The sequence below is a fragment of the Cnephaeus nilssonii genome, assembly GCF_951640355.1.
Source record: "Cnephaeus nilssonii genome assembly, chromosome: 14".
Taxonomy (NCBI): domain Eukaryota; kingdom Metazoa; phylum Chordata; class Mammalia; order Chiroptera; family Vespertilionidae; genus Cnephaeus; species Cnephaeus nilssonii.
The window spans coordinates 20343103-20631460 of record NC_137085.1 but is presented as its reverse complement, the minus strand read 5'-3'; the positions used below and the strand labels follow the sequence as shown (position 1 = coordinate 20631460).

General features: G+C 46.3%; 2 long non-coding RNA genes across 13 annotated transcripts; one reads left to right on the top strand and one right to left on the bottom strand.

Annotated features, from left to right (window-relative positions):
* The first annotated feature begins 68940 nt into the window (after window positions 1-68940).
* LOC307110632 lies at window positions 68941-204538 on the top strand. Of its 12 annotated transcripts, none has more exons than XR_013814468.1 (20): window positions 68941-69689; window positions 89873-89964; window positions 118190-118314; window positions 122123-122467; window positions 123281-123571; window positions 138250-138348; window positions 159718-159864; window positions 163115-163227; window positions 164640-164706; window positions 164927-165158; window positions 167105-167773; window positions 185471-185610; window positions 187087-187282; window positions 187355-187548; window positions 187831-187934; window positions 189162-189356; window positions 189886-190025; window positions 190125-190189; window positions 191133-191839; window positions 203075-204538. It is a non-coding gene; the product is annotated as an uncharacterized lncRNA (long non-coding RNA). The 12 variants fall into 12 exon arrangements; XR_013814470.1 differs by having other exon boundaries at window positions 122123-122477; window positions 187087-187174; XR_013814471.1 differs by having other exon boundaries at window positions 122123-122477; window positions 187831-187887.
* LOC307110634 lies at window positions 187542-195787 on the bottom strand. The gene is made up of 3 exons (XR_013814477.1): window positions 195654-195787; window positions 190315-190386; window positions 187542-187863 (listed from the first exon to the last, which is right to left on the bottom strand). It is a non-coding gene; the product is annotated as an uncharacterized lncRNA (long non-coding RNA).
* Window positions 204539-288358: the final 83820 nt, after the last annotated feature.

Genomic DNA, 288358 nt, shown 5'->3' with positions numbered 1-288358 from the left:
TATTTTTATTGATTTCAGAGAGGAAGGGAGAGAGACGGAGAGATAGAAACATAAATGATGAGAGAGAATCATTGATAGGTTGCCTCCTACATGCCTCACATTGGTGATAGAAACCACAACCTAGGCATGTGCCCTGACTGGGAATTGACCTGTGACCTCCTGGTTCATAGGTCGATGTTCAACCACTGAGTCACACTGGCTGGGCTTATCTCACTTTATACGTTACAATGATGAATATTGAAAATAAATACCTAGTTTAATTCAATGGCATTTCTTGAATAGACCAAATTTGGTCATGTGTGTTACCTTTCTTCATAATTTCTGCATTTGACTTGCTAAAATATTTGTTTGGGGACTTTGCATCTAGGTTCATATGGTTAGTGATTTTCCTTCTTTATATGATATTTGCCTCATTTTGATATCAAAGCTGTATTTTCCTCATGAAATGAGTGGAGAGGTTATTCTGGTCTTTCAATTCTTTGCAAGAGTTTGAATAATCTGTTATTACCTGCTCTTAACATTTAGCTAGAACTTGCTTTTGTAATCACTGAGCCTGTGACTTCTTTATAGCATGGTTTTAAATTATAGATTTAATTTCTTTAATGGTTAAAGGAAGAGCCGTTTTAAGTCAATTTTGGTGGATTATACTTTTCTAGGAATCTATTTTATCTAAGTTTTAAAATGTATTGGCATGAGTTCATTAATAGTTTTTCTTATTCCCAATATTATTTATTTGAGCCTTCTGTCATTTTCTTCTTGATCATTCTTCCCAAAAGTTTATCAATTTTTGTAGATTTATAGAGAACCATCTTTTTTTTTTAAAGAACCAACTTTTGAGTTTAAGTTCTCTTTCTTTCTATTTTACTAATTTTCACTTTCTATTTTACTAGTTTCCACTGTCATTTTTATTTCTTTTAAAAAATATATATGTTTTTGCCCAGCCGGGCATGGCTCAGTGGTTGAGCATCAACCTATGAACCAGGAGATCATGGTTCGATTTCCGGTCAGGGCATATGCCTCGGTTTGTGAGCTCAGTCCTCAGTGTGAGGTGTGAAGGAGGCAGCCGATCAATAATTCTCTCTTATCATTGATGTATCTATCTCTCTTTCCCCTCATTTCAATTACCAAAATACCTGAAACTGATTTTTTTTATATGGGTGAAATAGGAATTAAAGTTTTTATTATATCTTTCATATGAGTAGCTGATTGTTCCATAGCTATTTACTGAATAGTCTGCCTTTATCAACTGACCTGTCACCTGTCATGAAGCTCTTTTCTATCTTAGGCATCTAAGGAGAGGGAGATAGAAATATCAATGATGAGAGAGAATCATTGCTCAGCTGCCAGAGAGGAAGGGGGAGGGAGAGGGAGATAAAAACATCACTGATGAGAGAGAATCAATCATTGATTGGCTGCCATGCCTCCTACTAGGGATCAAGGGATCAAGCTTTCAACCCAGGCATGTGCCCTGACCAGGAATTGAATCATGATCTCCTGGTTCATAGGACGATGCTCAACCAATGAGCCACACTGGCTGGGCTCATTTTTATTTCTTATGTCTACTCTCCTTCAGTTTATTCTGTGGTTATTTTCGAATTCCTTAAGTTGGATATTTAGTTGGTGGTATTTCAATATTTCTCATCCAACCATTTAAGGCTACATTCCTCCTCAAGTGTTGACTTAGCTGTGTTTAGTACATTGTGATATGTTGCATTTTCACTGACATTCAGTTCTATGTGTGTTATAATTTACATTTTAATTCTTTCTTTGGTCTTTGACTTATTTTAGAAGTATGCTCATAACTTTTCCAAACCATTAAATTCCTTTTGGTATCTTTTTGTCATTTATTTTCCCACTGCATTGCTTTGTGGTTAGAGCATATAGCATATACACTATGCTTCTGAATTTTGTTGGACTTGCTTTATGGTCTAGAAGACAAGGTTTCATGTATGAAGTGCAAACCATATGGGATATACTTTATATATATCATTTTGATTCCCCCCAACAAAGATTCTAAATACAAAATAATGTGTATTTAACAGATGAGGAAACTGAGGCTCAGAGAAGTTAAGTGGAGGAAGCAGGAGTTAATTCAGATTAGTTGAACTCGAAACAGTTTTTCTACTCATATAATAGCATAGTTTCTCATTTGGAAAATAAGATATAATACTATTCATATTAGCAAAATATGAATTTAAGGGCTATCTGGGTATTTCTCCTCTTGATTTTAGTGTTGGCTCTTCCTTAATTTTCCCAACCATTCACCTACCTTTTGAGGCCGCCCTGGGCCAGGCTCTGGGTCTGTGTCTGGTTCTTGAGAAGTCCATGTTCAGGTCAGAGAGTGAAGAAAGCTTGAGTTGCCTTCCCCTAACATGACACTTAGCATTGTGGGATCATTTGTTCTTTCAGTGACATAGAAAAAAAGTCTCTTAGAGAACACTCAGAGGAAAATGTTGAATAAATAGAGCTGCTATTTCTGGGTGGATTGTTGTGGTGACCATGCTGTAATCATTGTTGTGTATTTTAGGACCCTACCCTTTCCAAGTCTCTCCCCCTGCCTCCTGGTCCTAGGCACCCCCTGGTTTCCATCCTCAGCTTACTCTCTGGGAGTCTCACCGAATTCCATCACTGTGGCTTCTGCACAGGTGCTGGCTCCCCCAGACCTGTGTCTCCCAGCCCCAGCCTCGTCTCCGTGTCCTGTCTTAACTGGCCTGTGCCTCTGTGCTGAGGACACCATTTGCCCTTGGCCTTTGAGGGTGCAGGCTGTGAAGGTCTCTGAGCCCAGGGCTGGAGGCAAAGGCTGCCTTCTCCTGCTCTCATGCTCCTTCAGATCCTTTCACACTTGCCTCTGTGCAGCCTCCTTCTCCCTCCCTTCCCTTCCCCTTGCTCTTCATTTCCAAGGCCAGGCAGTGGCTGAGCACTTTCCTATACAGTAGGTGTCTCAAGTCATCTTCCTTAATCACCTTGTAAGAAAGCCATTCCTACCTCTACTTTGTAGATGAATAATCGGGGCCTAGGGAGGTGAACATTTCCTAGAGGTCTTGGCTGGGGATGTGAACTCAGGCCCACCTCTAAGTGGGTACTCTTCCCCCCATTCTGCAGTCTTGGAAGACTTAAGATTCTATTCCTGCCGCTACTAAACGGTGACCTTGGGCAAGTCACAGGCCTTCTGTGGACCATATATGGTTCCTTCATCTTAAAACTGGGCAGACTCATCTCTACCTTCTCTTTTCATAGGATGTTGGACATTTCAGAGCAAAAGAAAGCTCTTTTGAGAAGACATGTGAACTTGGAAAGGCTGCCAGGTCAACTCTGAACCTTACACAGACTTGCTACTCAAACCGGGGTAACCTCTGAGAGCCAAGTCCCTTTGTGGATGCCTCTTTGGGTTTGCTGTCTGTGCATGCCTGGGGCCTGGGATGCAGTTCCTGCGAGGCAGAGAAAGCAGCTTGTGCAAAGAGCTGAAGTGGAGAGAAAATAGAGCATTTAGGAGATTGCAGGGACTTTTGTGGCTGGACTAGGGCGGGTGGGGATGTGGTGAGAAATGAGGCTGAGAGGCAAGCAGGGCCCAGGTTTCCTGAGCCACGCTGAAGAGCTTGACTTTTAATTCAAGGACAGTGGGAGGGCAGTGAAGGCATGTAAAGCAATGATGGTGATGATGACAATAACAGCCATGCTGCTGTTAATAGCTGATGTTTATTAAGTGCTAGGCATTCTCCGTTAACTCACAATGCACACAACAACTATAAGGGGTAAATGCTATAATGGATAAATGCTATTATTATTATTATTATTATTATTATTATTATTATTTCATAGATGAGGAAACTGAGAGATGTTAAGTAACTTCCCCAAGGCCACACAGGTGGTCTGTTCCTGACCTAGACCTCAAACTCAGACGTCTGACTCCAGGGGTCACTGTCCTAACCAACCGAGACTTTCTCCTCCGCGGTCAGAGCTGAAGTATTACCTTGCTTACTTTTCCAGTTTGCCTTTTAAGAAGATAATTCTGTGTAGAGGGTGAGAGGAGGAGAGACTGGAGCCAGAGAATAGTCAGAGGCCCCAGTCTAGGCAAGAGATGATGGTGGCCTGAGCCCCAGGGGGTAACTGTGGCGTTCCCCAAATTTGAGAGGCTTTACAACACTGGAATGAATAGCATATGGATTCATTCATTCAGCAGCGGTTGATTGAGAGCCCAAATGCATCAGGCCTAGAAGTGGCCAGGCCATGATCGCGGGTCTGTGAGTGAGAGGGGAAAGTCAAGAGTGATTTCACCAGATAAGGAGGGTTCTTCCTGAAAGTGAAAGTGCAGCCTGGGGCAGATTAGATTGAGAGGAGATTACTGGAAGGTTCTGGAACCTTCTAATAACCTCCCCTTAAGTCCTATGGCTGGTGGGAGTTGTGAGCCATGTGGAGAAGGGCCTCCCTTGGTTCCCACCCTGCTGGGACGGGCTCTCTCCTGGCTGGGGATGAGGTTTCCCTTGGCATTGATTCCTTGTTAATTACCCTGGAAGGTTAATTCTGTAGGTGCCAGGAATGACCAAGAGTTAATTTCTCTCTCTCTCCTGCCTGCCTCACTTCTTCAGTGTTGTTTTCTTTTCTTTAATGGGCCATCCAAGCTTGTTGGAATGTTTACCAAAGCAGGCTAGTTAGAGATGTAAATAAATGAATTTACCTTGTCAAAAGGATCTGGAGATGGTATTCCGGGGAGAGGAGTAATTTACAGGTGAATAATTACTTGGAAACTTCAGCAGGGAGACTGCTGGGTTCTCTAATTATTTATCTTCTCCCAATCTGCTCTTCTTTGAACTGCTAGCATGGGGGTGTAGGGGGGTGGCGTGAGGAGTGGGCGATGCAGTTTTGGATTGCCCCTCTCAATTTTGAAACACCTTTGCGGGGAGAGCCTCCGCCAGGATGCAGGGTGGGCCAGTCCAGCCCTTTGCAATGTGCAGGGTACTTTCATGCTCATGACTTCATCCTCTCGTGTGTTCTCCGGGGTGGATGGCGTTGCTGGTCCCAATTATGGATGGGAAAACTGAGGTTCCATGGCTGAGGTCGCTCCCTGCGAGTCACATGATGAACGAGTTGGGTGTTGTGGGTCAGACCCAGGTTTCTGGTTCTGACCCTCCCCCCACATGCCCCCCACTGCCGCCCACCTTCCCCAGGTGGTTCTTGCCCGCCCCTCAACACCCCCCGCCAGAGGGGATCCTCCGCGTGAAGCCCGACCCACCCGCTCTGTTGGCAACAACCTGCTCCGTCTCCCCTGTGGGCTGGTGGCCGCGCCCCTTCCTTACGCAGCTCATTTTCCATTTTAAGATTTCCTGTTTGAACTAAAGGGCAAAGATCTCCGCAGTATCAGCCTGGAGCCGGGCTTCTGTGTGTATAAAGGGGAGCCTCGGCCCCTGCCCTCTGTTTGTCCACTGGCCTTATCGACGGAGCCCAAGTCCCAAGTTCAGAGGTTCCAGTTCCTTCCCGATTTGCTGGGTAAAGTCCGGCCCTTCCGTGAGGGCGGCCAGGGCGGGTGGCCAGCGTGGAGCCAGCAGTCATTTACAGCCGGGCAGTGCTTCCGTCCTGCTGGCGGGCCGCTGGCCGCAGCACACACAAGGATGGACTGACGGACATGGGGCCTCGGAGCGCCTTCTCTCTTTCTCTCCCTCCCCTCGCCCTCTGGCATGGCGTCCCGAGGGCCTGAGCAGCCATGTGGCCCTGTGAACAGGGCCGGCCAGGGAGGAGGTCATGCTCCCCGCAGCCTCCTTGAAGGCACAGATCTCCTTTGGGGGCCCCTCTGGCCCTCCAGGAGAGGACACACACTCATGCTCTCTCTCTCTCTCTCTCTCTCTCTCTCTCTCTCTCTCTCTCTCTCTCACACACACACACACACACACACGCACGTGTGGCATCTCCACAGCTGCCCTCTCCCAGAACAGGCACTTAGCTGGTGCCATTTTTATGGGGGATAATAAGAACTATCGCTGGGAGAACAGCTTGCTGGTTCCAAGGTCCTTTCATCTCCTGGGCGCATCTGATCTGCAGGACAGTCAGGAGCCGTCCAGATAGTTATCTCGGAGCAATTGGAGCCCAGAATCAATGGCTTCCCTCAATCAGCCCTTTGCGCAACAAGGGGTTATAGGGAGCTTCTGTGTCCCAGGTGTGCTGGGGATTCAGGGGACACGCAGATGCAGATCCTCTTCCGGTTGCTTGGAAAGTCAGAAAATGGGTGACTGCAAAGCAGGGTGCAGAATGCCAGAAGAAGCACCTCGGGGTGCTGTGGGAGCAGGGAGTCAGGGTGTGGGGTGGGGGTGGGGGTGGGGTCAGGAAATGTATCCACAGGATTTCTCAAGAACGCTGCAAAGCACAAGGAGGCTCAGAGGAGGGGGTGGCCCTCAGTGGTACCTGCAGAGCGTCCCCACCTCCCGGAGCCGGGCACAGAGGACACACGAGGGCCCTTCTCTGTAGATTCCCCCAGGACTGCGGTCTCCCCACCGAAGGCCAGTCCCCAGGAGGACAGCTTCCCCTGTTCTGTGACCTGCTTTATCTCCAGGGCCCAGCGTGGAGCCTGGCTCCAAGCTCCCCATAAATATTTGCTGCTGAAGGAGTAGACACACACGTACCCACTGTGCGTGCGTGCACGCACTCTGTAGCTCAGGACCATAGAATCCACACACCGAAGGGACCTTCTAGAATAGCACAGGTTGCGAGCTGGGAGCAGAGCCCGAGCCCGAGCCCCGCAGACCTGACTCAGAGTCTCATTTGCTTCTCCCAAAGCCCCCGGGGCCAGGTGCTGGCGTCAGAGCACCCAAGTTCTGGTTCCGTTTACACGTCCCAACCTTGTGGGACCTTATTTCCTCTGCCGAGAAATCGCCCTGCTGGCTGACCTCAGCAAGCCCCCTTCCTCTCCTAACATTTGGCAAGTAGGGGGATGGACAGGAATGCCTCCCGGCTGAAGGAACTCCTTGTCTTTTCAGCCTGAGAAGACAGTCTGGTCTCCCTTTGCCAACCCCGGTGGCCAGGAAGATGCCTGGCCTGTGGTCCCAGCTGTGAACTCTCTGGACTCCTGCCCCCTCCCCACTGACCTGCTCTGCTGTCTGCTGGGATGGATGGGGGTGTGGCCTGTTGCCCTCCCATGTGGCTCCTCCCCCTGGGGCCCAGCCTCCTCCTTCCCTTCTCTAGAATGAGAGGGCTGGGACCAGCGGAGCCTGGAGACCAAGGGGTGTCTCGGAGGTGTCCAGGGTCTGTGCACGGTCCTGACGCAGGGAAACCCAGGCTGTCCTGCCCTTCCCCCTTCCTCCCTCGAGGCTGCTGCTCTGTGGGGTGGCCGGCAGCAGGCTTTCTCTCCAGGCACAGACAGCAGCATTGCTGGGAAACACCTGGAGGGCCCAGCAGGCCTTCAGCCCAGCCAGCAGTCCCCTGGGAGGCAGCAGCACTTGACTTCATGGGAGAAAAGACGCTTCATTTTCTGCCGGGCCAGCCAGCTTTTCCCACCGGAGGCATTGGTTTCTCTTCTATCATTTATGCCTCCTTCCCCACATCGTTGTACTTAAATTTTTTTTTTAAATCTTTATTGTTGGAAGTATCACATATGTCCCCTTTTTTTCTGTCCCCTTCCCCCAAGAGGGAACCTGGAAGGTGGAACTTGAAGTTAGAAAGAACAGGGAGGAGCCTTTAAGTCCCAGCCCTGCTACCAACCGGCAGTGTGACTTGAGCCTCAGGTTTTTCATCTAGAAAATAATTATTTCTTCCCAGGCCTGTTATGAAGATTCTGGGAGATAATAATGTATGGAAACCTCTGGGCAGGTAGTGGCAGTGAATTTGCTCTGTCCTAGGCACGGGCCCAACCCTAGGAGGCAGGTACGATTGCCTCCCATTTTACAGGCAGGCTAAGTCGTGGCCCCAGGTCAGAGCTAGGATCCTGCATCCAGCAATCAGAGCCTGCCAGCAACACAGGGGTCTCAGCCTTAGCCGCTCTAGGCCTCAGAGGCCAAGCTGGAAGGGACCTGGGAAACCGGGTTCAGAGATAGGGAAGGGCTGTGCCCATTTCACAGAGAAGAAGGGTGAGGGTCAGGGCCCAAACCCAGCACTTCTGATTCTGACTGGGTGCTTCCTTTGACTCTTTTCTTCCTTTCACATTTTGTCTCTATTTAAAAATCTTCAGGAGAGAGCAGGAGGCCCTCGATGGCCCATGATGGCTGTAAATCCCACATTTGAGAATGAAGGCCCTAGAAGGAGGCCCACTGCTTATCCTGAGAAGGAGCCTGGGGCTGGATGAGCTGAGGGGTTCGAGCAGCAGGAGGGGAGACGAAGTGACTTGTCCAGGGGCACACAGCCTGTGCTGCCTCTAGGAAGGCAGCAGAGCGAGAAGCAATTGTTCTGGGAACCCGGAGCCTTGGGTTTGCAGCCAGGAGTTGCTGCGTCGTCTGCATGGGGCTCTTCCTGCCTGGACTCACAAGTCCCAGCTGCACAGACTTGCTCTCTCCTGACCACACCCCTCCAGCCTAGGACAGGTGGATCCAGGCTCCATCAGTCATTCCCATGTCCTTTCATGAGGAATCAGTGTGTGGACAAAGTTCTGGGCTGGGGGAGAGAAGATCTCTTAATTCTCCCACCAGTCTTGTAAGAGTGCTGGCTACCTCTTACTGCCTAAGGAGGGATGTACAGTTTTTCTCTTCTGACTTGAAAAAGGGAAAGGAACGCAGGGGACAGGGAGGAGGGCCTTTGCCTAGGACGGAGCTGAGATAAGAAGAGGCAGGGACTTCAGTTCTAAGACACATTCTCAATTCAATACCAGCCTTTACAGGGGGCAAAGAAAGACACACATCAGTGTGCCCATTCATGCTAAGTTCTACCTGGATGGTCATCAGAAATGACCAAATGTGGGGGGAAAAAAGGTGTGTTTTAGGATGGAGGAAATATGATATTTACTTAGAAATGAAAATTGATTGCCTTTAACTTATGATAAGATAATTATGCTCCTCTGAGTCATTGTCATGCATTTGAGTTCATAAACCTCCCTCATTAAGTAGTAAGGCTACGCATTTTATCTTAATTCATTTTTTATGGGGCTGTGAATTCCTGCATTTATCTACCTTTGTTTTCCTGTGTGGACATAAGGCTGCCTGGCCTCCCAGAGGTGAGATAACTTATTATCTAGCAACTATTTCCCTGGAACCCAGCCTAGGGCTGAAGTGGGCTCTCAGTTTTCTTCTTACTGCCTGACTGTAACCTTGGATGATTCACTTCATCTCTCTGCCTCTGTCTGCACAGTGAAGTTAATGTATTACGTCCTCACAGAACTGTTGCAAGGATTCAGTGACATACTACTACCGCTCCTCCGTGAGGGAGGAGCTGCATGGTCAAAGCCCACGCATGGTCCTAGCCATTTCTCCGTACTGTTCTTGTGACTGTGAATGGCCCTGTAAACATGAACTGGTGTTGGCTTGATGGTGTGGTCTCCTGAGAAGGGGAAGGGAGGGTCTCTGGACCCTCAGGTCTTTTCTTGACAACTCGTTAGCTGTATGACCTTGAACATGCAACTTTGTAACTTTTTAAGCCTCAGTTTCCTTATCTGCAAAATGGAGCTACTAATGACATCTACTTCATAGAGTGGTTGTGGGGATTCAGTGAGAATGTCAAATACACACACACACACACACACACACACACACACACACTGAGTGGCCAGATTATTATGATCTCTGAACGCATAATAATCTGGTCACTCAGTGTATTTGTATCTCAAATGGGTACCAAAAGTATTCTAGACTTTTGCTGGAGATCAACCACCTATTTGCCCTGAGCTTTCTATCAGCCAGTGCAAAGGGGAAAATTGATCAGATGCATGATTTATAGTATCTTTGATATCAAATAAATGAGGTACTCAAGAGAAGTACACTGAGTGGCCAGATTATTATGCGTTCAGAGATCATAATAATCTGGCCACTCAGTGTATATGGTTTAGTACAGTAAATAAGAGCTGTGATTATTATTATTATTATTATTATTGTTATTTTAATATATTTTATTGATGTTTTACAGAGAGGAAGAGAGAGGGATAGAGAGCTAGAAACATCGATGAGAGAGAAACATCGATCAGCTGCCTCCTGCACACCCCCCACTGGGGATGTGCCTGCAACCAAGGTACATGCCCTTGACCGGAATCGAACCTGGGACCCTTGAGTCCGCAGGCCGACGCTCTATCCACTGAGCCAAACCGGTTTCGGCGATTATTATTTAAAAATAAAAATATATGCCAACATCTGCATTAGACACTATATATTAGCTCTGGTGACCCTTTGTAGGGTTGGTGTTGTTTGTTTCATGTCGCAGGTGGAGAAACAGAGGTCTTGAAAAGGTTAGGAACTCCTGGTAAATGCTAGAATGAGCTTAGGCTCCCTCCACTTTCCTCTACTGACTCCACAGAGGAAGAGCAACTCGCCTTGTGATTGAGCCTGGTGCCCTCTCATTCGATGCCAAGCTGGGGTCCAAGGCTCCTTTGAAAGCTTCTCATTGAAAGTTTCCTTATAAAAATAAAGAAAGTTTCCTTTTGCCTCAGAGATTCTTCAGGTTGACTTTGATAGGTTTCGACATTGACCCAGCCACTTGGGATGGACCCCTAGCCCACCTCCGGGGAGCCCCAGCCATTCCTCCAGGTAGCCACTGAAGCTGCTTGGAGCTACTGTCAGGCCCCAGCTCCCCTGCAGCTGGCTCTGGGAGGTTCCCTTGAAAGCTTGAAATCAGCTGTCCTGGCTCTGTCCTGTGGAGGATCCTGGGACAAGATGGAAGCTTCAGTCATGGCTGGAGGTCTCCACAAGGTGTTGTCTGTCTCTCCCTTCCAGCCCAGCTGGTGCAGCTTAGTGGATTGAGCATGGTCCCATGGACCAAGAGGTCCTGGGTTCCATTCCTGGCCAGGATGCGTGCCCGGGTTGTGGGCTTGATCCCTAACAGGGGGTGTGCAGAGGCAGCCAATCGATGTGTTTCTCTCATTAATATTTCTGTCTCTCTCTCCCTCTCTTTTCCTCTCTGAAATCAATTTATATATATATATATATATATATATATATATATATATATATATATATATATATTAAAAAAAAAGAACAAAAAGGAAAAAAATCCCCTTCCATCACCATCCCTAGGGCTGTTGAGGTAGTGGGCTAAGCACCATCTGTTGGACACTCAGTATGTTGCCAGCACCAAGATGCTTTCTGTTCATTAGCTCAGTCAATCTTCATGAAAACCCCACCATGCAGGCATTTATTAGTCCATTTTATAGTTGAGGATGTCAAGGAAAAAGTATGTAACAGATCATAGACTCTTTGTTGAAATCTGGGCTTTTTCACCAACTAGCTGTATGGACACTTGACTTCAATTATCTGAGCCTCAGCTTACTCTTCTGTAAAATGGGAATATCTGCAGTGTCCAACTTTATGGGTGATGGTGAGCATTCAATTAGATATTGATTGGTGCTCCTATAAATGCTAGCAGAAGGCTGATGCTGCTGGAGAAATATGACAGGAAAGGGGAAGTCCCACACCCCAGGGCACTTGGCCAGGAAGGAGTAGAAGTAGGTCTGTCTGGAATCCAGATATGCTTGAGTCTAAAGCCTCTGCTCTTATCAACAGCATCACGTTTTCTCCTTTCACTAAGCTTCCCGACTCAGACCAGTTCCAGACCGAGCCCAGAGCCAGGTGGGAGGTAGCTAAGGAGCGGAGAGGCAGCAGCAGCAGCCCCGGTGGGCTCCTGGTCACCATGGACCGACCTATCAAGGCTCATGCTTGTCCAAGGAAAAACTGTTCACAGACCATCACAGGCTCATTGTCGAGACCCCCGGAGTGCAGGCGTTCAGGGAAAGTGTGTCCGGCTCCTTCCATCACCATGAGAATTGTGCAGCCCATTTGCTGCTTTTAGGGAAGGTCTGTCCTTCCAAGAGGGAGAGAAACGAAGACCATGCAATCCTGGCTGGAGGACTGGACCACAGCCAGCACATGAGTTGGGGATGGAGAGGGAGGGGGATATTTAGGTCCTACCCTCTGCCCAGCACAGAGGCAGGCATGCCCATGAGTGAGCAGGAATGCTGTTCTCCCCATCCTACTGGATAATGGCTCAGAGAGCTGAGAACTGTCTAAGGTCCACAGGAGTGTTAGAGGGACTGCTTCAACACCCCTGGTCTTATTTCAGGGTTTTCAATATACCGAGTCCTTTCCCAACTCATGCCCTTTGCATGTGCCGGCCCTCTGCCTGGAATTTCTCCCATTCCAGGCATGCTTCTGCGTTCTAAGGGATTCTTTCTGAAGCTTCATTTGTGGAGCAAGACATTGTCCATCTTACTCATTGTTGTGGACTTAGCATTCAGAGCCGTTCTTAGTAGGGGCTCAACATTTTCTCAATGACAAATGAGAACTAAGTATGACCCAGAGTTCAGGCAAGACCTTCCATTCCACATTGCCCTTTTTTTTTTTTTCCTTTTTTAAAAAAGTTAACAGCTTTATTAAACTATAATTCACATAGCATACAATTCATCTACTGACAGTGTACAATTCAGTGGTTTTTAGTATAGTCACAGAGTTGCACATTTTCATCACCTCAAAAGGAAACCCTGTACCCATTAGCAGCCACTCCCCATTACCCTGTACCCCAGACCCTGGCAACTTTAATTTCTATGGATTTGCCTACTCTGGACATTTCATATAAATGAAATCATATCATAAGTGGCCTTTTGTGATTGGCTTCTTGCACTTAGCATCGTGTTTTCAAGTTTCATCCCTGTCGTATCAGAACTTCATTCCTTTTTATTGCCGAATAATATTCCACTGAGTGGATATACCGTTTTTGTTTATCCATTCACGAGTTAATGGGCATTTAGGTTGTTCCGACCTTTGGCTCTGATGAATAATGCTGCTGTGAACATTCGTGTACACGTTTCTGTGTGGACATGTTTTCATTTCTCTTGGGCATAGACCTTCTCCTTGCTGTCTAACACTCTTTTGCCAGCCAGCTCCAGAGGACTCTCACCTGAATGGGCGGAGCCTGGCCTCCTGGGAGGAGCTAATCTGCCTTCCCTCCCTTTCCACCGGCACCTACTCAGGCTTGGCCCTGCAAGGACTCCAGGGGTGCTGGAGGCTGGGGCAGCTGCAGCTTTTCCATCCAGGAGGCCAGGCAGCCATGCCGTCCTCCCGGAGTGGAGTCACCCCCTTTGGCAGCACCTCACCTTTCATCTTTATAGAGGGAGAACAAAGATCGAAACGCCTTGTCCCCAGACAAAAACAGACACAGCATTTTAATGATTAACATCATAATATTGTTATTGGCCTGCGCAGGCCTCCTGCTGTAAATGGGCAGTAACACCCCAGCTGCCGGCTCCCTCATGCTCTAAGCCCCAGGGTGAAGAATAATTCCGTAAAGATTCAGTGCTTCCTGGGAAAGTCCTGTCCATCCTAGCTGCTTCCATGGAGAGCCTGCCTGGCATGTTCTGGGCAGTTCTAACCTATGTCCCATAAGCATGGGCCTCTTACCTGCCCCCAGGTGCTCTGCTGGGCACTTTTCATCAGTTAATTCATTTTTATCCCCTCAGCCATGCAGCAAAGCGGCTCTTACTACTCCAGTATACAGATGGGAAAACTGAAGCCAAAATTTTTTTTTTTTGCACATCAGAACATAGAACTTTATTTTTCCCCTCTCTCACATGAAACCATAACACACAGTTTGGAAAACGCAAAAATTAGTAATGCTGTCCTGAATAGCACATGAGAGTCTGTCAGGGAAAGTGACCAACAAGACAGGTCAAGAGAAAGTCTCCAGTCAGTCTCAGAAATCACTGGAAGTGGATGTCAAGATGGGTAACCAGGTGGGGGTCTACATGAACAAACCAGCAACCAAGAGGCTGAGCATGTTGGGCCTTTTATGTTTCCAAGGCTGGACATGGGGTCACCTTGGCTACTGAAGGGGTCTCTTGGGTGGGATCAAGGCCAAAGACCCATAGTATTCAGAGTGTGGAGACCCTGAAAGGACCTGCCATCCTCCCAAGAGAGAGAGCCTGGCTCCAAGCAGGGCAGATCCTAAGAGCTGTCACACCATGGGCACTGGCCACATGAATGGACCCATAACTAAGACTGCCTCAGATGGAGTTGGCCAAGTAGGAATCCCATTCTTGCCACCACCACCTCAGCCATCATGGGGAGCAGCCATCGCCCCCACAGAGCTGTGAAAGGAGGAAACAACAGCCTTGCCTTTGCTGCTGCTTAGAGTGATTCCACTTCCATGAAAATCCATCAAGAGGGCCCTCTGGGCACATAAAGGTGCAGGCTCTGATCAACAGGTTGGAGAGAAAATAAGTTAAAATACTTAAAAGTTGAGAAGGTGTCACCAGAGTTGGGAACTGAAGGCTAGGTCGGAGTTTATTTCTTGTTTGTTGCTGGACAGTCTGCTTATAGTTTCCTTCATTGAAGCAGGCATTCTTCATATCACATACCTGGCCTTTTCTGGCAACAGCTGTTGAGATCAGGGCTTGCCCTCAGACCTCAGGAAGGCTGATTCTTGGGTAGGCCAGTGACCACTGATTAGTGGCATGGCTTGCAAAAATGACCTCAGGTAATCAGATTCCCTTTTCAGGAAGTTAGACTTGGGGACAGACAGATGGATCTAGTTGGTGCTGGTGCTGCATTTGCAAAGTGGCAAGGTAGAGTTGAGGTTGGGAGGTCATGGTGGCTGTGTGTGAGTGAAGGTATAGCAGCAGTAAGGCAGCAAGTAAGCAGAGGAAACCTGAGAGAAAAGGAGATTGGAGTAGGTCGGCAGAGAGAAGCTGAGCTGTCTCGAGTACAACAGAGACCACTGAGCAGTCCCATTATACGTCCCCCCTCTTCAAATGAGCTTGAATGACTCTTGGGTCTTGCAACCCAGAGTCTTGCCATAATAATCATCTATTCCAAAAACGTTTTCGGGCAGAACAGAGCTTTTCCAGTTGGAGAAGGGGAAGAGGTCATGGTAGAACATCCTAGAAAAGGCCAAACTCTGAGGAGACGGGATGTTCAGTCTAGTTGGACTTAGAGACAGCGATGGGGCTGGTGAGTTCTAGGGAGGGTTTAAAAAGAAACCTTCACATTTTGTGGAAGTGAAATTGCAGTAGCAATTAGTAAGTCAGTCGGCAAATCAGGATGCAGAAGACTGGCCCTTGTCAGGAATGAAGCCAACCATTTCCCTTTAATTCCTGGCTTCTCATCAGCAACATCTCTCATCCAAGGTGCTGGTCCCAGCTGAACTTTTGGCAATGGCGGAGCTAGAAGAAATGCTTAATTTGCTGCAAGTGCCCACCTTTCCAGCCCCCTCTTGCCAACACTCTCTCTGTTTTCAGGAGCTGAGAGACTTCATAGCTCTCCTCATTTGTCATTGAACTCGAGTGTTTCCCTTTCCTGCCTCCTACCAGTGGTGTTGACCTTGGGCAAATGACTCAGTGTCTTTGAGTCTCATTCTCTGCACTTGTAAAACGGGAGTAATTATATCCACCTGGCTGAACTCTGGGGTGCTACTTTTCCAACTTGCTGTGGGAAAGCACTAGGGTTTTTAAAAAAAATCACTCAGTTTTCTCAATCTTTAATTTTCCGGTCCACCAGAGACCGATACCAGAACGCAGCTTGTGCCATTTGCAACCTGAGTTCAGCAACAACGTCCACACTGGTCTGGACCCTGTTCCATGGATGCGTCCTCTAATCATGTGCTTGAATGTCACAGCGACGCCAAAGTGTTCTGAAGATCCCTCACCACTCACTTTCATTTCTGTATTTATCTCGAACTGGAAACAACTAGTGTGTGGAGCAGGGGGCTTAGGAAATCCACTCGTTAGGGCAGAAAGAGCTTTACATGTATCGTGTGTGTGTGATCTGTGTTTATGGGGTTGTACTATGGTGCTAATCTGAGCATTAACTCCTTCTTTAGCTTTTCCCATTACATTCCGGCACTGAATAATGTTTTCTGGTGACTGTGGCTTTAGGCGCAGCGTGGGGACTGTGACTGTGGCTTTAGGCGCAGTGTGGGTACCCTGGACAGTCACATGTCTGCATACATGTCCGCAGGTTTTAGAGTCGGAGCTGGAGTCTTGGTTCTGCCACTTGCCAGCTGTGGATGTTGGGGGCGAGTTCTCTAATCACGCGTTGGCTTCCTCGTTTATAGCAGAGTGCCAGTGATACTTAGCTGGCGATTATTATGAGAATGAGATCTAGTGTGTTAAAAAATGCCTTGTGTCTGGCAGGTACCCCATAAAGTGGCTCCCTTTGCCCTTGTCCCCGACGGTTGTATCCTCTGAGACCTGGAAGCCTTGGGAAGTGGCTCAAGCAGGCCATGACCAGTGGTGCCAGCAGCGCCATAAATCATCATGTCAGCACATCCCCACCTACTTTGCTGAGGCTCTCAGTGCAGCCAGCAGCAAACGCCATGGGTGACCCAGTGCCAAAGTCCTTCCCTCCCGTAGCCTCTCTTCCTGAAGGGCCTCTGGATCCCAAACAGACTAGAACTTGAAAGGTCCCTTGATGAGTGGACAATTTGCACAGGTGCTGTTGTTGCCTGCTCCCCCTTTTGTCTCTGCTAGCAGAACCTCGGTTTGGTCATGGAAGGTGTCCCCATCTCCAGCTCAAGGGTGAATTGTCATTAGTTTAACTAGGTACAGAGATCCCACTTTCCCTTGTCAACAATGGGGTTCTAGGGTAATCGTATCATCTACCGGGGCCTAAGAGATGTTCAGGGGAGCTGATGAGAGGTATCTAGAAAAGTTTACCCCAACTTTTCAAAATGTAAAACTAGAAGATTCTATCTCTTTTCTGTCTCTGGATATTTTCATGTCCAGATGTGATGCCTGGAACCATGGCAGCCCTCTTGCCACCATGAGGGAAGCCAGTCTGGGAATGAAGTTAATATATTGAGACAGGAAAAAAAAAAATCTGGGTCCTTGATGAAGTTATCAAATCAACCTGTAAGTCACTTTACCTCTAACCTTTATGTTGCTTGCATTGGGAGAAGCGGATTTGTAATCGTTATACTAACATTCTGTATCAAAATTCTCAAATAACATGTGAAGAAATGAATTTTTCTGGCATCCTGTAATGCTGGGGGCAGTGATGTTTGGGCAGTCCTGCTCATAGACTCTGCTCTCTTCCTGCAGGCTAGGAGATGGACTCACTCATGCTGTGTGTAAATACTGCCTTCAACAGAATCCATAGATATTAGGGTAACATTTTCTAGCCTCATGATGTAAACCACGAGTAAGAAAGGGCAGGGACAGAGTCCTTTGAATGTCATTGGAAGTTCAGGAGAAGCCTCACTAAGACGAGCTATGAAATGTTCCTCGTGTGGTCACTCTGAGATCAATTACATTCTCTACCTTTAGATAATTACACTGGGGACTTACCATAACAGGACGGAGAAGGTGGTTGTCTGATTCTCTGTTGTTGCATGACAGTGAGGTACTGTGGATCAAGTCCTCCCGTTCCTTCAATTGTTCCCAACTCCACTCCACTTTGATCTGGAGCTCTAGAACACAGCGGGCTTCAGGAGAGAATGGAGATGAACTAGGCTTCCCAAGCAAGTAGCCAGTAAGTGCTTGCAAACCATTTTGCAACCATAAGTGCCCTTTTGATGTGACATAAGAATAATTAAAAAAAAAATGGCCTCTCTTGAAGGATGCAGTGATTCATTTCTTTCTACACTCCTTTCTCCATTGAAGCTCTTTTCCCTGCACTCACTTAACAACAATGAAGGGAGAGTCAGCATCAACCAGATCAAGGGACAGAGTAATTGGAGGCCTGATTGAAGTTTTGTTCCTCATAATTCTCCCTGCTTGGTGATGATGATGATGATGATGATGATGATGATGATGATGATGATGATAGTGATGGTGATGAAGTCTTCGGAGGGCTACTTTAGTCAAGGAACCTTTATAAGAACTATATAAGATAGATACGCTCATCATCTCCTTTTACATATGGGGAAACTGAGGCATAGAGGCACTAAACGTTTTTCCCAAGGTCATATAGGTCGTGGTGGAGCCCATTCTCTTATCCTCAGAATACGAGGTCTCTTAGCACTTGGCTTTTATTGTAATTGTAGTGGTGTTACCATTATTATTATTATTATTACTGTATTTTTGGGAACAAACATTTGTTCCAGACCTGGGCCAGCCACTTCTAAATCTAGGATCCTGTTTAAATTTCACAACAGCACTGTACTTGGCATTATTCCTACAGCCCAGCCTTCTACAGCATTCTGTTCTGAATCTGATCATTTTGTACAGCTCCAGGTTGCCCTTTATTGTTAAATCCACTTGTAAGGAAATAAAAAGCACTATTGAAAAAACAACCTGGGTTTGTACTCCCTCCACATCACCTGTTTATTTTTTGCATCCTCCCTTCCTGTACTTATTGGTGTGTGTTTAGATTTTGATTACAGGTAAATACTCGTTTTTAAATATAGGTGTGATCCATACAATGTTGTATCCTTCCTTTACCACTTGACATTATTTGGGGATGCTTTTCTAAACCTTAATAATCACAAATTTCTCTCATTGCAGTAACCACCTTGTGGATATGCCAGTATTTCCTTAAAGACCCCTACTTTTGGACAGTTAGTTTGCAATCATTATCTGTATATTATTTACAAGATTTATTTTGAGTTGCCTTTTTGGAGTAATTATCAGGAGAGGGCTTGGCTTATTGTGTCAAAGGGTAGTCATCCTGTATTTATTGAGTACCTGTTGTGCTCCAGGCTGTGTTTAGGAGCTAGAGACACAACTGCAAATAGGACAGACACAGTCACTATCCTCCTCAAGCTGACTCTCATTCCCCTGGGGGAGACAGAGACCAAAAGGATAAACAGATACTAGGACAGCGATGGACTGTGACAGTGCTGTGAAGGGCTAAGCAAAGTGATGGGACAGAAAAAACTTGGGGGGATCCATTTGGGTAGATTTCCTAGAAGCCACTCTGAGGAAGGGTCATGTGAGCTGAGACCTGGAGAATGAGGGTGGCCCAGGTAGAAGGAGGGAGCATGTGCAAAGTGAGGTGCCTCCCCATACGAAGTGAGCTGGATATGTGAACCGTATACAATGCATAGATGCCACACATTTCAGTGTATTCAGCTGCTTCAGAAATTTGGATCCTGTTTAGTGGGACTCTTCACTCCTGCTCTCCTGACTTCCATGCGTTTCTCAGTTTCTACTTTTGTCCCCCCTCAACCAGTGTGCCACTCAGCAGCCAGCGTAATTGTGTGAGTGAGATGGTCACCAGCAGCTCACACTTGTCTCTTTACTGGTGGTTCTGGCTGAAGTCTTGTTTATTGGCTCTGGTGGGGTCACATGGTGGCCCGCTGGGGGTGGGGTGGGTGGGTGAGTTGATGGGAATGAGGAGAGGTAGAAGGCAGGGAATGGTCATTCAAGAATGATGGTTGTGCCCATTTCTGGGGCTGGGGTGTATATCGATGCCATTCAAACCCTGTGGAGTAAGAATAATGGAGGGCAATTATTCAGAGGAAAATGACATTCTGCTGCCAAGAGAAGGAGGTGGGATGCTGGGCAGGCAACACCAAAATGATCCACATCTACATCTACATCTGTATTTACCTCTACAGGAAGATTCTTCTTTCTCACTCATCACACCCCAGCCACATTGGCCTCCTCCCCCATCCTGGCACCTGGACTTTTACCACCTCCGACACTTGGCACACACTTCCCTAAAGACTGGCTCATTCTCATCTGTGGCTCTGAGCTCAAATGATGCTTTCTCAGATGCTTCTCTAGCTGCCCATCCAAGTGGGCTCTCCCGATTATTTTCTATTCTATCACCTTGTTTCTCTCACTCACAGCACTCACCAGAGCCTACAATGACCTTGCTTATGTTTATTTACCCCCGTGGTTTCTATTTCTCCCACCAGTGTGTCAGGTTGCGGAGGAGAGGGACTGTGTCTGTCCTGTTTCTTGCTGTGTCTCTAGCTCCTCAAACACAGCCTGTAATATAACAGGTGCCCTTGACATATGTGTTGAGTAAAGGAATGAATGGATGGGCATTGTAGTTTTCCGGTAATCCTGAATTGTGATGGAGTCACTGACTTGATTAGTATCGACTTAGACCAGGGGTCCCAGTCCATAGACCAGGAGCCATCAGAGTTCAAGCTTTGACTGAAAAAGTCTCAGTTCTTCCTTAGCTTTGCTTCTTTCTACCTTGGATAAGCCGCCAGACCTTTCTGGGCTTTAGTTTCTTCTCCTGTGACATGGGCACAAAGACTCTTACCTCTTGGTAGTGGGGTGAGTACCAAAAGTGATGTGGGATGTGGAGGGGCTTTGTAATTTGAAAAGTGTTATGCAAATGTCCGGTCTTGTTATTGCCAATAGATTTCTGAGCTCTCTGGGTGCAGGATACTATGCCGCATCTGCTTTGAACCCCTTCCCCTCTCTCTTCCTTGTGTATCTAGTTTCTAGCTTTTATATATATATCCTTATTCATTAATCGGTTTATTTGCCAAATAGTCACCGAGTAACTGTATTATCCTAGCCCCAGTGCTAGGTGCTGGGTTATGGTGGTGAACAAGCCTTACTTGGGGAGTCACAGGTGTATGTTCATGTGTGTACATGTATGTCTGTGTGGTATGTGTATGTGGTGTGTGTGCACATGTGTGTGTGTGTGTGTGCATGCGATGTGCGTACTGGGGAGAACGGGACAGGAGTGAAGGACCTCCTTCCCACCATCAACCTTCATGTCTTCTCAGATATTGTTCTGCCTGTTTATTTACAAAAAGGTGGGGCCCTCTGGCTTTCAGTGATACTTGTGAGTGTGAAGAACTGGCAGGTCATCAACAGTAATATATTTCTTTCAATTACAGAAAAAATTAGGCACAGAATTACAAACACCAGGAATGGAAGTCACTAGGTTTCTAAATTGGTCTGGACACAATGGCTTTCTTCCTCCTTATTTCTCCCCAGAGGCCCGGGGTATTGGGCAACTGCAGGCCAACCCATTCGGCTCTTCCTCATTTGGCCAGGACACTTGCTGAGCCTGAAGCCTTCTTCCAGAACTCGTCTTGTGAACAAACTGTCCACAGTCCTCGATTTCATCACCACCTCAGGGGCTCGGGACGCTCCACGTGTGCTTTTTAGCTGGCTGTTCCTTAATCTTCTGTACACTCTATGTCTGTCCTCCAAGGGTCTGGGCCTGATAATGTGGTTCAAAGCTCTAGAGGTTTTGTCCGATGTCACCTTAGCTTTTTGGTGAACACACAAAGAATATGTGCCTCTCTGAGACTGGCACAGTCATCCTCATCGATAGTTTGGTAATGGCTTTTTGGGGAAGCGAGCTCTGTACTGGGGCCTCTCTGAAATCTGCATACATACACAAGACATTGATGGGAAAAATAATACCTTCCCAAAGCAAGCTGAAGAGTGAACAAGAAAGAATGTTTTTACTTACCCTTGACCTGCTCTTCTCTGCCCGCTCAGTTCACCCATAATCCATTTGGCAGCTGCCATTCAAGGCAGATGCTCTGCTTCTTTGGTTCATGAACACTTTTCAGAACATTAACTGCTTTGCCTCTGGTCTACATTTGTTCACTATGGGGCCTTTGGCTGCAGTTCCTTTCTCTGATGGTTAATTTTACTGGGCTAAGGAGTGCCGAGATAGCTGGTAAGACATTATTTCTGGGTGTGTCTCTGAGGGTGTCTATGAAAGAGATGAGCATTTGATCTCCTCCTATCTATCTCTCTACCCATATCCATATCTACAATCTATGTATCCTATGGGTCCTGTTTCTCTGGAGACCCTGCCTCATACATCTTTGATATTCGTCTTGCTCCTGCCCTTTATAATGACCAATTTATTTAGATTATTCCAGCTTGGTCCTTGGCATTCTCTCAAGGCTTATCTTGAACTCCATCCCCTTGGCCTCTAATAGGATTCCCCAGCTCCAGTAGTGCCCTCCAGGCTGCAGTCCTTAGTGGAGGCCAGTTTAGTTGGCTCATACTGGGCTTGGATGTCCACCATGAGCCCAGCTCTGGCTAGGCATTTTCTGGTGGCTTCTTGGATCTGGTTGGCTCACAATGAGGATACCTGGCTCTTCTGAGGGTTTCACTTTTCTGAAATTCCAGAGGGCTGGATCTCCCACCTCTCACCCCCAACAGGTGTTCAGCATGATATTGCCCGTGCTGGAGCAGTAAAACAATTTCTCAGTGCCATAAACTCCAGGGCTCATCTGCTGAAGGTCAGTGTGTTCAGAGATGTTTTTATAGCCAGTAAACATAGCTGCCACTTATGGTGGAGCACATTGGGCTGTAAATTATTTCGCCAATAGTACTAGTCCCTTATTTACAGAAAAACGGGGGAGAAGTTACACATCCACTCTGCATGGTGAGAAAATGCAGTTCTGGCTTTACCCATGGACTTTCTATCATTCTACTGATGAATTCTTTGTCCTCCCCTCCTCCCCCCATTCCCAGCCTGTTATTTAACATTGGAGTGTTGGCCTACAGGCCCAAGCTACATTCACCCAATCAGTCTTTTTTCCCTGCCATAACTGCAAGGCACTTGTTTGGCACAAGTTGGCTGTGTGAAGGGTAGTTCCTAGAACTACATCAATGACAACTAGTGAATTTTGGAAGTCATAGATATTTCACGCATTGGTGGGGAGGGCGCACATGCCCTGTTTGGCTATGGGATGACTTCTAGGAGCCCTGGTTAGTTCTACCATAGGCGAAGGCTAGTGCTCCTGCCCCGTAGCTGTGCAGAAGGAAAACCCCCATTCGCCTGCCAGCAAGTGTATTCTGCTGCCTGGCACCTTGTGCTTTTTTCCATCTGCTCTTCAAACTGGGTCTAGGCCACCAGAAACTTGGGTGGAGAAGGACTGACAAATTACAGATCGGGGAGCTGGTGTCTGGCAGCTCCGGGGGTGTGGAAAGGAAGTCAGCCAGACACTCATTTGAAACCTGGGTTTGCTATGGCCCAGCTGAGTTCACTTGGGCACTTCACATCTCCCTGGGCCTCAGTTTCTTCATCTATAAAATGGGTTCAGCAGGGTCCACCCCAGGGGAGAGGTGACATGACAGTGCCTGTGAAAGAGCCCAGAATATCGTATGTCATATGCAGAGCCACACAGACCACACTCAGCAAGCTGTCAAGGGCTCCTCAGTAGTTCCTCCTCCTCTCCCCATTGTGAGAACCCAAGGGGCTGGATAAGATCCCAGACACGGCCTCACAGCCCCTGTGCATATGGGCCTGGGCTCCATGTGAGCTGCCCTGGAACTTGGGAGGGCTCATGCATGGGCAGCTGGCCACCACCCATAGAGCTGTGCTTTGGTGGCTCAACAAGAGCCGATCACAGGCCTCCCTAAGCTCCTTTGCTGTTACAGCTCTTCCCAATGCTGGGCTTTCCCATGGTTTGGGTTGAATTGAGTTAGGGGTTTGGGGAGGATTATTCTGGCCAATGGATGTGTCTTCCTGAACAGCTGACTTCTAACTCCCCCCCTGACGGACACCAGGCGGAGAGGAATGGAGAACCACCAGGCTATCAAGAGGACAGCTGCTGGCCCTTCCGGCTGAATCAGCCTCAAAGTCCTGGTGGAAGGCGCCAGAGGCTTATAAAATACCAGGATGTTTCCTTAAGTGTTTGCAGTAAAGAGCTTTCCCCACTCCCTGATTTCCATCCAAGACTGGCTTGGGTCTGAGGCTTTCTCACTTCCCCTTCTTCCTGAACAAATGAATCGGATCCATTTGAGCTTCACTAGCTGGATCCCCCAACACACACAGAGGAAGAGAGAAACTCTGACCCGCCAGCCCCCACCACATCAGTGATACCATCTCACTGAATTCTGACAGCAGCCTCCACCCCAGACTGGAGTGGATAGCCCTGGGAGCAAAGGGAATGGAGTCCCCATGAGGTGATCTGACCTGTGGGAGGTCATGCAGCTGGGAAGTGGCAGTCGGGACTGCAATCCAGGACTCTGGGCTCAAATCCCTGAACAACTTTGCCAGAGGCTAGGAAAACAGCCCAAACTGGGGGCTGTGAAGAAGGCAGAGAGGGTGAATGAGGAAGGGTAGGGGAGGGGAAGAAAGGGGAAATACTTAAAAGTACCCAGTTATTGCCTCACTGAGGCAAATGAAGTGTGCTCATGTGAGAAAATTTTGAAACTTGGCTTTGAAGGCTTTATATTCTATAGGGCTCTGAGCTGTGAGGTCTGTATGGTGAGAATTTTCTCAGCACACCCCACTTTCCCCAACCTCTAATTATAGACCTGGTTGTTGGGTCATGCTTTCCCACACAACTTGATCAGATTGATTGAAACAGCAGTTTTATTTTCTATCCAACCACAAACTTATATATGCCATCCAGCAACGGGGGGCAGGGGGCTTCAGCGAAAGGGGATTCGTGTTTGGCTGGCACCCACCCTCGGCCTGTTGTCTCAGTGCCTCCTTTGGAGCCCCTGGGAGGGCAGTTGTTGCCATCCCCAAATGAGGAAGCAAGTGCAGAGAGTTTATGACAGTTGCCCAAGGTCAAATGGCTGGCAATGGTGAAGCCAGACTTGGAGCTCAGCTCGGCCAGATTTTGGGACCCATTTTTCCACAGTCCCAGTCTGAGGGCCGTGTCCTATGAAAATGTGTTCACATGTATTCTCCAGTTCAACTGTCCCAATTACTAGGAATGCAGGAGTGTGCTCGTAGGGACCTATCTTATAGAGGGGAAACCAAGGCTCAAGGTCAAGTGCCTTGATGGAGCTCTCATGGCGATCATCTAGTGCCTGGTACAACTTTCACTTGAATTTTTTGGACTCTAACTGCCTGTTTTTTTTTTCTTCTTCTTTCCATTTTAGTATGTTTAAAGAACAGAATCCCTCACCTTTCTTTTCTTTTTCATATATTTTATTGATTTTTTACAGAGAGGAAAGGAGAGGGATAGAGAGTTAGAAACATCGATGAGAGAGAAACATCGATCAGCTGCCTCCTGCACACCCCCTACTGGGGATGTGCCTGCAACCAAGGTACATGCCCTTGACCGGAATTGAACCTGGGACCCTTCATCCTGCGGGCCAACGCTCTATCCACTGAGCCAAACCAGTCAGGGCAGAATCCTTCACCTTTCTATCCTCCCTCCCTCCCTCCCTCCCTCCCTCCCTCCCTCCCTCCCTCCCTCCCTCCCTCCCTCCCTCTCTCCCTCCCTGCCTTCCTTCCTTCTTTCCTTCTTTCCTTCTTTCCTTCCTTCTGATCATCATCTTTTCAGTGCCAACTTTTACCAGGTCCTGTGCTAGGTCTAAGTATAGTACTATAGTGATGAAAACCTTTAGGAGCCTGCCGTGTGATAAAACCATCAATTACATGACAAAATGCTGTAATAAGCCTGGCCAGCGAGGCTCAGTGGTTGAGTGTCGACCTATGAACCAGGAGATCACGATTCAATTCCCAGTCAGAGCACATGGCCAGATTTCAGGCTCGATCCCTAGTGTGGGGTGTATAGGAGGCAGCCCATCAATGATTCTCTCTCATTATTGATGTTTCTATTTCTCCCTTTCCCTTCCTTTCTGAAATAAAAAAAAAAATATTTAAAAATATAGTGCAATAAGTGTGGCCAGAGAAACATGTAGGTGGGAGATTAATCTTCCCAGTTGGTTGGGGGAGGCAGGGATACTCTGCCCCTGCATGTCGAATACTTTGTTTTAAGGAGTGTGCTCTGCGTGTACTTTTCAAAATCCTCCTCCTAATTGAATGAGGCACCTGCCTCTGTGGCATCCTTGTGGGCAGTGGTTGAGCAGGAAATCATCCTCCATGTGAATTAGCTTAATTTGGTGAAAATGAAGTGAAAAGCTCTGTAATCTGGGGTGACGGGAAAGCCAGGGAGCACAACGCTGTACTTGCTGCAGAAGCTGATACTTGAATTGTGACTCTGGGCTCTGGGTGGTTACATAAGCCACCTCAGGTGAGCACTCACCAGGGCTGGCCCCGCTGACAGGAGCTGGCCTGCCTGTTCTCATTAGGATCCCAGCGCATCTCTGTAACTGCCCAAACAGGTGGAGACAGGGCTCCTGATCTGGAGTTCACACGGCCTAGGAGGACTCTGGGTGGACGTCCCTGAATCCCTGAAACTGGGTGTAAAAATGTGTGTATATGTATAGATGCAGTTCTCTGGGAGAAGGGCTGTGGCTTTCATCAGTTTCTCAGAGTGGTCTCTGAGCAAAACACCGGAAAGAACCGGGGATGTGGTTTTGGGTCCCTGCTCAAGCGGAGTTTTGATTCAGTAGGCCTGGGGGGAGGCCAGGACACTGTGCTTTGGTTAGTTTGTTTGGTTTTAGACTTCCAGGTGATTCCAATGCTCAGTCGGTCTTGGGAACCATTGAACTAGAGCTCTACTTGTCAAACTTCAGTAAGCACGAGGCTTCTGTGGGGTCCTGAGAGCATGATTCTGATTCAGTAGGACTGGGATGGGGATGGAGATTCTACTTTCAACCAGCCTCGAGGTGATGCTGCTGCTGCATGAGCCACACCTTGAATAGTAAGGATTTAAGGGCATGTATTGGTTTGGGTCAGTCATGGGCCATTGGTTAGAGTCAAACCACATCCAATTCCTCTGCTTGGGATCAAGGTGAATTACTCAAGCCACTTCGCTTTGAGGATCATAACTAGAAGGAAGTTCAGAGATTTCTCAGGGTGTGTTGAGTCCTTCACAGGCAAAAATTCGATTTCCAGCGGCAGTATGGGGAGCGGAAACAATAAGTCAAGGGTTAGATAGACTTAGGAATAAATCCTGGCCCCAATATTGATAATTTATGGGTGTCATTAGGGAGGATATCAGCTTAACAAAAACAGAAAGATTGACAAACAGTGGCTTAAATCAATAGGGGTTTAGCCCTAGCCGGTTTGGCGCAGTGGACAGAGTGTTGGCTCATGGACTGAAGGGTCCCAGGTTTGATTCTGGTCAAGGGTACATACCTCGGTTGCAGGTTTGATCCCTGGCCCTGGTCGGGGCACATGCAGGAGGCACCCAATCGATGTGTCTCTTCAATAGCATCGAAGGAGAGCATTGATATTTCTCTCTCTCATTCTCTCTCCCCCTCTCTTCCTTCCCCTCTCTCCAAAAATCAATGGAAAAATATCCTCGGGTGAGGATTAACAACAACAACAACAAAAAGGTAAATCAATAGGGGTTTATGTTTCATACATAACAAGAAGACCTGTGGTAATGTTGATTCTGGTCAGCTGCCAGTCATCAAAGATGACCCAGGGTCATTTTGCTCCTCTGCTCAACATCTCCAGCATGTAGCTCTCATGGGGAAGAGAACACATCTCCCAGCATCTTGTCAGCATTCATAGCAGGAAGAAGCGGACTCTGGTTGGAATCATGTCGCCTAGCCCTCCCTAGCTGCGAGGAATGCTGGAAAAGGATTACGAACATTTCCAACCTCTCTTCTTGCAAGCAGCAAGAGAAGAGAGCTTTGAGAAATGCTACGGTATTGGGCCAGCTCACAATAGTACCTGCCACATCAGGCGATCCTAGGCAATTTACTGACTCTTTTGGAGCTTCAGGTTTTGCATTTGTAAAAGAGGAGAGTAAGTGTGGAGTGTGGTTCCCACACCAGCAGCAGCGGTATGACCTGGAAACTTCAGTCCCACCCCAGACCTATGAATCAGAAGCTCTCAGGGTGGAGTCCAGCAATCTGGGTTTGAACAAGCCCTCCAGGTATTTCTGATGCACACTCAAGTTTGAGAACCATTGCCTTCAAGATTTCTGGGAAGACTAAGCGAGATTATTACTTAAGGCATTTGACACAGAGAATGTTCATAACTTGTAGCCTGGGAGTTTCACATCTCAGACCAAAACAAACGGATGGAGTCCATTTCTTGGAATGCTGACTTGGAATAAGAAGTTTAGAAAACATCCAATAAAGAATTTCTAAGGTTTGTTCTGACGGGTGATGTCAACCCTCTAAATCCCTGGGATCCTTTTGAGGATCTGTTGACTAAGGGCACTAGGAAAAGGCTACTGAGCTGAAAAAAGTTGGAGTCCGCTATTTCTTCATTTTTCAAAAACAATAACTTTATTGAGATATAATTCAAACACAGTGAGAGTTACCCTTTAGAAGTGAACAGTTCAGTGACTTGCAGTGTGTTCACTGAGTTGTGCAACCATCCCCACTATCAGATTTCAGATCTTTTTAATCACCCCCCAAAGAAACCTCGTACCCATTAGCAATTGCTCCCCATCCCCTCCTCCCCTACAGCCTCTCGGCAACCACTGATCTAGTTCCTGTTTCTAAGGATTTCCTTTATCTATATATCTTCCCATTTATTTATTTTTTACTGACTTGTTTACTAGGAAAAAAATTCCAAGATGAATGCTGACATCATTGAAGAAAATATCAAAATTCTGAGGCCAAAGTTTCAACATGAGTTCATCCTGTGATATGGCTGCCAGGGGAAACAATAATAACAATGATGATACTGTTGACTGTTGTTGACAAAGGTGACTCTGCTGTTCTCCTGGGAATCACAACCGTTGGGTGAATTACTGAACATCTATGGCTTCAGTCTCTTCAGCAAGGTGGGGGCTGACCTTCCCGAATGGTCTCTAAGGACCCCTGGTTCTAAATTGCTGTTTTGTGCTACAGTCAACCAGAAGCTCTGCCCACAGCTCTGGGTCCGGAACTGACCAACTAGTGGACATCCGCCGAAGTGGAAATAGATGGCCAGGTGGGGAGGGGCCTGAAGCCCGGGCAGATGAAACTGGGATGTTACTTGGAAGGAAGGAAGGGGATGGAGGCATAAGAGCCCTGCCTGGAAGTCTCATATCCTGGGTGAGGAGGCAGATGGATACTATGGGGCTCAAGGGGCAGAAGCACGACTAATGAAAGAAGTTTCCGATCAACACAAGGGAAACCCTACAGTAGTCAGAGATAATCTAATACGTAATGGGTTCTTCTGACTGGTAGTGAGTCCCCTGCCACAGGAGGTGTGCTTTTAGAAGGGCGATTCAAGCATCCAAAGGGGGTTGAACTAGAGGATCTCTCAAGATTTTGCCAAAAATGTGATGTTGCAAATTTCGAAAACTCTGAGATCAAAGTAAAGTAAATGTGCATAAAAAAATCCTTCCCTTTTTCCTGCTTTCAGGGACAACACCCTCGGACAAAAAAAATGCAGGTTTTATTTGTAACTGTTGCTCAACTCCTCTTTAACTGGAGTCTTGCTTTGCATATAGGGGATTTCTCTAGGGATGTGTGAAGAAAACGACTTTTTTTGTTGACATTCTTTCATCACTGAGGCAGAAATGGCGCCTGTCTCAGTGTCACCGGAGAGAAGCATGTAGACAGCACACGCTGTCCTGGGACCAGGGGCCTTCATGATGGCCTCAGGAGGGTGGGGGTCCTCGCTGGGGTAGCCAAGGAGGTCTTTGCAGCACAGAAGTTGGAGCTGAGCCCTGAAAGAAATGAGGAGTCCCCCTTGAAGGCAAGGGCTGAGCCACGTGGCTGGAGCTCCTGTTAGCAGATTCCCTACCAGTTTCCTTGGAATCCAGTCCTGATAAGAAAGATGACAATGGCTGAATTTATCAAACGCTGAGTCTGGACAGCCCCTGTTTAAGCACTAATTTGTTTTATCTCGCTGAATTGTCACATCAACCCTATGAGAAAGGCATCATCCTTATCATTATTATTATTAATTGATTGATTGTTAATCCTCACCTGAGGATAGTTTTTCCTTTGCTTTTCAGAGAGAGAGAGAGAGGTCAGAAAGACACATCGACCCATTGCCTCCCGAATGCACCCCACCAGGGGGGCAGGGAGTGAACCCAGGCACATGCCCTTGACTGGGAATCAAACCCATGACCCTTTAGTGTGCGGGCCGACGTTCCAACCACTGAGTCACATAGTGAGGGCTATTATTATTATTATTATTATTATTATCTCTAATTCACCTGGGTGGGAACTGAGCCATGAACTGGCTAAATAGTTACATAGGGACAAACAATGTTGGGCAGAAAGATGGGCCAGGGGACTTAGGAAGGCGTCATCGAGGTGACAGTGGACTGGCCTCCAGGGCTGAGTGGATGGTGGTCAGGGGTAGAGCAGACATTGCCAGTGGAGGAAGGAGCATGTGCTGTGCCACAGTGTGTGGGGCTGAGGAGTGGGAGATGTTGGCCTCTCCACGGGCCCAGCCCTGGCCCTGTGCAGGCGGTGAGGAGTGGGCGGGAGATGCCCACCCACGGAGGACAGGCCAATCCTTGAAGGACTTGTAGGTCCTGCTCTATGCAGCCTGATTTTGCCCCTAATATAAGCACTGAGGACTCACTCAAGAAAGTCTCTCTCAGGAAGTGGGCTTTCCCATGACCTGTACTGTCCCCCTGCTCCCCCTAGTGATCCTGCCCCCCCCCCCCACCTTCTCCTAACAAGGCTGTGCCTCTAGCAGCTTCGGGAGGCCCGTCTCACCTGATCCATCCTAAGAAACTTCCAACGCAAGGCCTTTAGAATCTGGTGCCCTGTCGCTACAAGGCGCGTCTCCTTCCTGCAGGGCTGCCCCACCCTCGCGGGGGGAGATTCGACTCCAACTCAGCTTTCGCAACCACACACGATGCCCAGACTGGACTGCATAGCAGAGTGGTCTTCCTTTGTGGCCCAACAAGAAGCGTGGTGCTGTAGCTCCTGAAGCTGGTTCATAGAAAGCCCCGCTCCCCACTCACTGTCTGTCCCTGTGCCTTGGCCGGTAGCTGGTGGAGCAGAGGCAGTTAAGGCTTCGGCGCCAGGGGGACCCAAATCTGGTTGCTGGTGTAGCTCTGTCTAGCTGTGTGGCTTTGGGTGAGAAACCAGGATAAAAGTACTGGTTTTGTGAGGGTAGAGATTACAGAAAGCATAGACAGACGGGAGCTGTTCGACACTGGGAGTTTTATTCTTCGTGTTGCATTATTTCTCTTAGCAGAGCCATCACCAAGGTATTTCAAGGAAGCAGCCCCCTCCTAAGGCCCCAGAGTGTGAGCAGAGTTCATGATGGTCCCCCTGGCAGTTGGGTCCACCCAGTTTTTTTTCTGCAGACAAATGTTTGGACTGAACTTCACCCTTTGCACAACAAGGAAACGTGTTTTAAAGGCCTCACTTGTCAAAAAAAAGACTTATAAAATGGATTTAACGAGACTTCTGGACACAGCGGCAGCTATTGGATTGGCTGCTCTGGTGAGTAAGACCGGGACTCAGCCTCGAAGGCTGTCACCAGGCTGCACCCACACCTGGGCCGCCCCGTCCTGGCCAGGTCACGTGTTCCCTGCCCATGCCTCCTTGTACTTCCCGGATAAAGTGCTTACCTGGATATTGCTCTCAGATGATGACTGTTCAATGCCCTGCAAATATAAACCTGGGCGGCAAAGTCATGCTCAAGAGAAGTCCAGAAAAATCTCTAGCTCCATGTTAGAGTCAGCGTCTTCTGAACAGAGGCAAAGCAGCAGAGTCTTTTTACGCCAACCCTTCACTTTTTACACGAGGGGACTGAGGCTCAGAAAGGGGGAGGTGCTTGTCTATTATGCATCTCTTACAAGGAGAAGAAAGTAGGTAAGGCATAGGACAGGGTTTTATGCTGGGTGGGAGCGTTTAGACTCTTTCCCCCTCCTATTCCTTCATTTTTTCCATAGAGAGCAGTTTATCCTCCTGGTACCAAATGATGTAGGTAGCATATCCCATTTCACAGAAACATCAAACAAGTCCCAGTACTACCGACTCCCGCCTACCTGAGCTCAGCTCCTCAAAAGTCAAGTCTGGGTCTTAAGCCCTGTGCCCCCTCTCACTGTTGGGGACGCTTGGACTTCAAAAGGAGGGAGTTTGGGGGGGTGTGCCTCCTTTGGGACCGAGAGGCTGAGGATGGATGTTTTCCTGTTGAATGGGCAACCCTAGGCTGACCTCCTGATTCTCGTCCTATCAACTTGCTCCTTGGCCCTTTTCCTGGTACATAGTAGGTGCTCAATAAATAGTTGCCCCATGCATGCATGAATGAACTGCATTGTGTGTTGCTCTGTGTGACCCTGCTAGCTCCTCGTTTGGACATTGGCTCCTGGTTCTCAGGGACCAGGCCTTCTCTTTCCCGGTGCCCCGGCTGGAGAAGGCATTCCAGGGGTGCATACTGAACAAGTGCCTACGTGGGTGTCTCTCCAGGCTGCGGGTGCTGAATCACCCAGCTGGCCTGGCGCGGTACACAGATTCGGGCCCTGCCTTTGGAAACGTCCTTGTAAAGGAGCTCCGTGGTTTTGATCTTGCAGCCCCTGACCCCTGCAGCAGAGCCCCTGTTATTTAGGAATGAACTCAGCACACCATGAGGGCGTCCTAGAGGCCTGCGACCTCACTGGTGGAGAACTGGAGATGGGAGGGGCGGGGGCATGGGAGTCACTGCAGACCAGGGGAGATGGCCCTTCGTCAGGAGGAAGGGGTGACATGGCCTGTGGGCAGTGCTCGCCACACAAGAGCTCACGGGCCCCGAGAACACGGGGTGCCCGGCCCGCTGCATCTGTTTTGCTGACATGAATGAAAATCGGTTAGTGATAACTGGGTTCGGTTGGAAGGATTTGCAGCATCACCCTTCCCCCAAACCTTTAGCAAGTGTAACATTAGCAAGAGAGAAGTTTCTGATTTTGTTTTCCATGTAAGAAGTCAGAGTTCGTTCAGTCCGGGGTTGGCATACGACATGGTCGGGGAGACAGGCCCCCATCTTGTTGCTATTCTCAAGATCACCTGCTGGCCCAAGATGCCAGCTGGAACTCCAGCCGTCGCATCTGCATCCGGAAAGTGGGAGGAAGAGAGGACAAGCACCCTTCCTGGAAATTGCGGACACAGTTCCAGTTATAGCTCGTTGATCAGCATTTAGTCACGGGCCCAGGGTAGCAGGAGGAGAGGCTGCCATTTATTCCGGGTGGCCGTGTCCTCAGCTACGAGAAAGGGGTCTTATCACTGCGAGAGAAGAGAGAGTGGATATTGGAGGGGAACTAGAGTTGGTAGCACAAACGTGAGCTTCCCTACCTTCTATTCCACCTTCCACGCCTCTGGGCCCGAGGAGGCAGATTTGATTGCCAATTTAATGGTAAGGAGCAAGAGACTCAGAGAAGTGAGTGGCTTGCTCAGGCCGCAGCACTGGATATCAGAGGATCTGGGGTTTGCATTCAGACCTGTCTGGACTATAAAACCCAAGTTGTTCACGGGTCCTGCCTTTCGACTGAAGTGATGTTCTGCTCTGAGCAGGAAGTGTGTCAGAGCCCGAAGAACACAGGAAAACGGCCATTCATCTGCGCGCTCACTCAGCCATTATTTACCTGTGAGCCCACTGTGCGCCATTCATCCTCTGCCAAGTTAGCTTCCTGACTCCTCTTCCCTTACTCGCTCCTGTGTGCCCTGCACTCCTGCAGGGAACGGCTCAGAGGGGATGCCCCTACATTCTTGCTGAATGAATATGTTAACTAGTGAAGCGAATTCACTGGGCCACTTATTACCCTGGGCGTTCCCAGGACTCTCGTCTATGTGTCCTGAGGAGCCGGCCCATTCTACTCTCATCAGGCACAGAGGCTTCGGAACCCGCCTCTCCCGCTGTCCAGACCTCACCCAGCCCCTCGGCGCCAGCTGCCCTGCTAGACCCTGGCAGTCTAGGAGGGGAAGGTGGGGATAGTTTTGAGAACGACAGTGAACCCTGTGCTTTTCTAAGTGCATAGTTACTCCAAGTCTGCTTAATCCCCAAACAACTTTTTTTAGGTCATGGTATTCCCATTTTACAGGTGGGGAGACTGAGGCTCAGCACGTGAATGCGATTTTCCAAAGATCACACGGCTCAGTGGTGAAGATGGGAAGCCAGCCTGGCTTGTTGGACTCCAAGTCTTTTATCTGTGCATCATTCACACTGTTTATTTACTCACCTTTCAGATCTTTACAGATTTGACAAGTCAGTCATTGGAATAGGTGCTCAGCATTACCCATGGCATCCCAGAACCAGGAGCTGCACAAATGTGGATAGAAAGCTCTGGCCACATGTTACCCAGGCACCCCTCTCTTTGGCTCCTATCCCCCCAAAGCCTCCCCCCACTTTCTGTTCAGCTTCCTGAACTCGGGCTCGGGTTCTCTCCGCAGGCTCTGCTCTGTCACTCTCTGCAGCGAGGTTCCCAGGCTTTCAGCCCGGGTGCTCACGCTCCCCCCTCCACCAGGGCCAGACCTTCCCCATTTGCCAGGGCCTGTGTGAGAGGGAGGCCCCGGGCCTGGGAGCATGGGTGAGGCCGCAGTGACCCCGCCAGGCTAGGAAGGAAGGCTTCCCTGGCCCCAGCCTAAGGCCAGATCTCAGGGGCCCAGGGAGTCATGGGTCATGACCCGCCCAGCACACTTCAGACCTCAGCACACACGTCAGGGACAGCCGTCAAGCCGCGGGGTTGCCCTGCGTGGTTGCACAGGGCTTTTCCGTCACGTCTTGGATTGCTTCTGGCCCCTGTCAGTCCCAGAAGGGCGGCTCATAGTGAACTCATTTCACAGCCCAGCGAGAGGAGGCCCGGTCATGTCCATGGCAGGCTCTGGACCCGGAAAGCCAGCTCCGGTCCGACGGGGGTTTCAGGTCTCCTCCGGGCTGCTCAGCTCTCCTGTTCACACACTCTCAGAAGTCCTTCCTGCCAGACCCCTTTCTATCCACACACCCTCCTCCCGTCTCCTGCGCTGGGGCACGCTGCTTTCTTTCTTTCCCTGGCGATCACCGTGCTTGCTCACCCCTAGGGCCTTTGCCCCTGCTATTCCCCTGCCCAGAAGGCTCTTCCCCACTCTCCAGGTACCTGGCTCCTTGCCACTCAGATCTCAGCCTAATGACCTTTTTTCCGGAGGCCTCCCCTGGGGACTCAGTATAGGAACCAGCTAGGCCCTCTTGACCACAGCATGCGTCTTTTCAGTGTTTTTATTTTGTTTTGTTTTATTGTCTGCCCCTCTCTCCCTTCCCCCTGTATAATATGAGAACAAGGTCTCGGGAAGGCAGGATGCTAGAACAGTGGCTCAGAGCAGGGGCTGGCAAACCTGTTCTGTAGAAGGCTAGATGGTAAAGATACTAGGCTTTGAGAGGCCATACTGTCTATGCTGCAAGCACTCAGCTCTGCCATCATCGTGTGAAAGCCGCCACAGACAGTATAAATGGATGGGCATGGCTATGCACCAATAAAACTTTATTCATAAAAACCGGTGGCGGGCCGTAGACCATAGTTTGCAGACCCCTGGTTCAGAATATGGGTTGGTTTGAATCGGCTGATCCATGTTTGAATCCTGCCTCTGCCTCTCCTTATCTGGGAATCCTGGGCAAATTCCTCCCTTTCTTTTTGCCTCAGTTTCCCCATCTCATCTGTATGCTGGAGATAATGAGAGCACACTACACATATCTGGCTTGTTTGTTGCTCAATCTCCAGCCTCGAGAGGTGCCTGCACAGAGCAGGAACTCGGCATAGATGTGTATTTGTTAAACAAATGAATGGTTGGACACCTACTGGGTACCAGGCCTTGTGCTGGGCTCAGCGGAGATGCTGATGAACTAGAATGGGTTGGGCTCACTGCCCTCACCGTGCTCACAATTTCAAGGCTGTGGCAAAATGGTTGTTATAGAAGGGGTAGCAAATGCTATATCCCTTGGCAGGTGGTATCGATGAGGGAAGAAAGGAGTGGTGGGGGAAGTGGAAAACGGAGGCATGCATGTCTCCTCTAAGTTGCAGCCATGGGCTATGGAGGTCCAACTTGCAAACCTTCTGATTATTCAAGGAAGTTGGACATTTGTGCTTGCATGCCTTACAAGTAATAACTGACTTGATAGAGTGAAAAGAAACCAAACCCAAACAACTACCAATGAGCCAAATGGACACAATTGCAGGTTGGATTCAGCCACCCCCTTCTTACAAGCCCATTTTATGGATAAAGAAATCGAGGGTCAGGGAGGCATGGAGAGGCTCTGGGGTTCGAACCCAGGTTCAGCAGACTCCCAAACCGCGGGTTCTGTGCCAGTAGCTCTAATTGCCATTGAGTGAAGAGGCAAGGGTGGCTTGGGAGGTCTGTATTGGTGGCTGGGAGCTCAGCAGCCCTTAGGACCATAGGGTCAGGCATTTCCAGCGTTGAGGGTTGACTGCAGAACCTCAAGGAGTCAGAACCCTGCTCCTTGACCCCCCAGGATGCCCCTTCACATGTGACAGGCTTGGCTTCAGTGTCCAGTCCCCTGCAGCGGAGGAGCCTGGGCCTCAAGCCCCCTTTGCCCGTCACCCTAGATGACCCAGGAGGGGGAGGATGGAGGGAGGCCTGAAGATATGACTTCCTCCCTCAGTGAGGTCTGGTGGAGCGGACAGTGTTTGGAGCCTGACAGACCTGGATTGGAATTCTAGCTCTGCAGCCTGTCACCTGCTGGGTGACCTTGGATCAGCTCCTTCACCTCTCTGAGCCCCAGTTTCCTTGTCTTTGAAGCAGGTGCAAGAGTCTTTTTTTTTTTTTTTTTTTTTTTTTTTTGCAGAGATAATGTATGCACTCTGGTGGCACATGGGCTAGAATGCTGTGGTTATACACGAGTGGCAGGTCCCTTTTCTTCCTCTTCCTCCTCCTCCTCCTCCTCCTCCTCCTCCTCCTCCTCCTCCTCCTCCTCCTCCTCCTCCTCCTCCTCCTCCTCCTTCTCCTCCTCCTGTTCTCTGCTGCTCCCCGCCTGGCCGGCCCCTGCTGCGGCTCTCTCGCCTAGATGCTGAGAGGAGTTTGTGGAACCTGGGTGGGTCTCTGCCCCTGCATCCCCTCGCCCCAGTGCCAGGGCTGCAAGGGAAGGGTTTGGGCATAAATTACGCCCATCTGTTCCTTCCCTGCTGAGGGAGGGGAGGAGGGGAAGCACATGGGCCTTGGTGGATGTTGCACTTTCCATGTGCAGCTGTCAGGAACAATGGAAGGGAAGAATGCGAGCTCAGCGAGGAGTCCACCCCACCCTGCCTCCCTGCCCCAACCAGGGATCGCAGGAACCCAGTTCTCTGAGGACTCAGCTTCTGGAGAAGAGAGACCCTCCTCATGCCAGCCCAGACTGCCCTCATGGCTACCCATGTGTGTCTTCAGATTCGTCATTATTCATTCATAACATTGTCCATTCATTTATTTATCCCACAAATGTTTCCTGAGCACATACATACTATGGGCCAGCCAAGGCTGTGGGCTAAGCATTGAGACCAGTGTCTTGCCTTAGACAAGCTCCCCATTTGCTGGGAGGGACAGCGTGGTGACCGTCCAGCTTGGAGTGCCGTGGTGGAGGTGTGTGCACCGGGCAGTACAAATACAGAGGAGGAAAGGCCTCCCAGGGTCATCCTGTTGGTCCCAGGGAGTTACTGTGGACAAAGGGAAAGTACCCAACATCCTGGGAGCAGGGGGTGCTTGGCAGAGCAGGGCACTAGGAGGTGTATTGTGGGGAGTGGAAACGAGCCCTTCTCTTTCCTCTGTCTTTCAGTTCTCTACGGGATCCTCCCCATCAGTGTTTAACCATGTCCAGGTCTCTCGTCTCAGAGAAAACCATCCTTCATCCTGAGGTCTCTCTCCAGTTCCTGCCCATCCATTTCCTTCCCAAATTCACCACGTAAATTTCCTATGCTGCACATACTGTCTCATTTCCTTCCCTCCCGCTCACTCCTCATTCTACCTCTACCCTCCTTGCTTCACTCAGACTCCTCAGAGAAGGTCACCGTGACCTCTGCGTCCCCAAGTCAGCAGGAATTTCCCAGTCACTGTATTTGACTTCCAGTGGCATTGGATATGGGGGACCACCCTAACATGCTAGACACACGTGCTTCTCGTGCTTTGAGACAAGAGACTCTGGGTTTTCGCCCTATATCCTTGGCTGCTCTTTCTCAGCCTCCTCTTTTGGGCTAACACTCTCTAGACTACCAGATCTTTAAGTATTGGAATTCCTCAGGCTGGGATGTGGCTCCTCCTGTCAGCTTTATTTTCCTTTATCTCTAGGTTGCCCAATCCACTCCCAAAATTTGATTGCCACCTCTATGCTGAGAGCTCCCAAATCTACGTCTTTCTGCAAAGACCTCTAGCTTCAGACCATAGACCCAAGAGCCTATCTTGCAGCTCCGCTTGGATATTGCCCTAACTTCCCAAACTTAACGGCTGAATTTGACACCCTCCTTACTATCCTGGTCCCTTGCAGGTAGTAGCTCCATCACACACCCAGCAGTTCCGACCAGAGACTTGGGTGACACCCTTGGTCACTCTTCTTCATCATCTCCCCTCATCTTCACACTGTAAGTCCTGCATTCTAGAAACCCCTGGGATGGTTGATCACTTTACTAAAATACAAAGTTAAAACTCCAAATCTCTATCACAACACAAAAGGCCCCATGTAATCTGACCGCTGAGTAGCCTCATCTTGCCCCCCTCTCTACTCGCTCTTGGGGTTCCAGACTATACTCCTTCATCACTCAGATTCTATTTGTGCATTCCACTGTTTCCTGCATCTGGAACATTCCTCCTCTTAACTCCTTTTCACCCTTACAATATCAGATTCAATATTTCATCCTTTGCTCAGAGGAGCCATTTTTTGACACCCCCAGAGTAGATAAAACTGTTGCCCATTATACCTTTCTCACAACTCCTTCCCAGTAGTAATAACATGAGTAGTCAACACCCATCTCCTCATCAAGAATGTAAGTTGCACATCAGCAGGGACTGTGTTTATTTCTATTTTCCACTGAGCCCTAGTGTGAGATGAGCAGGTTGCCCGGGTGCCTCTGAACTCACAGGCAGCAGCCTGTCTGTGAAGCTTTGGTTGGGGGGAGACAGGCAGATGCATGCTCTGGAGAGAATGTTTTGGTGGCTCTGTAGAGCATGGACTGGAGGACATATGTCCATTTAGGGAGACTGGTTAGAAGGCCCTTGGGGCATTTTAGGTGGCATGAACTTATGAGTGAGTTGGACTGGGGAGGCTATAGCCTTATGAGGTTGACTCTTCTTGGCGTAGAGACTGACTGCATATGGACAGTGATGAAGCTGGAAGAATTGAAGATGTCTACCAGGTTGGCGGTTTGGATGTTTGGGTGAAGGTCACATGGTTAGGCATGATAAAATCTGTTGTGACCATGGTAAACACTGGAATCAGTGTGGCTGTTGTGATTTCTTGTATGTCTGGTCCCCATATTTTTGTTAAAACTATGTTTCCTTGTCTGGCCAGTGTGGCTCAGTTGTTGAGTGTCGATCTATGAACCAGGAGGTCATGGTTTGATTCCTGGTCAGGGCACATGCCCAGGTTGCGGGCTTGATCCCCAGTGGGGTACATGTGGGAGGCAGCCTATCAATGATTCTCTCTCATCATTGATGTTTCTATCTCTCTCTCCTCTCTGGAGAGATTTAAAAAATACAAATGATCAGGTCCCACCATCTAGATTCAGATTTCATTGGACTAGGGTGGAACAAACACTGGCATTTTGAAAGCTCTCCAGGTTAATTTTACATGCGGCCAGATTGAGACAACTTGATCAGATGCTCTTAGAGACTTTTCATCCCAGAAAGTCTAACCTGAGAATAGCCCTCTTTGGACACCCAGAGTGCCGGCTTTGACCTGCCTTCCATCTCTGTACCCTAGGGCACCTGCATGCACCTCATGGTCCTGGCCTTGAACTTGGGCTCTGGGGTAGCAGCAGAGGCCGTTTTCAGCTGAGGCTGGGAAGCAGAAATGCAAGGTCTGTGGAGAGAGGGGGATGGAGTGGGAGTTCTGTGAGGAGGAACAGATTGAAGCTATTAACATTTGATCAGTTTGGTATTGTTCTTCTGGAGACCACAGCTTATGAGGCTGCTTAATAAATGTCTGGTCGGGGTCCAATCCAGAGCCGCCAAATGGGTGTTGCTATGGTTTCGGAGGAGGTTGTTTCCCACACAAGTTACTGCTTCCCACCCTGAACTGTGAAACACCAGCGTCTTCCCTCTGTTCCTTAACTCTGTCCCTTCCTAGACGAGCCTGGCGTTGGGGAACATCTGGGTCTGGGGCCACACAGTCGCCCTGGTGAGACTGGCCATTGGTGGCATCATCTGTGCCAGCCCCTGGCAGTAGCCCCCTGCATCCTCGCTCTCCCTTCTTCCAGGTGGTCCCATCACTGATCCCATGCCAGGCTTTCAGAGTCCCTGGCTATGACCCTATTGCCCTTGATCCTGGGAGAGGAGTGGTGGTCGGAGTCTGGGGCTGGCAAGCAATGTGTGTGCGTGTGTGTGTGTGTGTGTGTGTGTGTGTGTGTGTGTGGAGGTGTGTGTTTGTTCACATGAGTGAGTGTGTGGGTTCTTGTGACTGAATGTGTGTAGGTGAATGTGCGAAAGTTTTTGTGTAGTGTGTGTGTGTGTGTGTGTAGGTGCTTGAGTGTACTAGTTAGAGGGTGAGTGTCAGTGGGTGACCCTGTGCGTGCGTGTGTGTGTGTGTGTGTGTGTGTGTGTGTGTTTAAGGATGTGCCTATGAATGCCAAGAACTGGAAGGAAGCATCCAGGCAATGCTGCTAAATCTTCAAAACATGCATTATGACACATTTAAGACAGATGAATACTTATAAAGCCCAACATAAAAACACCCATATAAAAAACCAGCTTAAGAGGTAAAACTTCACCCAACAGTTGAAGTTTTCTGTGCAGTCTTTTCTGAGTGTAATCCACCCCCCAGAACAGTGGATTGGGAGTTTATCCTTCCCAGAATGACGCTTTCCCCGTTGGGTTCAACAGAGAGGCCCCATTTCACTCTTGTATCTTTCCGTAAAACATAACTAGTTAAGCCCTAGCAGTGCGTGTGTGCACACAGCACGTGTGCTGGGTAGGGGTTATAAGGAGAGGATGTGAGGTGGTGGAGAGACGGGAGAAACCCCATGAATCAGAAACGCCGTGTCGTCTTCTAGGTGTGTAACTGAAGGCGAGCTTCCTAGACTCTCTGAGCATGTTTCCCATCAATAAAATGAGATGAGGATGAAAAGGGAACGGCACATAGTTGGAACTCAATCATGTTTAATAATAATAAAAAAAAAAACAGTAAAGAAGGAGGCTAGAGGCAGCCAACTTTGCAGGAGAGAGACAAACCAACCAATGACCGGATGTATCTTATTTGGTCAGGTGGAGGTATGCTGGCTTAAGCGGGGTCCCCCTTCTTTCTCTCCTTCCTCCTCCCTCCCCGCCCCGCTTTAGAGTTAGTTCGTACAGTGCTTTCCTCCTCTGAAGTGGTTCTGTGTCTGTGCCGTGGGAAATTCGAGTAGGAGCAATCCTGCCCCAGCCAAGGTCCTTAGTTGAAGGTCCCCTGCCTGCTCACTGCTAAGTAAAACTACATGTAAAGAGGATCATTTGAGATGTGATTGATTTTGAATACACGACTGAGGCAAGTGAGCATTCCAAACAAATCCTGGCTGCCAGGCAATACCTGAGCTAAAGTAATTTCTTGAAAACTGAGGCCAAGATTCAGGTCTTAGATCCTATATGGAAACAGGCCTTTACTGGTTTGCTCTTCCATTCAGTCATTAACCGAGCTACATCCTGGGTTTCAAAGGTGAAAGAGGTCCTAGTAGTAGAGAAAGACAAGGAAACAGGTAAAGACAAGGCATTTGCTGGTGTCCCTGGAATATACAGCACGCTTGGGAATGCGTGCTCAGCACTCCATGGATTCTGCTCTGCGTGTCTGGGCTAACAATGACCATGCACCTCACATTGTACTAGACCACAAGGGACTGAGAACTAGAAAACATGAGATGCCAACTAGGTAGTATGAAGACCAGAAAATGGGAATAATCAGCTGATGGAGAAGGGCAGAAAGACACTGCCATTTATTGAGCACTTATTTTATACCAGTCCCGGTGTGTGTGTGTGTGTGTGTGTGTGTGTGTGTGTGGTACCTGGCTTAAATTGACCAAGTAATATTATCCCCATTTAATTTTTAAAATTATTTTTAAAATATATTTTTATTGATTTCAGAGAGGAAGGGAGAGCGAGAGAGAAAGAGAGAGAAACATCAATGATGAGAGAGAATCATTGATTGGTCCTCCTGCAAGCCCCACAACAGGGATTGAGCCCACAACCCGGGCTTGTGCGCTAACCTGGAATTGAACCGTGACCTCCTGGTTCATAGGTCGAAGCTCAACCACTGAGCCACCCCAGCCGGGCAATCTTATTTTATCGGTGAACAAACTGAGTCTTAGAGAGGTTGAAGTATTTGTTTGGTAAATATCAGAGAGTCAAACCCAGGTTGTTCTGACTTCCCAGCCCAGCACTGCCTTCTGAAAATCACTCTGTGGCAAGAAGTCTAATAGGACTAGTGTAAGGTAGTTTCCAATGAATAAGAAAGCAAGAATTTGATACTGACATGAGTTATTGAGAAAATTCAATGTAAGATAAAATGTTTTGGTTAGCATTTGTCTAAGAAAGCTTTGGAAACCCAGTTATATATTTGGCTTTGAAGGAGTGGTTCTTTCATTCCAGGAACCTCTGCTTTTTTATTTACTGAGCCTATAATTTGAATCATATATTCCTTGTATAACATTGAGGGAAGATACTTGAGACAAAAGAAAGAGGGGAATAATATCATCTGTCATGGCCAAGGAGCTGAAATCCAAGTTTTATAATCCCTTCTAAACAGCTCCGAGCTTTTATGATTTGCTAGAATCACAGGAAGACTTATGTAGCCCAAGTGGGGAAAAATGCCTTGATTGCTAAGGCTGCAAGGAGATTTTTCAATTACTTCATAGTTTGTTTTTTTGCTTAGTTTTTTTTTAATTAAAAAGAAATTTGTTTTGAGTTCCAAATGATCTCCACAGTTTCCTTAGATGGGATTAGACATGAGTTTCAAGTTTTCAGAGTTCAACTGGTTTGGAGTTTCCTGTGTCCTAAAAATGTCTTTAATTAAAAGCAAGGGAAAAAATGTATTTAAAAAAAAATCCTCATCAAACTAAAAAATGGCTGAAGGGATTTTATTCAAACTTTTCCCCAAAATTCACCTTTTGCCAAGACCCAGCATGGAAAATTTCAGCCCAAAAGGATCACTCTTTGGCAAGTTACCCGAGCTAATGAAAACAGAGGGGCATAAAGGGAGTCTGTGTGTAGCTCCAACTATAGTGGTCACTGGAGTCCACATTGTATGAGAAGAAGGGCCTCATTCAATAACCCCCCTTTTAAGTCTTTCTTATCATCAATATGGATGAGACTTGGATTTGAAGTGGCTACCAAACAAAAAGCACTTACTTTATGAATACAATTTGGGTGGTGACATTATTTCAAGTGGCTTTGCTCAGTTATGACTGATTTTGGGATAAAGTTATTGCAAGTGGAAAGGTAAAAGAATTGTTCCGAGGAGTATCAATGCATTCATTCATTCATTCATTCACTCACTCATTCATTTACACATTTATTTTACAAGTGTTTACTGAGTGCCTGCAATGTGTATGGCACTTTAATAGATGCTGGAAATACTATGATGGGGAAATAGATGCAGTTTATGGGTTTGGGGGTGGGTTGGGGAGGAGAAGGAAATGGTGTAAATTACAAATTCTGACAAATGCTATGGGGCAACAGAATGGGATGCTGAGACAGAGAAAGTCAGGTGTGGTTATGATAGGAGGCCTGTATCTTCAGGGAGGCTGGTGGAGGTCCAATAGCATGCCCCCTGAGTCCTTGGAGGGAAACAAGGCTGAATCACACCTTGATTCTGCCCTCAGGGTGCTCCCAGACCAGTGGGAGAGTGGGCAGGAAAGCAAGGAGCTCTGATACGGTGCGGCAGGTGCTTTAAGGCAGTCACCTGCAGTGTCCACACTGGGGAGGAGAGCTGAATATGCTCGACTGGCAGTGGCCAAAGAAGGCATTGCTCAGGAGGGACAATTCCACAGGCATCTGTGAGTTGATGTTGGGAATACAGAGATGAAAGAGCCTCTGGCCCAGTCCTGCTCCTGATTCACCTGTCTGAGGGCTGGAGCTTGAGGGGCCTGGTCTACCTCTCCAGCAGCAAGCATGGGACTCGAGTCAGAGGGGGTGCTTAGTAAATGGTGGGTCCCTCTCTCTGATGTCTCAGGGGCACTTCTTTGGGTTTAGCCTAGGGGTTAAGGGCTTGCCTTTTGGAGTAAGACTGCCTGGGTTCAAATTCTAGCACTAGTACTCCCTAAGCTATGTTACTTCAGGCAAGTTCCTCTCTAGTTACAGGGTCCCTATACACAAAACAGGGCTAATCACAACACGTATGTCCTCGGGCTGCTATGAGGACTAAGTGCACTCATGCTCTACAATCACGACAGGCATGGCCGGCACACGTCATCCCAATGTGTCTTAGTGCTGCCCCTCACTGTGCCACAACCCGCAACCCACTCTTCATTCAGCCCAGAGAGTATGGGCGGAGTACTTTAAAGGTCAGGCACTGTGCTGGGGACTTGGCAGTGACCATGCCAGACCCTGGGGTCTCCATCCAACAGGTGGTGAAATCCCCAAATCTCTCTCAATGACAGTTCTTCGCCTCTTCCACCCAGGGAAAGAGCCATTTGTTATCTCTGTAACACCAAAAATATTAGGGGTGAGCGCCTATTCATTTTTCATCAGCACATCTGGCTTTTAGGTGAAAATACTCTTGCCAGAAATTTGGAAATATCTTGTTCCTTTAAACTTCAGAAGGCTGGGAGAATTCCCATTATTAATTGGAAGTAAAAATTTCTTCGTGGCCCAGAACAAGGGCAAAACTGTGATTTCACAGGTCAGTGGAAAGCTCGCCCGTGCTTGTTTTTGTTTGGTATTACTTTTATTAAGGGAGTAGGAGGAACCCAAGACGGTGGTTTCCAGAATGATAAATCACCGTGGCCATGTAAGAGCAGTCGAAGGGGGCTACTGACGTGGTGGGGGAGCATTGTCGGCGTGTGGTCTCGGGCCATCTGTCACCTCCCGGAGCCTCAGTTTCCCTTTGTGTAAAACTGGGATCACAGACCCTCCAGTGTGGGGCGGTTTGAGAATTAAATGAGAGAAGGAAAGGGAGGGTCCCCCTGGTCCCCATAGAAACAGGTCAGTGCTTACCGGGCCAAATACTGTTCACCATGGCTTTTGCTCCTGACACTGGAGATGTGGGCTCACTAGGGGACAGGGATACTTCCTCCTTTCCTATTTTCGGGGTCTCCAGATAGGTGAGAGGTGGTGGCAGCCCCGAGGGACTCTGAGCCAACTGCAGGGGCATTAGGTAGGTGGCTGGATCAAGCACACTACTGGGAAGTCTATTCTCCCCTGAAAAATCGCCAGCTCTTTGCGAGAATTCGTTAGTGAGCTTGTTTTTGTTTGTCTCCACATGTTTGCAAATCTTTGCAATGTGCAGTTGCAACGGGGGTGGGGGGTGGGGGCTGAAGAGGAGGCAGAAGGGAGGGCTTGGTTTGAGTGTGTGTGTGCACAGTGGCGGACGCCTGGAGCAGGAGGTGTGTGTCTCCCCATTTCCCCTCCGCATCTTCAGGCTTCTGGCCGCCCCCCCTCTGCCACCGCATCCTCCCTTTTCATCTCCAGGGAGGCAGGACACAGCCCCCAGGCTGGGCCCAGTGCCCTGGGAGCCAGGCGGCCTGAGACCAGCCTGGCCGGGCCTTTCAGGGCTCTGCGAGGCCCAGCGGGGCCTGGGTGGTGCGCCTGGGTCCCCAGGTCGCCGTCCTGGCACTGGCCACAGCCCCGGTGCGCGCAGCAGGCCCGCCGCCCGCCCGCCCGCCCGCCGGCCCCGGGAACTGACCAGGCCGCGTGTGAGCGCAGGGATTCCTGCTCCGGCCTTAAATATGCCGGTTATTTTTATCTCCCTACGTCAGGCGGCGAAGGCCATCCCACCAGTGGCCTCGGCGGCTGCTACACAATGTTTCCCTTTAGTCGGGAGGGGAAATGGAGGGAGGCCAGACTTCCTGATCACATGGTGCTGAAGTCAATGAAAAAAAATTAAGGGGGACCCCTCCCTTTTTCTTCCCGGCCTGATCCAGGCTCCCCCCGCCCCCCCCCCCCCCGCTCCCCCCGCCCAGCCCCCTCGCTCCCTCCGTGCGCAGGAGAGGCAGGCTCCGGCTCCAGGCGCAGGGCCAGCCAGGCAGGAGAGAGAAAACATAAACACGAGATTGTTGCAGTAATTGGTGGCTCTGAAAACACTGAGGAAATGAGAGGCTTGTACGAAACATCAGCCGACAAGAAACGGGGTGATGTCAGACAGCCTTCCAGGATTAGAAACCCTTAAAAGCTCGGAGCCCGCGGCCGCCGCGGAAAGTGCTCGGCTCTCCCTGGGAGGAAGCCGGGATTTCGCCGCCTCCAGCCGCTGCCACCGCCTCTTTGCCTCTTCCTCGCTCTCCATTGCTCCCCCCCCCCCTTTTTTTTCCTCTCTCTCTCGCTTTCTTTTTTTCTTTCTCTTCTCTCTTACTTTTCTTTCTCTATTTTTCCTTTTTTCTCCTTTCTCTTTTCTTTTTCATTCTCTCCCCCTCTCTGTCCCCCCCCCCCCCTTCCCTTCTTTATTAAAAGGAAAAGGAGAGACCACATCAAATCATTTCAATTTCTAAGATACCTGGCACTTTTATCTCTCTTTCTTACACTGAAAGACTAAACCCCGCCATAAACCCAAAGCGGGCAAATGACACCTGTGTGTCTGTTGCTTGACTCTAACTTTCTCTTCTTGTCCTCGTCCTCTCCTCCCTTTATAATGTGCTAACAGTGGAAGGGCTGGAAATAAGTATTTTTCAAGGAGGAGCTTCCCAAGAAGATGGGATTAAATTCCTGCTCTCACCTGGCCGTTTCCGAGAACAGATTTCCCAGTCCATGTCACCTGGCCACTCAGCTAATAACTGAAGCTGCTGCCACCTTTTTCTTTCATGGTAGGAGATAATGAAGACTAAACACACACACACACACACACACACACACACACACACACACGCACACGCACACGCACACTCATACTCCCTCCGGCCTCCTCCTCTCCCCAGCCCACAGGGCAGGGTAGTAACAGGCAGTGGGCACCTGGAACCTGCCTGCATCTTTAAGTGGGAGGCCAGGTCTCATCTGTTCAGTGACACGAAGGTGCCGCCTGTCGGGCCCTCTCCAGGATCAATGAGACGATGCTGGGAAAGGGCTGGAGCCCCTACAACCAAAGGCACCCACAGCACCTTTTCAAGGAATGATTTATGTCCAGCTTTACCCAAATAGGAACCAAAAGAGGGTTTTCTGTTTTCTCATCTTTAGAGCAGATGCATTTAGCACCTGGATCCTTGCTTTGGGGCATTTCATAAGCTTTAGAATCTGCCTTATTAATTGCTCTGTCACCTTCTACTGTGAAGACAGGTTCTTCCCCACCCCCTTTTTCTGAGACCCAGATAAAGGTCACGTCAAGGTCGAGTCTGTACACCCTTGGAAGCACTGAATTGGTTCCAAAGACTTGGGTTCCCTTACCGCTGCTCCTGGTGAGAACAATACCCCTCAGCCTGAACCCCTTCCCCACACACTCATAAATCTTATGGTGATCTAGCCCCCCTAATGCTTGAAGCTCCCAAGCTGTAGTAATTAGAGCCAAGTGTACTTTTTGGTCTGATCCAGTATACCTGTGGTTGGTTGTGCCACCCACCAAGAGGTAGATAACAGCCCTGTTTTCCAGTTCTCCTGGAAACTTTCCATCTTGGATGTTCCCCTTATGCTCTGCACAGCCCAGGGGAAATCTCATCACCGCTCCCCAGTTTTCTGCTGTCCCTGTGTGAGATAATGGGGTTTCCACTCCCTCAATCTTTCAACGTAGGTCGCTTGGCCTCGTCCTTGTCTATTCCTGCTCCCTCCTCATACATACCAAGGGCATCCTGCTGTTATCCCCGGAGAATCTTAGGTCTTCTGATGCCGTTCTCCACCTCTTGGAGTAAAAATTGCCGTGGCTCCTAAGGCTGACCCTTTCTCTGGGTGCTGGGGAGTTTAAATCCCAGATTTGCTACTTAGTAGCTTTACAACCTCAATTTCCCATCCATAAGGTGGGGATAATGACATACCCACCTCATAGGCTTGTTGGGAGGATTAAATCAGGTAAGGCATGTGAAGGACTTGGCCCAGTGCCTGCCAAAAAGTAGGTGCTCCATGAACAGCAGCCGTTAGTTATTTTTTTAAAAAAAGTTTTTATTGATTTTAGAGAGAGAGAAGGGGGAGGGAGGGAGGGAGAGAGAAACATTGATGAGAGAGAAACATTGATCAGCTACATCCTGCATGCCCCCTACTGGGGATCGAACTTGCAACCTGAGCATGTGCCCTGACTGGGAATCAAACCAGTGACTTCTTGGTGCATGGGATGATGCTCAACCAACTGAGCCACACCATCCGGGCAGCCATTAGTTTTTACGCTTCACACCGGTGCTTCTCAGACCCCACCTCGCTACAGAATCACTGGAGGACTCGGTAAAACACAGATTCCTGGGCGCCACCCTGCAACTCCCCATTCAGCAGGTGTGGGGTGCGGCCTGAGGATCTGCATTTCTAACGAGCTCCTGGCGCTGGCCCACGGATCACACTGAGCTGTGCTGTGGACAAAGTCAGATCTGCTGGATCTCTGACTCCTCTTGTCCCCGCTCCTTGTCAAGGTCAGTGTGGCCTTTTATCTCCTGGCCCCAACTTACCCCTCTAGCCCACTCACATCAAACTTTTCCCCATCTGCTCAGCTGACACCCCGCACCCCTCCAGGCCCTGGCGCTGTTAGAGTTGCCTCTGCTGGGCATTCCCTTCCCTCTCTCCACCGCCTCGTGAGCATCTCCCCTCCAGGCCCTGTTGCAAGGCTTCCTCTTCTCTGAAGCTTTTTGGCTTTTCCTCACGGAGCCAGCCTCCTCCCTCCTCCGTGCTCTGTTCTCCACTCAGACTTTCTCTGGTGTTCACCGGATTCCGAGCAATGATCTGTCGATGCGCCTGACTCTCCCATAGGTCAGTGGGCTCCTCCAGACAGGGCCCAGGTCTTGTCTGTCTCTGTGTTCCAAGGGTACACACAGCCCCTGACTCATAGAGGGACTTAGTAACTGTTTGTTGAATGAATAAGAGGATGAATGAACCAGCAGCCCAGCCTCTAGGAAAATCACAACGTATCTGAAAGGATTGTGGGTGCTCTGTGGCCTCAGACATGCGCCCCAGTCCAGAATCCCTAGGGCTCCATCCCTGACCTGATTTAGGGAGAGAATGCTGTTATTCCTATATATAACTCTAAACTCCCTCTCCCGTGACACCACTGAGTTGTCCTAACATGATTCCCCCCCCCCCCCCCCCCCACTCATGAGAGGGTGATTGAGACTGAGGGAGAAGAAGTGACCGGCAAAGGTTTTGTAGCCCAGAAGTGGGAGAGCCAAACTCAGGTCATTTGGATACAAAGATCCCCTAACTCTACCAAACACACACACACACACACACACACACACACACACACACACACACGCGCGCGCGCGCGCAAAGATCTAGCAATTACTTTTTTTTTGGAGATTCAGGCCGGCAGCCAGTTCTAGAGGGGCCTTGCCAGAACGTTCCCTTATGGCAGTTGAGTTGGTTTGGGACTTGTCCAGGGTTACTCCCCAGTCTTCAGCTCTGGGCTGGGAGCTTCCAGAGCATCTTCCTTTTCAGATAAGCCTGATGGTACAGAGATGCGAGGTCCCAGGATTCCTAGCTGGCTGAGATGAAAAGGCTGGGCCATGATTTTAAGCAAAACTACTTTGCCCGCATGTGGCGAGGTTGAGACATAGAGAGGCCGTGGCATGGGCCTAATAGAACACAGCCTGTGAGTGAGCATCTGAGTTGGGCCCACAATCAAGGCAGAGCTTTCTCCTTCCCTTAATCCTGCAAACGTTTATTGGGATTCCTTTATTAGGCCAGGCGCGCATGGTTTTCAGATTATTTCCCACTTGGCCCCTTTGACCATGCTAGGACTCTGAAACAAGAACTTTAATTATGAAGTTCACTGAGACATCACTGGAGAGGGGAGGTAGGCAGGCGCCCGACACAGGCGCAGGGATTGCTGCGTTGTCTGCACTTACCATCTGGCTAGCGACAGAGGCAGAGGCATATTTTGACCTTTGGCAGGAATGACATATCTTAGGCGGCCATCTCCCTGTGTTCTTGACACCTCCAGATGACCCATAGCTAAGCATCATCATCAGGGTCACCCTCCCCTCACACATTACATCTCAGGGAGGTCTGATAGGCCAGTTATTGGAGGAGTGGGGCCAGCAAGTGATGGAACTTCTCTGAGCCTCCATGTACCCATCCTTAAAATGGGGGTAAATGAAATACCTGCCATGCCTACTTCACCAGGCTGTTGATATACGTCAGATGGGTCTGAATATGTACGAGGAAGAAGGGCTTTGTGGAAACATCATAACAGGCAGGCTGTTCATGGGATTAAGACTGGTCTTGGGCCAGCTGGAAGCAGTCAGTTCAGAAAGCTCGATTCCCAGGACGGAGTGGGGCAGGTGGGCATGGAGGCGGAGGAGAAGGGAAGAAAGCACATCCATACACTTTCTGGGCACCCTGCGCCTGACACTCCACTAGGCACCTTCTACTCATGCTCTCGTTTCAACCTGGCTGATACCGTGATTTTGGATGTCTGGCTTCCCGAGCAGTGAATACATTTCTGCGTTTTAAGCCACAAAGTTTGTGCTTGTTTCCTGGGGCAGCCCCAGGAAACTCATACCATGTTCTCTTGCCCCATTTAACCAATGAGAAAACTGGATTAGAGGGGTTCCATGCCTTCTTCAAAGCCATCTAGCTGACAGGAAGCGACGTACAGTTCCAGCTCATCGGACTCCAAAGCCAGCACTCAGACCCCCTTCAAGGAGAAGTGGGAGCGCATGAGGGATGCAGAGGCAGGTCTCCTAGGATGAGAAACGAGGCTTCCTGAGCTCAGGGAAATGGGAAGTGGTCCTTTCAACTTTCAAGGCAGACCTTTCAAGCCAGAGAATTCCCTCTGAGGAGCGAACCTGCCGCAAATCCCACACGGGTGGTGGAGCGAGGGATTCAAGGGGAGTTTTGGTGGCTGGATTTTCAGAAATGGCACCAAGGCCTATAGCTTTGGGACACTCTGATTGAGCAGCTCATCCATAGGGGGATGTGAACAGCAATCTGCCAGTCAGTCTGAGCTTGGAAAAACACAGATTTCTCCCCCCATCCCTTTTTTTTTTCTTTTTTAACACAAGCCAGGCTGGGAGGGATCTCAATAAGGAAGGAAATCAATAGGAAATGCCTTTAGAAAATGAGATTTTTCCGAAAGCATGTCATGTCATCGTTCTAGTTGCAAAGGCTTGGGCCCTGAAATGTGAGACAGGAAATAGGAGAAACCTGAGGCAGCCAATGAGAGAGAGGACAAGGCAGAGGCCTCCTCCGTTCAGAAGCCAGCTGTGGCGATGGGCAGTCGGCTGGCTGGGTGCCACTCGAGGCAGTGCCACCCTTTATTTTTCCTCTTTAATGAAGGGTAGGTGATCTGCTCACCAGGGAAGGTAACCTCTTCCTGGGAATCCCAGGACATAGGAGCAAAATCCAGACAGCCAAGGAAAACCTCCCCACACAGTTCCTTCCAAACCCGCGGCTGCCACCCACCTGGGCCTCCGTCAGTAACTGCTGGGGCAGCACGTGGTTTCCTGGGGTCGCTGAGGAAGGGAGGACAATTATCAAGGCCGCATCCCACCCCCTCGCTGTCAGTGCTGGGGGAAAAACAATATTTAGTTAGCTAAACACCCGGCTACGGTTTCGTTTGAAAAGCTGGCTTTGATTAGGAGACTGCAGGGGCTGATTTATGAGGACAGATGAGAAAAAGAACAAGCATAAATGTGTAGCACTCACCCAAATGATGACTAAGGGGACACAAGATAGACAGAGTCCTTGCAAGTGGAGACGGAAATGACTTATTAAGCATTTTGGTCCCGTCTTGGGTTCACGCAGTCCCAGTTCCAGACGATATTCTTTCAAGATCTTTGTCTAGATTGGTTTAAAATCGGGGGGTGCATCAGGCAGGGGTTGAGGTGCACACTTTTCCTAGGCAATTCTCACCTCTTAAAAGTTTTATATATATATATATATATATATATATATATATATATATATATATATATATGCAATATAATTTTCTTCACTTCCTGGTGACAAGCTTGTGAAGGAACAGTCATTAGAGTATTGCTTGAAAATGAAAACCTGGAAACAGTGTCCATCAGTGAGGGGTGGGTTAGATAACCCGTCATTCTCCCAGACCATGGGATTGTAGGGGAGGTTTACAGAGAACGTGGTGCTTCTGCTATGTGGGTGTGTGCAGCCACCTCAGGTGCAAATAGTAAGATTCAGGATAGCATGTGTCTGGCGGAGTCCTTTAATACACGACCACACACACACACACACACACACACGCACACACACACGCGCACACACACACACAGCTGCATATTTCCCCTATGAGCATACATGGATATAAACTCACAGACAAAGGCTTGGAAGGATGCACATCAAAATGAGCCCCCGGGGAGCCCTGCCTGTCATGTCTGTATTGTTCGCATTGAGACTGATTTGACGCAGTATTTTTATAATGAAGACATCGTTTGAAACACAACCATATCCTTACTCGGAACTCCTATGGAAGAGCGATTAGAACTTCTGCCCTCGCCCTCCGCCCCTTTTCTTCAGACCTCAGCAGTGCCCTCCGACTCTCCAGCCCCTTGGGATCTGCCTCTTGTCTTGGGCCCCTGTTAATGCCAGCCTGCTCTGCAAGCTTCTCCCCCATGAACTGCTCCCCAGGACTTAACCTGGCCTTGGCCTGATCCTCACCTCAGTGTTACCTTCATGGCTCACCTCACCTGATCCATGGCCCCAGGCTCAGTCTGAGAGAGCCCGTGTTCCAGCTCTTCTTATAGACTGGCTCTTGCAGTTTTGCGTGGCCCCATTTCCCCTTTGCCTCCCCTCCTTCCTCTCTTCTGCTGGGGTGGGGGCAGAAGCGGTGGGAAAGTATACCAAAGGCCCCACCAGGTAGCTCTCCAAAGGCCAAAGGCCCACCCCGCCAGCTCTCTGCCTAGCACTGGCCCACCTGGTTCTCTCTCCTCTCCCTGGCCCTCTGCCTGGAGAGTTCTGGGCAGTTGTTGTTTCTGCACTGATTCCAGCATCTCATTCCTGGGAGGTCTGGCCTGGTGGTGCCCACAAGTCCACGGTGGGCACTCAGGAGAGGTCTCCTTCTGGGACACTCACGGGATCATGTTTTTCCATTGCCCTCAGTAATCTGGCCAAGGAATACGCTAGCTCATTTGTAAGTTGAGAAGATTGGTTTCGATGGTTTCTGAGCTTGCTCCCAGCTCTGACGTCCAGTGTTTCATTGCATGCCTTTGTTGGTGCTCACCTCTCCAGGGTGGGCCTTGGACCATCTTATTCCATTCCCACGGCAACTCTGTGGAGTAGACAGGGCAGCTCATATTTCTCCCATTTTTATAGCCTAGGAAAACAAGGTTTTGAGATGGTCAGGACACCCAAGGTCGCTCAGCTGGCATTGGGTTCTAGGCAGGTGTTTGCATATACAGCGTCTGCAAAGAGACTCACCAGACATAAGAGCTTCTCTGATAGATGAGAGGTAAGGGATCTTCCCGGCAGAGGGCAGAGGGCAGAGGGCAGAGGGCAGAGGGTGGAGGGCAGAGGACAGAGTAGCACAAAGGAGTTTAGGTGGGGTGTGCCCTGATTAGCTCTATGAGGCTGGAGCACGGGGTGTGGGAAGGCAGTGGGCGAAGAGGAGGCGGGCACCTTTCTTTCTCTTTATAAATAAGTTTGCCTCAAAGACTTCCTCCTCTGGGAAGCCCTCCAGGCAATGATGTGCTGGTAAATGTTTAACAGTAGTCCCTCAAAAAACAAACAAAAAAAACCCCCAAAATAACAACCTTCATTTATAGTGATTACTCCCACCATGGCTGATTTAAGTTAGCAATGTGGTCATGAAAGACTTAGTGAAGAAGAGTTGGCTCTGGGGAGCCAGTAAAGGCCACTTCCAGCTCACCACTGAGTCACTAACTCTTCTCTTTGCTCTTTAAAAAATGTTTTTATTGATTTCAGAGAGAGGAGGGGAGAGAGAGAGAGAGAGAGAGAGAGAGAGAGAGAGAGAGAGAGAGAGGCATCAATAATGAGAGAGAGAATCGTTGATTGGCTGCCTCCTGCATGGCCCCCACTGGGGATCAAGCCTGCAACCCGGGCATGTGCCCTGACCAGGAATGCAACTGTTGACCTCCTGGTTCATGGGTTGACCCTCAACCACTGAGCCACACCGGCTGGGCTTCTCTTTGCTCTTAAACCACTAGTTGCCCCTCTAACGTAGCAACTGTCACATTGCTGAAGCCATCTCTAAGTAAGGATCTTTTACTGAACCGTGTATGAGACTTATTTTTCAAGGGCCGTATCCCTTGCTTTTAAGTGTTTGAATAAGTGAGTTAATGATGATGAAGTGAATTAAATGTACTATGAAAATGTGCAAACACACATAGAGCACTTGGAATAGGTGTGGCACGTGCAAGTGCTGTAGAAGCGAAAGCTGTGCTTGCTAGCAGTCAGCTCTCTCCCAGTCCCCGGGAGCACTCACGGAGCTCAGGGACCCGTCTGGTGAAGGGATGAGGAGCTCTAACCCAAGTGGGCACACAAGGCTTTATTTCCTCTCATTCTGCTTATTTTGACAGACCATCCCTTAACCCCAACTAGTTTAAATTCTTTGCAACCTTCGGTTTCATGTGGGAAAACCCTCATGAAACCGAAGGCCCTGTGGACAACAAGGGCCTCCAAATCTATTCTCTTGATAATTGACTGAGTCTGTTGAGGCAGCACGGTGAGGGGATGGGATTCTCATGGGGCCTCCACCATTTTTCTGTCAGCTGGGTTTCTGAATGAATTGCTATACCTCCTTGAGCCAAACTCCCTCATCTGAAAAAGGAAGATAGTGACTCCAGCTTTCTTAGGGTTAATGAGACTAATAATTGAGTTCGGGAGCTGGGCTGTTCTGTTTGCTTCCCAGCTCCACAATTGGCATTTCTCGGCCCAGGGGGCTCACCAGCCCAGCATTTCTGGCCTTCTGCCAGCCCCCGAAATGCAGCCAGTGGGAAGTAGTGGCAGAAGATTGAGGGGCATGTGGGAAAAGAAAGAGAGGCACCCCTAAGCACTCTCCATGCTTTTGCTTGATTCTGGCCAATGGCCACAGTCCTCTCTTTACATTCTAGCTCCAGCTCCTTGGTGGAGGCCACTGTCCTTGGGCTCTAGCTAAACAACAAAGGCTGGGGGTGGGGGGTGAGGGTGGGAGTAGAGAAATGTTGTAGTTCTGCGTGTCTCAAAATCCATTGCTATTCCCCTTGATCCTACCCAGACGGTAACAAATAGCTCCTTTAATAAAACTTCAGAGTCCCAGGTGAGGGTGTCATCTATTTCCTGCCAGCACCCAGACAATGCCAAGCCTGGGCACGTAAGAAAGGCTTATTAATAATACTAGCAGCCACTCTCTATTAAGGGCTGAAGGTGGGCCAACCACTGTGCCACGTGTGTTCTTTTTCTCTTCACATATATTATATCATTTAATCTTCATAACTACTCTATGTGGAAGGTACTAATTATTATACCCATTTTGCAGATGAGAAAAGTAGAGTTTAAAGTTAGTTAGTGTTAGTGATTTGCTAAATCACCCAGCTGGCAAGGAGGGAGCTGGGATTTGAATCAATTAATATTAATCACACTATCATTGGGTGAACAGGGACCAAGTCTGAGACCCAGAGCCACATTGCCGAGTTGTATACCCGGAGGTGCCGGCTAAACCCTGGCTGGTGGATGAAGGCCGTCAGTTCAGAGCCCTAGGCTTCTGCCTCATCTTTCCTGGAGTTCTCCCTCTGGTGTGGGGGCCACTCTGGCCTCCATGGACCCTGGCTTCTTGCTTGGAGTGTTCGGGCTGCCACCTCTTCCCAAACAAGCCCCAGTGGACGGGGTTTCCTCTCGTTACCTCTTGCCCATATTTCTATCCGCTCCGAGCGGCTGGAACAGCCTCATTGTGGCTCCTCCGCCCTCCTGGTCACCCACACCCACTGGTGTTTACAACATGTCTCCAGCATCTGCGGACTTCATTAGAGCCAGAGCTACACCCTCTTCCTGCTCATTGGTGCAGGCTGTGCATCAGGCCAGACCGAACACGGCTCCCCAGAGTGCCTGCCAGACGCTTCCACCAGCCAGGCCCATCTCCCTCTCCCGGGACTCCCGGCCAATTCTAACCCAGAGCCTGCGTCTGTGCGGGAGAAACATTCCTGATGGGGCACCAGGGCCCCACTCCGCTCTGGTCTGTGGCCATGGTTAGCACTGCTTGGACAGTGGCTTAGAAGGAGTATTCATTTAGGAGCCGGAGCACCTGCTGCTTAGTAGCTCCGTGAGCGTGGTCCAGTTGCCTGACTTCTCTGAGCCTCAGGGTCCTGATCTGCAGAACGGGAGATATGTAGAGCTGAGGGCGGGGGTTGCTGCATGACAGCTTCTGGCACAGCTTAGGTACAGATTCTCTCCCTCTCTCCTAAAGGCCGCTGTGGGGCTACCAAGGGCCGAATAGTGTAGAGTATATGTGTCATTTATTTGCTTATTTTGGGAGTGCTCTCTACTAGATGTTGACATGTTGTCAGAGATAATAAGGATAATTACCCTCGCTTTATAGAGGAACATCCTAAGGTTCAGAGAGTTTAAATTAAGTTGCTCACGGTCACCCAAATAACAGATTGGGTTCGCAAACATCTCTAATTTAAACCAACTCTTTATTTTTCAATTTTCTCTTGTCATTTTTAAAAGAATGAAAACAACCAAGTGACATAAGCCAAAATGAAGTCATCTTTATTTCTTGTAAAAACATAGCTGCCTTTGCGCTTTGCACTTATTCCCTATTCAGAGATTCTCTTGGTAAAGCCCTTGCCATTTGAGACTCCACAACCTCACCGCCCAGATCTCTCTGGTCCCGGACGCACTGAGCTTCCTCCAGCCTTTCGGAGGTAGCGCCTGCCGAGGAGGAGATGCTGGGAGCCACCTGACGGTGGGCTTGTGCTGGAGGATCTCTTCCACAGGAAACAAGTCAGGACTTGGGGTGGCTGATGGGGATGACCCAGAGGACAAAATGAGTGTGAAGGTCATTGTCATTATTGTTCATTTTCTTCTTCTTCAGCTCAAAGAGTGACCACTGTTTGAAAGTGCTTCCTCCCACACCATCCTTTTACTGAGAATGAAAAATAGAAGCTCTGGGCTGTGAGCTTTAACTCGCAGCCACACCGTGAGCTCCCTGTTGGCACATGCGTCTCACTGGTCACCCAGCCCTTTGTGGCCCCTTCCCATAGTGCTTTGCACATGACCGCAGGCAAACATGAATGCACAAACATTTAAACATTTACCGAGCACTCTGCTTGTCCTCTATATCATGTTGGGTGCTTTCACACAAGAAAAATAAAAACCACTTGTCCCAGGCCATGCCAAATACTAGTAGTGGTGGAGGTTGGCTCTGAACCCAGTTAGACCTTCTGACTCCATATTTAATGTGCTTCCCTCCACATCTCCACTGTCACTCAGTATCTCCCTCAGTGATGGCTGTTGAGCAAGATTTAAAAGTCTTTCCTTTCAAAGGTTGCCAGCAGCGCTGTATATGCTGCTGGGGGAAGGAGGGTGAATGAGGAAGGCATGATCTCCTCACAGAAAGGGTCATAATGAGCTTCAGCTGTCTGGGTGGCTCACTCGCCATGTGAGAGTAAAGAGGATCAAAGAGACCAATGTGTCACCATGGGAACTGTCCCAGTTTTATAATCTTCAGTTTTCAAAGGCCTGAATATGAACACATGGAAAGCAGGAAGAATGCAGCGAATGGGAAGTGACGCCGGCTAATGATTTAAATATAAGTTTTAAAGAGGGAAATCAGAGTGCGGAGAAATATTTTGAGCAGCTTTATAAATAGCGGCTCAGCTCACATTTCCAGGATGAGTAGCAATCGACTGCAGGTGAGGAGAAGAATTATGGACCCGCATCAGGAAAGATGCGTTGAGACTGTGGTTGTTGGCCAAAAGAGACAGCGATAGCCTTGCTCAAGGAGAGGTGGAAGGGGTCTCTGTAGGATAGCACCTGAGTGGGAGATGCCTGGAAGAGCTGCTGGAAGAAGAAAGGACCAGAGGTGACCTTGTTGAGGGAGTGAGTCAGATTGGGAAAAAAAAAAATGGCCACAGATTATTCCCCAACCTGTATACCTATCCCTGTGCATGTGCCTGCAATTCCTCCCCTCAGGACGTGGGACCTCCAGCCATGGAGTATGGACTTGCATACGTGCCTTGTTTAGTCAGTGAGATACTAGCAAATGTCATGGAGGCAGAGGCTTGAAAAATGCTTCAGATTAGGGGGAGCCCTATCCTACTGCTCCTGGTTACACTGAGCCCACCCCCATATGAATAAGCGTAGGCAGCCTGGCTGGATGATGAGAGACATCAGTCCAGTTACTTCCATCCCCCTGCTGCTGGCCGGCCAGACATGTGTTAGACTGTGATGGCCAGCTGACCTCCAACAAATGAGTGGGCCCAGTTGATCCTAGATGGAGCAGAGCTGAGATGTTCCAGCCCAAAGTTTTTATTCTTAGAGTCCTAAGTGAATAGAGGGTTGTTGTTTAGAGCTGCTAAGTTTTTGGGTGATTTGTTATGCAGCAAAAACTAACTGATACATGGTATACACGAGAGATTGCCAACACCAAGTGGGAAAAGGAAAATGCACTCTTGATGTAGTTGAAGAACGGGGATTGGCAACAAGCTACTGCCCATGAGCCAAACCTAGCCCAATAGTTGTTTTTTTGCAAATAAAGTTTTAATGGAACACAGTTAAACTCATTTGTTTACATAGCTGGTTTTGCTCTATCACAACAGAGTTAAGTAGTTGTGATAAAGACTGTCTGGCCCACAAAGCCTAAGGTATTTACTATCTGACCCTTTAGAGAAAAAATTAATATAGGATATTACAGTAAATGGGACTTCAACTATAAACCTCATTCAAATAGAAGTAGAGAAGCACATATTAAGAATCACCAAATGAATATTGTTGATTTTCTTCTTATTAAAAATTAGACATGCTCATTATAAAAAAATTTAGACACTAAGGAAAAGCATACGAAAGTGAAAGTCACCTGTATGTTCACCATTTAGAGATAAACTTTTGCGACTTTAAACATGTCCTTACAAACATTTCTCTTTTCCTATATATTTTTTCCTTGAAAAGAAATTGAACTAACTAATCATACTTTTTTACACTTAGTATGTTGCTAATATGTGATAATAATTATGTACTACAGCATCATTTTCAATGTCTATATTGTATTTAGTTGTACAAAGACTATCATATATAGATTACCTGATCCCGCATTGTTTTAATATTTAGTTTGCTTCCAATTTTCACCATCTTTAAAACTGCTGTGATCAATGATGAACCTATGCACATAATAGACACTTCTAAGAAGTCAGCCTTAAAGTCAAGTTATATAAGACAGCACATAAAGAGACAATAAGTAGAAGTGTAATCTTGGCATCAAAGGTTACCCACATTTAATGTTTACATAGACATCCTCCAGTTGCCTTCTAGAAACTCTGTATCAACTTACCTCCCCACCAATAATGGTTAGAAAAAATATATGATTTGACTTGCAAAGTAGGTCATTTCATGTACTGGAGCATAGAGGAAGCAAGTAGAGGAATCCTCGTCTGTCCTACGAGGAGGAACTGGGATAACCTTGGGAGAAAATGACCCTGTCAATTCAGAGTTCTCAGTGCTAGGGGGACAGGGAAGAGGCTGATTGGATGACTCAGGCTCTATAAAGCTCTCCACAATCAGAAAACACGATGCAGTCTCAGCTAATGAAATGCCAAATAGAGATAGATGTTAATCTGGGCCCAAGTAAGCAACAGCATCACCACATGGTGGGGACCTGGTGGCTTAACGACCAGCTGCGTGTGAAAAAGACCAGGGAGCTCCATGGAGGTCAGCAGGGAGGTGTGGTGCCATCAAAGCCAAGCACTCCACTGGCTTCATGGCGTCTGGAGGTGAGTTTCAGGTTCTGCTCTGGGTTCCATTCTGGCCACTTTAAGGGAGATGTAGGTGATCTGGGGCATCTGAGGTCAGAAGGAGGGACTCTAGTTCATTTCATTTGAAGAAATATTGAAAGAGTCAGGAAGGCTTAGCTTAGAAAAAAAAAGGAGTTAGGAGGGATTTTAAAACCTTTTTTAATATTTGGTTTTTAAAATAAAAGTATCTTTATTATTTTTAAATTATAAAACCCTAACACTCAATACAAAGAAAGGTGAACACAACCAAAAGGGGTAATAAAGGAAGGTATTATTTTGAATTGTATTATCTAAGAGAATGCCATTGATATGCTTTTTTGTTTTTTTTTCCCTGCAAAAAGCTTTATTGTTTTGTTTGGTCCCATGCATGGGAGAGGGCTTCGGGGTGGTTACAGAATGGCTAGTAGTTTTGGGGAGAGGCTCAGGTAACAGCCAGACACCAGGGGATGCAGAGGGGCCCCTCAAAGGCCTCGGGCTCCAGAGGCTCCTAGTCGTGCTGGAGGGTGAGCCTTGGAAGAGGGACTCGCCCCGCCCAGCCTGGGGGCCGGCAGCCTGCGGAGGTGGCAGGTGGTCGCCCATCTTTTTGGTGAGTTTCCCCTCCTCACCCGGAAGTGGATCTCCGGGAGGTCACAGAGCTGAGGGTCTGCGTGGGGAGAACCCAGGGCCGGCAGCTCCCAAGGGCCTGGGTCCAGCTCCTCTCCAAGGCCAGGGCGGCCCGTGGCTGAGTTTTGCCCACTCATCTGGGGAGGCCTCAGCCCGTCCTGGAAGAGAATTGAAAACAGCGCTGGTTTTGCACCTTTAAGAGACGCTCAGCGCCCTCAGCTTCTTCTCCGCCCTCAAGAGCCACATCATCACGGTAGAAATAGCAGCCCCGAGAGAGGTAGGTGTGCGAGGCCCGCAGAGGCAGGCTGGCCAGGCGGTTGACCTCAGCCTCCATCCACCTCGGTGGAATAATTCTGACGGATTTGGGAGCTCGTGGTTGTTCGGCAATAAGGAGTTAAGGTAGAAAAAAATGTGGTGTGTTGGGGTCCCGGAGGTGGTTCTGCAGGTGGTGACTGGATAAGACGCAGGAGAGAGGCCGGAGGCTGGAGGAAGGGGCGTCCCTGGGTCTGTTCCGTCCAAACACGGTTGAAGCAGGAGACAGATCCGGGACCGCCGAGGGCACTGCTGCCATTGATATCTTAATGAACATGCTTCTAGACAGCATTTTGCAAATTCATGCACACAAAATATGCATACAATATTACATGAAAGGTGTAATACTAATCTTTTTCTTACTCAACATTATGTAATGAACATACTTCTGTGTCAACTAGATTATCATCTTTAATGGCTGCTTAAGAATTTCATTTTAGCCCTAACTAGTTTGGCTCAGTGGATGAGCATCGGCCTGTGGACTGAAGGGTCCCAGGTTTGATTCCGGTCAAGGGCACATGCCCGGGTTGTGGGCTCGATCCCCAGTAGGGGGCGTGCAGGAGGCAGCCAATCAATGATTCTCTCTCATCATTGATGTTTCTATCTCTCTCTCCCTCTCTGAAATCAATAAAAGAAAAAATTTTTTCATTTTATGGTTTTACCATAATTTATAGAATCAATTTCTTATTGGTAGAAATTTAGTTGCAAAATATTTCTGCTGTTATTTTGTTAATTATCTTCTTAGGGTAAATTCCTAGAAGTAAAACTTCTGGATCAGACTGTTTGCACAATTAAAAATTAGAAATTATTATGCTGTCCTCCAGAAAGATTGAACCAATCTACACTCTACAATTATCTTTGTTTTATGTTTCTTAGGTTACTTTGGTTCATTTGAATTTTTTAATATGTTTAGTGCCATTGCACTTCTTTTTTTAAAAAAATATTTTTATTGATTTCAGACCGAAAGGGAAAGGGAGAGAGAGATAAAAACATCAGTGATGAGAGAGAATCATTGATTGGCTGCCTCCTGCACACCCCACACGGGGGTCAAGCCTGCAACCTGGGAATTGAACCGTGACTTCCTGGTTCATAGGTTGACGTTCAACCACTGAGCCACGCCAGCTGGGCACCATTGCATTTCTTAATTTAGAAGTTGCCCGTCAATATCCTTTGCCCATTTTGCTTTTGAATAAATTTTTATGAGTTCTTCATAAATAGGTATAATAACAGTATATTTCTTATACGTATCACACACACATTTCCCCCCTCCAGTATGCCAATTAATCTTCTTTATGGTGGTTGGTTTGTTTGTTTTGGTTGATCATTTTTGTTTACTACAGTTTTTGATTTTTATGTAGCCAATTCATTTTTCCCATCCTCCAGTATTTTTAATGGTTGTCATGTGGAAGAGGATTAGACATTGACTCAGTTTATGAAAAAGACAGAACCAGTCCAATGGGAGAAAAGTTGCAGCGTGGCAGACTTCAGCTAAGCATAATAAACAACTTTCTTCCAATTAGAACTGTCAATGTGGAATGCGCTGCCTCGTAGGTAGTGAGATGTCCCGTAATTAGGGACTATCAAGCATGAATTGCATGACCACCTGACGGTGATGCTGTGCAGGGTGAGGCCAGATGGCTTCTGGCGTCCTTAATTATTTACAAGGCAGATTTTTTAATGGGATGACAATAATTTAATTCTACTCGTTTTTTTCCCAGGGAACTTTTCTCAAAACTGTAATACCATCTAAAACCGTGGGCTGTCCAAGAGCAACTGGACAAAAGTTGGTGCGGCTGAGTTGGCAGCACTGAGTGAACATAGTTCTGACCTATTGATTATTATTAAAAAGCATACCAGAAGAACGTAGCGGCCATGTGGTGGTCCTTCATGAGTTTTACTTTCATCACCATGCATCACCTCACAGCCGAAGAAATTTCCATGAAACCATATGAAGATCATAGTAGCTGGTCTCCCACAGCTGGGAATGAAGATGGGTTTAGGCAGAGCTGACTTCCTAGCACAGGTCAAGCCTGGGCCTGGATAGCACCAGAGCCAAGTGGTGCAAGGCAGAGTTAGAGAAGCGCTCTGCTATGATGCCGCTATAGTACAATTGGCAAAACTGAGTTACAGAGAGGGGAGGGGATAGCCCACCAGATAAGTCTCAGAATCAGTTATGAGAATCTGCACTTCTTGATCTGTTTGACCATCTTGGTCTTCTTTTTTTGCTCTTCAGTTATTGTTTTTTGTTAGACAGGATTGGTGGGGAATAGTTAGGGTTCAACGTAGACTTGGAAGAATGCTCTCACCATCCATTCTCTCATTCATTCATTCATTCATTCAACAATATATCATGAACTCCTATCATGTGCAAGGCACTGGGAATTTAGCAACGTGAAACTATTAAGACAACATAGGGTAGTGAAAGGGCTGAAGTACAGGGTGCTTTGGTTGCTCATGGCCATGGCATCCAAGCTTATCTGGACAATCAGGAAAGGCCTTCTGGAAAGACTAAAATTAGAGATTTAAAGAAGGAGGAGGAGTTGGCCATGAGGAGGCAGGATGGGAGGAGAGATGGTGGCTGAATAAATGTTTCAGGGAAAGGAAAAGCCAGAGAGAAATTTAAATCTCCACATCTCTGGAGTTGTACAGGGATGCTTCTGATGTGATGTAGAGGAAAGAACCAGAATTTAAATCAAGGGAGCAGGTGTTTGGCTTTCAGCCCTGCCAGCTCGTGGCTATATGACCTTGGCAAATAACATAATCTATCTCAACCTCAATTTTCTCATTTGCCAAATGGTGATAATAATACCTGCTTCACAGGATTATTCTGAGAATGGGATGAGCTAATGGATATAAAATTGGCCTGCGTGGGGCTAGGTTTTGAATATCTTAAAGCCTTCATATTGAAGATGTCAATAGCAAAAATCTATTTTTTTTAACCTAGCCCAAATCTTCCTGGCTATCCGTGAACACATGTCAACTGGATTGATTCAGCAGGCTCTTGCTTTCTCTCTCAGTTCCTGCTTGGGGTCATTGTGACTTCAGGTACTGAGAATATGAAAGAAATATGACACAAGGATCTAAAGTTGGAATTGAGTTGGAAGAGGTTAGTCAAAAGTGGTATCTGTCTTCTACTGTGTCTGCTGCTCAGCTCACCACATCTAGTCTATGAGCTCCTACAAGGGTATAAAATAGGTTCTAAAAATAGGTCATCTCCTTACTCCCAATGATAAGATTCCCAAGAACTACGCTGAGTAGGTGCTCAGCAAATTTTAGTTAGATGGAACTAAAGAAAGTTTGAGAACTTTCCTTGGGCAGAATTTAAAGGGTAGAAAACATGGTATGGATCCGAGAGATTACGGAAAGAAAAATCTGTGTAGGTGGGGGAGGATTTGCAGAAGTAAAGTTGGAATGTTTAGCTTTCATAGATGCTGCCAAAGAATTTTCAGAATGGTGGTACCACTTTATGCTCATATCAGTGATGTATGAGAAATCCAGTTACTCACATCCTTAGCTGATGTCAGTCTTTTTTAATTTTAGCAATTCTGGTGGGGGAGAGGTGCTATTTCATTGTGGTTTTATTTTACATTTTCCTAATGACTAATGATTTTGAACCTCTTTTAAAGCAGTTATTAGCCATTTGAATATCTTTTTTTGTGACATGCCTGTTCATATCATTTGCTCATTTAAAAATGTTGATTATCTTTTATGAATTTGGGGGAGTTCTTTATTTTTTAAAAATTTGTTTACTTAAAAACATTTCCCCCCAGTTACAGGTGACATTCAGTATTACATTAGTTTCAGGTGTACAGCAGACTGGTTAGACATTTATATAATTTATGAAGTGATCCCCTTGATGTCTAGTACCCACTTGGCACCGTACATAGTTGCTACAGTATTATTGACTACAGTTGGGGGAGTTCTTTATGTTATGGATACAAGTCCCTTGTTGGATAGATCTACTGTAAATCTCTTTCCTCATCGGAGACTTGCCCTTTTACTCTTCATGGTCTCGTCTGATAAAATAAGTTCTCAATTTTAATGAAAATAGTATGCCAATTTTTTTCTTTTAAGCTTTGTTCTTTGTGAACTATTTAAGAAGTTTTTAGCTACTCCAAGGTGAGGAAGATATTCCATTTTTTTTCTAGAAGTCTTTTATGAAGTTTTTATTTTGAAAAAATTTCAAACCAAAAATAGTAAGAATAGTGCAATGAATTCATGTATGTCCTTCACCAAGATTCACCACTTACAATTTTTTAATGAACTATTTTTTCCTAAATAAAAAGAAATGTTTGCATATGGTTACAAATATCCGGTCTCATGGATGGTAAAGTGACAAGTAAATCTTCTAATGGCCCTTAATCAGTCTTCTTCCCCAAAGGCAACCAATATTAACACTTTCTTACACCAACTTTTATAGATATACTAGTACATCCGTATGTTTACAAATACTCCTTTACTTATTTGCCAAATAGGACCTATGAACAAGGCTGCCTGAACATTACTACCTTACTTCTTTTACTTAACAAGGTATCTCAGTGCCCTTCCCCTATCAGCCCCTTTGAAAATGACCTTGTTCCACGTAAGGGCTGCCTTTCAAAGCTTTATAATTTAAAGCTCTGATCCCTCCTGAAGAGAACAGTTAGGTCGTGTTTAGACTTCCCTTATCACAAACACGGCTGCAGTAAACATCCTTGTGCATAGGACTTTGTTCCAAGGGTCTGGGTGTTTACAATTCTATGAGTTCTGGTCAAATTACAAAAAAAAAGTTATTTTGGTTTAAAACCTCCAGAGAAAGATGAGGTCTTTCTTCTCTCTGGAGGAGTGGTATTCAAGTAAACAGAGAAGAGGGAAGGCAACTTATAACGGAAGAAACGGTAGAAACAAAAGCTTAGAGTGGAGTTTCTTAACCTTGGCAGGATTGACATTTTTGGCCGGATAATTCTTTGTTGTGGGGCTGTCCTGTGGACTGGAGGATGTTTAGTGACATCCTAGCCTCTACCCATGAGGTGCCAGTAAGAAGCCACCCTCTCCCCATGTAAGGTGTGACCTTGGCAAATGTTCCCTGGGGGACAAAATTTCCCTAGGTGGAGAACCAAGACTTGGAAGAAGGTTCAAGGATCAGGCTATGGAGTGTGTGAGTGTGCACGTGTGTATGTGTATGTGTATGTGTATGTGTATGTGTATGTGTATGTGTATGTGTACAGTGAGCACAGGTACAAACCTGAGAAGACAGCATGGAGGGTTAGTCTCAGGAGAGGACTGTTTCTTCCCTTGATTGTCTCGCTTTACCTAAGAGCCCTGTGTTGTAGAAATCCCCTCCTTTTGTGGATTTTTGTCTGGTGCGGTGAGAAAGCCACAGAATAACCCTTCTGCCTCTTTAATAATGAGCAACTTGGGTGGTGCTTCACCTGCACACAGGTGGTTCTGACCTTTACTCTTATTTGCATCTTGCAAGAGCACAGGAGGGTCCTGCTCCCTGGTGTACAGATGAGGAGTGAGGCCCAGGGAGGGGAGAAGCCGGGGCCCTCCCCTGGCCCTCAGGTCACAGCACTCCCATTGCTCTGCTGGGAGAGGCTTTCCCAGCCAGTTTAACAATGGCAATTTCTGAAGACACAGAATGGAGCCATTTACATGTATTTTCGTCATTGTTTCCATCATCTATTGACCCTCAGAATAGGCTCTAAGTCCTCTCTCTCTCTCTCTCTCTCTCTCTCTCTCTCTCTCTTTCTCTCTGCGCTCACGTTTTGGTTTATTTTGGGAAGTGAGATCACCGGATTGCCCTTTGCTTTCTTTCAGGAACTCCTGCTGCGCCGTAACCACACCCAGGAGCAGAGCACGTGGTTGGACCTTCATGGAATATGTGACAGCCCCTCTGCGCTCAGTTTCCTGATCGGCAGAATGATACCCCTGCTCCCACGCTCTACAGGTCTCGCTGTGTTATGATTAAGTTCGCTCCTTGGCAGACATAACTTGCTAACTCATAATTACGAATGGATATAGAACTTCAGTTTGTGATGAAGTGCCTGGTGCATAGTAGGTGCGCAGTCAATGTTTATTGAATGACAAGTGTCTAGGAGCAGTGCTACGTGGGCAAGTAGGGGAGTCTGCCTGGGTTCTGGGCCTCAGGGGCTGCTGAACTTTGAAATGCTATCCCCCAGCATTTTCTAAGCCACTCCAGGGATCAGGACTCACCAGAGCCAGCAATGTCATCCAGACAGGGTACTCTGGGCCCAACTTGGACCCGTTTTGGCTTTGGACTCCATTTCTCCCCTGTGGCATGCTCTCCCATCCCCTACCTAGTGCATGGGGTCAACCAGATGCCCTAGAGGAGCCCCAGGCCTGGCACCTAAAAGGTTGTCCAAGGGACCCATGACCAAGCCCCAGTTCCAGGAGGGCTGCCTGGTGAAAGGATCTTTTCTGCTGGCTGGAGAGTATTTATTTTGTAGGATCGATCACATGAAATTCGGCTGTCAGAAGCTGCTGAAACACTGCTTTTGGTGACTCAGATTGTTTATATATGTAGAGGACTCACAAAATATTTGCATGAGCCCCCACATACCCTGGTGGTACTCCTATCTAGTAGGTCATCATTCATTCATTCATTCATTCATCCATTCATTCAATGGAGTTCACGCTTTCAAGTGACCTACAATTAAGAGTGTAGTTGCTATGATAAGTGCTATGCTATTTTATTATTATTATTGGCAGTATGGACACAACACGGGACCCCCCACAAAGAAGTGATTAATCCAGCCGGCACATGGTGTATGGCCTCCACATAAGGGAGGTTACCTTCATGGAGGTGGTAATCCTGGAGCTTAGGCTAAAGGATGCCTAGGATTTTCTCAGCAGGGGCATGTCATGTTCAGGGAACAGAAAATAATTCTACGAGGCTAATGGACATGTGGGGACTGAAGAGAGATGGGAGATGAACCAGAAAGGAAGGTGGGATTCTACCAGGCGGAGGTTTCTCAACCTCTTTTCTGAAGAAAAGGCAGAACCAGCGGTGCTTTTTAGCCAGAAATGAGATGGTCAGCTGCATAGTTTAGAAAGTGCATCTCGGTGGCTGGGTGGAGGTCAGATGGGAGGAGAGCAGGCTCTGGGGAAGAGGCGGCCAGCAGCTGACTGACGGTGGTGGTCAAGGAGAAGGAGAGGCTGCAAAGCCCAGCTGCTTGATCCCCAGGCCCTGTACGAGTGGGGGCATCAGAACCACCATGTCCTCTCTCACAATGGCATGCTCTCCCCTTTCCTTGCTACTCTTCTCCTGTCCCACTTCTTGCCTAGTCTGAGGATGCGAGGCAGGGACTGAGATGAGAGACTCTGCTGGACCTGAGGGAAGCTGAGATGAACAGCGTACTGGGCAGCCCACCCTCGGGAAGACCTTCCCAGAGGGCTCACAGAGCATTGTTTGCAGCCTGAATGGAAGGCCTCCCAGAGCCTCTGGGTTTATCTTGAGGGGCTTCAGGTGGGCTTGCCAATTGCCAGATGCCTGCGGAGTGGCCCAGGCAGGGCTCACCTCCTCCCCAGTGTCCCTGCTGCATGGCGCGCACCCCACCACGCCGCTCTGGGCTCTTCTGCATGGTCCTCCTCACCTCGCATGTGTGGGTCCCCATCAGGACCGGTTGCATCTCTGGAAATGACCTCAGTCTTTACAATATTTGTTCTTTTTGGCTTTTAAAACAATGTCCTCGTTTTGCCAGAGGAAAAGGGAAAGAGACTCTCTAAACGAGCCGGCCGCCCTTTGTTCTGGGCCCATAAATCTGGCGCGAGCACATGTCCGGCCTTCCCGCCCCTCCTGCATCATTGTCCCCGCTGCTGATTAATAGGTCAGAGCTAACTTTAAACTGGCATTTCCTGACCAGCCCATCTCCCAGCCACCACCCCGCCTGGCTGCTCCTTAAAAACCCTCCGAAGTTTAGAACATGATTTCATTGCATCCCGCAGGCTCCTCCTCTCGGTGGGTTCCCAGGCTACTGCTCTAACACTGGCCAGAGCTGGCTGCGCCGTTCAGGAGCTGGCCGGAGGATGGGCTCGGGCTGAGTGGCGGGCATGTCTCAGGGTGTTTGTGCCACCCTGGCCTATCTAGTCTTGGAAGATGCTAGCTGAACACCATCAGAGGGGTCGCCCGGAGAGAGGGTGTGACAATTAGTAGGACAGGGTGTTTTGTTTTGCCTTTGTCTTTCTCTGATGTCCTGTGCATGACTGAATTATATCTCAGCCACACCAAGTGAGGTTATAGAAGAGAAAGTACTAGCATGGAGAGATGTTGTTGATGTTGACTGAGTAAAGCAGGGTACAAAAATTGAGTGTATCTCTTACCCAGACATATAGTTCTTTTTTTAAAAAAAATTTCAATTACAATTTCAATTCAATACCATTCTGCATTAGTTGCAGATGCACAGCATAGTGGTCAGGCAATCATGTACTCCACAGAGTGGTCCTCCCCATCCTTTAAGGACCCACCTGGCCCCATATGTAGCCTTTACAATACAGCCATTGCTGACTACATTCCCTATGCTGCAACCTGCATCTCTGCGACTCTCCTGTAACTACCAATTTGTACTCAATCCCTTCACCTTCTTTATCCAGCCCCCTCTTCCCTCTCCTCTGACAGTTATCAGTCTGTTCTCTGCATCTCTGAGTCTGTTCTTATTTTGTTTGTTAGCTTATTTTGTTCATTAGATTCACATGAATATGGTATTTGTCTTTCTATGACTGGTTTTTTTCACTTAGCATAATACTCTCCAGGTCCCTCCATGCTGTCTCAAAAGGTAAGACTTCCTTCCTTTTTACAACTGAGTAGTATGTCATTGTGTAAATGTACCACAGTTGTTGTTTTTTTATCTACTCATCTACTGATGGACACTTGGGCTGCTTCCAAATCTTGGCTATTGTAAATAATGCTGCAATGAATGTAGGTCTGCATATATTTTATTTTATTTATTGATGATAGCCATTGCAACAGGTATGAGGTGATATCTCACTGTGGTTTTAATTTTCATTTCTCTGATGATTAGTAACACTGAGCATCTTTTCATATGTCTACTGGCCATCTGAATGTCCTCTTTGGAGAAGTGTCTTTTCAGATACTTTGCCCATTTTTAAATTGGATTGTTTGTTTTTTGGGTATTGAGTTGTATAAGTTCTTTACAACATTTTTATATTAACCCCTCATTAGCAGTATCTTTGGCAAATATGTTCTCCTATTCAGTGGGTTTTCTTTTCCATCCTAGTCTTTGATTGTCCTTGGCTAATGGTGGTTCCTGACACCTCCATAAAAATAGTCTCAGAATTTTACAACAAACTTGCAAGGTAGACATGTTCTTCCACTGAAGTCAGAGAGGTTGAATGGCTTGCCCAGTCCAACAACAACTCTGGACGGCTTGAAATTCAGGCCTGTCCAGCTACCCAGCCTTTTCCCTGCTTTGATTGGATGAAAGTTCCTTCTGGACCTTCCATCTCAAGGTCACTGGCTCTCCCTTTCTCTTAATATTTTCTCTTTCATCGGTGACTGTTCTGTAGGCAATGTTCAAATGTTCAGTAAACGCAGGGAGGCCAGGGACCCTTGTGATCAGAGCCAATGGCTGAATGGGGAGACGACAGAGTTGTACCTTCAGCGATTGTTAGAACAGAGAAGTTAAGGGCTGCTTGTAGGAACAAACCCTCCCCATTGCTCATGTCCCATCCACCTCTGGTAAGGTCATGGGGGATATGTTGGGATAGGTATTCTTTCTTGACTCTGGAAATGAAACTGTGTCACATTTAGCTGTGGACACATCTGCCGAAGCAGCTGCTCGCATTGCACAATGCCTGCTTCTCACCAGCTAGCTCTGGTCTGACCATGGGCAGAGGACACGATTGTCTTTCTTGCTCAAGGATGAGCTGCAGTGATGAAAATAGACTTTCCCCCAACCCCACATCTCCCACAACTAATGAAGAGAAGTGTTTCCACCATGTCTGTGAGAGGGGTATGGTGGGATGTGGATGGCAGAGTGGACCTGGCTTCATGGTCAGAGAAGCCTGGGTTTCAATCCCAGCTCTCTATCTGAACTTCCTGACCTTCTGCATTCCCATTGGTAAAGTGGAGACAAGAATATGACTTATCTCATGGTGAGGGTTAGGTTGACAAAGTTTATACCAGGGCCTGGTAATCACAGGCATGGTTCTAAGGACTTTATTCATAAACTCATTCATCCTCACCACAAACCCTATTGCAGAAGAGGAACCTGGAGCAGAGGGAGATGATATAACTTGTCCAAAGTCACAGAGTAAGTGGTGAACTGGGATTCAATCTGGGGTGTCTGTGATCTTAGCTATGGCTCTGTACTGCCTCTCACTATAGTATGCAGTAAGCCGGTGCATGAGAAGTCCCTCTACTCACCTATGCAAAGAATTTTTTTTTTTTAAAAAGAAGAGGATCTGTTCTATGAGAGTAGGAGGTGAAACTCAAATACAATAAACCAGAGAAGAAATTCTTTAAAAATTTATTTTTCTTTATTGATTAAGGTATTACATATGTCCTTATCCCCCCATTGCCTCCCCACCCCCCAATCATGCCCCCACCCCCCTGGTGTCTGTGTCCATTGGTTAGGCTTATATGGATGTATACAAGTACTTTGGTTGATCTCTCCCCCTTAACCCTACCTTCCCTCTGAGGTTTGACGGTCTGATCGATGCTTCTCTGTCTCTGGATCTGTTTTTGTGTATCAGTTTATATTGTTCATTATATTCCACAAATGAGTGAGATCATGTGATATTTATCTTCAGAGAAGAAATTTTTAAAGTCACTTTATTTTATTAAAAAAATATTTTATTGATTTTTTACAGAGAGGAAGGGAGAGGGAGAGTTAGAAACATTGATGAGAGAGAAACATCAATCAGCTGCCTCCTGCACACCCCCTACTGGGGATGTGCCCACAACCAAGGTACATGCCCTTGACCGGAATTGAACCTGGGATCCTTCAGTCTGCAGGCCGACGCTCTATCCACTGAGCCAAACAGGTTAAGGCTTAAAGTCACTTTAAAAAGAGTCTCCTAGAACAGTAGAACCTGCTAATGACAATATTGAGATATTTATGAATTAGACGATGGACTAGAACATTCTGAAGGGGGTTTCCTCACCCATGCAAGTGAGGCTTAAGGGAAGTCATAGAAGTGCCTGGGCAGAGCCAATCCTGGCATCATCCAAGCCAGAGTCTTGGCCAATAGACTTTGAGAATTACAACGCCATGGACATCACTGTCTCCACTGAGTCCATCTGCCAGGAAGATTATGATGTTTAGTGAGGATGACTTGAGTTTCTACTCTACCTGATGGCTGTCCCTCCTTGCAAATGAATGCACTGACACTGATTTATACATACTATATCTCTCTGTGCTTGGTTGATATGAATCATCTGTGAGAGACTAATCTACCTGTTTTAATAAATCAGATTTCTGAAAAGTGTCAGCCAAATGCTGGCATAGGGGATTGCACCAAAATCCTATATAATAAAAGCCTAATATGCTAAGTGTCCAGTCATCCGGTTGGCCGTTCAACCAATCAAAGCATAATATCCTAATGATATGCTAAGGCCACTCAACCGCTCACTATGATGTGCACTGACCACAGGGGCAGACACTCCGACTGGTAGGTTAGATCGCTGCTGGGGTCCAGCCAATCGGGACTGAGTGAGACGGGCCGGACACACCCTGGAACCCCCTTGTGGTCCTTCTCTGGCTGGCCAACCTCCCGTGTCCCTCCCCAGCCCTGATCATGCACCGGTGGGGTCCCTTGGCCTGGCCTGTGCCCTCTTGCAATCTGGGACCCCTCGGGGGATGTTGGAGAGCCAATTTTGACCTGATCCCTCAGGCCAGGCCGAGGGACCCCACTGGTGCACAATTCGTGCACTGGGCCTCTAGTAATAAAGTAAGTGTAGACTGTTGTGGCTCCATGGTGTTAGCTGGTTGGACTTCTTTAGACAGTACTGTTGATGCACATTATCCTTTGTCTTTCTTGACTTCTTTGGATGTCAGTGACTCTCATCTTGGCTGCTGTGAATGCTTCCTCTGGAAGCTCTGGGCAGTTCTGATGGTTAAGAAAGTTCTCTCTTGTTTTAGTTGAAACCCTGCTTGCCTGTTCCTCCAAACTTTTGCTCCTATGTTATGATTAGCCTGCTCTTTCTTTTTTTTTTTCTTTTTTTTAAAAATATATTTTATTGATTTTTTACAGAGAGGAAGAGAGAGGGATAGAGAGTTAGAAACATCGATCAGCTGCCTCTTGCACACCCCCTACTGGGGATGTGCCCGCAACCAAGGTACATGCCCTTGACCAGAATCGAACCTGGGACCCTTGAGTCCGCAGGCCGACGCTCTATCCACTGAGCCAAACCGGTTTCGGCTAGCCTGCTCTTTCGTCCTCGGGACAGCCCTTTGAGATTTTTGATGACAACTCTCATTACTCCCCAGCTGTTTGCTTCTCCAGACTCCAGACAAGTGGATTTCATTCCTTTCTCACATGGCATCCAGAACCTTCATGGGCCCAGTTATTGACTCCTCTTTTCCGCAAGGCTGGAGAATTCCCATAGGATTATCAAGGGCAGAAGAGAGTGGATAGGGATCCCCAGGGGGCCTAGGGAATAGTTTGAAACTACTGGGCAGAAGCAATACATTTCATGAGTAGTGGTTTATGTTTTCTCTTAGCGATGACGATGCAGACTTCGCCTCTCATTCCGAATGTAATCTATTGTGAAATAAAAGTACAACATTGCTTATCATTCTCCCATCTTCTGCCAGATAGCTGCAGAGATAGTCATTCCCAATGGGGAAGACCAATGAGGTCCATGGGCCTCAGTCTGTCGGTCCTGAGTCTATCAGTGTGTTTATGATTGCATCAAGAAGGTGCTCAGGCTGGTACAGCTGTCGTCAAAGAGGAGGTGTGTTGATGGGCACACAGAGAGAGGAGTTGGGTAGAATTCTGGATGCCTGTCAATATCTTACACACCCCAGCAATTCTACCTAAGGATCTAATGGGTGGGAATGATGTTATGGTGTGCAAACGTGTGTAAGGTAGTCACTACAGCTTTGCTTAAAAGAGTAGCAGTTTCAAGTTATGGCCAAGTAAACTGTGTACATGTTGGGGACACACACAGGTAAGCTGTTTCAAAGACGAGGAAGAGTGCAGTGGGTCTCTCTGTACCAGGGTGGGAGGTGGTCCAAGGTATATTTTAAAGTGAAAAAAAAATTCAGGCTTAAGTACACTCTGTGCAGTGTGATTCCCCTTTTTGCTTAAAGAAAATTATACATTGTAAAGTCATACAGAAACACCTGGAAGAAGATAAACACTTGAGTGTTATGAGTGGTAATCTTGCAGGGCAGAGAGAGGGTGGGAGATGGATTTAAAAATAAATTTATGGGGTATATATTTTCTATTTTTTTCTCTGTAGATATATTCTATAGATATCTTCTTTTTATCCTTAGGTATTTCTATATTGTTTGAATGAAGGTTTTTGTCAGTGTGTATTGCTTTTGGAAATAAAGCAATGCTTTCTAAAAAGAAGTACTATGCTTACCTTTCTTTTCCTCTTAATGATAGATTTTAAAATGATAACACTAATGCACAATGGTAAAAATACAAAAAGTGTAAAAAAATTATGCAATGATTGGTAAATCTGCTCACCATCCTACTCCCCAGGATTTCTGTGCAGACACAACTGTGTATATAACTAAAAGTCCCTTTAAAGCCACTCACATCCAGATGGGAGCCCAGTGTTCTGCACTCTGCTTTTTTTTTTTTTTAAACTTAATAATATGTCATGTAGGGTTTTTGCTATAATGACATGTGCAGGTTATGATATGGTTGTTCCATGATTTACTTACCAGACATTTAGGTTACTTTTTCCTATTATAAACAATGGTATAAATGATGTATTTTTCCTATTATAAACAATGGTATAAATGATGTATTTTTTCCTATTATAAACAATGCTATAAATGATGTATGTTAAAATGGGACTCGTTTAGTGTCAGTTTCTGGCGAGGGCTCCAGATCCCTAGAAACGACACAGTCAGTATTGAATCTCTCTCTCCCCAATCCTAAACGAGGGGCTGAACCCCCCTGGCAGGCACTGCAGAGACTGTTAGCTGTTCTGCCAGCATAGACCCTTACCTTCCTCCAGCCTTCAGGAGGGGGCACAGGTTGGAAAGGCTGGGAAGGGAGACCTTCTTTGGAGTGTGTCGTCAGTGTGTCTCTCCTGTCCCTCTCCACCGTCCTCTCCCATGAGTGGTTAGGTTGGATTAAGTCAACTGAGAAAGGCTTAGAGAGAGCTCTCCAAAAGCGTGGCTTCAGTTCCTGGGACCTGAGTTTGGGATTGTTAAGACTTGTAAGGAGAGGCAAGGATGGCTAAGGGGGTTGAGAAAGAGTCAGAGTACCCTGTGGGAGAATCTCTCAAATGGAATTTCTTCAGAGTTTTGGTCAACACCCTGGAGTGTGCTTTGAAATTACATAGAGTTTTTTGGTGAATTAAAGGACCAGGGGAATGAGTTCGCAGGGTGAGAACCAATAAAGATGCATTATAACCGCCCTATATTGAGTTCAGTTCTTTCGAAGTTCTTTGTGAATACTTGTGATTTTATATGTAGCATCAATTTCTTGAAGTGGACTTTCTGTGTCAAGCAAGAGTATATTTTAGATTTAGATAGACATAGTCAAATCGCTCTTCAAATAATTTATTCTCATTTACACTTTCCCAATGTCAAATGGAAGTGTTGTTTTCCCGACACACTCTTTCCACATTATGATTATCAAACATTTTAGTCTTTGCTACTCTGCCAGGTTAAAAAATGGTATCCCATGTATATATTTACTATGAGAGAAATGCATGTATTGATATTTCTTTTTCTGTTAACACCATTGCAAATGTCTCTTACCCATTCCCTTTAATTTTTTTTCTATTGGGTTGTTGGTCTTTTTCTTATTAATTTGTAAGAACTCTTTATATATTAAGACATTAGACCTTGGCCTATTATGTAAGTTACAGATATTTTTCCAACAGGTGTATTTGCCTCTTGATGTAGGTTATTTGCACTAATGGATTTTCAAGTGTCTGAATGCTATTTTTATACAATGAATACAAATTTACTCTGGAGTGCTCCTGAATTAACAGCAATTTGCTTTTTCTTTTATATTTTCTCAAACAATAAACACCACAAGCCTAAGTAAAACCATAGCAGGCAAGGGATGACCCTTGAGGTCAAGAGGTTGGAAACCGGGACTCAAGGCCGTTCTGGTACCTCCTACAATGTGTCACCCAGAGCTGCGCCCGACCCTCTTCAGTTGAAGTTCAGCACTTAAGTGTCTTGTGAAGTCAGAAATCATTAGATAGCTAATTCCTTATAAAACACAAGCAACAGTATTTCAAGGTGGGGCTCCCAAAAAAGGAACTGGGATATCTCTCTTCCTCTCTCTCTTCTCCCTTTGCAGCCCCCTCCCTTCCTCTGCTTTTCTCTCTTCTCTAGCTTCCTAAAGGGCTGAGGGAGAAAAACAGAGCGGAGAACAGTGGAGGGGAAGGTAACAACAAGGGAAGCCTCTCAAGTGTTTAAGATGAAGCCTAAATTCTTTTGCGTGGCTTTCAAGTCCCTTCACATCTGGCCCCAGCTGTCCCCCTCTCTGACCCCACACCCTGCTCTCAGCCACACCAGTCTATTAGCTATGCTCTGCCCAGGGCAGCCCCCTGGCCTTGCCACCAGCTGGTTTCTCTCCCAAGAGCTTGCTTCCCCTTGCCCGCCTGGTGTGCTTATACTTTAAATGTCACTTCCTCTAGGAGCCGTTCCCTGGCCCAGGCTGAGTTAGTCTTTCTCCACTGGCCCTCATCCTAGAGGATTTACAATGTTATTCCACAGGTCTCTGGTCTCTCCCACCAACCTGGAGGCCCTTGAAGGTAGGAACTTGCCTGATTCACCTCTGGGACTGACCCAGTTCTTGGTATATGGAAGTGTCTTAGTCAATGCTCATTGAACAGAATATTGTTTTAAGAGCAAAAGTGTGCATTGAAGAGGGCATCACAAGTGTAACCAGAACCATATCCTTCACAGTGGAGATGGAGGCCCCTCCCTCCCCGCCCCCCAGAGAGCTTCACCCCATGCCGGCTTCCCCATCCTCCAGTCCTAAGCTAGGCACTGCAACTTTGACTAAGGGTGATGGATTCACACATAGGCAATGCCCCTAATGGGCAGAGGTCAACCACTGACCTCCACTGGGAGCTTCATTCCCTTTGTCTTGCCAGGGAAGAAGCAGGGAAAATTCCTGTTCTCAACAAGACAGCCAGCTCCCCAAACGCAGGACCGGGACTTCGATTTCTCTGGCTACTGAGAAAAGTCTGCGCTGAACAGGGGTCCTCAAACCGTGGGCAGTGTCAGGATGACCTGGGACATGCTGGTAAAATATGAAGGCCAGGTCCTGTCCTACTTCAGAGAGCTTGGACCTCAGGCCCTGTCTCTTATCCCAACAGCATTCTTCCTTCACTGGCAACCACTATTGTTTCAATCCCTTCAAATGATGTCTCCTGCTTAGGTTTCTTTCTATAGGTTCAATCCTAAATGACTGTGGGCTGCTGCCCTTTCTTCTCCTCAGACCCTCCCCTACCAGGTTTCAAACAGAATTCAGTCCCCATAAAATTCTTCACGTCCACAGCAGCACTTATCTGGTGCCCAACGTGTGTGTGGAATGAATGCAGATGGAAACAAACGAGATAGTTTAATCAGGAAGCACTGGGAGCAGCAGGTCAGGCACTAAGAGAAATCGAAGTCCCGGTCCTGCGTTTGGGGAGCTGGCTGTCTTGTTGAGTACAGGAAGCGTGGTGTGCTGGGAGTCAGGTGCCACAGGCCTGCTATTGACTGCGTGGCACTCTGAGCTTCCGTTTCTTCAGCTCTTAAATGGGAACAATGACAAAACCACTGATATCCATCTCCATGGCTGAGTGTGAGGACCAGGTAGAATAATGAGAGTACGAATATTTTCTAAACAATCCCATGAACATGAGATACTATCACAAAGAAAAAAACAACTCGCTGAATAATTACAAGTTAAAACAGGTTTTCTCTAGCTCCCCCTCACCTACAACTTTGCAATTCTTCCCCCTTAGCTATCGATTTTTAATCAGAGGTGGCACATTCTCAGATGTTGAGCTGTCCTTCCTCCTCTTAGTTTCCAAGCTCTTGCGCAGATGTGCTGTGGTTTCATGAGGAACCTTGGAGAGAAGATGCGCTAGAACTCTGCTCTCCTTGCCTCGTGGTCAGCTCCCTCTGCTCCTGCCCACGAGGAGCCATGGCAATGCGGGTGGGCTCTCCTTGGTCTCTGAGTGCCATTGGAAGACCACACTCACATTTTCTGGTGTGTTTTCCGTTAGTAAAGTATCGCTTCCCTTTTGACAGAAGACATTTTTCTCTATCAGGAAAAGAAATTGCTCACACTTTGGATGGTTTGCGCACAAAAAATATAGAAACAGACCACATTTCCCCCCCTAAAAATATGAGGAAATAAATGCCAGGTACAGTTCTTGGTTTGTTAAGTAATAACACTAACCCCAACATTTATTAGTGCTTTTTAGTTTACTGAGAAGCTGGTTGCACATCCATTTTCTCATTAATTTCTCCCAATCACTTGTGCTGGTATCTCTATTTTACAGAGAACGAAAATGATCCCCAGCAGGGAGGGCAGGCTCTCGTAAGGTCTCACAGCTAAGATATTCAAACCATCCTTCCAAATGGGCAGGAAAAACTGTCAAGATGCTTGAGGAACCCAGTGTGCTCACACACCAACAGCGAGGACGTTTCAAGAATGAGTCTCACCTGTTTGTATAAGTGAGCTCTGCAGTTGTTGCTCCCTGGGGATTGCTGAGAGCACCTGTCACATCTGCCAGCCAGGCTCCCATTACATCTCCTAAGGAAGAGCCTATTATGAGGTTGTTAGTCATGCACGTGTGGCTCTTGGTCATCAGCTCAATATGAACCTCAGCCAAGAACCCAGTTTTCCTCACCAGGATTTTAACTCCCATAAAATGTGGAGGGAACTTTTCTTTGGTTGGGTTCCCTATTCGTAATAACACCTCCTTGGTTTCTGAGTTTGCAACATTTCCTTCTAGAAGGCCTTGGCAATTCAGATCATCTGATGATCTGCTTCCATGTCTCTTATTTTACATTCTTACTGGTTCCTTTCTCTCTCTGGGCTTCCTTTCCTGAAAAATTAGAGCTCTTGGTGAATCATTTCTAAAGAGCTATTGATCCATCCCTCTTTTCCAACTCCACATTCACTGTCTTAGTCCAGATCATCTCCATCAGTCCCTTAGACAAGGACAAGGGCAGCAGCCTCAGAAGGATCTCTTCCGTAATTAGTCCACACTTACCTTTCTAGAGTGCACATCTTGACATGATCCGATAAAATCCATACCCCTCAGAGGGACCACCAAGACTTGCATCATTTGACTCTACCCCTTCCTTTCCAGCATCATAATGGCTCACTCTCTCCAGCTTCAGCCAGATCAATGTAGTCATCATTCCCCAAACCCGCCACATTCTATCATTTCTCTTTTCCTTGCTCAAACGATTTCTCTCTTGGAATGCCTTCTCTCCTGTTTAGTAGACACACTTCTAATAATTTCTCAAGGCTCAGTTCTTATGCCATCTTTTCTATGTAGCTTTTATTGATTTCCCTAGTAAGAATGAATCCCCTTGTCTTTGTGTCTGCATGATATCCTATATCCATTATTTATTTGTATATTATTTTATCAATCAGTTGTTGAGCAGAACATATATATCCAACAGTGATGATTCCAGAGACAGGGTACAGGTATTAGGAAAGTGAGTGATATATACAAACCTATCTAATATATTACCTTTACTCTTAAGGAGCTGAGAGTTGGGGCATGAGACACATAAGTCAGTAATTTTAGAACAGTGTACTACATGCTTTAATGAAGATGTGAACAAAGGGCTATGAGGTTATGGAGAAGGCAGCAGACTAATTTTTCTTGAAAAAAATCAAGGTGGGCTTCATGGAGGGTAGATAATTGAATTGGGCCTTTAATTTATTCATTCAGATTTATTGATTTGCTAGCTGTCAGGGACATGAATTAGATATGGGCGATACATGATGTGCAATAAAGAACTTGGCAGCTGGAGAAGGATGCAGAGAAGACAATTCCAGCAGAGGAAGGGAGGTGGGAAAATTTGCAGACTTGTGAACGATTAAGAAAAGGGAGGGGTTTTGTATGGCTAGAGCTCAAGAAGCACTGAAGTGGGGAGAAATCAGACTAGAAGAGCGAGCACTAGACTGAGAATATTTGTGTGCGATTATGTCAATGATTGGACTACATTCCTGTAAGACTTGTTTTGTCACATTTCAGAGGGTCTCACTGACAGTGAGCATCCTGTGAGCAGAAACCATAGCTTCTGACTCTTCAGGTCCCTGCACATTGTGTATAACAGGTGCACAGTTCATCTCTGTTGAATTAGTAACTGTATCACCATACCTCTACTTAGTAGGATCTTGTTGTCATACATTTTGAGATTCATTTAAAATTCGTTTACTATTCCTCATGGGCTGCTATGCTGAATGGGACCTGTCCAGTCCTAATGTGTAGGGCAAAGCTTCAGGGATTAAGTGGAGCCAGAATGCATGTCACCTAAGGCAGCCTGAAACAGCCAGGAGAGCTTACATCGTGTTGGGAGGTCACTGAAGGATTTTGAACAGCAGAACGACAGGGACTCATTCTTACTAGAAAGACCATCTTGGCAATAACATAGAACAAGGGTTGCAAACTATGGCTCATGAGCCAAACCCACTCAGGTCCTGTTTTTCTAAATGAAATTTTATTGGAACACAGCCACACACATTCATTTGTGTATTGCCTGTCATTGTTTATGCACCATAATGGCAGAGTTGCCTAGTTGTGACAGAGATCCTAGGGCCTCAAAGTATAAAATATTTACTATCTGGTCCTTTACAGCAGGGGTCCTCAAATGACGGCCCGCGGGCCACATGCGGCCCTCCGAGGACATTTATCCAGCCCGCCAGGTGTTTTTGCTGCCGCTGCCTGTCCTGCTTAGCAGCCAACTCGTCCCGGGCCCGCAGTGCGCGTGTGTGGAATGTGCGCCGTACTCTCCGACTCCCCTCCTTCTCTCTGAGGGACAGTGAACTGGCCCCCTGTTTAAAAAGTTTGAGGACCCCTGCTTTACAGAAAAAGTTTGTCAACCTCTAATGTGGAGGATGGATTAAAGGAGGGTAAAGGCTGGTGAGAAGGTGCTTTGTTAGGAAGCAATACCAAAACTATGAGGATCATGGCATGAACCTGAACTAGGCAGGAGCAGTGGGGCTGGAGAGGAGAGGAAGGTGCCAAAAGAGGTGAAATCTGCCAGACTTGGTGACTAATTAGATGTGGAGGTGGAATGGTAAGAGGATTCTAGAACAACTTCTAGTTTCTAGCTTGGGCAGCTGAGGAGGTGGTTGTGCCAGTTACTGAGGTTGGGACGCCAGGAGGAAGAGCAGGTTTGGGGATGAAAAGGATGATTCCTATTAGGGCATGTAGCATTGGGACATCCACCTGGAGGTGGTAGATGGAAATGTGGGTCAAGGGCTCAAAAGAGTGACCTGCTCTGGACATACGGATTCAGGAGTTGTCAGTATGTGAATGCTCAGATTACCCAGGGGAGTGTATAGAGTGGGCAGAGAGACAACCAATGGTGGAACCCACAGAAACACTCGTGTTTAAGGATGAACAGAGGAAGAGAAACCTGGAAAGGAAATGATGAATGAGGTCCCTGAGGGGTTGAAGAAAACAAAGAGATATTTTCTGGGCAAATGAAGTCAAAGAACAACTAATCACCAACGTTCCATAAAGAAAAGAGGGGTGAGTCATAGTTAGGGACGAGTGAGAAAGCCTGAAAGTAAGAGCGATGCAAGGCAGCTGGGGATGAGTGAAGCTTGGAAGAAATAGCCTCCATTTATTGCACACTTGCTATGTCGGATAACATCCTAAGTGCTTTACATTTGTGAGTTCATTTCATCTGCACGTCATCCTTTCAAGGTAGGAATAGCAATCCCCTATTACACATGAGAAAACTGGGGTGTAGATACTCAGCAACTCACTGAAAGTTATACTGCTGGCAAATCAATGCCCTTGAACCCTATGTCAGATGACACATAGCTATTCCACCCTTTTAATTCCTTACAATTATCAAATGTCACCAAATCTGATGTTGTATCTTCTGGAATGATCCCCCTCACCTGTCCACATTCTGTGTTGGGTTCTGAGACAGAATGTATTAGGTTGTGAGCACTGACTTGAGAGCCTGACGGCCTGGGTTCAATCCCAGCCCCAGGACTTAGAACCTATGCAACCTCATCACCCAACCTCCCTGTGCCTCCTAGTGCACCCATAAAATAGGGTCAGCCAGAGTCCCTACCATGTAGGTTGTTGATTTATGCAAAACACTTGGAACAGGAACTAGTGCATAGTGAACATTGGATAATGACAGCTCTCAAATGACAGTCAGGACATGCCAGGTGCTTCTCTAAGTACTCTATGTGTATTGACATTTAGTCCTTACAAACAAAATTCCAAGCAAAGAATTGGTTTTATTTTCATTTTACAGACCAAGAGCTGAAGCCTAAAGAGATTAAACTGCTAAAGGTCACATAGCTTAGACAAGTGCTAGGTAGTATTGACAGTCCTATTATCCCTTTCCCGGTCCCATCAGAGTTAGTGTTCCTTTCTCCTGCTCTTCATCCCTCAGTCCCAGTACTCATCACATCGCACTGTGGTTCATTGTGTATTTGTTTGTCCATCTCACAGAACTGAACAAGGACATGCCTAATCTCCTTTGCATCCCCAGCAACAAGGAATGATGCTTGACACTTTGTGGAAACTCAACAAATATTTCCTGAATAAATCATTGATCGAACCAACTCATACTGAGATCATAAGCTGAATCCAGTTGGTCTTCACAACCGATTTGCAGTGGGTACATTGAATCTTACACACGGACACCACATTCAGCTCTTGGAACGTCTCCTCAGCTGGCCATCTGGCATTAATGAGTTTGTTTTTGCCCTAAAGGGATTACCACTGTTTAACCCAGGGCAATAAAACCACTTGGAAGGGCTGGTATTGGGAGACAATTCTCAGGCCCCCTGGAAGGCTGACATCACTGATTCTGAGAACTTCCCAGAAGCTCCCAGAATGCCTTTGCAAGTACATAAGAAACCAGCCCTGTTGCTTTCCAGGCACACTACCTTTGGGTCAAATATTCTATCCCTAGCTCTCCACTCACCTGGCCTTCATTTCCAAGTGGCTTTTAGTTCTCTCAAAGCCATTCTCCTTCCACCCTGTGGGTGATGACTTGCTCTCACTGAGGCTCTCAGTTGGTCAGAGGCCCTCCCAGCCTTTCACAGGAGGAGGAAAACGTAGTTCCCAGCCAGACGAACCTGAGACCTGCAGAGCTAGATTGCAACAGTGGCTGCTGTCCAGACAGATCCTACCTGTCATGACTGGGCTCTTTTTGATCCCCCAGATGACCTGGGAAAGTCTTTCTTTTTAAAAAAAAATTATTTTATTGATTTTTTACAGAGAGGAAGGGAGAGGGATAGAGAGTTAGAAACATCGATGGGAGAGAAACATCGATTAGCTGTCTCCTGCACACCTCCGACTGGGGACCCGCAACCAAGGTACATGCCCTTGACTGGAATCGAACCTGGGACCTTTCAGTCCGCAGGCCGACACTCTATCCACTGAGCCAAACCAGTTAGGGCATGACCTGGGCAAGTCTTTCAAGTTGAGGTGCTCTGAGGGAGGTGGTGGAGTCTACACAGTTCCCTGTCTGTTGCTCCAGGTCCCCCTTCTGAGTGGGCCGAAAGTTCAGGCTGTGGACTTAGGTGACCCATCTCTCTCCATTCATTCCAAGGGCCTCAAAGGGCAACCTCTGTGATCCCTGCCTCACTGGATGATGAGTCATCTCCACGGCAAGCAGTCATTTGGGAAAAGTGGTTCTGCTTGAGCACAGACTGCTTAAGGTTAATAATCAATTCCAGCAAGAATGGCAGTTGTTTCTCACCAGAGAGCCAGAAAGCACCAGGGTCTGTTCCCCATGTTTTTGTTGATGGCATCAGGAGCATGGCCTTTGAAATCAGACTGACCTGTGTTTGAATGTCACCACTGACTTGTGGCTTTGTGCAGATCTTTGACTTCTTTAAGTCTTGGTTTTCTCCGTCTGCAAGATGAGGATAGTGATATTTCCCTGCTGGCTCTATGTAAAGTTTAAAGTAACACACGTAGGGATTCCTACCCCAGAGCTCGGCACATAGGTGAAGCGTGATGAATGGCAGCCACTATGCTTTATGCAAGCATGGAAAGAGATTTAGCCTCGTCTCCGGAGCAAGGTCAGCAAACTTTTTTTCTAAAGGCAAGATATCAAATATTTTAGGTATTGTAGGGGCCACACAATCTCTGCTGCAACTACTCAACTTTATCCAGCGAAAGGAACCACAGACCATACTTAAATCAATAGGCATGGCTGTGTTTCAATAAAACTTTATTTACAAAAGCAGGCTTCTGGCAGGATTTGGCCTCTGGGTTATAGTTTTCTCACTACAAGGAAATCTATAATAATAATAAAAGCATAATATGCTAATTAGTCCTTCCAGATGTCCTTCCTTCCGGACAAAGCCGCAGCAGGCAGGGGCTGCAGCAGAGGTGGTAGAGGTCCCCGGTCGCTGCAGTGAAGGGCTGGGGCTGGGGCTGGGGCCAAGGCCCTTGCATGAATTTTGTGCATCGGGCCTCTAGTGGTCTTATAATATCTCTACATTCTAGTCACTAATAATATGTTATCTGTTTTATTTATTTATTTATTTATTTATTTATTTATTTATTTATTTTTAATATATTTTATTGATTTTTTACAGAGAGGAAGGGAGAGGGATAGAGAGTTAGAAACATCAATGAGAGAGAAACATCGATTAGCTGCCTCCTGCACATCCCCCACTGTGGATGTGCCTGCAACCAAGATACATGCCCTTGACCGGAATCGAACCTGGGACCCCTCAGTCTGCAGGCTGATGCTCTATCCACTGAGCCAAACCAGTCAGGCTATCTGTTTCATTTTTATGGAGGTTAGTTAATGCTACCTTGTGCAACAGAGAACTTCAGCTTGGAAACCTAAAATGTGTTTGTCCCTGGACTCAGGTATGACTGGGCATATCTGCAGAGTCCATTCTGCATATGGAACCAAGGTCGCATCTCAAGGGTAAATGGAAGTGGAAGCGCACTAAGTTGGTTCAAGGATGACAGTGTCCTTGTAGTAGCGAGAAGTGGCTAGAGTATATTTTCTTCTGGCAGGCAGGGGCTGCATCTGACTCTTCTACAGGGCCTGGCATGGTCAGTCTTTTGTGAGAGAATTTAATAAATGGATCCTACCTAATTGCTTTCAGATCTCCTAGCATAGTTGTATGTCCCCAAGGGCACAGGGCTCTAGCTAATTGGATGGAAAGCTCCTATGTGAGATTCAGAAGACAAATGTTTATGACAAAGTTGGGGAGGCATTTGGGTTATATGTGCAACATGCTCCCAGTGCCTCATGAGATGAAGGCGAGTGCCTACACACTGGCAGAGGGCGGTGTTCTTTGAAGATCGCGGCCGATATTTCCCAAATATGGCCACACCAATGTACATGCCATCCCACATGTTATTACAGTGTTAACACTCTTCCATCAATAAGTGGGCTCTGTGCTCCCTGCCCTTGGACCTGGATGGAGGCCTTGTAATTGCCTTGATCAATAGAATGTGTCAGAAGTCATGCTAGGTCATAAAAGGCAACATGGTTTCCACCTGCTTTTTTTTTTCTCACTCTTAGGTCATTTGCCCTCGAAATCCATCCACTCTGTTGCGAGCAAGTTCAGGCCACATGGAGAAGCCACATGGAAAAGCTCTGGCTGACAGTCTTAGTTAAACCCCAGCTGGCAGTAGATGTTAGTATGTGAGTAAATGAGCCTTCAGATAATTCCAGCCTTTGAGTCTTCCAGTTGAGGCCTCAGCCTTCATGAGGGAGGGATATGTGTTATGTCCAAATTCCCCATTCTCTGAGAGATCATAAATGATGATTGCTTTTTTAAGCTACTACATTTGGGATAATTTGTGATCCAGCCTGAGAGAGCTAATGCAGATATTGTAATTCTTTACAGACCTGTCTAGCCCTATTATGCCCCAGAGGACTCGAGAGGATAATGATGCTGGGAAAAGGTAGCACGTGCCCCGAGTTTATCATACATTCACTCACTCACTCACTTACTCATTCATTCATTCCCTACTCTGTACCTGGCTCTGCGTTAGAGTCTTCGGAAACATAGATCTATATGCTACTTCAGCTTCTATGCTCAAATAGGTGATGCTATATTGGGGAAGATAGACGTTAACCAAAGAATTTAATTTACAAAATGGTAAGGTCTTAAAGAAACCTGTAGGAAGTACAGCAGGAAAACAGTGAAGGGGACAATTATTTTTACCTGGAGAACATTGGAAAGGCTCTACACAGAAGGTGACATTCAGTTGGGTTTTTCAGGAAGTATAGGAGTTCACTATGTAGTCAGGTGGGAAGCAGGAATTCTGGGCATAAAAGTCTGCAGTGGGAAAGAGTGTGGGCTGGAGGGATAAGGTGGCTGGAAAGAATAATTTGAAGGAGGGCTGGCAGGAAAAGTAGGGAAGGTAGGATGGAGTTTTACTGCGATGAGCCTTCCATGGTTGTTCTAAGAACATGAAAGTATGTTCTGTAAGCTACAAGGAGCCACCAGAGCACTTTAAGCGAGGGGATGAATGAACTGCTTAGACCTGTATTTTAGGTGGGCCATTTTGTAACAGCATGGAATATAGGCAGGAAGGAGAATCTGAAGCCAAGGAGCCCAGGTGGGAGGCTGTTGTCTCCTAAGAGACCCTGGAGGGAGGAGAGGAGTAGGTGGATATATGAGATGTTTAGAGGTGCCCCTGGAGTGGGAAGAGCATCCCCAGTCCCTGGCCCGGGTGATGGGGTGGACCCGAGTGCCATTTGCAGGGACCGGAAGCAGGGTGTGGGGAAGATGTGAGCTCACCTTCAGACCTGTTAGGTTGGAGCTGAGCAAGTGGAAACATCCCACAAGCAGGCCATAGGTGGGTCTCCATGGATAGATCTGGCATGGAGATAGCACATTGGGAGTTGTCGGCTTATAGGGATAATCGAAGCCGTGGGAGTGGATGAGGTTATTGAGAACAGAATTTCTCAACCTTAAACTCAGCACATATCTCTTTTTGGTCACCATAAACTCTGCCCCCGCCCCCAAATAAATAACCCCCAGAAAAGCAAACTGCTAGAACTCTGCTGGTCACGGGCCTAGCACAGCCAGGAGTCCCTACACCAGTCCTGTGTCTCCACAATCCAGAAAATTTTGCTGAACTTTGCCTGCCAGGATTTGTATTTTTTTTTTTAAAGAGACATCACTTTCCTTTATTAAATATTAAGTTCTGCTGTCGAATATGCCTTTTTGAAATTTATTTGTCCATCTCAGAGGACCTGATATGGCTGACAATTTGTTCTCCCTCTCAGGCCTGGGTTACACCAACTTTAAAAAAAAAAAAATATATATATATATATATTTATTTATTTATTAAAGTGATTGTGGTGACATTGGTCAACATGAACATATAGGTTTCAGGTGTGGGTTCCTATGTTACAAGATCTGTATATGGCACTGTGTGCCCACCACCCAAAGTCAAATATTCTGTCACCACATATTAGGACCCCCTTCTCCCTCCACCCCCTTTCCTATGGCAACCACCATGCTGCTGTTTGTGTTCATGAGTTTCAGTTTTTTATCCCACATATGAGTGAAATCATACTATACCAACTTTTAAAGGGAGGGCTGAAAAAGAAAGGAAGGCTCCTGAAAAAGAAAGGAGAGAGGGGGTGGGGCCACAGGGTGAGTGTTGGGGTGTGTGGGGGTGTGTGTGGGGGGGGGACAAGGGAGTCAGGGATGAGAGGGCTTCTAGGGGGAGGCCACCTGCACCAGGTACTGTGGTGAGGACTGAGGCGAGGCCCTGTGGTCAGGGCTGGGCAGCTGAGGGGTGCATACTGTACGCAGAGAGACAAGAGTCAGTGGGATGGAGGGTGGAGGTTGCCTCCCCTTCCCCAGGGGACCTCGACTGCAGGATCTGACGCTGTCACCCAACAGTTATTTCCCAAATGATGTCGCACACCGCTGAAGGCTCCTCGGCCGTTCTGGCAGTTAAAATTGTCCTGTTTTGGGCAGTCAGGGAGGTGGATGGCCCTAATACGGTGCCTCTTGTCCAGAGCAGTTTTGGAGAAATGGGGGAGGGGAAGGTGGGATTGCAGGGGGCAGAGGGGTGAGGGGAGATGCAGAAGCAGGGAGAGGTGAGGACGATCCTCCAGGCTGGCCGAGGGCACAGCTACTGTCTGCTCTGCTCTGACAATCAGGAGCCATGCGCGCCAGCCCCTCTGTGCCAGGGACATCGTGGTGGGTGACTAAGAACCAGCCACTCACATAAAGGGCACGGGCTGAGTAGCTGGATTTTATCTGCAGTTCACCTCCCTGGGTATTTCTTTGGGGGGGAAAAACATAAAACAAAACCCCGTGTCTGTTGTGTGCGTTGGTAATTTTTTCAGAGAGGATGTGAAATCAAGGCCACAAGAGTCATTAAAACCAAACATACCTTCTGCACCCTCTCAATATCCGGGAACAATTAAGCTTGAGCAAACAAAATTGCCAAAGGCCGAAAAAGGGAAAACAAACCCTCCGCTTTGCTAAGTGGAGTTGAGGAGAACCCCCCGAGCCTCTGGGTGTTCCAGAACCAGCCCTCTTGTGCTCCGAGACCTTATGGAACAGGTCTGCTTGGTGTGTGTGTGTGTGTGTGTGTGTGTGTGTGTATGTGTGTGTGTGCGTGTGCGTGTGTGTGTGTGTGTGTGTGTCTGTGTGTGTGTTTTAACTCTACACATGACCGATCCTAACTGTTGCCAAGGTCGCCCTGCATAGTCAATAAGTATGTTAGTTTTCTGAGAGGGACGTATTTTGAAGAAGAGCAGGAAAATACAATGTGGAAAATGTCAAGAGGAATTAGATCAAGGCGTGACCTAATACCCATGGGGAGGCCGACGTCAGCTGCATTCCCTGTCTCTCGCTCTCCCTTGGACCTCTTTCAGAACTCATTGGAAAATAAATATGTATGTGATGGAGAAGTGGGTGGATCCAAAAGCTACAACAAGAGAGAGGGAACGAAAAGCAAACACACCCTTGCTTGGATTATTAAACTGATTTAAATTCACAGTTCACAGCTGTAGAAAGCATTGCTTCCATTGCAGCTTCCTTCCTATAGGAAGAAAACAAAAAAACAAGAAAAGGTAACTGGGGGTGTATTCTTCCCGGCTCGGAACGAAGTGCGCTGTGTCGTAGACTCTAAGTATTTGTCAGACATTCAGTGCAGAAATGAGTAAGAGTGAGTGACTACATGGCAAATGCGTCCATCTGTAAGCAGGATAAATTGTGTCAGAGTCCAAGGAACTTGTTGGGTTATAGAAGATTAAATTGTTGTGCAATTGAAAACAAAAGAAAAACCCTTGTGCTCCCATGCCAATCGTTATGTAGGCAGGTTCACACCCATTATTGTATTTAATTCTTCCAACAATACGGTGAAGTAAATATTATGATCTCCATTTTATAATTAAGGAAACCAAGGTTTAGGGAGGGTAAGCAATTGCCCAACGTAGCATGTTTAGAAGTGATGAAAATGACATTCAGGCCCTGGGTCTTCTTACTCTTAACCAGGTTTTCTTTCCATACATTATGACAGACACTGGAAGGTTAGAGGTGGGTATAGAGCAGACGCAGCCTTCCGGAACACTGCCTACTCCAGAAAACTAATTCATAGGGTTTTGTTTTATATTTCCAGATCCAATGTGAAGAAAGAAGATCTCTTATCTGTTTGAGTAGTTTACTTGGAGTTCTTCTGGAGCTGTTGTCTTAGATCTTCACCTGTCTCAGGTGAGGTTTTGCTATAAACTTGGGTTCCCTTGGAGATCGGGTACTTATCACTTTTAAAAAATAAATCTTGTTCTGAAATATTCACAAACTTACAGAAGAGTTACAAGTGCAATGCAAAGAACTCGTTTCCCTTCTGAATTATTTGGAAATATATTACCAATCTGATGTCCTATGACCCCCTGAATACTTAAGTGGGTATTTCCTACCAACGAGGATGTTCTCCTGTATAAACCACAATGCAATTGTCCAAATCAGGAATTCACTTCGATACAATACTATCATCTAATCCTCAGACCTCATTCCTCTTTCACCCATTGTCCCGAGAATGGGTAATGTCTCGTTAGTCCTTCTAAAAGACTCTACTTTAGAAGCGTCATCCTTAGTTGTCAGGCCTCTCTAGTGTGGAGCAGTTTCCAGCCTTCCATTATCTTCATGACCTTGACACTTGGAAGATTACAGCCCACTTATTTTGCAGAGCGTCCCTCAGTTTGATTGAACTGGTCTGATGTTTCCTCATGACCTTATCCCGGCTGCGCATCCCTGGCAGGAATATCACAGAAGTGACACTGTTCTTCTCATTACATCCCACCAGGGGTGTGGGATTCTAGTGTGTCCCATCACTGATGAGGGTCGTCACGGTCCCTTTCTACGGTGGTCTTTGCCACCCTCTTCAGTCGGAAGTTACACTCTTTTTTTCCTTCATGATTTAATTTTGTGGGGAGATACTTTGAAACTACACAAATACCCTGTTCTTGGTCAGATCTTCACTATGTCAGTTGTTTATCAGCAGAGAATCATGGTTTCCTGTGTTACTCAATGGGTTCCAGTCCTTCTCTAGCACTATGATGTTCACAGCGTCCCAGATTTGGCCAGTGGGGTCCTTTCAATCTGGCTTCTGTGTTCTTTGGACGTAGCCCATCATTCTTTGGGTCTTCCCTTACTTTCCGGCACAACAAGATGTTTCAGCTCATCTCTTCCTTTCCTTGCCCCAGTCCTAGGATCAGCCATTTCTTCAAGGAACCCATTCCTTTTAGTGCAGAATGTTATTTGGAAGCCACGATTTGGGTACTAGTTGTACTCATTGCTATTGGGGTGTCACTGTTCCCAGGTCCTTTGTGTATGGACAGAGCCAGGAAATACACAATTCACATTTACATCTCTATCTATCTATCTATCTATCTATCTATCTATCTATCTATCTAAAATAATGAGTTTAGCCCTGACCGGTTTGGCTCAGTGGATAGAGCATCGGCCTGCGGACTGAAAGGTCCCGGGTTCGATTCCGGTCAAGGGCATGTACCTGGGTTGCAGGCACATCCCCAGTAGGAGGTGTGCAGGAGGCAGCTGATCGATGTTTCTCTCTTCATCGATGTTTCTAACTCATTATCCCTCTCCCCTTCTCTCTGTAAAAAATCAATAAAATATATTAAAAAAATAAAAATAAAATAATGAGTTTACTCCCATGGCTTTAAGTCCAGACTAACAGCAGAGCATTAAGTTTTGTCCTGTTTCTGTACTGTGACTTCCTTCTCCCACAGTGAATACCTTGGCTTCCAAAATCCCTAACATATTTATTGATTGATTAGTCCCCCTGTGTGTAACCTCTTCCATTTTTGCCCGTATCCTATAACCCTGTATGGCTGTCTTCTCACCCCAGCTCAGACTGACACCCTGCACAGGGCGTGTCCCCCCATGGATGCTCTCCTCACCTTTCTTGGGCTTTCACTCCCCGTTTTGGGCTATTTGCTCAATGGAAGCTCTTTCTGCCCTGCCCAGGCTCTGACACCCCACTCTGGGCTGTATCCCCAAAGGGACTCACTCCTGACCCTGCTCAGGAGCTGATACCCAGGCCAGGCTGCCCTGCTATAGGCTGGGGCTCTGACACCCTACTCTTTACCACCAGGGCTTTCCCACCCCCAGCTGAACCTGTCTTGTCCAACTAATGTGTTAAAACAAAATTGTTCAGAAAGGAAAAGGAAGAGAAAAAAAATAAAAGAGGAAGAGGGAAGAGAAGGAGGGGAAAGCAGGTGCTTCTCATTTTAGTTAAAAATAAAGATGATTGTTTCATTTCTTAGGAAATTTTTTTCCAGGCTAGAAGGAGGTGTTTGTTTGTTTGTTTGTTTGTTTTTGAGAACATACTTCACATAGTAAGCAGGCAGTAGTTCAAATTATCCTTGGCTATGCTGGATATCTTTGATTAGAAGCAGGCATCCATTCCCACCACCTCCTTACAGATCTTTCTTTATCACAGGGGCTGGAAAGCTACAAAGTACATTTCCCTGACTCCCTTGCACTTGAGTTTCTAGAATCAAATTAGGTTCCACCAATGAGAGGATATCCCAAGGAGACGCGGAATTTGGAAGTGGGTTGGAAGCCACAGTCCTGCTGTCATTGCTGTTGGCCAGTGAGGTCATAGACGCACACGTGTCTGGACTGACTCAGCTTTATGGCACGTAAGGGAGTCTCTGAGGATGAGAGGCACTGGCAGTTCATGTCAGCAGCAGCCGCAGCCGTGGTTCGCCGACCTCTGGATCTTAGCTTTGGCGGGGTGCCCTTGAGCCAGTAACCCCCAGAGTGGTTCCTCCAGGTTCCAAGGATTATATAAGCCCCCTGTATTGCTTGCCCTTCTGTTGAAAATACCTGGAGGGACTTCTTTTTCCTTATTAACTCCTAAGTGGCACACTGACTTAGCATATAAAAAAGGATTAGGAAGCAGGCAACAGATATGAACTCCTAGGAGAGTACCAGTGCCTTTTATTTATGCTGGAACTTGTTTTGTACTTATTATGGACATTATACTAACCTAGATTCACAGGTACGAATAAAAGTAATGAACACACACATCCTTGTCTCAAGGAATTACAGACTAGAAAAAGGAAGGAGAGAAAAAAAAATCCCAAAATAAGCAACGAAGTCTAAAATAAGACAGAAGGTGATGTGTAATAAGGGAGATACTAGTACAAGCATAGCATTCCTCACAAGTCCCGGCCTGGCCCACCTCTCCAATATCACTGGCTGTTACTTACCCTGGGGACCCACACACCCAGTCATGTCAAACTCCTTATACCTTGAATGCCATTTTTCCTTTCAGAATGCTCTTTCTCACCTGGCCAGTGTGGCTTAGTGGTTGAGCGTCGACCTATGAACCAGGAGGTCACTGGTTCCATTCCTGGTCAGGGCACATGCCTGGGTTGTGGGCTCCATCCCCAGTAAGGGGTGTGCAGGAGGCAGCCAATCGATGATGTTTCTCATTGATGTTCCTTTCTCTCTATCCCTCTCCCGTCCTCTCTCTCTAAAAAACCAATAAACACACACACAGACATATATATATAAAATATATATATATATATATATATATATATATATATATATATATATATTTTATAAAAAAGAATGCTCTTTCTCTAACTTTCCTGCTGAGATTACTCATGCACATTCTTCAGAACTTAACTTTAGTGTCATCTGCTCTGCAAAAGCATCATGGAGAGTCTGAGTCTCCTTCCTGGACTACTGATTAACTGGGGAAGCCAAACGCCTGCTGAGGCAGCTCTCCCTGGCTTCTTTAAAGTCTTTGCTTACTGATCATTCTAGAGAAAGTGGCCTCTAAAAGGAGAAACGACACTATTAAAAGCCCATACCCTTTCCCCCCAAGGGAATTACTTTGTTGTTGCAAAGTACTTAAAGAAAGCAATACTTTTAAGGAAAAATCCTTTGTAAGAATATTTCACATACACTTGCACATTCTTCCATATGCATACATTTGCTTATATGCATTTCTAATTCCTGACTGTTCCTGCCTACAATTTTACTCGGGAATTTTTCCCTGGGGTCTAACATCACTATGATCTGCCAGAACAATTGTCAAGCTGATCTCTAGGCAAACATGGGAAGGACTGTTCAGTTGCATTTGTGTCTGTGAAGATGGATCCTTTGTTGACTTCTAAATTAATTCATATGCTTCACTTTCCTGCCACTGGTTTAGGGCCTGGGGGGTATCCAACATTTCCAGTGTTCCTGTGGCACAGGCATGGAATGCTGTATGTTTGGAAGATAGCTTATAAGGGTTTCTTTAAGCTGTACAAGCTGAGAACATTTCAGCAATGGCTGATTCACTTTGTAACCCACTGGCAACAACATCCAATATTTATGGGATTGCAAAATCTTATTAAATGGGTAAAGTTCCATTTTCCCTATGTGATTTCAAACAACATTTATTGAGTGTTAACTAAGTGCTATGCACTAAGCAGGATTCCACTAAATGAATGAACATTCATTAAGCAACTACTATGCCAGTCATTGGGTAAGTATTCCATTGAGCGAATAAACATTTATTAAGTGCGTTTTAAGGACTCAGGTATAAGGTTAGGATTGAGCTAAATGGATAGACTCTCATTATGCATGTTTAGTAAGAACATTCTCTCAAATGGGTAAATATTTATTAAGCACTTTCTTGTGCTAAGTATCAGGCTAAGCACTTTAACACATAACCCCACTTAACCTTCACTATTATAATAAAGAGGGGCAAGTATTATTCTCCCCACTTTATACATGAAGAAACAGAGGCAAAAGGCTAAGATTCATGCCAGGCATTCACACAGGACTTGAGATTTGAACACATGTCTCCTAATGCCATGTCTAGTGCTCTTTCCATTACACCAACATGGATTTCTGTGTTTATAGAACTCAACCTAGTTCTGTAATATGAAAATAAATGAGAACTGATGGTATATTGACTATCACTGATGGGATTCTATTTCTGTAATATTCTCAGGGTAAGAAGGGAACTTTATCTTACTTGTTTAAGAATAGTCACACACAAACAACTAGAGCAGTTAAAATTCCTATGTTCTTGAGCCCCAGGCTCTCTTAGTTGAGAAGGTTGCAGACAATGAGTTAAGTTAGTTTTCAAGGCTACGGAGACAATTCCGATTGGAGTCACTAAAACTCATATAAGGCTACTGATCCCAATAAAATGCAACAAGAAGGGCTCTGCCTGAAGAAGACCAGAGAACTGTGCACCTGGGTTACACTGCTGGTTTTGGAGACCACATCCTATCAGTCCTTCAGAATTTGTCTGCAAATGCCCATGCCCAGGGCATGACAGGCACCGTATAAGTGCACAATATATGGCGAGACCTAGTCAATTATTAGCCATGTGCCATTAGGCTAGTTGTCTAATATCTCTGAGTCTCAGGTCCCTCAACCAGAAAGAGGATAAGTATTTATGAGAACAGTATTACTCCTCCTTTTCCTAAATTCTTAACATTCATTTTTTTCAAGTTGCAAAATAAGTTTATTATTACATGCTGCTATTACCTATCTATCATCATTGTTATCTATCAATCTATGTATCAACCTATTATCTACCTATTTCATCTTTATAAACATTTTACAAATGCTTTTTCTGGCCCATCATTTCTCTTAATCTCACCAACCTACAAAGTAGGTATTCTTTTCTTCTATTAATCCTTGCTAGAGGATATTTCCCCATTGATTTTAGATAGAGTAGAAGGGAGCGTGGGAGGAAGGGAGAGAGAGAAAAACATCAGTATCGATTGGTTTCCTCCCGCACGCTCGCCAACCAGGGCCAGAGATCACACCTGCAACCCAGTCATGTGCCCTTCACCAGGACTCGAGCCCACAACCCTTTGGTGTGCAGGCTTCACAGGTTGACACTCCAACCACTGGACCACCCCAGCCAAGGCCAAAGTAGGTATTCTTAGCTTCATTTTACAGATAAGAAGATCAAGTCTCAGGGAGATTAAGCAGTCTGTTTAAAGTCACACAGCTGATAAATAGAAGAGTGAGGATTTAACCTCAGAGCCTTGCTTTCTCCTTCATACTGTGTTGGGTCTATGAAGGCACTGCTCAATAATTACTCACGAGGAAGGTGATTCTAGCAGGAAAATAGTAGAGTGGGTCCAGGGCAGCATCGGCCTATCCAGTTAGTTTACTCCCAGTTTGCTCTAGAAGTAGCCTTTAGATATTGATTTGAAACAAACAAACAAACAAAATCATTCTTTTCTAATAATCACTAAAGAAAGACTTGCAGGCAGGCAACATGCAATACTCCTCCTGGCCTGAGGTGGAGGGCCGATGCAGAGCTTAGGGGCACAGGAAGCTCAGGCACCCTCAGTTCTTCCTGCCTCCATCTAGGCACCTTTCAGAGTCTCAGTTCCTTTTATCTATAAAGTAAGACAGAGGATAGTTTGTTAAAGGATGGGTGTGGACGGGAAATGGGAAATGGAAGTGTATGCATTTGGTTGAGACATGTTTAAGTGAAGCTTAATGAAACGAACATTCTATATATCACGACTGAGTGGGTCTATGTATCACGCACTCTGAGCACTGGGATTCAGTGACACGTGGTGAGCAGCGTGTGCCATTGGGATGGTCTTCCTGAGAAATAGGTGTGAGAATGGCAGGGTGGATAGAGACAGAGGAGGAAGTGATACCCAGATGTTGGCTGGTGGGCTATGGCTTCCGAGGGGTGTATTGTGAGGAGAGAGGGGAGAGGGCAGAGGGAAGGGGTTGGGGGATGGGGAAAGCAATTCTGCCCAGAAAGAGAGGTTATTGCATCTAACTCTGATGCTGCAGCTATCCAAGACCCTTGCCTCTGACCTTGTTCTTGGCAGGAAGTGCTGCGGTAAGTAGTGCTATGGAAAATCTCTCTGTGGCTAATGAATCATTTAATTAAAAAAAAAATACTTGAAACAATGAGAAAATCCTTAGCTGGTTTGTTCCCATAAAGAGGGGGCACTATAGGTCACTTCATCACAACTTTCAACTCGGTGACCCAGGTCTCCTCCTCACGACTGGAATCGTAATCTTTACATTTCTCAGGGTGCTTCTGGAGCTTGGTGGTTCTTACAGATGTACTATTTGTTACTGCTAGGATGATGAATTATGCCAGCTGTAAATCCCCCACTCTCACCCCAAATCTCAAGGGAGTGCTGTGATGGAACCTTGTTAGAATCCTGGGGCTATCCCATAACTGTGGGGTCTGGGGCATGTTTTCTTAATAACTTTTATAGGAAGTATGCAAGTATCCTATATAATAAAGATGTAATATGCAAATGGTGTTACGCCGTGAAGCATAAAGACCGACCACATAACAACTGGATCAGCAGGAGGGTGGGGCAGCGAGCTACAAGCGGCTGTGGAGAACTACAGGAGTGGGCAGGGCAGCAAGCTATGAGGAGGGGGGTGAGGGGGGGGGCGGAGGGAGCTACAGGAGGGTGGGGCAGTGGGCGGAGAGCTACTGGAGGGCGGCAGCAGCGAGCTACTGGCGAGTTACTGGTGCACGGATTCGTGTGCAGGGCTACTAGTAGGAATATATGGAGTCTCAGTTTTCCCATCTGTACAATGGGGAGGTAGTACCCACCTTGTAGGAGTTCTGTGAGGAATCAGTGGGCTAATGTGCAGATGTTTGGCAGAGAGTAGGTGCTAAGGAAATGTTACTTTGCTCCTTCTGTATCAGGAGTTGACAAACTATACCCCACAGGCCAAATCTGACTTCCCACAGTTTTTATAAATAAAGTTTTATTGGAACACAGACACACAATGGCAGAGTGTGTAAGCAGTGACAGAAATCAGAAGTGCCACAGTCCACCACATATATTACCATATTGCAGAAGATATTTACTATCTGGTCCTTGACAGAAAATGTTTTCTGAACCCAGATTTACGTAATGGTCTTTGGGGGAAACTGATCTTATTGTCTTGTCCCCTTCCTTCCAAAAGTGCTCTTTATCAGACCCAATGCTCTTGGTGGCTTAAACAGCTACTCCCATGCTGTAGAGTTTGGGTCCTTCGGCTCTCCACCGAGTGCAATCATGTTTATTACAAGTCTTTTGAATATGACTCTTAGTATGTACCCCAACCCAACCCACCCTTGGATTTGGGCCATCCAGTTTAGAAAGAGAAAGAGTGTCGCCTCCCTTATTCTGGACAACAGCTTTCAGACTAGGGTAGCACAGGCTTACATCTGTGGCAGGCACAGCATCCCTAAGCCTTTGCACCATTTATACTGCTCATAAGCTCTTCGGCCCCATCCTCTGCACCTGCAGTGATGCTTGTAAGTTTTAGCGTCTGACTTTGCACCCATTCTTATTAAAATCCTCCTTGGAAAACTTTTTTTCTGGCTCCCTAGCATCACTTTGGATTTTGAGTCTGCTCTCCAGAGTATGTACCAAGCCTCCTGGCTTCGCGTCTTTGGAGAATTGGCTCAGCTGGTTTTCTAGGTCCTTATCCAAGTCTCTGCAAGAAACTGTTGGAGCAGCCAGAGCAGAGGGCTGAGTCCTCCAGGATGCAATTTGTACATACTCTCCAGCTTGGCTGTGACCCTTCGGAGACTGTGGCTGAGCTGACTAAAAAGTCAACCAACTGCGTTACTATCTGGCTCACATGTCTTTATCTTGGCTACAAGATATCATGAGTGTTTGGGTCAAGGTCCTTTCAGACATAATATGGCTATAGGTAGTGTTTCCCAATCTCTTTTCTATCACAAAAGGGAATAAAGTTACTTGGTAGAACTTTTTCTTGGGGATCCCTTAGTGGCTCCTGGAGCTCATTGCCTCTTTGGGAATGATGATAAAATTTTTGAGTGAGTCAGAATTTGTCTCATGGTTTTTAGGTATTTCTATAATTCACTGAAGAGCTTTTTAATCTAGGGTTCATGAACTTACATGGCAATAAATTACATCTTTGTTTTCACTAATCTCTAACTGAAATTTAGCATGTCTTTCAATTATGAATGTAAGCAACAAACCGCAGTCATATTAGCATGACCTATGACTTTGTCACCAACATAAATTATAAATTTTTCTTATCACATGGGAGTTGTAGACATCTTAAAATATGTTTTAAGTGCAAAAGTACTTAAAAATTATGTTACTTTGAGACCTGCTGCTAGATCTCTTTATTTAAAGCATCAATAAAGAGCACATATATTACCATATTGCAGATTTAAAAAAAATGTTTTGATAGCTTTATTTTAATGTAATTGATTTTATTTGCAATCTGACACATTTCATTTTATACATTTAAAAACAATACTCTGAGAAGGATTCTGTAGATAGCACTATGTTGCCCAAAGGTTCTGTGCACAGAAATGCACGATTATCATCATAATAGTGGCTCTCCAAAGCCTCAGGGACTGGAGTTTTACACAGAAATCCCCATTATCCAGACAAATATTAAAGAAGCTAAAGAACTATTGCCTCACTTTTCTGGGTCTTTGTCTTCCCTTCACTCAGACTAAGATAGCACCAGTGAAACTTCTCTGTCTACTGACAATTTGAATAGAAAACGTTGCCTCCTAAATTTTTCCTCCCAGGTCAAGCAGACCTGGGTTTGAATTACAGCTCAACCATTTACTTCTCTGATCCTTACTCTCCTACTCTGTAAAATAGGACTGTTACTGTCTACTCTGTAAGGTGGTAATAATATGAAATAAAGCAACATGTTTGTCCATTGGGTGCTCCTGGCCATGAGATGGAGTTAGGAGCATTAAGTTCATGAGGGGGTGGAGGTAATTGCATAAGACAGGGGAAGAAGCAGTACTGGTCAGAGAAAGTCTTCAGGACATGATACAAATGTAAGATCTTGGATGAAAGAAAAGAGGCAGCCCCAAGGCTGGGAGAGCCTCAGACCACGAATCTGAGCTAAGTCTCTGCCAACCCAAGTGGTAGCTCTGGAGCAGAGATGGCTTGTTAAGGAGTCCCTGTTGAGCAGCAGTGGCCAGGGGTAGTACCCCGATGGCACTGTCATTGGCTAGAGGGTGCTCAGGAGGAATATAGCCTTGGCTGGAAAGCCGGGGTTCTGGCTGGAGGCCATCAGCGGCCTTCTCTCCTTGCAGCTGAGGGCACGTTCATTCCTGAAGGGAGGTCCGAGCAGTGGGCCTCCACATCTGTCCCAGGTTGGAAAGGCTGAGCACAGTCTCGGTGTGGCAGCTCTGATCCATGCTGATTCTTTCCCCAGGCAGTGGGAGAGACTCCTGCTTCTTCCTTCAGAGTCTTCATCACTAATCTGAGATGGTTTAGCCTTTGCTTAGGACTTCCTCAAAGGAGATTCTGTAAGGGCTTCCTCTTTTCACTTGATTTTAAAAAAATGTTTTTATTGAATGTATTGGGGTTACATTGGTTAATAAAGTCATGTATGTCTCCAGTGTACAATTCTATAATACATCATATGTATATTTTATTGTGTATTCACCACCCCAAGTCAAGTCTCCTTCCATCATCATTGACCACCCTCCAGCCCTGCTCTTTACCCTCTTCTACCTCCCCTGACACCCTTTTCCCCCTGGTAATCACCATACTGTTGTCTGTGTGTATGTGGCTTTTTTTTCTTTTTGTTTAATCCCCTCACCTATTTCACCTAAGGCTCCCAAAACCTCTCCCCTATGACAACTGTCAGTCTGTTCTCTGTATCTGTGCTTCTGTTTCCGTTTTGTTTATTTGTTTTGTTCATTAGATTCCACATGTAAGTGAAATCATATGGTATTTGTCTTTTCTGACTGGCTTATTGCACTTAGCATAATATTCTCTAGGTTCATCTATGATGTTGCAAAAGGTAAGATTTCCCCCCCTTTTTTTAACAGCTGAGTAGTATTCCATTATGTAGATGTACCACAGCCTTTTTACCCTCTCATCTGCTGATGGGCACTTGGGCTGCTTCCAAATCTTGGCTATTGTAAGTAGCACTGCAGTGAACATAGGGGTGCATATATTCTTTCAAATCAGTGTTTCACTTGATTTCTATGGAAGCTGAGTTTTCCCTCTAGGGAGCTCTCTCAAATGCTGCCTGCTCCTTTGCTTGCTGATAATGGATGTGGGGAGCTGCTTGTTTGCAACCTAAGCACTACTCTGCATTTTCTCTGGAGTAATAGGTCCTGCTTAAGGGTAACTATTGTCTGCTGTGACCGTAGGAAGAGCTTTTGAGTCCCAATTGGCAGGAAGAATCACTTTCTTATGAGGCACAAGCAGAAGAACTTTGCCATCCCATTACACTTCTGACATCAGGACTTAAACTGAAGTCAGGGATGATGTTGTTTAGTCCATCCCTGCCCAAGGTGAGATAGGCTACACTGATAGATAGTAGCCACCTAATGTCCAGTAATCTCTAGTGTACAATTCTATAATACATCATATGTATATTTTATTGTGTATTCACCACCCCAAGTCAAGTCAGGCTTTTTCTTGCCAGGCTAAGGACATTTGCAATGGACTTGAGAGATATTTGCTTCTGTTCCTCATGGAAGTGACATGATTGTAACTTCAGGCTTCTAAATGGACTTGTGCAAAGGTTTTCTTCCCAGGACTGCTCTTCAATCCTCCAACCTCAGATCCCTTGGCGAGCTCCTTGACAGTGATCAAAGTGTCATCCGCGTGATGGGCAGTCATCCCCATAACTGAATGGCGAGCCAAACAGCCAAAGGGAGGCAGATGCTCATGCCAAGCGACCAGCTACTTGCCAGCTCCTCCTTGGCTGAGCCACTGCATGCCCTGGAATGATGTGCAGCCACGTGGTTAGGAGGAAGGTTGGCTCTCTGAGTTGCCTGGTGGCTCACAGTCCACCCCTTTTAAAATCTGGGATGGAAGCAGGACTTGACCTCCAACAATAATGACACCTATCTCTCTCTTTGAGAATCTCTTCTTTTCCTGGTGCTTTCCTTGCTCTCCATTAGTTAACATCACTCGGAGGCAAGGATGATTATTTCTGTGTTACAGATGGGAAAACTAGCCCTGGACAGTTTGGCTCAGTGGATAGAGCACCAACCTGTGGACTGAAGGGTCCTGGATTCAATTCCGGTCCCGGGTTTGATTCAGATCAGTGGCACGTACTTCAATTGCAGGCTAGATCCCTGGCCCTGGTTGGGACATGTTCAGGAGGAAACCAATCGATGTGTCTCTCTCACGTCAATGCTTCTCTCTTTCTCTCCCACTCCCTTCCACCCTCTCTAAGAATCTATGGAAAAATATCCTTGAGTGAGGATTAACAACAACAACAACACACACACACACACACACACACACACACACACACAAACACACAAAAAACTAAAGCTCAGGAGTGCCTTGCCCCTGATGGACCAGTCGGTGCATGATAGACCTGAGATGTGAACACAGGTATGCCCAGCCCTAGTGCCTGTCCTACGTTCTCTCCTCTACATGCAGGGAACCAGGCAGTAATGAAGCCAATTGCACCCCGTCTGAGGGAAGAGCATCTGCTGCACAGATGCCAGGATACCCTGGCCGAATGCCACAGGATAGGCTTTTTCTTGGCGATAATGGCAATCTTGAGAAAGCGCTTCATGGTAGAAGTGCTTTCGCTATGAATCACTCTGATGTTCTCTGCGAGAGTTTATATAGCTAAAGAGCAATGGAAAGTCACCTGTGGCTCCCACCTTTTTATGCCCTGGCAATCCAAAAGAGCAAGTCTATGAAGCAATCTCCTACCAGTAACATATGGAGTGTGTGGGAAGTCATGTGATGCCTGTTAATTAGCACCCGGGATCACACAAACTGACTTACTAACATCGCCCGACAACCTGTGTCCAAGTTGTTGTTTTTAATCTAAGAGTTACACTGCTAATTCCTCCTCCTCACTGGTTTTTAAGTTAGAAATCCAAGCTCCGGATAAAGACACCTCCAGGTTGTCCATGATCAGGCTCTGCCTGTCTTTCTCGCCACCACAGCTCTGGACGCTTGTCGTTTGCAATTTATGCTCCAGCCCTACCAACATCCTGGTGTTTCTGGACACAGCTGTGCTGACTCAGGCCTTAGCACTTGTTGATCCCTTTCCTTAAAGAGCCCTTCCTCACCTGGTGTCCTTGCCTAGTCCTTACACATCTTGCAAGGCTCAGCTCTAAGACTCCCTTCCACACGTTTTTAGTCACACTTAGCTTCTCCCATAGCATCTTGTAACACCCCATATCCTGGTGTGTTTTTTTTTTTTTTTGGAATCGTTTCTTCTCTCTTACCTCTTCTGCATGAATTATGAGCCTGAAGGGAGGAAAATATGTCATATTTTTATCTGAACTGTTGGCACTTATCAGACAGATGGACTCACAGTCGGTACTTGGGAACCCTTTGGGACTTTAACATCAGGGCATGTTGGAGTCTCAGGCATGGGCTGCTGGGAAGAAGAGGTGGAAACAGACCTGGAGGGAGGGAGCTCACCAGCCTTTATGATAGGCCCTCACTGTGGGGTACAGTGCTCCCCAGAATCAGTGTCAAACTGAGTAAAATATAAGCATAAAGAAAACTGGTAAATGCAAACTTGATTCCAGTTTCCAAAGAAGGAATCATGGATCAAATTCTCGGGTTTTGGTGCATAGGTGAGAAGTCAGGTCCAGACTCTGGGTGTGATGGGAGGAAGGGTTTTTGTTTTTTTTTTGTTCCCGGAGGAGAAATATGTCAGGGCGTTGCAGGATAGCAGGGCGTGACTAACCATGATGGATTCTGTACCAAGATTCCCACTGTTAGGCAGAAAAATTGAGACAGAAGTCCCTTGAAATGGTTGCAACAGCTTGGCAATGGTTAGGAAAAGGCACAGGAATGGCCAAGAGCCACTAATTATTCAGCAGGTACCAATTCCTAATTCCCGCCTAACTCTAACTCAATATACCTCTTAAACACTCTCTCTCTCTCTCTCTCTCTCTCTCTCTCTCTCTCTCACTCACACACACACACACACACACAGCAGGCCTGCTGGTGGAGTGTTTGACCAGGCAAGATGAAGCCTAAAATATAGAAGCTATATTTCTCAGTCAGGGCTGTGGGTTGGGCCAGCAGAGACTAACAGCTGTACTTATGTCACTTTTAGTAATAGAGCACGAAGACGCCATGAGATGGTGAAATACGTATTTAGGAGCAGGGACTCACATTTAGTCAATTATGTGAGCTGCGTGCTTCAATGCACAGACCATCCCCCTTCATTCATTTAAATTAATTTAATAATTAGCTGAAATTTTTGAGATAATTGTAGATTCCCATGTAGTTATAAAAAATATGCTCAGTTTCCTCAAAAAGCATCGTCTTGCAAGTCCATATTATGCTATCACAACTATGATATCAACACTGATGCCATCTACCAGTTGTGTTCCTATTTCTATAGTTTTACTTGTATTAATGTGTGTGTATGTGTGTTCAGTATGTGCTATGCAACTTTATCGCATGTGTAGTTGGTGTACCTGCCACTGTTTTCAAGATACGCAACAGTTCCAACACCACAAGGACCCTTCCCATTGCCCCTTTATAACTACACTCTCCCCCCAGTAACCTTTCTCAATCCCCAAGATATACCATGAGGCCAATAAGTCTTAGGGAGTTATGTCCTGTCAGTGCATAGTGAAGTTTAGATTCAGAAGTTTGTCCAAAAATATAGATCTCTTTCGTTTTCTTTTTCCATTTGTGCATTCATTCAACAAATATCTACTGAGTGCCTATTATGCGCTAAGCACTTTTCTAGAGGCTGGGTGGGATTTCAGCAGTGAAAAGATGACCAAGTCCCCACCTCTCATGGGGTTGTCATTTAAGTGTGTGCGTGAGACCATGAATAGGAGAACCCAATTCTCTCTCTCTCTCTCTCTCTCTCTCTCTCTCTCACACACACACACACACACACACACACACACACACACACACAGCATGCCTGCTGGTGGAGTGTTCCACCAGGCAAGGTGAAGCCTGAAATATAGAAGCTATATTTCTCAGTCAGGGCTGTGATTTCAGGGCTGTGAAATCAATATGATTTCAGGTGAGGACAATGGCTCTGAAGAACAGTAGAGGAAGGGGAGAGAGGAGAGGGGCATGGTGCTTTAGATAAGGTGACCAAGCAAACCTGCTATAATGAAGTGAAATTGGAGGGCATTTTGGATTTTGGGGGGAAGAACATCCCAGGCAGAGAGGAGAGCAATCACAAAGGGGCCAAGTTGGGAAAGATTGGGGCATGTTTTAGATGTCAAGGAGGCTGCTATGTCTAGAGCCGAATGAGAGAGGGCGAGTGTGGGGGCCATGAGGTCAGGGAGGGGCTGGTGCTGGATTCTGAGGGCCTTGCAGGCCGTGGGAAAGAGTGTGCATCTCATTCTGAGTGGGAGTGGAAGCCACTGGAAGGTTTTGAGCCGCAGAACATGATCTGACTTTCAGTTTGTAAAAAGCCACCCTCTGGCTGCTGGGGGGAGAAGGGGCTGGAGGTGGGCAGAGTCAGGAGCAGGGGGAACAATTGGGTGACAGCAGTAACACACCAGTAACACACCAGATGACAGACAGGGGTGGCCGGGACCAGTGTGGCTGGAAATGGAAGCATTTGGGTTCAAGGCATATTTTATCAGTGGGCCCCACCGACGAGCTCGATGAAAGATGGGGAGGTGGGTGTTGTGAGAGCAGACAGACCGGGGAAGGAGTCATGGTAGACAGTCCAAACCTGAGTCACTTCTGCTCTTTAACCAGGACACAGCAGCTCCCTGCCAGACAGCAGGAGTCTTGCTCCCAAAGAAGGGACCACTGTGTGCAAGGCACTATGCCGACTTCCCTCCCTCTCTCCGTACTCATCCTGTCGGTTCCGCAGGGAGGAACATATCCCTGATCGCAGTCTGCCCATCAGAAGAGAACCACTGGCCTGCTGTCTAGCAGCCTCATGAGGCGGAGCCCAGTGCCAGCCCCTACGCTGATACTGGGAAACCGGAGTCTGACTGGACCCAGCCCCTGCCCCGAGGGCCCATAGTCTGGGGGTGGGGGGTGGGGGGTGGGGAGAGAGGCAAATGAAGAAGTAATGACAACCTCATATGCCAGAGTGGAGAGACCCGCGCTTGCGTGTGTGGTGTGGGGGGCAGGGGAGCGTCCAGGACGATGGGTGTGGGTTTCGCTGAGCTGTAATGATGGTGGTTGGGTGGAGTGTTAGGGAGGGTGTCATGGGAGAAGGGGATGCCCGAGCGTCAGTCTTGAGGCGTGAGGACATGTTCTCTGTTTGTAGAAGGGAGGCTGTGAATTCCCGGCGATGGGAAAAGCAAGAGCATCAGGACTGAGTCACCGCAGCACGCAGCGCTCTGGGACGGGTGGGCCGTCTGTCCGGCTGGAAACACTGCGTGCGGAGGAGTGGAGGGAGATGAGGCTACAGGCGGGCCGAGACCAGGTCCCCACGTCTGGCCGAGCTGCTTGGACTTCATCCCGATGGTAACTGGGGTGGGTCGGAGCCCTCAAAGGTCTTCAGGAAGGAAGTGGCTTGGCTAGATTTGGGTTTGGAAAGTTCACTTTCGCCGAATCAGGAGCTTCGTGTTTGAAGGCCTACATCTTTCCCGGGCGGAGAGAGGAGTCACTGGCCTCCGCTCAGCTCCGGGCGTTCTTAGTCTAAGCTGCGATCGCACTGACACACTCCACAGGCCACGGCCGAACTGCCCACGAAGGGCACCCAGCTGCGTTCTGAGGCAGTGCCCACACCTCGCATCGTCATGAGTAAAAGGGCCCAGGTGCTTGTCTCTCCGGCTGTGCGGTCTGAGTGGGGGACAGCGGGGCTTGTGAGGAGCCCCTCCATCTGGAACTGCAGGTCCCTCCCTTGGAAACTGTGGGCCTTGCTCCCTGTGTGGTCTCAGACGCACCCCCTCATCTCAGTCTCTCGGTCTGCACAACTGGGAGAACAGTGTGAAACTTCTCGGGGCGCGGCAAGAACTGTGGTGTGGAGGACTTGGAGCAGGCAGATGCGAGCTTTCTCCCATGTGCTGTGTCCACACACACGCCCGGCCGATTGGACAGATAAGACTGGCCGGAGAGAAAGAGTGGAAACACATGTGGGCTGCAGACAAGCTCGGTCCTTGCTCTTCTCCTTCCATGATTAGCTTGTGGTCCGGCTGGGCAGAGGGTCTCCGATCACCGCTGGTAGGTTTCCTCATCCGTGAAATGAGCCGCGTGATGATTTGAGAAGAGTGCCCCCACCGGGTTCTCCCACTCCCCCTTCGGGCCTGTGGGAGGGCGCAGTCCTTGTGCTGAGCAGTCACTTTCCAGGTGCAAGTGCGACCTTGCCTGGCCTGACATGAGGACACGTGGTCAACAATCCCCTGCACGGCACTTACTGCCTACCAGGCACTGTAGGGAGAGCACTGCAAATTCCAGCTCCTTCCAAACACTCAGCAACTGTGCGGGGATGGCACTAGCACTAGCCCCGATTCACAGAGGGGGGCCCTGTCAAGGGGAAACGAAGGCATGTAGAAGCTAAGTAACTCGCCTCACATCACACAGGTAGAAAGAGGCAGAACAGGGATTTGAACCCAAGCCCTTCGGCTTGAGTCAATATTCTTCACCACCACTCCAGGCTTCTGGCCACTGCTTCTCCTCACTGGAGGCTCTCATTGCCACTGCCAAGGGCTCCCCGTTGGTGCCCTTCCCCTGCTCAGAGTATCTGGGACCCCCCAGGCCCACTGGAGTCATTGGTTCTTTCACCCTGGAAATAATGCAGAGTTCGCCCAGCTGGTGTGGTTCAGTGGTTGAGCATCAACCTATGAACCAGGAGGTCACGGTTCGATTTTGGGTCAGGGCACATGCCCAGGTTGTTGGCTCGATCCCCAGGGGGTACATGCAGGAGGCAGCCGATCAATGATTCTCTCTCATCGTTGATGTTTCTATCTCTCTCTCCCTCTTCCTTCCTCTCTGAAATCAATAAAAAATATATATATTTAAAAAAAGAGAGAGTTCCAGCTAGACTATGTGACCTAAGTCCTCTCTCTGCCCCTCACAAGCTTTGGGACCATGGACAAGTTAACTTCATCTCCTGAAGCTCCCGTTTTCCCACTGGAACACAGGGGTGTCTCTGCTGGGCATGCAGGGTTATCATGAGAATGAAATAAGGTTATGGGTTTTGACTTTTAATGTAGCAAGGACTCCCATTGGCTGGGTGCCCAGTGTGTGCCATGCACTATCCTGGCCCTTTTTGGGCACTGAGACCCACCCCTCCCCCAACCAGACAACACCCTGCCAAGTCCTTCCTCAGCCCCTGGGCTTCACTGCCACATGGTCTCCTAGCACGAGGGTGTCAGTCCTTTGGACATAGCGATAGGCTGGTGGTATATGAATGTTTCCTCAATCCCTTGATTTCAGGGAGATGGGCTTTGAGAGATTTGAGCTCAGAGAATGTGTTTTTGTGCTCCTAGCATGATCGTACTTAATACTTCGAGGTAGAGTAACTGAACATATTAATTTGTTTTTATCTCTCTGGAATTTTCCCTTTTCCTTTCTCTTTCACTTTCCTCCACTCAAGTAGGTAGACAGTCTGTGCTCTGCACCTGGGAGCTTGGCAGCAGGAGGCTCATGATTAGGGGGTTGTGGCCTAAGCTAAGAGTTGAAAAACCAAACTCCTGCAGGATTCAGTGGGTCAGATAAAAGCAAAACACAGGGGAGGCAGGCTGGGGGTGAGTCAGGGGGGCAAGGCAAAGAACGCGTCCTCTGTCTGAACGGAACAGTCAGCTGCATATCTGGCCTGAGTGATGTCAGATCTTCAAACTTTTCAACGAAGAGACACTTCTGGATCTCTCTATACAATCTCCTGACTTAAAATATTGCAATGAAGTCAATTTAGTTCTTTAAAAGCAGGCGCAGATCTACACTCTGCAGGATAACACCATCCTGACGGTTGAAGCCAGGCTCTGGTGTGGCCAAAGGCATGCAGGGTTTGAGGATAGAGAGATCCCCCCGGATGGAAGAGAGATTCACCCAGGCTACGATAAAAAGGGTTGTCTCTATGGATTCTTTGCACAGAGGGACCTGTACCATGATTCCTTAAGTACCCCAGGGTGGCAAGCCCTCAGAGGGAGTAGCTTTGTGGTTCACCCGGCAGGCTGGCAGTACCTCTGGGGCTCCCCTGTTCAGAGAACCTGTTGCCACACAGAGTAGACAGTGGCAGGGGGTGTCTCAGGAGGAAGTGCTCTGGACAAACCATTTATAGTCACGAAAGAAACTCCATATCACCTTCGTACCCAGTGAGATGCCAGAGACATCTCAGGAAATAGAGGGAACCCGAAGAAAGGTGGGGCTGAATTTCTTCCATCCTGGCAAGAGGGAGCTCAGGATCCAAGTTAAGCTGATGTGTGTAAAATACTGTGCTCCTCCATTCTGTCTGAGTGTGTGGACTGAGGTCTGTATCTTCATGCTCCTTATGGAAGGGCAACAGCATCCTTCTTATATTCTCTGAGGTGGGAGAAGGCTTGTGCATAGAGCTAACTCCTCCTGCATCTTCCCATTGGTGGCTTTATCTCTTGCCTTTGCATGCTGCTGATCTCAGACTCTTGGGGTCTTTCAGGATTGTCTTCTGGGTAATCCAGCCAGTGGCCCCTCATAACATACTTCTCCCAAGCTCATAATGTCAATTTAGTTCTTTAAAAGCAGTTCTTTGGTTCTCTCCCCTTCTTTTTCAAGACACTTTTTCAGAGGTCTCAATTAAATTACATTATTCCTGAGCTTATTCTGAAAAGGTCTCTGCTCACAGACTCCATCCCATGCAGTGCTGGGAAACCATGTCTTTTGGTCTTTTTCTACAGTTCAGCAAATATTTGCAGAATGCCAAGTATACCTTAGGCACAGTGCTGGGCACTGGGCTTATAGGCATGAATAGGCATAGACCTTCGCTTACAAAGTTCACAGTCTAATGAGGAGGTAGAAGCATCAACAGATAGATGTAGTATACTATGGTGATGGTTGGTGATGGTACGAATGATGGTAGGAAGGTCAGAGGAAAAGACAACAAATTGTTCAAGTGTAGGTGGATGCTGTGACCTTCTATAGAAGGATAAGGAGAAGTTCTCATGTTGAAAATGGCATTGACCTGGGTCAGGGTGGGAAAATAGAGGGATGAGACCACGGGTATAGTGCTTGGAAATTTTAGAGGATATTGAAGCAAAACTCTTAGATATCTGATACCACATTACTTGCTGTGTATGGCAGGGACAATGGGTATATTCACCAACCACTTTTTCCTTTCCTCTTTGACACATGGCTAGACTATACTTCCCAGCATCCTTTGCAGTTAGGCAGGGCCATGTGACTAAGTGCTGACCAGCAGAAATGTGTACAATATCCATACTCTTTACTTCCCATTCCTCTGGCTTAATGATGACGATTCCAAGGACCAACAGGATATTAGAACCATAAGTTACATGGATCCAGGATCCCTGAACTAGTGTGGAGAGTAGGGACCCAGTCAACTACCCATTGGACTCTAATGTAAACTAGAAAAAAACCTATTGGTTAGATCACTAAGATTTGGAGGCTGTTTGTTTCTGCAGTTGCAGAATAAGGTCCAGAGAGGGAGGAGAAATTAGAGAAGAGACTGAAGAGAAAGGCTGGATCCAGGTTACGAAGGGCCATGTATACCAGTATAAGTAGTATGGGCGGCCATGGTGGATATTGTTTAGGGTATGAGGTGGTTAGAGGAGTGAATGAGGGTTGTAGTGATGGCAATTAGATTTGGCCACATTTCCCAGAGAATTACCTCTTTTGATTCAAAGTTACAGACACTCTGGCCAAGAGCATCTTCTAGCTAAAAGGCTAAAACCCAGACTCTACCAGCACCATGGGAATACCACTCTACCATTCACAGTCCTCATACCAAGTCAGAACAAACCAAATTGACAGTAACACTATCTACATTGATTTGAACATTTTGTCACATTCATTAGATGGTGTCTGGAATCCCCACAAGAAATTCTACGTTTTGGTGACCATTAACATCCTTCACATGACAGCAAGCTGAAGACATTCTAGAAATCTCAATCATCTTGGCCAATGGAGGAGAATTGTGGGGAGCCCTGAAATGCTTTGTTTGGCTTGCAGAAGTCCAAGGTGATTGGAGAATTGTTTCTAGAAAATTTTTATATATATGTGCATACAAACACAGGAATCTTGGACAGAACAATGTAAGTCTGAGGAATGTCAGGATCCTGTTGACTCATCAGTTATGAGATGACCCTTGAGTTTGGAAGAAATGCTTCCCTTTGCTACATGTCACTGGGAAGGAGCTGGAATGTTTTGGCAATAAAAGTGTTTTCTGTGGTTGTACATATAGCAACAGAGAAACCGGGCCAAGGCAGATGTTACTCACTGGAGAGAAACCAGATAGGAGTCAGGAGTAGGGCAGAGAGCAAGCTGGCGTGTGTGACCAGGGCTGGAATTGTAAGCAAAAGAAATGCCTCTTGAGGGGTGTTTATTTGGTTCAGTTTTGTATTTCAAGTGTTCTTCTGATGCAAGAGCTGTATTAAGTGATGTAATACCACTTCCAAGTAAGGGATGAGGATTATATGGAGCTGGTATCCATTGTGTGCCTAAAAGGTGCCAAACTCCATGCTAAGTGCCTTGCATCCTTATTTTGTTTAATTCCTACTACAATTCTTTGGAGTAAGCCGGCGCTATTTCCATTTTCTAGATCTAGAACTTGAAGTGTAATGAGACAATGAGAATTGTGTGATTACCTAACTTAATTCAACATGTGAGAGGCGGGGCCCGGGGGGAGTCCAGTTTCCCAATCTCAAATCCAGTGTCCTTTCTACTCCAGGCCTGGCACAGTGTTCTCAGGATGCAGAGTCCCCGTTTTCTGTTCTCAAGTGATGTCAGAGCTGGTGTTTTCCCTGCGAACTCTCTCCTTCGACCAACTTGCCTATTCCCCTTTTCCCTTCACATTTAGGGTCCTTTGGGCGTGGCCATGCATTTGACCTCCAGAAAAGTACTGCATCCATCCCCTTTGTCTTCCACCCTACTTGAGCACAGCCTGGACCCCAAAGCCTGCTGAGGTTTTCCCACTGGAAGGCTAGCGTTCCATCAGTGCCTAGGATTAGCTATGGCAGAGCCCTAATGGGGCTGGGCCTGATTCTGCAGGCTGGGGAGCTTTAGGGGCCCCTGTAAAGCTGAGCGTCATGGACAGATGGCAACTTCTGATTCACAGCATCTGTTGGTGTCAGCCGTCAGCAAGACCACAGCCAATCGATTCTCGGAGCCTCCTGGTCAAACAAGGCCCTGGCCATTGCTGGAAACCAGACCGGAGCTGTTGGCAGTGCTAGGCATTCTTCAAGGAAACGCAAGCAATTTAAGATCATCCATGGGCAGAGTTTTCATCCTGGGATCCCCGATTTCCCTGAAGAACTTCGATAATGAGAAGAGCAGTTCTTTGAGAAATGTATGCCTCATGATGGGAGTTGGAGTGATGCTATTGATAACATGAGGGGTAGTGTGATTCAAAAACAAGAGCACGGGCTTTGGAGTCAGCAAACCTAGGTCCAATTCCCATCTTTAATTCTTACTAGCTGTGTGGCTTTGGGCAAGTTGCTTGGCCTTTCTGAGCCTCAGGATCCCTAGCTATAAAATAGAGATACTATTTTCTATCTTCTAAGACTGTATGTAAATGACTTGATGCAGTACCCAGAACATCATGGGATTCTAATCAGCATCCCTTTCCCTTCCCATCTGTTTTGGGTTCCTGCTTGCTGAAAGATTGGGTTGTAAAAACAAGGCTAAGAGACAACATTCTATGGACTGTGCTCAGGCAAACTTCCCCCAAGGTCCGTTTCCATGGGTAATTGACACTCTGACACAGTACATGGATCTCTGGCAGAAAGAGTGCTAGCTTACCCGGGGGGATCCTCAGGTCTCAGCACTGACACAAATCTGCATGATGCAGACAGACTGGGTAGATGCTTAGACCAATGGTTCTCTGCTTGGGTCTTTCTGATAAGCCGATAGTGTTATTCAAGGAAATTACCCCAGTATAGCTGCCTCCCAACAGGCCTTGGGCTAGTATTTCAGAATGATCATCTTCAATTCACCCTCCCTTATTGATGGATTGATCAATCAATTGATTGATCAATTGATTGATTCATTCCTTCACTCATCCATTCATGTATTCATTCTCTGAATGAGGACCACATACTAGCAGTGGGGGTACAATGATGTACAGGGCTGGTGTTCACCCGGCCTCCCGGAGGCCCTGACCGAGAGAAGACAGGCTGGTGAGTGCACCTGAATGCCGGGAGTGCTACAGGGAGGACGGCACCTGGCAGGCTAAGGGCCAGAGCGGGTTTCTGAGAAGGCGCCCTGTGACAGGTGATGTCTGGAGGGACTGAGCAGGACAATTGGCTTTTCCCTGATCTGGCCCCTGCTTCATCTCTGGTTTCAGTTCTCATAAGGCTCCTAACAAGCACTGTTGGCTCTTTGCTTAGGTGGTGAGGCTCCCTATGTCTCCGAGCCTCGATTCTGACCTCTTTCCTTGCATATAGTGCTTTCTCTCTATGGAATAATTATTGTAATTATTGACATCCTGCTCATCTTCAAGGCTAAACTCAATGTCACCACCATGCAGCCTTCCAGGACTCCTCACGTCAGCTCTCATTGCTCCTCCTCTGCCTCCTGTGGACTTTCCTGGTTAGAATGTGGGTGGCTGTGCCTTGTATCATCACTCTGTCCACATGTATCTGCTTAATGAGACTATGAGTTACAGTAGGAACCGCATCTTATTCAAATGGCTCTCCCTCAGAGCTAATGCTAAATGAATGTAAGGATGAATCAATGAATTAGTAATGGGATGAGTAAGTAGAGTGTGATTTTGGGCATGGTGTCCATGGTTAAGAAATATCCCTATGGTGCTTAGCAGCAGGGGTTCACATACACAGTTTTCAGAACATTCTTGCTGGTACCAATTTAGGCAAAGCACATTTTTGTTCCTTTTTGGTGATGGTGAGCTGAAACGAACAATAACAAAGGTGACGACTACCATCTATTGAGAGCTTACTTGGCTAATTCCTTGTCATATTCATCATATTTAATCCTTATACTGTCTTTATACTATAGGTACAGGTATTATCATGCCCATTTTATAGGTGTGGCAACTGAGGCACAGAGAGGTGGCCACTTGTTCCAAATCCCATAACAAGTAAGTTTCAGAGCTGAGGTTTGAATGGATACTGTCTGGCTCCCGAGTCTGAGTTCTTGACGGCAGCAGCGGGTTCTCTCACTTTCTTCATCCAGTTAAGGGTTAACTCTAGCCTTGCCCTGGAAGCACTGGCAGATTCCTGGCAGGGTTCATGCCCATCCCATTGCAGCCTCGGCATAGATTCCCATACCCTTTGGCTGATAGGGCTCTCCTAAAAGGCAGTCATTTTCAACAGAGGCAGGGCAAGATCCAATTTGATTGGGTTGAGCCAAGGAATTGCCAGACCCTATTGACAACTGAGCTGTAGCTTGCTGAGCCCCACTTCTGCTCAGGGAAAAGCCTGTAACCCAATCGTCTTCCTGCTCTTGGCCAGCATTTTGCAATGTCGGTAGGGCCAGGCGTTCCGATGGAGGTTCCAGTTGCGCATATTTCTGAATACGCACAATCCTGACATCTGCAGCCCTGCCGTCGAGGCTTGTACCAGCGTGGTAATGTGTCCAGCGCTGCCAAATAGTTCCTTTGAAAAACAGATTGGCTGCTAACCCATTTTCTGCTGTTGTGTTTTGAACAAGTGTTTCCCAAAACTATTTCCTAACAGCGCTGAGAGGTTAGGACGGGAGAGAAATGAAAACAGAACAGGATTTAGGATTTACGGGGAGGAAGAACACGAAATAAACCACCACCACCACTTGCCACTGCCTCAGAGCCTGGACGGTAACCCTGGGCTCCTCATAATTTGAAACCAGAGCTTCTGAGCTGGTGACCTCTTTCTGGCAAAGGTGATTTTGTTTCTCTTTAAGTTGGGGGATCCTCTCCACCCCTTTGGAGGTTTTCAGCCAGTAACTGTGACTCCCAGGAGATGAAGCTGTACATAGTGATGGTGTGGAAATATCTGGTCATAGGAGAAGCCAGGTGTGAAGATGTGAGGGATCGCTGGGTCCCTGGGCAGGAGCTCCCTGCTTTGCATGGAGACAGCCCCTCCCCATGTGTCTAGTTCAGTCCCATGACGATGGGGCCTGCTTCTCATACGACCTTGAGTTGGACAGACAGGCTCAGAGGCCACATGTATAACTACATACATGTATAATATGAACCATCTTCCCTTTATATAGGTATAAGAATACTAGTATGTCTCTCTCTCTCTCCAAGTAACTGCTCGAGAAAGAACCATTGCATATATAACATTTCCATTTAAATACGTTAAAATTAAAATACATTTAGTTTTATATATGGAATTGTCCTTTAAATCACATAAATTATATGTATTTTATAGCTATATAAAGAGAAGATGGTTCATATACATATGTCTGTCTATCATCTATCTATCTATCTATCTATCTATCTATCTATCTATCTATCTATCTACCTACCTATCTATCTATCTTCCTTCTTTTCCTAGCAGTTAGTTACACACACACACACACACACACACACACACACACACACACACACACACACACACCGTGAAGGCAGAAGACAATCACAGTCCTTTGTAAAATCTCCCACTTGCTTGGCACCTGGGGGATGTGGAAAGTGTTCTCTCTCTGCCACCTCCTGCTTTCCATACCCTTTGACCCCCACATAATTACCACCTTGTTTTTCTCCTTTACAATTTTCCAGCAGAGTCTCCCCCCACCCCCCGTTTTTTTATTAAATGAAACATTTAATGTGCCGTTCAAGAGAAATTCGGTCCGTGTGTTTCAGATGCATTTACAGTTAAATCATCAGAAGTCGTTTTGCAATCACTGTCTGGCAGCCAGGGGCCCCTGGCAGCTGCTTCTGAGCCCTTTGACTGGGAGTCAAGATGTGCTGGGCTGTCTGTGCTGTGCGCTCTGGGCTCCCAGCAGGCGGGCGACACTTCCCAGCAGCAGCTGGTGGGTGGAGCAGGGCTTTGACCGGGACGAGGTTCACTTCTTTGCCAGGGGCTCAGGTGCCCGCTTTCCTGATATGGACTCTAGCTCAGCATCCTGTGCTCAGGTTCTCCATCGGTAAACCAGGGTGTTACCCACATCTAGTCATTTCTTTGTGCTTCATTCACCTTAAATGTAAAACGGGGATAAAATGGTGCCTCCTCCCTGGTGGCTAAGAAGAACACGTAAACTATTTAGGGACCGTGCTTAGCGTTTGGTCTAGTGAAAGGTCCGGACCTCGGTGACCGCTATCTTTGTTCGCATGATTGCAAATAGGTAGGAAGTTGCCAATATCGAGGACACCTTCCAGCTGCCCGGCGCTGTGCTGGCGCTTCTCCCTTGGCCCTCTGCCGAGTGTATTCCTGCCTCCTAGCTCTCCCTGACCCATGCTGAGCCTTCTCTCTTCTTGCATGAACTCTCTCCTCTTGACGGTCCCTTCCAGGCTGCGCATCTGTGGGCTCTGCTCCAGGCCCCCTCTTCTCTTCCTCCACTCTCCGGCAGATGCACCTTTTTCTATGGGTTTAACAACAACTTCTATGCTGGACTTGCAGCCTCCACCTCGGCCCTGAGGTACAGGCTCATATATCCATATTCTAGCCATAGCCACTAAGAGGTTGCCCAGGTAAGCCTAACCCAGTAGACTCACGCCAAAGTCCATCACCTCCCTGTCGCTCCACCTTCCCAGAATCCTTGACCAAGATGAGGACCAGCGCAGGAGGGACTGACTTGGGAGCCAACTGTCTAAAGAGTTAAAGCCAAGCTCCTGAATGTCACTCAATCCCCATGCCACCTGTCCCTTAAGGAATTTACCCACCCGCATCCTTCGTCTGGTCCTCTCCCATCAAATACAAGTTTGGGGGTTTTCCTCTCCTGGTAACTCCTCCATAAGGCACGGAGCCACTTTCTGAATGATAACACGGCAGCAATGTTCCAAATGTATTTGCAATTGAATAAACTCAGGGCTTTGGGGACATAAAGGAGTAGAGGTGCCCCTCTGTGTGAATGTGTGCAGATCTGCAAACCCAGCCACCACAAGGAACCTCAGGTGCGGGTTATCACTGGCCACACGAGTTCAAGAAGGCGTGGGCCTTCTCTCTGGGTGGGGCGTGGCTTTGTAGGACCTCAGTGAAGGACAGGAAGCTCGCCCTGGGCACCTGAGGCAGGCCATGGACCTGTGCTTCCCTCCCGACCGGGATCAGACCAGAAGAGGACAGTCGCTGGTCCAGCTGGGTTTTGGGTGGCCCGTGAGGATTTATGGCTGGAGGCTGACTTGCCCAGGTGGGCACCTGATTTCTGTTCTCTGTCATCCTGGACCAGGCACCCCACTTCAGCCCCTCCACCTTTCTACACCAAGAGGAAAGAGATTGCTTGGGGTCAGGTGTCTCACTCTGTGACAGTGGCACCCCTCTGTAACCAGAGCCCAGATTGTTGTCACAGGAAGTGGTGGCCCGTGTCACCTGCTTCAGAATCTAGCACAAACCAGGGTGAGAGTCTTTGAGTGCTAGAAAGCGACTCTGCAAGTTTATCTAGAAGATGCATCCATGAAAGTTATACATGTCAGTGAACCAAGGAGAACCATGCTGGGTAGAAAGGAAGGTCCTGGAAGAAAATAATCTGAATGTTGTTTCAAGTCTCAGCAGGCAAACTCTAGTTGCTCTGGTGGCTGAGTCAGCTCTTCCCTGGACTCCTATTACACAGATATCCCTAAGAGAGTGCACCAAGTTCAAGTGATGTTGGTACAAGGTGCTGAGGAATCCCAGAGAGGAAGGGATGGACGTGGTCTGGGTTGGGGCTGGAGGTTGAATAACGAAGGGATATTTGCATTGGATTTCAGAATGTGAATAGGAGTTTTCTGGGAAGAGACAATGGAAAAGCATTCACTTAAAAACAATAACATGTGCAAAATCATGTTTTAAAATGAGTAAGTAGGTACAGCATGACTGGGGGGCTTAGGGAGGAGTAGGGGGAGATGAGATTATTCCAACGTCTCCAATTGGAAGGTGATGGAAGGCGCTCCTTCTCAGAGGGTGAAGAGCTAAAAGTTGTGGAAGCTGAGATGCTAGCCACTCTCCGGACAGTGCCGAGGGGCCTGGGAAGGGTGGAGTAACTTCTCCTGCAGCCTGTTGGACAGACTTGAACCCTGGCCTTTTCACCCCTGGCCCCATGCCCTTTCATTTTCTGTCTTCGTCTCTCCCTCACCGTGATTTCAAGCAGGACTCTTCCAAGGGAGTGAACATCTCCAACTCAGAAACCCTTCTTCACTACTGAATGCATGGACGGAAGAGGCATGCCGGGCAGGGACCCTGCTCTCGCCGGGCTGGGTGGGACTGGAGGGATGACCAGAGATGGCTGGGCTCACCCCAAGGAGACCAGCTCCAGGGCTCGCGCATGCTGTTGCTTTTCCTTTTCAGGGGGAGAGGAATTTCAGAGCAAATATTTGTCACGAAAGGAAATCTTGGCCGGCTGCAGAAATCACAGATAATTAAGAGATATGATTTATCACTGCTGATGTTTCCCAGGCACAGCCAGAGTGTGAGTAAGTGTTTTTCGGCTGCTTGGGAAGGTCTGCTCGCACGTTAGAGCCTCGCTCTGCCATGGCTGGGACACCAGAGGTGTCGTCCCAGCAACGGTCCCCTGGTCCTGCAGTACCGAGGGGAGGGTGGCCGGGGAGAACACTGGCCTTAAAGCAAGAGGCACCCCGGTGCATTCCAGTCTCTGTTGATGCATCGGGCAACATCCCTCGCTTCTCTGGGCCTCGCTCTCCTCATCTGGGGAATTAACACAGAGGTTCTCGAATGGGATGACTTGGCCCGCAGGGGACACTTAGCAATGTCTGGAGACGTTTTCAGTTGTCACAAAGCTGGGTGGGTACTGCTGTCACGGGGTAGGGGTTGGCCAGGGATACTTGGACACACAGGACAGACCCAGCAACAAAGGGTGATCTGGCCCTGGATGTCAACAGTGCTGAGGTCGGGCAAGCCACAGTCAAAACAGCCACAGGGCCCTCAGAGTCACTGAGAAGGTGAATGGGGTCGTGTGTCTGCGCGGCCGGGTGCTGAGCGGCCCTGCGTAAAGGGTGGTTCACACAGTGGTAGCTGAAGTCATTTCTCTCCAAAGGCCGTGAGCCACCGGCTGAGGGTGTGTTCTGTAGGAGAGATGCCAGCTGGGGAGAGAGAGAGGCTAACCAGGGCCCACGCTCTCTAAGGATGCTCTTCCTTCCTTCCTTCCCTCCTTCCTTCCTTCCCTCCTTCCCTCCCTCCCTCCCTCCCTCCCTCCCTCCCTCCCTCCCTCCCTCCCTCCCTTCCTTCCTTCCCTCCTTCCCTCCCTCCAACACTTACTGAGCATCAGCTAAGAACGGGGAACTTGAGAACTGGTGGTGAACAGAACAAAAAGGTCCCTGTCCTCATGAACCTTTTATTCTAGTGAATTTCCCACAAACGAGCACCTGATGCTGTATCAGATGGTAAAACATTTCCGTACAGAAAAAGGAGAGCCGGGTTGGGCACAGGTGGCGGCTGGCTGTGTAGGCAACTGCAGGAGGCGAGGGCAGGCCTCCCTGAGAAGGGGCACTGGAGCACAGAGCGGAGGAAGTGAGGGCCAGTCCTGCCAAGTCAGCATCCTCTCTGACCCGGGGCCCCCTCCTGGTCCGGAGGGCGCGGATGGAACCTTCCCGATGAACCCTTTGCGGATGAGCCAGCTGACGCTGGCAGGGGTGGGGGTCCTGGGCCAGCTTCTGAGGTGTGGGCCGGGCAGGGAGGTCAGGAAGATCAGCCCGGCCTGCGGGCCCGCCCTGCACTGGCGCAGAGGGTGTTTGCAGAAGGAAGGGTGGGGGGTTTCAGTTGATTAGGGTCCATGTGCTCAGGCCCTGGCTTGAAGGGAACCTGGCTGGGTGCCTGGGGTTGAGCTCTTGGCTCTCGGTCTCCTTGACGGGGGAGGGGGCTATTTGTACTCCACCCCAGGCCCTGGCAGCCAGCGCAGGGCTGCCTGCCACAGCAGAGGCAAGGCCAGCGTCCAACTAGAGGAGTAGTGTGTCTGGGCCTTTGCCATGGTTGGTGGGGGAGTGAGAACATTCGGAGAAAAGACACCACCTTCTGTCCACTTTCTTTATAGGTTCCCAAGGCTTTATTGTCGACGGTGCCTCTTCCAATGCCCGGGAGAGAGATTAAGGAAGAATCGTCGGGGCTGGGTGTCTGTGGGGAGGAGGTGCAGGGGCTTGCCGGGTGGTCAAAGCTACCCCCATCTCATCCACATTGGCTTCCCCTTAGCCCGCGCTTGCTGGGTCTGTCCTGTGTGGCCAGGACTGGACTGGACATGGTGTGGTCTCAGAGGAACTGTGAGTGCAGAGGAGACCACATCGGTCTTGTCCATGTGGTGGCCTGAAGGCCCAGCAAAGAGCTCTGCGTGCAGGAGGGGTGCAGGGAGCACTAGGGGTGCAGGGAGCACCAGGGGGTGTGGACTAGTTGGGGAGAAAAGCCATGAGGGGCAGCCGTTCTCTGTGGTCCTTCCTGTTGGGCAGTTAAGATTATGAGTGGATGACAGTTTGGAGAAGTGGCGTGGAGAGGCCTGGGCAGAGGGGGGTGGGGGTGGGGGGAATCTGAAGGCAGGTCTGGGAAGCACTGAGGGTGGCCTTTCCTAGACCCACGTAATGGTCAGTTAGGTCAGGAACTTAGGCAGAGCTATACATCTGAACGCCGTGGTCAGAGGGAAATGGGGAGCCATTGAAGGCTTTGGAGTTGGGAGTGAATGAGGATGCAGGACTGTTCCTGGCTCCACAGCTTTGCTCTTAGCATTCTTCTTGCTTAGGGTACCTGCCCACTCCCACTCTGCCGACTCAGGGACTCATGCAGGTCCACTCCCAGCAGCTTCCTCTCCTGTTGCTCTTCCCCACACCTCGGTCAATAGTACAGAATATGCTTGAGTACCTCTAGTGACGGGAGGCTCTCTACCACCCTCCCTGTAGGATAGAGATTGCAAAATGGCCATATCCGTCTTTCAGACAGGCTTTGCTTAAGCTGCCAAGTGTTTCTGTATTTTAAAAATTAATCCTGAATACTTAACTCTTGGCTTTTACACCCGGAAGTAGAACTTAAATCTGGCTTTTGCTGAAACGAGAAGACCTGGCCTTGTGGGGTGCGCATTCTCTAATGGCAAGACGTGGCTGAAGCTGAGGAGCAGCTGCCCCTGGAGACAGAGTGTGAGCTCTCCAGCTGTCTCCAGCCCCCACTACGTCCTATTACGCCCTCCATGCTTCCCTCGTTTGAGTAGCCTGCCTGGCCCCTGTGGCCGTTGGAGCTTATGAAGTAGAACAGGCATTGGAGTCAGTCAGATGTGGGTGCAAATCCTGACTGTGCCACTTACCAGCTGTGGGGCCAGTGTCAGGACCTGAGTCTCAGTTTTCTCATCTGTAAAATGGGATTCTAGTTCTCACCTCGTGGAGTGGTTGTGAGGACTGGGTACAGGTATGCATGTACTGTGCTTGCCCCGCAGAGTATCTGGATAGTGTAGGCAATTCCTGAACGGCGGCTCTCCTTTTTATTGTCGTTGCTTGACTCCCAGGCTCTGGGTTGGCGAGGTTCCTCCTGCGCGGAGTCCTCCTGACCTCCACTGACACGAGGGCAATTAGTGCCTTGCCTGTGTGCAGCGCTGGGTTTGAAAGCCCTTCTGTGCTGACTTACTGATAACATTCATGGTGCGCCCTCCGCCCCTCCCAGGCCCTGCTCAGCATCCAGGCCGCTTCCTTTACCCCGTTCTGCATTTTCTCCCCGGGCTGTCTTCCTGGTCAGAAGGCAGGGCCTTGGCCATCGGTGTTCAGGCTCAGTCTCCCTCCCCAGGCAGCACTCTGTGGGCAGAGTCTGGAAGCTGGAGGCTTGTCAACATGGAGACCCACACTCCCCTTTTCCGAGAGGGAGAGCCTTGAGTCAGACAGACACGGCTCCAATCCTGGCACTGCCACTTTCTACCCTGCGAATCTGTCTGAGCCTTCTTTCTCCAAAGTGTCTGCAGGCTTAGCATGAGTATTAAGTGAGATAATAGAGCAGTGAATTGCTAGGGAATCTGATAAGCTGATTAATCATTTATTGTTTTGGGAGCACCTACTGTGTGCTAAGGACTGCATCTCCGGCTCCCAAGGTGTGGTCACGAGTCTGAGCCGCTCCTGCACACAGGGAGCTCAGCGGAGCACCCAGCATCTCCTTCCTCCGCACTGTGGGCATGAGGTGTCCTTCCCAGCACAAGGAGGGGGTCGGGGTGAAGTCCCAGCTCCGCCCAGATGGAGAACAGAACAGGGCAGGAGACATGGCACAACACAGCTTCTCTGGTTTCTCAGGAGGGCCTTCTCTCTCCAGGGAGGCAGCAGAACGCCAAGGGCGGTTCGAAGCTTTGCATCTTCTATCCTGGAGGTAAACAGGGCTTCTTCCTCGGAACCCTGGACACAGCCCAACGCCTGCCCCACCTTCCCTGCAGGGCAGCGAGGCCGGGAAGTAGGCACTGTTTGGCCTCGGGCGCCTCTGTACCCGGCAGGACCTCCGCCTCCCCGCCTCCTCCCGCCCCCCCCCCCCCCCACTCTCCTTGGAGGAGCCTGGCTGGGGGCACCAGCCGTGTGTGCCGGGAAACGTCCTGGTGGCAGGCCTGGGCCAGGAGTGCTGCGGAAAGGCCCTCCAACTCGTAGGAAGTCCCTGGGACAAGAAGTGGTATGTTCCGGCAAGTGTCTTATATTTTTACATTTTCTCTCGGATAGAAAAGCCATGCAGTTGGATTTTTTTTGGCAGTTGTTTCCTTCTCAGAATGCAAACTGGAACTCTGGGAGGGGGTGCCGCATGGGCGTGGCACCTGGGCTTGGCCTGAGATCTTTGGGAGTGTTGTGTGAGGCAAGAACTCGAGTGAGCTGGAAGTTCTGATAGAATCCCAAGTGTCAAGCAGTTATCCTATCTATATTAATAAATCTATATTAATAAAGACATAAAAATGATGATGATCATCATATCACATTGTGTGCCTACTACGTGCCAGCACTGTGCTAATCCTTTTACATGCATTTTTCTCTTTTAATTCACACAACCACAATGGAAATGGGATCATGCCCATTTTAGAGGTGAAAAACTGAGGATCCATGGAGTGAAGTGGTCCCCAAATAACAGAGTTGGCACGTTGGCTGGGTCTGACCTTTGAGCCTGCACCTTAACCATTGAGCTATAATGCTTTAAAGTATGGCGCCACCATTCAGCGAGGGGGCACAATAATGCTGGTATTATTTTGAGGGTCAAAGGACTCAAGTGATTTGCCCAAGTCACGCAGGGAATGCTTCCTAGAACTGGGACACCAATTGCTTTGACTCTCGCCATGGCCACGGGGTGGGTGGGTGGGGATTGCAGCAGAGGGCAGACCAAGTTGCCCGGGAATCGCAGCAGGAGCTGGATGATTCTTGGGGCAGCTCTTTGCGTTGAGGCTTTCAGTGGCTCCCATTTACCTGGGGCAACAAATAACTCTCTGGCTTGGCCTTCTAGATTCCCACAGTCCCGTCCCCCGCACTCAGCCCTGCCATCAGCACTTCATGCCCATACTCCATGGCACAGAGGGTGAGTCTGTCTTCGGAGCCCCGGTCGAGGCTTAGAAGACACACCGCACGTCGCAGTGACCTGCTTGCATGCCTGTTCCCTGCTCATGTGTGCACTCAGCTGAGAGGTCAACAGAGAACTCCTCCACGGCAGAGACCCGAGTCACGTGGACCCCTTCACCTGCTCCCAGCTCAGACCGGCACCGCACACACCCTGCCTGCACACATGGCGCACAGACAAGTGAGTGGGTGGATGAGGAGTGTGTGTGTGAGCGAATGGATGCATAAAGGAGTCAGGGAATGGGTATGAATCAGCCCTCCTCTCCAACACCTTTTCCAGTCGCGAACCTGGCCAGGCGGGGCCTTTGCCCTCTGCAGGTTCAGACTCTGGGAAGGTGGGTGAGGGGAGCAGGGGTGAGCGCTGAATTCTTTCCCTGAGGCCTCTGTGTCCTCTTAGACAGGTAACCACGGAAATTTGCATCCTGATTTACAGTTCACAAATCACACTGGCAGGCAGCATCTCATTTCCCTTCACACAGGACACAGAGGGTGAGGTGAGGGGTGTCAGCACCAGGCACCAAGTGGGTGCTGGGCAAACGTGGGGTTCCTTCTTCTAGCTAAGGACACCCACGTGAGGTGGGAGACTCAGTCTCATGATGCAAGAAGCAGCCAGGGCCGGGAGCCCCTTTGCCTGTGAGCGGCCCTGCCCCACCTCCGCTCCCCAGGGCGGTGGCCAGGAGAACTGGCAGGTAGCTGGAGAGAAGGGGAAGATGACCAGGCTCCAGCCTCTGGACTGGGCCTTTTAGGTACAATATTTTATGAGTCCTGGAGACTGAAGAAAGGATTGTGATCTTTATACAGGACCCCCTCCTTCACTCCAGAGCGACTAAAGAGCTTAGGTGGCTTGCCCAAGGTCACTTCGCTTGAGAACGTAAAAGCAGGGATTAAATTCAGATCCCCCTCACTCCAGAATGTTGGTGCTTGACTCCCTGGAGCGCTTTCTGGGATGGATGAATTCATTAGTTTGACCCATTATCTGTGATCCTACTGTGTGGGGATCAAAAAGACTCACGGGTGGCTCCGACGGGTTGTGTGTTGGGAGGGGGAGCAGTAGAGGACAAATGGGTAAATAAATTATCCCTGTGAAGCGCCTTATGCACAAAGGGATCTGGAAATGCTAGATGGGGCAGAAGAAGCAGCTTTGCTTGGGGGTGTTAGGGAGGGCTTCCTGGAGGAGGTGGCTCTGGTTTGGATCTTTTCAAGAAACTTAGTGATGAGCCGCGCACCTGTGCAGGACAAAGTGCTCTCCTAGGCCAGTGAGAAAAACCAAGCAGAGTGAGGCAGAGTGGGTGGGGGCTGAGGGTGGCGCTGAGGGTGCTGAGTCAGGTGCAGACCGAGCCGTGGTGTTATGTGGGTTTTAGTCTGTTGTGAGTGTTTCACGGTGTTGAGAGGAAGAAAAGGACACATGCCATGGAGAGATATGCCCACTCAGGAGGGTGAGGATGAGAGAGGCTGAGAAGATGGAGAGCAACACCCACATCCAGCGTAACCTTGCTGGCGTTTCTCGCCTCAGTGTCCTGCACAGGGCCTGGTTTGAGGCAGTGGTCAGTGAATACTCCAGTGACTGTTGGAGGGAACAGTGTGCGATGCCAGTTCCTTTAGAGAAGTGGGATTCCCAGGGCTTTCTTGATAGGCAGCTGCGGACAGGGAGATGAGGCGGTGGGCCGTCAGCGGTTGGCTAATTTCAGCCAAAGTTGGGGGAAGGCTGGGTGCAGAGTCAGAAACCAGCCCCAAGGAGTTAGGACGCAGGCCTCTCTGGCCCTTTCCTGTCATCTCCTTCGTGCCAGGGAGGCCGGCTGCGTTGACCTTGGGCAACTCGCTTCACTCACCAGAGCCTCACTTCCCCAAGTTTGTGAAGTGGACATGGTAACTCCAAGCACCAGGCAATGCCGAGCACGCGGTGTGAGGAGAAGCTATGAGGGAACCTCGCCTAAGGGGCAGCATTCCCAGGCCTGCGCGTCACGGCTAATCGACATTGGACAAACCTACCCGTGTCGAGGGCAGGATGGGTGCGACCGAGCAGCCACTTTTCTTTAATGCAGAAACTTTCCACGGGGAGCTTGCTGGCAGCCACGCTCAGCGCGATTGCCATCCTGCATTTCCGGAGCATGTTAGTCGTCCCCCTAATGAGATAATCTATGTAATGTCCTGGTGATGTCAAGTGCTATTATGCAGGTGGGAGTGAGTGGCAGGGGAAGTCTTGGTGAAGGCCAGGGCAGAACACAGAAGTCTGAACTCTGCCCTCAAGGTCATGGCCCTTCTCCAGGATACGCTCCGTACTGGCGTCTTGAGTTTACTCACTTCCACGAACCAGCTCCTGAGTCCTTTCTCGCCAACAGCTATCTTTGTGTAAAGAGCTGAAATGCCTATGTTCCAATGAATGGAAAAGATGCTCCATAAAAGGGATTTGTATGAGATCAAAAGGGTTTCTAACTGGGACGGGCCTGCAAGCTTTGAATGATTTTCTGGCATGTGCTGTAATTAATACACGCGTTGAATATTATACATAATGTGCATATTAGTGACCCAATGCACAATTCATATGTTAATATTAATTGCATATTACCTAGGCTGCTTAATGAACATTACATAGGTTTTTAATGAGTGTAGTTATTATAATTGAATTCAATTATATGCCTGCTATGCATATGAAGTCAATTGAATAGCTGTACCCCATAGGGTCCCAGCCAAAGGAAACAGGTGTTTGTAGTCAGGGCTGGAGTAAGAGGAAAGCAGAAACCCAGGGATGATGTGCGTGGCTAGGCCCTTCCTGGGGCCCGGATGGCGGCGCACCAGCAGGGTAAACAGCAGGCAGTGTCTGCACAGAGACGGGCTCTCCTGCCGCCGCCCCTTTGCTGTGGGTTTGGGCCAGGGTACAGGCCTGGAGCCCTGAGGCCAGCCCCGCATACGCTGTAACAGGACACTTTCCTCCTGGCTGACCCAAAGCCGGAGGGTGGTTGCATCACTTCCTCTGGCACCACGGAGCCCACGTGACTCAGGCATCTGGGCTGGCCAGGGATGCTGGCACCAGGAGGCCCGGGCCCTGCGTTGCTTGTCTTCTCTAGAATCTGTGTCTGGAGTGGAGAGGCAAAGCTGACGTAGCAGCTGCTGCGGTTATTGCTGCTCCGGAAGGCTCGGCGCTCACACCCCCCAGAAGGGGCAGCCCCGGGTGCTCAGGGAGTGAAGAGGCTTCGCATTCCGGAAACCTACCTTCCCAGGGCAAGGAAGAGAAAGGTGACTCAGAGACGCTGGGCACCTGCCGTGGCCTAGGCTCTGCTGATGCCAGTCTTTAATCTTCACAGGCAAGAGGCAGGATGTTCCTATTGGTTGAAGTGATACTAAGCCTGAGTTAGGATTTTTCCCCTCTTTCTCTCGCTGTCTCACACACACAGCTAGTTGAAGGAAGAACCAGGGTTTGAACCCAGGCCTATCTTACTCTGAAGGTTACAGCATCCAATTAACCCAGGCTGTCTCTATGCAGCTTTATGGTTCTGTTTCCTTAAAGAACCAACACCCCCGACAGTGTTGTCCCAAATTCACCTCCTTCCTTTCTTCCTTCCTTCCTTCCTTCCTTTCTTCCTTCCTTCCTTCCTTCCTTCCTTCCTTCCTTCCTTCCTTCCTTCCTTCCTTCCTTCCTTCCTTCCTTCCTCCTTCCTTCCTTTACTTTGGAAAATATTTAATATTTAATAATTAAAATACTTTAATTGGTATAATGGACTTATAAGATTATATTAGTTTCAGATGTTAACGGTTTAGTATTTGCATATATTGCAAAATGATCACCACAATAAGTCTAGTTAACATCCACCACCATACCTAGTTATAACATTTATTTTTCTTTTGAGGATAACTTTTATGGTTTACTCTCTTAGCAACTTTCAAATATGCAATACTGCATAATTGACTATAATCACCATGCTGTACATCCCCAAGTGGAATCACTGGGTTGTAAGGCAGGTCCATTTTTAATCTTTTGAGGAAACTGCATACAGTTTTCCATACTGGCTGCACCAGTCTGCATTCCCACCAACAGTGCATGAGGGTTCCCTTTTCTCCACATCCTCATCAACACTTGACATTATTGATGTTAGTCATTATGGTGTGAGATGATATCTCATTGTGGTTTTAATTTGCTTTTCTCTGACAATTAGTGACACTGAGCATCTTCCCATATGTATGTTCCCATCTGTATATCCTCTTTGGAGAAGTGTTTATTCAGATTCTTTGCCTATTTTTTAATTGGATTGTTTGGGGTTTTGGTGTTGAGTAGTATGAGCTCTTTATAAATTTTAACCCTTTATCAGATGTATCATTGGCAATATGTTCTCCCATTTAGTAGATTGTCTATTTGTTTTTGTGGGATTTTTGTTGTTATTAATTCTCTCCTGAGGGTATTTTTTCCATTAATTTTTAGAGAGAGTAGAAGGGAGAGGGAGAGACAAAAAGAAACATGGATGTGAGAGACACATCGATTCCACTTGGGGATGTTGATTTCTGCATCCACCCCAACCAGAGCTGGGGATCGAGCCTGCAACTGATGTACATGCCCTTAACCAGAATTGAACCCACAGCCCTTCAGTCCACAGGCTGATGCTCTAACCAGTGAGCAAACTCAGCTAGGACATCTCTTCGTATTTTTTATGTTTTTTGTTGTTGTTGTTGTTGTTGTTTTGTTGTTGTTTTTTTGCTGTGCGAAACCTTTTAGTTTGATGTACTTCCATTTGTTTATTTTTCTTTTGTTTCCCTTACCCAAGCAGATACATCCAAAAATTGTTACTAAGAGTGATAACAAAGTATGTATTGGATATTCTTCTAAGAGTTTTATGATTTTGAATCTTACATTTAAGTATTTAATCTTTTTTGAGTGTATTCCTGTAAAAGGTGAAAGGAGGTGATCTAGTTTCAGGGTTTTTTTGCACATATCTATTAATTTTCCCAGCTCTATTTATTGGATAAACTGTTTTTACCCCATTGTATGTTCTTTGTCAAATATTAATTGACCGTACAAATGTGGGTTTATTTCTGGGTCTCTATTCTGCTCCATTAATCTGAATGTCTGTTTTTATGCCAATACCATGCCGTTTTGATTACTATGGCCTTCTGGTATAGTTTTATATTGGATAGCATGATACCCCCAAAGTTGTTCATCTTTCTCAATATTACTGAGGCTATTTTGTTTGTTTGTGGTTCCATATAAATTTTTGCTATATTTGTTCTAGTTCTGTGAAATATGCCATTGGTATTTTGACAGGGGTTGCATTGAATCTATAGATTGCTTTGGGTAGTATGGACATTTTAATGGTGGTAATTCTTCCTATCCATGAACATGGTATATGCTTCCAATTATTTGTATTTTCTTTTATTTCTTTCTTTAGTGCCTTATAGTTTTCCAAGTACAGGTCTTTTATTTTCTTGTTTAAGTTTATTGCTGGGTATTTTATTTTTATCTTTTTGGTGCAATTGTAAATGAGATTGTTTTCTTAGTTTCCCTTTCTGATATAAAAATGCAACTGATATCTGATATTTATTTTGTATCTTGCTACTTTACTAAATTCATGGATCAGGTCCAGTCATTTTTTGGAGGGATCTTTAGGGTTCTCTATATACAGTATCATGTCATCTGCAAGTAATGACAGTTTTACTTCTTCCTTTCCAATTGGGATACCGTTTATTTCTTCTTCTTGTCTGATTGCTGTGGCTAGGACTTCCAGTGCTATATTGAATAAGAGTAGTGAAAGCAGACATCTCTGTCTTGTTCCTTATCTTAAGGGAAGCACATGTAGTTTTTGCCCATTGAGTATGTTATTGGCTGTGGGTTTGTCATATACAGCCTTTATTACATTGAGGTATGTTCCCTCTATTCCCATTTTATTGGAAGTTATTTTTATCATAAGTGGGTGCTGGATTTTATCAAATTCTTTTTCTGCATCTATTGATATGATCATGTGGTTTTTAATCCTTTATTTTGTTTATATAGTGTATCACGTTAATTGATTTGTGAATATTGTACCAAGCTTGCATCCCAGGAATAAATCCCACTTGATCATGGTATATGATCTTAATGTATTGCTGAATCAGGTTTGCTATTATTTTGTTGAGTATTTTTGCATCTATATTCATCAGGGATACTGGCCTATAATTTTCTTTCTTTGTAGTGTCTTTATCTGATTTTGGAATTAGATAATGCTGGCCTGGGAGTTTTCCCTCCTATTGCATTTTTGGAATAGTTTGAAGAGGATGGGTGTTAGTTCCTCTTTGAATGTTTGGTAAAATTTACCCGTGAAGCCATCCGGTCCAGGGCTTTTGTTTGCTGGGAGTTTTTTGACTATCACTTCCATTTCATTAATTGTAATCAGTCTGCTCAGATTTTCTGATTCTTCCTGATTCAGTCTTGGAACACTATATGTTTATAGGAATTTATCCATTTCATCTAGGTTGTCCAATTTGTTGGCATATAGTTGTTCTTCACTTTCATTTCTTATTTTATTTATTTGGGCCCTCTCTCTCTCTCTTTTTTCTTTTATGAGTCTGCTTATTGTCAATCTTGTTTATCTTTTCAAAGGACCAGCTCATTGATCTTTTGTATTTTTCTTTTCTTTTTTTTGTCTTGATGTGATCCTATTTTCAAAGACCACCTTAAAAGTCTGTGCTAAGATAATGCTGGAAGGAAAAACTTGGTGCAGACAGAGGATAGAGAGAAAAGGAAAGAATAAAAAGGAAAAAAATATGTTTTAAATCAAAGAGGGAGAACTTCATTTTTTCCAGTAATAGTTCTTGCAAAGTATAGATTTGCATGTCTCCTCTTCTGCCTCTCTCCACTCTCATTGACCACCGATTTGCTAATGTTAGGCTGGCCAGGAATATACTTTCTATTTAGAAAGCAAACACAGCCAGATTTGGGCCCAGGCCTGGGGACTGACTCACTTTTGTTGGGATGACACATTCACTGCACATGTTTCACAATTTTCAGAAACACCAGATTTATTTCTGTCAATACCCGAAGCCTCGCATGGCTGTCCACCTAAGGCCACACACTGAGGTGCTGCTATTTTTTCCCCCTGGGGTTTAAATGGATGGGAAGACTTCCCATGCCTGAAACATCACCCTTGTTTGTAAGGAGAGAAAGTCTGGCCAAGAATTGCAGTGTTTTTAACCAGAATTTGGCTGGCTTTCAATAGCCACCATGCCAAGGCTATGCCAGCCAGAGGGATGGCTGTGAATGCAGAGGGGGTTTGAGACTTGAAACAAGGCAGTTTACATATATGGAATGAGCAGAGCAGAGAGGAGAGGGGAGTGTTGCCACTGATTAAGTTTGGAGTGGAAGGAAGGAAGAGGAAGAGAGGGTGTTTAAAAGGAGAAAATGACAGGGAAACAATGAATGAAGGATCAGGAGAGAGGAGGGAGAGGTGAACTCATTTTAACTAATCAACTACTATGTTACTGCTAAGCAGTGTTTGGTGCTTCTACATACACATCACCTCATTTAATTCTCATAGTCACTCTGTGGGTAAGCATTACTAATCCTCATGATTATTAATTAGGAAGTAGGGGGGTCAGGAAGTTGGAAGTGCCCTAGTTAATACTGATAGTAGGTCAGAGTGAGGACTTGGACCGGTGGCTCTCTAACTCCTCCAGGCCGGGAGGACTCTGCTGGCGATCCGAGAGCTCGATGGGAGGCCCTGGGATCTGGGCAGCCTGGGACAGTCATCTCGAAGGGGGCTGTTTACACACTTAGACATTAAGTGCTTAAGACCCGAAGAGCCCGCCACAGGCACAAAGCGCAGGATTCAGAGCTATCTGGAAACTTTCTCCAGGGTAAACAAAAACAACCACTTCAACTGTATTGCCAACAAATCTCTCTCCAACAAGAAAGGGAAAGGGAAAGTGATGCTATTTTTCCCCCTCCCAAGTAAAGGTTACAACAACATTTTCTTTGAGCTGATGCGAGAGCAGCCAGCAGACAGTTCTCTGGTAACCATCTCCATGTGTCGGTGTGGAAAGTACCTTGCAGTGACTAAGCAGGAATTGGGTGATTCACTTGTCGCTCTGCTTGGCGACTTGGGTCTTGTTCTGGCAGCCACAGAGTACTCTTGAGGGCTTCAAACCCAGGCTCTCCTCACCCCCCCCCCCATATATATATATATATATATATATATCTACATCTGTAAGTATCTACATACATATATATTCACATCTATATCACATTTTCTTTACCCATTCATCCATCAATGATGTGGTCCTATTTTTTTAAAAATAGATTTTATTCATTTATGAGAGGAAGAGAGAGGTATATAGAGATAGAAATATCAATGATGAGAGAGAATCATTGATCAGCTGCCTCCTGCATGCCCCACACTGGGGATCAAGCCTGCAACCCAGGCATGTGCCCTGACCGGGAATGGAACCATGACCTCCTGGTTCATAGGTGGATGCTCAACCACTGAGCCACCCTGGCTGGGCAATAGTTGTTGTCAGCAGTCCCTAATTTTGGGGTAATTTATTAGGTGGCAATAGATAATCAAATATTACCTATCACCGAAGAGTCCCCTGGTGACCCTTTCCTGTCACAATGTTCCCTCCAATGGTAACCATTCTCTTGATTGCTCTTCTATAGGTCAGTTCTGTTTTTATAGTTTCTGTCAGTGGACTCACACAGTATGTCCTTTTTTGGTGTCTGGTCTCTTTGGCTCAACATCACACTATGACATTCTTCCCTGATGTTGCTCATAGCCACAGATTATCATTCTCATTGCTGCATTCCATTGTGTGAATATACTTCTGCATCCATTCTACTGCTCGTAGACATTCTGTTGTCTCCAGCCTTGGGCGGTTATGAATAGCATTGCTATGGACATTCCAGTGCGTGCACGTCTGTCGGATATATAACCCAGAGAGGGGCTGCCGGGACTAAGGTGTTTTCAGTTTTTGGAGCTATTGCCACGTAGGTTTTCAAAGTGGTTGTACCAACTTACATTCTTATCAGCCGTGTTTGATGGCTGCTCCACATTCTCCTCAGAACTTGCTATTGACTGTCTTTCATTTTTTTTTTTTTTTGGTTTTGTTTGAGGATTATAAACAATCTGCTGGCCTGCAAGAAACAGCAGGGCTGTCCACCTGCCAAGTGTCATCTGAGACCCGCAGGCTAAAGGCAGAAAAACTGAACTCCCTTGACCCAGATTGCAAAGAATGTTGCAACCGTTCATTCACATTCAGAGAGAAGTTTGCTGGGCTCAGCTTCCACTTTGCTCATTCATCCGGAGCCTTTCTGCTTTGTAAGTGGGGCTGGAGGATGTGATGGAGGAAGTGATTGGGATTCGGAGGATTTTCTTCATTCTGGGGCTCTGAGTCACCTCCAGGTCATGGGGTATTTGGGAGAAGGTGAAGCAGAGCATGGCAATTGGCTGTATGTTAGGGCGACCAGATGGCTGGGCCGTGGAAACCTGTTCAGGGGATTTGAAAAATTCCTCCTGCCAGACCCTCTAGGACTCACAAGCTTGTGCTTCTGTAATGACATGACAAGACATCTGGGCACAGCAAACTTGAAATTACAAAAAAAAGCAAAACCAAGAGTGTAGCTAATTTGCACAGACACTAGTAGGCTGAGCTTCTGGCAAATGAAAAAAGTGTGTGTCTTCTTTCAGTGTGTTCATGGGCATGAAACCTCTCCAAGGGAGGCAGACCACAGGTAAAACCGAGCTCACCCAGAGTTTAGTATTAAAATTACAGATGACAAGTTGTCACTTTTTCTACGAGAGCTAGAGGCATTGGAGTCCACGACCCAACGCCCATGTGCACGGGGTCTGGTATATAGACAATGTTTAATGCTTTCTACTTCTGGGAGGAAATGTGCCGTGAGAGATTCACCTCGATTTGTCAGTGTCAAAATGAGATGACCTCATAACTTCCGCCCTGCTCTGGCCTCTCTAAAGCTCAGGGGTAGAGGGACCAAGTGACCCACCACGGCTGCATGCACTGCAGGGTTATCGGAAACCTGACACTGAAACCCAATGCAGAAGCATCCGAGGCTGGTAGGTCCATGTTCTATTTGTTTTGCCATCACGAGCGACCACACAGAAATCTATGTGTGAGGCCTCATGAACTATTGTGCAGCAAAAATAAGCAATGAATTATACAGAAGTGATAGTATTTTAAAATCATTAATATAAAAGTTGCATTTAAGAATTATTTTTATTGACTTTATAAAAAAGCAAAACATAAGAGCATCATCGTAAGTCCACTGCTGGTCACTGCTCAGTTGAAGTTGATAAGAATGGAAGTGTTTCCAGACTGAATGGGTTAGGAGGGGGCAGGTGGCTGTGAAGGACCGCTTGATTCTGACTCCAAATGACATCATAAAGAGTTTCTTTCAGCTATAGTTGTAGTCCTAATCACAAAGGATGATGGATTTTCCCAGAAGCAGGTGGGCTAACCACTGTCCAGAGTCTGGCTACAGGATTCAGTAGACATCTCAAGCTATCAGAGGACTTTTTCTGAGGAGCCATAGTGAGATTTTCAGCTTCATTCCTCTTATAATTGAGTCATGCTGAGCAGGGCAAGTACTTGATAATTAGACCCACCCTCAGGAGCCCGCTCCAAGGGCATTGTATGGACTTGGAGATAGGCTAGCCTCTTGTCCCAATCTGTGTATTTCTTCTGGATTTTTAAATTTCATTTCTGCCATGTGTGAGTCAGGGATCTCCAGAAAAACAAGACCAGTAGTATCTATCTATTGATATCAGTGTATCAATATATATAGGTGTGTGTGTGTGTGTGTGTGTGTGTGTGTGTGTGTGTGTGTGTGTGTTGGCTAATAGGCCTGATATTTATAGGGCAGGTTAGAAACTCAGTCAAGGCCAGCCAGCGTGGCTCAGTAATTGAGCATCAACCTATGAACCAGGAGGTCACGGTTTGATTTCCGGTCAGGGCACATGCCCTGATTGTGGGCTCAATCCCCAGTGTGGGGCATGCAGGAGGCAGCCGATCAATGATTCTCTCTTATCATTGATGTTTCTATCTCTCTTTCCCTCTCTTGGAGTCAAGGCATGCTCTGTCCTTGGGAGGGATGCTCAGGAGGCCTCATGTAGTCTGGTCTCCCTGCTGAGCTGACTATTCCCGGACTTAGGGCCTGTGTATAGAAGAGGCTGAGATCAAGACATCAAGGTCAATACCCCTGAGTGGTGGTGACGGGCCATCTTGCTTTGACCTGGCATTGGCATGTCAGTGTAAATGGCTCACTCTCCATTTCTCTCCAACTGTGGAAACGTCCCACTGGAGTGTGTGTGTGTGTGTGTGTGTGTGGTGTGTGTGTGTGTGTGTGTGTGTGTGTGTGTGTGTGTGTGTTTCCTTTAAACAATTATCTGAGACTCATCTCATCGTTCTAGTTCACAAAATGGAAACTGGGTTGCAAGAGAGGCTAACCAACTCAAACCAATGGCATGGGTTATTTCGTTGAACAGCTAGAAATCAAAAAGAGCTCTTTTAGATTTTAAAACGTTGGTTCCCTCCTCTACCACATGGTTGTAGGAGTGCATTTCAACAAACACGTCTTGAGGTCCTCTCTGTGTCAGGCATCGAGGGAGCCCCAGGCCCGAAGAGGATCAAAGCTTGCTCACTGCCTTCGATGAGCCCACATGTTGTTGGGGACCCAGGCACACAACTGGGGGATTACAGCAGAGAGGGATACATGCCACATGCACAGAGCACTGCAGAGGGGTGGGCAGAGGTGGCTTCCTGGCGGAGGGGCTGTGGGGCTGAGGGGAAATTTTCAAACAGCTACAGAAGGGAGGGGAGAGGAGGGGATGGGAGGCAATGCCAGGCAGGGACTCCAGCGTGTGCAAAGGCCCCAGCGTGTGAGACTGCAGGACTGGGGCTGGATGAGGAACCAAGAACTCAGCTGGTGTGATGGCCAGCAGCAGGGAATTTGAAATTTGCAAGCGACCTGTAGTTCTTTGAGTTTTGTGGGGGCCTCAGATAATTTAGATAATTACAACACGTCTTCCTTTGGCTCCACATCAAAGTCACCCTGCCTCAGCAGCTCCCGAGGTTGCTGAGGACGCTGGCTCAGTGCCACCTACCACCACCCAGCTGGCCGGGCGGCAGGCTGTGTGCGGCCTCTGATGGCAGCGCCCCGAGGTACTAAGTGCATTCCAGCGAGGGCAGCTCGAAGGAGCCCGAAAGCCTCCCATCGGGCCCTCCACTTAAGGAAGCAACAGCAGTTTTAAAGGGGAAGGTAATTGGCTTTCTTTGGCGAGATGTCTATGTGTTATATGCTGCGCTCGTCACTTTAAATATTATCTCACTTTATTCTGTTGGTCATCCCAAGTGGAGGATCTGGTCTTTCTCAGTTTTAGGAGAAACTTGGCCTCACACGTTTTAGGTGGCTCATCCCTCATGCAGTCTTGCATCTGTTCGTTTCAATTAGATTCAAAACTGAGAGCAATCATCTATAAAATGGGCATGGTTACTACACCTTCCATTTCATGAGAAACTGGAACCCATCCCGAGCCCATCGGTGGGCCTCGGGTTTTTCCTGACCACCGCTCCCGGGGGCCTGGCTGGTGCAGCAATTCTAGCAGCCTCTTTGCTTGGCCAGGGCACGCGCTACCTTTGTGGCCTCTTCCTGGCTAAGGAAGTGGGGTGACAGAAATGGCAACTCCTTCCTATTTTTAATCCTGGCCTTTGACCCACAAAAGTCACACTATGGACCAGGCTTCCCCGGAATAAAGGGAGGAGGGACATACAGAATTCAAATGGGGAAGTGGTTCAAGCATGAGAGTGGTGAGGAGCAGGGCAGAGGTCCCAGGGCGCCTGGCTGGAGGGGGATAGAAGGGGATAGAGAGGGATGGAGGGAGATAAAGGAGGCTGAAGGAGGATGGATGGTGCAGGAGCAGGAGGCGCCGGGGCAGCGTGCAGGGCCAGTGCGCATGGGGTGGATGTGGCTGCCCCGACAAGGGCGTGCACAGCGGAGGAAGGGGCGGGAGGCCGGGATTGGAGCCCCGGGAGCAGGAAGTCAGCGAGGAGCGGTGGCCGGTGGTGTGTGGTTCTGCTTTCAGAAGTACAGCAGTGGTTTGGCTGCAACATTCAAAGACCTGAAAATATGGAAGCAGGCTTCGGGGAAGAGGAGCAGCGAGAGAGGCAGTAGTGAATGGGGAAGTGCTGAGCCGAGGGCTCCAGCGGAGCCACGGCCGCTCTCTGGAGCCCGACAGTCTAGCCCAGTGGTCGGCAAACTCATTAGTCAACAGAGCCAAATATCAACAGTACAACGATTGAAATTTATTTTGAGAGCCAAATTTTTTAAACTTAAACTTCTTCTAACGCCACTTCTTCAAAATAGACTCGCCCAGGCCGTGGTATTTTGTGGAAGAGCCACACTCAAGGAGCCAAAGAGCCGCATGTAGCTCGCGAGCTGCAGTTTGCCGACCACTGGTCTATGGAAAGAGGATAGCCAGTTCTGTACTGCCCCGGGCCTGTAGGGTCACCCGCTGGTCTTCGCTGCCTTTTGTCCAATGTCTTCACTCCAGACTCACCTGCATCGGCTGACTATACTTTGCAAATGTTAAGGGGCCCTGTAGGGAAAGTTGCTGTTAAGCATAGTGGTTATGGATTCATTCAGCATGACTTATCGAGACCCCATCTGCACCAAGTCCTGGAACTCAGAGATGAACTAAAACTCACTGTCTGATGAAATCACATGATGTAGCGTGATAGGCAGTATACAGAGGCACATGCACAGCACTTCGGAGCCCAGAGAAGGAAAAGGCTGAGTGGGCCTGGGAAAGTCAAGGTCATCTTGATGGGTTTGCGAAGATGGGCATGTGAACTTGACTGAGGGGAAAGCAAGGGGCAGGCTGGGCAAAAGGGCTGTGAAAGGAGATGGAGACATGGGCACGATCAGGGAATAGCAGGGAACTGGCAAAGGAGAAACCAGGAAGGTAACCCAGAGGCATGGGAGCCAGGCTTGGAAACTGGATTTTATTCCATAGGCACTGGGAACTGTGGACTGCTTTTATGCCAAAAGTAAATGGGGTCTTAGTATGTACGGCATTTCAGAATACCGAATTTATAATAATCGTAATAACTAATTATATTACAAACTAGAGGCCCGGTGCACAAAATTCGTGTACTGGGGAGGGGGTGTCCCTCAGCCCAGCCTCCTGCACCCTCTCCAATCTGGGACCCCTCAGAGGATGTCCGACTGCCAGTTGGACATCCCTCTCACAATCTGGGATTGCTGGTTCCCAACCGCTCACCTGCCTGCCTTCCTGCCTGCCTGATTGCCCCTAACTGCTTCTGCCTGCCAGCCTGATCACCCCCTAACCACTCCCCTCCCAGCCTGATCGACGCCTAACTGCTCCCCTGCTGGCCTGATCGCCCCCAACTGCCCTCCCTTGCCAGCCAGGTCACCCACAACTGCCCTCCCCTGCAGGCCTGGTCCATCCCAACTGCCCTCCCCTGCTGGCCATCTTGGGGTGGCCATCTTGTGACCACATGGGGGCAGCCATCTTGTGTGAGGGTGTGACAGTCAATTTGCATATTACCTCTTTATTATATAGGAGGATGATGGTGACACAAGTAACAGATTTACCCATCGTATGTCAAAGGCGATGGGGTGTCACCCCCACAGCTGCATTGCATGTGACTCTATCTCAGTGGCCTGAAGAGAGGTTCTCCGCTGGCCTGGGGGAAGCAAACTGCCACCTGGAGAGGCCACATGGCAGGGCCGGTGGTGGCTCCCAGGGCCTGTGCTGGCCCTCAGCTGGTCAGCCATTGAAAGCTGGGCCCTCCGTCATACACCTGCAGCAATGAATCCGGCCACCTGAATGAGTGTGGAAAAACAGTCTTCTCCATCTGATCTTCCAGGTGAACACAGCCCAGCAGGCACCTGACTGCAGCCCGTGAGACCCTGAGTGGAGCTACATCATGCTGGGACTCCTGACCCGTGGAAACAGTGAGATAAAGGCGTGTGTTTGTTTAAAGCTGCCAGTTTTGTGGACGGGTGGGGAACCTTTTTTCTGCCAAGGGCCATTTGGATATTTATAGCATCATTCGTGAGCCATACAAAATTCTCAGCTTAAAAATCAGCCTGCTCTATTTGGTCAAACATTTCATTAACTCACCCCTAATGCCCTGGCAGAGCCAGACCAAATGATTTCGAGGGCCTTCTTCGGCCCTCGGGCTGGACGTTCCCCACCCCTGTGTTAGAGGAATAGATAACGGAGACAGGTTCCTCTGGCAAGGAAGCAGCACAGAACCTGCTGGGAGAATCTAGTTAGTGTCAAGGGCTATGGAGCCACAGGTATGTCTGTTTTACAAGCTTATAGCCCCTGCAGCTGCCCACAGAGTGGAATTTGAGCGACAGTATTGTCCCACCATGTGCCCCAGCCCTAAGAACTTTCCATTGCGTGTTGCCATCGAAATCTTTGAGTCTCAGAGGCGGGGCAGGTAACTGTGAGATAAAGCAAAGCTCAGTCAGATGAGCCTGATATCAAATCATGGTGCCACTATGCAATGTCACCGATGTGTACTTTCTGAGACTCCTCTGTGACAATCTGCATAGATATACTGAGAGGAGCAAAAGAAATAATGTCCGTGAGTCTCATTTAGCAGATGACTGTCACAGCAGGCCTGCATAAAAATGCTGCCTGCTTTTTCATCTTCTGCTCAGAACCTGCTTTTGGAGCACCTACTGTGTGGCTGAGCACAGGGCTGTCACCTACTGTTTGCCCCTCTCTGGTGGTCCATTCTTCATCTTGGTCCCCTTGTTCTAAGTCACCCATGCACCTCCTATTAGTTCTTGCTCGGCCAGAGGTGGCATTGTGTTAAGGAAGACACAGTGATCCGTGTTGATCTGTGTGGAACCCAGTCACCGTCTGTACCGCCTGCCTTCCGTGTCCCAGGCGCGCTGTTCACTCGAGGGGAAAGCTGCTATTTGAGTGGGAGGAGACCCTAGGAGACACTGGTGGGGAGGAGACCTGAGGCAGGAGGGGAAGGAACCAGAATCAAGCCAGATACCATCCTGGGAGCCTGGAGTTCCGTCCCGTTGGGAGCCTGGGGGACAGTGTGGACCATGACTGGGGTGATCCCTACCAAGCAGCGAGGAAGCCAGGCGACTGATCCACAGCACCCCACCGTCACTGTCGGTGCGGCATTAACTCATCGCCCCTCTGTCTCCCGTTGCACGTGGGCCAAGTGATGCCTTTGTGTGCAGAGGTGAATGCTGCGGGCGCAGGGGCAAAGCTCCATCGGGACAACTCCAGGGCTAATACTTTACTCTCAGGGGCATGAGAATAAATGCCTGCAGGTGGTAGGCGCTTGACAAAGTATTAGTTTTCTTTGTTAAAAAAAAAAATCTATATTTTCCCAAAGAAAGGTTTATGGGAAACTTACAAAATGAGGTCTTAGGCCCGCAGGCAATGTTGCTAAGGAACTGGTAAGAACCAAGAATGCAGATGTTGCTCTGGGCCTCTGTGAGTTCATATGCCCTCAGCCCAATACTTGCTCGCTCCAGGCCTCAGTTTCCCTGTAAATTGAGGACCAGGCTGGAGCTCAGCAGGCTGGTCCCGCTCATACATTCTGTCCCTGTGGGTATGAGCGTCGCACTGGCCCTCTGGGAGGTAGACACCCTCACTGCGTCCCAGTGCAGAGGGGGGGATGCAGGCGTTGGGGGAAGACAGGTGTGAGCCCAGCTCCGCCACATCTGAACAGGTGACCTTAGGAAACTATACTTTCCTCTGTCTCCATCTCCACCTCTGTAAAAGGGAAATAATAATACTTATCTCTACAGTGATTCTTTGCAAGATCACATCAGATAACAAATACAGTCGATTGTTGCTTTTTTCACCAAAAACCATCAGCGAACACTAAGCCACTGCTCCCAGGGGAAATACAGGGTTAGATACTGTTAGCCTTTCATCGCCGTGTTTTCATGAACTTCTCCATGCATGACGTTGTTGTATGTGTGTTTCTACTTAGAGACCCCTCATTTAATATGTATTGCTCATTTGTTAATATTCATGAACTCAAGCCAACGGCAGTATGCCTCGACCCTGAACAAAGCTTATCTAACACATGCATTTTCTCTGTAAGGACATCACAGCCTTCTTGCGCATAGGAACGCTGGACAGCACTTCAGCACTAGTTCGGGGGCCCTTCTAAACAGCAAAATTATCAACAGAAAGCCCCCAAATGTGAAAAACATGGCATAGACAGGCCGTAAGATGGACCCTTGTTTATAGCATGAGAGCTGGAACCAGGAGGCAGAGCGTGGCCTTGTCCCACCCCAGTGGAGAACGTGTGTGTTTAGGGATTCACATTTCGTTGCTTCTCTGTGCATGTCTGTGAATGACAGTGAAAAAGAGAGAGAGAGAAAAAAGCTGCAGTGTTGATTTCGGGGTTACACATAAATTTTAGCGAGTAGGTGAATTTGCAGATACAGAACCCAGGGATAATGAGGATTGAGTGTACTTCACATTAGGCCTGGCACACAGTAGGTGCTCAGTTAAAAAATGGCAGCTTATTATAGTGTCATCAGGAATGGAGTCAAAACTGGCCCAGAGTGCGAGAGAGGGAGATCTGTGAGTGAAGCCCCTCAGACCAATGTTCCAGGGATCCCTGAGCCCCCTTTCCTGTCTCTCTGCCAGGTCTCCCAGGACTCCCAGAGTTCTCACGCTAACACTGGGGCCTCCCTGGGAGCCAGGGGATGAACATTACCAGGCTGTACCTGGGTCCCCTCATTTGAGGTGGAGGCTGCTGGCCCTCTGTGTGCCAGGAACAAGCCCTGCTTGGCCGAGGCCAACCCAGCCTGGCCTGGTGACTTGTAGCTGTTGCTGGTGAACGCAGGCCTGTATCCTGCCATTGTTCTGGGAAGGGCCGCGGTGGGCTGGACGAGCGGCAGGCAGGGAGTCTGCTTCCAAATTGCTGGATCCCAGAGGGGACTAAGCTGACCTGCTGACCACCCCCTTCCTGCTCTCCACCCAGCTCTCCCTCCCGCCAGGTGGCCAGAGAAGCCCAACAGGTCCTTAACCTTGGTTTCTGCTCTTTCCCAGGGGGAGCAGGAAAAGAAAGGGAACTCCCATTTCTCCAGCCTTCCTCTGTGCCGAGCCCAGTGCTGGCCACTTTCCACCCTGCCTCATGGAATCCACACGCTGCCATGTCCAATGACACCGGTTACAGATGAGGAAACTGAGGCTCAGAGTGGTCCCCTGAGTGGTCCAACCTGGAAGTTTGGCAGCATTAACTTGGCCACAATGCAGGACTCTGTCAGAGACTTTTCAAACATCATGAATAGAGTTGCATATAGAGGCTCTCTAACAATCCTTAAGATAAAATAATAATAACAACAGCAGCGGTAATGATGGCCACAAGGAAACCTCTAACTGCGTGCTAAGTAAAGGGCATGCTCCTCAGTGCTTTACATAATCTCATTCCACTTTATTATCTCAATGATATTTTGAGATATGGATTATCATTATACCCATTTTAGAGATGGGGCAACTGAGGTTCAGAGATGTGCACTGACTTGCCTGAGGTTGCAGAGGTTAGAACTTAGAAAACAGGGAGCAGAGCCTGGAATCCAGGCTCTCTGACTCCAGAGTCCTCCCTCTCACCTGCTGTGGCCCCGGGGCTAATGTGCCACCTGCTGCTTTCTCATTCTCAACTCCCCTCCTGCCAACTGGGCCACTCCTCCATCTCCCTGAGTGCAACAGGCAGCAGAGGTCACCTGGAGCCAGGGCACCCTGGGGGAAGAGTGCAAAGCCTTCCAAGCTTGGATGCTGGGAGTGAGAGACGCTGTGCTCCCTGTCACTGCCTCTCGTCATCCTCATTGCCTCTCCATCTTCCCCATTCCCATTGTCGTTATGGCTATAGGGCTCAGGAAACTCCTGTCCACCCTGACCTTCTGGTCTACCTTTTCCATCCTAGGGCTTCCTTTAGGCTCATGACTTCTCTCCTATGAGGCCCTTTTCAGGGGAGCTACCATTAGTTTTTATTTTAAAATATTTAAAATTTTTATTGATTTAGAGAAAAAGAGAGAGATGGAGAGAGAGAGGTGAGAGGGATCCTGGATTGGAGAGGGTGCAGGCTGAGCTGAGGGGACCCCCTCCTCCCCCCCCCATGCACGAATTTGGTGCACCGGTCCTCTAGTATTGTAATAAAGTAGGCACTCAATAGATGTTACTCTCCCTCCTTCTCTGCCCCCTCAAGCAAGGTTAGGGGTGAGAGCCAAATGCATATATGCAACGATTTAGCAAAGCGCCCCCACTCAGCTCTGAGATGAAACAAGGGATGGGTTGGCATCTACCCTTCTTCACTCTACTTAGAGTTCAGGTGGGCAGGGGGGAGGTGGTGTGGGGACCAGGAGGACTGGACATCAAGAGCTACTAGAATACAAGGTGGGACAAAGCTAAAAAACTCTCCATAGGTGGTCAGGAAGGTGTGGCCCAGTGAGGACCAGCAGAGGAGAGCAGCGAAGGGGCAGAAAGAGAGGGAGCAGGTGGGGAGCACCTGGAAGACGGCATTCTCCATGACTCCAAAATCAACCCCGTGTGTAGTTCACGTTCTTTGTCCATCGTGAGGGTGATGCGTGGGCTGAAAGGATGGGACTGGGACAGAGAGGGAGGCCAAGGCTAAAACGTACAACTCCTCTTTTTTTTTCTTTTTCTGGAAGACATGAAATAAAACATGTTATCTGAGCCTCCCCAGGGTGTTAAGATATGCACGTCCACTCCTTTCCTCATTATCCAGGCTCACATGTTCATTGTCAAGCAGTGATCAGTTTGGAGGAATTTAAACTTCCTGCATTTTCAACTAAACAACATTCATCTTAACTGGACACCCACCCAAGATAAAAATATGCATTTGTTCTAGCTTAATAATCATCATTAAAGGAAGCGTATAGTCAGAAATTAATCTTTCCAGTTACTTTCCAGATATAACGTTTCTGTTATAGCTTTGTGATTCTCTTCATCTTAGCTGGGGATGATATGTTCCTTTGTAAACATGTCAGGAGCATCACCTCTGGTTGTCATGGAGATGGTGAAGGTACCACGGCAAGTCCACCTTCTGCACGTCTGTTTTCCAAGGATAGGGGCGCTGATGGCATTGGCAGGGATGCAAGGAGAGGGAGGAGTAATTAAACAGGAAGGTAACAAGAACAAAAACCGCTTCTTACATTATAACTAATTTTGTTTAACATGGATGCAAAAGACAGTCACTGCCAGTGAATGATCCTGGGTGGGCTGTCCCTCTGGGGAAGCAGAGCTCAGTGCTGATCTTGGCAGCTGGGACCACCTTTACTGGGATAAGTGGGAAGTGTCCCCAGGCCCTCAGCAGCATCGGTACTGCCTCTGTCCCAGTTCAGATTAGAGCTGAGGGGATCTTGAGAGCATTTTCTCCCAAACCCGTTGCACAGTTAGGAAAACTGGGGCCCAGCGAGCTTCTGGGACCCTTCCCCTTATCCCTGAGTCGTGAATGTATACAATATTGAAAAAGTCAGCAGTGAACTTGAGCTTAAAGTTTCCAGATATAAATCGGAATGGTCAAGGAGCAGATGGGAAGGTGCTTAACTTCACTAATAATCAAAGAAATGCTAATCCAAGCGCTGGAGTGTCATTTCTCTCTTATTGTGAGAAATTTAATGAAAATACTCAGGACCAGGGTAAGTGTGAGAGAATGGGCACCCTCCTTCACGCCGGGTCACATGGGTTGGTTGGTGCAACCTCTCTGAAGGGCATTTTGGCAACACGGGTCGCTATGTGTCAAGAGCCTCAAAGATGTGCTTAGAGTTTTAATGCCGCAGTTAAACTTTCAGAAAGTTACTTATAAACATGTTATAGATGTATACAAAAATTTAGCACCAAGGTTTTTTGTTTTTTGTTTTTCATTACTGGGTACAAGATACGTGTTCCATTGAGGGACTATTTAGATAGTATATTCATAGAACAAGATAGTTATCACCATAAAAATACCCGGATTCATCTTCCTGATTTCTTTCCAAACCTTCTTCTGCGTCATTTGTAGTTGAACAAGCATGAACGTTGGTGACAAAAGATGCAGATTTAAAGCCCTCATTCCATCTCTTTCCAGGTGTGTGACTTCTTACGTCATTTCCGTGTTTCTGTTTCCTCACTTGTAAAATGAAGTCAGAAATAACACCTACACTGGAGGTGTGTGGGGAGGATTCCTGGGCTCAGCTGCAAGGAAGCACCTTGTAAAGTCCTACACCACCCAGACTCATGGTTACGGTGATTTCTTCTGAACACGGCTAAAACCTCCGCCAGGGCCCTCCCCTTGCAAGACAGAGGGTTATTCCTGGAGGGGAACCTGTTGTCCTTCTCTCTGCGGCGGGACAACATTCCCAAGCAACCTGGACCTCTCTACCCCTGGTCCAGAGTCTGCTGAGCACAACCTCAGCGCCCAGGGAGCGCGGGCAGTAGGGGGATGCAGGACAGTGAGAGCATCCCACAGACCACCAGTGGGGGCTGTGCCTAGACCAGGGAGGAAAGCCCTCAGAGTTCTGTGACGTGGTGACATGGCCATCATTGCTGCCATAGCTTTGTGCTTCCTGTAATATCTGCTATGTTGTGTGTGTGTGTTTTTGAATAGCTCACTTTTAACAACTGAAATGCATTTATGTACAAAGGAAATTTTATATCATTACAATAAAGGAAAACAAAAATAGAGTTACTAAAGTAGAAATTAACCAAGGCACATGCACGGTGCTAACAAAAGGATGAAATTAAATTCTAGCTCCTCTTGCTTGCTGAAGGCCAGTTCTCAGTGACAGAGAAAGCAGCAGGCCTCGAGGGCTGGGGAGGACACGCACGCACGGGCATGGGAGTCTCTCTTTGACATGTAATCCCAAGGATAAAAGGAGAATTGAAAAGTGATCGCCCTTTTTGTGAAGTTATTTTCTCTTAGGCTTTATGACTCCTGAAATCATCCTCCATAGGTGCCCTGCACTGTCTGTGAAATACCGATATAGTCACAGTTTCTCTGCACCTCCCCACCCACTCCAGAGATGTGAAAACTGGGTCCCAAACCAGAGAAGAAACTTGTTCGAAAGCCCGCAGTGAATTTACCTGTGAGGAGACCCGGGCCCTACCCCAGACCTGATGTGCCTTCTACCAAACACCCCAAGGGACCTCGTAAGAAGGTTTGGTTTTAAAAGAGAAATGAGATGAGCAAAGACAAGTTCTGAATCACCGAGACTTTTGTCCTGAAGAAATTACAGCTGCTTTTTGGCATTTGTGGCTCTGCGTTTAGAAAAAGGAAAAAACAAAACAAAACCCAAAACAAAAACACCATGCATCTTTCAAAGACTATTTTGAATTATAGACTCTCATTGAAATGGCCTATATTTAAGTGTGGAGTTCAATATGCAACGTTCTTTTTCCTCCCTGAGCTGCCTCCTCTCTCCTGGCCACCAGCGTCTGCCGCTACGCGTGGCCTCGGACCAGCTGTGTTGGTACCGAACGCTGGGATGGAAGGGTTTCTGAGCTCAGTAGCTAGGAGCCCAGGGGTGAAAGTCTTTGGACTGAAAAGGTTTAACTGGGTACTTTTGGGAACAGAAGGAACCGGAAGAATGGAGGTTATGCCAGAGCCCAAACCCTCACCCGGCGCCTGCCAACAGCTCCTTCTTGCAAAGCAGAGTCACAGTTTTCAAAGTCCTCAGGAAACCTTCCCTGGCCCCGTCAACTACATCGTGCCTCTGAGTTAAGCTCCCATTGTGGCCCATTTTTTCTTTCCTAATAATTTTCATAATTTCAAATTACTTATTGGAAGAATTTTTTTTTTTTGTCCTCGCCCAAGGATATGCTTATTGATTTTAGAGTGAGAGGAAGGGAGAAAGAGAGAAACATTGATGTGAGAAAGAAACATCAGTTTGTTGCCTCCTGGGGATGGAACTGCAACCTAGGTATGTGCCCTGACTGGGAATCGAGCCTTCTACCTTTTGTTGTATGGGATGGCGCTCCAACCAACTGAGCCACCTGGCTAGGGCTGGAAGGGTTTCTTTTTTTCTGAATGGACTGGAAGCTTCACAGGGTAGAGTGTGTTTGTTCAACCCTGCTGTGTCCTAGTGCCTAGCATGGTGCCTCCTACAGCATTGGTGCTCAGTACGCATTTACTCACTGCATCAGTACCTGGGAGAAGGCGGGGAAGATCTTAGGCACATGTTCTGGCAAGGTAATGGAGGCAGGGCAGTGCCTGAGTTTTCAAAGTGTGGTCTGGGCACCCCTCAGAGTCCTGGACAGCCTCTCAGGGGTCCATGCGGTTAAAACTATTTTTGTAATGACACTAAGCTGTCACTTGCTTTTGTCTTGCGATGGGGAGTGTCTTCTGAAGGCTGCTCAATGAGTGATGATGCCATTGCTCTGGTGACTAATGGGACATGTGCGCCGTGTTCTTGAGCTTCAGAAATCTCTCCGTTTTAATGTCTAATTGTGGTGATTGACAGGAACCACAGAAACAGAAAGCTGTTGGGGATCCTCAATATTTTGGAGACTGTGAAGGAGTCCTGAGACCACAGTGTTTGAGGACTGCTGGCCTGGCCTGGTGGTAACCGTGAGCCCCCCTGGAGCCTGAGGGTCGGGGTTCAAATCCTGGATATATCTGGTTTTTGGTGAACTATATAACCTCTTGGTGGCTTAGTTTTCTCATCTGTGAAATAGGGTAACAATGAAACTAATCACACGAGATGTAAGGTTGTTGAGTGGTTTAAATATGAGTTGATTCCTATAAAAAGTAACTAGGATCATGCCCAGTACAGAGTAAGGGTTCTATAAATATCAGCTCAAGGTCATGCCAGGAGGGAGTGGCAGAGCCTCCCGGAGCCATCGGAGGGACTGAGGGTGTGCTTAGCTCTTCCCAGGCCTGGAGATTCAGAAGCTAGAAGGAGGTGTGTGTGGGGGTCCTTCTCCCTCAAGTGGCCCAGGAACCTGGAAGTCAGGGAGAAGGATGTTTGATTGGTGGCCGTACCAGTGACCAATCTGCCTGCAGGGGCCCGAGGGAGGTGCTGGTGGGAAGAGAGCCCCAAGGACAGTGGCTTGGCGGGCTCGCCTAGGAAGTCCTCGCAGGCACTGGCTCTGGCACCTGCCAGGGAGGACTCCGGTTCCTGGAAGTGCCCATCAGCACATTCATTCCTGTCTTATCACGGGGTGCCAAGGAGGCCAGGGAGCAAAGGGCGGATCTGTTACTCGTGACGAAATGAAAAATGTTTCAGGAATGAGTTCCCAGCCCTGGTGTGAAAACAGATGTTGGGTTCTTTTTTTTTTTTTTTCCATTCCTCTCTGACACAGTTCAGGAAGACAGGGCAGGAACCAAACGTTTGAAGCCCAGCTGCTCACGTGTGTGACAAGCCCTGGGATGATGTCAGGAGAGAGGCTCCCAAGTCAAGGCTGCAGGGACTGCGGAGCTTCACCCCCGCCCCTGTTCTATGTAAGGGGAAACTGAGGCCCACTTGAGAGGGAGCGGAGGTGTCCAAGGTCACACAGCTTGGCCAGGGCTCTCTGAGCCTTCTGCTAAAGCCTGAAACAAGATTGGCAGCAGTCACAAAACGAAGGCTGACAATCTTGAATGGATGGATGGGTCCATGAAAATATGAACTTGAGAAAAACTGAGTTTTTATGACAAGGACAAAAATCTAACCCAGTAGTTTTATTTATTTCTTTTAAATGATTAAATTAAATAATTAAAATATCCTTTCTCTCCAAAGCAATCTATGGTTCTAAGGAAATAGAAGCAACTAGTGAGGCTTTCCGCTACAACATCTGAAGGACTGACTCGTGGAAAGAGGTCAGGATTTGGTGTCCAGAACAACCCAGTTTAAAAATCCTGTGTCTGTCATTCAATCATGTGTGTGACCGTGGGGAAGTCTCTGAGCCTCAGATTTTCTTCTACAAAATGGGGGTAATGGTGCTTTTTTGAAAGAGTTTTGAGGACAGTGGAATTACTATTAATGGCTTTGAGCTATTTCTCTGTGCCAAGTGCTGGGCCATGAGCTTGCATGGATAAATGCATTTTATCCTCCCAATAACTCAATGACCTAACTATGTCAGAGTCCCATTCTACAGATGAGGAAATGGGGACTCAGAGGTGAGGTACCTGATCACCCAATGTCACTGGACCAATAAGGATCAGAGGTGAGACCTGAACCCATGCTGTCTGACTCCACAGCCCACACAAACCCATAGGACAGGGTTGGGGAACGTCCAGTCCACGGGCCGTGTGAGGCCCTAGAATCATTTGGTCTGGCCCTGCCAAGGCGTTAGGGGTGAGTTCGTTAAATGTTTGACCAAATATAGCAGGCTGATTTTTAAGTTGATAATTCTGTATGGCCCGCGAATGATGTTATAAATGTCCAATGGCCCTTGGCAGAAAAAGCATTCCCTACCCCTGCCAAAGGAGGTGTCTAGGAAGGAGGCAGCACATATAAGAGGTACAGCATAAATGGCAGCCTGTATTGGGTTTCATTTCACTTGGCTTGTGTAGCATCGCAAAGGCCACATGGTTCTGAGATCATTATTGAAAAGAAGTCAAGAAAGTAGTACCGAGCCATAAACGGTTTGGCTCAGTGGATAGAGCGTCAGCCTGGGGACTGAAGGGTCCCAGGTTCAATTCTGGTCAAGGGCACGTACTTTGGTTGCGGGCACATCCCCAGTAGAGAGTGTGCAGGAGGCAACTGATCGATGTTTCTCATCGATGTTTCTACCTCTCTATCCCTCTCCCTTCCTCTCTGTAAAAAAATCAATAAAATATATTTAAAAAAAGAAAAAAAGAAGGTAGTACCGAGAAATATCTGAGGACAAATCCCAAAGTCTCTTCAGTATGCGGATGAGGAACTAATACTAATACACTAGCCTGGGCCTAGGGGTGCCATTCTGAGCAGTTTGAGAAAAGGAAATAGGGGCTCCTGAGTGAATTTCTATTTCATAAAATTAATAATGGAAATCCTTCATGGAGCACCTGCTCTGAATCTGCCCAGGAGAACTAAGTGATCATATCACTCTGCCTTGGCAGAAATGACATAACCCGTTGGAGAGATACTGGTTATCTCATGCTAGCTGCAAGGTCAGGTTGGCAGCTATATGTAAATATCTTGATTAAAACAAATGGACCATTACACAATAAATGTCTTTAAAAATTGCATCCTCTTTCATTATGTGGAGCTCATGGGGGAAAGCTAGTGACAGGGTCCCTCCTTGACGAGAGAGTTGGGAGCCGCTCAGCTGAGACTTGCAGCCAGTTCGGAGTTGTTCCGTGAGCAGAGGCTGTCCAGAATTGGCAAGGCGATCCAGAGAATGCTGGAGGACCCGTGGGTCTCTGATGCCTGTAAAACATCCGGCCGCTGGAAGGAACTAGAAGACACCTGCTCCCCTGCATCATGTTAAAGCAGCAGATGGAGCTGAGAGAGTGGACAGGGCTGGTCTAGGATCGCCAGGGAAATCGCCGCACGTCTGGGGCTCCCGAGTCATTGCTCTTTCCTCAGTGGTTTTCAGATGTCTTGGGTGACTGGTACGGAAGGGTTTCTGAGCTCTTTGGACATGAGGCCCTTGTTATTCAATGACCTGGGGAGGCTGGCCAGAGAAGGGGACTTAATGTATAACAAAGAATAGTAAACATATCATAAATGTACAGCTCAAGCCGTTTTCATGAACCCTGCAACCAGCACTCAGCTCGTGAAACGGGGCATTGCTAGCAACACAGAACCTCTCTGACTCGAGCTGCCTTGCAGTAACTACCACTCCCCTAAGGGGTAACTACTTCCCTGAATTCTAACACCCTAGATTGATTTTGCCTGTTCTTCAACTTCATATCAATGGAACCCTACAGGAGCTACTCTTTCGTGTCTGGTTTCTTTCACTCAATATTATATTTGTGATATTCTTTCATACTTTTGTACGTATTTGTAGGTCATTCATTCTCATTGCTGTGCGGCGTTCTATCCTGTGGCCATATCGTAATGCACTAACCCATTCTCTGTTGGTACACATTTGGTTACTATGCGTAATGCTGTGTGGGCGTTTGTTGCTGTTGTGAGCATTCTGAGGGGCGTCTTTTGGTGACGGCATGCTCATCTTTCTGTTGGTCCATACAGAAGTGGAATGGCTTGGAGAAGATGGGGATGAGATAATTTCCCCAAAAGGGTGGTGGGTAGGGCTCTTCCCGCAGAGGAAGTGTCTATGCACGTAGTTGCAAAAGAACAAGAGAGATTTGTGATTTGTGAACCTTGAGCGACCCAGGGGTTGAGCATATGGTGTCCATGAAGCTGAGCGATGGGGTGCTCCCTCTCCTAGGACATTCTGCCTCTCCCTCTGGCTAACTCCTGGTTCTACAATCATTTGTATTCAACTTGGAGCTCAGAGTTTCCTGGGAGGCTTCCCAACTGCCTGCCTGGGTGGTTATCTCCTCTGAGTCCGATTGCCTGCCGGGATTCTCACTGACACAGCACTGCCCCCTCTGCACTGGCATTGTCTGTGGACCTTGCCTTTCTCCTCGCTGACCCGTGCGTACCTCGAAGGACAGAGTGGGGTTGACTCAGTGTCTTCTGTTGGCGCCTGAGATGCACTCTGCCCTCTCTCTGCCCTGTTCTCTGTCCAGGAGGCTGACCTCTCTGGACTGCATCAGGAGGCCTCCTTGCCCTTTGCTTCTGGCTCTGGCCACTGGGGGAGTCCCCTCACAAGACTGGAGTAGAGAGGATAGTGAGAGCAGGGGACCTTCCCCCTCCCTCTTGCTCTGCAGGTGCATGCATTCCCAGCAGAAGGTCATAGCTTCTCTCCATAACCCTCTCCCCTCAGGCCTCCAGGTAGCAGCAGTCCAGACGTTTCTAGGCTCAGGGTACTGTATTATGCTTGTGGTTCCCCTCCTATTCCACCAATCCCGCTTGAATTGTCCTAAGTTCGTGTGTGCCACCTGCTGAGACCCTGATACATGCATTTTATTCGTCTTTGTACCCACCTCACACACAGCCTGGTGCATAGTAGCAGTCAATGAAGGTTTATTGACTAAGTAAATGGGTAAAGAACTGGGGAAGGATGAAGACGGAGAGGCTGTCCAGAAGCCAATAGTGAAGGACCCTGAACGCCCTTCTGAACGGTTCAGACTTTAATCCTCAAGACCAGGTGTTGCAACTTCAAGTGTGTACAGGGGCTGCTGTGGCAAACCCAGAAGTGAAAGCCATCATGACTCAGCAACGGCTCTCTAATACTGTGTAGGAATTTGGACCCAACATGACCAGGTCTTCTGATTTTTCGAGAGACAAAAGAATACTGACGTCTGATGATTTTTCTGTGAAACTTCTGATTTTCAGTGTGAAATGCCAAAGTTTCAGCGTTGTCAACGTTTCAATTTTAAACACTTTGCACCGACAAATGGAGCATGATGGGCAGTTGGGGAGCTCTCTGCAGCTGATGGGGAGCCCTGGACGGTGTGAAGACAGAGGGAGGGGCTCAGGTACTGCACAGGCTGCGGAAAAGAAGCCCCCAATGAATGAGCCGCAGGGACAGTGGGCCCTTTGCTCTTGGACCTGAAGCAGTTCAAATAGGCTGAGAGGCTCTTACACTAGGGACACGGATCTTTCTCCATAATGGCTATTTAAAAAAAAAAAATCAGTTTCTAGTTCTAAAAATAGTGTTTGGTGGATTTCTCCACTTCAGTCAGGTTCCCAGCCACTTTCTCTATTTCTGCTTCAAGCTGGGAGCTCTGAGTTCTTTTGGGTTTTATCAAATTATACGCTGTGCAAAGGCATCCATTTCACCAACAGATGGACTTAATGTGCATGAAAATACATGCCTTTTAAAGAAACTAAATTAGTAGTTTCACTTCTTTCCCCTTTTATTAAAGACAGAGTTCCAGGAGAGCTCTCTGCTATAAAGTCAGACTTTACAGACATCAGCAAAATGAGATTTATTTGGATGGAAATCGGACAGAACATCAGACAAGGGCTTCGCAACCCTGAACCTGCAGGTTTCCAGTGGAGATTCGGAGGATGCTGGCCCCCACAGGGAGAGGGAGAAGCAAATGTGTGAAACCTTACAACTCTCAAGGCTGGGAAGGTCTCTTGAAAGAGCGAGTTGATGGCTTTCTCTGACCATGGGCAGCATGGCGGCAAGAGTGGGGAGCTGAGTGAAGCAGGGGGTACAGTCCACAGAGCACTGGCAGGGAGTCAAGAGACCTAGATTCTAGTCCTGATTTCGCCTCTAACCCTCCTGTTACCAAGACAAGTTCCTTCTCTCGGACTCTGGTTTCTCACACTTAGGATGTTGAGGCAATAATTCGACCCTGTCTACCCCATGAGGTTATTCTTAGAAGCAAAGAAAAGGAAATATTGTGTTGGAAAGCTCCTTCTTTTTGGTACTTTTTAATCTATGTATTTATTTGTTATGATTATACAAACAATAGCATGAGCGTATTCTAAGTGTGAAATCTCAAACAACACATTGTCCGAACAAAAGCTCTCTTTTCCCTTTTGCGCATGTATCCTTATTTATTTGTAATGATATTACATATGTCTAGACATATAACATAGACATTATGGTGCCTTTTTGGGGTCTCATAAATAGAATTATGCTATAGATACTCCATAGTTTTCTTGTTTTACTGACTAAAATATTCTATGTCAGAAGGTACAGATCAGCCACATTCTTTGGGAAGGTTTCATAGGTGTCATGATTTGGATGCACAAGGTTCTTCCAACTGTCCCCTACTAAGGGGAAATACGGTGCTTCCAACGTTTCATTGCTCCCAGAAAATGCAGTGTACGCCTCTTTGTACCCATGTGAGAGTATTTCCCTGGGGTAGGTATCAGGAACCTAAATTGCTTGATCAAAGAGAAGGCACATTTCAAGTTTTTATAGATACTGCCAAACTGCCGCTGAAACCATCCACTGATGTGTGTTCCTGCAAGCAGTATTTAAGAGCACGCCTTTCCCCCTCCCGCACTCACACTAGATATTATTAGTCTTTAATTTTTGACAATCTGATGAGTGAAAAATGAAATCTTGCTGTCATGTTAATTAGTACTTCCAGATAACTAGTAAGCTTGGGCAATTTTTCGTATCTTTACTGTCCATTCTAAAGATGAGGCCCTTGCTATGTCAGAATAACTAGCTAAAAATAATTATAGTAGCAAGGATGGTGGTTGTGGGAGATAGGTTGGCCAGCTTCTGACTCTTACCCTTACACGTTTGGTGATTTGGCAAATCACCTCGCTTTCCCAAGCTTCTGTGTTCTTATTTATAAAATGGGAGACATAATTGTCAACGGAATCTTTCTGTCCTCCAAAATTTATATGCTGAGGCCCTGACCCTCAATGGGATGATATTTGGTGATGGAGCCTTCGGGAGGTTGTTAGGGTTAGATGAGGTCATGAGGGTGGGACCCTTATAATGGGATAAGTGCCCTTATAAGAAGAGGCTCCAGAAAGCTTGCTCACTCTCTCTCTGTGACATGTGAGGACATAGCAGGAAGCCAAGAAGAGAGCTCTCACCAGAAACTAAATCCACAGGCACCTTGATATTGGATTTCCCAGCTTCCAGAACTGTGAGAAATAACTTTCTATTGTCCAAGCCATCTTGTCTATGGTATTTTGTATTGACAGCCCAAGCTTCTTTCCTAAGCATGTCAGTGAACAGTCTCTTAGCATGATTCTCCACTTCATCCCCACTCCCCTTGGCCTAGTTCAGGTCCATATTAGCCCCCTCTTGGGCTCTTGCTTCCCACATCACTTCCAGGCTTTTTCTCCAAACACAGACTCACATGCCTCTATTGCAAATGTATTTCCTGGTGAAGAGCTCAGTTGGTGGAACTACTCAGCTCAGGAACTTTGCAGGCCTACATGGTTCAGACATAGCTTTCCAATCTTTTCGGTTTTGGTCCTTTAAGCATCTTACGCATATATCAGGCCATTCATTTATTCTTCAAACATTTGTTGATTACCCCCTACTGTGTGCTAGCATTGTGCTGGTCACTTAGACACAAAGTCAAACAAGACATTGTCCCTGTCCTGCGTGCTCACTGCTGTGTAGTCTCTTTTGCATTTCCTGTACCAGCGGCACAGTGTCCCAGAAGTCCCCTTCCAGAGGCAACACACACGTCTGACATCCCACCGGCTGGCCTGGCTATCTCTCCGGTCCAGATATTCTCCTAACACTCTCCCTTCTCTCTTACTAGCTTGCTGACATTCTCACTTGCCCTCCATCCTGTAAGCCCCTCTGGGCTGGGGGTTGTCTTACTCAGCTCTGCCATCCCCACAGACCCTGGCACTAGGCCTGTCAGACAGCAGGGGCTCCTACTGACATGAAGGCTGATGTTCGGATTGAACTGGCTGGATTTTTGCCTCTGAATTTAAACAAATGAGATCTTAGAGCAGTAGCTCTAAGCAGTTCCAAAATTGGGGCTGCATGTAGAATTGCCTCTACTCTCAGTGCCCTGGAAGTACCCTAGACCCATTGATTCAGAATCGCTTAAGGTGAGACCCAGGCACCTCCTCTTTGTGAAGCTCCCCTGTTCCTTCTAATGTACAGCCTTGCATTTGAAAACAACTTCCTTAAAGGTTAGGTTTGTTCTTTTCCAGCCCATGGGTTATCAGCCTGAGGGTTTTTTTGCATACTGGCTATAATGTACATAAAATGACTTTGCTATAATAACGTCCTTGGAAGGGAAGCATAGTAATTTTTACAAAGAAAAATCAACTCCTAAGAACCAGAGTGATTTTATTGCAGTCCAAAGTTCAAAAGTTGTGTTTCAGAAATAGGCTTGCACCTGAAATAGGCTTGCACCTATTTGGCAGAATGAGGCTATAAAAATGTACCAGCAGGCAAGTCAATAAAGAACCTGAGCATTCTGGAGCTCGCGGCAATCAAGACATATTAGCCCTGTTGCCTTTTACCAAATACTGGCCCACCAATCAACATTGTTATTAATCTGTCACTATCTGGAGAAGTTGGCCTGGATGCCTGTCACCGATTAGATTGTGCAAAAGCCATCGGCCAGCTGTTGAGACAGGCGGTAGCTAGAGAAGGGTGGGGAGGAGGAAGAAGGAAGAGCCCTCCTACTAAAATCCTGCTCCGACTCCCTGGAAGGCACTGCACTCACAACTATTTGCGGAATTCTGCCAACAAAATCCTATGTGGAAATGCCAAAATAGCATTCCGAATATATGTTGCATTCGAAATTTGTGTCCTGTAATGTAGACATAAATATACCTTTCATTCTTTTTTTTTTTTTAAAAAAAATATTTCTTTATTGGTTTCAGAGAGGAAGGGAGAAGGAGAGAGAGATAGAAACATCAATGATGGCCGAAACCGGTTTGGCTCAGTAGATAGAGCGTCGGCCTGTGGACTGAAAGGTCCCAGGTTCGATTCTGGTCAAGGGCATGTACCTTGGTTACGGGCACATCCCCAGTAGGGGGTGTGCAGGAGGCAGCTGATCTATGTTTCTCTTTCATCGATGTTTCTAACTTTCTATCCCTCTCCCTTCCTCTCTGTAAAAAAATCAATAAAATATATTTTTTTTTTAAAAAAAGAAACATCAATGATGAGAGAGAATCATTGCTCTCAGCCCGCAACCCAGGCATGTGCCCTTGGCCGGAATCAAAACTGGGATCCTTCAGTCCGCAGGCTGATGCTTGATCTACTGAGCCAAGTGGGCTAGGGCTAGACCTTTCATTCTTATCAGAATAGTATAAATACTGCACAAAATGAACTCAACTGTTTTTTTAACTTTTTGATATGTGCACATTCTACTGACATTCTCCACCTTTGGCTTTCTGATGAGTAAGGACGGACTAAAAGGAGGCTGGATGAGTGGTTAAAGCGGTTAGCTGAAACAGATGGCAGCCTGCTTGGTGGCTGGAGACATGTTCTGGTTTCAATAAAAAGCATGACCTCTTAGGGGGGTCAGCGCCCCATCCCCCAGCTTACTCCGTCACAGAGTGATACACTGACCTTACACTTGGTTTGAGCCTCGTTGAACTCCCACACATTGTACGTCCACTGGAATTTTGTGCCCATGAGGCATGGCTGACACTATATGTGAAGGGGTGTCAAGGAACGGTGGACGCATTCATTGCCTGTATCTCTTTGGCTCACCAGTCTGTTCCCCTGTCCCATTAGACTTTACAAAACAAATGTTCAAAGACAAAATTATTCACAATTTCAAGATGTTGCCAACAGAGCATTAAACCCAACGTGGAGCCCTTCTGAGTGTGGGACTTCTGAACTGAATGAAAGTCCTTTGATAAATGTGCTGGGAACTATGTGGCGTCCTCGTTATATCTTCTGGTTCTAGTTCTAACTTTGAAGGTACTGTAAACATAATCAATTTGCTTTAAGTAAAATGTGTTTTGGAAATATAATGACAAAGAAAGAAACATGTGAACAAGTACTTTCAATATAATTTAAAATAATGATAATGGTCATCATAAAGATATTAACATTAATAATGATTTTAAGTACCACTTTTTGAGCATGGCTATGTGCTAAGTGTTTATATTTTCTTATTTAAGCCTCATTATTGTCTGATAAGATGGGCATTATGACTTGAATTTTACAGATGATGAAACTGTAGCCCGAAGAGGTGAAATGACTTGCCCCAGGGCATAAAGTCAGAACTAGAAGTCAAATCCAAGTCTGTTGAAATCTCAAGTCCTCTTCTTTCTGTTGGTCTACAGTGTATAGGGAACTAGTGGGTTTGCATTTGCAAATTGTCAGACCTAACTCGCCTGAGTCCTAGCCTGAGCGGTGCCTTAAAGCAGTAACTTTCAAATTCTCCACAGCAGCCTGCAGTGACAAACTGGTCTTAGATCATGACCAATGAACATACACATACACACATGCCTATGTATGTTTGTGTGTGTCTGTCATAAAACAGTGCTCATCTTCATTCTGATGGGGTTTTCCTTCTTCTTTTTTTTTGTCTCTTTTTTTAATGCCTGTGGTGACCCTGTTGATTTGATCACAGTACTTGCTAATGGGTCTGACCTACGGTTTGAAAACCCCATAAGGGATATTGAGACCAGGCTTCTCTTGTGTAGATGTGAAGACTATGGCCAGCTGGGAAAGTAATAGGAGAAGGGTCTCCTTGGTAATCAGCAAGAAAAGGGGCTCACAACTCAGGCTACTGAACGGCTAGTCCAGATTTAAAATATTTTTAAATTATCATTTATATTCAATATTATTTTGTATTAATTTCAGGCGTACAGCATAGTGGTTAGACAATCATATACTTTACAATGTGTTCCCCTTATATTTCCAGTACCCACCTGGCACCATAGTTATTACAATATTATTGACTATGTTCCCTATGCTGTACTTTACATCCCATGACTATTTTGTAATGCCAACCTGTATATCTCAATGTCATTAGGTTTTTCACCCAGCCCTGCAACGCCCCTCTCCTCCCCTCTGGCAACCATCAGTCTGTTCTCTGTATCTATGAGTCTGTTTCTACTTTGTATGTTCTGTAATTTTGCTCTTTATATTCCATATATAAATGAAATCATCGTAGATATTTTTCCCTTAATAGGATTACCATTCTACAATGGCACTTCTGCTAACAGAAAGAACAATCATTTTGTGGTCCGACAGCCCTAGATTCTCATCAGAACCCCCTCCACCTCATCTAGCTATGTGACTTGACTTCATGTCTTTGAGTCTCTTTTCCCTTCTGATAAAGGGGGGTAACAATTCCCGCCTACTAGGAGTGCTGTGAAGATGGATTGATATTAAGGCTCAGCTCAGGTGAGATACCAGGTAACTTTAGATGTTAAGTGGGGGATGATGAAGGCTGAGCCATTGTGATGTGGGCATGAATGTAAACTCATGCATTCCCAGAATCCTGTGCAGCCTAAACATCTTAGATGCAGAGATAACATTTGTCTATATTAGTGTGGTACAGTGAGGAAAATGTGGGCTTTGGAGTGAAACAGACATGGCTATAATTCCAGTTCTAGTATCTTCTAATCTCAATGAGTTTCAGTTTCCTCATCTGTAAATGGGATATTAAAACCTCCTTCAAAGAGGTATCATAGTGATTCGCTAAAGTATTTTCCCTATATTTTCTTCTTCACTCCTAACTTGACTTAGATACTTTATGCATCTTCAATTTTATTTTGCCTTTAATTATGAAGAATGTCAAACATACACAAAAGGTAAAAAAACATAGTAAAATGACTCCCCACGTACAAACTACCAAATTCCCAGCCTTTAGTTCACTCCACAGCCCCATCCAGCAGCTTGAGTGCAACCTCATGAAAGGCCTTGACCCCGTGGCATCCAGCGGGGCCACGCCCACCTTCCTGATCCACAGAAACTGTGAGATAATAAATGCTTATTGTCTAAGGTCGCCAAGTTTTGTTACTGATTTGTTATTCAGAAACAGAACACTGACATAAGAATTTAAAAAAATTATATATATTAAAGCATTTAGCTCAGTGCTTATTTAATACACATAGTAAGTGCTCGATAAATATTAACTTGTTAACTGTGGTAGCAGCCACTTAAAGGGATGTCTTGGTACACTATGGCTAAGTGCTAAAGCAGGGAGCTCCTAAGTCTGGAGTCAGGGAGAAATTTAGAAATGAATTTTGGGTTGAACAAAATGGGTAGGAATATTAAGCAGAGGAGAACTGGGGTAAGCGTATACTTTGTAGAGGATGCAGGAAAGGTGTGAGGGGTGAGAGTGCTGTGTGCTTGAGGGACAGTAAGTGGTGCATTGTTGATGGTTTCAAGACTACATGGCATGAGATGAAATTGAAGCCAGACCACAAAGGACCCTGCTTCAGTTAATATGCTTGATATTGGACTAACATTTCATTTTAGGGTGATCACTAGAATCACATACTCGGGGAAATAGGAAAGACTATGCGCATAAGGTAATTCTTTGCCCACTTCCACTCTTTTTCAAAGAGTCCTCAAGGAAAGATTAATTTAAGTATTCACTAAGGTATTTACCTAAGTCCATTGTCAAGTATACAATGATAAAATAGACAAGATAGGCAACCAAGCAGGTTTCATTTGGCCTAAGTCATCTTGTATGAAAGTCCATACCACCCTCATTTGCTGGTATTACTCTTATTATATGACAAAATCATGCTCCTCCTGAACAGCTGGGAATAATATACTTCCTTTAATCTGACAGACACTCTGAATCACACATCCTTGATCAGTGTTTCCCACTTTGCTTTAGCCTTTGGAAAACTCAGAGCCTAATTCGTGTCCCAACTTCCTGCTTCGCAGTGCTGGGAATCAGTCTTCCTCTGGCTTCACTCCATTTTTCTAATTATTTTTCTATTCCCATGATTTCTTTGACCATTTTTATTGTGTTATATTGCAGATTTTAAAATATCCACTTCAATTTTTTGAGAGGTGGTGAAGTGGGGTAAACATCCTACCTAATAAAATAGTAATATGCAAATTGACCACACCTTCACTACGCCAAGCCATGCCCACCAGCCAAAGCCACGCCCATCAGCCAATCAGGGTGAGTATGTAAATTACCCAACAAAGATGGCAGTTAATTTGCATACACTGAGGGAGGGAGGAGTGAAGATTGAAGACAACTTAGAAGGAAGAGGGAGGAAAAGCAGAAAGCAAGGTGGCTGCCAGAGGGAAAGCCTGGGCGGAGCGGGGCGGGGCAGAGTGGGGTGGGCAGCAGCGGCACGCGGGTGCAGGCACGGTGGCCGAAACGGTGGTGGCAGCGGCTGCAACGGCGGCGGCAGCGGCAGCGCACACGGCCGCAGCGGCCGCTTGCAGGATTCTTCCTGCAAATGGGCTACTAGTAAATGTATGTAAAGGATCATATTAATTTGTGGAGGTAAAACTGAGGAAAATGAAGAGTGATTCTTTACCTCCCTCAATAATTCAATGAAAATTTGAATATTTTCTTAGAAACACAAAATGAGAAATTTTGGGAGATGATGGTAAGCTACTTTTAGGACAGGCAAATCTAGGTCCTTTTGAAAATAGGGGTGTCCAACATTGAATTGGTTTTATAAGCATGATGTTTAAGAGCAAGGTGGATTCTGGAGAGGTAGAGTTGGAAGTTGTGGAAGTCAAGAGAGGTGGCCTACCTTTAAATGAAAGCAAAAGGAAAAGATATATGGCCCTTTAACAATGCAGGAATTATTCCATGACTGATGGCATACCCATAGTGTATGTACATTATCCATTCACCCTTGCAGCTTAAAATTCCTTTTTCATGTAAATGTGTAGAAAACTTAACAAGAAAACTCAGAGGTCCTTTGTAATATTTGTGCTTGCTGGTGTTTTACTTGGGAATTATGTAACACTATTTTAACTCATACTATTAAATCATATAAATGGAAATAAAATGTCAATTTATACTCACACTAGAAATGCTTTCCATGATATATACTTTTTCAAAAAATTAAATTTGTTGGGGTGACATTGACTAACAGGATCATATAGGTTTCAAGTGTACATGTCTATGTTACATGATCTGTATATTGCTTTGTGTGTCTACCACCCAAAGTCAAATCATCTTCCATCACCAAATATTTGTCCCCCTTTACCTCCCCATCCTCCCTACTGCCTTCCCTCTGGTAATCATCATACTGTTGTCTCTGTCTAAGAATTTCAGTTTTATATCCCACATATGAGTGAAATCATATTGCTCTTAGCTTTTTCTGCCTGACTTGTTTTGCTTAGCATAATATTCTCAAGGTCCAACCATGTTGTCACAAATGACAGTATTTCATCTTTTGGCTAAGTAGTGTTCCACGGTATACAGTATATGTACCACATCTTCTTTAGATACGTACTTTTTCAGGGTTTATTTTCTTTTCCTACTGAGTTTCTAAATCCTTTATTTTCCTGTAGTTGAAAGTTAAAAGTACAATACATTTGGACAAGGGATGCTTGGCTATAAACGTTTATATGCTCAGTGTTGATGGGGAAATTTTCATTGCTTCAGGGTTGACTTTTTTTCTGTGTCTTGCACATGCAAGATGAAACTAATTCATATTATGAAATTTTATGTTTTATTTTTTTATTTTTATGAAACGCTTTAAAACTTAAGATCAGAGCTGGCTCAACAGCATTTCCCAAGTAAAACACCAGCAAGCACAAATATTACAAAGGACCTCTGAGTTTTCTTGTTAAGTTTTCTACACATTTACATGAAAAAGGAATTTTAAAGTTTCCTACCCTCTCATTCTCCCCCTCCCCCAACTCAGTGCTGGTTAATTAGCCAATCATAAAGAAAAGATGAAAGTATGTGAACCTTAAATCCTTGTGTTCTGGAAAAAGAGTCACAGAATAATTAAAATAAATGTCAACTAATGAGAACCAGAAACAATGACCAATGGAAATAGTGAAAACAGTTGGATCCAGCAGGTCAAAACTTTATGGAAAATGAACACTGGATTGTTGCAGCTTGCTCCTGAGGCTGCTTACGGTCTTTGCACTGGTTGAAGGATCACTGGTGGGAGCAACAGGGAGCTCTTTTCTTCAGAATACACTCCTGTTTAAATGTTCTTTCAACTTCATTAGCTGAAAGTCTTCTTTACTGTGTCTTTTCACCTGGCTTCCATCTCTCTCCCCTATATACTGGAGTCCCTGCCTTTCTGCTGGATCCCACTATCTTGACACAGCTCCTCCCTTATTCAGCCAGGCATAGACACTCCACCACCCCCTACTTTGCAGAGCGGGTGGCTGAGGTACAGAGTTCCCCTAGGACTCGGTTGACCTGGAGTGGGAATGAACCCGTCCCTCTGACATGCATGAGGCAGTGTGTTTAATAGCTAGCAAAACCCATTTCCTCTTCTGAGGCATCAGGATAGGATACATTTTCCCAGCCTTCCTCGCAGTCAGTGTGAGCCTTGTGACTGAATTCTTGCCAATGGAACGTGCGTAGAAATGATGCCCACTAGTGCCTTTCAGGTGGTAATGTACACACCCATCACTTGCAGGCTTGGATTCAGTAGGTCTCAGGTGGGGCCCCATGATCCTTTGTTTCAACTAGCTCTCTACTGTTGGTTTCATAGACAACACTCAAATGTGAAGAATGTCCATCGATTCCAGCCCAGCCATAAAGTGACCTATGCAGACTTTCTCGATCTCTCGACCATATCTGCACAGCTAGAAGCAAAGCGCTCAGGATGCAGAGATGCTTGAAGAATGGAAGGAAACTGGGTTCCTGCTTCATTGACCAGAGGAGCTCTGCTCTAGGGATCTGCCAGTGGTTGGCAAACTGTGGCTCGCAAGCCACATGCGGCTCTTTGGCCCCTTGAGTGTGGCTCTTCCACAGAATACCACGTGCGGGCGTACACGTCCAGTGCGATTGAAACTTCGTGGCCCATGCACAGAAGTCGGTTTTCGGTTCTCAAAAGAAATTTCAATCATTGTACTGTTGATATTTGGCTCTGTTTGACTAATGAGTTTGCCGACCACTGGCCTAACCTATGAGGGTCTGTGAGAAGAGCGAGAAGTAACCTTCCATTGTGTTAAGCCCTGAGTTTCAGGGTTTACTTATTACTGCAGCATGGCTGACTCTAATTCTCCCTCTTATCAATTGCCTTGTCTGACTCTTTTCTTGACTTATGATTTTAAATTAACGTAGCAAACTCACGCAACACCAACTTCGGACCAGGCACAATTCTAGGTGCTGGAGAATGCATAGATGGAAGAGGTGGAGTTCTTTTTCAAAGGATTTGGGAAGGGAGATAAGAAATGGGATCAAATAATGAATCCACAAATTTGCACTATATCAGGGCCTAATCAATCCTGCTTCCTGAGCTCAGAAGACGGAGATGGGAATCCCAGTTGTGGACATCAGGAAAGGTTTTCCAAACGTGGTTGTACCGACATTGGCCTTGAAAGATGGGTAAGGTTTGAACGTGTAACAGAATAGAGAATTGCATATCAGGGGAATTAAAAGGAATAAATAGCAGAAGGCACACAGGGGAGTGTGAGCTTGTCATTGGGGTCCAGTGTAGGATGAAGGACTGGAGTAAAGAAATATACAATGGAAATGAAGGTCAGGGTTATATCAGGGAATACTTTGAATGGCAGTCAAAGGAGCTTGGATTTTATCCTAAGAATGGTGGGGGACTCTTGGTGGGTGTGCTGGGTACAGGGAGGAGGGAAGTAGGAGCAGAAGGCACTGGAGCCTCCCTCCCCGCTTCTCTACCCCCACCCAGGCCCCCGTCCCCACACACACACCTCCAGGGGCTGATTGCAATGGTTCAGGTATGATTGCTGAAGCCTGAAAATGCTGAGCATTAAGATGAAAAAAGACAGGGAAATCTTTTGAATACATTTTAAGAAAAATGGAGTAGCACCTTCTCCACCCTTGCCCCCTTTTTAGAAATGAGGAAGCTGTGACTCAGAAAGGTTCTATCTTGCTCAAAACATTAAGCCAGGGAGTCAGGCCTTGGACGTCCAGTTTCTCACTTCAAGCCCAATATTCGTTCCCACTATTGCCAGGGTCAGGTGAGCCTGCATTGAATCGCAGTACAGCATAACTCACACTTTACAACTTGGCCACCTTTGCGAATTTTAATTTAAATACTTTGAGTCACCTCAGTGGGGAAATTTATTGGAACTCTATTTTCCTATGACCTGCCAATAGCAAGTTTAAGACTCACTTTAACAAACTACATTACACTCCAAAGGGACTTCAACCCAACTTGCTGCTACTTTTTGGGGTCTGTGCCAGACCTAGGGGAGAGGGTTTAGGAATGGATTTCTACCCCTGTGAGGGTTCCCTTTGGAGAAGAGTCCTATAAACCAATACATCTGTTCGGATGGCGGATCATACCCAGGGACAACTGTGGAAAGATGTTCTTTCTGAGGGACCTCCAGGATCACACTGTCTCGAGGTGGCAAAAGGGAAGGCTTCTTACAAATTATAGACAATTTGTTTGCATCCTCTGCCTGCCACTTCCTAGCCATATGATGTGGAACAAATGCTTTAACATCCCAGAATCAATGTTTCTGTGGTCTGAAATGGGGATGGCGATTATCGGCCAGGATAGTATGAGGATTCCAGCAGATTCCAGAGATGAAGTTCTGGGCACAGTGTAAGGTCCCATCTGAGTTCATGCTGCTATCCCAGCCCTCGGGTGTACTAACAAGAGGAATGTTAGTTGCTTTAATAAACAAATCTGAATGTTCCAGTGGCTTCAAAATAATAAAGCTTTACCTCGCACTCACCCACCTATCTACGTGGGTGTTCCTGGTCCCCATGGTGAGTCAAGGACCCATGACTCTTACCTGTGGCTTCTTTCTCTCTAGGATAAAAAAGAGAGGGTGGAGAAGGCATGCCTTGGCCAAGAGCGAGACACATCACTTCCGCTCATTGGTGAGAAGTGGTCACATGACCGCCACAGAAGCAAGGGTGATGGGAAATGGGAGCACTGGCATGGCACCCCATGTGCCAGTGACAATTGGATGCTATGGAAGGGGAGTGGAAATCTCTGCCCCACGTGGGGCAATACTGAGGCGGTATTGGGCTCGGGACCAGGCAGTTGGATTTATAGTGGTGAAAACAACACTTCAGATTCACATTTCTTTCCTCTCAGCTTTTTCTAGAGCTCTGGCAGATCCTGCCCCATTTGGAACCTGGCTCTGAGCAAGAAAACATCTGTGGTTGGAAATCAGGGCTGGTGATTCAAGCCTGTGTGGGACTTGGAGAGGATGCCCTGAGCCCTTTGCTCAACAAACAGCTCTCTCCTGCAAGGAGGAGAGAGGCCATCTGTCTGACTGCTTTGACACTTTTACCCAGTGACCTTCAGGGCTTCAGACACCTTCCCGGTAAGTTGGAGTGAGCTGGGCACACACTGTCCTTGGTTTGACCATCACTGACTCACTAAAGGTCTGGGTGAGAAGGCGAAAGTAGACAAACAGGCACTGAGGGCTTTGCCACCCCAGCCCTGTGCCATGTAACTAGAACTGTGTCCGCTTCAGGGCCAGCGAATGAGCCTGGACGTGGGTGGGAATCGGAGCCTTGACTGCTAATGCCAGAGCCTATGACTGTGGAGTACTGTGTTCAAAGGGGGCATGTTGCCCACAGCCAGGGCACGGGGTGAGGCAGGATGGTGGTCAGAGAAGAATACAGCTTTGGAACAACACACAACTGGTTTCTACCACTTACTTAGCTTTGTGACCTTGAATAAAAGTCACGTATTGTTTCTAAGGCTCAGTTTCCCTCTCTGTAAAATTGGCATAATGCTATGGACCTCAAATGCTTTAGGACAGTGCCAGCACATAGATACACAAGCCATGTTTTTCTCCTCTGCCTGCCACTTCCTAGCCATATGATGGGGAACAATTCCTTCCACTCAAAGGAGAGGAATGTGTTATCACTTCAAGGTCATTAATGTGGATACTAGTCAAGTGCCACCATTTCTCAAGCTCTTACGTATCAGCTAGTCCTCGCAGCAACTGTGAGATAGGTAGCATTATTCCTGTGTGTAGATTTGGACACAGGTCCCACCCTGGGATCAGGAAGGGATGCTGGTAGATGTGGAGATCAGTAGCTCTGTTGGCATGACGCAGCCAAGAAGGGAGTTCCCCAAAGGCAGCAAGGATGCTGGGCCAATGAAGACAAGGCTGTCTACCCACCTCAAGCGCACTAGGAAGGAGCGTACCCGCTCCTGGTTCGTCCTTGTGTCTCTCTCTGAGTCAGTGTTAGTCCTAAGACAGTTGTTGCCAAAGTCACTAACGTGAACGCTGTTGGTTTAGAAATATGTACACACAGCTTCCGGGCGAAGTAGAATAACGTGCCGGGGAAGGGAAGAGCTGCGGCTGAGCTGGGCGCCTCTGAGCTGTCACTGGCTGTGTCTGTCCCTTTGCTTAGCACAGATGGGACTCAGGACAAAATCTCCCTCAAGCAGTGGGGCGGGGGGAGGAGTATATGGCCGCCCTCGCTCTACTTGCTTTTCGATCAGTGTGCACATCAGGATAGGTATTGTGAGATGTGTACTCCATGTGTTTTGAATGCCCTGTTTAGTTTTGTGTTTTTTTCCCCAAACTTTGCAAAACAATAACAATAGCCAAACTCCCAAAGCCAAGCCAATATCACATGAGTCGTTTTTCAGTTTGATGAGCTTTAAGCTTGCCGGCTGTTTCTGGGAAAAGACTTGCTGATTGTGTAGCTTGACGTTGGGAGGTCAGGACCACCTCTGCCAACGGATAAGGGAATGCCTGCGTTGCTTCTCTGTCTGCCCTCCCCCGTCGTTGGCGGCGGCGGGAACTAGGTCTTCGCGCTCCTCCCGTAGCTGTTCCATTTGTTTCACAAATGCTTGCTGAACACCTGTTCTGGGAAACAGGCTGTGTTCGGAGACGAAGCGCACACATGTGAGCCAGATGTGAGCTGTCCTTCAATTCTCACTCTGCCCTCTTCACGTCCTCTCCCTGTTCGCCCCTGGCCAGTGCGGAGAAGGCTCCCAGCACCTCTTCATTTAAGATTCCTAAGGGGAGATGGAGGAGGAGATGGCTTCGCACATCTTGGAGCAAACCATGTACAACAGTCTCTTGAACTCTTTTCATTCCTCAGAGTTGGTTCTGGGACATGGCCATTGCCAGGGTCAGGGTTTCCTGCTTTCCCTTTCCCCTAGCCTTGCTGATCCCAGTTTGCTCCATCCCAGTACCCAGTCCCCGCCCCCCCCCCCCCCCCATGTTCAGCCCTCTTTCTTTTATGAAGTAGAGCGACTCATCTCTGCCTCAACTTTGACCTCTAATCTTGTTTATGTCAACAGCATCGTAAGGCTCAGAAGACAAAGGCCTCTCCTTATGAAGCAATAGCAATCTGCTAGCTCTCGGGCTCCATTTAGAACAGAATATGAACTGGGAGACCCCGCCCAGGATGCTGGTTAAGAATGGAAATCCCTGGACCTACCCCAGACGAACAGAAGCAGCATTTCTTTGAAGGAAAGGGGTGGTTCTCAGCTCTCGCTGCCTATAAGCATCACGTGGAGAACATTCTTTTTAATGGCCCCCACGTGATTTAAAGATGCAGCCAGCATTTCCAATCACTGGAGTACAGGTAGCTGCATTGATTACACGCAACACAAGTAACGTACATGCAGCTTGTACTGCGGGAATTCAGAGGAGAAAAGGTAAGTCCCCACGAGGGCTGTGGAAGGGAGGCAAGAAAGAAACTTCCCAGAGGAGGTGAGTGGTGTTGAAGAGCACCTGGGGGAAGGGGTGGGTAGGTGGCGTTATTATTGGTTGTGAACAGACAAGGGGAGAGCAGCTGATCTAAATCACCGCTGATATTTCAAACAAGCTCACGGCAGGGCAGCGCGGCGTGGAGAGTAGAGCCGACTGGGCAGCAGCACAGCCATTTGCACGAAAACCTCTCTGCGGCCTGCCCAGCCCACCGACGCCAGGCCTTCCCGCCCCAGGAGAGGAGCAGCGATGCCCAGGTACAGTCACACAGGAGCGTTGGCGTTTTCCTAAGCGTTCTGCCCCACGGGTGCTGTAAGTCATGAAAGTATTCCAGAAATGCCAGTATTTAAACACCCCAATTCCTTCTCCAAAGGTTACCTCTCACATTGCAAAGTGGCACCAGGTCTGTGGACAACCAGTGTTCCAGTTGGGGTGTAGACACTGAGGCCTCCGTTTCCGAGGTGGCAAATGCCATCGGCTCTCCAAGGGGCCCAGCCCAGCTGCAGTGTCCACCAGGTCATGGAGGCCGATGGATAGGATCCGTCACCGTCACCATGGGGACAGGCCACGCACCGCCTTCCTCAACTCAGCGCCTGTTTGTTTAACTAACAGCAGTGAGAGTCACTATTAAGGGCTGTTAACACTCCTAAACGCTGTTTGTTGAGCCTGCCAAAGCGATGAGTGTTGACTCGGAGCGCACTCTTTAGATCAGTGTTCTCTTTTTCCCAATTCTGAGTTTACAATTCAAGTGTTTTATTTCCCAACAGTCTGAGTGAATCACACAGGCGTGTGTTCACCAAGGAAAGGAAACAGGGATTGCAGGAGACATGCGATGAATGAGGGATTGCTTACACCAAACACACCCCCTCTTAACGTGAGCAAATGCTGGCTTTCTGGGGAGCTGGCTTGTTTACTCTGACTCCAAATGTGTATGTGTGTGGACTTTGCCAATTACTGGGCTGAGGGGACCTCTCTGCTGGTGAAGTAAAAAAAAACACCAACATTAAACAAATGTTTCCGCTGCATCTGTGAGCTGCCTGCCTACCTCTGCAAAGGCACCGACCACATTCTCGTGCCTTGGCATTAAAAAGTTGTTTGTGACCCTCTGGGACTCTGGGGCCCAAATGACAGACTCCTGAATCTTTTCAGAGCCCCAGAATCAAAGCTGGGGAGAGGGCTTTAGGAGATGGTAATAGTCATATATACCATAATTTATTGTCCAAACCAGGACCTTTTAAGAGTGAAAGGCTGTGCTATTAATAATCACGCCGGGACTACAGGTGTTGGGTGGGACATTTGGTCTTCTCAGTAATAAACCATCCATTATATTTATTGAGCTCCTACTATATGCTAGGAATTTAACTCCTCCTTTAATAATTCTTCTATTTAATCCTTAGGAATGATATTACCATTTTTTCTTTTTTAAAAAATATCTTTATTGTTGCAAGTATTACATATATCCCCCTTTTCCCTCCATTGACCTCTTCTAGCCCACCCCCCAGGCCTTCACCACCCTATTGTCAGTGACCATGCGTATATGCATACAAGTTATTTGGTTGATCTCTTCCCACTCACCCTCCCCTACCTTCCTTCTGGGGTTCGACAGTCTGTTTCGTGCTTCTGTGTTTCTGGATATATTTTGTTCATTAGATTCCACATATGAGTAAGATTATGTGATACTTATCTTTCTCTGATTGGCTTACTTCACTTAACATAATACTCTCCAGGTCCATCCAAGCTGTTGCAAATGGTAAGAGTTCCTTCTTTTTTATAATTGTGTTGTATTCCATTGTGAAAATGTACCAACTTTTTTATCTACTCATCTGCTGATGGGCACTTGGGCTGTTTCCAAATCTTAGCTATTGTAAATTGTGCTGCTATGAACATAGAGGTGTATATATTCTTTCTGATTGGTGTTTCTGACTTCTTAGGATATAGTCCTAGAAGGGGGATCAGTGGGTCAAATAGGAGTTCCATTTTTAATTTTTTTTTAAAGAAACTCCATACTGTTCTCCACAGTCTGCATTCCCACCAGCGGTGTACTAGGGTTCCCTTTTCTCCACATCCTCACCAGCACTTGTCGTTTATTGATTTGTTGATGATAGCCATTCTGACAGGTGTGAGATGGTACCTCGTTGTTGTTTTGAATTGCATCTCTCAGATGATTAGTGACTTTGAGCATGTTTTCATATGTCTCTTGGCCTTCTGTATGTCCACTTTGGAGAAGTGTCTATTTAGGTCCTTTGCCCATTTTTTGATTGGATTGTTTGTCTTCCTTTTGTTAAGTTGTATGAGTTTCCTGTATATTTTGGAGATTAACCCCTTATTGGATGTATCATTGGCAAATATGTTCTTCCATGCAGTGGGCTCTCTTGTCATTTTGTTGATGGTTCCTTTCGCTGTGCAGAAGCTTTTTTATTTTGATGTAGTCCCATTTGTTATTCCCATTTTATAGATGAAATGAGGGCTCAAGGAGTAACTGGGATAAAATGACTGGTCTACGCAAGCATGTCAAACCCTGCGGAGAGCAGACGAGCAAGGGCTTGGACTGAGGTCTGTCTCATTCCAGAGTGCACTCACTCTGCACTGTGCACTATGGTGTCTCCTCCTGTAATTCAGTGTTTTCTTTTTAGAAACTGGTTCTAAGGAGACCTAGGCCAGTGGTCGGCAAACTGCAGCTTGCGAGCCCCATGCGGCTCTCGAGCCGCGGTTTGCCGCTCTGTTGACTAATGAGTTTGCCGACCACTGAGATAGGGGCTTAATCACAAGGAACAACAACAGCCTGTAATTATTGGAATCAAGAGTCTAGGTCAGTGGTTGGCAAACTCATTAGTCAACAGAGTGAAAAACTGTGGCTCTCGAGCCGCAGTTTGCCGATTACTGACCTAGGCTGCTAGTAAGCTGCCATGTGCCCTCCAAGGAAGGAAGCAACAGGAAGAGCCTCTCCCTCTTCATGGTTGGTATGTTGGCCGACTGGATGCGATTCCATTTAGTGGGGGAAGGGGGTGCTTCTATTGCTTGAAAGAAAGAAAACAAAGAAAGGGAGAAAGATGAAGGAGAAGAGAAAGGAGCGAGGAAGAGGAGGAAGGAAAAAAGGAAAGGAGGGAAGGAATGGAGGAAGAAGGGAGGGAGGACCACTGTTCTGAAATGGAAACTCCTTGTTTTGAAAAGAAAAAGCTGGGCTCCAGAGAGGGCACCTGACTTAGTGTCACAGAGCAAATCACAAATAGAGGAAGCAATGATCTGGAGATTCCAGGTCTTTACATTTGCAACCCATGTTCTTGTTGACACACTTCACTGTGTGGCAAGCATAAGCATAAGTTAAGAAGACGTGTTGCTGCTTAAAGCTATTTCCATATTTCACCTCGTTTTGACACTGGTAGCGAATTGCTGGTCCTCGGGGAAGCTTTTCTTTAAAAAGAGGATTAAGCTATTTTTAAACGTTGAGTAGAAAAAAAACTGTCAAAGATTTCAGATGTACGAGGGGAGAGGTTTTAAATAAAGACAAGTGTGTGCCTGTTGAATTTTGTTATCTTTCTGAGCAAAAAAGAAATGTAGGGTTATTGAAATGCTTTCTTTTTTTTCATCACTGTGGCCTGGACTATTTAAAAAAAATTAAATGGTACTAGTTTCAGGTTGCAAAGTGGAGAAACCTACATTCACTTCCCAGTGAAGTAGGATGGGGGAATGGAGTGGAAAAGGAAGCCACAGTTAAAGGAAATCGGAATGAGGAAATTTACAAGGGTGAGAACACAGCAGGGACTTAGGAAGTCATCCCTCCCCAGCCCGGACTCCCACAAAGGACTACCCAGTGGCTGATGCATCCAAGTGAGAGTCTTCTAAAAGAAGAGTCAGCTTGGGGGTTGGGCCTCCTGGAGAGGGACAAGGAGGGAAATCCCAACGGACAAGACCTTGGGCTCCATCCCAACTTCCTCAGAACTGCTGGACTTAATCTGCTCACATTTATCAAGTACTCACAATGTACTGGGGACTCTCCCAAAGGCTTTACCCATGTCCATTTGTTGAATCTCCACAGTCCTGGAGATTGACACTGTTATTATTCTCCAGATCAAATAGCTAGTAAGTGGTGGAGCTGGACTTCAGGCTGAGGCAATTCGATTCTGAGCCTGTGTCCTCAACCCCATGCCACACTCACTCTGAAATTTCCAAGGATTGGCTGGAGGTTCAAGTATCACTGCACATCCACCCCTCGGTAACTGCTGCTGTGCATGCTGGGCATCTCTCATGCTCCTGAGTGAGGAGGTGAAGCAGTGAGGTAGCAGTGAGCATCGCATTTTCTTCTCCTTGAAATGGTTTTCCTTGTTCCTTGCTCCTTAGCCTTGACCAAATGTGTTTGGGAAGGAGGAGGACAAGGAGTGTTCACAGGGCTGTTGATGAGCCCATCACTCTCCAGCACATTCCTCCAGACTTGTCCACATACTTTGCTATTTGTGTTAGGGTCTCGGATTATGGGGGTGCCTGATCTCAGCTTTGAGCTCTGTGGGGGATGCTTTTCTCTAGGCTGAATTTGGGAAGGGTACAAACATTGACTTCCTGAGTACATAAACCTGGTTAAACTTTCCGTACCAGGAATGGGATATCTTAAAAGTCATCTGTTTTATTCTTCTGTAACCATGCATTCTAGGAAATTTAGGAGCCAATAGGTAAAGAAAGGTATTTCAGAATGGGAACAGATGAGAGGTAGAGGGAAGTCATGAACAAAGAAATATGAAGTAAAAAGGGGAGAAAAAGACAATTCTCTACCCCCCCCAAAGGTTATTCCTCTGACACTGATTTTTTGAGTGACTTGATGCATGTGTGATTTCATGCAACTCTTCAGAGCCTACATATTGCCTAAAATCATGAAGGGAAAAGGTGTGTGTGGTGGCTTTTAGGCCACAGTGGAACATGGCTGGCTCTGTGGGCTCTGCACGCATTCTGAAAGCAGATCTAAGCATCTAAATTTATGGGCACATAGTGTGACCTACGGAGGGAGACTGGTGGCAGCCTGGAAAGTCATCTCTCAAGGCCAGAAAGTCAGAGCAGATGACGGGGACCACAGGTGGACTGTTTCTTTCCCAAGCACAGGGCAGGCAGCATGGAAGAAAGGGAGGAAGGGAGGAAGGAAGAAAGGAGGGAGGGAGGGAGGGAGGGTGGAAAGAAAGAAAGAAAGAAAGAAAGAAAGAAAGAAAGAAAGAAAGAAAGAAAGAAAGAAAGAAAGAAAGAAAGAAAGAGAAAGAAAGAAAGAGAAAGAGAAGGAGGGAGGGAGGGAGGGAGGAAGGAAGGAAGGAAGGAAGGAAGGAAGGAAGGAAGGAAGGAAGGAAGGAAGGAAGGAAAGGAAGGGAGGAAGGAAAGAAGGAAGGAAAGAAAGAAAGAAGGAAGGAAGGAAGGAAGAGAGGAAGGAAGGAAGGAAGGGAGGAAGGAAGGAAGGAAGGAAGGAAGGAAGGAAGGAAGGAAGGAAGATGGAAGGAAGGAAGGAAGGAAAGGAAGGAAGGAAGGAAGGAAGGAAGGAAGGAAGGAAGGAAGGAAGGAAGGAAGGAAGGAAGGAAGGGTTCCTCCCACCAAACTGTGATTAAGGGCAAGAAACAAAAGTGCCCTGATGTTTGCACAGGACTCTTTACAAGGAGAGTCAGGGAGTCGAATTCTGCCCATTCTCCTCCAAGCTTGAAATCGCCTTATTACCCAGGAGGATAAACACATTTGTTTCCAATGAGGCCATTGGTCCAGGGAAGAAGGACCCCTGCCCCCACCTTGAAATGAAAGCCTCAGTGGTGCAGAGGAAGTTCATGAAGGGGTATGTCCCTGGGGTTCTTATCATTCCCATAATTGCTGGATGCTATTTCCCAGTGGGGAGAAGTCTGGTGAATCCGGGCTCCTCCATACTGCCTGAGATGGGCCCTGGCTAACGGCAGCCCGGCTTCTTGTACCGCAGGCCTTCGAGGCCTGAAACCAGTTTTCATCTTTTCAAGGAACCCGACCACCGGGAGGGAACAGAGATGGTTTGCCTTAGTTCATCTGTGTGACCAGGGGGAGAGACTAACGGCTGCTCCTTCTGGAATTCAAAGTCTGAGAGTGCTGGAGCCATGGAGAGGGAGAGGAGGAGGGACTGGGGGGCTGCTTGCTCCCACGGAGCCCAGGCCTCGTGGCTCCTCTTAGAACGTGGCCCACACACAGGCAGAGGGGTCCTTCGCCCGGGGACCTGCAGGCTGTGCTCTGCGAGGGGAATGACTGACTGATCGCTCAGAGCCCAGCACAGCACAGAGTAGGTGCTCACTAAATAGTGAACGCCTGGATGAATGAAAGCATTTCTGAACAGCCCTTACAGCTGACATCCAGCGAGCAGGGCTAGGGACTACTATAAAATTCACCCTTTTAGAATGTTCTTTTCAGTGGATAGTCACAGCGTCGTGTGACTATCACCGCCACCTGGTCGCTGGTCCATTTCAAGGGGGATCTGTAACATGCCAGGAGTGACACGTGCTCTGAAGATAACAAGGTGGGGTAAGGGTGAGGATGTTGCTCGTCTGCCTGGGTGGTCAGGAAAGGCCTGGGGATGTAGGGATATTTGAGCAGAAATGAGACATGGGTTTCTGAGCAAAGGACAGTCTAGGTAGAGGCAGCAAGACCCTGAGTCAGGAACACAGCCAGCTCTCAGGAAGGGAAAGCCATCACTGATGAAAGGTGAGAGGACACGAGAGAGGACCTCACCGAGCGTTACCAGGGATTGCGTGTGAAAGCCCCGAGTGCAACGTCTGGTGCCCAGCAGGTGCTCAGTAAAGGAAAGCTGTGATTATTGTGGTTTTTATTCCTGGTCTCATCTTAAAGGCACCAGGCACCTGCTTCCAGAACACACCTTTGCACCCCTCCCCCCAGACACAAGACACTTCAGACACAGTCATCAAACATCCCTTTAGTGAGAGAATGGTATTCAGCTTTTAAGTTAATAATCTTTGTTTGCTATAAGAACAGGCAGGAATACATGCTCAGATGGGATGATAAATCACAAAGACAAATTAATATTAAACCATATGGTTAAGAATTCCTACCAGAGAGGCATTATTTCCTCAAAGGCCTTCAAAGTTCCTATTTCCTTGAGAGGAGGAGTGAAGAGGTTTTGTTTTTTTTTCCTCCCCTGGCCCCTGGTTGAAGGCAGCTCTGTGATGGGGTTTGCTTTATAATTGGGCGAGGGGGTGTCAGGGTCAAAGCGACAGCCAACGTGTGCAGCTATTACAACACATTACATAAATAACTCTATATAATTGCTACCATCCATCAATTTGGGGAGATCAGTGGTGAGAGATGCTGCCAGTTTCTTGGAATGAAAACTAAAGCTCCAAATAGCCCATACGGTCACACTCGCTAATCAATGCCAGTTTTTAAAAAATTGGTCTAGTCACCAATTCAACCTTGAGAAGGAGTCCCCTGTGTATCCTTCATGTTGGTTTGCAAGACTTTGCCCAATCCTCACTTAAATTGTGTGTTTTTCTTCTTCTCATCTCTCACCAAACTCTTTTTATCAGAGTAGTATTCTTCGCTCTGCCTTCCCCCAGGCTGCGGCCTGAAGCCCCTGCGGAGTTGGCCAAGGACGGTTAGCTCCGAGGGGTTTGGGTTAATCTGACCACCACAGGCAGCGGAACAGAACATCCTGACTCCTTTGCAGATCTGGGGAGTTCGGACTGTCCGCTTTCTCTGTCTACATGGGTCACGCTAACCTGATTCTTTCTTAATTCCTTAGTTCATTCTGGGTTGGCGGAAGAGTAACCACAAGTTTCAAAAACAAACAAACAAACAAACGAGCAAATGTATTAGATGTGTGGCATTCAGAGTTGTCTGAAATTTGAAAATGGAAAGGCTTCCCAGTGACCCCACCTTGCTCTTGACCCCAGTCAGTCTGCACCATGAGGCAGGGATGTGAGTAGCCCATCTCTCCTAGGCCTCCAGCAATGGGTCCGGCAGGAAGTGGCCGAATGAACTTAATGAACTGACGTGGAAGGAATGAAGTCACTCTGGTTGAGAAGGAAATTGAACAGGAAGCTCCCTCAATCAGGATCTTTTGAGTGGAGATATGTGGCCAATAGCTTGCTTTGTATGATCCCAAGCTCTGCAAACTCCTGGAATGTCGGGGTCTTGCTTCGTTCCCACGTGAGTGGGGCTCAGGGTCTTCTCTGGGCTGGTGATGGCGAGGGATGTATGGGGAGCATACGTGCTCACAGTGCGTGTCACAGACACGGGGAGAGCTCTCCGCCCCTGGCACAAAGTCTAGTTTTCATTCTTCATGAAAAATTGGCCCCTTTGTAAAAAAGCCCGTTTCCAAAGGCACGCCCATTCGATGGCGGCCCCTGAGGATGAGACGGGGCCTCGGGTCCTTTGGGCTTCGAGTTCTACGCTCCGTCTGCATCTTCCAACAAGCACTTGTCTGCATGAACGGCCCGTGTTCTTCAGAATGGTGCAGCCTATTGTATTCGTCAGGAGCACTTTTGTGGCTAATTAGTAGGAAATGAAGGGATTCAAGGCTGATTTGGTGTTTCCAGAAATCCTCAGAAGTTCTTTCAGAAAGAAAAATAAGTATTATTTCTTCTCCATTTCAAGGAGAAGAAAACGGGATGGTGTTCTTTTTTTTGAGGAAAATTGCTACTTAGAAACATGCTGTAAAATGTGTCATGCTTTTAGGTCAACGGCTACTATGCATTTAAAGTTTCCTGGGCCAAACAAGGTCCTGCCAGTCGTGGTTTTACCTTTTCTAGGTGCTAGTGCAAAGGGCTGGCCCCGCTATTAATTCTCCCTTCCTGGCAGACAGGATACGGTAATAATCATGATCATCATCATAATAACAGTAACAAGAACATCTTCTATTTGAACAGCGCTCTATACTTTCTGAAACTTCTTTCATTTGCGTTATGATTTGATCGTAAACAGAAGCCTGTGAGGATGGCCAGGCAGGTGCCACAAGGGGGAAAGGGCTTTCTCAAAGTCTCGTAGTTCAGAGGTAAAACCAGAACCCAGGTCCCCCTATTCACCAGCTGACACCCTTTCTGCTAGAAGAGGGTCTGTGAGGAGGGGGGGTATGTCCCCCAATTTTAATTTCTGTTGCAGTGGCTGATTAAATCTTAACCTTTTGCACTCGGATGTCGAGTGTGACTCGACACGGTTAGCATCGGTAGCAGGAATCGAGAAAAAAGCAAGCGAGTGCAAAGGGTTAAGAGAGTTTCTCTTGGTTGTATTCCCATAAGTCTGCAGGAATGTTTGCCTGACAAGGCCTTTAAAAACACTTGACACCTTGTACCTGATGCTATGCTATTGACTGGGCTGTAAAGGGATCGGATCAATGTATTTTTTTTGCACTGTGACAGAGATCAAGAGGAGAGGGAGATAGTTATATGTGAGGGAAGAGTGAGAGAGAGAGAGAGAGAGAGAGAGAGAGAGAGAGAGAGAGAGAGAGAGAGAGAGAGGAGTTTTCTCTTCCCTTTAGGGGAAAACAATGCCTGAAGGACTTCTAGAAGCCTGATTTAGGCCTTAAACATTTTATGACTCAAATAATCTATGGCTGCTGATTTCCAAGTTCTTCTTGCAAGAGCACAGGGACTTGTTCCTTAAAATGACCCAAAGAATGTTGCAAAATACTCAAATCAGAAACCACTTTATTTTTAGTTACTTTCTCCCCTTCCTCCTGTGAGTGACTTCTTGTATCAGATGGAGGCAGCACACCAACCCTGCGGCAGCTGACCTTGTGTCCCTGGAGAGGCCCCTGCCTGCAGCTCGGCGTGGGGGCTCCTCTCGGTCACCCCTCCCCCCGGCATTCCTGTCTGCTGTTGCTCATTGCTGGGACACTGTGAACCTGCAGAGGACAAGGAACGTGCCTGCATAACCTGTGCATCCCAGCACATGCCCAACACATAGCAGGCATTCAAATCCTCATGAATAATTGTCTGGGAGGACGGCGGAAGCGTCACATTCTGCCAGAACTGTGCGTGAGCCTCAGACTGTGCCGCTTCTAGAAATACTTTCTTTTCTTTATTTTTTAGTTACAGTTTACATTCAGTATTTGTTTGTGTTAGTTTCAGGTGTACAGCATAGTGGTTAAACAACCGTATACTTTACAAAGTGGTCCCCCAATACTTCAGTACCCAGCTGGCACCACACCGAGTGATTACAGTAAAATCGCCCAAACACTTTTCTTACAAACTTCCATCACACCCCTCAAGGGAAATATAGGAAGAACAAAACCAGATAAGAACATTTTTGTCTAATAATGTCTTGGTTTATCTCAAGCTTGATGAGGTGGGGGGGTCCCCAGGAGGCAGGTCTTTTGTAGGATATTCAGCCCAGCTCACTGAATCGGGGGATAAGGTCAATGTGGTCAGGATCCCCTCTGTCAATAACCCAAAGTTTATTGTTCATTAGCCTCTTTTATAGCCAATCTATAACCTTACTCTTAAAATTTTGAAATTAAATGGCCCACAAATACCTAACTCCTTCAGTTGTCATCTGAACTGGTTTTAACATCTTATTCATCAGAGAGCTGAACAAGATCTTTGACCCTGTTTTATATTTGTAACCCAGCCCAGCCTCAGGTCCTTCCTTCGGGGGGAAGTTCTCTGCCTCCTCACACTCACAAGTTATCCCAGTCTCCTTTGTTCTCGTGGCACTTTGAATATAACCTGTTATCACAAATTGCATGGCATTATGGGTATTTACGTGTGGGCCCTCTCTCCATTCCTATCTGTAAGACCGTCAGCCTTTTGAATACAGAAACTGAGTCTTTTTTCATCATTCGCCCTCTCAAGTTCCTATAGATCCAAATGGGCATTCAGTGCAGATTTTAGGATGAATGAATGATAGATAGATGAATGAATGAATGAATTGGGCAAGGCACTTGGAATACAAAGATGAATAAAACTAGTTGCCTTGCATATGGCTAACCAATCCAAAGCTCAGCTAAATATACGTGTCTTAATTTTACAGTCGTGTGCTGCTTAACAACAGGGATACATTCTGAGAAACGTGTCGTTCAGTGATTTTTTGTCATTATACGAACAACATAGAGTACACTTACATAAACCTTGATGGTGTAGCCCACTACATGCCTAGGCCATCTGATATAGCCTATTGCTCTTAGGCTATAAGCTTGTACAGCATGTTACTGTACAAAACTACAAGAGATGAAATCAAGCACAAGCAAAAAATGATGCAATAAAAGAACTATGAACACGAAATGTATGAGGCCACTGCCAGTATAACATGGCATACTGTTTTATGGCAAACTTTTTTCATAAGTAGAGAGAGTACACTCTAAAATAACAATAAAAAGTATAGAATAGTTAACACATAAACCAGTAGCCTAGTAGTTTATTATCATTATCAAGTATTACTGTGCGTAATTGCATGTGCTGTACTTTTATATGACTGACAGTGCAGTGGATCTGCTTACACCAGCAGCACCACAAATGCGTGAGAAATGCATTGTGCCATGACGTTATGACGGCTACGCTGTCACTCAGCAACAGGAATTTTTTAGCCCCATGACAATGATATGGGACCACCGTCATAGATGCACTCTGTCACTGACTGAAAAATGGTTGGATGGTGCATGGTAGTGATTTCAGAGTTTGCCTGGTGTCTGGGAAGTCCCACTGTAGTGCAGGTGTGTACTAGTGTTTTCCTTCTCGTGGGGACGGCTTTTTGATGACTGACTACTGTTTGAATGACTCCAACTAATCAGTCTGCGCCCGGGGTTTGGGAATATTGGACCATGTTCTTTGGCGAAGGACGCAGCACTATTTCAAGTACAGTATCGTTTCCAGTGCAGCATAGGCCTGGCTCGTTACTAACATATTTCGTGAGAAACCTGATGTTGCCGAGGTTGACTTCACTTAATTCAAATAATATTCAACATAAAATGACATATTTGTCCAATGCTTTTAGATAGAATTTTAGTATTTGTTGATTAACTCACTGTATGAGTTATTACCTTGAATTTCAGGAAACTTTCTCTATGTTCCCAACTGGGTCTGGGCAATCCTCACTGTGAGCCCCCGCCCCCCCCCCCCCCCGCCCTCCCGCAGGGCCTGTCTATGTCAGTGTAGCTCTCCCCTGAGCCTGACTTGGTGGCAGTCATCCCTGAATGAGGGGAGAGTAAAGCGCATGGGCTCTGGTTGGACCTCACTTTTACTAAATGGTTATTTCCAAACAAGGAGAGCATCATGACGCTCCTGCAGATAGAAAATAGACATGTGCTAAAGATTTCATTTACTTCACTCATCAGTGAGGGAACCAGGCAGCCGTTACAACCAGGTGTGGACGAGGAATATTGAAATGAATGTGCAAATAGAGGCAAAACCAGCTTCTTTCACAGGCGGAGAGAAGTGAATTGAAGCTCTGTGGCCAGGACAGGATTTACATGTCTGTAAACAAGAATTATTTTGCGTGGCTATCAGCTCTCCACAATGTCCAGAGCTGTAAAACAGCTCGCCCACGATCCATCGATCCATCAGATAACCCGGAAGGCATCCTCCCCACAATACAGAGTTTCTCAGTAAAGCACACATTTTCCCCACAGCTCACATTTCACCTGTGCTGACAGGTCTTCCGGGAAGGGCCTCTGGGCAGAGCAGCTCCGGAAGGCCAAGATGAAGAGGAGATTTCATCCAAACCGTTAAAATTGTACAACCGTAGCACACAAAACATAGTTTTGAGCATCTAATCCCAACTTGTACATTTTTATTTGATTAGGAATTATGCACAGGTATTATGATACCAGAATAATTCAAAGAAAACAAGTTTGGCCACTTATTGGGTGCATGATGGTTAAAAAACAAAATTCACCCAAGTGCATTTGGAAATCTAATTGGCTTTCTTAATGGATTCCTGGATGAAGCAGCATCCCATCTAGCAACTAGAAGGTGCTCTGAGGGTGGTACGGAATGGAAGGTTTTTATAGGAAGAAGGGTGTGGCAAGGGAGCTATTAAAAAAAGAAAATACTATTTTGGGGCAGGGACATCTGTTTTTTAGGGGAAGGGAACAGGACTGAAGGGTTTTTATCATGCAGATTGCCTCTTCTCTCTGGGGGGGATGGAGAGGCCCCACATGGAGGTACCTCCTTGGCACTGACCAGAAAATTCTAGCCTGGTTGATATTGTTAGGTATTAAATCTTGGTTTGGTATCATGGGCTTTTTTTTTTGCACAAGAGACACCATTTGGGGGCTGTGATTTTCTCTTTAACATTACTCAGCAGAGATGTGCCTCAGTTTCTCCATCTCTAAAATGGAGATGGTAACCCAGAGTTGTTGTGAGGATTGCATATGTTAATAGAAAAAATACAATGGGACTCAGCACATAGTAAGTGCTCAATCAATGTTAGCTCAAAAGATATTATAAAACACACAGAAATTAAAGTGAATGAGATATAAAATATGTGTAAATAGGGTTTTAGCACTTGTCTTTCTGTCCTCAGTGGGTCAGCTGACCACTCCATGCGGTATGTGCAGCCCATTCCAGAGACTGTAAATAGGAGGCCGGATAAGCCATGTGGGCAGTGGACATTGAGGGTGTGGGTGGGATTAGGGCCGGAAGCAGGAGGATCACAGAAAAGGCAGCATTGCAGGGCAGGAGAGAGATGAAGGGGTTTGAGCTGGGGCATCCTTGGGGAGACATGAGGAGGACCCCTGAGGACAATGGGGTCCTTGTCTGATGTCCTTTGCACAAGGACTTGGCAGGGATGGCAGAATGAAGTCAGGGAGAAGGAGATGCTTGGTGTGGGAGGGAGCCACGCTTTGGAGTTGGGAAGCCAGGCAGGGAGATGCAGAAAAGGCCAGAGCAGTGGGCTCAGCTCCCGTTGTCCCGCGGCTCTGGAAGGTACTGGTAGCTCGGGCTGCGTATGCCTGCATTAGCATGTACGGCTGAGCCTGTAAGGGGCCACAGTTTAAACATTACTTACAGGCCCACTATTTTGCACAGATATAACAGCAGCTACTTCATTTAGTTTTCCCTGTAACTCTGTAAGAGCATTACCATCCCCATTTTACAGGTGAAGACACTGAGGCTTACAGAGGTTAGGTGACTAGAGCTGTGAAATGACAAGCTCAGTATAAGCGCCTGCCATATAGTCTGGGAGAGCATGTGCTCTTGGTCTTCTGTACCCACTGTCTCCTGCTAAAGCTTAGAAAGCTGTGCACCCTCTGTATGTCCTAGGTACCCCAGTTCTCAGTGTCCTCTCAGCGAAGAGCTTTCTCCCCAACTCCGGGGTGTCTGTCTGAAGAGCAGAATACCAGCACCTGCTTGCTAGGCAGCGCCTCCCAGTGTATCTCTGTCCCCACCCAGAAAGCAGACAGATGGCATGTGGAGAAGGCCAGGCGAGGAGGGGGAGGCTCAGGTGGCCCAGAGACCCACAAACATCCCCTCAGAAGGCACGGCCCGCCCAGCTGTGGTGGGACAAGTCAGGGTGGAGGCAGGCAGGACCTGATCTTTTAAGAAGATTCAACTGAGACCCTCCAGTGACTCATTGCACAGGTGAAGGATTGATTTGCCTCAGACACCCGCACAGGAAAGGCCCGCGTGCATCTTCCACGTCCTGCCCTCTGCTCTGTCTCCGTTAATGGTCAACTCTTACCGCTTCCAAAGAATCGAGGAGGTTTGCCCTGAAAGTGATAAGTTACAGATGAATCTAGTACGTAACTGTAAAATATGCTCGACAATTTAAAACTCTTCATGCAGACCTCGGCGAGATGATCAAAGGTGAACGAGGGGGATCGCTGGGCCCTGCTGGAAGGCAGAGCTCAAGATGATTTATCAAGTCAGTGTCTCACCTTCCTATGACCTTAGCAGTTTGCAGAGCAATTTCCCGCCCATTCTTGGTATGATATTTAACACGTGAAGAGCCTGCTTAAACAGCGCTTCTAAAGTGTTCTTTCTTATCTGAAGGCTTTGTAAAAGGCATTCCAGGTTTGTTGAATGAATGAATGAATGAATGAGTGCATGCATGCATGACAAGGGAGTCTTTTTCCCCCTTCAGTATCAAAGGTCAGTTTAAGCCAAGCCCTTGACTGAGTCATCACCAACCCCTGGAATCACTCGTACAAATAAAGGCTTACCATAGGTGATATGTTTGCTGGGACAGATTAGAAACGGCTCGGTTGAAACTCTCTCACTGAATCCTGGGAGGTGGTACTGTCAGGGCTAGGCCTGCACGTTGAGTTATACTGTGGATCATGGTTGTGACAGCGGCTCTAGTGACCAACCCCACTCACCAGCTCATGCAGAATTTAAAGCCCTTTCACGTGCTAGTCTTGCATGGGACAGATCAGTCTCTTGGCAACTTTTTTGGTGAACGCAGTAAAGATGGATTCGGGAATACCAGCGCTGGGGTTCAGAGATGTTAGTCTCACCGGCCTTTGTCCACGGGCCGAACAGCAGAGGGGTAGCTCCTGTACCACAGCGCGAGTGTTTTATCTTCAAAAGGGGATATCGTTCTTTCTGTTCTCTAAAGAGGCAGCTCGAGCTCGTTGAGGTTACAGAGAAAGCAGCTTCCCGATTTAGGGGAAAGGGGAGCCGAGCAGCCCTCCTGCGAGATGTCAGTTTCTAATACTTGGACATTTCATAGAGTTCTCCTCCTCCTCCTCCTCCTCCTTGGGACTAGGCACGTGGCATTCTAGCAAGTTCGAAAGGTCTTAAATTCAGACTGATCACTCATTTGAAGCAGAACAACAACAACAGAAGAATAACAAAGCAGCTAAAATCCGAGTGTTGCAAACGTCTTTGGCCAATAATTGTGAAATAGCGTTGCTTTTGCCAGTTCCTGTTTTCATTTTCCATAAATCTATTCTGGTATCGTTTTATTCCCTTGAAGTAGATGTAGCAAGTTCTCAGTGACACCGAGTAAAACAAGATAACCAGAAACCCCACTGTATGTTAAACGAGAGCAACAAAACCCTGACTCCGTGTTCAGCTTAGAAAAATTACCTCCTGGGGAAAATTCCCAGTGTTTTAGAGAAGCCACAAAACTACCTGGGAACGTCCCCAAATGATGTGAACACATCTGTGGTGAGTGATGAAGCACAGGAATCACAAATTGGAGCGGCTCAGGCGAAAGAGCAAGATTCTGGTGACTTAGAGTTTCTGTAGCACTTATGTGGGTGGGTGGCATCTGCCACTACCCAGCTGTGTGAGCCTGGCTCAGTGTCTGTGCTCCTCTGGACCTGCACAGCCTCCTCTACGAGGGACAGACTGATAAGACTGATGCCGAAGGTGGTTAAGAAGTACCAGGGGTGGGGAGGGGAGCTCAGAAAATGAGCCTCTGCCATTGTTTGGAAGGTGGGAGAGAGGAGAGATGGAGAAAGAGAGCGCAGAGCGTGGCTTGTGCGAGGCTGGAAGCAGGAAGAGTTTTGAAAACGGGAGGGGAATCCTATCAGAAGCAGATTGCTATGTGAGCGAAACACCCCGTTATCTGAGTGAGGCTTCGGGATAAAAACCTGACACCAAAATTCTTTCCGTGTGCTGCTAATAGCACCGCCGAGCGGAGCAAATGGAAGGCATTTACCTTTCACCAGCTCTCCCTCGCCGGCTTTTGATGGGGCAGCCAGTTCAGGCATCAGGGCCAAGTGCAGGCAGCTCAGGCTGCAGGGCTCCAATTTGTAGCCTCTTCCGGGCCTGCTGCTTCCCGATCGCAGGCCCACCGTGCCAGGCCTTCTCGTTCCTCCTCCCGTCCCTTTTTAAGCGGAGAGGCACCTGGCGATGCCTTCCGCCGTGGTCCTCACTGTCACTTTGTCTTGCACTAGGGAAAGATGGAGGGGCTCAAAATCCCACCGTGGGGTCATTTGTCCTCATTCTCTCTGCTGGCCGGGCAATGAGTGTAGGCCGGGCAAGCATTTGGTGTCAAGAGCGTGGCCTGGAACATTGTGTCTCAGTGGGTTCCCTTGTAATTCCTGATTCTGTATTCTGGTGGGGGTGGGGGTGGGGGGTTGTGCAGAACCCACGCCTCCTGCATATCTCCTGCTCGCTGTGGAATCCCCCCAGCTAACATGACATCTGTCAGGTGCTCAGCAAACATTCCTAGGATAGATGACTTGAAATGAGTGCTGTATTCTGGTTTATAGCATTTTTGTCCCAGGACTCTGGGTCCTCAATAACCCTTGAAAGTCCCCACTAAGCTCTTTCTAGAGGACCATAAAGCTTGTATCATGAAAGGTCCAGCTTTTGGCTTAGTTCCCTGTGAAGACTGAGCGTATGTAGCATGGCTGGAGGCTCTGAGAAGTCTAGTTCATCCTCTGCGTAACTGACGAAGGCATGCGCACACAGAGACAAGGACTTACATTACTCAAGGCGGTGGCAGGCTCACCATCAGACCCCCAGTAGCCTGCTTATTTGTTATTTAAAAAAAACAAACAAACATATTTTTATTTATTTCAGAGAGGAACGGAGAGGCAGAGAGAGATGGAAACTTCAATGATGAGAATCTGCTCCATCTTGTCATGCCTCCTACTGAGGATCGAGCCCATAACTCGGGCACGTGCCCTGACTAGGAATTGAACCGTGACCTCCTGGTTAATAGGTCAATGCTCAACCACTGAGCCAGGCCTGCTGGGCTAGCCTACTTATTTAACCAGGGTCCCCACATCCCAGGAGGTAGAGTGATGTGGTGGCTAAGAGTGCAGGCTCTAGGAACCAGAGCCTCAAGGGCTGCTGGTTCAAACCTCAGCTTTGCCACCTATTAGCTGAGTTATCATAGGCAAGTCACTCAAGCTGTCTGTGCCTCAGCTTCCTTATCTGTAAAATAAGAATAACAGTGGTCCCTCCCTTCTAAAGCTCCTTAGAGGACTAAATGAGTTAACATCTCTAAAATAATTAGAGCCATTCCTGGCATATTAGCAGCACTATATACATGTTTCTTAAAACTATTATGTCTTTCTCTAATACCTGAATAACCGATTAATTCCAGTTCAATAACCATTTCTGTGCCAGGAGCAGCATGTGGATGGAAGATGCCAGATGAACAAATCATGGCTTTGGCCTCCAAGCTGCTTGCATGCAATATCATGAAGGAATGATGGACCTGGTCAGCCTTGAGCTTGAAGAGGAGCAGCCTCCTATAAAGGCCAAGGGTAGGTATCAAAGCTGTAGCGCTCCACATCACACAGATGGGAAGGTGAAGAAGGCCCCACGTGAGAAATTGCTGCTGCCACCTGTGACAGGTTGTATTTCCTAAGGATGGCCTCAACGACACCTCCCATTCCACATGCTTTTCTAGAGCCTCATCACTTTCACATCAAGAGATGGAGCCTAATGCCCCTTCCCCTGAATCTGGGCAGGGCTCCCAGCTTTCTCAGAAGGCACAGAATGCTGCAGAAAGTGACGCCCAGTGACTTCTGAGGCCAGGTCATCAAAGGTCGGGGCTGGGAAGCCAGGTGGGCTTCTGGTTTTGGAGCTGGGATGCTTGCCTTTGGAGTCCTGAGCTGCCACCGAAAGCCCCGAGGCTGCCATACTGTGGGGAAGCACAGGCCACAGGGCGAGGACACGTGCAGCCTCTGGCTGACAGCAGCACCAGCTGAGGTCCTCGCCAGACACGTGAGTGAAGATACTTCCAGATGATTCCAGTCCCTGGCTGCTGAGTCACCCCGTCTTGGAGTTTTCCCAGCTATCTCTTCAGACACTGGGGAGCAGAGTCAAACCTGTTCCCTTTCCAAATCCCCAACCCACAGAATCAGCGAATAGACCAAAGAGGTTATTTTAAGCCACTAAGTGTTAGAGTAATTGGTTGAGCAGCAGCAATAGCCGGCACACTCCCCTCGGACCTTCTGCTGGGACTCATTCATTTACGACTCCCAGCAAACAGACAGTTCTTCCTCTGGAGATCTTAGAGGAAGAAGGCATACTCATAATAAGGTTTGTTTCTTCATGAGTCTAGAGAATTCCCAGAGATCAACGATGCTACAGCTGGATAAGTTTCTGGAGCTTACCATGTGTCATGTGTCCTGCTTGCCAACATCTGGCAGGGACAGCTCCCAGGGAGTCATCACCAGCCCCACGGGAGAGCGGGCAAAGGATAGCAATGGAGTCCCCTCACCACCCCTGGCTGTCCCATGCCCTTCTGCTGAGCAGGCACGGATCACCATGATGCGTGCATGCAGATGAAAGTGCCAAGTCAATGTGATGTTCAGTTCACCTGTATGGATGGATTCCCCTTGAAGAAAGAGAAGGACTCATTTGGTTGGCAAGATGGTTCCCATATTTTCTAGCCTGTTATTCATCTTACTAACTGCTTGCTGTTTGCCCCGACTCTATATTCAGTGTCTATTATTTTGTTCAGTTCTCACGGTCAGGGTGGGAAGTTGTTTGTCCACCTTATTTTAAAGACAGAGAAACTGATACTCAAAGACTAACTCAACATGTATTGATTACTAACACATGTCTAATCAATGGTGAGGTTTGGACTTAAACCTGTGCCTTCTGATTCCAAATTCAGGTCTCTCGTTATTGTACTCTGAAAAGAATCTCTGTTCTGGAGCAAAAAGATGTCTATTTGTTCCAAGGTTGTCAGGAGAATGCGTGTTTAACATGTGATGTTCCTTGCTTTTCAGGCAGTTCCCAAGCACTGGAATTCTGTACTTCATCTGTAAAGGAAGTTAGTTTTCTGCTCGAGTGAGATGAAACCAGTGGTGATCTGAGGTATCTGTCACTATTCATAGTGCAAATTCCCCCACCATGCTGACTGCAAGCCACTAAGTTGGTGCCATTGACCCTGGAGCTGAGAAGAGAGATACACATTTTGGTCTGGTAAGCTAGTACTAGCAATAAATGAAACCAATGCAAATCCAGGCTTTTTGTAATTCTTTGTTTTCCCCAAAGCAATCAAACGTCATCCAGTCAAAAGTTTCAAACTATGAAAGACAGCGAGCAAAAACAGTGATGCTTTCCTGAATCGGAGGACGGGCCATTTCTGAGACCAGTTCTACACAGGGGCGCCATTCTGGAGTGGTGGGCAGTCATCAGCTCCAAAGAGCTCTGGTTTCCCCAGTAACCCAACCCCAACGATATGGGAGGTGAGTACTGATGCCTCAGCATGGCTTGACTATCCTGCTTGTGTTGGGGTCAGGGTGGTGAGCAGTATTGCAGGGCTGGGCCCTGGAAAGGAACCCCACAAACTTCAACCATGCTTCACAAGGGGTCCCCCTTGGCCTCCACCCTTCCAGGGCTGTGAGTAAAGCCTTGAAGGGAGAAAGGGGTCCCCAGTGTCTGCTAGGAGCACTCCCCCAAGGTGTGACTCTCTTAAGGGGTGGGAATGCGCAGCTCTCCTCCTCTCACTGCCTGTCCCCTTCCCTCAGAGGTCTGACGTCTGGTAGCATGTCCTTCTGCTCCTATGGAAGAGAAGATGGAGAGAGGTGGGTGAGGACCTCGAGGAGGAGACCTGATCTGGATGGCGATAGAGGTGTGAGCAGCACTGGGGAACAGGACAGAGTGGCTGAGATCCCCAGTGTGGGGATGGACAGCTGGTGGGGATTGGGCCACACGCTTTAGGAGCCAGCAGCTGACACAGAGCAGGTAGGGGCAGTTAGAATGAATACCAGGGTCTTTGATCTGGCCCCTGCCCTTCTCTCTCCTAATCTCCACCCACTTCCCCAGACAAATTGAACTTCCTGCAATCCCTTCAACACCCAGACTTCACCTCACACTTTAACTATTCTCTTTCAATTTTCTGCCCCTCACTGTGCCCCATCTTTGCAACTTCTGCTTACCATGTGAGACCCGGCTAGGGTTCACCTCCCCAAGAATCCTTTTCTCGCCCTGGGCTTCTCACCTCAATACACACACACACACACACAGCCTACGCCACACCGCAGTCTGAGTTAGAAATGCAGCCCTTGCTTCTGGCCCCAGAGCAGCCATGGCCAGTTAAGGCCTTTCACCCTCTGATCCCCACTTCCTCCTCTGTAAAACGAGGGGGTGGCTAAGCAATCTGCTTGTTCCAGAGTTCTGGGGAAATCTCTGCCAGTGTGTACCTACGAGGGTGCCAAGCAACCAGCACAGCCTCCTCATTCCATTCTAAGTAGAAGTGCCTCAGGTCAAAGCAATTTATTTGCAGGCACTTCCAGCACAGCCTGGCCTACAGTGGCTCCAATTCCATGCTGACATCTTCCGTGGAGCTGGCTTAATGGAGAAAAATGACTCTATTCCCTCAACTAGACAGACTTGGAAGGGGTTAGGGTGGGTGGTGGGGGGACTTTTATTTACATGTCACATTTCTCTAATTCTGGGGAATTTAAGCATCCTTTTGGCGTTGCTTTCCATTTCCTACCCATCCCATTAATGAAGATTAATGAAAGGACTAAATCTATTGAGTAAAACTAATCAAAATGACAATTTTCAGTCTTTTCGCCTAGAAACACGGCATGCCCAATTTGGGCATCTCATCAAATCCCATCCAGTTAAAACCGTGGTTATTAGGCAATGAATGCTGAGTTTTGGTTCTGCTTACTCTCTGGAAATGCTGTTTTCCAAAAGCATAAATGTGACAGGAAATTTCTTCACTCCGTTTATCCCTAAGTAGCTTAAGTCGTATTTCATAATTGCAAATGGGCTTTTCCCTTCTTGTGCAGGCGGGCTACGGCTGCTCTTCTTATCTAGGGTATGAGTGTGACAATATCTTTATTTCCAGGGTGACAGAGAGGAGCAGATGAGATCATGGATGGGAGAACTCTTTCTACATTCCAAAACTCAAATGAAAGAGGCGACCTGGCCAGCGGCAGTCCTGAGCAAGGCTCTGAGCCCTAGGACAGGCGGGGAACGTCCAGCCCGCAGGCCGTATAAAGCCCGTAAAATCATTTGGTCCGGCCCTGCCAAGGCATTGGGGGTAAGTTAATGAAATGTTTGACCAAATAGAGCAGGCTAATTTAAAAATATGTATTTTTATTGATTTCAGAGAGGAAGGGAGAGAGAGAAACAGCAATGATGAGAGAGAATCATGGATCGGCTGCCTCCTGCATGCCCCCCGCTGGGATCCAGCCCGTAATCCTGGCATGTGCCTTGACTGGAATTGAACCATCACCTCCTGGTTCATAGGTCAACGCTCAACCACTGAGCCATGCGGGCTGGGCTAGTAGGCTGATTGTGAAGTTGATAGTTTTGTGTGGCCTGAGGGTGATGTTATAATATCCAAATGGCCCTTGGCAGAAACAAGGTTCCTACCCTGCCCCAGGAGGGTAAGCCCGAGCTCCCTAGAGAGAACGGGGTGACACTCAGGACTGTGGGAGGGAACTAGGCCCTGGGATACAGACCCAGGAGCAGAGGTTAAGAATCTGAAATGGAAATGCTTACACAAGACTAAGGTTTCTCCATCTTCTTCATTTCTCCTTTCCTTTTGCAATGTATCCTCACAAAAGCCCCTTTGCCCCTCCGGTAAAGGAGCGATATTTCTGTGAGTCCAGTTCCTCAACCTCAAAATTTGAGGAATTTGCAAACAGTCATGTCACGTGGCCCTGCCTCAACGTTTCCCAGCGGACTCTTCCATCCCACACTGCAGGTATGTCGAGGAAGAGCAGATCTTTGGGTTCTCAGGGCACTGGGCAAGTCTGAATGTCATTGGAGTCTTACTGATTGATACCCACCCTCCGATGTACAGGTGCCTCTGAGAAAAACACGGGTTCCGCAGATGTAAGGGTTCAACCACTGAGCTACTCCTGCCAGGTGATTCTTCAGCTTTTAACTTACCTTTTCTCAGTATATAGGTCTAAATATTTTAGATTATTTTTATATCTGCTTGATCCTGGAGTGGTGGTAACTTGAGCCTCTGTCATTCATGGCAAACCAACCTGCAGTTTGTGTCCTGGCTGTGCCACTGAATCTTCGTGTGACCTTGAGCCAGTCACTCCCAGCTTCCTTATCTGTAAAATGAAGACATTGGACTAGATCAGCTTCCAGGTCTGACCTTGTTGTGGGAGATGTTGAAGGAGGCATGGAGACTGTTGCAGTCTTCCCAAATAAAGTGCCCATGCGATTACCGCCGTGGGGCCAGATTTAGTAAGTGAAACTGCATGCCAACCAGTTATATTTGAATTTCAGATATACAACCAATACTCTGTGGTATGAGTATGTCCCATGCAATATTTGGGACATAATTATACTCAAAGTATTTGTCATATATATGAAATTCAAACTTATCTAAGGGACCTGTATTTTATTTGGCACCCTTACCTTGAAGGTTTCCTGTTCTCTCTCTATCCCTTTAGGAAAAACAGGTGAATGAGCAAACAAAACTTATTAATTTTTGCTTTTATTATATGGGTAAAAACCTCCCTTTTTGAGCTTTTAACTTGTGACATCATAGCACCCAAAATATTAAATGCAGAAGGGGAAAACAATACTACTTCCAGTTTTTCTTTTAATTGAACATTTATTTGTGTTTAAGAAACACAATTCTATGTCTGTGTGTGACATTTTCCCCTATCTGGTGACATATGGATCTTGACTTGAATAAGCCTGTCTTCTCCCAAACATGTTCTTTTGGCCAAAACCCACTCTGCCATTACAAGGAATTCTGTTCACTGTCTGAGTTTCCTTCAAACATTATTATGTGTGTTTGAACACATACACACACACACAATCTGAACTTGCACTTTTTGCCTTTTAGCCAGTGGTGGCATGTGGATGGTGGTGGCATGTGGATGGCGGTTTGGCGATTGTGAAACAATCCTGAAACATCAGTGAGGAAAGTGTTCCTCCTGCATTTGTGGCCCAACTCCCCGCAGGAACTGCAGGTTTCTCTCTGTCTCCTTGAGCAGGAGGAAGCACCAACTAGGGATGGCCCTGGGCCAGGGAAGCAAAGAGGCTGGCGGGACAGAGCTGCCTGTATTCATTGGACATGCGCTCCTAACCTTTCTCAGTGTCCTTTGCAAACGTTATTTGATGCTAGTGGGAAATCACAGGTGTCCTGGATAGAACTGGTGGCACACCTGAGCGTCCATTGGGAAGATGGCCCCTCTACCCCAACCCTCTGTGTGCTGGACATCTTTGCACAGACATTTGAATAAAGAGGTGGTGGAAGGAGCTGCAGTGCCTGAGAATCTGGAGACTTGCATTTTTTCCTTATGGGTCTGCCAGGGACCCACTGCCAGACCTTAGGTTTCAGGGGCCATCTGGTCACTGAGAGTTGGTTGAGCTGACTTCTAAGAGTCATTCCAGCCCTGCCCTTCTGTCATTCATTCATTCATTGTGCACCATCATCTGAACACAAGGCTGAAAATAGGAAATTCTGCAGCTTGGGGAGATCAGAACAGACTATACGACCTACTTTTTCCATTTGTATTCACCCAGAGAGACTTCAAATGAGAAATCAAGGTAAGTATCAGAACACAGAGACATAACCAACTTTCACTGTATTCTATTCACACAGTAAAAAAAAGTACCCTGCACCAGGCTCTGCTTAGGGGACAGGGATGAAGCAGGCAGGATCCCTGCACTGGGAGCTCACAGTCTGGGGGTGGCGGGGAGAGACAGGGACAGTGGCAAACACCATGGGCTGTATCTCGTGCAGTGGTGGAGGGAAGGGCAGAGCTCAGAGGAAGAACCGAGGAAGAAGTGGTTCATTTACCTTTGCTTATTTCTCTTGTGGAAGTGACATGTAGGGGGTGGCGTGGACCATTGGGGCAGCAAATAGAGGAAGTATATGCAATCAAAAATAGGAGAGGAGGAGGAAATAAAAGTTCTATCTAACAGAAGCACAGAGGGCCCTGGCAAGTGGGGGATGAGGACCTTTCCCGGGTGCTTTAGAAGTTGGGATATTTCTCCAATGTACAACTGGGCTCAGGAAACGGAACCTGCCTTCTCGGTCAAGAAGTGGCACTTGCTTAATGTCACAGGCAGAGCATGGCTGCTCCTGGATCCCCAGGGAAGGGTCTCGGGGCTTCCCAGGGGAGGATGGGGAAGCTGTCCTCAAAGATTTTGTGTTCCTCTTCAGGCCACCTGGTTTGGCCACTGCCGCAGATGGGGATAGGCTGGGCCCACAAATGCCTTCTGTTCCTGGACTACCCAGTGAGGTGGGAGAACACCCATCCAAAGGGTACCTGTCCTACCCAGGTTGCAGCAGTCTACATGGGGTGAGAGCCATATGCTATCACCACACAGGGCACCCCAACGCCCCCATTGTGGAATGTGCCCGGTGTCTACAATTGTCCCTTATTTCAATTCCACAGAGCTCTGCATTGGACCTACAACTCTATCCACAAGCCCAAACTCTTCTCCTGAAAGATCAGAGGGAAATCCCCCCACCCTCCACCCCTACATGTTACACATGGTCCCTGGCACATTGTCAGCAGTCAATAAATATTGAATAGTATCTCAATTATACCTCAATACAAAGGAGAGTTAAGATGAAGTCATACTGAATTAGGGTGACCCCCAAACCTGGTTCCTGCTATCTTCATGTGAGAAAGAGGAGGGAGATTGAAAACAGAGACACAGAGGGGATCAGAGAAGGCCAGGTGATGCCAGAGGCTGAGGTTGGAGTGACATAGCTGTGGGTCAAAGATTGCCAAGGACTGCGGCTATCATCAGAAGCTAGGAAGAGGCAGGAAGAATTCTTCCCAAGAGCCTTCAGAGAGAGTCTGGCAAAAATAATATTCAATGGCTTTCTAAATATTGAATGAACTTAATAAATGAATGGAGAAAATACAGAAAATGATCCTGGGCCTATGTAGAGGAGGGCTTTTGGAGTTTCTATTCTCCAGGCATAAGAAGCCAGAGAGGCAGCCCCTAGGAAGGGGATCACCTGCAAAGTGATGGGTGTGTTAAGTCAGAAGTTCTGTTGAGGAGACATCAAGCAAGCACCTAGGTTTGAGTAAAATGTGAGGCTAGAGAGGTTGGTTGAGGACAAATTGTGAGCACAAGTAATCATGTTTGGAATTGATCTTATCAGGAAAGGGAAGCTACACAGATAGTAGTGAGACTTTATTTCCATCAGCAGGAATCTCCTCCGAGAAACCTTTCAGTTTCTCTAGAACATTTTGAATTGCCTGGAAGAGTGAGTTAAGTTACCTCTACACAATTCTGTGGAATATGTCTAGGCTTTCCAAATCAGGGGTGTGCCCCGCTTGGCTTCTGCCCATGCTAGTCCACATTTGTGATCACTGCTTGCTGCCGTGTGCCCCCTACTGTGGCCTCTCAAGTTCCCAAAACTAAGGGTGACAGAAATCAGTAGTGATAAATCTTGGGCAAATCTCGTGCTGACTTTTACCTAAATCAGTGATAGGCAACCTTTTGAGCTTGGTGTGTCAAACTTCGCCAAAAAACTGAGCATAACTCGGGTAGTGTGTCACTTTGAGGAAAAAACATTATTTTGCGATATTTATAGTTTAAATAACATAAATGTATAATTGTTATATATAATTGTATTTAATAAACCAAAAACTAAATATTTAGTGCTGACACGCGTGTCAGAGGTTCGCCATCACTGACCTAAATGCTGCTGAGACCAGGGGAATGAGAGACTAATAGAGCACCATGGAATCCAGTAACTCAATCCTCAAGTCAGTGAGCTCCTTTAAGAACCCTCCTTGGGGGAGGTAAAAGACATGTACTCCAAAAACTACAGGATGTTGAAAAAAGAGATAGAGGAAGACATAAACAAGTGGAAGTATATATCATGTTCATGGATTGGTAGAATCAACATCATTAAAATGTCCATATTACCCAAAGCAATCCACAGATTCAATGCAATCCCTATTAAAATACCAATGGCATATTTCACAGACCTAGAATAAACACTCCAAAAATTTATATGGAACCAAAAAAGACCCCCAATAGCCACAGCAATCTTGAGAAGAACAAAGTTGGAGGAATCAAAGTACCTGATATTGTTATACTACAAAGCCACTGTGCTCAAAACAGCCTGGTACTGGCACAAGAATAGGCATATAGATCAATGGAACAGAACAGAGATCCCAGAAATCAACCCAAGCCACTATGCTCAATTAATATTTGACAAAGGAGGTAGGAACATACATTGGAGCAGAGACCGTCTCTTCAGTAAATGGTGTTGGAAAAATTGGACAGGTACATGCAAAAACATGAAACTTGACCACCAACTTACACCATACACAAGAATAAACTAAAAAATGGATAAAAGACTTAATGTAAGATGTGAAACTGTAAAAATCCTATAATAAACCACAGACAACAAAATCTCAGACATCTCTTGTAGCAATGTTTACCGATACATTTCCTAGGACAGTGGTCAGCAAACTCAGTCAACAGAGCCAAATATCAACAGTCACAATGATTGAAATTTCTTTTGAGAGCCAAATTTTTAAAACTTAAACTTCTTCTAATGCCACTTCTTCAAAATAGAATCGCCCAGGCTGTGGTATTTTGTGGAAGAGCCACACTCAAGGGGCCAAAGAGCCGCATGTGGCTCGAGAGCCGCAGTTTGCCGACCACTGTCCTAGGAGAATGGAAACTAAGGAGAAAATAAACAAATGGGACTACATGAAAATAAAAAGCTTCTGCACGGCAAAAGAAACTATCAACTAAATGAAAAGGGAGCCCACTACATGGGAGAACACATTTGCCAGATACATTTGATAAGGGTTTAATTTCCAAAATATATAGGGAACTCATATAACTTAACAAAAGGAAGACAAAGAATCCAATTTAAAAATAGGCAAAGGCTCTAAATAGACATTTCTCCAAAGTGGACATACAGATGGCCAAGAGAAATATGAAAAATGCTCAAAGTCACTAATGATCCGAGAGATGAAAATCAAAATGACAAGGAAGGTATCACCTCACACCTGTCAGAATGGCTATCATCAACAAATCAACAAACAACAATTGTCAGCGAGGTTGTGGGAAAAAGGGAACCCTCGTGCACTGCTGGTGGGGATGCAGACTGGTGCAGCCACTGTGGAAGACAGTATGGAGTTTCCTCAAAAAACTAAAAATGGAACTCCCAGTTGACCAAGTGATCCTCCTCCTAGTAATATCTCCTAAGAAACCTGAAAGAATATATGCACCCCTATGTTCATACCAGTGCCATTTAGAATAACTAAGATTTAGAAACAGCCTAAGTGCCCATCAGTAGATGAGTGGATAAAACAACTGTGGTACATTTACACAATGGAATACAACACAATTGTAAAAAAGAAAGAAGTCTTACTATTTGCAACAGCATGGATGGACCTGGAGAGTGCCCCGACCCGCGGGGCAACAACACGGACACCAGAGACGAACCTAAGAGAGAGAAACAAACAAGGGACGCGAAGAATGGAGGCAAGACAAATGGGTTCTGATCAAGCCTCAAATTTTTATTCTTACAGCGGTGCCTTATATCCAAGTCAGGGAGTGGGAGGTGGGGCGCGGGGAGTGAACTGTGGACCTATCAGTGCTTGCCAGCAGGGGCTGCAGGCAGGGGAGGGGGTATGAGGAAGTAGATGTCTAGGAGGGATGGGGGCTGAGCGGATCATGTGGACTTAGATAATTTGGCTAAGGTCGTAAAGGGTGTTGACTATAGATAAAGGATGGGGCGGTTGAAGGGCAGCTATGCGAAGAATGCTTTGTCCTCAGGCATGAGGAAGTAGGCCTATGGTGAGGACCAGTTTTCCATGAGGTTCTGTTTCATTAGCTTACTAAAATAATGTTAGAATTAATTTGTCATTGACTCTTGGCTCCTGACATCTCCTCCCTCTCTGTTTAATAGAAGGGAGTGGGCCTTAACCAACCGGGGAGACATTGACCTGGTTCCTCCCGTGGGCTTTGCACACCCACCGTGTGTGGCTCTTGACATCTTTTGGGGAGGAGAGGCAGAGCCATTATTTTTATTGATGTCAACCTCTATGCAAACCAGGTATACTCTCAGGGAAATCCAGAGGAGGTTGAAAATGTTTGAACCTTCCCTTGCAATGTTTTGCTTTGCACCCGGTTTGGTACCCATACCTCTGGCTCTGGCCAGAGCGTAGGTAAGCATCCCTCTGGTTAAGATGCTGTCCCCGTAGGGAAGGAGCGAGTCTGGGTCTGGAGGTTTTCTCGCTCTTGGTAAACTGAGTCCCACCTATCGGCCATTCCCAGGCGTTGATAATGAATCTGAATAGGTTTTGCTAAAGCTGAATCTATTTGCTGTTTTACGAGGTCGGTTATTTTTCTAAATGCCCAAGGGCCAAATGTCTTCATGGCTGGAGCATTCCTGTTAATTCCTCTCTGTTGCAGGAATCCACATGGTCTAGGAGTTGTTTTCTGAAAATATACAAACACATTCTCGACCAAAAGTTAATAGAGGAATCTTTTCTATAAATTTTACTTGGGATCCTTTATTTTTTGCCCAAACAATTTTCCTTTGGCTTATTTTGACACCATATATGTTTTTCATGGGTGTCCTGCTGTATGAAAATTAATTTTCAAAGTAAAAAATTTTTTCTAGATGTAATTTACTTACAGGATATTTTTTCTTACATGGTATTTTTCCACTATCCCCCTTTTTTATTTAATTTTTAGGAGGTTTTGGAAGATTTTTATAATGCAGTCTTGATAACTTTAAATTTTAATTTCTGCACAAAATATGACTGCTTTAGGTTCATTGCATGTTAAGTAATTTTACCATGAAATGAACCATCAATAGAAATTTTGGTTAATACTTTAGGAACAGCTTTTGTACAATTACATTTTCTTGAATATTTATTTATTTTCAATTAGCCAATTTAAATTAATCTGAAAACTTGACTATTTTACTGTCAAATTTAATACTCATTAAATAACAACAATCTTAGTTTACTCAGTAAATATTAATGGAAAGGATTATTTTGCATCCTTGAGAAAGCCCTGAGCATTCCTGGATTTAGATATAGGGCAGCTGCCATCAGCCAACTCTCTGTTGCCTGGGTCCCAATCCAAGCTGGGCCAAGTCTCTGTATGTTACCTGGGTCCCGATTTGAGCTGGCATGGGAAGCGCGAAGCAGCCATGGGGCAGGAGACCTCCCTCAGAAGGGGCGAGTGTTCAAGCCCCTGCAATGTTGGGGGGGTGAGGTTCTGTGCCCCACCTCTGTTGACCCCCAAATTCTCTCCTGATGGCCCCTCTGCGACTGTGCCTGTCTTAGGTTGTTCCTCCCTTGAGGAATCTTACCCGTCTCTGGCTAACCAGCCATCCTCCGGGGCCAAGCAGGGTGATGTGAGGTTCAGTTCTGTCTCCTTGGTAGCCTACGCCCCTATGGCCTCCATGCCCAGCACCTGCCTTGGGATCCCCTCGCCTGCTGGTGGGGCCCTGGCATTGATCACAGATCTTGGGGTACCCAGGTTTCTTCTCCAGGGAGGGCCCATCTCACGCCATTGGGCGAGAGACAGATCCATGGTACCAGTCATTATGAGGCTTTAACCTCAGCATGAACAGAAAACTCAGGCAACAGCTGTGGGCAATTGGATTGTGAGAAGAGGGTCCCTCTTGGCAAAAAGGGCAAGAGGAGCCAATATAGAATGCTCAAGTGCCTTCCCAGGGGGCCTTCCACACAGTGGAAGGAATTAAATCCTTTCATGTCCTTATAAATTGCTGCCAAACATTCAAAGAATTAATTTGTAAGTTTGGGATAATTGTACAATATGCTGTTGTAAAATATCAAAAATTATAATGAAATTTTAAAATATCATGTAAGAATATTCTTTGTTCTAGGCCATGGCAATTCAATCTCAAACTGGCTATCAATTTCTTTTGTATACAAAAGGTTTTAACCAATTAAAGTCTCCTAATAATTTCTAAAAGTCATTTAATCTTTTCTTATCTACACCTTCTGAGGCCTGATGCATTGATTATCAATTACAATCTCTGATGTTTGAAGGAAAACTCTCCCAAAATAATCTGCAGGCTATAGAGAGTTTCATTTAAGGATCTTTGTCTTTCTTTTTACAACAAGCAACCTGTATGGTTACAGCTTGAAAGGCAAGCCTCAGGCGACTAGCTAGCTATATTACAAGTATTCTTACAGTAAGGCTGACTACTAATTTACTTTCAGATTTAACATTTTAATAACAATTTTCAGTTTATACTGTAAATGTTAGTGAAATAGAATTTAAAATCTTAACATTTCTTTTTTATAAATTTATAATTATATTTTTAAAGTATCCTCTTAGGCTTATTTGAATATACAGAGGAATCATGGGAAGCCTTCAGTAACCCTTTTAGAAAACTTATTTAAATTGCTTACAAAGACATTGGCTTATTTAAAGGAAGGGGACTGGCCTTTGTTATTACAAGATGGTGGGCAGTAACCACGTGGCCAGAGAGGCAGGCAAGATGGCGGCTGCCTCACAAGCGGCAAATGTTGCCCCACCTCTAGCTTAATTAAGAATGTAGGCGGCTACAATGGTGGCTTCCAATCTGTTCTTAAATCAATTATTTAAACATTGGCTTTTCATGTAACTTAATTTATATGAGACATTGATTATATTTTAAAAATCCAATTTATAAGGTAACTTAAGTAGATATCTTTAATTTAAAAAGCAAAGAAACCTATTCAGTAAAATTTATTTGATACTTTACTGTTCTGATCCAAAAGTATAAACACTGTCCCACCTCCAGCCGATCCAAAAATGCAGGCTGCTTGAGGCTTTTGTCTTTTTAGAAATTTTACTGCTGTTGAAAATGTTGGCTATATTTAAATATATTGTTTTTGCCCTTCTAACAGGCAAAAACTTTGATTATTTTATAAAGCTTTCCATGAAGAGAGAATAGACTTTTGAAATACATTTAAGGGCCTGTGAAATGTCTTAAAAGCTATTCTCAAAACCTTGAAATACCTTGGAAAGGTCAAACATATAATATATATATATATGTATATATGATTTAAAGATTATATACTTAAATTATCTTAAAGAATATCAATTAAATTTAAACTGTATCGCAGAATTAATTCTCTTTTTTAAATCAGACCAAGAAGTAACATGTTTTGAATTCCTAATTATTTAAGAGAAAACATTTTATTTTCTCAAAAATTAAGTTGCTATACTCTAGGCATTTAGTTACCACAATTCTATAATTTCTCACAATTCAATCTGAATCTTAAACTTCCAGAGTTTGTAAGTCAAATATTTAGCAGTTCTTTATTAATAACCCTTTATATTTTTAAGAATAAATTTTAAAATCTAATAGTTAACTTTAAATCATGTTTTTTCTGGTTGGGGTTGACCTAGCCACTTGACCTTTTCTGGGAAGGTCGGCTAGCAAAAGGTGTAGCCATTGAAATGCAAATGAACATTCTTTAAAAATGGCCGCTGGCGGGAACCAGCCCACCTACACGCTAGGGGAAGGGCGCGTCCATCCCTCCCTCCATAAAAAAGGGTGTAGCTTTAAAACCTTTTAATGGAGAGTAAAGAGACCTTAAACTTTCAGAGCTTTAAATCCTTGGTAGCAAAATTAAATACTTAGCATTTCTCAAATCAATAATACTTTTACATTTTTAAGGATACATTTCAAATAAAATATAAGGCATAGTCAATTAATAGATTAATTAATTAATTATATCATCTAGACTTCATACTAGGCATACTCAGATCAACATTTCAGTATTATAAATTTCAATACATTTAGATCATTTGAACTTAAAAGTTGTAAATTTCCAGCCAATAGGCCTGGCACAGCTGCTAAATTTTTTAGAAGAATTTTCCTGCTAGGGAAGTCAAGAAGCAAACCCATAGCTATTTACATGTAAATTTCAATACATTTCCTTGGGAAACTAGCCTGTATTTCTTTCCCCGGTTCATCTCCGCCATTTTAAAGGCCAAAACAGTCTCGGGTTTTTATTCTGTACACAGCAAAAGGTCAAGTTCAGCTCAAAACTATGCGCACTCGTTTTTAAACTGACCCTTTCCCCTTACATGTGCACAGAAATCCCGGATGCATTTATAAATTTGTAAAAAGCTTTAAGTCATTAGCTGGAAAATAAATAAAGATGACAAAGATGAGGCCTTTCAAATTGGCTGTCTTGGGGAGTGGCGTCCATATTGGATCGCCACGTGTCTCCCTTCCCCCACCTCCTTCTTTCTTAGGGGGAAGATTCAGTACTGGTCTGGCATCTACTGTTTTTATTTTATTTACTTTTTTCAATTTTTATTTATTTTTATTTTTAAGGAAAGAAAAGATTTTTAGGATAAAGAATTATTGGCCGTTGCTGAGAAGTTCCTTTTATTCTTTTTTACTTGGTTACAAGTAGTTTACACATGGAGGCAGAAGAGGTGCAGATGATATTATTAGAGACTTGCACCCTTCCATTGCAGGCTGTAAGGCCGTGGCTGCACCCCACTTAGACATTCTTAAACTCTCCTGTGCTGAATCAAGGCCATCACCAATTAAAATAGGAATTTTCTCTGGACCAAAAGTCTCATAATAATCCTGAAGGGCGTGTGGAAGGGGGATGGGAGTTTTCTTTAAGAATTTCCTCCCCCGTTTTAATAACTTCTTGAACGTCAGGGTCATGTGAGTGGATTTTTAGCATGTACAGGAATTTTTTCAGGGCCAAAGGCTTGATAAAAATCTTGTAAAGCATCTCCTACTCTAACCCATCGTCTATGATTGATGGTTCCTCCTAGGGGGAACCAGGGAATGCCCCATATCTGGTCGGCTGGATGGCTTTTTAGGTAATTATCCTCTCCCACGTAAGCCTCCGGGCTGTATAAACCCCACGCCAGGTCAGCCTGACTTTTCTCGCCAACTGTGAAATCAAAGCGGAACTTTCACCTTTCAATATTGCTCTTTACTCCCTTGCTTGCGTGAAACAGTCGGTAGGTATAACCCGCCTACTCGGACCCTCATAGACGAGGAAGATCCCTGATGTCCCCGTCCCGTAGGGATCGGGGAGGTGAACTCCTCGTGGTTGAGTCTATGAGGTGGACGACCTTACGTTCATAGCAAGCTCAAGGTTTGGAGGGCAATTTTACTCAGTGAGAAGCTTCCGACAGAGAAATCAAGCAGGGATACTAGGTCAAGTGATTCAGAGTCGTCACTACCGAGACTGGGTACCCTTAACTCTTCCCCAGTACGGTGAGGTGACTGCTTATTAGTGGGCAAGAGGAATTGACCCGAAAAGCCAATAATAACAGCCGAGCAGAGAGGGGTGAAATGCTCTTACCTTACTCCGATCTGACTCGCGGCGGGTGCGCGGCGATCTAGGGCGGAATTTAATCCGAGGGTCGCGGAATTTAATCCGAAGGTCGCGGAATTTAATCCGAAGGTCGCGGAATTTAATCCGAAGGTCGCGGAATTTAATCCGAAGGTCGCGGAATTTAATCCGAGGGTCGCGGAATTTAATCCGAAGGTCGCCTGGCCAGGCCTTTCCAGTGGATGTTCTCGTCGGAGGGTCTCTAGACCACGTTGGGCGCCATTTTGCCCCGACCCGCGGGGCAACAACACGGACACCAGAGACGAACCTAAGAGAGAGAAACAAACAAGGGACGCGAAGAATGGAGGCAAGACAAATGGGTTCTGATCAAGCCTCAAATTTTATTCTTACAGCGGTGCCTTATATCCAAGTCAGGGAGTGGGAGGTGGGGCGCGGGGAGTGAACTGTGGACCTATCAGTGCTTGCCAGCAGGGGCTGCAGGCAGGGGAGGGGGTATGAGGAAGTAGATGTCTAGGAGGGATGGGGGCTGAGCGGATCATGTGGACTTAGATAATTTGGCTAAGGTCGTAAAGGGTGTTGACTATAGATAAAGGATGGGGCGGTTGAAGGGCAGCTATGCGAAGAATGCTTTGTCCTCAGGCATGAGGAAGTAGGCCTATGGTGAGGACCAGTTTTCCATGAGGTTCTGTTTCATTAGCTTACTAAAATAATGTTAGAATTAATTTGTCATTGACTCTTGGCTCCTGACAGGAGAGTATTATGCTGAGCAAAATAAGCCAGTCAGAGAAAAATAAGTATCACATGATCTCACTCATATGTGGAATCTAATGAACCAAATAAACTGATGATCAAAAATAGACCCAGAGACATAGAAGCATGAATGGACTGTTGAACTCAGAGGGAAGACAGGGGAGGGTGGGTGGGAAGAGATCAACCAATGAACTTGTATGCATATATGCATTACCCATGGACACAGATAATCGGTGGTGAGGGCCTGGGGGGAGGGGATAGGAGCAGGTTGGAAGAGGTTAATGGGGGAAAAAGGAGAACCTTTGCAATACTTTCAACTATAAAGACGAAAAAAGAAAAAAAAAAAAAGAACCCTCCTTGGGGTCATTACTTAAGTCAATCCTCCAAAGCAACTCCAGCAAGAAGTGTCTGTGACTGGGTGCCAACTGGTGCCAAATGGCTACCATGAAATTTAATGTTTATTGTCCGACTTCCTACCTATATCATATTGATGGGAGAATTGAGAGAAGTGGAGGAGTAAGGCTTATAACCATCTGGATTTTTTGGAGATAGGGCAGGTCATATTTGAAAGTTCCTGGGCTAGACACTGTTGAGTTGTGTTTCCCAAGAAAAGATGTTTTGAAGTTCTTACAAAATATGACCTTATTTGGAAGTAGGGTCATTGTGGATGCAGGTAAGTAAGATGGAATCATACTAGGGTTGGCCCTCAATCCAATACGACTTGTGTCCTTAGAAGAAGGGAATGTGAAGACACAGAGAGAGAATGCCATGTGATGCAGCGGCAGATGAAGGAGCACCAGGGGTTGATGGCCACCACCAGAAGCGAGGAAGAAGAGAGGAAGGATTCTGCCCAGAGTCCCGAGGGTCTGGTCCTGCTGACACCTTAGCTTTCTAGCCCCCAGAACGGTCAGAGAATTCATGTTCATTGTGAAAGCCACCTGGTGTGTGGCACTCTCTTGTAGTAGCCCCAGGTCCAGCACAGACACATACGCTGACAGGGACCGAGAGTCTCTCCACCCTGTCTTTCTGTCTGGGAGCAGCGCTCCGCCTGGCTGGCAGGACAGCTCGTGGCACCTCATGAGGAGCATCTGAAGGATCTGCCAGCCCAGTGCAGGTGTCCCATGGATGCTCAAACTCTGCTGACATGCCGTTTGAAGTTATGGTTAAAGCTTCATTAGAACAACATTGAGGGGAATTCAAAATATGGAAAACATTCATCACATTCCTTTCCTTAAAGTTGCCGTGTTCTGTGGCCTTGCCAGCATTCTTTCATTTGCACATGTGTGTATGTGACTGTGACCTCAGTCCACATTTAGCCTTGTGATCTGTCCTTTCCACTCCACACAACATTGTTGTTACATCATCTCACAGTGTCGGCCCGATATCCCATCCGGTCGTTATACCACAATCATTTCCTCATTTCGCTCCTATTGGTCATTCATGTGAATGATTTTCCTTTTTAATCATTTAGATAACATTGCAAAGAATCTTTGTGTTCACAATTTTTTTTACTCACTTAGATAACATAGCAAAGAATCTTTGTGTTTATAAATTTGTTTCCAGGTTTACTGAGGAATAATTGCCATGCCCACAGCATGATGGTCTGATTTACATCCATTGTGAAATGATTACCACAGCAGGTTCAGCTAACATCTGTCTTCTCATATTGATACCACAAAAAGAAATGTGTTGACAAATTTTGATTCTTTTAGATTATCTCTTTTGGATTAATTTCTAGGATAGATTTATTGGCTCAAAGGGTACAAATTGTGTTAAGGATCTTGTTATCTATTATTATACTATTTTCTTAAAGAATAAAACCAATATATAGTGCAATCTGAAAATATGTATCGAATGATGCTTCATTACATGTTTATTTTCTGAGGTTGAAAATATGTTGATTTCCTCTGTAGGACTGTCCTGTGTTAATTGACATTTACCCATTACTGTTGGGTCCGAATTGTGCTGGCTACCTGTATATCATATGCATTAAAGTTAATATCTGCGCCAGATTTTTAGAAACAAATAGTTTCACTTTTACTACAATGACAGTTGTTTTTATTGAATAGAGTTATATTATTTTGAAGAGAAGTTGTTAGAGTTGATTTTTTTTGTTTCTTTGGAAGTTGTATTATTTTCTATTTATCAAATATATATTCCTCCAAATTTGTGATTAAATATCCTGCTTTACTTCTGTTATTTCTATGGCTTGTTTTAATAATTTACTTTTTAAATTTACTTGGGGTTTACTTTTTCATATCATATAAAGTGTAATCTAAAATAATTTATCTCCAAATTGTGATTGTTACATAAAATAAGTGATTAAATCAGAGTTAATTATCCCAATTTGTTTTGATGCTTACTTGATTATATACTAAATGCTCCTATGTACTTTTTTCTTGTTATACATATTCATGTTCCTTAATCTTGAATATTGTAAATTTTTATTATTGCTGCTTTGTGATTTGAACTCATGGTAAGTCTGCTTATTTTTCAGCATTTTGTGTTTTGTATGCATGTTCTCATGCGTTTATATTTCCTATGAGCTTTATATTATATTTCCTATGAGCTTTATCTATCCTTAAGTTCTAAAAGGAGACCATTTGATATTCGGGTTAGTGTCCCTTTAGGACACACATCCATTACTGGGTGGGTCAGGGTAGAGTGAACTTGAGACATTGCTCCTAAGTGGTGCAGCTGGGTAGAAAGAGCGGGGCTTTACAACTGGACCGTCCCAGGGTATGAATCCGCCTTGGCACCGGCTAGCTTGTCCAGGTTATTGAACCACCCTGAGCCTTACTCCCCGCTTGCCCACGGAGAGATAACAGGGCCTACTTCAGAGGGCTGCCACCCTAACGCCACAGGGCACGGGATGTGAAACATGCAGCTCAATGCCTGCCACGAATGGGCACTTAATTTTCATTTCCTTTTAATTTTCTCCCAATCACAATGTGTAGCTTCCTTTGACCGGCTTAAGCGCGCCAGAAATTTTTTATGTGTTATAAATAGATTCCGTTGCCCCTGTTCACTTTCACAACTGTTTCTTGCTGAGACCCAAGGAGGCTGTAAGTTACCGCCCTTTCATCTGGTACCCCACTGCTTTGGAAAGCTTTGCATCACTGTGATGGTTCTTTTCAGGTAGACACAGTGCTACCTGGAAGAGATGCTAGAATGCGTCCCTAAAGACATGCTAGGACGTTTACGTTTATGTGGAGGGTTGCCTCTACCAAGGTCGGGAGCCACTCTTGGTGACTCAGTCTTGGGCCCCCACTCTCTGGGCCTCTCACCAAAGGAGCCAAGTCCTTCCATAGGAAGATTCTTCCATACAAAGATCTGAAAGATGAGTTCCACCTCTGTCTCCCCGCTGCCCATTGTCAGCCGGAACCCACTGGGAGTCTCCTCCTGACCTCCTGTGCACTTGCCCCCTTTGCAAAAGCACATTCCCAGGGAGACGGCCCCCTGTGGAGCAGAGAGCACGTGGGAGGGCAGCCGGCTCGGGCACCTGGGACCCGAGTTCCCGTCCTGGCTATGCTGCTGCCTGGCTGTTCCTCTTTTGCTTATTGACAACTCACTCTCTTCCAAATAAGCTTTAAGGTTGCTTTATACTATAGGAGAAATGCAGAACTAAATATAAGCAGGGAAGAAAGAAAACAGGAAAGTCAAGGCGGAAGAAAAAAATGAAGCTGGGAATGAGAAAACCACAAGTACAACCCCCTATTCCCTTGAATTTGACCAGATTTAACCTTGAGCTTCCTGGTAGCCAGAAGAAACAGAAATGCCCTGGGCAAGTTACTTATCTCCAAATCTCAGCTTCGCTATTGATAAAACGGTAATAAAAGCACCTACACCCTAGGACTGTTCTGAGGATGACATGAAATAAGGGATGTGAAACCCTTCAGTATAATGTGTGACACATAGTAGAGACTGCAAATGCTAGTTTTTAGCATCAGTCAGTGCGATTTCTCCCCGGGTTTCTGCTTGAAGTCAGAAATCCACCCACTTTGGCCCTGCAGCTCCTCCTTCAGTTGCAATAGCTCCAGAGATTTTTTCCCTTTTCTAAGGTGGTAGAGGCTGAAAAGCGATGACTTCTAGTTAACTGCATACCGACCCAGCGGGGGGAGCTGGAGAATGAAGCTGTTTGCAGCAGGTACAATGGCGGGTAAAAATACAACGCTGCTCCCTTGGGTAAGAGTCTCGTTCCAACCCATTTCCCAAGAGGAACTGGCTGCTCAGAACAACAGAAAGCTCCAGCTGAAAGGAACCTTCTCTTTCCAGAGTTGAATATTCCAGCATTACCCAGCTCCATGTTGACACTCCAATTCCAGTTCTTTCTCCTAAAGGCCCCATTCACAAGAAGTACTAACATGGTATTAAAGCAAAGGAAAAAAAATGCTGACTTATTTATAGTTTAGGGAAGTGAGAGTCGGTTTGAGTTCGGACCGTTCATTGTTTCATTGCTATCACTGCCGCCGCTGGTAGACTTGTCCATCCTTCTTCTCCCCTCTGCTGGCCCTGGAGCATCAGGCCCTGCCGCCAAAGACGCTCAGGGTGGCGGCTCACGTTCCCTGGAAGCCATGGCCTCGTGCAGTTTCTATCTGGTGTGGAGGAGCGTGGCTATTCACAGGCCGTGCGCTCTTTGGTGCTTTAGCAGAGAGAATCGCTGAAGCACGTCCTTGGGCTATTTAAAGCGCACAGGGGCTGCCGCCCGCGTGTGCACACATGCCCTGGCCTCTGAGTGGAACACGGTTTATTTTAAGTGGCAGTGTTTGACACTCTGAATCACAGGCCGAGCTCATCATGCAGAAAACTCAAGCCGCACAACGTGACGAGAGAGGCTGGGCCCCTCTCCTGCCGGTTCCCAGCAAATGAAAGCCCACTCGTGTGGGGGTGGAGGGGCAGGCAAATGGTTATGATTAAAAGGTGCAGAAAGAGCACCCAGGTCCTAGCGGAACGGCTCAGTCCCTTTCATCCAGGCTGATTTGTGCCAAATATGTGGCTGGCGCTTCACAGTCCCCTCATCTTACCTCCCCTCACCCCAAGAAGGTAGGTGGTGTTATAAGCCCCACCTTATTCAGAAGGTCACGCAGAGAAGGGTGCTGACAAGGTCATGGTCATAACCCAGGTTCTGAAGGCCAAGCCCAGTACTCCTTCCTCAACACCACTGCATCCAGGGCGGGTGACAAGTGAAGGAAGCAAAGAAACCCAACCCCCAAACAAAATCAGTGACTTTTAAATGAGCCCCATTTCCTCCAGTGCCTGGCGTGGCCACTCGCTGACTCCTTCGGTGTCATCGACATGAGAAAGCGGTGTGCCGGGGAGATGACCGCCCGTAACCTTTGCTGTGGTGCGATGCAACGTGATAATTTCAAATAACTTATTTCTGAGGTCCAAACCAGAGGGCTTTGTTTATCGGAGTCCTACTTCCTCCCTTCCCTCTCCTATTTCCCTTTCTGACTCGGTCACTTGGGATGCCCGTCTCCGTGCGCATCTGCGTGCACTCGAGATCTGAAACCCAAGCCAGTGCCACCACCAGCTGCAGAAGCACGCCACTCGCCGTCATTTTTGGAAACCAAAAATGACTGGTCACATAACTGTGATTAGATAAAGCTTGTAATTTGTGTTTGCTGTAGTCAGCGACGTGGTATTTTGGGACAAACAGCCGCTCTATGCTACATATAGCTTGGAATTTGCGGCTTTTGTGTAACCTGCCATTGTATGATCCAGGAGGTAAAGGAGAAGAAGGGGAGAGTGGATGGATGAAGACAGAGGTCAGGAGGCCCCACTGTGCAGGCAGGTAGAGACCAGGGAACCTGTAGAGCTCAAAGGGCCCTTAGGAAATATGTTGTTGACTTGTCCTCAAGAGTGACCCGGTTAGACATTGTCAGGCTCCTGATCAGCACAATTCTCCCCTCCTAACAACTGGAGCCACTGGACTCCCAGGGAGAGGCTTGGCCCTACCCAGGCTCAAGGAGGGATTCTGATGGAGCCAGAATATATTTCAGGAAGCCCAAGTCTAGTTCTCCGGTGCTCAGCTTGTTAGCCTAGCTATAGATATTCTCTGATCAAATGCTTCAGTTCTGAAAGGCCAGACTCTTCCCTGTCCCCAGTTCTGCCTTGCCCAAGTATCAGCTGGATGAAACCTTCATTCATTCACTAAACATTGACCTTGGGCCTTCCCATGCCAGGCCAGGGAGGGCATTGGGGATACAGAAATAAGTCGGCCTGAATTCCAGTCCTCCACACAAAGGCACACTCAGTTCTGCTGTAGCTTCCTTTTCTGTTAGATTTTTATACTGAAGGTGACTTCCCCCAAACAAAGAAGGTATGACCCAAAATGATCACTCATCTCTAATCCTGACTAGGAAATAGAAATGTTGACATAGTTGGGCACCTCTATTCAATTCTGCCTTAACAGCTATCTCTTTACACCAGTTTTGGAGACACTGTTACTTTACAGATGGGAAAACTGAGGCCCAGAGTGGGGAGGCATCTTGTCTAAAGACACAGAGTGAGGTGGCGGCAGTTCCGGTGTGGAACTCACGTCAGCCTGACTCCTAATCCAGAGCTCTTTCCACTGTTCCCTCAACTTTAGGACATCCAGATGATGGCCATAAGCCAGAAATGGAAATTGTCACATTCAATCAATATTTTAAAGCGACTGTCATTTTCCTTAGGAAACACAAATACATAGCAGGTATAGACCATGCCCTTCAAGCACTTACTACTTGTGGGAGGCAGTAATATATGCATAGACAGTTGTGCTAAAATGTAGTACTTGCCAGGTGATTCCCAGAAAAGAAGCAGAGGGTGGGGTGTTGGGAGAACTTGGTAGCTGGGTAGCATGAGGTCATTGGTATCTTGGGATGACGCTCTAACCAACTGAGCCACCTGGCTAGGCACAAATGAACTGGATTTTAAACGAACAAGAAATAAATCAGGAGTAGTAATCCAGTGTCTACAGGGAGTAGGCATTTGAGGCGACTCTTGGAAGGATTTGGACAGAGAGGAGATTGAGGGCATAAGATCACTTTCCATGGGGGCAGCCAGGTGCTGGGATTGGAAGGATGGGCTGGGCAGGAATGAGAAAAGGCATTTTAGACAAAGGAGTGAGCATAAGCTCAGGCTTAGCAGTTTAAAGTTCATGGCATGTCTGGGGAAAGGCATGTTCTAGGATACTCTAGCCTGGCCGAGAAGGACTGGACCAATGAGGCAGGTGCTCCGTCACATATCTGGGTGATCAACAGAAGCACACCTGGCAACTCCTGGAATGGTTGGGTGTTGATGACTTTACACATCTCAGGCATATCTTCTGGATTCATCTCTGGGCTACATTTCTCAGGCAACCTCTAGGGTACAGTGAGTCGGTCGAAGTTTCTGCCCTTGGCTCTGTCTCGACTGAATCTTCAACTCAACCCAAGTTCTGTTTTCATGATAAGAAATATCTTAAAATGTGACAAACACACAGAGTTGTTTGGGTTATATCAGGGAGAACATCTGGATATTTGGAAACATCTGGACAGTTTGCCAAAAACACACACAAAAAACACTTTGTATCAAGTGTTTGGTATTATGGGACCAGACAAGGTCTGAGTCACCAGCGTGTCCTTTAGCGTTTGGAAAGTGTTGAGGAGAGAAGGAAATGGTCACTCAGAAGTCCCACTTCTGGGTCTGGGTCTGGTCCACTTTCAGTTTTACTATGTGTTGCAGACCTGACAAGAAGTGCCACCTGAAATGTCATAGGACCTGCATGGTTCACCTCTTATTGTTAGGTCTCTGGGGAGGGAAAAAATAGACCATCTTCCTTGTTTAAAATCCAGTTCGTTCGTTAAATCTGAAAGATATTTATTAAGACCCTTCTTAGTTTGAGGTCCTTGAGGACAGAGGGATGACCAGGGTGCAGGCCCTGCCTTGCAGGAGGTCAGAGTCTCATAACCAAGTAATCTCAACACAGAGTATTGGAGCCAATACAGGGAAGTGCAGAGGGCTGAGTGCACAGGTGGAAGTGTTACAGGCAGGGGAGAAGGGGAAAGGCTGGCAAATGATCTGGTGATGGAGTAATTTTGGTCTATTGTCTTCAGGGGTCAATAGGATTTCTCTAATAGAGAACGGGAGGAAGGCATCATAGGCCTAGGACAGTGGTCGGCAAATGGTGGCTCGTGAGCCACATGCGGCTCTTTGGCCCCTTGAGTGTGGCTCTTCCACAAAATACCACGGCCTGGGCGATTCTATTTTGAAGAAGTGGCATTAGAAGAAGTTTAAGTTTAAAAAATTTGGCTCTCAAAAGAAATTTCAATCGTTGTACTGTTGATATTTTTCTCTGTTGACTAATGAGTTTGCTGACCACTGGCCTAGGAGACAGCAAGAGCACAGGCCTGGAGACACCAGACAACTAAGAGGGTCGGGGGCAATGTGTGATGTTCAGATGGCTACTGGGTGGGGTGTAAGAGGGCCATGGTGAGAGGTAAGGTGAGAGAAGTAGACAAGGGCAATAGAACAGAAGGCACCATGTGTTACAAATCTCTGATCTTATCCCGTGGTTCATGGGAAGCCTCCAAACCTCAAAACATCCTTGCTCTTATTTCCTACAGCTGAACATACACCAAACGAGGACCTATCCATTTCACTCCCAGATATCCCACCGAGAGGGAAAAGATGTCCACCTAAGGCGTGTTCTAGGATACTCTCACCCTGATTCACAAGAGCCTTAAACCAGAAGTAATCCAATGTCCATCAATAGAAGAACTGCAATGTTTTCATATAATAGACTACTCTAGAGCAATAAAAGCGAACAAAATAATACTCTCCAGTACACAGATGAATCTCACAGGCATTATTGTTGATCAAAAGAAGCCATTTATATGTAATTTCATTTATATGAAGTCCAAGAACAGAAGACTTAATCTACAGCAACTGAAATCTGAGCAGTGGTTTGGGGGTGGGGTACTGACTGGGAGAGGCATAAGAGAGCCTTCTAGGGTGCTCTGTACCTTGATCCGGTGGTAGGTAGGTAGGTATATGCACATGTAAAAATTCAACAGGTTCTATGCCAAGATTAGTATGGTACACTTGAATTTTTTAACTCAATCTATAATAATAAAAGCATAATATGCTAATTAGACCGGACATCCTCCCGCTGTGAGGGAAGCCCGGGTCCCGGGTGCCAGAGGGAAGCCGGTGCCGCAGCCAGGGGAAGGAAGGCCTACTCTTGCATAAATTTCGTGCATTGGGCCGCTAGTAAAACATAAAACAAAACTAACAAAATTTTTAAAAGCCACTCTCAGTAGAATTTTAGAATCCAGTTGTAATAATATTAGAATCCAGTCCCTTCCCTAGGATAGACCCTCCCCTCAACCCGTAATGTATATCTTCTAAGGGAGTTTGTTACAGATAAAGTACTCCTACGCTGGGGGGGGGGGGGGGGGGGGAGGGGTGGGGACGGGAAAGGAGGGGGGAAAGGCAGTGACTTCACAGAAAGGCAGCAAAACGAAGCAAACTTTTGGTAAATTTCACTCACCGTCTTTGCCTCTTGAATGACAAACGCCATGTGTTACTGGTACACTCTTTACTCTGTTTATCTCTGTTCCAGTCCTTCTGACCTAGACGTATGAATTCAAGTCTCTCTAATCTGATAAAATAAAACAAACAAGCAAGCAAGCAAACAAAATCCCCCCTTGGCCCTGCCTTCTTACCAGCCGTCTCGCTCATCTCCCTCTTCCTCTCCTAAACTGAACTCTTGAGAGAGCATTCCAAACTCTCCTTTTTCACGTGATATTCATTCTTCAAATCAATGCGTTAGAGGCCGCAGCTTGCGCAGCCGCTCCGCTGCACGGGGCATTGGTGCTAACTTCCTGCAGCTGGAAATCTCTCTTCCCTGATTTCTGGAAGAGCCAGCTCTTCTGCTGAGCAGGACTGGTTATCGTGTCCACCTCTGTGAATGCTTGTGATGGAAAGAACAACTTGGAAGCCAACGGGGATGGAGGGGCAAGCCAGCTGGACCACCTCCCAGGCATCAATTCTTTGCGGGCCAAATTTCCTGGGAAGGGATTGAAAATATGGTGCCAGTTTATTTGGAACCTCCGTGTGCAATGCTTTACATAATTGGCAAAATGTAAATCGGTCCCTCTCTCATCCAAGCACAAAACACCTTTGAGTGGTAGTTAAAGAAGAAAGCCTCACCAGCGATTGCCTAGTTGGGCTGCGAATTTCTGTGACGTGCTCAGGCAGGTGCTGTCAGCTGAGCCTTTCAAACCCACGAGCGTGTTGATGTGGTGTGCTTTATGTTCGTGAGTCATTTTACTATCTAAATTGAAACCCTTTATTCATCCTCCTGAGAAGTGGGTCTGATTCAGAAAATCACAAAAATGGGATTTAAAAAAAAATTGATTTCAGAGAGGAAGGGAGAGAGAGAGAAACATCAACGATGAGGGAATCATTGATTGGCTGTTTCCTGCACATGCCCCAAACTGGGGATTGAGCCCGCAGCCTGGGCATGCATCCTGATTTAGGATCGAAACATGACCTCCTGGTTCATAGGTCGACGCTCAACCACTAAGCCCTGCCTGCTAGATGGATTTTTCTTTTAAAAGAGAACATTAAATCATCTCCTTTGGCCATGAAAACAAATTATCAGGAGAACCTGTTTCTGAATATAATCTGTTAAGATAGCATTTTCTCACCACCTCCATTATTATTATTATGCTTTATTTATTTTTAAATTAAATTTATTGGGGTGACATTGGCCGTCATGAACATATAGGTTTCAGGTGTGCGTTTCTATGTTACAAGATCTTTATATTGCATCGTGTTCCCACCACCCAAAGTCAAATCTTCTCCTGTCACCACATATTAGGGCCCCTTCTCTCTCACCCCTCACCACCGCCAGGAAATACATGAACTAGCATTTAGAGAATATTGTGTGAAAATGTCACAGAGTTTGGTCCTGCCAGATGGATTCCACGTGAGAGAACCCTGCAGAGAGGTTAGAAAAACCGTGTTGAGCACGAGAGGAGGAAAACAGGGACTTGCTCAGGTCGGATTAGGAGGGAAGCTGTGATTGGCAGAAAGGCCGAAGAAAATCAGGTTTCCAGAAAATAGTGTTTCTTAGCCTTGAATGCACTTTGGAATCACTTGAGCAGTCTTAAAAAGTGTGATGGCCTGGTCCCACTGTCGGATCTGAATGCAATCAGTCCCGGGTGTGGGCTGCTGTGGGGACCTTCACAAGCCCCCGCCCCGCTCTGATTCGAATGTGCAGCCAGGAGGGTTGCTGGTGTAGCGAACGGTCCAGCTGCTGGGAGCAGGCCTTTCCCTGAAGAGGATCAAGAGCGGAGGTTCTCACAGTGTGTTCCCCAGACCTCAGCATCAGCATCACCTGGGAGCTTATAAACATGTACATTCTTGGGCTCAACCCCAGACCTCCGGAAGCAGAAACTCCAGGGATGGGGAGACCCAGCGATCTGTATTTATCAGGCCCGGTGGGGACTTTGATGTAGTAAATAAAGTCTGAGAACCACTCATCTAAGAAGAGGTGGCCTTGAAGAGGGGCTGGGGAGGAAAGCCATGTAATGATGAGCAGAGAGAGGCAGGTTCCCTTCAGAGCCAAGGTCAGGAGCAAAGACTGTCCCTAAGGAGGGGAGCATCTGGGAACCAAAGGGAAGATCCAGGAAGTTCAGACGTAGGCACAGGGTGATGCCAAGCAGGGCCTCCTCCCAGCCTCAGACCAGCCATTGTCTCTGGGTCCCTATGCCTCACACTTAGCGCAGTTTTCTCAACTGAATGTCTGACAGAGGCTGTGCTTTGTGTGGGGGTCTGGCTGCTGTGGTGCTCTGAGAAACAAGGCCGGGGTTCCCCTCGCAGTGGGAGGAGCAGAACCCTGTCCCTATCCCGCAGGGTGTGCCTTCGGCATTTGTTTCACGCCAAGTGCAAGCCAGGCGGGGCCTCTCACTTTCTGGCTTGCTTTCATTTCTGCTTTCCTCTCTGACTCACTCCCAGCACAGTGGCTCTGCAGACAGTTGTCCCTTCCTTGGGGGAGTCAGAGACCAGGAATGGAAGCCTTTATGGGCAGAAGAGGGAGGGCAGACTCACAGCAGAGAAGATGCGTTATTTGGCTTCCTCGATTTAGTACCATTTAGCAAATATTTTGAGCATGTCTGCTCTGAGCTGGTTCTTGGTCCAGCCACTGGGGAAACTGAGAGAGCACACAGACCTCGTCCTGGGGGAGCTTTTGTCCAATGGAGGGGATTTCCTGGGAGAAAAAAAATGCACAGCTCAGTGTCTTCTGCCTGAAAGGTGCCATGATCAGGGTGATGCTGTAGGTTTCTATCCAGACCAAGGCATGTTTGGTAGTAAGAGTATAAGCTCCTAACACTTATGCCAGGACAGCAGGTATAAACCGGACTCTGCTTGCTTCCAGGAAGCAAGAGAGTGTGGGTGGCAGCAGGCTGGACCCTACTTGGCTCCCTGTATGGCCCATGCTCCACCCCATACCAGCTCCTGGAACCATCACCAGCCCTGTACAGAGCACCACGCCCTTCTGTGAGGACCTCAGAAATAACACCCAGGCTTCCGTCTTGGCGCCGGCCCCAGCTCTGCTTGATACTTTGCTTTGGCAATGTTGGGCAGTGTGCACGTCTGCTCAGCTACACGGGTCTCCTCTATGAAAAGGTACTCCAATGTGCACACCTTTGTTGGGTCTGGAGGGACCCTTTAAACTGGGTTGAGACACACACTGTCCTCCTCTTCAGGACCAAGTTAAAGGTCTACATGTTAATTACACTGTGCCATCTGTGAAGATGTCCTACTGCGTTTGGACATCAATTTTGCATTCAACGTTCACACACAGTGATGTGTGAACTCCATTAGAACAGATCTAACATGATCTCTCTAGCTCTAGTATATATTTCTCAAGTACTACAATGTCCCAGACACAGAACTAGGTGCCATAATACATTCAGGCTCTTTTGTCTTAAGTCTCACAATATCCTTGTGATGTAGGCGATACTAGACCCATGTTACAGACGAGGTGGAACACATTCCCCAAGTTCCATAGCTCAGAAATAGCAAGACTATTTCTGCCCTCAGATGAGGAGCAGCTTAAGACTAGGACCTAGTTCAGGGTTACAGAGAGTGAGGCTAGGTTCATGAAGAGATTTGGGGATCCAGGGCTAGGAATAAGGTCCGGCAAGCGAGGCCATTGTGCAGAGGCAGGGTCCAATCTTGTCTTTATTTGAAGTTCTGATACTTTGCTCACCATGGATTTATTTTTGTATTAATTTTGATTTGGAACGGGACTGCATTAAGATGATATTTTATCTGGATTACTGGGTTTGGGCATCCCTTAAATTTCGTGCCCGAGTTCAGTGCCTCACGTGCCTCACTTTAGTTCCTGGCTCTGGGGGACACCCTACAAGGCAAGATTTGACTTGATATACAATATGGTCACTCATTTCCTGTGGCCCCCACCCAGCCCACCACGTAGTATTTGTGGTCTGGTCCCAGGCCCTTCAGTGTTCCAGTGATTTGTACAGGCTCCCCCTCCCCTGATAGCCTGGTCAGGACCAGCCCTCCTTCCTGCCAGTCCCTGGTCTGTGCTACTGGGCACTCAGGGTGAGTTAGGGTATATGACATGTATAATGGCACCAAGGCAAGGACTTGGACTTTTCTAGCCTGTGTACACATTCCTGTCATCTTTGTAAAATGCTAAGAAAAGCTTCTAGACCATATTTCTCCTTGGTAAAGCCCTTCTTGACCTATTGCCTTCAAACGTCTACCACCTCCATCCCAGCTGGGACCCAGCATATCAATGGATGCCATAATTAATATGTGCTGAGCACTTAGTACATACCAGGCATCATCTAAGATCTGCACATGTGTTCACCAGTTAACCCTCATAACAAGCTTATCAGGTGGAGATTACAACTAGCTCCATTTTACAAATGAGAAAATTCAGGCACAGAGAGATAAGCAATCCTGGCAAGACTACAGTATGCAGCTAGTAAGTGAAGGAGCTGTGATTTGAACCTGGGCAGGCTGGCTCTAGATTTCACCCACTTCCCACTCCTGGCTCTTCCTGATGCTGGTGGGAGATGAGGAGAGCCTGGGAAACTGTCTTCTTTTCTCTGACTTGGGATGAGCTCACGTGACACTGGGCATGTGGGGGAAAACTGTAAATTCCTCTGTTATGGGCTGACTGAACTGTGTTCCCCCCAAATTTGTACCTTGAATGTGACTTTAGGAGGAGACAAGATCTTTAAAGAAATAGTTAAGTTAAAATGAGGCCATTAGGGTGGGTTCTAATCCAATATGATTGATGTCTTTATCAGAAGAGGAAGTTCAGACCCAGCCAGGAAGAAAGGGAAGACCACCAGAAGATAAGGAGAAGATGGCCATTCACCAGCCAAGGAGAGAGAGGCCTAGAACAACACACCACACTGACACCTTGATCTTGGACTTCTGGTCTCCAGAATTGTGAGAAAATAAATGTCTGTTGTTTAAGCATCGCCCCCCCCCCAACCCCCCCCCCCCCCTGCCGCCCAGTCTGTGGTACATTGTTATAGCAGCCCGAGCAAACTCATACATCCTCCAAAATACATTTCCAAGGTAAGATACAGAGACTCTGCCCATTAGCGCCCGGGAAACACCATCTGCGCTGAATGTTGCTGCCACACGGCTTGTCCCTTGGCCTCTCTCATTTGAGCTGCTGCCAATGGCCCTCCAAGGAGCAGAGTGAGGAAACAGTCATATGTGGTCACATTTCTACTTCCTGTCTTTCTGGCATGCATATTCTCTGCTCCTTTCCACCCGTATGAAAGCCTCCCTTGCCTTGGCCTGGATTAATCCCCTCCTCCTCCTGCTATCCACTCCATCCAAAGCTTTCAGTTTAATCATCTGAAAACAGCTCTGATCATGTATGTCATGGTCCTGCTCTAAAGTATTCCTTAGTTCCCCACTTCTTAAAGGGAAAAGCCTAGCTTGTCAGCTTGCCTTGATCAGCTACACATAGCACCCAGTGGGACCTGCCACTCCCCCCTTCCTATCCTCATCACTGGAATCATTGGAAACCAAAGGAAAATACCTGCTATTCCCCACATCTTCCCTCTGCTTTCCTGCCCTAGACCTTTGCTCACCCTGTCCCCTCTGCGTAGCTCGCCATTCTCTCCTTTGCATGTGTAAGTCTTACTGATTTTCCAAGCACAGCTCAAATTCTAACTCCTTGGCAAGGCCTTTGCATCCTATCAACTGTTGTCTCTCCCTTTCCTAAAATCACACTGTCTCTCTTGCCTCCTAAGTTTTTGCACCTTACATTACAGTTACTTATGCATGTGCTCCACCCTGAGCCCCTCCTACGTTTGCAGACCTCCGGGGAATTTTCTGGGAGGGAGGCAGCGTGGTGGCTTGGAAAGCAAAAGACAAGTGGACCTGGTGACCCTGTGTGTTCACTCCCCTCTCAGTCACTTGTTAACTGCAGTGCGACGGGGACTCTATGCCTGCGTGGCCAGCACATAGGAAATAATGAAGAGCAAACAGATGACTCATCTTCTCTCTCTGAGCTTTAGCTTCCTCATCAGTAAAATGGGTATGAAAAGAATAATGGTGATAATAATGCAAGCTTATGGGACAATGTTTGTGAGAAGTATTATGCAAAAAAGAAATTTTTAAGATACATATTCTTTGAGTATTCTACTAGAAAACAGACATATCTCTGTCAAGCAAACCATTCATTTCCTGTAGAGGCCTAATGCTCCATGAGGTTTTCTAATTTGGCCAATAATAAGTGCACGGTGTGTGCAGTTTCTCTGCGAGGGGCTGTCCCATGTTTCCCCATGGACTCCTCCCAGAGGCCTCAGCAGGGAGGTGCAGGCCTCCTGACTTGCCTGAGCTGGGTCCGAGCCATCAGAAAGTCACACAGCCTCAGAAAGTCACCTGGGCCAGGGAACTGAACTGGCCTGGGAGGAGGCGGACCAAGAGACTGAGCCTTGATGGGTTAACTGGACAGTGCCTCCAGCTGGGGAGTCAGAAGGATTTCCAGGATTTATTGGGACCACGATTCCCCAGCTGGGCTGGACACAATCTTGCATCTCGACCTTTGCGGGCCTGGTCAGTGACTGCAAGGATTTGGAATTTCGGGGCCTGAGCTGGCAGTGTCTCCCCGAGCCAGGAGTGGGGTAGCTCTGATGAGTAGATAATTAGGACGCTTCTTTCAGCTGGAGATAAAGTCCAGAGCCTCACTCCGGTCATTATCCTGCCAGCCCTAATAGAGCCAGATTGATGGATACAGCGCGGAGGGAATTGGGAACATTCTTGTGCACACTATATCACACTCAATAACCGCCAGTGCACAACGTGGGACTTTTATAAGCCATTACAAAATCCATCTTGAAACATCTCTGGGTGCGACAGCCAGCTGCAAAGCATCTGAAGTATCCCTGACATGTGGGCTTTGGTGGAGCTGGTGAGAATGCACGGACCCGAGAGCAATCGGGCGCCGTGCACACACAGCCAAGAGGACGCGGCCGTAAGGGAAACAGATGCTAGCGTTACAACCCACCGTACATCTTATACTGTATTTCGGCAAATGCACTAATCCCTCTTGTTAGACAAGAACAGAAACCCCCCAAATGTTTTCCATATGTCCCATTGTCTTCCTGGCCCTTTAATTCTATCGCAAAAGCCCCCAACTTAGCAACCTTCATATTAATGCTAAACATATTACATCAGTTCTAACACTGATATGTTTAATATGAATACAATTAAAGTTGCTTCAACATAATCCTGGTAAGATAAACAGCCATTGCTATTATTATAAACATCCCTGCAAGGTCTCTTGTAAAATATTATCAATACTAATAGAAGCCCCCCCCCCCCCCACCCCGTCCCCTACCCAGATACTCGAACCAAACAGTACCACTGCCTCCCTACTAATAACAAATCTGTCCAGTGATTTAAACATCGGTGCATCCAATGTAAACACCGTCCCAGCTAATGTAAAACAGCTACCCGGCCCGGCAAACCTTCCACCAGAACGTTACTGAACAGAAAGAGCAGTTTCCTCGGCAAGAATGCATTACAGCCTCCTGGTGACATTTGCAATAGATTATTTAAGCCCATAAAGAAATGAAAATTGCAGGCCCATTTTGAGCCAGCAGTGATGAAATTGGAGAGCACCGGCTAAGTACAGTGTGGCACAGGCCGGCTCCTGCCCAGGGCTGCAGGCCCAGCGTGGGTGGAAATGCATCCTCCTTGTGTGTCTCTCTCTGTGCATACGTGGCCACGGACACAGCACAGCCTGTTGGTCTCGTTTCCTATCCATGGTCTCCCCATGCGTGCAGGCACGAAGCTGAAGATGGGCCTTGTCGGTGCTAAGGTGCTCACGAGGGCCGGGGTTGGCTGGGCGTGAGCGCCGAGGTGCCTTTCTCCCTCTAACGGCCTGGCCAGGCCAGGGGGATGCGGAGCACAGCGCTGCGGTTTCGGCCCCAGGCAGTGGAGCTTTTCTTCTTTGTGGATTACAGGGAAGGCCAGGGCTCAGGGAGGAGACCTAGCTCCATGTCCAGAGCCAGAGCAGGACTCTGTGGTCCTCATCTGATTCTTATCTGACCTCTAAAATAAGCAGACAGATCCCCGCCTGACAAGCCCTGGTCATGTTCATGACAAACCCTGTTCATTCTTGCCTGTTTCCTTCTTTCTATCCTTTTCCATGATTTATTGGTTCGTGACCTCTTCTCTGTATCTTGAATTTTTGGAAATTCTTGGGTGTGATTCCATAGTTGCTCTTTCCTTCTTTTCTTTTTCTTTGATAATCCTCACCTGGGGATATTTTTTTCAATTGATTTTTTGAGAGAGTGAGAGGGAGGGAGGGGGAAGAGAGAGAGAGGGAGAAAGGAAGAGAGAGAGAGGGAGAAAGGAAGAGAGAGAGAGAGGGAGAAAGGAAGAGAGAGAGAGAGAGAGATGTTGAGGTGAGAGAGACACATCGATTGGTTGCCTCTTGCATGTGCCTCAACCAGGGCCAGGGATCAAACCTGCAACCCAGGCAGGTGCCCTTGACCGGGAATTGAATCCTAGACCCTTTGGTTTGAGGGCCGATGCTCTAACCACTGAGTTACCAGCAGGGCACTCTTGCTTTTTTTTTAATCTGTCAGCCCACTCCTGCAAAATGCCCCAGCTCATCGAGCTCCGGCTTTGGGGGCTTCTGAAGGGCGATCCTAAAACGAAGCAGCTCAAAACTTGACCTCTCACCTGACTGCAGCAAGTCTCGCTGCTACGCTGTGAGCCAGTGGGCCCGACGCCCCAGGGTCTCTCAGGGGTCTCCCTGGGAAACCTCCAAAAGGGAGTCATGCCTTTGGGGCTGGGCTCTGTGACTTCGACTCCAATGTCCTCAGAAGGATAAGGTTCCTTTGTAATTCGGAGAAAAGAAAACAAAATTGTCTAATTATTTCTCCCCTAAATATTTCAATTAAAACTAAGCACCTTTCCCTTAAATAATTTTTATGAAAAAATGTAGGTATTCTACTCTACAGGGGACAGAGCTTGTCCATTATCGAGGAATTCTCATTTTCTTGGTGTGACTGTGAGAACAAACATCTGTTATGTGTCCTCAAAACCATCACGTGCTCCGTATTCACCTGGCACTTAGAGTTGGTTCAGGGTTTCCAACCTTGTACAATTGACTTTTGGGGTTAGGTAATTCCGTGTCGTGGGGGGCTGTTCTGTGTGTTGTAGGATGCCATTAGATGCCAGTAGCAAACCCATGGATGTGACAATCAAAAATTTCTCCAGACATGGCCAGTGTCTCCTGAGGAGGCAAAGTAAACCTCCCCATCCTCTTCTCTCTCTCTCTCTCTCTCTCTCTCTCTCTCTCTCTCTCTCACACACACACACACACACACACACACACACACACACACACACACACTGACACATTGAGAACCACTGAGTCAGAGCAGGAGTCAGTGGGATGAATCAAGGCCTCTAACAAATGAATGCAGACAAACTCAGAGGCAAATTCTCGTTTCCTCACTGACTGCCTGTGTGGTCTTCTTAGGCAAGGCACTTAATCCATCTGAGCCTCAGTTTCCTCCTGTCTACAGAGGGATGGATGCCATCCACGTCCCAGGGGTGTGGGAAACCACCTCGGTCTTATATATGTAAATCCATGGCAGCTGTGCTTCCCTTGCGCCTTGAACCGAGCCGCTCCTCCTTGAATGAGCCTTGGAGGCCGGAGCATGGACAGGGTGTTCCCAGTTCCCTAGAGTCTGAAAGATGGAGAGCGGGAATTCCATTCTAGCTAAACATCATATTATTAATGCCGGGCAACTCTTTCCTAATAAAACCCCAAACCATGTAAACACTAGTATAGTTTTCAATTTGTACTCAGGTTAGATGCCAGGAGTGTTGGGTTCCATTTTATTTTCTTTTTTAAGTGAAATCTTTACAGTGGATCTGAAAGCGAGCTATTTTCTGCCTCTCTGGAGACTTGTAAGTCTTGGAAAGCGAGTTTCCCTGGAATGTTTCAGCTTCAATCAGGGTGGATGGAAAAAAAAAAAAAAGAAAAGGCTGGTTAAGTCACATGATAGGATTTCTGGACCCAGATCCATTGACTCATTTAGGAAGTGCCTATGGAGGGAACTATGCACAGGAAGGGGGCTGTGTGTCATTCTAAAAGCGACTTGATGTCCCTGGAAAAGCAGGTGGGTGTCCCTATTCGCACTCTTTCGAGTGTTCTGTCTTAAGGCTCACACACTGCAAATGTTGCATCTTCAACGTCACCCCATGGGGAAAAATCTTCCTACTGGGGAGGGAGCACAATTCTCAGGTCCCCACATCCTCATGTCTGGGAGGTGCAGGATTCACATCATTGCTGCTGCTCTTGGGGCCAAGAGCAAAGGCCCCACATCCATCGAGCATCTCCTGTTGGACTTGGCATCCGAGGAAGGGTGGGTACACTTTCTTACCTGAGGGGCCCACAGCCTGGCAGGGACCCCGAGAGGATGAACCTTGAGGGAGAACAGACCCCAGGGGCCCTCAGACTGTCCTTCCTCTTTCCTACGACAAGGAATTGGGTCTCAGGGGCTGCCTAGAATGGAGAAGTAGTTCTCATTCCTGAAGCTCTGGGGACAGCTGAGCTTTGAGCTCCCCTGAGAGCCCAGGGACCAAGGCACAGGGGTTCCTGTCACAGGGAACCTGAGACCAAACCCTGTGTGCTGCTAGTGTGTTTGTAAATGGTGGGATGCTGAAAGGGCTTGGGAGGGAGGGTGGTGAGCTGACCTGTGGGGGTAGCTGACCCGTGGGGGTGGCACTGGCAGGCAGGGCAGTCCTGGGGGAACAGGCCGCTTCCTGTCCAGGGCTGGTCTCCTGGAATGTGACGAAGTGCCCAGCAGGGCCTCAGCCACCTCTGTGAGCTCGCCTCCCATCCATTCTCAAGGCCATTGGTGATCAATTTACAGACATCCCTTGAGCATTATGATGTGTCTGGGCTGCCTTCTCTTCTCATGCAGCCTACAATTCCTCTCATTCCAATGACCACTCCAATTCACTTCTGCAGTGGACTCCATCTCTATGTTCAGCCCAGACCTCTGGGTGGAGCGCAGGCTGGTATATCCACCAACCTCCCGGAAATCTCTGCTTGGAAGCCCCTTGGGCACCTTTGCCTCCATGGGGAAGCCTCCTCTGAGCCCCCAGCAGAGATGGGGCTCATCCACTTGCCATCATACCAGGCACTGCGCTTCTAGCATCCACCAGCTTGTCCTAGGATTTGTCTATTTGTGCATACCTCCATGTGACTGTGCACCCAGGATGCAGGTGCCACGTCTGACTTATTTCTGCCTCCTCGAGGCTTGGCCAAGTAGGTGCTCAGTGAATGCTTCTGAGACAATGAATCTTCATGGACTGGGGCTCTGGAAAGAAGACACGGGAGGGATCTTATACTTGCCAGTGGGTACCTGCCAATGTATGAGCGCAAGGGAATTTGTGAAGGCTGTCACATGTGAACACTTTTCTGTGACAAGGGGGCTCTCAAAATGTGGCCGGCATCCCCTCCCTCCACCCACTCCTTTCTAAGTGCCACAGGGGCAGACAGGCCCATGGCAGACGCCTTGCCAAGGAGGCAGGGGGCCCAGGGCAGGACAGGGCCTCTCACGTTCATTACTGCTTAGCCACCTCTGCCCTTTCTCTCAGGACCAATGAGAACGAGGAGACAGAGGGGGTTGTGGGCATCAGTGCTGTTGGAGAAGACCATCTTGCGGCCTTGATATGGTGACTAAGAAAGGATGTTGAAGCAACAGGAAGGAATCATGAATGAAAACACATAGACCTAAGCCAAGAGGAACAGCCCGACCTTGCCCCACCACAGGACAGGGTAAGTTGACTGATGCTCTAGGATTCCCAAGAGAACAGTTGGGATTTGCCAGGAAGTGGGAGTGAGGAGCCTGCAACTCCTGATTGTTGTGCTGGACCCAGAGTCAGAACCCACTTAGGGGCGAGAGAGGAGGTCTCTCAAACCAGGCTTTAGCAGAACCCCCAGAGAAATGATTGCAGACTCAGTGCTTCCACTTAAGAATTTCAACCTCGGAGGCCAGGAATCAGCCTGCAAAGCAGAATTTTGCAGGGAGGTGGCTCTCCTGGGCTTGCTCGCCTCAGCGCCATGCCCTGGTGTGCAACTGCCAGGAGGGCAATGCCGATTGGTAACAATGCTTAGGGGTGGGGGTGCAGAGAGAGCCTCTCACCAGAACTAGGGAGACGCAGAAGGGCTTTCCTAGGACAGTTGAATTCGCACTATGGAATGAAAACTAAGCGGGTTCCGCTGTAACGAACACCCATAGAGCCTTTGCTATGTGCCAGCAACTCTTCTAAATGCTTTACACATATTCACTCATTTAATTTTCAAAGCATCTCTGTGAGAATGCACTACTACTACCCTCATCGTACACATGAGGAAACTGAGGAACAGAGAGCTGGAGCTCATTAACTACAAGTGGCAGAGGCAGGATTTGAACTCAGGAAACCTGCCCCAGCATCACAGAGTTAGTCACTACACCACGCTTCCTCATATCCATGATAGCCCCGTATGCATAATCCATTTTAAAGATGGGGTTTGGATACTTTCTTCCACATTCCTCCTCAGTAAGGGATTGATAACAAGCCTTAGCTGCTAGATTCACATAGCCAATTAGAATTTATAGGACGAGTGTGGGTTTCCTCCCTTGTTGTACAAAGTTATGGACCCTTGTTTGTGGGCCTCGTCATTCTTAAAGCTGGAGTCCGCCCCCCCCCCCTTGTTTTCGGGTCTTTATTATTAGCTAAAATTGGCAGCCTGTTCATCTGCTCTTAGATCATTGTAAATACCATATCAGTTACCAGTTATGTAGTTTTCCTAAAGTCTGTTTTTTCCAATTACTCTGACAAACATCCACTACATGCTATTAAAGAATGGGTTTTCTCCGTGTTTTTGTAACCTTGGGACTTGATGTTTCTCTCCAGTCACTTTCTCCATGTTTCTGGCTGATTGCCTCTGTCTCACACATGCTGTGGGTGATGAGGCCGTTACCTCTGTGCAGCCACCACCTCCGTGGTGACCCAGGGGACAGGTGGACATGGGGCCAAGGAGAGCTGAGGATGAGTGGGGAGCCACGGGCACCTCTGGGCCTGCCTGTCATTACATCCTATCATGACTAACTCCTGGAAGTGATCGCTGCTGCTTCACCTCGGTCTTCCACATCCCATGCAAGTTCCTCTTTTGGCCAAGTTTCTCCTGGAACCACAGAGGGAGGAGGATTCTGGGAAGTCTAGTTCCAGCCCACCGGAGCTGCCACGGCAGAGTGAAACACACCACTGCACTCTCCTGAGATTTTTCTGCCAGACCTGGTAACTGCTGTGTTGGAATGAAGTGGTGCATACGTAAATAATCAGACATCCAGCATGACATGGGGGCAAGGAGATTGGATGGATGACTTTAAAATACCTTCTTCAGCTAAGATAGCTTGATGCATCCCCCATCCATACCCCTGATGTGGCTTTCCCTGAGAGTGGGGCCATGACCCTTGAGACCCATGGGCTAGACTGCCCTGTTCTCTGGAATGTGCTGGCATGAACACTGCCGATGCCCGCCTCTGTGACTCAGTTAATGAGAAATTTTGCTTGAGCCTCTGAGTGTTGATTCAATACATTTATCAAATCACCCATACACGTATCTTCCTATCTGGTCAAGAGATCCGATTTAAATTAAGTACAATAAACAAAAACTTGCCCAACAGATAGTGGCTACGGTATTACAGTTACAATGCCAAGTCCACAAAGCTGGACCTCTTCCAGGACTTCTCAGTGCTTCTACAATAGAGGTGAAAGCAGGACTCTCCAGTCTGGCTTGTGTATTTGAGTGAGCACCAAGTACTGCCAGACCTTAAAGCCAGGTGCCATTCATTAAGGACATGCTAACAGGGCTCGGGGGCCTGGAGGGCTCAATGCCTGTCCCCTGAATGGGAGACTGGTATTGATCTCCATTGGTGTAGAAATAATGCGACTGAAACCACTTGCCTGATGCCAGAATGACAAGGTAAACCATGCCCCTCGACCACTGTAGGGGCCCACTTTTTTTTTTTAAATATATTTTATTGATTTTTTACAGAGAGGAAGGGAGAGGGATAGAGAGTTAGAAACGTCGATGAGAGAGAAACATCGACCAGCTGCCTCCTGCACATCCCCCACTGGGGACGTGCCCGCAACCAATGTACATGCCCTTGACCGGAATCGAACCTGGGACCTCTCAGTCCGCAGACCTACGCTCTATCCACTGAGCCAAACCAGTTTCGGCTGTAGGGGTCCACTTTGGAAGCAGGTCTGGACTGTAGGTAGAGGGCTCAGCTGTAGTGTTGTTATCTTGGTCAGGACTTTTGAATTTTTAAAATGAGAGCATGCTTGTAAATTAAAATAACTGAAAAACTTATTATCCAGGAATGCCTGAAAAGGCTATGGGACTGATTTGTGTTCCCTTACCCGCTACACATACACAGGGTAGAAAAAGAAATTTTCAATGAGGCCTCGTTCATGAGAGTGGTGAGAAGGAGTAAAATTGTTTTCTGCTTGTACCCATCAAATCTGTTCATTAAATAAAATAGTTACCATGTATTGCTTTGTTCAACTTAGCATCCAGATGAAGGACCCATTTGGATGACGATGCACCATCTAGGCAGGTAAGTTCAATTCTCTGAGCCTTCATTTCTCCATGCAAGTGTGGTGGTAAAATTTTTGTGTGTTTGAAATGAGACACAGCCAGGTATTTAGTAGGTGCTCAATAAAATGAGGAACCTGAGGAACAACCTCACCTCCTTCCATGGGCAAGGGGGCTCTCCAGCTTAAGTCACCCTGAGGTACACCCCAGGTCAGTGCTCTGATTTTTGTTGGAGAATGACTAGAGGTGAGAGCATGAGTCCTAATCATGAAGGATCCATTTACACCAGCCTTCGTGGTGGGTCCACCTGGTCCAAGGGGAAGGCCTGGCACTCTGGGGCAAGATGGACAGGCTGAGACATAGACTCCGCCCATGAGTGCTTGGGAGGCAGTAGAGTGGAGTGGCAAAGGGTGTGGGCTTTGAATTCCAACTACCTGGCACTCAATAATGGTTCTTTCTTTCTCCATCTTTTCTTCTTTGTGTACTTCAACATTTTTGGCAGTGCTTCCCTATATCTTCCAGAGGCTTAGCTCCCCTCAAAGACTCCTGTATCACTGCCTCCTAATTTGGGCTCCCACTTAATTGATGTCCATGCCTCACCCCAGCTGTTTGGTCCCTGTCCCCCTCTCTTGTTGGTCTCCTTGTTTTTCCTCCCTGGCGGCTCTCTCCTTCCTCCGCGTTGCTGTCTCAATCAGCCTCTCCCTGTCGCTTTCTCTTCCTCTCTTTCCACCTCTCTCCTCCTCCCTGGACTCTCCCCATTGTCGGCTGTCATTTGGCTCTGCACATCTGCACAGCGGTGCTTTCCACACAGACACTGTCCCTTCATTCTCCTTGGCCATCTGGCTGCATCTCCAGGCTGCCACCAGGCCAGCTGCCAGGGGAGGGGCAGGAATGAAGACAGGAAGGAGAACCAGGCTAGGGGTCTGCCAGCCCACCAGAGAGGAATTATCCTGATAATCCCCTGACTCTGTATCCCTCTGTGTCCATTTTAGCTGGAGCAAGACCTGCCTGTTGAGGAAGGTGACTTCTGTCTTGGGCATTCAATCAATTAATTGACAGACGCACAAATAAAATACCAACCTTAACAACGAAAACAAAAACAGAGATTCAAAACCTCCATCCCTCAGGGTAGGAAAAACTAGCCTCACGTTTTGGCTTCTCCCCTCCCTCTCTTTTGCTGCCCGCTGGGTCCCGCTGATGTTCTCCTGGAAGCAAGAATGGCCCGTTGTGGAGTGTGAGTCAGCAGACAGGTCATGTAGGATAGCTGGTGGCCAGGGCTATTGCTTAAATCCGCAGTCTCTGTCGGGCCCTTGCCATAGAAGCAGGCATTGCAAACTTTGACTGCCATGGAGGCCGGCCACGGTGCCCATCTGTAAGGTGAGAGTCAGGCGTTGTAAGGATTAAACATGATGATATACGAGGAAGGCCTGGAGTATCAGCTGGCATGTCTGAGGGCTTCAGAAATGCTAGTTTCCTTTCCCTGAAGTTGTAGACACGATGAGGAATCAGAACTCACGAGCTCACGGCATCTTCAAGGTGGGAAGGGCCTCCCCCCTCATGCAGAATTCCGCCTTGTGTGGTGTGGCCCTGAGAGCTGCAGGTGCAGGCTCTGCTTGACCCCTCCACTGACGGGGAACTCAGGTCCTAACTCCCAGTGATGAGCTGTCATTGGGAGGAGGTACTTTTATGTCTCATTACTTCTGCTGCCCTAGACTTACCACCAGACTTATCACCAAGGCCAGAGCCACATGGAACAGTTCTGCTTAGTTCTTCCTGTGGCAGCACTTCCGATATCTAAGGCCACTTTCTATGACTTTTTGGTGCCCTTCTTCAGAATAGACATCCCCAGTGTGCTGGGTCACATCTTAAATGACTGTTGCCTGACCCGTCACTTTCTTGGTGTCTGAAAGGTAATGTGATATGGGGGGAATGTCAGGCAGAGACAGCTGTACGGGGAAAGCTGTGTGTTGACTCTGGCAAGTCACTTCTCTGCCTCCGTGTCTCAGCTTTTCCATCTGTGCAATGGGGACATCAGTGAGATGAGCAAAGTGCTGAGCTCGGTGCTGGGCCCATAGGAAGTTAGTAATCGTTGCTTCCTGGATCATGCCTTCCTGGACATGGGTGACTTGCAGACATCACTCTCCAAATTGGGCTTAGAACTGAAAGTGGCCACTTCTGAAGTCTACATCAGACGCCAGTAGTGGACACCACCTGCCTCTGTCATTTTGGACATATTACTGCAACATAAGCAGCTTGAGGCAGCTTTTAAAAAATTAAACTTATTGGGGTGACACTGGTTAATAGGGTCACATAGGTTTGAAGTGTACATTTCTATGATGCATGATCTGTATATTGCATTGTGCATCCACCACCCACAGTCAAATCGAAGGGGCTCTGGTTTGTAGCATCATGCAAGTCCCTATCCCAGCCTTGAGCTGGGTGGGGAGCACGTGTGATCTCTGAACCACTTTGTGTAAATAGAAATTTCCCTTTTGTTGGAGTCAGTTCTGCTCACCTTAGAACATGATACCGCAGGCACAGTTTGCACTGCCATTCCCTTCCTCCTTTCTGAAGCAGCTGGGTGGGGTGGAGGGCATGGCCAGTGTTTGTTTAGCAACCAGGACTGCAGACAAGCTCTTCTGAAAGGCAAGGGGAGTTTAATTCTATCCATTCAAACAAATGACAAATCCCAGATGTGAGAGTATTATCAGCAGGCAATAGAAAAATCGTAGCCACAGATGAAAAACAGAACTTGCCAACGGTAACCTGCTCATCCTTTTCCCAGTTCTCCTTTCACACGCACTGGGATTTGTACACTTATTTGGTATCTGTGAGTGTTGGCCAGGTGGGAGCAGGTGCCACAGGTTTAAAAGAAAAGATCACAGAAGAAGTCGGCACTGAGAAGACTCTCTCCATGGACCGCATTGTTTCTGTAGGTGAAGACGAGGTATCAGCGGTTCAGCTGCAGCTCCTGGTACCTCGGCCACTTCTCTGGAGAAAGGGAGGACCTTCTTGTCAGGGAGGTCCACGCACGTTCTTCCAAGCACTGATGCTTAGGCCCTTAAAGGAGTGCCTCTCTCCAAATCCTAGTTATTTCCACCTTTGCATATTCCCTTTCAGTAATGGCCTTCATTTGCATATATATTATTTTACCTGAGAGGTCATAGGATCTCATGTAGCAGTCTTTATTTTATTTTTTTCACTTATCTTCATATCATGAAGAGCTCTCTGTGCTATTGCAGGATCTCAACAATGATCATTTTAAAATAAGATTATAATGTTACTTGTATGGGCGAAGAGTACCGGATTAGGTTTCTATTGCTGTCACAAAAATTACTGTTAAGTTAGCAGCTTAAAACAATGTAAATGTATTATCTCACAGTTCTATAGAAGTCTGGGCTGCACAGGCTAAAACCAAGAGTCAGTGTTCTGGGCTCTTTCCTGGGGAACATTTGCTTCTGAGTTTATTCAGGTCATTAGCAGAATTCAATGGCTTGCTGCTGTAGGGCTGAGGTCCTGTATCTGTGCTGGTTATCAGCTGGGTGGGCCCTTCACTCCTAGAGGCCTCATTCTGGTTCTTGCTTGCAGGTCCCTCCATCACTGCGTCAGCAATGGTGCATCAAAAGCCTTCCCCTGCCTAGACTCTCTCTGACTTCCCCTCTGCCACATTTGCTGCCTCCAGAGAACATTCTTCTTTTAGGGGCTCATGTAATAGCCCTGAGTCCATCTAGGTAATGCAGAATAATCACTTCATTTTAAGGTCTTAAAATTAGATCTGCAAAGTAAGTGCCTTTTTCTCATGTTGTATAACATAGTCATAAGCTCCAGGGAGTAAGTCACGGGCATCTTTGGGAAGCTATTATCCTATTTACCACAAACACTTAAGCTAACCATTACTATTGTTGGATATTGAAACAGTTTGTAGGTGTTTGATTTCTTTATTTTTATAGATAACAAAGCAGTGAATGCTCATTCATTTAGTTTTTGCTTCAATAAGACTAGAAACTTAGATAAACTCCTATGGGTAGGATAACTGGTCAAAAATATGGACATCTTTACAATTTGATATTTACTACTCTATTGCTTCCCCAAAGGGTTGCACATGTTTATATACTGCTATTGGCTTTAGATTTAATCTATTCATCTTTACCTTTTCCCTGAGCTGAGTGTTAGCATAAGCTAACACCAAGTACAGATTTGGGGATGAGAGAGATTTTGTTTCAAATCTAGAAGTAAAAAGAAGATTACAGAGTGTTCTAATAATTGGGCATATTTGTCTTCCAAATAAATGATAAACAAACAATGAACAAACAACTCTGAAGACAGAGACTATCACTGTTTCTTACCCCAGAGTGCTTTGTGGAATGCTGAGATCCTTGCTGAAGGTGGTAGTGTGCTGGATCCAGTGTGTGCCAGCGTGTGTCCATTTCTTTTTAATTTTGCATTCAGTGATGTCAAGCTGCTAGCTTAAATCAGCCATGATAAGGACATTTACACCATGGAAATTGGCAAACACTGCAAAATAATGTTAGATGTTTTTTCTTAAGAGCTATTGGTTGATGGATAATTAATGTGTCTTTTGGGTTTTGATTCTAGGAATTCACTTTTGGTGTCAAACAGATTTTGGAGAGAGTACAATTTGCAAAGGAGTAAGGGAGGACAGTACTCTCAGACAGCAGCCTGGTGTAGAGGAACAAGTACAGATTTGGGGATGAGATAGATCTTGTTTCAAATACTGGTTCCATAAAACTATTAGCTTTGGATTTGAGGCAAGTTGACAAACTTCTCTAAATCTTAGTTTCTTTACCTAAAAATGAGGAAATTCATGCCTACTTCATAAGATATTAGGGGAGATTAAATAATATATTGATGTAATACAAAAGGCATACAAAAAACAAATATAAGTTATGATAATAAGTTTCATTCCCTCAAGTGGTTGCCAACTCTCCTTTGGCAACTAAATAAGTGGCTCGATTATATTTTACCACTCCAAAAACACTGTTATTCCTACCTTACATTTGGGCTGCATCTGCAATATCCAGAGAATTAATGGCTAATACAGTCACCAAGAGTAAGGCCTCTAATTCCCATTCTCCTAAATTCTCAGGGAGATTTATAAATTGAGGACCAGGATGCATGCCTCATTTACATCAAGACTCTTGGACACTATTTAAAGTTGTTTTCTTATTTCACAAGCAGTTATTTATTTGAAAAGTATTTATTGAGCTGCTACCTTTCTGGTAGTATCAATATCCTTCATTTCCACAGTACTTTCAAGTTTACAAAGCAAGTTCACACCCATGATTTTATTAAACTCTCAGAACAATGGGATGAGTTAGATATTGTTATCCCTATTTTAGAAATGAGACTCTGAGAAGAGAAGCCACTTTCCCAAGTTAGCCCAGCTAGTAAAAAGCAGTGACAGCAATCATTCCTTCACTGTGAACAAGAACAATTATGCCTTGATCACCATGAGAAAGCAAAGCCCCTTGATCAGTTAGCCCAGTTGTATCAATTAATGTGTAATGATGACTTACACTTGCAAAACATAATTGATGTTCACAAAATACTTCTTCATGTATTATCTCAATTGAGCTTTACAAAAACCTATGAGGTACAAGAAGAAGGAAATATGTAGCTAAGAGGGAAGAAAGAAGACATTAATTGAGTACCTACTATGCACCCAGCATAGATCACACTAATATCACTTGGATTTCCTAGAATGTTGAGTCAGTGGCAAAGCTCATGTGGAGATGTTTCAATGAGAAGTGTAATCCAGGGAAGCAAAAGTGAGGGCGGCGGGGGTGGAAAGGAAATGAGACAGAAAGAGGAAACGCAAATATAAGATGACACCTTATTGAGCTGGCTACAGCTTCTCAAGAGAACATAATAGGCTATATACAACTCAACACCAAAAAAAAATAAACAATCCAGTTAAAAACATCCAGGTGGCCAACAGACATATGAAAAGATGCTTAACATTACTAAATCATCAGAGAAATGCAAATAAATCCCTAGCGCAAAGAGTGACAATGTCCTCCACCTAGGATTCCTGATTTGAGAATCATCATTTTAAAATCACTCTCCTGTAGAAAAATCTTTCCACTGTTCCAAAGATAAAATTCAAGCCACTCAGCTTCCATGATTGAGCTCTTGCCTTCCCGTCTCATCTCATCTCTTAGGACACCTCCACTCCACTACTTATGTTTGAATGTAGAAGAAGAAAAGTTCATATACTTCCACACCCATGCGTCCTTTTTCATTCTTTCTTCTTCAGAAAATGCTTTTTGCCCTTATTTTTTGAGGATTTCTGTTTATTCTTCAAAACTTGCCTCAAATGTGTCCTGTATTCTACCACTGTCCTGCTCATGGCTTGCCCATGGATGCCCTGTTACTGCCAGCACGTGGCTGGGCTCACCCCTGGCTCCCTAGTTAAACCTCCTGATGCCTTGGTTGTTCTCGGCATTCCCATTCATGTTTTCACCAGGCCTGACCCTGCCTGGCTTGTAAAATCTGATGGGATCTCTGCCTGAGGAGGGATAGCTGACGGCAGCAGGTAGAAGTGCCACTCAAAAAGGGGTGGGGACATCTGAGCAGAGGGCAGGCTGCTCAGAGATGGGCGGCACCTCGTGCCTGCACGCTCGGGCTGTGATCACTTAGCTCCTGGGGTTCCTGGACATTGAACTCACACACAGCTTGAGACAACTCATTAGCATGCCTGGGAAAGTTGAACAGTCCAGGCTTCTCAAGAATCCAGTGTTTCCACAGAAAGAATTTGCAGAGGAGAGAGCGGCTCTGGGGGTAAGAGACTTCTCTAAGGAGCAGTAACATTGCACCCCTCCAAGGTACTGTGAGCAGGTACTTTGGCAGGAGGTGAGCTAGGCAAACAGTTGCATTACAAATAAGCCACATGAAGAGTGTGTAGATCTCAGAGCTGGACTTTTGCTTTCCGGTGCTCTCCCAATCCTTGGACAGCAGGGAGGCAGCTGGAATACAGTGGAAACAATACTGTGCTTGATGCCGGAAGGACATGCCACTTACCAGCTGCGTCATTTGGGGCCATTTGCACTGCCTCTCAGAGCTTTGTCTGTGAGATCCTATCTGGCTTATTGAGAGGTTCACAATGAATAAGGCGAGTGAAGAGTTTTATCAAGTGCAAAGCCCAATGCAAATGTCAGGGGTTATTACAAGGCAACATGTGAGAGTCATGCCGTTTAGTGCCCTGTGGTGACCAGGGAGCAACATTAGTGTTAGGATTGGGCCAAAAGTCTTTTGATTTGTATGAAAATCATTTTAGGTCTGTCCTCAAGTTAGATACTCCGATTGGAAGGGGTCTGAAAGCCCTTTGCATATTTGATCTCACCCCAGCCCCAACTTCCTCTGGTACTTGGCTTCCTCTCTACAAAATCCTTGCTAGAGAATTTGCTATACTCTGCTGACATCCTTCCAGGGGTGGGGAGCTCACTCCTTGTCAAGCTAGTCTCCTTCATCTTGGCATAGCTCAGGCCATTGGAAAGGTCCTATTATTGGACTGAAATCCACTTGTTGGGCTTTTACTTATTGGTTCCTTTTCTTATTTGTATCCATTGGGTCCGCCCAGAACAAATCTAACAAATGCAGCCCTCAGCTCCATAAAAACCAATTCAATTTCCTTTATAAATTACATGCACTTTCATAATTCTTCACCTTTTTTGTTTCTTCTAAACTAGAAACTATCAAGCATATTAATTTCCAAACCACTTTACACTCTTAAAAAATCAAGGGCTCCAAGTATCTTTGTTTTACATGGATATACAGCTACTAATATTGAACTGATCAGAAATTAAAACCAAGGAATTTTGAACGTTATTAATTCACTTAAGAATAAAAATAATAAGCCAATTGTATATTAACACAAACAAAAAATTTTAATGAACAATAACTGTGGAGCCCCAAAAATACTTAGTGAGAAGAATGCCTTTGTTTATATTTTTTTTGCAAATCTCTTTAATACCTAGCTTACTAGAAGACAGTGGGGTTCTCATATCAGCTTCTCCATGCCATCTGTTGCCATCTACTGTTCTGGTTGGCATGCATAAAGAAAATCTGGTTTCACATCTATATATATAAAAGCCTAATATGCTAAGTGTCCAACCTAGCGGTCAACCAACTGGTCACTATGGCATGCACTGACCACCAGGGGGCAGTTGCTCCGATAAGTAGGTTAGCTTGCTACTGGGGTCCGGCTGATCAGGACTGGGCGAGATGGGGGCCAGACATGCCCTGGAGCCCTCCCGCAGTCTCTCCTGGGCCACTGGCCCCAATCGGACCTGATTGGGACTGGGCGAGACGGCCCTGATCGCCGGCCAGGCAGAGGGACCCCACTCATGCACGAATTCGTGCACCAGGCCTCTAGTAGATATATAATGGGACAAAGGGGACGTTCTTCAACAGCATTTTTAGATAACTATGGATATGTCATGTAACCTCTAGAAATCATTGCACACCTGTGAGAACATTTAGGAAGGCAAATAAGAATTATTATGAAAATAATTTTGACCTCATAGACTCCTGCATCTGGTAACCCTGAAAGGATTCTTGCTCTGGCCCTCATTGGATGGTGTGTCTGATCCCCATACTTATGTCTTGGGGAATGAAGGGTTCTGACTAGATTAGCCTCAAAGCCCTTTTGGGCTCTGCCATTCTGCAGTTTGATGCTGGTGGATGGCCCTGAAGAGAGAGTGGGCATTTGGTAGCCATGAATTTTCATTTCCATGGAAATTCTCCTGTGGTAGCATTGCTTTGAGGAATTATTTATGAGGCTGAGTTGTCATTTATTTTCATGCAGAGAAGGAATGAGACGAGCTGAGAGTAATTCTAATATATAGGGACCCTATCATGTTGCTCTGATCAGAGATAATAATAAAAAAATATTAAAATTGTTTGCCCTACTCTAAGTAATGACTAAGAAAATACTCAAGTGGATGTGGGGAGGCGCTGGATACTTGAAACACTCATAGCTCTAAGCCCATCATTATTCTGTAACTTCCAACATTGATCCCCTGGGGAGGCCAAAGGGCTTCTCTGAAAATTACACATGGGGGATTTAAACCAAGTGTCTGTTCTGGGCATCCACACTCCACGTGAGTTGACTGCTTGATGGCTTGTTATGGAGGTAAAAGTGGAATGTCTCCATAGTAAAGCTTTCTATTTCACACATAGACTTATTATCATTATTATTATTTTAATCCTCACTTGAGAATACGTTGAGAGAGAGAGAGAGAGGAGCATCGATATGAGAGGAGCATCAATATGAGAGAGAAATGTCAATTGACTGCCCCCCCCACCCCCGCACATGCCCTGACTGGGAATTGAACCTGAAAGCTTTTGGTCACACATAGACTTTTATTCTCAGGTGCACGTGTGACCCTGGTGTGGTTGACCCTGTGTGCATCAGCACCTGCTTCCAGCTCGAGCTCTGGTCTGGCTGACCCTGTGCTCTCCTGAGTTGCCTGTCAGTTTCCTGACACGATGGCTGTGCTATATCTGCGCTGTCCAAGACAGAGCCATGAGCAACACGTGGCCCCCGTGCCCTCGAAATGTGGTTAGTGTGGCTGAAGAACTGGAGTTTTCTTTTTCTTTTTCTTTATTGTTTAAAGTGGAACTGGAGTTTTCATTTCAAAAATTCAATTACTTGTAATGAAAATAGCCACCGGTGGCCAGTGCTACCACATTGGACAGTGTCCAGCTACAGGCTGACTTTTTCCGTGGCTGAAAGTTCTCCATCTACTGATGTAATCTTCTCTTTCCCTCTGTTTGAAAGCCACTGTTTGCAACTCATCTGAGCCACCCCACTGACTGATGGCGGGGATCCCGGACAAGAATTCAGAGGCTTGAGTATCCCTTGTATGGGTCCCACAGATCTAATCTCTTCTCTCATATTTGCCTTGCTTTTAAAGAGTCAACTCATTAGGTAATCCTCTGGGCAGGTAGTTGGCCTCCTTAGCGGCTCCCAATATTTATGTTCCCCCTTGGAATGGCTTACTATTTACTATTATCTAAAATAAGCCTCAGAGAAGCTTCCCACCCTTCTGAGCTACCTTCCTTTAAAGTACCTTCTCGCTCACACTTGAATGTGTGTCTCCTTTTCATCTGAAGCTGATTTCCCTTCCTGGAGGATCATGAGGGTTAACTGGCAAGATCTACTTTCCCGCTAGGTGACATCTCCTTGATGTCACTGACCAGCTCCCAGGGCCGTCCCGAAGTGATGCAGTATCAGTTCTCCTGTGAGCTGCTGCTCCCTAACCAGGCAAGGAATTAGTTTATGCTCTTGCCAAAACAAGCATCTAGAGAGCCAAAACCTTTCTCAGACCTGAAGTGTTTTTTCCTTCTGATATGGATCCTGTCATCTCATTAGCTATATTGATTCTATAAATGACACCATTTTTCTTAGGTATTTCAAGTCACACTGTGACACTTCACCTTTACCAAAATGTCTCTGAGAAAATGGACTACCGAGAAAAGGAAAATATACAGAAAAACAGAATTTAAGTGAGCATCTTCTTACTTCAGGGCCTATTCTTGGCTTTCAACTCACATTATCCAATTTGATCTTCATAATAACTGTGTTTTGCAGATGGGAAAACAGAGACTGTGTGTATACAAATACCCACGCACATACACAGTTTATAGGAATACACATAGATACAATAAAACCATATATTAAGAAAAACAAGGGAGTGAAGAATATAGGATTTAGGGTGATGGTTACCCTATGTGAGGGAAGGCAGGCAAAGGAGTTGATAGAAAGACTAGATCTCTTATCCCTTGAGACAGCATGGAGAGACCTGGAGAGTAGTATGCTAAGCAAAATAAGCCAGTCAGAGAAAGACAAGTATCATTTGATCTCAGTTATATGTGGAATCTAATGAACAAAATACACTGATGAACAAAGTGTAGATACATGGAAGCATGGAACAGATTGAGGAATCTCAGAGGGAAGGGGGTTGGAGGGTAGGGGTGGGCAAGGATTAATCAAAGGCCCTTATATGCATATATGTATAACCCATGGACACAGACAAAAGTGTGGTAAAGGCCTGAGGCATCGGCAGGAGCAAGTGGAGGGGATCATGGGGGATAAAAAGGGGACATCTGTAATACTTTATGTAATAAAGGTAAATTTTAAAAAAGAAAGACTTTAGTTAGATGAAGGTTATTATCAAGATCCTAATTTTTATTCTAAGAGGTAGTTTCATGAATGTATACATTATTTAAATTGGCTAATTAAATAGCTAATGAAATAAAAGTGGAGCAAGCAAGGACCAATGATCGAAACATGTCATAAGCCATTAGGATTAATTCAGTGCTATTTGCCTGTGGTCCAATACAAACAAGGCAAGTCTCCAAACGTAGTTGCCGCTGGCTTTACATAATAGGGCTTATTTCTTGTGAACATAAAATCTCATGAAGGTCCAAAGACTCCTCCATCTTGTAGTCACACCAGTGGGATTATTTGGCTTCCCAGGAAAGCAGGGGCAGAAAAGGACAAAAGAAACACACTGGCCTTTAACTATTTCAGCCTGCAAACACCATAGGTCACTTCTCCTCATAGCTCATTGGCCAAAGCTATAGTCACATGACCCTGGACTAATTGTTAGAGAAGCTGGGAAATGTAGAGGAGGAAATAAATATTTAGTACTTCCTCTCTCTGCCACATTTCATTCCCCCTTGTTAGAGTAAACATGAGCAATTCCGGGTAAGATTCTATTTTTATCTATCCCTCCTGTGAGCTTTAGTAGACAAGATGGCCCCATCAAAGAAGCTTGGGTTTAGAGTAAAACATATCTGGGTTTGAGTCTCTAACTGATGTAGGTGAACTTGAGCAAGGCATGCTCCTTCTCTGAGCCTGTTTTCTTATCTGTAAATTAGGGATACTAATCTAAATGTTGCAGGTTTAGTGTAATGGTGAAACTGGCCAGGGCTGTAAGGTATCCACTAACACGCTGGAATCTCAGTAATTTACTAAATGGTAGCAGTTATTACTATGCAAAGCTGCTATGAGGTCATTGTTCAAGTTATTTAAATCTCAGTGTAGCTTTAGGGATTGTCAACTATATCTTCCTTCGCCACTGCTTCAAGATAAAGCCACAAAGCCCTTGGTAGTGTTCTTATCTTAAACAGATTCTGTCTAGAATTTGGAAGGCATCTTAGTGTGCCAGAAGCCTGATACAACTGAAACAGCTACCTCTTTTTTTTTTTGTACCATAAGGATGCTTAGGATTAATATCCTCAGAGAGAAGCAAGTGACATATTAGATCCAGAGCAATTTTCAGAAGATAATGATATTTCTTCAGAAACTGTATTAATCAGGACAAACTAAGTTATGCTGCCATAACAAACATCCTTAAAATCCCAATGGTCTATGAAAATTTCACTTAAGATCTAGGAGACTGTCTACGCAAACCCCTTACTCTTCGTGTAATGATTCAGTGATCCATATGCAAGCAGCCTCCACTGTCCTGTAGCAATATTATTTAGAAAATACAACCTTTTCACTGGACATGGCAGGGAAAGAAGTGCTGGACATCACTGCATTGGCAATTGCTTTGGCTAGAAAGTGACAATACAATGCATTGCCCAAAAGTAGTCACATGGCCTTGCCTAACTACAAGGGTGGTGGAGAAGGGAATCCTCCTTTGTGTCCAGAAGAAAAAGAAAGCTGAATAGGGATGACCACCAGTAGTCTCTGCCATACTCTGGTTCTCCACCCAACCTCCACTACAAAAAGACTTCCATGAACAAGGGCACAGCAGTTAAGTTGTGTGTATAGAGAATGTACTTAATCCAAATGCACCAAATTCCTAAAATCTACTCTTTCCATGCCTTTGTTTATGCTGTTCCACTAATCCTAGAGCGCACTTCCCTTCCATTTCTACACTTCCAAATTCTACCCGTTTTCAAGGTTCCATCTTAAATGCTGACTCTTCTTGCCTCATCTCCTCCCGTGTTTAGTTTTCTCATGTATTCTCCTACAACACATTATCCTTCTCTTGAGAACCTCTGACCTGTTTGCTTTTACTCTTTTTTGTTGTTGTTGTTCAAACATTTGAATAAGCCAAAGACAGAGTACTGAAAAGAACACAAGGATCTTGGAATCACAGTCAAAATCTTAAGTCTGAGGATCAGGAGGTATAATTGTGTTCTTTACCTGGGCAAAATTCTGCCTGGCTTTTAAAGTCACAATTGCCTAGAAATCAAAAAGAGTGTGAGTAGAGAAGCAAGAATAGCTTACCAGAGAAGCACTTCCCTGAACCATTTTCTTAGGTCAGTCACTTTGTCTGGCTATATGTCTGCTCCACACCTGGGACAGATGACAATTGATGACCCACTTGTACTGGCCAGTGAGACCCAACTCTACATCAAGAAATTTCCTTTGGAGACTGCTATTGCTAACCATCCAAATGAAACTTGATTCATAATCATAGAAAAACCTGCTGTCCAAGTAGTTTGTTAAAGACAGTGGTGTGCTTGGGTTTTTTATACTTTGGGGGGTCAGATGCGGAATACTTACTGGTGACTGGTCTGTAGATCCCTTTCTCAGGGACAGACGTTCTTTTCAGCAGCATTTCTGATGATGATTTCCCCACAGATCGGCACTGGGGGGTGAAGCCTTCTGCTCTATGCCTCCAGGAGACCCTCCCTTGTGAACAGCAGTGGCACCATGTGTGAAAACCTACAAGTTTTTAAGACTAACATCTGAAAGATTAAGTGCCCACTGAACTTCCCTGACATTCTAGGCACTGTGCCAATATGTTCATATACTTTCTCTTAATTTTTACATCAGCCGTATGAGGTAGGGTAGCAACTGCCATCTCTATTTTAGAGAAGAGCTAGAAGGCACAGCATCCAAGTGGATGCATGGACTCTCTGTCTTGGCATCATGTGGACCATCGAAATTCTGATCTCACGTTGTCCCATGTTGTGCAAGTGGATATGCTCAGGCTGAGCTCCAGTAACTAGGGCACACACTGGATAGCCTCATCAGCTCTTTACTGGATACACTAGATATCAGTATGACACCTGCCTCCTTCTGAAGATGGATCAGAGACTAAGTGGAGAGCTTATGTGTTTTCTCTAACTTCCATGACCACCTTCCCAGGTGTTAAGTACCTCACCTTGTATAGACAATACCTATGCATTACCTCAGTGAAACCCCATATGCACATCACTCACAGGCAGATGTTACCGGTTATTTGGGAGGAAACTGTGGCTCAGAGCAGGTCAAGGTGAGGGTCCAAGGGCACAGCATTGTTTGGGGTGATGCTGGGACAAGAACCATCCTCCTGCTCTCTGGGGGCCCTGTTTGAGCAGCCACAGTCATAATAATAAAAGCCAGAACAGATGCTATAGACCAGCAGCAAGATACCTGAATGGGTCTCTGTAGACAGTGTCAATTTCTCCTCTATCTTCGGGCTATGAAATGGGAATAATAACTCCAACATTTCAGAATTATTGTGAAGCTGAAATAGAGGTAATGTTGTGTCAAAGCCCTTAGCCTACATCCTGGCACATGGGAGACACCTGAATGAATGTGGGCTGAAATAGCAGCCCACTCTCCCTAGGTCATTTCTAGAGCATTGGCCAGAGACTGCTTTGGGGTCTCCTCTATGGAGCCTAATTCATCATCATAGTTGCCTTAGTGGTAGGGGTAGAAGAAGAACAAGTAAGGGGAAGAAGGAGAGAGGAGTGGAAAAACCACTCAGATGCACCTGGTTTCTCACGTATTCCTCCTGGGCACAGTGGGCAAGGGGCATCCATTCATGACCTTATCATGGTTGTTCCCTGGTCCTAACAGGGGCGGGCTCTGCCCAAGCCTTGGGAAGCAGGACTGCTGGGCTCCGTGGGCAATGGCTGTGTCCAAGCACTAGCTGGCCTGTCAGTCAGTGACCGACAGAAAGGATCTTGACAGCGAACCCACCCCAGCAGTGGATGGTAGTTAAGGGCACTTTCGGCTGAACTCATTTCTGGCAGGAGAAGCAGAGGATCGTAAAGCAGAGCTCTAGCCTCAGGATGGATTTGATTTTCCAGACAGGGACGGTGGTTTCTAAGCCCTGAGCAATGAGGAGGCCTCCTGTTTCCAGAAGTACTGTGGCGCTCTCCTCTTTGCAGAGCAGGCGCCCTCACGTCCACACTTTGATCCTCCTGGCAGCTCTGCTGGTTACATCAGCTGGTCAGAGATGCTCGCCCTCTTTCCTCCAAAGGGGCACTGGGGCTCAGAGAGGGTAAGGGTGCACCCGAGCTTGCACAGCTGGCCCTGATTCTCTGCTCTCAGTCCCCTGGACTAGAATTTCTTCCCCGTGTGATTGTATTTGTGGTAGGATTCCAGGAGGTTTTCTCACCTTTAACCAGCACTTCTGGGCCCAGTAATCTAAAATGAGGAAATTGAGGCTTTAGAGAGATTACACTGCCTGCCCCAAATCACACAGCTAGTAAATGGCAAAGCCAGGATTAAAATCTGGCTTCTTAACTGCCCTGCCAGTGTTTCTCAAACAAGGATTCATTCACGGTTCCTTCTCGGGGGGGCGGGGATTACACCATTTTGAACATTTTGCATTTTTGTGTTGATGATGATCTTTAACATGATCTCATTTATCTATTAAAAACTACTTTAAACAATGTTAGTGATCCTTTGAAATGGAAAGATTTCTTTTTAAAATAAAAAAATAAGACACTCGTTGCTTCAATTTGTGGGTCTTAAAGTAGAGACAAGTCCCATGTCCGAGGTCATTTTCTTAGGGTTTTATGAGGAGGTTTACTTTTTCCATATGAAAGAGTTCACAGGTGACCCTTGAACAACACAGAGCTTTGGGACATTGACCCCCTGTGCAGTCAAAAATCTGCAAAACCTTAACTATTAATAGTCTATGTTGTTGAACAGAGCTTTACCAATAACATAAACAATCAACACATATTTTGATTGCTATATGTATTATGTACTATATTCTTATCACAAAATAAGCTGGAGAAAATAAAATGTTGAGAAAATCAGAAGGAAGAGAGAATACATTTACAATACTGTACAGATTTATCGAAAGAAAAATGTGCAGGAAAGTGTTGTTCAAGGATCAACTGTATATATTATACAAGTTTCAGTAGCTCTGAACTGGGGAGTTGTAGAAATATTTCCGTCTTCTCCCCTTGAAGTATGTGAGTGAGTGATTAGCACAATCTTTTGAAGATGAGGAATCTGAAGAGAGGTTGAGATTTGTCTCCACGGTCACACACGTAGGGACCAACAGATTCTAGCTCCAATCTCTGACACCAAACCCATCCCGGCAAGGGCCTAAGCAAATGAAAACTCCAGTTTTCTAGCCAGAGAGTGACTAAAAGGCTCCAATTTCTCCAGAAAACATCGAGAGGGCACAGATTCAAAGTGGGTGGGATTGGAAAGGAGGAATGTTACAAACTTCCTGTTGGTCAGTAGGGGTCCTCGTAGTAGGAGAACCAAAAGGTGTTTCTCCCACCAGCTTTGGCCCGGCACCTGTCCCAAAGCGGATCCAGCTCCGTCTGACTCCAGGATTCTACAAGGTGCTGATTCCCAAATTCCACTGCAGTGTTTACAGCTCCACAGCCAAACACTCCCTTACTTCAGCTTCAAGCAAAGGGTTGCAAACGTTTGCATCCACTTTCTTATCTGGGCCGCCCCTCCCACGTCTCCTACATGTGGTTTTCATATGGCTTTTATGAATGCCCGACGTCTGTTCCAGCTTGTTCTAATGTTGCAGTGTTTTAACTGCCATAACACAGTGGTATCAACAGATAAATCAACTAGATATGCTGAAAAAATTATGGGCAAGAATCCTGTTCTCTTCACCCGGCCTAATTCGTCCACACGAGAAGAATCTGCCTTGGGAGTTGCAGGGAGAAGAGTTATGTGGAGTATGGACCAGGAAAATAAGCCAGTCCAATGATCCTATTATTCCTAAACTTCTGGACTGTTTTCACTTAAATCACTGGCAATTTTCTCTAGAGTTGCCCGTTCTCTGAACCTTGGGATTCCTCCTTTCAGAGTGTTTGCTGAGCTGCTTCTCATATTCTGCTGTCTCCTTTTCCTCGGTCGTGACTTCATCTGCTTAATGGGACTTTCTGCTGTGAATCATGGTAGTCCAGGTTGCCGACTCACAATATTTTTGTATTGCTAAGGATGTCCTTGTCCAGACCTCGGAGAAAGTTTCTGAACTTAAGAGTGCCCAGCACGGAAGGACTCCCTCCCTCCCTCTGCATTCCAGCATCCAGGGCTCCCTGCTGTGGCTGTGCTTCATTCTTAGCATCTCACTTAGAGTCCATCCCATGGAAAAGGTTGGGGAACAGTTGCTTTGGGGAAATAGGTTCTGTAATCCTTGGTCCCTGAAGTGATTTTCAATAGGAAATCTGAATTCCTGCTCCATGTAAAATGGGTCTCAGATGCTGAGAAATAAGTATTTGAGAATAATTTATGATTTGCTTTCCATAAATCAGTGCTATTTTGCCTACAAATCATTTTGAGAGCTGTATGTGGCTTTGGAAAGAAATGTCCGGGCAGAGAATATACCCATTGGGAATTAAAGGTTATATGTTGATTGATCCTGGTCCTGTCACCAATTAGTTATATGATTCTGGCAAGTTGCTCCAGAAATTTGAGTTTCATAGGGGGTTATAAAATTATTAAATTACACTCTTCAACAATTAATTAATTAGTTCAACAAATATTTATTTCCTGCCAATTCTCTGCCAGTCAACGCGCTGGTCCTTTCCAAGTCCAATGTCATGAGAACCTGATTCTGCGATTGGTTACATTCTTCCAGAATGGGTTGATAGAAAGGAACTACCATTATTGAACGTTTCCTGGGAATCAGTGAAGCAATTGTATTTGATCTTTGCACTAACTCTGCCAAGTGGTAGCTCCACTTCATAGTTGAGAAACTGAGGTTCAGAGAGACTGAGCCACATACACGAGATGACATTTCTTTTTTAAAATTTTTTTAAAAAATTCTTTATTGTTTAAAGTATTACATAAGTCTCTTTTTTTCTCCTATTGACATCTCCCCAGCCACCCCCACCCCTCTCCCTGGCCACCCCCCACCCCTAGCACATACTCTCAACGCCCCCCTCCCCAGTCTGTGTCCATTGGTTATGCTCATATGCATGCATACAAGTCCTTTGGTTGATCTCTTACCCCCTCACCCCCCCAACCCCCGCCTTCCCTCATAGGTTGGACAGCCTGAAGTTGGGAGTCCATCACAATCTCTTCTCTGCCTCCAAGGTGTAGACAACTTAGTAGAAGTGCAGGAGTTCACAGTGAGAAAATACCAGAAATAGAACTATTCCTCAAGTAAGGAGGGCAGGTCCCAGGGAAGTCAGTTAGCTCTGGGGTTGGCCATCAGCTGAAGCTATGCACATCCTAGAATTCTTTCTCTTTGTGTTTATGTAGAAGACATCAACAAGTGAATCACTTTGAGTTCCAAAGGGATGGCTTTAAAATGGCAGACTTCAGATGACAAAATATGTATCCATCAGTTTAATTACAGGAAACAGAAATCATGCTAGGTATTTTAAGCAGGATAGGATTTGATGTAAACAATTGCATGCTTACAAAATAGTTTAAAGGCTGAAGGAGCAGGTTCTAGGCTAGGTTTCTTGGATAATTTCCAAGTAATACAGAACTGACCCACCAGCGTGCCACTGGCCTTAGGCAGGTCTTGGGTAGGAATTGCCACCAGCAACTACTGGACAGAGGAGGCAGGAGAATGGCTCCCAAAGCTGCAATCAGGGTAAGGAAGTCAGATCAAGGAGCTGGCACAACCAGCACTATTTGGCAATATCTAAACTATAACCCGCTGCAAAAAAAAAAAAAAAAAAAATCACGACTTTCCTAACTAGAAGTCAAATAAATGACCTCTACTTCACTTCTTTCTTTCAAATTATATGAGTGCGTCTATTGACTTTCCAATCTCTTCAGATATAAGAAAAGTGAAATGAAGACTGAAATGCCAATCCAAGTATCTACCACAATGGGACAAGGTAATTCTTCAAAGAGGTCTTTTCTTAGCTCTACTTAAAACTCCATGGATAGAAGAACTTCCTCCAAAGAAGTAAAACAAAACAAACCACTTAGACATTCAACATTTGCTCCTTTGAGAGAAAAAGCCATCCCAATCATGATGACATTCCTGTTCAGTATTTATGCTCTTTTTGTCCCATTCAGGAAAGGCCAACTCAACTGTGCCCAACCAAGGGTTCAATACCTTTCCCTGCTTGAGCCCCACCCAGCTGATGTCTAATACTACTTCAACTCAGATAAAAAATGTTGTCATCTAAGAAAGCTGAGTCCAATGGGAAAAGTGCTATACCTGACTTCCTGCTGGAACAATTGATGGGAAGTGTAGATTCAGTTTCATTTACAACAGACCTTGGGCACCCGTCTTCTTTTAAGCCCTATGCTGGCCACTGAGTATACAGAGACGAGACACTGTCAAAGTAGGAGAGACAGAGCATTACATAAATGCTGTGATGGAGGTTAAGCCAGAGAGAGTGAAGGACGATAACATTGGAGGAGCTAGACCCCATAACTCCTCAACCTGCTCTAGTTGCCCACACAATCCTTACCTGGACACAGGAGTAAACATTTCCTGGTGGCAATGGATCTGAAGATCAAGGTGCTCTGATAACTCCTGAAATAGCTTCCCGTGATCACCACCTCCTGGTATTAACACCTGTGTAAACCCCTTCCATAGACTTAGTGACTTGCTTCCAACAGATAGAATATGGCACATGTGATGGGATATCACTTCTGAGATTAGGTTACAATTGAAAATGTGAAATGTGCTGAGGGTGAGAAAGCCTGGATTAGAACTTGATCCTCCTGCCGTGGCTTTGGCCTTGGTTACCCTGGTGGACCAGATTTCAGATGTTCCCTCTGACTTTTCTGCCTGAGGCCACTTCTGGTAAAGCATCCAGCCCAACTGAAACACTGTGACCCACCCCCACCCCCAGCACACATATCATTTCCACTAGACAACCAGGTTCCGTGAGAATATCCTTTGGACCAGTATCCTCCAACTGCACCTGCTATGGATGGCAACAGGTTCAGGCATGTCTCCTCTGCTTCTCCCAATCGCCCTCTCTCCAGGGACCTGGGGAGTGTGAAGTGGTGGAGGCCCAGCCCTAGCCTGAGAGTCAGTCCATCGAAGGTCAGTCCCCTTAGCAAAGGTCTGTTTTCTGTTAGCCTCACACGATGGCCTCAACTCAGATGCACTGAGACCTTGGCTGGAAGTTTCCAGCAAGGACAACCCCACTTCTCAGAAGATCACAGTACAGCGAGGCTTCCTGGAGGCACCAGGAAGACAAATATTAAAATGCAAAAACAAACAAACACAAACCACAACAACCCCAAGTCATTCAAAACAACCTTTTCTGTTGGTGAAGAGGAGAAACATCATCTTTACTTTGTCATTTCCTTTTGCTTCCAAAAGCATCAACTCTGGGGTGAAGGACTTCTGCCGTCAGCCTCAACCGCTGGCGGACTGAAACGACGGGCTCTGCAGAAAGTAGTTTGGGGGGCGGGAGGGAGGTGATGAACCCAAACGGAAGAGGCCGAAACAAGGCCCTCCTTTTACTTTTACTCGGTACTATGCTTCATCACAAGATGTTTTCCCAAAAGTTTTTAATAAGCTGGAATCTTATTTTTATTTCTATTTCCTGAGAGTGTGAGACATGTATCCGGGAAAGGCCTACTCTATGCTCTGTGCTCATGTCATGTTCTTCTTCTACATCTGAAGAAGGACATGAGATGTCAGCTCAGGACCCGAGAAGTGGACCGTAGAGAATGTTCCACTCCCTGGTGCACTCTGTAGGGGCACACAACTTCAGTCCCGAGTCCATGCTGCTTTCCCAGCCTGGAGAGGCGAAGGAGAAGCTGGAAGGTTCTTGTCACCTTTTGTTTGGCTCATTCATCTATATATATAAAAGGCTAACATGCAGTGTCCTCTCAGGAATTTGACCGGGAGACCGGGAGTTTGATCGCTCGCTATGACATGTGCTGACCACCAGGGTGCGGCACGGAACAGGGCAGGCGACCAGCAGTGGCAGCAGGGTGCTGAGGGAGCAAGGGAAGGAGGAGGTGGGAGGCGGGGAGGCAGGAAACCTGATCAGCCCTGATCGCAGGCCAGGCCTAGGGACCCTACCCATGCATGCATTTCATGCACTGGGCCTCTAGTTTGTTTAATAAACATGGAAAGTCTAATATACTACAGACTCCACGTTTGATGGTGGAGGTTCAGAGACAGTTCAGAAAGGTCATGGTCTTTGGGATGGGGTGGGGGTATGGAGGAAGAGGGAAAGAGCAGGAGCAGTGGCAATACAGGGGAGGGAGTGGGGTTCAGGGGTGGCCTCCTGGAGCAGGTGACATGTGAATGGGACTCTCGGCTCAGTTCCCCTTCTTGCCTGTTCTTCTTGAGCACTTGAAAGACAGTTGTAGCACAACCTCACTCTGACAACCTCTATTCAAAAATATTTATGCTCACACATACTCAAATGTACTCTTTTAAAAAAGACTATTTTTCTGGAGCAGGTTTAAGTTTACAATAGAACTGAGAAGAAGGCAGAGAGTCTCAAATATACTCTTAAACCAAACTATCTCCATTCTAGGAATTTACAGTATAGAAAAAAAACACTAATACATAATGACATGAATATACAGATGTGTTTTGCAGCACTGCATAAACAAAAAAAAAAGAACAGAAAAATAAGGGAATTACTGAGTAATCTTATATTCATCTTATGGTATATTTTACAGCTCTTTAAAAAGAAAAAAAAAGAATGCAGCTCTACAAGGTGACATGGAGGATCTGTGAGATTTTTTTTTTTTTTTGATGAGTAAAGCAAGATAAGCGAAAGTGTGCGATATGCTGCTATTTTTGTAAAACAATGAGGAAAATCTCATGTATGATGTATATGAATATATAGGTCTCTGGAGAATATGTTTGCAGAGAAACCTATGAAAGAATGCACATTAGAGTGTGTTGGGTGTTTTCTGCCGGTCTCCAAATCCATTCCAACCCTCCCAACCAGCTGTGAGCCCTGGAGCCTGACCTTTATGGGCTGCATGTACAGTCGAGTGTGCCTTAGGCTTCTGGTTGGTTTGGCAGATGGGAGGTACCAGCAAAAAATGAGGAGGGAGAAATGTGGGGTCAGGGCATAGTCCCTCAGAGGTGGTGGCTGCAGGGAGGTGCCACCACAGCGCTGGTGGGGACCTCCTTATGACCACTCTGTTTTCTAAAATCGTTATTTTTGGTTCTCAAGCAGAGACCTATCTTCTCTTGCTTCACCATCTTCTGCTCCTTTTTCTTAACCCTGCTCATGCCTTAAAAATTGTCCCTTTGGCTCTGGCAGGGTGGCTCAGTTGCTTGGATTGTCATCTATACACCAGAGGTTGTGGGTTTGATTCCTAGTTGGGAGGCATCGATGTTCCTCTCTCACATTGACGTTTCTCTCTCTCTCTCTCTCTCTCTCTCTCTCTCTCTCTCTCTCCCCCCCTTTCCTCTCTCTCTAAAATCAATAAAAAACATATCCTCAGGTGAGGCTTAAAAAGAATTGTCCCTTTATTAAAGTCCCCTAGAACACTGTATGAGCACGCCCTCTGTTTCTTGCGAGGTCCCTGACTCATGTTGTTGCGAACATGGGGTACCTGGGGGAAGAGGCTGCAGAAGTGAGAGACATTGATGGAGGGGAGAGGAGAGGGAGATGCAGGAGCCAAGCTGAAAAGGAAAAGGAAAAAACACGCACGAATGGAGTCAAGGACATTTATGTCTATGCATGGGTATATATGGAATGAAGTTAAAATAATAAACGGGGAGAGGATTAAGAAAACACTCTCCCCACCCTTTCGGTGGAGCAGTGGAGATATAAGAGCCTTGGTCTCCGCTCACTGCTTTTGGCGCCACATTCTTTCCCCAAGCCCAGCACAGGAAGCTCCTATGGGCTCCTCGTCCTTGATCTCACCCCCACTGAGGGTCCTGAAAGGGACGAGGCCACAGAGTGCACCCAGGGCAGGGGAGGGAGACGCAGCCCTGCAGGTGGGCGCCTCCCGGTGATCCAGCCACAGAGGGTGTTCTCTGTAGCCTGCACCTTCAGTGTTTCACCCCTGCAGCCTTCATCCATGCTGGTCGTGCTGCTGGGTCCTTCCAAGTCCAGTTCTCATCTTCCCTCCCCAGAGAGTCTTCCCTGACCTGCTCCTCCCTACCTTCCAGATGCCATGCATCACTCCCTCGTGTATCTCTTGTCACTTTTCCAACTGTAGCTCATTGTTGGGTCTGTGTCAGGCACTGACATGGAGCTCGTTGAGGGCAGGCCGTGGGTGTAATGCCCAGGTGTGACTCTAGCACCAGGTCCAGGGCTAAGCTCTCAGGAGGTGTCACTGACTGTGCGTTGGATTGAACTGACTGATGGCTTACAGGGATTTCCCAATGGAATGGATCTTTAAGCTGAACCAGTCTGCTTTGTTGTATGTAGAAAGACCTCTGAACATAGGACTTGCTGGAGTCTCAGTGTGAACATGGGCGGGGCTGGTTTGGAGCCCCTAGTCTGGGGTCTGCTTTGACGACATGCGTGGTCTCTCCTGCTCTGACCCCTCTCACTCTTCCCATCCATCCCCTTAGCCTCGGGTGGGTGTCCGAGTGTCCCGGCTGGAGAGGCTTGTGGCTAAAAGTGGTTCTTTTTCCTGCCGCGCCGAGTTCTGCAGGCTTCTCGCTGGGCTCAAACCTGCTCCTCTGTGCCTGCCCATCTCTACTCCAGGCTGCTTGTCCCCTGTCCCCAGGGAGAGGCCGTGGGGGTGCGTGTCTGCTGGGCTCTGACATGTGACACTTTCCAGAAACCTTCAGCAAAGCATGGGAAGTCGACAGTCCTGTTTCATCTCAGGAGGGAGAGCGGCTGCGCATTCGGCATGAATCACCAGGAAAGAAATGCTTACTCATCTTTTTCGGACTTCCAGAAAATTTACATTCCTCCGAATATTTGCTCTTGCAGATATCCCCCTAAAGAAATGATGGCCCTGGTGATTTATGGCCAAAATCTGACTGCGATCCAAAAGGATTATTAGAAACTCTGTGCATAAAAAGTAAGTTTGTGTCACGGGCAGACACATGTTCTTCCTCTGCCTTCCCCTCTCTGTATATCTCTGTCTCTCTCTCCCTCTCTCCCTTTGTCTCTGTGTCTCTCTCAATGAAACCTAGACACATGCTCCCCTATGAGGCCGCAGACTTTCTGGGGCCCAGCATGCCAGTGTGGGATTAGAACTCACCTCCCTGTCGCTGAGACCACCACCATGGGTGTTCCGGCCCCCGAACAAGAGTCATTCGGGGCTGCACTTTGAAAACAGTAATGAACTGTACAAACATGAGGTATTAAGGGTAAGATGATTGTCTAGAAAATTCAGAGGGGAAATTCTTTTGTCTCAACTGAATAACTTAGGGGAAAACAATTTGACTTGAGTCACCCACATGATTACTTCAGTTCTCCAACTCCTCTTGTTTGTGCTGACACAGCTTTTGACATTTGGAAAGAAATTCTGCCGTGAACGTGAAGTTGCAAACTTTTTTTTGGTCCTGGATGTGACTTTTTTGCAGGATCTTTTAATAAGCCTCCCAAAGCTTCAGATTGGCCTTCCTATGACCAGAGTTCTCCGGTTGCCCATTGGCAAAACCCACCTCCAATTTCTTGGCAGCATCTCTTCTTAATCCAACCCCACTCCTCTTTACCCAAAGGAGAGAGTGAGCGTAGGCATGCAGTACCTTTAAACACATAGGGTGGTCCCCACCTTTATTTACTAGCGAGCGAAGAGTTATCTCCTGGGCAGTGTGACAAAATCGCATTTTGATTTCTAGTTCTCCAAAGCGGAAGAGGGAACACAGTTCCTCCCCAAGAACTCTTTGGCTTGGCAGTTGGGGCTGTTTGAGTTGTGATAAAAGCTAATATTTATCCAGCCAGCTTCCCAAATCTGACCTGCTACTTGGAATCTGCTCAAGTGGTGACCAAGTCAGAGTCCTATTTGTTATCACAGCCAAGAACCCAAGCTGGTATCAAATACCAGTATATCATCTCTGCAGGACTGGCTTGTTGAATTATGTGGCAGGGCCTGGTGGGGATTTCCAGTTTAATTCATTTTAGTTTGTAGAAAGATAACACAAATAATGAAACCTAGGAGTCAACTGGGGGTTTAAAGACTGGCTAATGGTCTTGAGATATTATAAATGTAGAATCAGACGCCTAGAGGAGATTAATGGCTTACTTGGGTTATTTGGCTGGTTAGTTGCAGAGCAACTAGAATTGTCTTGGCTTGAGTTGCCATTTGTTATTGGGTAACAACTACGTGCCAGGCCTTGGCACTTTGCATTGCAAGTAATAGAAGATGCACCTTCGAGTGGCTTAGTTTATAGAGGAAACACATTGTTTACTGAATTACATGCAGTCCTAGTAGGGCTGGCTTCAAGGTTTGGTTCAATGGCTCAGGTGAGTTACTAGACCAGAACCTGGCTTGCCTGGCTTCTTTCTCATCCCTTCTCCCTTTGCAGTGGCTCTCTGCCAGGAAGACTTTGTCCTATGGTTGCAAGGTCACTGACAACAACGTGTGGGGTTATGGGCTCCAGGGTTCAAATTCAGTAGATACTGGAAAGTCTGCTTTGCATACAGCTCAAGGACTAGACTCGTCCACTGGTGCCCATTGGCCTGACTTGGTTTTTGTGTCCACTGCTGAGCCAATGACATTGACCAAGGGAATGGACTATGCTGAATCATTTAAGTCATTCACAGCACACTCCTGGTATGGATTCACACCTGAGTCCTTCTATATCCACACAGCTCACTGTCCACATTAACCTGACTTCATTATCTGACCATCTTCACTAATGTCACTGTATTATTCCGCTGTCTTCATCAATGCAGCCTCATTCTTCTAGGGACTCTTATCCAGAAAGATAAAAGTTTCAGTTTACTTTATTCAGGAATTTACTATCTAGGCCTCACCAAAACCAAACAAGCAAGTAAACAAATGAACATCAAACTCAGGATTTTCAATAAATAGCATCAGATAACTGTTTACTCTCTAAGACTCGTTGGAACTCTGCCTCTCAAAAATTTTGCCTCTGCCCTTGATTGTCTACCAGTCCCAAGCTATTATATCATGAGCTTTAGCCAATCCTAATTAAGCATACCCCCACTGAAAGCCCATCTTAAACCAGACTCTAAAATATTATAAATATCCCTGTGACATTACTAAGACTACCAGGCAGTATTCTCCCTTACTTCAATAAGAATATACTGAGCTTTGTCTTATTAACTAGCTATTTTGATGATATTTTCAGGGACTCAGAATTCAGAATTAATTCCACTCAAAATGCTTTACTAGGAAAGTTAGGGTAGAGTTAGGGAAGGGGAAGGGGAAATAGGTAAGAGGGACAACCAGCAAATGTCCACACATGCTCCTTGGGTGAGGCTCTATCCTGTACATCTTACATAGGGCAATGTCTGAGGAAATGGACCTGGGAGATCAGAGGTTTGGCATTGCTCAATCGGCATTTGCTTTAGGGAAGGGAATGAATAAGCAACTGGATGAGCACTGGGGTGATGGAGGACAACATGGACTCAACTAGGAATCTATGAATTGATGGTCTTCTCAAGATGCCCCATAGCCCCTCGAGAAGCAACAGGCTTTAAGACAATGTTTTAAGCACAGGGAGAGTCTGGGTTTATTTTGGAGCAGCAGGAAGAACACTGAGCATGGGGGTCAGAGACTCTGGGTTTCAGCTCCAGTCTCCTTCACTTGCCAGTTGTGTGGGCCTGGGCCCTCACAGCACACACTCTCCCTAAGCCTCAGTTTCCTTATTAAGGAAACTTCCTTATTGAGGATAATAAAAACCCATCCTATCCTGTTTTGGAAATTCAAAGTAGATAATAAATATGAATGGAAAATTTTTAAATCAGAAACAGCATATACCTGTTCTCACTCATTAATTTTGTTAGCCATCCACAAATTCTTACTCTGTTGCTATTGTGATCAATTTGGCTAAATAATGGGAAGACTTAGAGATTAGGCTACTAGGACAGAGAAAAGCTAGTTACCCCAAACCAGGTCTACAACCTTCACCACAATGGTGATGTTCTCCTGACACAGCACGATTTCCTCATTTGCAAGGGACCTTGTTTATCCTGCTTTAGTTCCCAGGTTGGTCAGTGGAGACAGCATAATACTTAGGATCAGAGAAACAGGCCTCAGATATCAAGTATGACATTTACTGGATGTCTAGTTTTGGACACAATACTTAGCCTGTCGGAACCTTAATTTACTTACATGTAAAACATATAAAAATGGACCCTATGCACATCTCTGTTGTAAGGATTGTATATGAGTAGACTCTCAATACATGTGGCTGAATTGGAATCTGATATTTAGGACACATTCTGTGGGATGGTTTTGTGACAAAATTATATTTTTGTGATTAGTCATCTTAGGGTACCCGTGATCCCTGAGAAAAGAAACACGTGAGGGAGTGCATCCATGTCATTGTGAAGCTAATTGATTACAACAATAAGAAGTTTTGTAATTGTGATGATGACTGTTGTAGGGATAATTACTATCTATCCCTTATAATTGCAAGTATTTCTGGACATGGCATTTCCTGGTACTCTGGAATTCTCATGAAGTGGCATGGGTAGTTGGGACATCTTTGGTACATTTGCATTTGACGGGATACTTTTATATAGCAAAGCATTTCACAATGATATGTGCTCCTTCCTCCCACACAAGAGCCCTGGTAGAATGTCCCTTCCCTGTATGACTGTAGACCTTATGTTCCCACAACAGACTGCTCAGGGATGCACATGGATGGTCTTCAATGTTGGAGGCAGTGAGGTTCTGTCTAGACAGTGAGCAGACAGTGGGGCTCTGTCTGTGTGACTCTTGGTTTGTGTGGGTTGTTTAATTAACATGGTAGCTTAGATTTTTGTGGTAGAACAAAGCAAAATTTGAATCCAGCATAAAAGTGTAAGAATAATAAAGAAGAACCTCGCTTTACTAGGGGCTCTGTGTTCTTCCCTTTATATGGAAGGAAGGAGGACCAGGGACATGGAGCCTGGTATTGTCTAGTTGATCTGGATCAGCTCAGCATAGCCTAATATAGTGAAAGTAACTGTGGTGGACACTGCTGGTCAAGGGGCAGAATGGGCTAGCCACTGGTGAAGGGAATGGTGAAGGGGTGAAAACAGCATGGTGTGGAGATACCCAAGTGAGGAATGAAGGGAAGAGAATGAGAGAGATGGAGAAAAGGAGGTAAGGTGTAAAGAGGATTTTTTTTTTCTTTGTTGGATTCTTCTAAATCATTGCAATTGAGAGAACCTAAAGTACAGATCTACATTCAGTATTAAGGCTTTTAGAATTCAAAGCTGTGAATACAATCCCATGTAAAATTTGTTCCTTGTAAGGGTGCAACCCATGGGAGGGTGGCTTGTGGTTATTAATTCTTAAGGGAGATCTTTGCCCCCACCTCCACTTGGTACCTGCATGGGAGGCATAAAGTTTTCTGCCGTCCTCTTTGAGACAGTAGAGACCAAGTTAATTTCTATCCCTATACAAGGAGGGTGTAGACACGTGAGGGCCCAGCTTTATGGATTCAGAGGAGACTCCTCAGAACCCTGGGCTTATCTTCTGCCACTCACTTGCCACAAGGCAGCAAAACGATGCTCATATTCGTCAGGCGTGGCAAATGCCATTGAAGTGAACACTGGCTCTTGGGCTCTTCCAGCCTCTCTGAGTTTGCACCTTTATTCAATCCCTTATATGAATACACTTTGATTCCTAACAGCTCATATACTGGACATCCTAGTCAGAAGAATTAGTCAAGGAAAAGAAATAAAGGCCATCCGCATTGGGAAGAAAGAAGTTAAATTTTCTCTGTTATAAACAACAGAGAAAAAATAGAAAAAAGAAGAGAAGCTCAAGGACTTGTAGGATAACAACAACAACAACAACAACAACAAAAATCTAAATTCATGTCATTGGAGTCCCTGGCAGGAGAAAAAAAAAAAACTGTCAACACAGAACCTGACCCCCTGTGAAATGTCCATCAGACAACATGATGAAATTGACACAGAGCACTCACCCTAGCAACAGGAGAATACACAATTGCAACACACACATTCAACATATACAAAATAGGTCAATAAACCTCAAACTATTTAAAATATTAGAAATCACACAGAAGGTGTGTTCTTACCATGATGGAATCAGAGTAGAAATCAACAACAGACAAGAGAAACTCTCCAAATATTTGGAAATGAACAACACATTTCTACACAAACCATGAGCCAAAAAAAAATTCTCAAGGGAAATTTTAAAAAGTATATTGGACTGAATGTAAATAAAATGCAACATATTAAAGTTTGCGGGACACAGCCACAACAGTGCTGAAATGGAAACAGACGCATAAATTAGAGACGAGGAAAAGGCTCCATCTAGCTTTCCACCTCTAGAACCCAGAAAAAGAAAAGTAAAAGAAATCCAAAGCAAGCAGAAGGGAGGAAATAACAATTTCAGAAATTGAAAACAGAAAAATCAATAGAGAAAAATCAATGAAACGAAGATCTAGTTCTTTGAAAAGATTAATAAGATTGACAAACTTCTAGCAAAATTGGCCCAAAAACAAAGAGAAGAGATAAAGGAGAAGATCCAAATCACTAATATCAGGAATGAAATAAGCAGTAATGTTATAGAACTTAAAGATAACAGTAGAAACATACGTCTGACAACTTGGATGAAATGGACCAATTCCTTGAAAAATACAAAGTATCACAACTCAATATAAAATAGATTATTTTACTAACCTTATAACTGTTAATAAATTGATTTTTAATTTAAAAAACCCTCAAAATCTACAGGCCCAAATTGTTTCATTGAAAACTGACCAACAATTTAAAGAATTAACACCAGTTGTACACAACATCTTCCAGAAAATAGAAGAGAAAATACTTCCCAATTCATTTTATGAAATATACATACCATTGGAGGTTCTAGCCAGGTAATTAAGCCCCAAACCAACTAACCAACCAATCAACCAACCAAACAAACAGACAAACAAAATAAAATAAAGGGCATACATAGACTATGTGGGGAAACTCATATGATCACTAGCTAATAAAGTTACTGGTGGGAATGTAAAATGCTACAACACTCTGAAAAGCATATAACCCAGTAACTGCACCCCTTCATTTTCCCCAAAGAAACTGTAGATGAATGTTTATAGCAGGTTTATTCATAATAGCCCCAAACTGGAAACAACCCGGATGTTCTTCAACAGGTGAGTAGTTAAACAAACTACAGTACATGCAACCCATGGAATACCACTTAGTAGTAAAAAGGAAGATACATGCAATAGTGTGGATGCATTGCCAGAATATCATAGTAAGAGAAAAGCCTATTCCAAAATGGTTACATACTGTTTGATTCCATTTATCTAACATTTTTAAACTGACACAATTATAGATGAAGAACAGATCAGCAATTGGTAGAGGTTAAGGAGGGGGTGGGGGCAAGAAAGAAGCAAGTGTAGTCACACAAGGGCAACCTGAGGGATCCTTGTGGTGGTGGAAACGTTTTGTATCTCGACTCTATCCGTGCCAATATCCTGGTTGTCATACTGCCCTATAGTTTTTCAAAATCTTGCCATTGGGGAAAACTGAGTAAATTGTAGATCTCTCTGTATTATCTCGTACAACTCTCTCTTATTTCTTACAGCTGAATCTATAATCATTTAAAAAGAGAAAACTTTCCTTAAAAAAATCAAGTCATTGAGGATCCCCAAGTTCATGCAGTAAAAGGGCTTGACAGCTGCTGCTTTGCAACACGTGCACAGACTGATCGGAGGTGCCAGCAGATGTCATTGGTGCAGCCTGCTTGATAATTATACCTCCTGGGTTCCATAGTAATTACAGTGGGACTCACACTGTATCTCCCATGCCGGAAATCATCACATTCCCTTAGTAATTACTTGGGGCCAAACACCTTTGGCAGTGAAGGGCTTGCAATTGATGGCTGACAAACTGCCAAGAGACAAAGAACTCAGCTGGGTGTAGAGGCAGGATTGGGCAGTGGGCCACGCTCCCTTTAGGTCTACCCTGACCATGAGCAAGATATTTGGGGAAAGTGTGAAGAATGTCCTAACAATGCATAAGTAAATTCATTTTCAAGAGTGACAGATCCAAGATAGCACTTAATTTCCCTATTTATAAGGAAAAAAATTAACTGAAGAAGGACATGATGACAACCTCTTGGCAGGTGGTCATTATCTATCTTCACTTGTCTCCCAAAGCGGAACATTGTCAGAAACACTTAGCGCAGAGTTCAGCAGAAAAACTCTGCTAGGTTCAGGCTGTGTCATGGACTTCATTCCATTGAAGCCTCACAACAATACAGTGATCTCCATTTTCCAGAAGGAAAATCTAAGGCAGCAGGAAAGTACAGCAACTTCCCTGAGGTTGCAAGCGGAGTTAATGAGAACTGAAATTTAAACCCGAGTCACTCCGACCACACAATTCTATCGGTCTCTCTTTTGGCCCATGGTAGTAGGTGTTGCTCCAACTTCTCCTAGACATTGATTTGAGAGCTAAGAATAGCCGCAGGTCCATGAGCGATGTCAGCAGGAAGTGGAAGGAGGAAGGGCTCGGGAAAGAGCACTGGATTTTGAGATCTAAATCCTAGATTCACATACTGCCTTCAGCTCTGAGGCTTTTGCATAAAGCCTTTCACATCTGGAAATCTCAGTTTCTTCATTTGTGACACAGTTATTGCAACAATTAAATTAGATGATGAATGAAAAGTGCGTAGCATAGGGCTTGGCCATAGTTGAATAAATGATGGATATTGTCGTCGTTGTTAGAAATTCCCTGAACTTAGGACAGGGCAGAGCAGACACTCTGACTCTAGGTAATCATGGACCCCTGGTTACAACAGGGTCCTCTAGGCCACTTGCTTCTCAGGATCTGTTCCAGGTACTTGCAGTGTGGGAGCCTTCCCATTTCCTCTTTGGAGGGTGCAGGCTCAGGGCCCAATTTAGCGCTCTTACGTCCTGCCAACCTATGTGCTCACTGTCTTAAATGTTATCTTCTCCGGAAGCCCTGCAGAGCCAGGGTCCATCAGCTGTTTGGTCAAGGTCACATGGCTTTCATTGTGATTGCCTAAGTGTCTATCTCCCTACCAGAACACCAATGCCTGAAAGTGGTAGTCTGCTTCCATACCGTGTCCTCGGGGCTAATATAGGGGCTAGAAAAAGGATGGAAGGCAATCTGTGTGAGGAAAAAATAAAGGAAAGAAATGGACAAGTGTATGTATGACCTTCTGGAGGCTGTGCTGTTGACTCCTTACCTTAGAGTGGTCACTGCTGTGTACTCACTGCCCAGCAGAGTTTGATGTCAGAGGGAGATGGGGCTGTGTGATGGCCCCAGCAGCAGGCACCTTGTGGTGTTCCAGCAAAGCCGATGCTATCTTATCGCACCTGTTAATTTTGGCCTTATGTGTGTGTAAAGAGTCTTTCACGTGAGGAACTCAAAGCACTCTGGCTCCTGGGCTCACCCCTGTAACATTCTCATGTGTTGTTAGCATCTCTTCTTCATTTCTTCCCAGAAGCAGAATGGTAGCCTGGCTCTCAGCTTGGGCTCTTAGAGACTGTTGGCAGGGACCACTGGCAATGCAGAGGATGTCTCCACTCACTCCCACACTCTTCTGATGTGTCTGTAGAGTCCAGAGACCGTGCGGATGGGGGTTGCTGGTGGGAGTGTGGAACTGGGAAGGTCCAGTAGGGGAGAGGCATCCTCCTCTTCTCCTCTCTCCTCTCCTCCTCCTTGAGGAATCACTGTCATTTGAATACCAGCTCAGCCCAAAGTTATTGACTTAGTGCATATAAGTCTGATCTTGAATTTCTGAGCTTTAAAATGAGGATAATAACAGTCATCCTTACCAGGTAGGCAAGAGGGTTTACTCCTCAATTCTGCAGGTGTCTAGTGATTGCCCGCTGTGTGACAGACACTGCTCTAAGTGATGGAAATTCATCAGTGAACAAATCAAACAAAAGTCTCTGACCTCATGGTTCTTATATTCTAGAAGAGGGAGACAGACAATGAAAAACATAAATAAGTAAATTATCTTACATATCAGAAGGTGATAAGTGATGTTGGAGAAAATTATGGCAATGGGGATACCAAGTCCTGGGAGAAGGGGGTGTGCAGTGTTAAATAAAGTAGTCAGTGAGGGGAGGAGGGATCACTGAGAAGACGACAAAGGAGCAAAGAGTTTCAGTTGGCGAAGAGGTGAGCCACTTGGATACCGTGGGAAGGCATTCTAAGCTGAGGGAACAGCAAGCACAAAAGCCTGGGACTGGAGTGGGCCAAGAGTATCTGTGGAAGGGAGGCTTACAACTACATATGAACATGTAATTAACAAAAGCAAATGAAGACAATTTTTTCCCAAAGATTAATTAATAAAAAAAGATCAATTAGGATACCCAACTTCATGCACTCAAAGATCCAGAGGCAAGGCAGCAAGGGGAGAAATGGGGGATACGAGCTCAAGGAGGTGGGGGTGAAATATGTAAGACCTTTAAGTCATTCAAGTATTTTGAGCAGAAGAGAGAACTGGCCTGACTTGAGTTTTATGAAGACTCCCTTGATGGATGCGTTGAAAGAAAGAGGAAGGCTGATCATCAAGAAGCAAGGAGGCCACTTAGCTGGTTAGGGTTGGAAACAAAACAACCTCAAGTGATGGGCAGGTGATGGGCTATCAGGAAAAATCAGGGTTACACTTCTAGTGTTAAAAGAGACCTCCACTTAGAGCACATGGCCCAGGTGAAAGACACACTTGGCCACCTTGGTGGTTTCACTGTGGCCATGTGAACCTGATGTGCACTTAAGGGGAACAGTCTCCTTTGCAAGCAGGACAATGTAGTAAAGGAAATCCACAATTTCTGTAGTTAGGCAGGTTTATACTCAAATCCTGGCTCCACAACTTTCCATAGGACCTTGGGAAAATTCTTTCACATCCCCTGAACTACAGTCTCCTCACTGGTAAACTGAATACTAGCAGTCCCCTCCCGTGTAGGGTATTGTGGGCACTTTTTACAATGACACATAGACAAATGTCTGGCAATAGTGTGCACTCAAAAGGCTGGTGCCCTTCACCATTCCTCATACTCATGCTGGGCCAATTTAGAGTCTATATATATTTTTCTAAATATGCTCATTTCTTGTATTTTCTGATTAAGAGTCTTTCTAAAATTATAAAGTCTTTAATGTTTACTAAACTTTCATGTTTAATAAAATATTCTCTTTACTTTTAAGAGGGCAAATGTTGGAGTCTTATACTAATCGCTCTTGGCCCAAAGACTGTGGAAAGTGTGTGTTCAGATTATAAGGCTGACCCAGCACCTAAGTGAGTGCTGGGCACATATTAGGTGCTCAGTGGACATTTGTTGAATGAATGTGTGAGGCTATAATCAAGGACCCACTACTCATGTAACTGATGGCATCTTTCTCTAATGATAGGCAAAAAAGAAGCTGAGGGATAATTATAATAATGATACATCATAGCTCTAGAAGTTTTCCCCGTATTAACTAGATTGATTTTTATGCAGTTTTAAAAGTTGGTATTTTAAAATGTGTTTCCACATTACATAATCTTAGACTGTCCACATGAGAACACTGAAATTGGAGTCTAAAACCATGGGCTGCCATTTAGGCTTCTCCTGATGCCTGCTGTGTGGCCTTAGCCATGTGACCAATAGTGTCTGGAAAAATAATAATTAAGACATAATTGACTCTATATGACAGTGGAGCTGAGGATGGCCCATGAAAACCCTTTTGGGTCCAAACCCTTGTGTGCAGTGCATGGATGAGGGGGATGTTAGATTGGAGACTACTCTTTCCGTTTCCACTGTGTAGCATTGAGATGGAGAGTATGTAACTGTGGGCAAAATATTTACTTATTATAAATCATTGTCTTCATTTGATGGTTTCAGATTCTGAAAGCAATGCATGATCTTCATAACAAGCCCAATGATGCAAAATATATAACCCCAAAACTCTCTTTCCCTTCCTGCTCCTCTGTCCCCTCCCATGTAGCCAAGGTCAACAGAATTCTTCCATCACTTTCTCTTTTCTCATTCACACATAATCAAATATAAATACACATACATAGGTATCTTTATTTTCCCTGAACTTTAATCATACTGTGCATGTTACTCTGTAAGTATATACATAAATATACACTGAGTGGCCAGATTATTATGATCTCTGAACGCATAATAATCTGGCCACTCAGTGTGTGTGCGCGCGTCTGTGTGTGTGTGTGTGTGTGTGTGTGTGTGTGTGTGTATTAATTAATTAGAGGCCCAGTGCATGAATTTGTGCATGGGTGGGGTCCGGCAAGCCTGGCCAGGGGGAGGGGACATGGGCGGTTGGCTGGCCTGCCTGCTGGTCGAACTCCTGGTCGAGGGGACAATTTGCATATTAGCCTTTTATTATATAGGATATACACTGAGTGGCCAGATTATTATGCATTCAGAGATCATAATAATCTAGCTACTCAGTGTATATACACATATACAGATAAGAGGCTTATGTTGTTGATAAACAAATGTGGGGCCAGAGTATACTTATCTATGTCTGGCTATTTTTCTCAACTCCTCTAGAAAAAACCCTTCCTAAGTCAACTGAGATAGTTTGAGCTTATTCTTTGTAATGACTATTAGTTCATGGCTAAGAGAGACCATAATTTACTCAACCATTTCCCTATTAATGGGCATCTCTTAGTTCCTAGTTGCAAGGCAAGTTACTTCACTTCTCTATGCCATTTCTTCTTCTAAAAAACCAGGTTATTAACAGAACTCGCTAAAGACTATTATAAAGATTAAATAAGAAAATGCATGTCAAACACTTAGACTGTCTGGCCCATTCTAAGTGCTCAATAAATATTAGCTAATATTATTATTTTCCACAAAATGCAAGCAATCCTTTTTTAAGATTCAAACATTCAAAGACCATGATATTTTGGTTCTTTTGGACTTTTCGTGTCCAATTGCAGTTTTCTTTCTTTTTGTGTCCCCCTGTCCTTTCAATGAAACTCTACCGAAGTCTTTCTGTGTGGCTATTTTAATCACCCCTTTTCCCTGTTATCTTGGATTCTCCCTGAGGCATGGCAAACATTCAGCTCAAAAGTTTCTATTGGTCCTTATCGAGTATACTTTCTTGGGGGTAGGAAGTGGTGTTTTGGGGAAGGAAGAGGCCCAGAGCAGCCTACCTTCCTTGTTGGAAGAAATATTTAAGGGAGTAGTCCACAATCTATAGGAAGCAAGTTCAATTCAGCATGTGGGGAAGAAGGACTATGCATGCTCAGGTATGATACTTCATTGAGTGACCAGCTGCAAAGGTCCTCAGAGCAGGCAATTACAGCATCGACTGGGAGGTTCCTGGTCCCTAATGTGGCAAGCAGAACCCCAGACACCACTGGATCTCCCTAGGACAATTCCAGCCTCTGGGGTAAGAGTCTTGCATGACGCAGGTAGATTGGAAAGAGCCACATAGCAGGTTAGGCTCCATGGCAATAGTGACATAGCATGCTTGGCCCAGAAACTGAGCTAGAGACCTAGTCATATGGACTGGACCAATGTACAAGGGATAAAGCACGGATGATAGGGCGCTGAAGTACATGACATTCCTCAGGGTTCTCTGAGGCTGGATCCAAGGCTCTCCTTATTCTGGGTTGGGTTCAGCTGGGTGGGTGTGGAGAAAGAGGAAATGGTGCCATTGTCGTAACCAAACATTCCACACGGCTGTCTGTTGCCAGACTACATCTTCCAGACAGGTAAACAAATGATATCCAGAGTGACATTGGCTGAAAGAAGTAAGATGTCAGTGCAAGGGATTATGGGAACACAGTGCAGAGCTTATACTACATCCTCAGCCAATGTTTGTGGCTTGACTATTGAATGAAGCCACTGTGTCTTGGGAATAAACCAGAGAGAGCCTCTGGTTTTCCCTGGAGGAGTCAGGAAGTCTCCCATGTGGTTGGACCAGAGAGTAAATGAGTCTCAGAGGAAGCAAGAGGTAGAGTTAGAGAAGCAGGGAGGATTCTCACATAAAAGGCTTTGTTGCTAAGGCATGTGAATCTTAGAGCAAAGAAAATAGGGAGCCAAGAGAAGACAGAAAGTCAATGACATGGTCAAATACATCAAGCACATATTCTGGGAAGCTATGTGTAAGTCAGATGCAGACATAGAAAATCATTTTCCTGTTTCATTGTAGTACATGTTTTTATCTTCATGGCCACTTGAATAAGTTCGGGCCCTAACACATTAGCCTTTCATGCCTTGGTCCTTGCCACCCTCAAATATTACCCAAATATCAGATGGTCATGATTTAATATAAGAAGGTCTGCCAATGAAGCCATCAGAAACCAAGAAAGCACTGAGCATCAGAAAGATACAGAACATGTAATCAAGAGAGTGGTCATCATTACTGGGGGCCCTTGAAGAATCTAGCACACTTATTGGTTATTTGGTCTTATGGTAAATGAAGTCATTGAGGGTCAGATTTCACAAGGGGCAGGGGAATGACAAGGAGTCTAGGTAGGGAATCAGGAGACCAGAGTTATCATCTTGCTTTAAATAACACAAGAGTAACGTAGACTTGGACCTCATGCAATAAGCTTCCTGGGAAGTTTATTGAATCCTAGGGGTTTCTGGATTCTGACCAGAGGTGGTATCTGGAATCTCATGACAGAATGGGTAGATAGGATGTTTGGTGCCACACCTGGATCAGGTGTCCATAAGACGATGTGCAGGCTCCTAGTGAGGGCCCACTTCTGCCTGTCAGGGTATGTGGCAACTCAATGGAGAAGGAGTTGCTGATGCTTCTTTTATACCCCAGGCTCCGAGAGTTTTCACTTTCACTTTCTGTTTTATTTGATTGTTTACTTATATCTGCTTTTAAAAAGAAGTAAACAAATGGAAATCATAAAGAAAAAGGAAAACAGTTCATTGTCCACATTTTGCATTTTTGTTTTGTGCCTTTTCTATACAGTTCTCATATAGTTGAGTTTCTAAAACTCCCACAAACTATAAGCTCATTATAAGAATAAAATATAGTGATAGCATATCTTTTAAAAAGTATGAAAACATAGGAATCAGGATAGCAGTTGAGTCTGATCTAATAAAATTAGTAGAAACAATTAATTGTGTTGGCAGAAAGAAATTAGAACTTACTTAGCATTCACCCTCCCAGTCCTAGAAATAAAATCCTGTGAAGCGGACATTGCTGTTGTCATTTTCCAGGTGAGGCTCAGTGCCATTAAGTGGCTTGTGGAGATCAGACAGCAGTTAAGGGGAAGGCCTGGATTTCAAACACAGAGCTGGTGGGCTCCAAAGCCTGTGGCCATTCCACCTCACCACTCTACCCAGGCTTCATACACTAAGTGGCCACTTTTTACTTCTAGAGTTAATGTCTTTTTAGGGGAACTGTTAAAACTACCAATTTCTATTAATTTTTATTTTGAAATTCTATAATATAGTCTAGTTGTGGATGTTGTTATATTTGTGGCTGCCAATCATCCTTTTTTTAAAAAATTGATTTCATTTTTTACAGAAGTTTTAAGTTCACTCACAGAAAAGTTGAGCAGAAGGTTCAGAGATTTCCCATATACCCCATGTCCCCACACATGCATAGTCTTCCCATGATCCACATCCCCCACCAACGTGGTACATTTGTTACAATTGATGAACCCACACTGACATGTCATTATCACCCAAGGTTCCTAGTTTACATTAGAATTCACTCTTGGTGTTGTACATTCTATAGGTTTGGACAAATGTCTAATGACACATATTTATCCTTATGGTACCATATAGAGTGGTTTCACTGTCCTACAAATCTTCTGTGCTATGCCTGTTCATCCCTCCCTCCCCGTTATCTTCTGACTAGTCTTTTTCTAGGGGCATTCTCCTGATTCCCAACATAGTGACCAGAACTCAAAATTTTAGCGTCCCTTGCAGCTAGGTAACACACAGATGCGGAGTGTTCTTGGTTTCATCTGTTGGATACATCCATGCAGGACTTCAAATTTTCAGTGAGTCTTCTGAAGAAATGGAATGTTCCCAGACCTTCCATATGTTCATATAGGTGAGGGCAGAGATATCATTTTTGGGAGAACCCGTGGTTGCTTGGCTGAGTCCCTGAGGCAGAGATGGCACCAGGGATGCTGAGAGTGGAGGTTGCAATAAAGCTAAGTTCTTGGCATTTCCTGTTTGGCATTGGCATTAGAGACAGTAATGATCCTCCTTGTGTCCACCTTTCTAAGGTGTGTGTGTGTGTGTGTGTATTTAATAGCTTTATTGAGATATATTTACACACCATACAATTCACTCAAAGCATACAATTCTATGTTTGTTTATATATTCACACACCATACAATTCACTCAAAGTATACAATTCTATGTTTGTTTTTTGGACAGTCATAGAGGTGTGTATCTATCATTACAATAACTTTTAGAATATTTTTATTACTTCCCCACAAAACCTCATACCTCTTTGCTGTCACTTCTCAACTTCACATCCCCCCAGTCCTAGGAAACTATTAGTCAGCTTTCTAGTTGCCCATTCTGGACATTTCATATAAACGGAAACATACAATATGTAGTCCTTTGTGACTGGCTTCTTTTGCTTGGCATACTGTTTTCAAGGCTCATCGATGTTGTAGCCTTGATTAGAACTTCCCTTCTTTATGTTGCCAAACAAGAATCCAGTGTGTTGTGGGTTTAAATACTGTTCCTGGAAGCACAGCCTCAACTCTAATTCTTCAGCCTTCCTACAGATTCTCTGATATCCTTTTAATACCTTTTGATTACTATAATTGCATTTTCTGCTTAAATTAACCTGTATGGATTCTGTTGTTTGCAACTAAGAGCTCCCACGGACACATTTGGGTTATATTAAGATTGTGACTTTATTTTATTTTTATTTTTTTGTTTGTTAATCTTCCCTGAGGATATTTTTCCATTGATTTTTAGAGAGAGTGGAAGGGAGAGGGAGAGACAAGGAGAAACATCGATGTGAGAGAGACACATCGATTGGTTGCCTCTTGCACACACCCCAACCAGGGCCAGCGAACCTGCAACCAAAGTACGTCCCCTTGACTGGAATGGAACCCGGGACCCTTCAGACTTGAGACTACATGAGATGATAGCTGACCTCTGACAGTGGGCTCTCTTTAACACTGACGTTTGGTGAGGGGTAAGAACTTCCCTTCCCACTGGGCTGAGTCCTTGCCTTCTCTTCCCTTGGAGATCCCATTCTTCCACTCAGTTCCACAGGAGGCAGCTAGCTCCTCTACCTTTAGCCAGGGCTCTCTTCTAAGACCCAGCCTCATTTCTGCACCTTCTCCCTCTCTGTTGCCCTTATTTTACATCCCACTTGGCCTGGGCAGAACTCGCCACCTTTTTCCCAGCCAGTTTCCTCTCTGACCTTCGTCATTTTCCTTGGGGGTGCCAGCATTCTCTTGGCCAAGGATTGAAACCTCCCAGTCAGCTTTGCCTCTTCCCTCTTCCCGAATCACTTGCTCTTTGTGACCAAGAATTACCAAGTCCTGCCTCTTCTTCCAGTGTGATAGGGTTTTTATATTCTTTCCTTTGTGTTCCCATTTAAACCACTGTTCTATCCAGGCTTCCATTAATTAGCTCATTCTCTGATGCCTTAATGAAATTTCAGATGGGATTCTGCATCAGTTTCTCCTTCTCATGCAGTGAGAAGATCATGTGCCCCATCAATAAAAAATTCTATATAGCACACTCTCTCTCACTCTTTTACACACACACACACACAAATATACTATTTTAGAAATATATTAATTGCCTTTAAAACATGCACAAAAATAATTTTTTAAAATAGCACATTTTAGAAAATAGCTAAGGAGATGTCATAAAATTTTTCATCCCATACCATATCCCATCATCCCATCGGTTCTCTATGCTGAAGCCAGAGCAGTCTTCACACTGACGAGGTTGGTTCCCTACTCATGACTTCTGGGGCTCCAAGGAGAAATGAACTTATCATCTACCTAACTCCTTTCCCAGCCAATGGGTTATAAGCACCTTTTTCAGCTTTATTTTAAGACAACTCAACTCAGGCTGGTTGACTGGCTTCTCTGAACAAGACCAAGAGTGCAGCCTCCAGGACCTCATTCCCACCCCTACGGTCCCACCCGGAGCGCCGTCCCCATTCACGCCCTATCTGAGCTCCATGCATTGAACTTCCCTCACCGGAACACAAAACCTTTATAACTGGGTGCCAAATGTCTGGTGAGTTTTAATCAAAATCTCTCTAATCAAAATCTCTTAAATATCTGTATGGAAACTTCCAATAATCAAATGACTTTGAGATGAACTTTACATTTCTCAGACTATGAATTGGTGAGGTGTTAGGTATCATCACCCCCTTTTCTGAAGGGAAACTGCATTTCACAAAAGTTGAGGGACTTGTCCAAATTCGCCAAGTTGTAGAAGCCTAGCTAGACCTGGTATGTAGATTTGGCTGGTTCCAGAGCTCATGCATGCTTTCCCCACCATCCACTACTCCTCTGGTAAAATAATGATTTAAAACAACACCAACACCGAAAATTACTATTCAATTTAGTCCAGCCCCTAGGGCCTCCCCTCTGCCCCCACACAAGTTAGGGCTTGAACCCCTTTCCCCCCTCAGATTTAAGGTTCCCAAATGGGGATAAGACATTCACACCTCCCCACTTCACAAGGCTTCTGGAAGGATTAATGAGCTAATGTTTGCAAAATACTTTGAGCTCTAAGAAAAGCCAGGCGCCAAGGAACTACAAAGGGTTATTAAGACAGTAGGCTTTAAATTCCCTTAACAAGCTCCCTCTCCTCCGAGGTAATCGGGTGTGGATCCTCCTTTCTCTCCTAAAGCCCTGGATTGTTGCTCACCTCTGTATTGGGGTGAGAGTAATGTCTCTCCTCCTGCTTCCTCCATTTCCAGGACTCTCACCACTTACAAACCTTTGAGCCACAGGTATTTTAATATGGCACATGGAAACCCTGTAGTGTTTAGGGTCCTATCATGATAAGGACCCTTCAAAAGCATCTAGCCCAACTCCTCACTGTATCGAGGACAGAGGCTCAAGGAGGAACAAAAGCCTGTCTGAGATCTGTGGCCGGGTAGGCACAGAGGTCATGAGCCGTAGTTACGCACCACCCATGCATTCATAGCAGAACTGGAGATGCTATACAACCTGTCCCTCACTCCTCAACTCCATCAATGTGAACTGGGACTGGGCTCAGGCTGGCAGAGCCCTCAAAATCATTGAGTGAGTCCCAGCCCAGGTCTAGGCTCCCAGATTGGGAAAAGCAGCTTGGCAGGGGGAAAGGACACAGAGACTGGGGCTCACACACCCTTGAGTCCCATCCCCAGCTCCCTCCCTTCGTAACTGTGTGATCTTGGGCTGGGATTGGTCCAGGGGCTCTGGTTTTCTGACCCCGGTTCTAAAGCACAAATCTGAGCATGTCACTTCCATGCTCAATGACCTTCAACTGTCCTCCCACGGCCTGCAGGAATCAGAACTTTGTCAACACGGATATTGTCTGCCTTATCTCTTGCCATTGGCCCTTCTGCCCCAAACTGGCGCTTCCTTGGACATGCCTTGTTTTCCTTATCCCTGCCTCTTGTCTTGTCACATGCAGTTCACCCCCCTACCTCAGAATGACCTTCCCCATGTTATTGGCTTGGAGAACTCTTACTCAGCCCCAAAATTCCAAAGTTCCCTTCTCCATTGACGCTTCTTGAGACCCCCCCCCTACCCCCTACAAGTTAATTCTACAACATGGGTTGTGTATCTACTAGTGCCAGGGACCAGGTCAGAATCCAAAATGAGTAGGACATGCCCTCCCGGAGCAGATATCTGACTCCAAGAATGCAATGATGGAGACGACAGGACAGATGCTGGGAAAACAGCGGAGGGGCTGCGCATAGGGTGATGTCAGAGGAAACTTCCTGAAAGCCGTTGATGCTAAACCGGAGTGTCAGAGGCACACAGGATTGAGCAGAAGGAGGACAGAGGAGGAGAAGTAATCAGGCAGAGCAGGCGGCGCATAGATGAAAGGATTCTTGAAAGGGCTTTAAGTTTCCACGTCTCCCCCACCAGGATAACAATTCTTCCTTGCTCACTAATGGACAGATAGCTTAGCTTAGGCTAGGGATTAACCGACTCCGGCCAAACGCTTGTTTTTGTATGGATTGTGATGTAGAAACGGTTTTATGTTTTTAAATGGTTGAGAGGAAAAAATCAACAAAATATTTTGTGACACAAAAAAATTCTATAAAATTCCAATGTTGGGGTCCATAAACCATTTTACTGGAGCACAGCCATGTTCGTTTGTTTTCGTATTGTCCATGCTGCTTTTATGCTCCAACAGCGGAGTTGAGTAATTGCAACTGAGACCAGATGGCCCGAGAAGCCTGAAATATTTATCATCTGGGCCTTTACAGGGAAAATTTGTTGACTTCTGGTGTAGGCTCTGGAATCAGATTGCCTGGGATCAGATCCTGACCCCTCTTTCTAATACCTGTGTGACAATGGGAAACATTCTTAACTTCTGTTTTTTCTTTCCTCATCTGAGGATTCAAAATGGGGCTGTTATGAAAAGTGAGTTACCTTCTATTAAATTGAAAATATTTAGAATAGGGCCTTGCATATAGTAAACACTCAATAAATGTTCATTATTAATACTACGAGGTTCCAGAATCCAGCAGAGGGCTTGGCACACTCTGTTACTCAAAATATATTTGTTATAAGAATCAAATTAATATGTGAATGCGAGTGTGCTCTGCCTCACCTGATTCTGTGTAGACATTTAAAAGGCAGAGAAGGGAACCGTGGCCTCAAACCGCCTTTTCCCTCGCAGCACCCCCAGAGCATCTGCTAGCAATCTGGGTCTTGTGGCATTTTTCCTTCTTGTGCTGTTAATTGTTAAATGAATTTTCAGGCTGTGGATGACGGAGAGGAACGCAGAAGGTGGGGGTGGGAGGGAATCCATAAAGTATGGACAGTGGGGAGCCGTAATTGTAGGGTTTATGCATAAGAGATCGGGTTTCCAGAAAGTAGGGGGCCCCCAACATAAACAATTTCTATGAGACAAAGAAAAGAAATAGCCCTTCCTCAGAGCCCCCTCGTGAGTCCCGCTGGGGAGCAGGCCTCTCTAGCGTTTGGGACTTGCTCCAGCCTCCCGGGGAAGCCAGCACAAGGGCCGTGGAACAGAAGGGCAGCGTTGCTCATTTGTAAGCTGAAGGCTTTTGTGACTGCAAGCGAGGCTCCCTGTGGTTTGGAATAAGCCTCTTGGCCCTGGCGAGGCGTTTGTCCTTTAAAAACCAGCCCAGAATGCTCTGAGCACCTCCAGTGGTGATCTGAACTCACCCTTCAGGGAATGTTCTATCTGTAGATGGACCCGAACACCAAGCCTGTTGTTGAGTCATTGCAGATCCTGCTTCTAACGAGTTTCAGTTTCTACATTCACCATTCACCCTCACATGAGTTTGGGGGCCCTTCAAAGGATAGAGTCTGTGGATTCATGTCTGCCTTCTCTACGTATTCATAACAGTTAGCCCAGGCCAGAAGAGTAGGCAAAACACACACACACACACACACACACACACACACACACACACACATACACACACACCACATAGCAGCTAAATAATTCTTTTCAATCTCCTGAGCCTCCAGAGGCTGAGCCCTGTGGAAGGAGAAACACCGCAGCCTGTGGGCTGACTGTGATCACACTGTTTACTTCCACCTTCTTCCTTGTTTTCAGCCCCACAGCCTATCCTGAGATGGGAAAGCAGGCAGCGTGTGACTCTTACTCACTTACCTCCTGGTACATCGAGAACTGGAATCTCGCTTCAATAGTAATTACTATGATTATAGCTCCCTGTGGAACTCGTAGGGTGAGCTCCAAACACAATTCCTCCAGCTTGTCAAATCACTGCGTCGATTTGCTTATGAAAGGCAGTTCTAATCAAAAGGGGTAATTACAATATTAAGTGCCAAGCCTTGGTGTGCAAACTCTTGAGTCATAAGATATTAAGCTTAATTTAACTGCGCTGAAGGAGACGTGCAGCATCACGCACTCGGCTTTCTGAGTTGAGGCGAGCGCAGGCTGAAAACTTCACTCCAGGAACGTGGACAAATCATTTGCTCTATTGGCCACTGAACTATCATGCATCATACAAGCCAGTGCACCTGCCCAAGGGAGCGCTTCCCCTCTGAACCCCTGATGCTTTAGGGGCTGCTGAGCCAGACCCCACCCTCCTCACAAAGCTCAGTCTTTCTGGGCTGTAATCACACTTAGACCAGGCCCTGGGCCTGAAACCATCTATTCATTAATTGATTGATTGATTGATTCATTCATTCATTCAATATGAGATTCACAGTATGTCAGGTCCTGTGCTGGGCACTGTGGATGCTGAGATAAAGAAATAAAACATGCTGTAGGCCTTCAAGAAATGCACTGTTGGTACAAGTGATTAACCTATATTGTGAAAGTGCTATAATTGACAAAAATGTTCGGGAGGAATAGAAAAAGGATGGTCTCAGCCTAACTTGAAGAAGCCAGATGCGTCTATGAGAAGAGGTAGCACCTGAGCGGATCCCAGAAGGATGAGTGGGTGTGAGAGACTATATGGTGTCCCAGGCCGAGGCCCCAGCACATACAAGGTGTGAGAGCGTAAAGGAAGTCCACACATTTCAGGAAGCTATAAAGAATTCACTATCATTTTTAAATGATATGTACACATACATGTATATACACATAAGAGATCGGGTTTCCAGGAAGAAGGGGCCCCCCAACATAAATAATTTATACCAGACAAAGAAAAGAAATAACCATTCCTGACCCCTCTTTCTAATACCTGTGTGACATTGGGAAAAATTCTTAACCTCTCTGTTTTTTCTTTCCTCATCTGAGGATTAAAAATGGGGCTAAATGAAGCCAGATATTCAAAGTAACTCTTGTGGTGGAGAAATTGCTTTTCCCATTTTAAAAGACCAAGGAGAAGGTAGCAGGTCTTGTTGGTCTTATTAGGACCATCCGAAGCTCCTCTCTCCAGAAATAGGGCCAGGCTTCCAGTGCTGTATTTTGAGGAATCTACGCAAAAAAATATGGTGGCAATCAAGCAGAGTCCACAGACTCAGATGCCGACACACACCACACACAGACACAACCACCTCGCCCCACAAAGCACGCAGGTGCTCCTGCTGGGTGTGGCACAACCAAATGGAGAGTGCCCTTTCACACATACAGAAAATGACCCTGTGCCCTCAGGACACGCCCTCATCTCACAACCGGGTCCAATCTGGGGTTCATTAGCAGCAAGGGAAGTTTTCTCATAAACCGAGTGGAGTGATCCATCATTCTAGCTGATAGATTGCCTGGCTACGAATGTGCCACGCTGCGTATAATCACCTGTTTGCATTAAACACTGAATCATCCTTCAGTTTGGCTGAGGCACTAAAAAGAATGACAGCGCACATTTGAATCCATTTAGTTCAGGACTTTGATTATTTTTTTTTTAAAGAACATGAAACCAAAGATTTCAGGACAAAGAGTAAAGAACTATTTTTTACATACTCTTGATGTGTCATGCTCTTCATATATATATTTTTTAAGCTAAATATTCAGAGAACCCCTCGAAGTGGAGAAATTGCTATTTATATTTCAAAAATGAAGACATGGAGGTTCAGAGAGATTAAGTAATTAGCCAGGATCACCCAGATGGTGAGTGGATCAAGGACGGGAACCCAAGACATTCTCGTCCCCATAACTGGCCTTTTGCAATAGAATGCCACTTCCTTTTCTGATAAGTATGACAGTTTAAAAAAATCAAATAAATTATTCAAGTAAATCATTCAGTACTTCATCAAATTAATCACTTATTTATTTTCATCAACTAAATCAACCATGGGCCTGGCTGAGACGTGGCCCATAAGAACTGCTGAACAAGAGGTATGTGTCATTGCCTTCCTTCCATAAAAGCTCACAGGAGACATGTTTGAACCAGCCAACATGTCTACCACTGGTCCTGAGCCACACCACTCATCACACTAACTGATACGTGGCAGCATTTAGAAAAGAGGCCTGCTGTGGAGCCTGAGCCAAGGAGGTTCTGTGGCTAATGAGGCCAAATTCATGAGCCTGATCTCTTCTTGATCCAATTTGCTTCACCATACCCTTCCCTTGCAAGATTGCAAAAGAGAGGCTGGAGATAAAGGGGAACAAATCCGTCCGTCTATGGAAATAATCATTCTGAGCTTGGGGCCAATGACCGGGATATCAGCCCCTACCACAGCCCTAATGGTCTGAGACAGAGATGGACCATCTGGCCAGTCCTCAAGGCTCGAGACTTCCTCCCAAGGTGAAGCTGGGTAGTCTTTTGCCCTTTTGGCGTTAGGGGATAATTGGAGATCTTTTTGGTTTGATCAGGTTGAAAGGATAAGAATGTATTTAAGTTCTTTGAATGAATGAGTAATTGCCCAGAAATCTTTTTTTTTTTTTCACTTGAGACTCTCCTTTGAAACTGAATGAACAATGGCCATAATTACTTACTAGTACTTTGCTCATTCCTCCCTAATGTCACGAGCAATGCTAATCCCTGTCCTTATTTAGAATCCCTTCCATTCTCAGGCAAGGATAAAGAAACGGTGAGCTTTCATTTGATTTCTCTCCATTTCAATTTTCAGTGAGTCAGAATACAAGAAGAATTCGTCCTTGCTCCTTCTGGCTCAAGTTTAAAAGCCTGACTAATAGAATCCATCCCAGAATGAACCAGCGCTGTTGAGTTCTTCCTTGGGAGGATATCAGAGAGGCTTGGAGATTTGGCAACAAGGTTACACTGGGTCATATGTTCATACTTTTCTGATAGCAGATTTCCCAGGAGGCTGCTATATTTGATTGGCCTGTTGTTTGTGTAGAAAGAGCTGTGGCCAGTTAATCAAGTGACAATGTTTCTATACTCAGGTCTGCTCCAGTCACCAGCTTAGTGACCCTGAATAGTCATGTCCATTCTCTGGATCCAGTTTTCTTCTCTGTAAAAAAAAAAGAGTTGTGCCAGGAAGCTTCTCAAAGTGATGACATCATAAGTTTAAAAACACAGCAAACACTTACTGAGCATCTTTCATGTATGGGGACACTGTGCTAAGTGCTACAAATAAAAAGGTGAATCATATGTGGTCTTATCTCCTGCGTTTTCCAGATATAGAGGGAGAGGCAGATGCAAATAGTGTTGATGCAATGTGTATGCTGTGTTAGAAACGGATACAATCCAGTATTCTACAAAATAGTCTCCCTCTACCCACTTACATGGACAAAATGGCTTTTGAATCAGCGGAGTAAAAGCAAGTCCCATTACCGAGGAGGAGAGCTGAGGTCAGAGCTCATGGAGAGATGGATGTACTTGGGGAAACTCATTCAGTTCTCCTGTTGTTGTTGTGTTATGTTCACACAACAGAGACTCCTGCGTAGAGGCCATGGCCAACTGTGGAGACAGAGGCTCTGTAAACAAGTCTGTTATTAATCATTATCATAATGATCTGAACCAACCTGCTGAGCTTTTTGATGTTTGCTCAACTCCAAGGATTAAGATGAAAATCTAGGTGTGATCTCTATCATAGTTGCATTAGGATCTGACGTCCATTAATCTCAGGCTACAAATGACCAGAGGTAACCTCAAATGGACACACGGCATGTCACCTCCCGTCCCAGGGGACCTCTCCGCCTCGCCCTTCCCCCTCCCCAGGCTCCCACAGCACGTGCGAAGGGTTTTCTGGGTGGAATCCAGCCAGAATGGTGTACTTGTCTTCTATTCCAGAGTCATCACAAATATTTTCCTAGTGCTTCCCTTCAGGCTGAGTCTCCAGTGGCCATGGGAACTTGCCAAACAAGGTACTTTCCAAGAGTAATATCTTCACAACAAAACTTTAAAAGATGAAAGAAATGGGGGGAGGGGGCGCAAACTTAAAACTCCAGGCATGAACCCAAGCTCTAAACTCATGGCAGAGGATGTCAGGTACCGCTTTTGTTCTTTAGGGAAAGAGACCTGCTCCTGCTTCGTGTACAACTCAGACGGTGAGGCAGTTAGGACCAGGGGATTTACAAACTGGTAATTATCCAGGTTCTGTGAAGTGCTCTATGACCTGGCTCACAGAACGTAGTATCTCCATGTCACCTCTGTAAAATGAGAATATTAGATATAGACCCCTGAAGGGTGGTGGTGAGATAATAATATTTCTGTAACTGTAAAGTATAAATTGGAAAGAAAGTATCTCACAGATGAGCTGTCTTTGAACTTAAAGCAAAGGCCCAGTGAGTAAGCACATCTCACTTATAAGCGCTGTCACCTCTGCTCACCCTCCTGCCCCCCAGGAGGGTACAGTGGGATGTCCCTCTACCCCAGACTCGATCACCCAGCTTCGCTTGCTCTGTGGATGTGGCCATGCTGATGTGCCTGCCTGGGGTATGATCTAGCCTGAGGTTTGGGCTCGTCTGGGTGGGTGAGGATGTGAGGAGGTGAGATAGTTAATACTCCCACGATCTTTCCCAGTAGAGATACCGTGACTTTTTCTGTCCAGATCAAATGATTTGTATACCTCTACCGCATCCCCTACTCACAGCTCCCCTGACTGCTCTGGCTACGCTGTACACCGGACATCAGCCAGCGGTTAATGCACATCAGCGATTTTACAGAGAGTCCTGGAATAGCCACCTGGCACCTGCCTCACGGTGATACCTTCTTATGTCAGGCCTTTGTTTTTGAGGTAGGCTATCTTCATCTGAGAAACAAAGAACAACAAACGAAACAACCCTGCAAATACAGTTTAACAACAACAAAGAAAAAGGGACAGGAAAATATAAAGGCTCCACAAAACGAAAGTGAAAGGAATGTTCCACTTCTTAATGTATAAGAAAAAGTTTTGTAAATGGTCAAGTGTCGGTGCAGATAAGTATCAGGGGTGGCTGCTACACCGTTGTGATGTAAGCGCCCTCAACCTCCTATTTCAGTAGCCAGCAAGAACGCAGGCCAAGGGAAACCCTGACATTCTCATGAATGGCCTCATTGGAAGCTGTCACAGAACTAACTGAAGGAAGATGACTCAATCAGATAAGCCAAAGGGATGTCCTGAGGAAGTTATCTTTTTGCATCTGTCTCACCTTTGCCCAGGCCGAGCAGAGTACCTGACCCAGAGTGGGCACCCTGTGAAGTAAGACTTCTATCTCATTCTGTCAGTTTATTGGGATCCTTCACATTACCTTTGATCCCTCTTCTCCCACGAGCCATACATAAACATTCCTTTTGTGATTATTTCCAACAGAGCAACAGAGCTACAGCTCACTTCTGGGAGAGCAGGGACTGTGCAAGCGATGTTATGCTTGGCGGCTCCTCTAAGGGAACCAGGAATGTATTCTGGCGGCCTGTGCCCTCCGAGGATGTCTCCCTTTAAATCTTCCAGTACACACAGGTTGCGTGTGTGAACATATGCTCAGCTCCCCACGTTTTATGGAAACAACACTGGATCATTTTGCAACAAAGGAAGGGCTTTGGATGCTTTTTGGGGGTGTGGCAGAGGCAGGATCTGGGCAAACCAGTTGAATGGGTGCGCCAGTGGCCTACTCTGGCAGGAAATGGGTACTGAAACCAGAATGGACTGTGATTACAGGAGCTCTCACGCATTCCTACCTCTAATCCTGGGATGCCATGTTCTTCGGGACAGGTAAAGGATGTTCCTAGCCAGTGCGTGCCGGCTACTCCCCAGACAGAGAGCTACCCACACCTTCCCGCTCAGATTCTCATGGCCAAAGACCCTTTCAGCCCAGTAATTTTGAGTCGTCTCTCCAAGGAGCCCAAGCATTTTTCAAAGCTGCCGTCAGGTCAACTGCAAGGGCAAGGAGATGGGACTAGATATGTTCTTGAAGTCCCTGCTTCGACTACAGCAATTCCAATTTTCTTGTTTATATCTTGAGATTCTTTTAATGATTAAATTTAAGAAAAGAGTACTTCTGTTTTAAAATATTTGAAAAAAAATTCTCTTTTTTTTCAAGATAGACAAACTAGACTGAAGAGATGAAAAGTGAAACTGAACACTTCAAAGTCACCAAAGATTTTCATGTTGCCAAATTCAACCCTCTTCCCAGTTGACCTCTTCGCAGCATTTGACCCAGATTACCACTCCCTTTGTTTTGAAACACTTTCTTCTCTTGGCTTCCATGACAACAGACTCTTCTTGAGTTCACCTTCAATGCTGGCTGCTTCCTCTTGGTCTCTTTTGCTTGTCCCCACTATCCCACCTCCAAACGCTGCTCTTCCCAGCGCTCTGCTCTGAGATTATATCTTCAACTATATGCTCTCCATGAGTGATCGCACCTACTCCCATAGCTTTAAATGCTATCTACATGCCAATGATTCTTACTTGCATATTTACAGACCTGACTTCTCCCACTGAATTCGAGACTTGTATATCCAACTTTCTGTCTTCTCCACTGGATAGCTACAAAGCATCTCAAACTTAACATTTTGAAGACCGAAGTCTTGAATCTCCTATCCCTATCCAATAACTGTGCCCACCCATGTCATGTGGTATATGGACTCAAGTAGTATTTCTAGGTGTGGAATGTGTTGCCAATAGGATTGTCTCAAACGCTATGGACAAAAACTTAGGAACATCTTGCTTCTTCTCTTTCACCCCTACATTTCATTGATCAGAATCAGGACTCTGGTTCATTAAGTCCTTCTCCTCAGACACCACCTGAACTTAGCTGTTCATTTCTCACCTACATTAATGGAATCGCCTCTTAACTGGTCTCATGGCTTATACTTCTGTCTCTATTTACCTCGTAATCTATTCTCTCTACAGGAACTCTATTATCGTCCTGCTCAAAACATCCTAATGACCACTTAGTGCACTTAGTATAAAATTCACATTCCTTCTCTTGGCCCCTGTCTTCCTCAGTGACCTCAAGTGGCAGGACTCTTACCCTCACTTCCCAGGTCCCAGGCACGGACTTTCTTCTGATCCCTGGAGCACTCCAAGCTCAGTTTCACATTGAGCCCTTGTAGTAGCTGCCCCTCTGCCTGGAATGTTTTCCCTTTAGGTTTCAAATCCAAGCCTTGAATGTTACCGTTAGCCTTCACAGAAGACTTCCTTGATCTGCTTTTCAAATGTAGTCTTTCCAGGTACTTTCTATCATGTTTTCTTGTTTCATTTCAATCATAGCACTTACCATGGCCCAACTTTACTATTTTTTCTCCTATTTCTTGTTTAATGTACTATCTCCCTTCAGTCTAGGTCCCTGAGAATAGCAACCTTGCCAGTCATATGCAATGCTTTTGCCCCAGCCCCCAGAACAGTGCCCAGCACACGAAGGAAAGTGACTTGCCCAGGGATGCACAGCCCTGCTAGAGCCAGAACTCTGATCAGGATGCCAGACTCCCAGGTCAAGGAGGGACTCATGAAACTGATTTCAACCATCTCTGTTCCAGAAAGAGTGTTTTATGGATTTACGTAATGTCTTTCCATAGAGCAAAAGGAAGAAATAAAGCTCCTTGAGATATAATCTCTGGAGTCATGGGGATATTTTACTGCCTAGAACATAATCAACTTATTCAATAAACATTTATTGAGGGCCTATTACGCGGAACTGTTAGGCACCAGGAATGTAAGCATGAGCGAGACACAGTCCCCACCCTAGACAAGGAGAGAGACACCTAACAGATGATGACAGTATTAAAATTTTAGTGGACATAATAATAGCTAACACTTACTGAGCACTTATTATGAATGGGACACGCTTCTGAGGGTTTCGGGTGCTTGACACCTCATAGTAAATCCTATGCGCTATCTACTATTATTCCTCTTGTTTTGCAGTTGAGGATGCTGAGACATAGATTAGCTGATTTGTTCAAGGTTAGAAAACTAGAATGTGCAGAGCTGGGGTTTGAACCCTGTTCATCTATGAAGTGCACCTCTTTAGCTGCTTGCTGTACTGCCTCCCTCATAGAGACATGTGGAGAGTGACATAGGAAACTATCCCCCTCTGTCCTTGGTGGCAAGGGGATTCAGGGAAGGCTTTACTGAGCAAATGTCATTTGAGTTTGGATCTTGAAGGATGAGAGGGGGTTTCCCCAGGCGTGCTTGGAGGTAGAACAGCTTATGCAAAGCCACTAAGTTGTGAAAGGGCCTAATTGTCTCAGAAATCCTGTGGAATTCACTGTGGCTGGCACATGTGAGTAGTGGGGAAGGGATGGAAGTAAAACTGGAAATACAGGGGCCAGGATGAGACATTTCTGCTACTGCAGGCTAAGAAGAATGAGTTTGACACCCTTGGCAACAGGAGACAAGTGAAAAATTTCAGGCTAGTGAATGACACATTCTAAGCTTGCTTTAGAAATGCCACAGGGATCATGCAAAGGATGGACAGGAGAAAGGGACAGAGTAGTGGAAAGACTAGGAAGTTCTCGTAGTGGCCCAGGCAGGAGATGCAGAGGGCCTGCAGGGCATGGTGGCCCCTATCTCCTGCAGGTGAGCAAGATGAGTCTGATGCTATTCGTGGAAGGGGAGGAAGTGCAGCTCCTTGGGGGAAGTCAAGAGTGTTTGCCTAAGGCATGTATAGGCCATTTCTCCAGGGACCAGGGAGGTCAGCAAAGCCTCCCTGGCCCTCGGCTCAGCTGCCCTACCCTCTGGCTCCAGCCAGCTGGTGCAAGGCCTCTGGGGGAAGAGCCTCCTGGGCATTGTTGTGGCTCTGGCCTGCTGGGAAAGGCTGTTGTCTTGTTGGTAAAAGATGCATCTTTGTCCGGCACAGAAATGATGTCAGTGCATTTTTGTCCTGCCTGTGTGTGACGGTTCTCTCACAGCAGGTTTTAAAAACACGCTGAGGTCATGTGAGAATGTGTTATGTTCGGGGGATTGGTATTGTTTTGTAATCCTGGTGATTGGTTAGAGGGATGAGATCTTTGGGGATTTAGACAAAAAAGCATGGGACTTACCATTCTCTCTCTCTCTCTCTAGCTGATGCATGGAAAGGATCAGGAGAAAATAACAGTATCGATGGACTTTTATAGACCAGCCCTTGCCCTCAGGAAGAACAGGAAGAATAGTTATCTCCCATTGTACTAAAAACCAGCAGAAAACAGGATTTTGGTTTTCAATTTTTTAGCTGTTTTTTTTTTTTTAATGGAGCTATTTCTGCCTCTCAAATTTTACTCTATTAAACTGATTGCAATGCATTTTGCAAAAGACAGAAACCCTAAGTACAAAGAATTCCACTGCCCCTCTCTATGTAAGAGCTGCTCTCTGTGGTAGACCTGCTGGGCACCAGCTGTGACCAAGCTGTTTCCTCATCTGTTGTCCTGCCCTCAACCTCCGCTCCCCTCCTCACCTGAGCACTTCACACAAGGCTACCTGCATCCCAGTGGTTCTCATGGCAACATCTCAGGACAACATCTGGGAGTTTAAAGGAGGAATGGCTGAAGGTGATTTGCTCTCAGTCTGACCTTCTAGTTTTAAAGAAATTATGTATTTTTTCTAGTAAGCACCTGGAAGGCTGGATATTAGCTTTATTTCAACTTGGCTTCATCTGCTTCTCAACCCCCATCTTCCATCATGGGATCTCTGTAGCTTCCTCAGTTCACTCTTCCTCCCTTCCTCCCTCCCTCCTTCCTTTCCTCTTTCTCTTGCTGCCCTCCTTTCTTTTAGAACATTTTCTTAAAGGGAGGAGCAGTGAGGTTACTATCAAAGAGACAAACATTGCTTTTTGGATGTGAAAGACAAAAAACAAAATTGTTACAATGGTTTGTGGCCCCCCAGAGTTCAACCTTACCCAAAGGAATCTTATTAATTTCTCTCATTAGGAATACCTTACATTTAATGTATGTTTTCTCTTTTTGTGTGTGTGAGAGTGGCAATAATTTTTTTAAATGCTGAGAAATGCTGTTTTAGAATAAGTTTAATAGTATAGGCAGACACACATATATTTTTAAAATCCACAGGAAGTTCTGAAAATGTTCCTTTGTAAATAATTAGAGAAAAATTGAATTTGGTTGTGGTTTGCTCACATATTACTTTCTCCATTTTGTCAACAAGAAAAATGAGGGTCAGAGAAGTGAGGCACATTCATTCACCAGTGGAGTGCCTCCTGATTCATCAGGTTTTCAAGGTGTAAGAGAAGGGGTGCACGTAGAGCACTTAGAAGCAAGACTGGCACATGCTGGGCACTCAGTGGCATTAGCCACGAGCATCAGCAGCAGCATCAGTGGTAGCAGCACCCTAGTTATTGTTTTCACTACATCCCAGGTTCTGTGGTCAGGTTCTAGGAACAAGGCATAGTCTCCGCCTTGATGTAGGTCACACTCTAGTGGGTGAGACAGGAAATCACCATGGGATGTATAACTGCAAAGTGGCAGGTGCAGGGAGCTCTGCGAGTATCTCACAGGAGGAACTGATGTAGTGGGGAGGAGGGAGGAGGAAGACTCCAGGGGCAACGATAATGAACTGAGATCTGAAGAGTGAGTTAAGTGGGTCAATTAGGATGTGAAAGTGCTCCCCTGGGAAGGAGCAATCTATAGGAAAGCTTCTGAGCAGAAAGGAGCCTGGAGTATTCGAAAGACAGAGACACCAGCAGGCCTGGAGCCTGGAAAGCAAGGCAGACAGAGGCCCAGGATGAGTCTGCAGAGGTAGGCTGGGTATTGTAGAGAGAGGAGTGAGTTTCGGGAAAATTTGTGTATGCATGCGTGTAGGTGATGTTAGGAGTCGTGGAAATCCCAAAGTACTACCCAGCAGGCTAGAGGGCTTTGAGATTCTCATCTGCAAGGACCTGCTGCTGCTGGGACTCCATTTCAGCTCTACCATTCACTCAAGGATGCTGTGGAGATGTATAATTAGAAGTAAATTAAGCCAGACCCAGGCTGAGCAAGGCATCTATCTTACTCTTGAGGCATTATCCCTGGAGCCAGGTGGAACAGTCCAGGGGTCCCTTCATGCCCTGAAGGCAGACCTGTAAGGGGTGTCCAGCTTCTTTTGACCCCATAGGTTTTCCTTCTCCTCACTGTGCTGTCTCCTCCACAGCAGCCCATCCACTCATTTCCCGCCACGCCTCCCTCCCGCCAGGACTGAAACCTTTTATTGATTTTGAGAGGCAAATGTTCCAATGGTTGGGGCAGAACATCCCACCAAGCTTGCTCTTAGCACCCCTGTAGGTGTGACCAGCTTTTCTTTAAAACTCATGACCTGATACATATAGAAAAAGCAAAATTTAAAATAATCATACACTGGGGAGACATGGGATTTCAAAATACCATGTACAAGAGGCTATATAAATAGGAAACTCAGGGTGAGGAGCACAAAGGCCTTTGAAAGGACAAGGAAAACAACTGAAAGTGACTAGTCTTTTCCTTCATCCTAACCAAGCTCCCACCAGTGTTGATTCTTATCACCTAACCCTTTATTCCCACAGTCACTGTCCCATTTCTTTCTTCCAGACTGGGTTCATGCTTTCTGAACCTGATTTAGCCTGTGGCCTTTCATTGATCATGGGGTCAAGGTCAGCTTATTAGACATCCACCAGGTAGACAGGAAGAACTTGGGAGTGGACAGAACCAGGTTTGAATCCTGGACCCCCTACATAAGCGACCAGGACTGGAATCTTCCGCCCTAAGAAATGCCTGTGCCATGCTCCATGCCTTCGAGATGTGGAGAGGGAAGTGGAGTCCTGTTTTATATTAGAGCAGATCCTATGAGCAGGACATAGGCTTAATGGTATAAAGGAATTGTTTGCTAAGATTTATTTTAGCACCGAAATTCCTGCTGCCCCTTTAAAAATTTGAGTTTTAAATAAAAAGAGTGCTTATTTGTTTTTCTTAGTTGGATCCTATAACTGTATAATATACTCCACTGTATGTCTGAAAGCTCTTTATGAAGATATTTGATGGGTGGGCAACTCATATATACACATACACATATATGTAAAGTCACTGCATACAGTTTATAGAGCAAGTGAGTGAGTCCTGGCCGGAATTGAAGGTACACCAATGGTAACAACCTTTCCTAATACGACGTCCTGTCCCCCTTGCATTCTGAGAGGGACTTGCTTCCCCAAACTGAAAGTCACCCAGCAGAAATTTCCTCCTGTTTTTCTAAAATGTGTTCAGTCTTTGGATGGATTTAAAGCAGTTCTTCGATGCCATGGGGAAAAAAACAAGTTCATTGGCAACTTTTCTTGGAAGTCCAGTCCAGCTCCACCCACCAAACGCCCCTGTCTGAGACCAGCCCCTGCTCAGAACATGGCCTCTCTTGTAATAGACTTGAGAACATTGGTGCTTTAGGAGTAGAGTGAACAACCTCCCAAAGGTCAGGCGGCTGCTCAGAGGTTCCATGTGCCAGAGAGGTTGGACTGAAGAACATTCTGGGCTCCACCCAACCCCACATGAGTAAGAAATGCATTCTCATATGGGACAAAAGGAAGGCATCTTATCCAACAGGATTTTACTGCTTAGGACTGACCAATGATTTAATCCAGGCCAATGATTTACCCTGAGGAAAGAAACCACCACTCGGCCAACCTATAAACCTCATTTCTAACATTCCAGCCCCAGCTATGTTACCCCAACACCCATATTTCTAACAGTGCTCAAGTTAGGCACAAGGAAAAATAAGAAAACATTAACTGCCTTAGAATGGCATCAGGGACATAGTAATTGTTTAAAAGTGCTATTATTGTTATTAGGTGTCACTGTTCCTGAGCAGGTTTTCTATCTCATAGCAGTGTTTGATGTCATTGACTATCCCCTTCTTAGACATCTCTCTCATTGGATTCTCCTCCTACTTCTTGAACCATGACTTCTTTCATTTATTTTATAATAGATACCTAATATATGTATCTATTATCCTTCTGTCTATCTATGTATCTCTCACATATTTCTTTCATTATTTCTTCTCTGGTTTCACTATGATCTAGCCTGGATTATGGCAGAAACTTCTTTTTTTAAAAAAAAATATTTTATTGATTTTTTACAGAGAGGAAGGGAGAGGGACAGAGAGCTAGAAACATCGATGAGAGAGAAACATCAGCCGCCTCCTGCACACCCCCCACAGGGGATGTGCCCGCAAGCAAGGTACATGCCCTTGACCGGAATTGAACCTGGGACCCTTCAGTCTGCAGGCCGATGCTCTATCCACTGAGCCAAACCGGTTTTGGCCAGAAATTTCTTTAATCTATCCCCTTCAAGTCCTTGCGTTCCCTGAAGGTAGGGACCAAGGCTTATATATCTCCATATGTCCAGGGTCTTTTAGGAGCTCCATAAATATTTGCTGAGTGTACATATGACCAATGGATAGATAAATGAATAAATAAACTAGCAGGCTAATCTTTCCACCACTAGTCTTTCCCTCTCCAGTTAGGCATGCCCACTGTAAGTATAGCTACCTCCTGAAAATTCCATCTTTACCCATTGCTCCCTTGCTAAAAAATATGAGTGGCTCTCCATTACCTTTTAGGCCAGCTTTCAAGCCACCCCTATCCTGCTATCTTGCTCTGTCTGATGTCCTGTCCAATGCCACCTCCTACTCTTATCTGCATAAAACCCAGCGCCGGGCAGGTTGGACTCGTCTCAGGCACTGAATTTTGTATACTCATTCTTTCCAGTTTTTTTGCTTATGACTTTCCAATCTTTCTCTCTGACCATCCAAATCTGATCCATCATTCAATGCCTACATCTCACACCTTAGCAGCAATGCAGCCCACACAGGCACAGTCCCCTGAGAGCTTCCCACACCCACATTGCCTCTGCTTGGCTCCGCTCAAGTGCAGCCCTATATTATTATCTGACAGTCAGTTTATAAGGCCTTGAGAGGAGGAGCCATGCCTTGTGTTTCCTTTGGAGCTGGACCGTTGTTAAGGAGTCTTGTCAAAGCGAACTAAATGCAACCTGAATTTACAGAAAAGAATTCTCTAAAGTGTAAAGCTGAGCTCAACCCTTCTTATTTCAATGTAATTTAGATATGGAGTGGACCAAAGTGAATTGGGTCTCCAGTATATCTTGCATAACAGGTAGATCCTAATAATGGTGACAAAAATGGTAGCAGCTCACATGCAAGGCCCTGTGCCAAGGATTTTAATATTTTAATGAATCATAAAAATTCTTAGAAAAAAAGTTATATTATCCTACTTTATAGATGAGGAAATGAGCCAAAGTTTCAAATATGTATCAAGACCTGACTTGGTTTCAGGACTAGTGCGAGATTCTGGAGATAGAATGAATGAATCAGGCGCAGTCTCTACCCTCAGAGATTACACACTCGGAGGGAAGAGGAAAGTGAAAAGTTATGATTCCGTTTACTAAGTGCAATATCAGAATCAGTGTTAGCCTTGCATCGGTCAAATGAATAGTGACCAGCACTCTCTGATGTCCTAACAATGCCTTAGAAATACTGTCAGCTCTCAACTTCTATAGTCTTCTTTCTAATAACCTATAACTCTAGATTAGTCATGACAAAACATCAGTACATTTCAATAAAAGGATATCCTAGAGTATACCTGACCATGCTCCTCTAAACCATCAAGGTCATCTAAAACAAGGAAAACCGAGGGACTGTCATCCAGGAGGAGCCCAAGGAGACACAATGACTACATATAATGTGCTTTCCTCTATGGCATCCTAGGAAACACTATGGATAGTAGGTAAAACCTAAGGACATCTGAATAAAGTATGGACTTCAGTTAATAATAATGTACCATTACTGGTTTATGAATTGTAACCAAGGTACCACCCTAATATGAGATGTTAACAATAGGAGAACCGACTATGGGGTAGATGGAAACGCTCTGTACTATTTTCTCCATTTCTCTCTAAATCTAAAACTGTTTTTACTACATACCAGCTATTAAAAATTATAATGTTAACCCTTGAAATAGGGTTGTGAGTGACTGTCAGGATAGTGGGGTAAGGCAGGGGATCTGAGCAAAGGCGTTCATTTATAGTGGGAAGTAAAGGGGAGATGGTAGGTCTGGTTTTGGAGATATTGCTGTGGAGAGTCTGGGAGGAAGTCCCAGTGTCCCATGGGCAGATTGATTTGGAGTCGAGGGGAGAGGAAGAGGAAGACCTGCGTTGAAGACATACTTGGGAGTCATCATACACGTAGGTGGTAGTTGAAGCATTTGATGTCCTAAACACCATTTTGGAGATGAGCAGCCAGCAGGTCTGTTATTACTGTGTGATGGATGAGCCCGAGGAGGCTGGGGGAGAGCCAGTTTGATTATAACTGCAGAGCAGCTGGAGCCTTTCATCCTCGGGGGGAGCCAAGTCATCCCTGTGGGCACAGACACTGTGTTTTCCTTATCCTGGAAAACATTTCTCGAGACAAACTCTGGATATGATAATTATGCTGGTTGGCACATTGATCTGGCCTCAACTGCATAGGCAGGGATCCCACAATAAAATGTTTCTGTGTTGTTCAATACACTGGCTTTCTTAAAAAGGGAGCATTTTCATGCTGTCTTCCAGAGTAGGTTGAGGGTAATTATGTTAGACGAAGCTGTTTTGATAATCATCTTTCTTGAAGACACAGCACCTCAGTAGTTTTAAAACCTAAGTTAATTAGATATTTGATGCTAACAAAAGCTTCCATTAAAAAAAAATCCTCCAAAGCTGCACCCCCAGACTCCTGCTATAGCAGAGGAGTCGATGCTAAGTACAGCTTTTATCACCAAACTGGCACTTTTGTATAGTTAATCATAGATGTCTGCTCTCTCTGAGATGGAGCAGGCAACCCCCTCTCCACACACACACACAACTCTCACCCTGAGGATGAAAGACCCATCACCATGGCAAAATCCATACTTTTCACTTGACAATCCCAGCAATCTGGATCTTAAATACACTGAGATGTTAACTTTGCCTGGCATTTAAGGACTATCTAGTTTGCAGGAAAAGGCCATAGCTTGGCAATGTAAGGGAGGTGGTCATAGTTATCTCTAAGGTAAATATTCTAGTGAGCATGGAAGGATGTGCAGAATTATCTAGAAGTGGGCAGAATGACCAGGCTCCTAGGAAGGTTCCTAGCAATGGATCTGATCCTCAGAAATATAAGGCAATGATGAATACAAGGCAAATGATATATAGACAGTACTTCTAGATCCTTTATAAAGCCTCCCCACCCCAACCCAAACATGTAAGGAAGTACACACACACACACACACACACACACACACACACACACACACAGATACACCTTTGACTTCCAAGCTGGGCAATTTCATCAACTTCCTTTAGTTCAGAGAAAGCAAAAGTTGGTAGCTAGAAAGGCTGCCAGGCAGTTTTGGCTCTTGGCAAAAGGCAGAGTGGGATCTGTGGCCACAGGCAGCCTGAGCTCCTACTCCATCTTTCACGAGCTCTGTCATCTCAAGCATGCCGCCGAGCTCCTCTGAGTCTCAGGTTCCTTTTTAAGAAATGGAGATACAGGTCTCATCCCAATTCATTTAATACACATTGAGTGTCTTCCAAGTGGGGCACCGTGGTGGAGATACAGTGGTGAATAAGAGAAACACAACTGCCCCACTCAGAGAAGGGCACATTTCAGGGAGGTTGCTGTGAGTATCCAGGGATATCCAGCCTACATGTGGCTTGGCCCCTGACCGCTGAGTACACAATGTTACTGCGCTTTTCTCCCACACCAAGATGAGCAGTTGAACTTGAGTAAGAGGACAGAGTAGTGACAGGACA